The 279,235-nt window shown below is 62.0% G+C and overlaps 3 protein-coding genes across 8 annotated transcripts; 1 reads left to right on the top strand and 2 right to left on the bottom strand.

Annotated features, from left to right (window-relative positions):
- The first annotated feature begins 13,907 nt into the window (after positions 1 to 13,907).
- LOC101687145 (ficolin-1) lies at positions 13,908 to 19,947 on the top strand. 3 transcript variants are annotated; one of them, XM_045082893.1, is made up of 9 exons: positions 13,908 to 14,075; positions 15,355 to 15,468; positions 15,701 to 15,754; positions 16,248 to 16,283; positions 17,051 to 17,080; positions 17,467 to 17,594; positions 18,086 to 18,215; positions 18,806 to 18,940; positions 19,470 to 19,947. In XM_045082893.1, the coding sequence occupies exons 1-9, from the start codon at positions 13,973 to 13,975 to the stop codon at positions 19,715 to 19,717; spliced, it is 978 nt and encodes a 325-aa protein (XP_044938828.1). In that variant the 5' UTR covers positions 13,908 to 13,972; the 3' UTR covers positions 19,718 to 19,947. The 3 variants fall into 3 exon arrangements, with proteins under 3 accessions (XP_044938828.1, XP_044938827.1, XP_044938826.1); XM_045082892.1 differs by lacking the exon at positions 16,248 to 16,283; XM_045082891.1 differs by lacking the exon at positions 17,051 to 17,080.
- An 11,934-nt stretch (positions 19,948 to 31,881) lies between these two features.
- Positions 31,882 to 38,223, bottom strand: FCN2 (ficolin 2). Of its 3 annotated transcripts, XM_045082888.1 has the most exons (9): positions 38,093 to 38,221; positions 36,364 to 36,477; positions 36,078 to 36,131; positions 35,547 to 35,582; positions 34,750 to 34,779; positions 34,236 to 34,363; positions 33,615 to 33,744; positions 32,890 to 33,024; positions 31,882 to 32,359 (listed from the first exon to the last, which is right to left on the bottom strand). In XM_045082888.1, the coding sequence occupies exons 1-9, from the start codon at positions 38,172 to 38,174 to the stop codon at positions 32,112 to 32,114; spliced, it is 957 nt and encodes a 318-aa protein (XP_044938823.1). In that variant the 5' UTR covers positions 38,175 to 38,221; the 3' UTR covers positions 31,882 to 32,111. The 3 variants fall into 3 exon arrangements, with proteins under 3 accessions (XP_044938823.1, XP_044938824.1, XP_044938825.1); XM_045082889.1 differs by lacking the exon at positions 34,750 to 34,779 and having other exon boundaries at positions 38,093 to 38,223; XM_045082890.1 differs by lacking the exon at positions 35,547 to 35,582 and having other exon boundaries at positions 38,093 to 38,223.
- Positions 38,224 to 50,373: 12,150 nt separating this feature from the next.
- On the bottom strand, positions 50,374 to 188,636 carry COL5A1 (collagen type V alpha 1 chain). 2 transcript variants are annotated; one of them, XM_045082847.1, is made up of 66 exons: positions 188,086 to 188,636; positions 152,309 to 152,476; positions 146,874 to 147,087; positions 145,500 to 145,662; positions 130,093 to 130,224; positions 129,165 to 129,302; positions 128,515 to 128,751; positions 127,391 to 127,549; positions 127,175 to 127,231; positions 123,309 to 123,350; positions 123,046 to 123,108; positions 120,231 to 120,305; positions 119,352 to 119,444; positions 118,345 to 118,401; positions 117,415 to 117,468; positions 116,998 to 117,051; positions 115,148 to 115,201; positions 113,868 to 113,921; positions 112,771 to 112,824; positions 111,088 to 111,132; positions 109,213 to 109,266; positions 108,666 to 108,710; positions 108,103 to 108,156; positions 107,839 to 107,883; positions 107,107 to 107,160; positions 103,117 to 103,161; positions 102,247 to 102,300; positions 98,919 to 98,963; positions 97,148 to 97,201; positions 94,779 to 94,886; positions 93,980 to 94,033; positions 92,081 to 92,134; positions 87,774 to 87,818; positions 87,595 to 87,648; positions 86,487 to 86,531; positions 86,012 to 86,065; positions 85,114 to 85,167; positions 82,168 to 82,221; positions 81,345 to 81,452; positions 80,335 to 80,424; positions 80,187 to 80,240; positions 78,897 to 79,004; positions 76,655 to 76,762; positions 75,765 to 75,818; positions 74,869 to 74,922; positions 74,662 to 74,769; positions 73,786 to 73,839; positions 73,589 to 73,696; positions 72,431 to 72,484; positions 71,957 to 72,064; positions 71,286 to 71,339; positions 70,944 to 70,997; positions 69,637 to 69,690; positions 68,984 to 69,037; positions 68,208 to 68,315; positions 68,037 to 68,090; positions 67,892 to 67,945; positions 66,843 to 66,950; positions 65,174 to 65,227; positions 64,365 to 64,400; positions 63,883 to 63,936; positions 63,041 to 63,296; positions 62,092 to 62,204; positions 60,006 to 60,074; positions 56,532 to 56,765; positions 50,374 to 52,650 (listed from the first exon to the last, which is right to left on the bottom strand). In XM_045082847.1, the coding sequence occupies exons 1-66, from the start codon at positions 188,213 to 188,215 to the stop codon at positions 52,504 to 52,506; spliced, it is 5,526 nt and encodes a 1,841-aa protein (XP_044938782.1). In that variant the 5' UTR covers positions 188,216 to 188,636; the 3' UTR covers positions 50,374 to 52,503. The 2 variants fall into 2 exon arrangements, with proteins under 2 accessions (XP_044938782.1, XP_044938783.1); XM_045082848.1 differs by lacking the exon at positions 60,006 to 60,074 and adding an exon at positions 59,878 to 59,946.
- Between the last annotated feature and the right edge of the window lie 90,599 nt (positions 188,637 to 279,235).

Raw genomic sequence — 279,235 nt, 5'->3', positions numbered from 1 at the left:
TTCCATCTCCAAACCAGAGATCCCGTCATCTGGTTTATATGAAAGGGCACATTTGAACTAGTCTCCAAGATCAGATAGGACCTGGCAAGAGAGACGCGCAGAGACGCGTGTTGATTCACCACTTTCCGACTGTGGGTCCAGGAGCCCCAGGGTGACCCCGTTTCTGGTGGTGATGGCAGATAGGCTCCTGCCACAGAGCCTTTCGGTTTTGTCCCCTGGAATCTGGAGATAATAATGGGACCTGCTTGAGAGGTGAGCAATGACTCTTATCAGGGAGGGTCCAGCGCGGGCAGGTCTCCATAGCAACACCCCCATCCGCCTTGGGGCAAAGCTGAGTGCTCTGTCCTGCCCTCCACGCCCCAGAGCAGGGATGAGAAGCTGCAGACCTCTCTGGGCTTGCGCGCAGACATCTGACCGGTGGAGAGGCCCGAGGCTTGGCTTTGCAGCCGCGGAGCAGGGCAGCGAGAGGCCGAGCTGACGGGGCCCGCCACCCCGGCTTGGCGCAGTCTGGGTCCCACTCGGACCACATCCATCGTTGTCAATGTTGGGGTCCGTTATCAAAGGAACGAGACTGAGACAAAGTGAAAGTTATGTAGAGCTTTATTCTATGCCAAGCCTTAGAAGTCAGACTGACCGGCCAGGGCCGCCTCCGAAGAGAGCGACCCCCTCCCGATCTCACGGGCTGGTTTTATAGAGCAGAACCGCAGACCCGAGGTACGCGGCTTCTATTGTTAAGGCGTTCACTCCTGGAATCGATACTGGGAATCGATACCCGGGACCACACCAGGAGCTACGGGGGCGTTTATTCCGGAATGAAGTCCGGTGATGTAAACACAACACGGCTGCCTGGGCAACATGGAGCTGCTCTGGCTCAACAGGCCCTAATCGTTAAACGGTTTTCACATTAAATTGGCCCTAACAGTCAACGGCAAGGTGAGGGAGCTCAGCCCATGCTGCTGCCCGCTGCTGCCCACCGCAGCCCCCCACGGAGAGCAGGCACGGAGCCGGCAGAGGGCCGTGTGGGGACCGCGCCCAGCCGCACCACCGGAACAGAACCGGGTCGCCTTGGAGGGCGCAGCCTGGCGACTTCCCAGAATGGGCGGTGCACCTTGCACACTGCCTTGCTGCAGCCTGTAGGCCTGAGGGCAGCGGGGCGCACAGGGGCACGGTCTATGCCTAGAGCCTGGGAGGTGCCCGGATTCACGCAGGTGAGGAAGGGGCAGCCCTCCCTGGACGGTGAAGTTTATCACCTTTACAGGAGAGTGACCACAATGCCAGTGAGATCGACTCTCGCATCCCTCAAACCAGAGAGATCTGATCAGAGGAAATAAAACTAACTTGAAGTCTGAGCCTCACAGGGAGAGCACCCCAGGAGACGGCTGGACGCTGCTGGTGGGGACATCCAGGGTCAGTGGCCGCACCCTGGAAAGGGCGGGAAGCTTCCTCCTTCCCGGCGCAGGTCCCACGCTCCTCCTCCGGCCGCAGTGGGCTCTGTGAGCTGGGCCGCTGGCCTCAGGCTCCTCGAGGGTTTACACTGCAGATCGGAGGTTCCCTCCCCACCGGGCGGGGATGGTGAAGAGTCAGTGGGGTGTCGGCGTCCAGTCAGGCACCATCCAGCGCATGCCCTCCCGGACATGCTTCCTGTCACAGATGGTTGAAATGTGCACGTGGGCTCTGTGCCGTCCACTCCACAGCCCACCAGCCCCCCGGGTTGGAAGCACGCGCAGGTGACCCGAGGCCCCAGGGCCACGCCTGCCATCGGCACAGCACAGAGCCCTGGGCTGCCTAAGCCCTCTCCCGGCTGTCCGTGCAGCTCGTGGGGCCTCTAGGGGGCTGCTCAGGTCTTTGTCCTGAAGCAAAGGCAACAGAGACTATCCCGATGTCTAGACCATCCTGGGACTGGACGGAGCCCGTCAGGACCGGGAGCTGGTAGGACCCCTTCACTGACTCGTCGTAGGAGGACTTGCCGGAGTGGAGGGAGGGTTGCCGCTGAGACCGGGTGTGTGTGACTCACAACTAACTGGACGCCTGAAAGAGGAACCTGTGGCCCAGGGAGGGCCCAGGGCTCCCAGCTGCGGTTTCCAGCCGAACCACAGGGGACTCGGGGACTTGCCTTCTTCTGAAGAAAACCCCACAAGCCACACTCCGACCTTGTCTTGGTTTTGGTTTCCCATCGCTTTTGCAATGTCTCCTTTTCATAGACTGTGTGGGGCAATCGCCCAGATGAAGAGCTGGAGAAACGTTACAGCCGGCTCACCCAGCCCCCTCATGGGGTTTGGAAACTTCTAGATGGGTCAGTGTGCTTTGAGTGACCGGCCATCTGGTTGGCCCAGGACCGAAGGGTTTTCTGGGACATAGATCTTCCACTGCTGACATGGGGACATGGGGACATGTTCCCAGGCAGGAAGGGTGAATGGGTCCTGTCACTGTCCCCGGTGGTGGCCGGTCCTGTCACTGTCCCCGGTGGTGGCCGGTCCTGTCACTGTCCCAGTGGTGGTCGGTCCTGTCATTGTCCCCGGTGGTGGCCCAGGAGCTCCATCCCATTTCCCTCCTTCACGGTGATTGGCTAGTGGACAGCCAATCAGAGGCTTCCCTGGGAGTTTCCAGTGGGATGTTGGGTCACAGTCTCCCTTGCCTCCCTGGTCACAGGGCGGGACAGTGGTGACTGGTCAGGGACCATGGCAAGGGTCTCTTGCCTTCTAAAGAGCTGAGAAAAAGCCCAGGCAGGGACGGTGTGTGAGCCTGCACGTGTCAGCACACCCCTTGTCGCCCGGATGGCCAGGACTTGGGATGCCGAGAGGACGGTCGGAAGGCTGCGGTCCCGCCGAAACCTCTTGCCCTGAGCCCCCCTCCACCAGGCAAAGAACCCGCTCCACCAGTGGCCACACGGGATGCAGGGGAGGCCACGGGGGCCACGCAGAAGGGATCCATGTGCAATAAATCATTCCCAGCACTTTCCCATAACAACGTGTGTCCCGGATCCGTGTTCACTCCAGCCCCTGCAGCCCCTTTCAGCGAGGCTGATCCTGTCCTCACGCCAGTTCAGAAACGACATCCACCGCGGTGAACACGGCCCGGAAGCCCCGCCCATGCGTTCACGCAGAGCAAATACAGAGCTCTGGGGCCGGTGGTACGCGTGTTCGGCGTGGCTTTTGTGGCTTTGGTCCCTCTACTGCCCGTTTCGTGCTTCATGTATGCGACAGCCCGGGCCAGGCTCGCACGGGGCCAGCAGGCCCGCAGCCACTTGGCCAGCGTGTGACGTCAAGAGCAAACCGGCTTGCATACCGGTCCCTGGGAGCAAACAGCAGGGGGAGGCTTGGGGATTCTGCCAAGTAGTTCAACGTAGGTGAGAATGCACGCCCGGACTTTTCTCGTGCAAAGAGACACAGGATACACACTAAGCCAGCGGCACAGTAAACAGAACAGAACAGAACAGAACGCGTCCCCCCGCCTCCTGATCGTCTTCCAGTTTCTGGAAGCTGAGGCTGACCTCCATCCTCTGCAAATCGGAGGCAGCGCCCTGTGAGATCTGCTTTTTCGGCAGCATTCTGGGGCTTGCAGACTCCATTAAGATACGAAAACAGGACCCAGGCACCAGGGCTCGTCCGCGGGGGAGGGCTGTCTTTGTCTGCGGCCTCCGTGAGCAGCGCTGTGTGAACCCCTCCTGCCCCGGGGACTCCCGAGACTTCGAACGGGGATTATCTGCCTCCTGAGATATAAATCCCAATTTACTCTGACACAAACTATTACCTGCAAACGCCGGTCGTCTGTCTTCAGGGGCCCGGAAGATACTCCGCGCCTGCACCATTATCTTGGGGAAATGAAAGGGGCGCGGGCTGGGGGGTGCCTCCTGCCTGCACAGGTGCTCCTGCCTCCTGCGCAGCTGACCTGGGCTCTGCCACGTTCTCTCCTCCCCACGGCCGGCCCCATGCACGCTCCTCTCACCCGCTCCCGACGGGCTGCTGAGCCCCTCGGATAGAGGTGGGCCTGGGCTGCAGCCAGCCTGGGGGTCCCCTCCGGGCCAAGGAGAGGCTGATGGAGCCAGAAACGGGGGGATGAGCAACGGGAAGCCAGGCAGGCGGGGCTGCCAGAAAGCGGGGGCTCTGTCCCCACCCCAGAGGCAGACGAACCCTCCGTTCCAGGTCTGCTGGCTCAGTCCCCGTGTCTAAGGCCCTGTCCCCTTCTTGCCAGCGCTGCACGGCCTTCCTGGGGTCTAAGGCCCCCTGAGCCCCCCGCACCGTCCCACGCTTGTGGCCATCTTCAGACCATCCCCACACTCGGGTTTAGGTCACTGTCATCACCTCGGAAGAAACCCGCTGCCCTGGGCGGTGGCTTCGCTGCCACGTCCCCCAGCCTCCTGCCACCTTGGCTCATCAGGCTCCTGCGCGCAGGAGGGCGTCGGCCCGTCGTGCCCTCTCGTGCCCCGAGGCGAACCGGTGTAGGGATGGGCCGCGGTCGTTAATCACTCGTGAGCTCACGCACACCTCGGCAGTGGCGAGTGGTGCTGCCGTGACCGCAGCATCCGAGTTCTGCGCGGATGCGTTCCCAGGTCTGCCGGGGACACGGATGCCTCGGAGGGCAGCCGCCGGGCGGCCTGGTGGCTCTGCATCCGGAGCCGCGCTGGGTCTCCAGGCAGCTGCCCGTTTCACGTTCCTGGGCCAAAGCGTGTCGTGGCTCGTTTTGCCTCAAGCCTGGAGACCAAGGGCCGGTGACTTGTAAGGACCTATTTAGCCAGAGCGACTCCATCTCGCTTAAAAGCCATTTTGTGGTTTGTGCAGTAAACTTAAACTGACTCTCCCCCCAGAGAAACTTACTTAGAAGCAAGTCTGGGAAACCAGTAAAAGGTAGTCGGCGAGCTCCTGATAACAGAGCCCAGAATACGAGGACGAGTCAGGCCAGACGGAGACACCTCATCAGTACGAAGTACTGTTTCTAACAGGGAGAAGGTCTTGCCCAAACCTAAATGACTCGTCTTGGGAAGAACGGCGATCTCATCATTCACACCGAATGTGTTAACTGACTAAGCCTTCCCAGAAAGTACTGTTGGTGACGGTTCCTGGTGTGGGGTACCTTGAATAACACGTCACCAGACCGGATGAAACTAGCCAATTAGCAAGAGACCCACAAACCCGATGGGTCGAGATACCAAGATACGGGTTGCAGTTTCACCCAATAAAAGGTGGCCTGTAAGATGGGGAGAGCTCGCTCCCTTCGGAGACGGCGCTGGCCAGTCAGTCGGACTTCTAATGCTTGGCATAAAATAGAGCTTTACATAACTTTCACTTTCTCAGTCTCGTTCCCCGGCCGATCAGCCTGTTTTCTAATACTTGACATAAAATAAAACTTTAACTTTCACTTTGTCTCAGTCTCGTTTCGTTTAATAACGGACCTAACAGGACCCTTCACGGCGCCGACGTCCTACAGACCTGGGGAACGTTGGCCCCGAGCAGACTCCTCGCCTCGGCTGGGGGCCTCTCACCCACCCCACGAGGCTCAAGTCCTAGAGGGAGAGCCGCCCGTGGCGGGGACCCTGCGGGAGGACGTCCAGTGACCCTGGGGTCCAGGCGGGGAGCCAGCGGGGCGGGCAGGCTGGAGGGTCTGAACGGACCGCCGGGGAAGACGCCTCGCTGTAAAAAGGAAAACTGAGGCTCTGAGGACAGGGGTGTGCACGTCCGTGCATGGACGCACGGGTGTGCACGCAAAGAAGGAATTCTCATTCTGGGGAGAGTGGGAACCGGTTTTGTCAGCTTCGGTTTTAGCGAGTCACTGATGCTTTCCCGAGGCGGCGACTTATCTAGAACCAAAAGATCAGGACGCTCAACAGACGTTTTGGTTTGTCTGTGGACGTATTGGGCCTACGAAAGCCAAAGCCGTTTGTTTTCCCGGGCATTGATCAATTAGAAAATACAGTTTTTCAAAAGGCGCCATTCACAGTAGGCACAGCAGCCACAAAGCTCGTAGGAATGAATCTAACCCAAAATTTAAAGCTCTGCTATGAGATGTGGAAGCCAACCCGAATAAATGGGAAGGCCTCCTCGCGTTGTAACGACGGCCGCGGTCTCCGCGCTGACCCAGGGTTCGGTGCGATCCCAGCGGGGAGTTCTGTGGGGCTCGCAGGGGATCGGAGCCTTCCCTGCAAGGACAGGAGGCCACGGAGGTTCATCTCAGCTTTCCAGGAGAAGAGTAAAGTGAGCGGACTTGCCCTGCGAGAGCGCGAGGCATCCCACAGGGATGGGAAGCACTACAGCACGGGCCCTGGGCTGCGGACTGGAGCCAGGAGCGCAGGGACACAGCCGGCCGCTCGTCGGTGGGATCTTACCGAACAACGAAAGCCCCGCGGGGCCAGGAGGGAGAAGACGGGCTCGGGCAGATGGTTGTGGAAACCCGCAGAGGAGGGGGAGCATCACGGCACATCCCCGTGTGCGAGGGGCTCGCGTGGCGAGGAGCGTCTCGGGGAAGGAAGGACCAGGTGCCGGAGGAAGACGAAGAGGAACGGCCGACGGGGGCAGGTGCGGTCTCTGGGGCTTAGGACGCCGGAAAGTTCTCATCAACGAAACTTCAAAAGCAAAAATTGTAAGCTCAGAAAACGTACCTGGGCAGTTAGTGGGGAGCTGACAGACGGGAGAGGTTTGCAGCCTCTCGCACCCACACGTGATTAAAGCCTGCAAAGTGCGACGGAAAGACGGGAGCTCTAAGAGCCAGAAATCAGATAAGGCGATGGGGGGGGGGGGGCAGTGTCCGTAACAGGAAAGCCTTGAAGCCGGAAAGCTGAGCCAACTGGGCCACACCCGGCACCAAACAGACAGTCAGACAGACAGCTGGACGGACAGACGGGGAAGGCAGGACCCAGTGGGGATGCACAGCCATTCTGAACGACAGCCCAGTGTTACTAAGGCAAACGAAGCCTCTGTGGGCCCAGCACCCCAAGCCCCCACTCTGGTGGGACCCTGGGGAGATGCTGACAGACCCCCAGGAGCCTGCGTGCGGCCCCGTGCTGGGGGGGGTCAAGTCCACACCGCACCATCACTGGGAACACCCACAAGTCAGAGATGACCAGGACGCCTCTGAGTGTGACTTGGCAGTTGAGGACAAAGCATGGATGTGTATCAAGACGGATGTCCCTAAGGGTCACGCGCGCGCGCACACACACACACACACACACACACACACACACACACGGAGCTCAGTGCCGAAAGCAGAATTCAGAATGAGACACAGTGAATGCCATTGACCTAAGATAAAAATACATGCACAAAAATGCACTTTGCAAGAACATGGTTAAAATTAAAAAAAAAAAAAATCCGCTGAACACATTACAGCATGGAGGGGGCTGCGGTGTGGGGTCTCAGGACAGAAAGAGGTTGAGGGCAAGAGGGCGTCTGGAGATCAACCGGCCCCAGCCCCTGGGGGCTTTCAGGGACCACCTGCCCACCTCACTGCCCTGTGCTGGCGTTTACAAAGCCCCTGACCGTCCTGGAACCCCCCTCCTTACCCCGAGCACACCTGCTAGGGGGGTTTTGGGAGAACAGGTGGCCCCATTCTTTCCTGGAGATCCCAAAAGAGGCTTGGCCTTCCCTCTGGGCTGCCCTCCTTTGCTGGGTGATCCCTCCTGGAGACAGAATTCACCCCACCTCCACGAGGGGGAGCGGAGGAAGGTGAGAAACCAGTGTGGGGGGGCGTCCTGTCCACGTCGAAGCTGCCCCTGGGGGTGGGAGCACAGGCGTGGCTGCAACCTCATTCCCCCCGGAGGCCTTTGGATGAAGAAGACAAGGTCCCTGCCGCCCTCAGGGATGCGGGCCGTGGCTGTGATGGCCCCGTCCCTGCTCCTCTGGGTGCGGGTGGCACAGTGTCCCCACCCGCAGGCCACAGGAGTCCTGCTCTGCCCCTGGACCAGGGGCGGCTCCCACAGGCTGACACCATTTGGCCATGCTCCCTCCCAGGCTTCCCATCTGCTCTTCCTTCTCCACGCCAGGGACCGTCCTCGGGAGGTACGGCCTTCCGCCAGGACCTCTCGGCAGTGTCTTTAAGCCCTTCCTTGATGAATGTGAAGCCAAGGGGACTCCCCTCTGTGCAGCAGGACCGTTCCTGCCGGCCACCACCTTTGTTGGTCCAGGGACAGGGACCGTGCGGGAGGTCACACACTGAGCTTGCCGTGGGCCAAGATGGCCAGCTCAGTCCTCTCTGGGCACTGCTTTCCAGGCCACTGGCGCCCAGCGAGCTCGCAGATCCCTGGAGGGGCTTGTGCAGGGGAGGAATGGGCACGGGCTGGTTGAGATCTCGAGGGCTGGCCAAGAAGTCAGGGCAACTGCAGCACTTGTGGGGAGAGAGGGCTTCCTCCTGACAGCCGGCAGCCGGCGGAGCCAGCCCCACCCAGCAGGGTCCCTAGGGGGACCTCCCCGTTGGGGCCTGAGCACTTCTGCCTTTATGGGCCCCTTCTTCCATAGAAAATACTGGAAGTCCTATCTTATACTGTGGAGGCTCAAAGACAAATATACTCTGGGGCAAATCTTGTTCGTTTTCTTCTGATTTTATAAGAAATTTAAAAATGACTGTGGGCCCTTGAAAGTGTCACATATCATGGACACTGTGTCCCCAGGGCCTTTGTGGACCTGTTCATACTGGGTGCCCACAGAGCCTCTGCCAGAGCCCTGGCCACTTGGGCTGCTGCCCTCTGATCCTGGGGCGCCCACAGTAGAGCTCCCCATGCCCCAGCAGAACAGCCATGACCAGCCCAGCAGCCAGGGGGCAGGGGCATGGGGAAGCCTCGAGTGGGTGGGCCGGGGCTGCCGAAGCTTACAACAGTGACCGGGAAGCCAAGGGGCTCCTCCTCCTCCCAGGTGGTAAAACAGCAGAGGGGAAGCTGAGGCTGGACCCGATCCCAGCGGCCAGGCCGGGGAGGGCGGCTCCTTGGAGCTGGGAGGTGGGGTGAGGTGCAGGGGAACGGGCTGCTGATGCCCCTGTGTGCCGGCATCCAAATGTGGCTCCTGCTCCCCGGGCCCCAGGGGCAGGCCTGGAGGGCCTCTGGATCCTCTGATGGTGCGTCCACACGCGAGCAGGGGATGGCTGGCCCACCGCACAGCGTGAACAAGCTATAGAGATGTCTCCAGGTCCTGGAGACAAGTTGTGCTCGGCCGGCTTGCTTCTGCCGGGCCCCGAGCGGTCAGCTCCAGGAGGAAGTGGGCCAGACCCTGGGTGGCTGCCCTGGCGGTAATCACGGGGTGTTGGGGCCCCAGGCTGCTGGGCGTCCTAAGTCCTGGTGTTATTACGACAGCACTTTGTTGAGCAATAAGCCATTGGATTTTATAAGGCGACCACTTCTGTCTGCCCAGTGGATGGAGTCGGTGCCCCCGGGATGGAGGGGTGGTGGCCCCTGTCCTGCAAGCCCAGGAGACAGGCACTCCCTCTGTCCAGTGACCCCCTCCTCCAGCCGGTCATCCTCCTGGTCACTCAAAGACCCAAGGCAGGATTCACATTCAGTACCAAGAGCACCAGCCAGACGAGTGAGGCAGGAGAAAAGCTGACACACGGGCACTTTTGGGGAGCTGCCTTTTCCGGAGCCTGATACAGCAACACTGTCACACAACGCCCTCTCCTTTATGCCCAGTGCATGCTTGTGAATTTCAACATTTTTGCAAGAAGCGGGATTCCTTCACGTTATCTCCCGGTGGACCGCACCTCGGGGGACAGGTCCGTCCTGCCCCAGACAGACGTTCTGGTTGTCTGAAGTCTGGAGCCTGACATTCTTCTGCAGGTGTCCCCTATGCCTGGGCACACACTTCTCTGGAGGGAGACTGGGTTTCCGAGAGCTCGTCGCAGAGCAGGAACATGTGTGCCACTGTAGGGAGCAATGCTGATTTCCAAAGTGGCCATACGGTGACCCACACTGAGCGGGGCTGGAGGACGGCTCCCCTCCTGCTGGAGCAGCCTCACCAAGATGGCACCGCCCTCCTTGCCGAGAAAGTTCTGCCCTTTGGTGTGTGTACATGAATAGACCTCATGTGGCTTGAATTGCATCTTTCTGCTGACAAAGCGGAAAGGCGTCCCCATCGTCCCATCAGCCATTTAAGTCTCCTCTCCCGGGAGTGTGCGTGCAAGGCTCTTTCCCACTTCCAACATCATTGCTGATTATAGGGAGGTCCTTAGTTCTTCTGAATACAAGCCCTTGGTCACTTCCTTGTGCTGCAGATACCTCTCCCCTTCTGTGCTTATCTTTTTGCTCCCAGGTGACGGATCTTAAGAAACAAGAGTTCTTAATGTCGATCTCACTTTTTAGACTTCTCCTTTACATTTGGAGCTTTCCTGTCCTGTGTAAGATGCCACCAAGCTTATTTGAGACCTAACAATGCGGTCTACAACTACAATTGTCTCCCGTTCCACAGTGGTCTGGCATTCTTTCAACAGGAATTATGTTTGTACAAGGGCCAGCGTGGATTTTGTGTTTTTCCTGTATGAACAGTTAGCAGTTTCCACCATTTATGGAAGCCTTCTTCCTTCCCAGTGTTCTGTAGGGCACCACAAACGTAAACCGGGGGTCAAAGAATGTCCGAGCTTGTTTCAAGACTATATTCCCTTCTGTCGGTTTATTCTGTGTCCTGGAGCTACTATCACCTTCTCAAATAGCGAATCTTTATGATGATCGCGGTACCAGGTAGGACGAGCCATACTTCTTTGTTCCTGCTCAAGAACAACTTAGTTATTGGCCCTTTGCCTTTTACACAAATTTTAAATTCACCTTTTCATTTTATTTCACAATAAAATGGGCACTTGAGTGACAGTGCAGTGACTCTGTAGATCAGTCAGGAGGAAACTAATATCTTTATAATACTGAGTGTTCTAATCCAAGAACATAAAATATTCTTCCCATTATTTTGATCTTCTATGGTGTCTCTCAGTTCATATTTGATAGCTTTCGACACAGAGGATTCACACATATTTTGTTAGAATTCTTTGTTTATTTAACTTGGGTCTGGTTATTATAGCAAATTTTTTTAAGTTTTTTTTTTTTTTATTTATTTGACAGACAGTAGTAGGCAAGTTTAGGCAGAGAGGCAGGCAGAGAGAGAGAGGAGGAAGCAGGCTCCCTGCTGAGCAAAGAGCCCGATGTGGGGCTCGATCCCAGGACCTGGGATCATGACCTGAGCCAAAGGCAGAGGCTTTAACCCACTGAGCCACCAAAGCACCCCTATAGCAAATTTTTTTTAAAGATTTTATTTATTTATTTGACAGACAGAGATCACAAGTAGGCAGAGAGGCAGGCAGAGAGAGAGAGAGAGAGAGAGAGGGAAGCAGGCTCCCCGCTGAGCAGAGAGCCTGGTGTGGGACTCGATCCAAGGACCCTGAGATCATGACCTGAGCCAAAGGCAGCGGCTTAACCCACTGAGCCACCCAGGTGCCCTATTATAGCAAATTTTTAAAATGTCATCGTGTACTACTTTGTGATAATTTTTAGAATTATAACTTAATCTTGCTAAACCTATTCATTCTAAAATTTTGATTTTAGATCCTCAGATTTTTCACTTATTAAACGTATCTTCTGAAAATAATAGCAGCTTCATGTCTGCCTTTCCAATCTTTTTATATTTTATTTTTTCTGCCTTGCACTGACCGTACAATCCAGTATAATACTGACCAGAAGTGGAGATTATAAGCACCCTTGCTTGTCTTCAGTCTCTGCTGGGGTTTTCAGTTTTCACCATTAATTACGTTGTCATTTCTGTATCTGCAGCATCTGGGGATCTGTTTCTATCATTTGTTGGTTTGATTTGTTCTTCTACATGTTGCCTTTCATCCTCATGAATCTGGAAATCTTGTATTGTGTTTAACAGTTAATTTGAAACAATATATATATTTGCTGAAATCATTTAGGTCCTGGGATGAAGTTATTCTCCATCAGAGGACATTTTTTGTTGGTTTCGGCTGGAAGCCTGAGGGCACTAACAACCTCATAAGGCCTTACAAGAATTCAGGAGTTGAGACTTTGTCCTGCAACACACCAACATGTTTTGGTCCCTGCAAAGGCTGGTCATGGATGATTCCAACCTCACGAGCGGAGAGCGGCCCTCTGGATCCCAACCCCTGGTTCACTCCCTCGACCCCACACTTTGACCTTTATCACAGCAAAATTGGCAAGGTCACTGAGCAGCCTCACAGCCGTCTTTTAGGGATAGGCAGAAAGAGGCTCTGAGTTTCATTTCCCCCTCTACAGACTTCTGTTGCTCCCAAGAGTTAGGCAAGATAACCTTTTCCTGTGTGGTTAACTTGGTTGTGCCTTCAAGCAAAACTTTTTAACATTTTGCTTGTTTGCCCTTAGTTGGGTAGATGGCCCCAACTACCAGAATGCCATTTCCAAAAGTCAAATGCCTTTTATCCGTCCAAATTTAAGGTATTTGTACTTGACAGAAGCTTACATCCTTTCTGATTCTTTGGCCCACCTACCGTTAAGAATAAGAACTCGATGTCTGAATGTATTGTTGACATCTTGCCTAAAATAATCCTATCAGCAATGCAAAGAGGAAGAACCCTGGTGTCTGGGGGCTGCCAGCAGTTGGGGTCTGAGGGACATAGACCCGCTGCCTCTCTCCCTATCCTGCCTCATGCCAGGAGAGCATTCCTGAAGTCTAGACCTGTGCTTGCAGAGAGAGGCTGCCTGTTCCAGTAGCTCAGGGAGGCTGAACGGCGCCTCAGGCCATGCAACCCACATGTTCCTCTGTCTTTTAAACATTTTTTAAAAGATTTTATTTTTGTATCTGACGGAGAGAGAGAGATCATAAGTAGACAGGGAGGCAGGGAGAGAAGGAAGGAGTAGGTGGCTCCCCGCTGAGCAGAGAGCCTGATGCGGGGCTTGATCCTGTGACCCTGAGATCATGACCCAAGCTGAAGGGAGAGGCCCAAACCAATGAGCCACCCAGGTGCCCCTCCTCTGTCCTAATAGACCGAGGCCACCGCAAAGCTTAGTGTCTTTGCAGTACACACAGAGATGGGCACAAGGTCCTAGATGCCCCTTGACAACCCACTCCTTTCATGAAACCTCTTATCCGGCCACCCCCACTTCTATGGTTGGACCACAGCCCACACACCCTGGCCCAGGGAAATCTCAGAGTTCCACCCTCTGCTCTTCTCTCTTGATACCATGCCGCTGTCACTAGTGGCCATGTCTACACCTCTCCGGAACCTCTCCAGAACCTCTCCGGAACCTCTCCGGAACCTCTCCGGAACCTCTCCGGAACCTCTTCCCTGAATGCTCAGAGCGAGTTCAGGCTGAGCAGGATTCATAGCATGAGATATGGAATAAGGCCTCAGGGGTTTGGGGGAAAGACCTCTCCATGCTTCCGGATGTAACAAACAGCCCCAGGGATCCTTGGTGCATTCTATGAACTTGACACAAAGGTCTGGCTCTTCTTGGTTCTGTGACTTCAATTTCTCCACCTGTGAAATTCAAACAATATTAGCCACCTAATGGGACTCTGTAAGTGGCACTTGGCACAGAGGAAGAACTCAGATTTCTTTTTCTCCTCTTTCATGTTGAGTGCCCAGGGACTCACGCAGACCCTGAATATTCTGGAAATCAGATGAGGGAGGGAGATATCTTTAGTCAGCTCTTCCTCATACCTCAGTCAAGGCCACAGAGTATTGTTTGGGTATAGCTCGGTTCTGGGAAGGGTGTTTGGGGTCTGGGCTTTCCTTAGCCACACACAGAGCAGACCCTTTCCAGCAGAGGGGTTCTGGGAGCTCCGTTAATGGGGAACAGGATGCCCTTGCTAGGGGAAGTGAACCTGATTTAGCAGAAAGCTGGTGAGGCCCAAATGGAAGAAAACACCCTTGGCCATCACCCGATACTTCCTGTGGGTTCAACCGAAGACCCTATAGGAACTGGGCGTCCCACTGGGAGTTGAGAAATTGCTGGCCTAGGCTGGGGCCAGCTTCAGTGGCCTATAAGAGCTGGAAGCCTCTTCGACATGGGACACCAGAGGACATGGAGCCAAGCAGAGTCGCCAGGCCCCTGAGGCCTGCTGGTTGCCTCCTTCTGCTCCTCTGCATCAAGACCCTGGCCACCCAGGCTGCAGACACCTGTCCAGGTGAGCCCAACCTGAAGCTGGTAACTAGATCTCGCTAGCCACGTAGAGGGTCCCCAGTTAAGCCCTCCACAGGCATCTTCCCAACTCTCCTCATGGTCCTCAGATGAGGACACCTGCCAGGGCTACTGTTGGGAGGGTGGGAGCAAGCTGTGATGCCGGCCTCACTCGTGGGTCTGGGACAAGACCCTAGAAGCCTCACTTCTAGGTGTCCACTCTGTCTCCAAGGAGGAAGAAAATGCCATTTACATTCTTTGTCTGCCCACGGGCCTTCCAGAGTTGCTCTCTCCAGTTCTCAAAGCCAGGGGATCTCACATTAGTCTGCAAGCCCTCACCACAGAAGGTCTGGTTCAGCAGATTCAGTGGAAAGGGGAGTGGGGTCTTGCTCCAAATCCTAAGCAGGTGGGTCAGGCCCTGTGTGCAGGAGAGCAGCCTCCGCCCTTGGAGAGCAGACTGATGGAGGAGGCACAAAGGCACCTCTAAGCCTGTGGCACAGGAGACTCCAAAAGGACAGAAGGGAGACACCCCAGGTGGGGGCAGCTGCTGTGTCGTCCGCAGGAGCCTGTGGTGCCCGTGCCCCCCATGGCACCCACAGGACTAGTGGAGGCCTCTCTGAGATTCGTCACCCACACGATTCAACTCCACCAAGTAAATGACCCTCTGATCCGAGCTCTGTGGCCCGGCTCTGCATCCCGGGAACCGGTACAGCCCTCTCTAGGGCACCCCCAGGGACCCCTTCTGCCTCAGACTTCTGTGAGCTCAGGCCTGAGGTCGGGGTGAATTTCCCACGGTGACCCCAATTCCCCAAGTTCCTTCTCATACTCATTGTTCGCGTCGCCTGAGAGTCCCCCGTGGGCGGGAAGCTCTTTCCAAACACCGTCGACCCCGTTCGGATTCTGAACAGGGGCACCATCTGACGCTCGCTCCCCCGCAGCCCTCGTCCGGTGCTCCCGGGGCCCAGAGGACAGAAGCCCAGAGGGGTTGAGTGACTTGTCCGGGGACACACAGCACCGAGGAGCCGGGTTGCCTCGGCAGGGAGGACTCGCAGGCTCTCTCCTCCGGCCAGACCCGCACACAAGCAGGGCAGAGGGGGACAGGGCAAGTCCACCCCAGACGCGAGAAACCCGGCTCCAGGCTGACCCTGCGGGGTTCCCCGGCGGTCTGCCCGGGCCCGAGGTCAGCACACGGGCAGGAGTCTCGGAGCGGGCGGCCAGTGTGCGAGACCTGCTGGGCCACCAGGCGCAGGGGAAGGCACTGACCGTCACTCCGTGTTTCCCTGCAGAGGTGAAGGTGGTGGGGCTGGAGGGCTCCGACAAGCTCAGCATCCTCCGGGGCTGCCCGGGGCTGCCCGGGGCCGCAGGGCCCAAAGGAGACGCAGGCGTCAATGGAGCGAGAGGTACGGGCCCCGGGCCGGGGCGGGTGACCAAGCGCCCGCTCGTCTTCAGCAAGACCCGGGGCTGGGCTAGGCGCTCGGCTCCCTAGTGGCTGTGGCTGCTCCGTCCACCCCGGGGGCAGCGGTTCTGTGGACAAGTGGCGCCGGGCGGGCCTTAGGACTCGGGACAGATTGCTCACATGGGACTGTGGCGGCTGCACCTTTGCCCATGAGGCCCGTGTCCTGGAATTTGCAGGCGCACCCGGGTCCCCTGGAGTCCCCGGCAAGGCAGGACCACCGGGACCCAAAGGTAACAATGGGATGAAGGGCCACGGCCCCTCGCGGGACCCCGGGGTGCGTCCACGGAGAAAGGAGAGAGGAGCACAGACAGAGGGACAGGGAGACGGGGACATGGGGACATGGGGACACAGGGAGGAGAGAGAGGGACAGGGGAGGGACACGGAGGCAGACAGAGGGACAGCGGGGCTCGGGTCGAATTTCTGAGGAGCCTCAGGTGAGCGCGTGACCAGAGTCCTGACCCAGGGAAGGTGGGCCTCAGGGACCTCTCCTTCCCGGGCCAGGTTCCCAGGCCTCGGGGATCCTCCGCTGTTCGGAGACCCTGGCGTTGGAACCCTTGGAAAGCCAGCAGAGCAATGAGGGTGCCCTAAACAGAGCAGGAGGCCTGGGGCTCGGCCCACACTGACCCCTGAGGGCAGAGCAGATGGGGGTGTCTGAGCGCTCAGGCGCCTCTCCCTGACCTCAGCCCCCGTGTCGGGGGTCCCTTCCTCCTGTCTCTGCTCCAGGGGACCGAGGGGACACAGGAGTGTGCGGGGAGAAAGGTGAGTCGGGCTCGCAGTCCTGGGGCTTCGTCCACTTGGGGGTCCCGAGGCCGCAGTCAGCCTGGCAGCATCTGCTGGGGGAGGGTCTCAGACCCGAGTCCCTCTTCCGTCAGGGACATGCCTGGGAGGCGCGCAGGTCTGGGTCAGGGCTGGGCTCGCTGGGCGGTCGGTGAGGGTGCAGAGCCCGGCGTCTGCGCACGGGGACCCAAGGGATGACAAGACCGCGTCCCTGCTGATGTGGACACTGGCCTTCCGTTGCCCGTTCATTCGCGTTTCTTTATCAGACAGATTGTAAGAGGCAGAAAAGGCAACTCACAAACTCGAAACCCAGTCCCGTTCTCCACGCACAAGTAAAGAGGGCAGGATTGGGGCACAGAGCCGAATGTCCGACGCCCCCCAGGTCTCCCCCAGCAGAGGATCAAGGGGGCAGTGCGGGGAGGTGACAGAGACCAGAGAGACCCAGACGAGTCCATTCCCGCGCCACTGAGGACCTGGGGCCCTGGGGGGATGGCCGGCACGGGGTGCATGGTGGGACCCCGAGTGACGGTGCCGCCCCACGGGCCCAGCCCAGGATGGACACAGGAACCCAGCAGACCGGCTCCCGGGACGGGCATTCCCAGAGCCCATCCGTGGGACTGGACAATCTGCCCTGGACAGATCCTGACCCTATGTCCATGCTGTGTGCCGGCCAGGGAGCACCTGTGGCTGAAGGGGACGGGGGCGCCCATTGCTAGCCTGTGACGTGTGTGTCCTGTCCCCACGAACAGGAGAGCCTGGGCCTCAGTCCTGTGACACAGGTGACTGACCACGCACCGACCTCCCCCCGCTTCCCGCTCGCCAGAGGCCAGCCCCACGCTCAGCCGGGCTCCAGAATCCAAGGACCACCCACTCTTAGACTCATTTCCCTCCCGCGGCTACTCAGCAATGGGCAGCCGGCACCTGGCCATGTTCTCAGGAAGCCCTGATGTCCCCTGAAGACCAGGGGTCCGAGGACTCAGGTGGGGCGGCCCTGGGAGGGATGGCCAGGTAGACGGGGCTTGGCCGTCACGGCTGGGGGCCCGGGCCTTGGAGTCTGTTCAAGCCCAGGGACACCTCCCCCCCCAATCCATCCAGACACCGCCACTCCCCACCGCACCCCGCCCAGGGCGCCCTGCCTGACATCAGCTTCCGGGTCTGTCCCCAGCACCTCGGACCTGCAAGGACCTGCTCACGAGAGGGCACTCTCTGACCGGCTGGCACACCGTCTACCTGCCCGGCTGCCGGCCGCTGAGCGTGCTGTGCGACATGGACACGGACGGCGGGGGATGGACCGTGAGTGTCGGCGGCCAGGGGACCGCCCAGTGGTGCGTGGGGACAGCGGGCTCTGCCTGGGGATCCCACAGAGCAGCTCGTCCGCTCGCAGGGAGGACACTATCGTGTGAACGTTGTCAAAAGCTCCGGATGCCCCCGTGAGGCTGTCCCGTCCCCCTGGCCCAGGCTGGGGCGAACCCCACACCTTGGTGGGGCATAAATGCTGCGGGAGGGACTGCCACGTTGGGGCGAGGCCCGCAGGGAGCCCAAACCTCCAGCTGTGCGGCTTTGGGCTTGTCGCCCACCCTCTCTCGTCCTCCTGCTTCCCCTCCCTCGGCCGTGGGCTCTGCCCACCCCTGGGGCCGGACATGAGGCCGCACAGCCATGCCAGGGGCTCGGCCGGGATGACCCCTGAGCCCCAAGGCCTCCCCCCATAGGTGGGCCCCTGAGCCGCGGACCCCTGAGCCGCAGACCCCCGCAGGCCCCGGCCCGAGCCCTCCCGCCGTCCGCAGGTGTTCCAGCGAAGGAGCGACGGCTCCGTGGATTTCTATCGCGACTGGGCCGCGTACAAGCGGGGCTTCGGCAGTCAGCTGGGGGAGTTCTGGCTGGGGAACGACAACATCCACGCCCTGACCACCCAGGGTAGGTCCCCGACCTGCTCCGGCCCCCACCCCGAGCCGAGGACGCCGCCCTCCTCCGCCCGCGGGCTGGCTCTGTCCCCCCCACCCCCATGCGTGGGAGCCGGGCCTTCAGCTCACACACCCGGTGGGAGCAGGTTAGGACCGAGGTGAGGGACTCCGGCAAGCGTGGGGCCACCGGCTTCTTAGATCCCGAGACAGAGGGACCGGAGGCCTCGGGGGTGGGCTCCGCGTCCAGCCATGACCCCACCTTTCCCGACACACCGGGCCCAGGGAGCGCACGGCCTTCCCCCTGCAGGAACGCGCGCGGGTCCCGCACGGGGCTGGGAGTGATGTCCCAACCCGCGGGGAGAAGGCGCACTGTTGACGGATGTAGTGTCGTGCCCCGGCGCGGGAGCATGAGGGGGCATGTCGGGGCAGCAGGACCCTTGGCAAGGGGTTTCCACGGCCCGTCCTACATCCGCGGACGTCGTCCGTGACTGTGCCAACCCTGGGTGCCGGGTCCACACAGCCCCTCCACCCGCCCCTAAATCCCCACCTGCCAGCCCTGGTCGAGGGTCCCTCTGCTGGCACCTCACAGCCTTTCTGCTCCAGGAACCAGCGAGCTCCGGGTAGACCTCGTGGACTTCGAGGGCAACCGCCAGTTTGCCAAGTACAACTCGTTCCGGATGGCGGGCGAGGCCGAGAAGTACAGGCTTCTCCTGGGCGCCTTCGCCGGGGGCAGTGCGGGTGAGTGTCCGGCCTGGGCCGGGGGCCTGGGCTGCAGCACAGAGGGACCTGCTTCCCGTCCGCCTCTGCCTCTCTCTCGGGGTGAGTGGAGGCGGCCGCCAGACGGGGCTCTCCCTCCGTACATGAAGAAATGTGACCCACACCTCATGGTCCCTCCAGGTCAATGGGACCCATTTAGTAGAAAGTGCAGGAAAGGGGCTCTTCTTCTTACTGCCACTATTGGCAGAAACAGGGACAGGGTGATAACGGAGCCCATCTCTGTGGATCCCGGGTTCCTGATTCACGGTGCCTGGTGCTCTTGGCTGAGCAACCTAGGAACCCAGGGCCAGTATTGGCCTCCGTCCAAGACAGGGTGCCTGCCAGCTGGGAGGGACAGAAGGGATTCCAGAAGATCAAGGTCACTGTACCAGAGAGCAAGTGTTCACAGGCATCCTCTAGAGTTGTGCAGTGCACGACCTGAAGTCCTGGTCACTGCAGTTCTGCCTCGAACTAGGATCCAAATAAAACGGCCCACTCTCCCTCTGCACAGGTGATTCCCTGACATACCACAACAACCACCCCTTCTCCACCAAGGACCAGGACAATGACTCAAGTCCAGAAAACTGTGCTGAGCGCTACCAGGGGGCCTGGTGGTACGATAATTGTCACCTGTCTAATCTCAATGGTCTCTACCTCGGGGGCGCCCATGAAAGCTATGCAAATGGCATTAACTGGAAGTCGGGGAAAGGCTACAACTACAGCTACAAGGTGTCAGTGATGATGGTGAGGCCCGTGTAGCACGGGGCCGTCCACGCATACCGTGGCCGCAGGGAGGGCGGTCTGGACCCTCTCAGGGCAGGGAGCTCTGGCTTGGGGTCCTCAGCCTGGTCCCTCCAGAGACCCCGTCTGCTTTGTGCCTTTCACCCACACGAACGCCCCTTCTCCCTTCCAAGCCGGTGAGAACAGGGAACCCTGATCTCGGCAGTCACACGTTTTCTCAATAAAGACATTTGCTTCCTCGCTTGGCACACGTGGGCGTCACCTGCCTTTCCCTGACCACGGGTCAGGCTCCCTCTGTGCTTGGGTTCACGCCCCACCGTGGACACTGATGGAGTTTCTGGGGCCCTCGGGTCAGGAATTGGAGCACAGGACCCATGGCCATGCCCTTTGCCTCTGTGTGCTGGTGTCCACGGTCTATGGTCCCCAGGCCCAGCCCTGGCCCAAGGTCCCCTACTCAGCGTCCCCACCCCTTCCCAGACTCCCGTGGGAGGCACTCGGGACAGCCTCAGACATCGACCATGGCTGACCATAGGCCTGCGGGTCCCTGGGCAGGAACAAGACCGAGGGGGCATAAGGCAGCACGTGTGGCTGCTCTGAGGGGCCCGGGGGAGGGGCGCAGGGTCTGAGGGTCCAGCGTCAGGCGTCCCCACACCTGGCCAGCAGGCACCGGGGCACGGACAGGCCCCCGCCTCTAAGCCAGCAGGCCAGGAGAGACGAAAGGGGCATTAGCCCGGGAGTCTGTGTCTGCCGAGCAGCCTAGTCAGCCCTCTCTGCCCCCGCCACCCATGTGCCCTCAGGGGACCCCATCCTCAGCCTGGTCAGCGGGTCCCCACAATGGCTGGCAATGGCCCCGTGTGCCGTTCACGTCCCCCTGACCCCCGGTGACCGGCCGACTTTGTGGTCTACTTGCAGAGAATCTGGGAGGGCTCAAGGGGTCCCACCTTCCTTGCTCCCCAGGGTCTCTCCTGGGCGCTTTCCTGGTCTACGAGCCACACAGAGCTTCTAGCAGACGGTGTGTGTGGCGTGTCTAGATCCTTCTGGAACACGTGCGTGGTTTTCTCTCCGTTCCTGGAGGGAGCTGTGTCCCGAGGATCTGGAACCACTGCTCTGGCCTCGAGCTCCCGGACCCGCCTCTATTCTGGGGGGAGCCCATGCGGGACCCCATCCTCAGCCCCAAACCAGGGGAGGAAGGTCCACGGCCCAACCCAGCGCTGGGCAGTGAGGACTGTGTCCCCCTGTGCTTGGCAGCCTTCGGAGCCTAGGGTCACACGTGCCCTGACCTTGCAGCCCTGTTAATGGGGTCCCCCTAGGAATGACCTTCCTTCAGGAAGCCAGGATCTCAAAGAAACAATTAAACCTGGAGAAAACACTTCACCTCTCCAGGGCCGTGTCATTGTGGCGCAAGGCATGTCCCTGCCCTGGCCAGCCGTCCACCCGTGCTCGGAAGCCCACACTGGCCTCCCAGTGCTGTCTGCGACCGCTGGGCTTTGGGACCCCCCCCCCCAAGGTCAGGGTCCCAGAGCGGAGCTGCCTCCATCCAGAAGAAGCAACTGTTTGTTTCACTGGGGCCGTGCCTGGCTCTGCATCTGCCTGGGCCCTGCGGGCGGTGTGACCTCGGGCCATCGCTTGACCTCTCTGCGTTCGTCTCCTGGGACGGGGGGAACGCGATGGCTTTGCGGACTCTGGAGTAAGGACAGTGGGTGCGAAGCTTGGGGTCCGTGATAGACGCAGTGTCAGTGACCGTGGTGGGGGCTCTGGGCATCGCCTGCCTCCTCCGAGCCCCCCTCCCAGCTCCTCGGAGCCTCCTAGCCCGGCCTGGCAGTCGCACCTGGCTCTGGACTCAGCTTCCCTTCTGCCCTCACAACCTGGGGGGAGGAGCCCCTTGGCTTCTCGGTCGCTGTTGTAAGCCGGGCAGCCCCTGCCCACCCACCCGGGGCTTCCCCGTGCCCCGCCCTTGCCACTGAGGGCGTCGGGGGGTCTGCCGTGGGCGGTCCGGGGTCAGAGGCTGCTGCCACATCTGTCTGCATCATGGCTGCCCACACGTGCCTGGTGGGCTCCGAGGGACCGAGCAGAAGCCAAGCCCCCTGAGCTACAAGACCCTCCCCATGTGGTGGGGCCCCTGAGCCATGGATCCCGGCAGGGCCCTGTGTAGACCCTGCAGACTTCGAGGGCAACTGCCAATTGGCCAGTTACAGCTCGTTCCAGACAGAGGGCGAGGCCAAGACGTGTAGGCTGGTGCCTTTGCGGGGGGCAGTGCCGGTGAGTGTCCGCCTAGGCAGAGATGCCTGGGCTGCCGTGCCAAGGGGACCTGTGTCCCGGTCGGGCCCGGCCCAGTGTGTGCCGAGCAACCCCGGGCTGGGTCTTCTGCACTCTGAGTCCCAACTTCTCCATCTGTGCCCGCAGGACAGCAAGCAGCCTGTGTGTGGGGCCTGAGGCCCCCACCCTCCTCCCCATGGGCTTGTGGAAGAAGATGCCGATCTCACACCGGTTCCTTGAGCCTGGTTTCCAGACTGTGCTCGTGGCTCGGGACACTTCCTACAGAGCACGCTCCCGGGGATGCCACGGACCTGTGTTCCCTGAAGGCCCTGAGAACTCCGTGACAGGAGCCCCTGAACTCTGGAGCGCGGGGCTGCAGAAAGCTGTGCGCTCCGGTGGGCAGAGCAGGTAAGAGGAGCCCGGGAGCTTGGGCACCGTGAGTCACTCACATGGTCTCATGGGGGAGGTCAAGGAAAGACCCGGGCAGAGCCTGTCGCCCCCATTTTGTAGGAGTCTAGGGAGGCTGGCGGGGAGGGTGGCGCTGCCGAGCCCGGGCTGGGCTTCCTGTGCTCAGCTGAAGACGGAGCAGGCAGCCCTGGGTGAGGCCTGCCGCTTCCGCTGGAGGTGACCACAGCAGCCCAAGCAGGGGACGAAAGACACCGGCCATGGAGGGGACAGCCCTGGCAGTCCTTAGGGTCCTGGGGAGCAGCGGGGGCAATGCGCCGCGGGAAGGAGGGGTGGTGTGCCTCTGAAGCCTGGGCAGACTGTCCCTCCCCGGGAGCTCCGCGCACGCCCCTGCGGAGGGAGGGAGGCACTACCCGGATGCAGGGCTCAGGCTCCCGAAGGCAGGGCCCTGTCCACACCAGCAGCACACACTCCTCCCCGGAGCAGCCGGTTCTCTGAGGTCACACAAGGTCGATGAGCTGAGTTCTTCAGCCTGTGCAGAGCAGTACCAGCTGGGGGGGCCCCAGGGGTCACCTGTCCTCCCTGATCCGTCTCTGTAGGGGGGCGGCTATAAGCGCTTTGCGAGCTGGCATCAGCTGGAAGTGGGGGGGGGGCTCAGTCACAGCTGGGAGGGGTCAGAAATGAAGGTGCGGCCCGTGGAGCGCGGGGCCTGCGGCGAGCCCCCCAGAGCGGCGACGCTGGCCCCAGGGAAAACCGGCATCCGCCGCCCCTGCCGCCCCTCGCCGCCTAGCCCCGGGGACCCGGCCGCCTCGGAGCCCTTCTGGCCCATCCCTGTGTCCGAGGCACACACCCGCGGCGCCGCAGCAGGAAGGGGATGTATTTCAGGGTGTGCTTTCCGACAGACCCGGGTTTTGTTTTTTTTCCTTTTTTGTGGTTTCATTTGCGTTTCTGAGAGCTTCACCGTCACCGTCACTGTCACCGAGGGCCTCAGCCACAGCTCTGGCTCAGCGGGGGCTTCTGAGCTCGCTCGGTTGGGGAGATGGCCCCCTGCTGGGCAGTCCCCAGCCTCCCGCCCCCACTGACTGACCCGGGGAGCCCCCTCCCGCTCACCCCAAGTCTCCTGCAGCCCCCCACTCCACGGCATCTTCACGTCGCCCCAAAGGTCCCTTCGGACCTAGAAAACTCTCTTCAGAAAGGAGGAGAAGTTTCCATAGGAACGTTTCAGCTGGTCGGACAGCAGCAGGACAGCCCTGGGCAGGCACCCCCGCACCGGCTGAGAGACGCGGGGCCACCACATGCACCGCAGACCCCGAGCAAGGACCGCTTCCCATCCTCAGGCCTGGGACTGACCCTTACTGGGATTTTAGAAGCGGCAGACACCAGGGGACCAGCCGATCATTGGACCACGTTGAAATCCAAGCCCACGTCTACCAAAGAGCACCTCATGAGAATAGAAGGGACCTCCCAGACCTAGCCACTGGCTCCACCACGCCGTCGGCCGGCCTCCCGCAGCTGCCGCAGATCGTTACCAAAGCCCTGGTGTCTCAGAGGGACAGAAATGCGTTCTGTGCATTCGAAGTCCTACCTGGGTCTCCCTGGGCAGGACGTGAGTCACCAGGAGGGCGGTGTTCCTTCTGGGGACTCGAGGGGGGCATCTGATTCCCTGCCTTTGCCAGCCTCTAGAGCCCACTGGCGTTCCTTGGCTGAGGCCCCTTCCCACAGCCTCACAGCCCGCAACACTCCTCCTGGCCCTGCTCCCGGGGCCCCGTCTCCGTCTGAGCACAGCCAGGAAAGCCTCTCTGCTTGGTAGGACAGGAGGTCGGGTCGGTCCCCTGCACCAGCCGGGACCATCCCCTGTCTTGGGGTCCTTAACTTCATGCCATCTGCCAACTCCCTTTGGCCATGTAAGGTGACACAGTCCACGTGGTGTGGGGATTAGGGTCGGAACCTGTGGCAGCGGGTACATGATTCTCCCTATGGCAAACTATCAAAAGGAAAAGCAGCGTCATGTCCAGAAACTGCAGAACTCCTAAGATCGATCAGAACATTAGGACAGCCCAGTACGAAGTAGGTAAGAGATTTGAACAGACGCTTCCCAAAAGATGATGTCCACAGCATGGGCATATTTTTAAAAAGTTCTTGGTTTGATGAGTTTTCGGGGAAATGGGAATTAGAACCAGAAGGAGGTCCGATCACGCACACACGCGGACGGCCGGATTGCCGCAGGGATGCTGGGCTCTGGGCAGGTTCTCACGCACCGGCAGAGAGCTGGGGACTGATGCCACCAACGTGGGAAAGAGTTGGGCGTGAATGCTGGAAACTGAGCACACCCCCCCCCCACAGGCTGACACTTCTGCTCCCCAAGGACGGGAGAGCCGTGGCGCGTTCCCGCCAGCACAGCCAAGGACGCGGATACGTGAGCACCCAGGCAGGGCGGCAACGGAGCCAGATTCAGTAGTGCGGGCTGGGGAGCCCGCTGCACGCCAAGCTGTTCTCGAAGATAAGACGGCCCGTGGTACGTGGGGTTGCGCGTTTGGGCCATAAACAGACACAAGGAAACCAAGACAGCGATGGCTTTCAGGGCTGCGGTGCCGACGGCCTGCGTGGGGCCCATGTGCCCTGTTTCTTCTCCCGGGTGACGATCTGCCGCTGGCTCCACCGGGATAAAAATATCGGGGCCACACTTTTCACGAGGTGTACTCTCGTGTACGGGCTGTGTCCACGGCTGTAAGGAATGCGTGCTCCCTGGGTCTGGGAACGGGGGGGGGGACGCACCCGCCTTTCCCTGCCATCGCGGGTCCCTGCTTCGGTGCGGTCCTCGGCAGCCCAGCCACGGGCCAGATCCACCGGGTCCTGGCCGCAGTCTCCAGGGAAAGCCACGTCTGCTCACTGGGACGATGCCTTATTCCTTAGGAGGAAATCATCCTAGAAACCCGGGAAGACGTGAATTAAGTGTAGATATCATTCACGCAAGTCACAGAATTACGATTTTTGCATTCAGGCATCTGGACAGGTTTGGAATCTCACACTTATGTTTGAAGAATTTGCTCTGTTGCCGAGAAAGTCTCACGAATCCCACCTTAGACGTGTAAGTGACTTGGTCTCATAACGCTGCGTGGAAATCTCAGTGCGCATCTACGCGGGGCGCCTGGGGGGCTGTGGGCTCATTGCCTTTCTGAGTAAAATTACTCAGGTTTCTAAAAATTAATTAGCGCAAGGACGATTCTGTTCATGAGACGATCGAACAGCCCAAGAAGGGATCTGAATCTTTTACACTTTATTATGGCAGTTTGAAGTGTCGAGGGTAGTTATGAATTAAACGTGCCGTCATCCAAGGCCCCGGAAAGCTGACTGTGAGGATTTGCAGGTCGTGGGAGCGGAAAAGCAAGATCGATAACCAGCCGTAAATGACCAGTGATCAGGGAAGAGTTACATTGTGTTTTATTTTGTGTGGTTTTGTAGCTTTCAGAAACCACGCATTAATTCTAAAAGGAAAAATACCAAGGAAGAGTTTCCTAAACCCAAATGGGGACATTTCGGTGATGGCGAGATCTGCCCTGTGGTGTCTGGGGGATGAAATAAGCAAGAAAATTAGGGGGCGGGGCCCTTGGAGCCCCACGTGTGTGGGGGAGGGGCAGGAGCATCACCGTGGCCCCGCCCACCGGTGCCCTTGGAGGGCTTTTCCGCAGCCTGGTCCCCGAGCGCCTTCTCTGCTCTCGGGCCCTTCTGCATCCCCCGGGTGTCTTCAGGACCCCAGGGCCCCTCTACCAGCTTCCCCTGTGTCCATCCTCCCCCTACACCTTCCGTGCGGACGCTGGTGACCGAGCATCACCCTGGACCTTTCATGGACGAGGTCAGTGGTCCCTCTGTCGCTTCCAGCACAGAACGCCAAAGCCCCTAACTGCATCCCCTCCTGGCTTTTGTCACCGCCGCCCCGACCCTGCTTCAGCCACTCCCCAGAGCCCCGAGGACACGGATGCCCTTGCCACGGCGCTGTCCCCTCTGCCCCTCGTGGTCTGTCCACCCCCTCGCCCCGGGTGCCTTGCTCTTGTTGCTTCCTTCTTTCCGTTTCTTTGTTCAGAGTTTTTCTTTTGGTCTCTTGTTTGCTGGTTTTCCGGTGCGGGTCGGCCGGTGATGAACTCAGTCCGCTTGTTTCCTGCAAACATCTTAGTCTTGTCCCCCCTTCAAAGAGCCTGTTCCCTGGGGGTGGAATTCTCGGCCGGCAGTTTTTCTCAGCCCTGGGGAGGGCACGTCCAGTATTTCCAGACGCGGGTATTTCTTTTCTTTTTAAAGATTTTGTAGGTATTTATTTGAGAGCGAGCAGGGAGCAGGGCATGTGAGAACCCGCGTGAGAGGGAGGGGCAGAGGGAGAGGGAGAAGCAGGCTCCCCGCCGAGCAGGGAGCCTGATGCGGGGCTCCATTCCCGGGACCCTGGGTTCACCAACCGGGCCGAAGGCAGCCGCTCCGCCGACGGACCCCCCCACCCCCGCCCGGGTGCTCTGAGATGCCCTTGTTTCTGCACAGTTCTTAGGGTTTCTCCTCTGAAGGCACACGACCCTTTTCCTCGGGGTTTCTAAGGTTTCCCCTCTGCCCCTGTGCCTGTGCTGGGAGGGGTGCGTGAGGCTTGCTGGGACTCCCTCCACCCCGCCTCCCGGCTCTCAGGTCTCCCTCGCAGGCGCGGGCAGTGGGCTCTGGGCGCCTCCCGTCTGTTTTCCGGGTCGTGGTCCCCGGCCCCAGCTTCAGTCCGGTGTTGTGGGCGAGCCCTCTCCGGCGCTGCTGCGGCCCCCGGCGGCTCAGCCTCCTGCCTGCGCTGTGCCCGGCGGCGGCCCCCAGGAGGATGGGCTCTGTCCCAGCAACACCCCGCCCCGACGGTTCCTGTGCCCCCGTCCCCTGCACCCCCTGTCCCCGCCTCTGCCTCTGAAGAGAATCTCTGAACCTGGTCCCACGCCTGTTGTGAGTTCATAAGGTCCCTGTTTTCTCATCCATTCGTGGACTCCGGGGAGCACGTCCTCCGACCGTAGCTTCCCTCTCCCTGGGGCTCCCCCGGTCACCTTGTTTCAGTGGTCACCCTGGATTCATTCGAGGGGACCATCACCCTCCTCCTGGTGGGAACTGGGTAGACCTGTGACTTTGTAAGGAACGCGTCTATCCCACGGCTGTCCCTCATCTGTGACGTTTTCTCCAGAAATAAGTTCCGGGGCGAGCTTGCCAGTTCCAAGCATGAGGAGTTCTCTGTGGAAGTGACCCTGTATGGGAAACACGGAGGTCCCAGCACCGCATGTCACATCACTGTGTGCTGACCAGGTCCCGACTCCGCGGGCTTAGTACTCCGATTTGCTTCTGCTTTGGCCTGCTCTGGCCTTGTGCTCCGAGGACTCATGGGCACAAGGGGGACAGGGGGTCCACGGAGACGCCCGCCGGTGTGGCGCGTGGGTTTTCCCATGTGGCTTGTCATAGAGGCAGCAGGAAGCCATCCGCAGACACAGACTCTCTTGCCCACTGAGATCTCGGTCTTGTAGGTCTGGAATGAGCCCCTGACTCTGTATTTTTAAGACCCTCGCAGATGGTTCTGAGGGGCAGGCCAGCCTAGAACCCATCGCCCGCGGGTTTCAGGCAGGTCGGGGTACTGTTGGGTGATTGAGGGCAAGTGAACGGAGGCTCCACTCCCCGGGGCTCAGAACAGCCAAGCTTGTGCACAGGCGGATGCTGCAGGCACCGGGAACGCGGGCCTGAGCGGGAATGCGTCTCCGCCATCGCGCTCACGCGGCCCGGAGCCAGGAGCAGCAGAGCCAGGCCGGCCACCCGCAGATGCCGCTGCACCGCCCGGCCGACCGCCAGGCCTGAGCTCCTCAGACGTGAGACCCCCTCACTCAGGGGCGCAGGCCGCTGCCTCAGGGGCCTCGCCAGCCTGTCCGACATGGTTCTGGGGGTTTTGTTTAGCTGGGATGTGCCCTCTGCCCTGGACTCTGATGTCCCGGCCCCAAGCCGGTGCCTTCTGGGGGTCCTGGATCAAGGACTGTGAACTTCCTGCGCCGCTCTCCGCTGGGCCCCTTCAGAGCTGAGCTCTGCAGCGAGGCAGGGCCAGTTCCACAAGCCGAGGAGCTCCGATGCCACCGACCACTGCCCCGTCACGCCGCACGGGCTGTCCGCGGGGGCGGTCGGGGCCCGGGCAGCCACCGGTCTTCCTCCTGCGTGAAAGCAGGAACCAGAGAGGTCGCATCTGTTTTCTGACCCCAGGACGGTATGGTTCACCGTTCAGCCCCGGTCTAAATAGAAAACGCCCCTCTCGTGATGGGGGGCTCATATTTGCTGCTTGGGGACAGATGGACTTTTCCAGATGGCTGCTGGTTCTCTGGGCTTCCTGACTGGGACCTCTGCCACGTCTCCAGTGGGCGGGTTGGGCTTTCGGGCTTCTGCGAGGCTCCGGGAAGCAGCTAATTGGCCACCCCCTCCCCATGTGGCTCATCAGTCACGGGGACAATGACAACCCCACAGAGGAGCTCGAGGGCGGCTTGGGAAACAGGAAGGGGCCTGTGTCGCTCACGCTCGGGGCGGGTTTCAGGACCCGACTGCATATACCACGCCTGCCCTTCCCACGTCTGTCCGTCCATACGTTGGCCCCTCTAGGTCAAGCAGAGCGACCGCCAGCTGCTTAACCTTCCCATCTCGCGGCTGTAAGACAAGACAGACGTGTTTCCCGCCCAGGCCACGGTCCGACGTCCCCGGGGTGGGTGAGCACGGCTGCGAGGTGGGGACCAGCCCCTCCTGCTGTCCACCTTCTCCACGCGCGCCTCCTGACATGCTTCTCATGCTGCGTTTGCTTCTAACAGATGTGCACACGTCTGTGCCTCGGTCGTCGTGGAGATGCCTGCTTGGGGCTTCCAGGCTTGAGCACAAAGACCGTGATGAGCAAGGCAGGGCCACTTGTTCCTAACATGGTCCCCTGGTCTTTTCCTCGGGGGCTTTAACAAGATCCCATCTCTCACTGTTTGGGGTTAGAAATGCCTGGCATTTTCCAGTTCTGCAAGACCTCAACTTCCCGGGCCCTGCTTCCGGGATCCTGCGTGCGAACAGCTATGTTTCTCCACAGGTGGGCCTTTCCCTCAGGAGGCCTCTTCAGCAGCAGATGTTACACACGCACAACTGGGGTTCTGGTTCTCACGTCTTCCCTTGGAGCACGGAGCTGCCTTCCTGTTCCAGGAGGCAAGACATGGACAGGACCAGATCCAGACCACTCGCCCTCCCTGGTTCCTTTAAAGGGTGACACGCAGGACCTAAGGCACAGGTGTGACCTGACCAGTGCAGACGAGAGTATGGTGTCTCCTCCTCAATTCTAGACATTGTGCCTTCATTAATACAGCCTAAAACATCATGTCCTTCTGATGAACAGTGTCCTGATTCCCCGTGACCCGCCTGAGCCTAAAATGTACCAGATGACCCCATCCAAGACCTTCTCTTATAAAATGCTCTAAGGTTTGGAAGTCTTAGAAGAACTTGTGAACCTAGGCAAAGGGGAAGGGGGTTCAGAGCAAGCAGGCTTGGCAGGCTGGGGCAAGACCCCACAACTGGTTTGGGGCCCATCACAGCCCCCAGAGGTCAGCTTTATTCAGGAAGGGGGGGGATGTTCCTCAGGCCAGGAGAGAAGTAGAGAGGAAGAAGACTTTTTCTCTGGTAGATTCTGAGGCACCGAACAGCCTGGCTTCTGCTCAGCACCTCAGAGACCACCAGGCACGTGTGGGCAGCCATGATGCAGACAGATGTGGCAGAGGCCTCTGACCCCGGACCGCCCACGGCAGACCCCCCGACGCCCTCAGTGGCAAGGGCGGGGCACAGGGAAGCCCCGGGTGGGTAGGCAGGGGCTGCCCGGCTTACAACAGCGACCGAGAAGCCAAGGGGCTCCTCCCCCCAGGTTGTGACGGCAGAAGGGAAGCTGAGTCCAGAGCCAGGTGCGACTGCCAGGCCGGGCTAGGAGGCTCCGAGGAGCTGGGAGGGGGGCTCGGAGGAGGCGGGCGATGCCCAGAGCCCCCACCACGGTCACTGACACTGCGTCTATCACGGACCCCAAGCTTCGCACCCACTGTCCTTACTCCAGAGTCCGCAAAGCCATCGCGTTCCCCCCGTCCCAGGAGACGAACGCAGAGAGGTCAAGCGATGGCCCGAGGTCACACCGCCCGCAGGGCCCAGGCAGATGCAGAGCCAGGCACGGCCCCAGTGAAACAAACAGTTGCTTCTTCTGGATGGAGGCAGCTCCGCTCTGGGACCCTGACCTTGGGGGTCCCAAAGCCCAGCGGTCGCAGACAGCACTGGGAGGCCAGTGTGGGCTTCCGAGCACGGGTGGACGGCTGGCCAGGGCAGGGACATGCCTTGCGCCACAATGACACGGCCCTGGAGAGGTGAAGTGTTTTCTCCAGGTTTAATTGTTTCTTTGAGATCCTGGCTTCCTGAAGGAAGGTCATTCCTAGGGGGACCCCATTAACAGGGCTGCAAGGTCAGGGCACGTGTGACCCTAGGCTCCGAAGGCTGCCGAGCACAGGGGGACACAGTCCTCACTGCCCAGCGCTGGGTTGGGCCGTGGACCTTCCTCCCCTGGTTTGGGGCTGAGGATGGGGTCCCGCATGGGCTCCCCCCAGAATAGAGGCGGGTCCGGGAGCTCGAGGCCAGAGCAGTGGTTCCAGATCCTCGGGACACAGCTCCCTCCAGGAACGGAGAGAAAACCACGCACGTGTTCCAGAAGGATCTAGACACGCCACACACACCGTCTGCTAGAAGCTCTGTGTGGCTCGTAGACCAGGAAAGCGCCCAGGAGAGACCCCCTGGGAGCAAGGAAGGTGGGACCCCTTGAGCCCTCCCAGATTCTCTGCAAGTAGACCACAAAGTCGGCCGGTCACCGGGGGTCAGGGGGACGTGAACGGCACACTGGGCCATTGCCAGCCATTGTGGGGACCCGCTGACCAGGCTGAGGATGGGGTCTCCTGAGGGCACATGGGTGGCGGGGGCAGAGAGGGCTGACTAGGCTGCTCGGCAGACACAGACTCCCGGGCTAATGCCCCTTTCGTCTCTCCTGGCCTGCTGGCTTAGAGGCGGGGTCGTGTCCGTGCCCCGGTGCCTGCTGGCCAGGTGTGGGGACGCCTGACGCTGGACCCTCAGACCCTGCGCCCCTCCCCCGGGCCCCTCAGAGCAGCCACACGTGCTGCCTTATGCCCCCTCGGTCTTGTTCCTGCCCAGGGACCCGCAGGCCTATGGTCAGCCATGGTCGATGTCTGAGGCTGTCCCGAGTGCCTCCCACGGGAGTCTGGGAAGGGGTGGGGACGCTGAGTAGGGGAGCTGGGGCCAGGGCTGGGCCTGGGGACCATAGACCGTGGACACCAGCACACAGAGGCAAAGGGCATGGCCATGGGTCCTGTGCTCCAATTCCTGACCCGAGGGCCCCAGAAACTCCCTCAGTGTCCACGGTGGGGCGTGAACCCAAGCACAGAGGCAGCGTGACCCGTGGTCAGGGAAAGGCAGGTGACGCCCACGTGTGCCAAGCGAGGAAGCAAATGTCTTTATTGAGAAAACGTGTGACTGCCGAGATCAGGGTTCCCTGTTCTCACCGGCTTGGAAGGGAGAAGGGGCGTTCGTGTGGGTGAAAGGCACAAAGCAGACGGGGTCTCTGGAGGGACCAGGCTGAGGACCCCAAGACAGAGCTCCCTGCGCCGAGAGGGTCCAGACCGCCCTCCCTGCGGCCACGGTGTGCGTGGACGGCCCCGTGCTACACGGGCCTCACCATCATCACTGACACCTTGTAGCTGTAGTTGTAGCCTTTCCCCGACTTCCAGTTAATGCCATTTGCAAAGGTCTCATGGGAGCCCGGGAGGTAGAGACCATTGAGATTCGCCAGGTGACATTTATCGTACCACCAGGCCCCCTGGTAGCGCTCAGCACAGGTTTCTGGACTTGAGTCATTGTCCTGGTCCTTGGTGGAGAAGGGGTGGTTGTTGTGGTATGTCAGGGAATCACCTGTGCGGAGGGAGAGTGGGCCGTTTTATTTGGATCCTAGTTGGAGGCAGAACTGCAGTGACCAGGAGTTCAGGTCGTGCACTGCACAACTCTAGAGGATGCCTGTGAACACTTGCTCTCTGGTACAGTGACCTTGGTCTTCTGGAATCCCTTCTGTCCCTCCCAGCTGGCAGGCACCCTGTCTTAGACGGAGGCCATTGCTGGCCCTGGGCTCCTAGGTTACTCAGCCAAGAGCACCAGGCACCGTGAATCAGGAACCCGGGATCCACAGAGATGGGCTCCGTTATCACCCTGTCCCTGTTTGTGCCAATAGTGGCAGTAAGAAGAAGAGCCCCTGTTCCTGCACTTTCTACTAAATGGGTCCCATTGACCTGGAGGGAACATGAGGTGTGGGTCACATTTCTTCATGTACGGAGGGAGAGCCCCGTCTGGCGGCCGCCTCCACTCACCCCGAGAGAGAGGCAGAGGCGGACGGGAAGCAGGTCCCTCTGTGCTGCAGCCCAGGCCCCCGGCCCAGGCCGGACACTCACCCGCACTGCCCCCGGCGAAGGCGCCCAGGAGAAGCCTATACTTCTCGGCCTCGCCCGCCATCCGGAACGAGTTGTACTTGGCAAACTGGCGGTTGCCCTCGAAGTCCACGAGGTCTACCCGGAGCTCGCTGGTTCCTGGAGCAGAAAGGCTGTGAGGTGCCAGCAGAGGGACCCTCGACCAGGGCTGGCAGGTGGGGATTTAGGGGCGGGTGGAGGGGCTGTGTGGACCCGGCACCCCGGGTTGGCACAGTCATGGACGACGTCCGCGGATGTAGGACGGGCTGTGGAAACCCCTTGCCAAGGGTCCTGCTGCCCCGACATGCCCCCTCATGCTCCCGCGCCGGGGCACGACACTACATCCGTCAACAGTGCGCCTTCTCCCCGCGGGTTGGGACATCACTCCCAGCCCCGTGCGGGACCCGCGCGCGTTCCTGCGGGGGGAAGGCCGTGTGCTCCCTGGGCCCGGTGTGTCGGGAAAGGTGGGGTCATGGCTGGACGCGGAGCCCACCCCCGAGGCCTCCGGTCCCTCTGTCTCGGGATCTAAGAAGCCGGTGGCCCCACGCTTGCCGGAGTCCCTCACCTCGGTCCTAACCTGCTCCCACCGGGTGTGTGAGCTGAAGGCCCGGCTCCCACGCATGGGGGGGGGGGGGACAGAGCCAGCCCGCGGGCGGAGGAGGGCGGCGTCCTCGGCTCGGGGTGGGGGCTGGAGCAGGTCGGGGACCTACCCTGGGTGGTCAGGGCGTGGATGTTGTCGTTCCCCAGCCAGAACTCCCCCAGCTGACTGCCGAAGCCCCGCTTGTACGCGGCCCAGTCGCGATAGAAATCCACGGAGCCGTCGCTCCTTCGCTGGAACACCTGCGGACGGCGGGAGGGCTCGGGCCGGGGCCTGCGGGGGTCTGCGGCTCAGGGGTCCGCGGCTCAGGGGCCCACCTATGCGGGGAGGCCTTGGGGCTCAGGGGTCATCCCGGCCGAGCCCCTGGCATGGCTGTGCGGCCTCATGTCCGGCCCCAGGGGTGGGCAGAGCCCACGGCCGAGGGAGGGGAAGCAGGAGGACGAGAGAGGGTGGGCGACAAGCCCAAAGCCGCACAGCTGGAGGTTTGGGCTCCCTGCGGGCCTCGCCCCAACGTGGCAGTCCCTCCCGCAGCATTTATGCCCCACCAAGGTGTGGGGTTCGCCCCAGCCTGGGCCAGGGGGACGGGACAGCCTCACGGGGGCATCCGGAGCTTTTGACAACGTTCACACGATAGTGTCCTCCCTGCGAGCGGACGAGCTGCTCTGTGGGATCCCCAGGCAGAGCCCGCTGTCCCCACGCACCACTGGGCGGTCCCCTGGCCGCCGACACTCACGGTCCATCCCCCGCCGTCCGTGTCCATGTCGCACAGCACGCTCAGCGGCCGGCAGCCGGGCAGGTAGACGGTGTGCCAGCCGGTCAGAGAGTGCCCTCTCGTGAGCAGGTCCTTGCAGGTCCGAGGTGCTGGGGACAGACCCGGAAGCTGATGTCAGGCAGGGCGCCCTGGGCGGGGTGCGGTGGGGAGTGGCGGTGTCTGGATGGATTGGGGGGGGAGGTGTCCCTGGGCTTGAACAGACTCCAAGGCCCGGGCCCCCAGCCGTGACGGCCAAGCCCCGTCTACCTGGCCATCCCTCCCAGGGCCGCCCCACCTGAGTCCTCGGACCCCTGGTCTTCAGGGGACATCAGGGCTTCCTGAGAACATGGCCAGGTGCCGGCTGCCCATTGCTGAGTAGCCGCGGGAGGGAAATGAGTCTAAGAGTGGGTGGTCCTTGGATTCTGGAGCCCGGCTGAGCGTGGGGCTGGCCTCTGGCGAGCGGGAAGCGGGGGGAGGTCGGTGCGTGGTCAGTCACCTGTGTCACAGGACTGAGGCCCAGGCTCTCCTGTTCGTGGGGACAGGACACACACGTCACAGGCTAGCAATGGGCGCCCCCGTCCCCTTCAGCCACAGGTGCTCCCTGGCCGGCACACAGCATGGACATAGGGTCAGGATCTGTCCAGGGCAGATTGTCCAGTCCCACGGATGGGCTCTGGGAATGCCCGTCCCGGGAGCCGGTCTGCTGGGTTCCTGTGTCCATCCTGGGCTGGGCCCGTGGGGCGGCACCGTCACTCGGGGTCCCACCATGCACCCCGTGCCGGCCATCCCCCCAGGGCCCCAGGTCCTCAGTGGCGCGGGAATGGACTCGTCTGGGTCTCTCTGGTCTGTGTCAGCTCCCCGCACTGTCCCCTTGATCCTCTGCTGGGGGAGACCTGGGGGGCGTCGGACATTCGGCTCTGTGCCCCAATCCTGCCCTCTTTACTTGTGCGTGGAGAACGGGACTGGGTTTCGAGTTTGTGAGTTGCCTTTTCTGCCTCTTACAATCTGTCTGATAAAGAAACGCGAATGAACGGGCAACGGAAGGCCAGTGTCCACATCAGCAGGGACGTGGTCTTGTCATCCCTTGGGTCCCCGTGCGCAGACGCCGGGCTCTGCACCCTCACCGACCGCCCAGCGAGCCCAGCCCTGACCCAGACCTGCGCGCCTCCCAGGCATGTCCCTGACGGAAGAGGGACTCGGGTCTGAGACCCTCCCCCAGCAGATGCTGCCAGGCTGACTGCGGCCTCGGGACCCCCACGTGGACGAAGCCCCAGGACTGCGAGCCCGACTCACCTTTCTCCCCGCACACTCCTGTGTCCCCTCGGTCCCCTGGAGCAAGGACAGGAGGAAGGGACCCCCGACACGGGGGCTGTGGTCAGGGAGAGGCGCCTGAGCGCTCAGACACCCCCATCTGCTCTGCCCTCAGGGGTCCGTGGGGGCCGAGCCCCAGGCCGCCTGCTCTGTTTAGGGCACCCTCATTGCTCTGCTGGCTTTCCAAGGGTTCCAACGCCAGGGTCTCCGAACAGCGGAGGATCCCCGAGGCCTGGGATCCTGGCCCGGGAAGGAGAGGTCCCTGAGGCCCACCTTCCCTGGGTCAGGACTCTGGTCACGTGCTCACCTGAGGCTCCTCAGAAATTCGACCCGAGCTGTGCTGTCCCTCTGTCTGCCTCCGTGTCCCTCCCCTGTCCCTCTCTCTCTCCTCCCTGTGTCCCCATGTCCCCATGTCCCCGTCTCCCTGTCCCTCTGTCTGTGCTCCTCTCTCCTTTCTCCGTGGACGCACCCCGGGGTCCCGCGAGGGGCCGTGGCCCTTCATCCCATTGTTACCTTTGGGTCCCGGTGGTCCTGCCTTGCCGGGGACTCCAGGGGACCCGGGTGCGCCTGCAAATTCCAGGACACGGGCCTCATGGGCAAAGGTGCAGCCGCCACAGTCCCATGTGAGCAATCTGTCCCGAGTCCTAAGGCCCGCCCGGCGCCACTTGTCCACAGAACCGCTGCCCCCGGGGTGGACGGAGCAGCCACAGCCACTAGGGAGCCGAGCGCCTAGCCCAGCCCCGGGTCTTGCTGAAGACGAGCGGGCGCTTGGTCACCCGCCCCGGCCCGGGGCCCGTACCTCTCGCTCCATTGACGCCTGCGTCTCCTTTGGGCCCTGCGGCCCCGGGCAGCCCCGGGCAGCCCCGGAGGATGCTGAGCTTGTCGGAGCCCTCCAGCCCCACCACCTTCACCTCTGCAGGGAAACACGGAGTGACGGTCAGTGCCTTCCCCTGCGCCTGGTGGCCCAGCAGGTCTCGCACACTGGCCGCCCGCTCCGAGACTCCTGCCCGTGTGCTGACCTCGGGCTCGGGCAGACCGCCGGGGAACCCCGCAGGGTCAGCCTGGAGCCGGGTTTCTCGCGTCTGGGGTGGACTTGCTCTGTCCCCCTCTGCCCTGCTTGTGTGCGGGTCTGGCCGGAGGAGAGAGCCTGCGAGTCCTCCCTGCCGAGGCAACCCGGCTCCTCGGTGCTGTGTGTCCCCGGACAAGTCACTCAACCCCTCTGGGCTTCTGTCCTCTGGGCCCCGGGAGCACCGGACGAGGGCTGCGGGGGAGCGAGCGTCAGATGGTGCCCCTGTTCAGAATCCGAACGGGGTCGACGGCGTTTGGAAAGAGCTTCCCGCCCACGGGGGACTCTCAGGCGACGCGAACAATGAGTATGAGAAGAACTTGGGGAATTGGGGTCACTGTGGGAAATTCACCCCGACCTCAGGCCTGAGCTCACAGAAGTCTGAGGCAGAAGGGGTCCCTGGGGGTGCCCTGGAGAGGGCCGTGTCGACTCCCAGGACGCAGAGCCAGGCCCGCAGAGCTGGGAGTAGAGGGTCATTTACTTGATGGAGTTGAATCGTGTGGGTGACGAAGCTCAGAGAGGCCTCCACCAGGCCTGCGGGTGCCATGGGGGGCACGGGCACCACAGGCTCCTGCGGAGGACACGGCAGCTGCCCCCACCTGGGGTCTCCTGGGTCCTCACCTCAATGCTCAGGTCAATGAAGACTTCATGTTTATTTTTGCTTAATTTTTTTCTCATTAAAATAGGATACTTGGCTATTTTAGGCACATTAGGAAACAAGACATGTTTACGGAAAAAAAATTAACTGTCCCCTGATATCCCTTAAGGGCCTCCTGCGTGTTTCCGGCCGCCCGCATCCGACCTCTCTGGGATACTCAGTGTAGCTTGTGCCCCCAGCCTGCCCGACCCGACGAGCGCGGAGCAGAGTGGCCCGTGGACACCTGCCCGTGCACCTGCGCCGTCCCACCGGGTCCGGAACCTCCCACAGCCCAGCGCAGCTGGATCGGCTTGTGAGAGCCTCCGGCCAGGGAAAGCCTGCCCTGTCCTGCCCCTCAGAGACATGGTGCGACTCCCCTGTCCCCAGAACCTGAGAGCCACAGAGCTTTCGTGTGAGGACTCCCGGCGCTGGTGCCAACAGCACAGTCTGACCCGGGGCCGTCCGGCCCTCTGTCTCCACACACCACACGCGGGGGGACCAGAGGATCCTCTCCGGCTCTCGAACCCTGCTGACACCCCCCCCCCCGGCTCGTGGGTGCCGAGGCCCAGAGGAGATGGACGCCCGTGCAGGCTTCCCTGCCGACGGCGCGGACCCGGGGCGCCGACCAGCTCCGGCTGGGGCTGCGCCGCCTCCTTCGCCCACCGGCCTCCTTTTCTGGCAAAGGACACTTCAACGCGCCTTCACGAGGCATAATGAAGGGATGCCGGTGGCGGGCCGGGCCGAGCTGGGGCCGGGTATGCAAGTGGAGGCCGCCCGCGGTCGACCTGGTCCTGGCCCGTGCGGCTCCCCTGGCGTCTGACTCACCCGGACAGGTGTCGGCGGCGGCCCAGGCCCCGGTGCACAAGAGCGCGACGAGGGTCGCGGCAGCAGCTCCGCTCGGCTCCATGGCTCTGGTCTGTGCGGCCGCGGGAGCTCCTGGGCTCTGTGAGGCAGTGGCCGCCGCCTTAACCTCTGGCTTTATTTCTCACGGTGGCCACTTCCTCCCGAGGCCGGAGGCGACCCAGCCCCACACCCTTCTTGATAAGCGTCCTGTGTGACGGCCTCACTTCCCCTCGGCAGGGACACTCTCCCCAGGAGAAGGCCCCCAGGACTGTGTGGGACAGGGCCGGCCCGCCCGTGTGCATCCCGGAGGAACACCCAGGACGCCGGGCCTCATCCCCCGTTCTGTGGGACGAGCGTCGGGGCCTCCCCAGGATGCCAGGCTTTGGAGAGCCTTTCGCTGGCGGGCAGCGGGGTCAAGGCTCCAGTGGGTCCAAGGGGAGGAAGGGAAGGGCAGAGCAGCTGCCGCTGGAGAGCCCCTGGCCCGGGTGCCACGTTGGCCTCCGATCAACTACCCTGGGAAGGGGCGTGGGAGGCCAGGCCAGTGACGTGGACAGGCTGTGGGCCACGCCGGGGGAGCTGCAGGCTGGGGGGGAGCGGGCGGGGGCCGGGGGCGGCGGAAGGTCACAGGTCGTTGCCCTGGGCCGTGCGACTCTGTCCCCAGGCAGGCGCATCCCAGCAGGGCAGTTAGCAGTCGGCCTGCGTCCCCACCCCCCCCCCCACCAGCAGCCCCTGTCCAGGCGTGACCTTAGAACGGTGACCCCAAGTGAAACCACAGCCTGTGAAGGTCCGGCGGCCCTTGGAGGGCATCTCAGTGCCCACGAGCAGCGTGGTCCTAAGAACTCCCCGCACCTGGGAGGGCCCCACGGCCTCTTGCGGGTTCAGAGAAGAGACGAGGGGAACCGGGTGTCTCCACTGTCCCGGCGGCTTGGAGTCTGGCCCAGGTGCCATCGTCCTGGGCAGGAAGGGGTGGCCCCTTGGGCAGAGGACCTGCTTCAGGAGAGGTGACCCAGCTCCAGAGGAACCTCCAAAGGTCTGGCAGTCTGTGACCGGCTGTCTGCATGTGGGGTCACTCCTGGCCTCGTGGCCAGCTGACCACACGCCCACGGGGTGGCATCCCGGCTCCCCAGCGGGGGCATATCTTTAGGAGCAGGAGGCGCGTCAGGACAAGCCTCTTCCCACATGTCCCCTTTATCAAGTGCCCACAATCTGCAAATAAGCCACAGGCCCACGGGGCCCATTTTAGGAGGGCACGTGGCGTTCCCCTCAACCTGGGCTGGTCCACAGTGGGGAGAGGCCATACCCCAGCGGCGGGGAGAGGCGTGCTCCCGGGCACCCGCGCAACCGGGCCTCCCTCGACGGTCTGCCCTCAAAGTTTGGGGCGGGACAGACGCAGATAGCAAGGCTCCCGGAGCCACAGCTAGAAGTCACGGTGTCCTGCCCGCGTGGCCCGGCTCTGCCATGGGGGACGGCCCTCCCACAGCATGAGGACGGGTCAAGGGACCAAAACGCATGGTCCAGATACTGGAGCATAAAGACTTGACGGTCTGGTGTTCTGAGCATTGGCAACAGGGACGAGAATCTGGCCTGTTAGAGGAACTACTGCACAGTCCAGGTGAAAATGGGAGCCAGGGTCGCAGACCCGGCCGGTGACCTCGTGCGGAAACAGTGCTGTGTTTCGGCTGTGGAAGGGGAACCGAGCCCCGGGTTCCTCACGTCCGCCTGTCCGCCTGGTTGCCTGATGAGTTTTCTCAAGGTCAGCTGATGCCCGCGGCTTCCGTTAAGGGCAGACAAGCAAAGGCTGGCATGATTACTGGGCGACGTTCACTTCGCCGATGCACTGATGATGTTTTCGGCCGAAATTCCCTACGGGAGCGAAGGAACAAGGGTGACTCATGGGGCCTCTAAGAGAGCCCGAAATGTGCCTCTTGCACCTGGAGGATCCCTGGACTCTGGAAGTCACGACTCTAACACTCGGAGCAGATCTCACTTGGATTCACATATGGTAAAGACCGTAGCGGGAGGAGCCGTGGTCTCTGGGCAAGAAGCCAAGCAGGACCCCCGGGAGACAGCACAGAGGGGACGCGAGTCCACAGGCAAGGGTCAGGCCCATGTGCTCTGCTGCACCTTGAAGGGCGTCTGGTCATTGATGCGGGAACCAAGGCCCAGGAAGGAAGGAGCCCGTCCGGGGGTCACACAGCTTGTTACCCGAGTGCCAGGATTAGAACCTGACTCCCGGAGTCCGTGGGATGCTCGCACCCCTGCCTCCCTCTGTCCTGCTCCCTCTGCCCAGTCTCCCGCCCCTGCAATCCGGCTCAGCCAGGTCTCCGTCCCGTGGTAAGAGGCTTGGAAGTCTGTGTGCCCAGGGCCCTATCCGCTCGCCCTCATGGACAGCCCCCTGCAACAGGAATTGGCCAGTCTGGCCTGCCGGCGGTGGGGGTGGGGGAGGAGGTGTTGCCGAGCGCCCGGACAAAGGACTGACCCTCCCCAGTGGGTGCGTTTTCAAGGTCTCTGTTTGCGCGTGACGCTTCCGCCCTCATTCACGGACTTGAGTCCCAGGAGATGCACTTCTCGGAAGCGGCGCATCCGGGATCCTGGTTTCCCAGGCGACCCGCCTGCCCAGCTAACATCCAGGGCATCGCGGCGGTGCTCGGGCGGCTGCACCGGCGCGCTCTTGTCCTGCCTCGTCTTCGCTGGGTCGACCTGGTTTCTCCGCGCTTCACGCTCCCTCTGCCTGACGCCTGCGCTCTGCCTCTTTGTGTGACAGTCGGTGGCCGGGCGGGGACTCGCTCAAGGCCTCTCCATCATCACCGTCCTCCTCGGTGACCTGCGCGCCGGGTCACAATTCACACGTGAACGTCCCACAGTCCTTCCCTTACAGCTGTTATGGGTTTGCAGCTCCGTGCTGTGAGCCCCTGAAAAGCATTTTTCTGATTTGCATCTTGGAAATTCAATTGTCGTTCAACAGCCTCTTCAAAAGGCGGGGGAGTGTTTTACACACATTTCTCTTCTCGGCTGCTCTCTCTCGTCTTCGGGATCTGCGTGTCCACTTGGAATCCTGAAGAACTTCGTCCTCGCCTCGGGGAACGTGGGTCTGCGGGCGACACGTCTCCTCTGCTTCCGATGCTCCGGAGGTATCCTTAGTTCAGCGCCACTTACGATCCCAGCTTCGTTAGAGTCTACGCCAAGGATTTCTGCCTCTCGGCACCTCCGGACATGCTTCCGCTGCCCTCTGCCCTCGGCCCTCCTTCGCCAGGAGAAGCCCCCCAGCCCGGTCCCCCAGCCCCGGGCTGCTCTGGCCCCCACCCCATCCCTGCTGCCAGCCTCTCCCGCCTCTCATCCCCTGCCGTTTCCAGCCGTCGGTCGGCAGGGGAGGGGGAGGGGGATTTTCTTTTTCCCCATCGTGGGTTCTTCGGAGTTCTCCATCCGGAGACTCATGTTATTGCTTGAATGTAGCCGTCTGGGGTCACCTTTCCCCCTCCCCACCACGTCTGGCAACAACGAAACGGCTCTCGCAGGTCAGGTGGGTACCTTCCCGGTGATTAAGGTTTTATTCACTTTTTACAAAAACCTTGTCTCCCATGCTTCCGTTTGGGTATTTTCAGAGTTGTGTTGTCCGTTCAATGAATTCTTTTTTAATTTCAGAGATTACAAGTTTTTATTTCTAATATTTACTATGGGTTCATTTCTTAAAGTTTCCTTGTCTCTTTTGAAATCCCTCACCTCCTCAGCCATGGCACCCATCTTTTCTCGGATATTATATGACATTAATGTACGTATTTTGCAGCCTGTGTCTGTTCCAACATCTGAGACACCATTCATTTGTTTCCGTCGACTTTTGCCCTCTTGATCATGGGTCACATTTTCCTTCTTTTGCGTGTCTAGTAAACTTTGATTCTATGCAAGACATTGTGGACACGATGCTGCAGAGACTCGGGGCTCAGGGCTCGATTCTCGGAAGAGAGCTGAGCTTTGTGCTGGTAGCTCCGGGCCCAGGCTTACTAGGGTGGCCCTTTCTGTCCCTGATCCTAAGGGATGACTTCAGTCCTGGGATACCCATCCCAGGGTTGGGTCTCCTGGGGTTTCAACAGAAAGCCTGACATGTCTATCAGATCCACCGAAATGACCACCCTTGAACTCAAGGAGCCTCCGGGCACCAGGGAATGCTGGCATCTCCACTCAGCTGTGTTAGCCTGCCAGCGGCCCCCCAGCAGCCAGCCAAGGTAGGCTGGTGTGACGAGCTTTGGGTTCTTCCCCATGTGTCTTCTTATTTTCAGGATTTCCCCGTTCACCTCCACTGCTCTGTAGCCTACATCTCTGACTCCAAGTCCCCAGCCTGCTGAGTCAGTCTCCTTCTGCTTGAGCAATACCCCTCCGCATCTCGAGGACCAGGGAGGGCCTTCAGGAGAAAGTCGGGGGATGGCACCTGTGTCCCACGTGCCTCCCTTCTCTAGGGCTGACCCGACATCCAGTTCCTGTTTTTTGTCACTCCGCAGTGACTTGAAACAGTTTGTTTTCACCAGTACTCTAGAACTCTCTGTTTCTATTGGCAGAGCATTAGGACAATGTAAGCTATCTTCGGGTTTCCAGACCCTAGGAGGAGAAGCTCTTCGTTCCACAAGGCTGCTCGGCAGAAGTGGCATTTGAGAAGAGAACTGAAAGCCATGAGTCAGACACGCAGCTTCTCAGGGGCTATCTTACAGAAGGGGGACAAGAGCTCGGTAGATCTGAGACAGAGCCAGGAGGCAGGTGTTGGGATAAAGGAGCTCAAAGTGGGGACCAGCATAGGAGGAGCTGACTAATGTGGGAATACTGGTATGTCGCTCTCGGCCCGCAAGAACGACCCGCAGACGAGGTGAGTGGCAAGCTTCTTTTATTACTACTCTAATGGCGGCCGCCAGAACCAAGCATTTACAGCAGTATATATTCACGTGTGTACGCCCCCCTTCCTGCCCAATCAGAATGCCGTGCATGCAGTGTCCTCGTGCGCTCTTATGTAACCGTGCAGGATTCTTTTGTTCTCTAGCAGTGATCATGCATATATCTCTTGGCTTCTAGTGCTGTTCACGCGCCGGCCATGAGCGCGCCCACATCCTCCTAAACCAATCACTCTCAGTTCCTCTATCTTCAGGCGCTCCCATCTACGTGACTCCTTGCATCTGCTGGATGGCTCTCCACACTGGTATCCACTCCTGCACTAAATGGGATGATCTTTCAGGTGACTCTGACACAGGCGCAAGAGTGAGAGAGCCGTTGGCCAACACTTTCCAGTGACTTTCAGGACCTGGCCTCTGAGTCCGCAGCCTTTGCTTGAGTATGAAGAAGTCACGGTGTCTCCTCACCCATTACAAGTCCCTCTTCCTTAACTCCAAATCTCTCACCTCACCTGGCCCCTGGAGCCCCAGACATGGAGCCCCAGGTCGACATTCTCTGCTCCACCCATGAGCCTAGATCTGGAGCCCGATGGTCAGTCCACTCTACTCCCCACCGATTGTCGCCAGAACCAAAGTCTGGGCCAAGCTGGTCTCTAACTGAAAGTTTCACCAGCCTCTGCCTCTAGAGAACATGCCCAGTGGGGTGAGGGTGACCAACGCTCATTTGCAGTCTGTATGGTGTGTCAGGTGTCCCCTAAGTGACTGCCAGGTCATGACAAGGGCCCCGTGGGCAAGACACCAGGAAGCTGAGTCAGAGCCACGAGTTCAGGAATCCCGCTGGCCTCGAGGAGCCCATGCTGGGATTCATGCCTTTCCCGAGTAGACCTGAAGCCCGCAGAACTTGGGGAAGTCAGCACCGTATCTGGTGTCCCATGACTGGGGCTGGGGGGCATTTTGCCTGCAGCCACCTAGCCAACGGGTCCTGGGAAGGCCCTGGAGGAGGAGACACTGCCCAGCAGGAGGGCTTTCCCCCAGCCGATGTGGAGGAAGCAGGATCACAAGAGTCACAGCCAATATCTCATCCAGACCTGGGCCAAACCCTCTCCTCCATGAAGCCTCTTGATGACGGGTACTTGCGGGAACCCCTCCTCGAAGCGTGTACCTCTACTGACGCCTCCCAGGTAGTGGAGCCCCGGAGATGCACAGTGGACACCTGGGCGCCCTGTTGACCCGAAGGCAGGTTTGCAGTCCTTCCGTGCACGCACCCGTGGCATTCGCAGTAGCCCAAGCTGGGGCTGCCCGAGGGCAAACGGACGCCATGACGCCACACACCCTGAGTGCCCCCCAGGCTGCCTTGGCTGCAGTCATGGGAAATGGAGCTCTCTGCTCCTCGATGGTCAACCACCCCTCCCGTGTTCCTTTCTCCTCCTCTGGGAAATCCACCTCAAGGGATCGGCTCCAGTAGCCAGCCTCCAAGGGCAAGGGGCCCCCTCTACGCACAAGCCCAAACAGTCCTTTCACAGACAGACCAATATCACAGAGGTAGGCACAAGAAATTCCAAAGACGTCCTCTGTATCCGTCCAAATTCTGCTCTCCCGTCCCTCCACCTCCTCCAGGGGCTCACACCCGTCCACCGTGGCTCAGCCTGTGGCTTTGGAACCACAGGCTTTGGCACTGACTTGGTCGCCCCCGGCGGTGCTCTGGGGGTGCTAGTCCTGAGTCCTCCTCAGATGTCCATGAACTCGTTGTGAGCCAGATGCTCTTGCCTGAACCCCCAAGAGGTGTTTGACCCTTAGAGGCTGCTCAGTGACTGATGTTCGTGGTGTGATGCTCAGCGTCCTGAGACCAGTGGGCAAGTAGCACAGATGGGGTTGGATGGACCCCGGGGACGCAGAGCTCTTACAGGACACTGGTGCTGAGGCCCAAGTACACAGGCTCCTCATGCATGATCTCATCTGACCTGACAGCCTGGTGAAGCACCAGCTACCTCTATGGTACAGATGAGGAAACAGGCAGCTGACGTCCACTTCTGACCTGTCTCCTTAGGGGCTAAAAACCTAGCCTAAGGTCACAAGATTGCTGAGGAACACCCAGCACTTGCATACATGCCTCACGAATGTGACAGCATGCATGCAGACTGCAAGCTGGCCCCAGGGGTCCCCTACCTCCTGGTATCCTCACCCTGGGTAATCCCTCTCCTTAAATGTGGGCTGAACAGAGGACCTGCCTGCAAGTAAGAGAATCTAGCAAAGTTGATGGGATGCCCCTTCCATGACCAGCTCACAAAAGATGGTGCTCCCATCTGACTAGAGGACTTCCAACCTTGTTGGTTTGGATGATGTGTTGCCATGGTGGAAAAGCCCCATGCAAGGCGCGAGAGGCTTCCAGCCAACTGCCGATGATCCCTGAGGCCCTCAGTGCGATGGCCCTCAAGGCAACGACTCTTGCCAATGTCGTGAGCAAGTCCCGCGGGTCTCTCCCTGGTGGGGTCTCCGGGTGAGACACTGGCCAGGGCTGGCACCGTGCCTGCCATTGTGTGAGGCCCCAAAGTGGGGATCCATGTGAGCACAGGCATGTGACCTAATTCGGGTGTGTCGTTTGGAAGCTCTACGTTTCGGGGTGATTTTGATGTAGTACCAAATAATACAAACCCTGGAAGTGGTTTCTTTCCTGTCTCTCCAGAAACTCGAGTCTTCTCACACCCCATGCAGGCGTCCTTCTTGTGGCCCTTCCTCAATTTGAAGCGAATTTGAGAAAATCCCAAAGGGAAAGCCAGCTCCTTGCAACAGAGACCATGTCAGTTCCCAACGAACACCCGTGAGTCGGACTCCTCCCAAACCCACATGACAGCTCTTGTCCGTTCGGGAAGGAAAAACAAAAAAGGCAGGATGTTTTGTGCAAATGTGACTTTTGTTGAAGTATTTACTCCCAGGAGGTCGCTGGCAAGTGGTATTTTCTTGCTCGGAGCACAAGAGCCCAGTCCAGCTGTTGGAGGGGCTGGAGGGGCAGCTGGCAGGGCAGCGAGTTGGGGCAGCAAAGGCGGGTGGGCGGATCTCCCCGTGTGCGGAAGGTGGGCTGCAGGGAGGGGCCCCTGGCGGCCACGGTTCCTGTTACCTCTTCTGGGGGCCCCTCGGACCATTTCCTCTTCGGTTGAACTCGACCTCATAATAAAGTCTCACATGTGAGCTTGTCGGACCCAGGGAGGCGATTCCTTTTCAATGCTCCGGACAGCGTTTGCCGGGTCAGAAGTACCCGACGCTCTGGCAGCCTCCGCGTGCCTTAGGTTTCACACATTCACTCTGTTATCTGTTGCCTACATGTTTGTACCTTCTCCATGTATAGACGCTCTACATGACTCTCTGTACAGCTCAGACTTTGTTCAGAGTGACGTCTCGGGCCCTGCTGGTTAGCGGTTGGCCTGTGAATCCGTTGCAGGTATAGGCTCAGCCCACTTTGTGCCGTGCAGGGTGTCGTGGGAGTGCTGAGGTGGGGGCGGGTGGTCGAGAGCAGGTGGGGGGGGCAGGCCGGACAGGGGGTTCCACCTGCAGAAGTCTGGGTGGGCGGGAGGAACATGGCTGTATCTGCAGGCCCCCAGCCCCTACCAATCACAGAGACTGTGGGGTTCTAGCCACTCCCATGCCCAGGGTGTCTGCTTTAGAAGGTCTCGGGCTCCACAGAGAATCGGCGCCCTCGGAAGGTGGTACGGGTGACAGCAGTGGACAGGCAGGTTAGGGGAGCCACCCGTGAGCAGACCTCAGGGGCCATCACTAGAGGACCACGTTGACCCTGCACTCAGCAGTGGCTGCCTGAGGCCACTTCCTCCCATGAGCATGAGTTGTCCCCTCCCCAATGGGCAATTTGTGAAACCCACGATCTCACCCCTCAGGCATTCAAGGACACAGGCAGCCTACCAGGTTCTGAGGGACCCCTGGTCCCACGGCAGCAGTGACCCTTGTGTCGTGTGTTGCATCTTATGCAAGGCAGACGGAGGCTCCAAGTACTGGGCATTGGTGGCAGCTGACTCTGGGTCACGGGGACAGCTGTCCTCTCTCTGTTCATCCGCCGCACCCATGTCTCTGCATGCAAACGGTGCCCGCACCTGCTCATGGTACCGGGGGTCTGGTCCCCAAGCTGGTGTCCCCCTTGGGCTCCCTGTTCCGCACAGCCCTACCTCTCTCAGCAAGCCCTGCGGACTCCATGTTAGAAATACCCAGGCTGTGACGATTCTCAGCGTGTCCCCGCATGGTCACCTGTCACCTGGGTGACTGCAGACGCTGGCTCTGTCCCAGCATGGCTCCAGGGGGTGAGCGGGCCGAACACAGGTCCTGCCGCATCACACATCCCGTACATGCCACCCCCCCCACATGCACACACACACACACACACACACACGCACGCACCCCACATGCAGGCACACATTCTCTCTCACTTTATATGGTTTTGTTTATGCTTAGAGCAAAGGGACACCTGGACCCCTTATGCACGTTGCTTGTCCTGGGCCCTTACCCTCCTGACAGGCTGTCCGCTCTTCTGTCTGCTTATGTCTGTTTCCACCCGAGAGAGAGACCCAGGCACGGGGGCCTCTGCCTCTGCCGCCCCAGAGCCCGACCTGCAGCTGATGGTCACTAAACTGGACGTCCCCCAGACGAATGAAGGAAGGTTTGCAGTAGAACCTCCTGGGGGCGAGCGGAGGAGGCTGGAGCCAGGAAGATGGGGGCGGGGGAAGCCGCTTCCTGCAGATGTCCCTTCCCAGAAGGAAAGGTCCTGAGAGCAGGCGCTGCCAGAGACACGGGGGCTCTCCCCGGGGTGTCTGTCCGTGGGCTCCCAGCCCTCCTGGGCCCCAGCTGCCAGCTTGACTTTGCTGGGCAGGTGTGCGCACGCCCATCACATAGGTGACCCACCTATCGTCCGAATGAAGGTGCTGCCCCCGGCCCGCTGGGCCCAGCACAGCTCTTGGAGGCCGAGGGCCCCGGCAGCACAGAGGGACCTGCGTCCCGACACCCGGGCCCGGGCGCTCAGCTCTGCAGCCACAGGGGTCTCTTGCCAGGCCCAGGCTCACACCTCCCTCCCCGCTCGGTGCCCTCCTCCCTCCCCGCTCGGTGCCCTCCTCCCTCCCCGCTCGGTGCCCCTCCTCCCTCCCCGCTCGGTGCCCCTCCTCCCTCCCCGCTCGGTGCCCCTCCTCCCTCAACTCGAGGCAGCAGTGCTGGGATAAGGATAAGGGAACAGAGGACACTTTTCAACATGGGAAAACCTGAATGTCTCCAGCTCGACTGTGAACAATGACCTGCTGGCTCCTTCCTGGGGAGGACGTTTCCCGTGGCCCTCCGGGAGCACTAACAGGAAAGGTCAGCCGTCACCCAACCCCCGCGGGCCCACGCGCAAACAGGGCTCCCAGCTGAACCCCCTCCGCAGCGAGGCCGGGCTGGGACACGGTCACTGCCACAAGTTCTCATCTCTCCCGACACCGAAGCGAAGGTCGAGGTCACGTCTCGACTCCCTTCTCCACGGGGCCCCGCCTGGGCGTGGAGGCTGCGGCACCCGGCGAGCTCTTGCTGACGAATTGGCGGGATGGACGGCCGCGCCGGTGTCCAGTCCCGGGGACACCCCTTGCAAGCATCCTGGGCTCTGGGCTCGGGGCCGCGTCCCCACATGCCGGCTCTTCCCCTTAACCCAGCTGAGCGACAGGCGCTGGCGTCCGGCCGGTTTCACATGGAGGCAGCCCAGAGATGCCGGGGGCTCTGCAGGACTCGCCCCGGGCAGGCCTCACTCGGGACCGGCTCTCAGCCCCCGCCCGGCCCCCGGCCTCAGTTTGTTACCCTTTGGGGCTGAGAGCAAGGCAGCTGCCTCCGTCGCCGCAACCTTGGGTACCCGGGGCAGCCGCTGGGGCCCGCGGGGCTCCGGGAGTCCGAGCCACTGACACCTTCTGGCTAAGGTGGCGTGGTCTCTGGGACAGCTGTCACAAACGGTACCCTGCGTCCTGCTAGCAGCCGCTGCCGGGCCGCCCAGCTCCACGGTGCCCCCTGCATGGCCCGCCAGCCCCTCTCCCTCCTGATTCCCCGCCGCAGCCCTCGGGCCTGTCCCACAGTGACGGGGACCGCTCCTCACATGGTCCTGAGCCACCACAGTCCGCGCCGAGGTGGTCTTTCACACCGCTGATGGCTGAGTTGAGCCTGGCATGTCCCCTGGCACTTCTCAGCGTCCACACTGGTCTGACAAAGGGTGGTCCCCTCCAGCCCTGGAGGCCCTCGGTCCTCACTGGCTCCTTCCAGAACTCGTGTCTGCCCTGAACCACCTTCCTGTGTGGTCAAGAGTGCCCAGCCTGGCCGCCACCCTTCAGGCTCCGGCCACTTCCCTTGGATATTACCTGCCAGCCGGTCGCCACAGGGGTGAAGAGTGTTTGGAGCCGCCCCTGCCGCCAGCCGTCCCGTGGCTCTGCAAGACGAGCTTCTGGCTCTTGGGCCCATTTCCATCACGCTCAGGATGGCTGGCAGGTCTGGAGCCCGCGCGGGCAGCAAGCCACCTGGGGCCTTGTGTCTGAGTCTCAGAGGCCCGCGAACTTGCGTGTGGACTGAGGGGACACTGCCGGTGCTGCTGGTGCCAGGACCACACTCGGAGGCCTGCGGTCCAGGCTCCGGCGGAGCAGCAAACACTCCCGGGTACTGGGCTTGAAGCAGCAAACACGTCTCTCACTCCGTGGCAGATTCCTCACGGGTGAGCCGAGGACCCCCTCCGGGTCTACTGGGGATGCGGCTGCTCTGGGGATCAAGGCCGATGGCATGTGAGAGGGAGCCCCAGCTATGGCCTGGGGGAGCCGGGGTCAGGAGCAGCAGGGGGCATCCGGAGGTGCAGCCGGACGGTGCCGTGGGGAGGCTTGGAGACGTGCGCCAGGGCCCCTGATGAGGGGGAGGTCTGCACACGGCCAAGGCCTAGACCCCCGAGCTGGCGCCTGGCCACATCCTGCCAGCCCCCCAGAACGGCTCCGTCCTCCGTCCTGCTCGCAGGGGACGCACCGTCTCGGCGGCACCGCACTCCCTCTGCGGCCACCAGCTCCACACGGCGAGCGGTTCCACACAGGGGGAAGGCCCCGCACACCGGGAAGACGGCCCATCGCATCTGTGCACGGTGGGAACGGGGAGCTCACTCACTGAGCAACCCCTTCAAGGACTCTGCGTCACACAGGGTTCATCGGCGGTGAAAGGCCCTTTCCTGGGCATCACAGACAGGACTCGGGAACACATGCCTGTGGGCTTCTCCAGCAATGGGCAGGTGTCACCTGATGTCGTGTTTTTAAGGGCCCGAAGGCCTAGACCCTTCGCTGTAGGTTTTCTGTTGGGGGTTTCCCCCCTTCCCGTCGGAGAGGAGGCGGCACAAGGACCACACCGGAGAGCGTCTGCAAACGTAAGAAGTCCTTTATTGCAATATACCATGGCAAGGTGGCCTCGGGAGAAGGGGACACATCTGATTTCTGTAGAATGACAACAACTTTGCAGGGACCACAAGGATGAGAACAGCGCAAGGGGGGACTTGGGGGGAATCACATGACCTAGACGAGGCCCACGGGGCACCGCGTGGCCGTCCTCGGATATGGCTTCGCTTTGGAAGAGACAAATGTGAGAGTCATTGGCACGTGTCAGCCTCCTGGGCTCGGGAGAGCCTCGGAGCCAGACTTCCCTTTGGTGATAGCAAGACTCCACGTCCGCGGGGATGCAGGAAATACTAGCGGGTGTTCGTGACGCCCGGCGTGGGGGCTCTGCTGTGGTTTCCCCAGGGGCAAGGGCGGCCCAGCGGGCAGAGGACAGCACCAGAACCGCGGGTCACAGCGGCTCCCAAGGGGGCCGAGCAGAGCCGGAGGACCCTGCCCGCTCCCCCCAGCACGGAAGGAAAGGGCGTTGCTTTTCACAGTGAGGGGCAGCCCTTCCTGGCCGGTCCCTTGGGCCCTCCGTCCGCAGAAGGAGGCCGCTCGGCCCTCGCTCGCGAAGCAGCCCCCCCAGCCCCGAGCTGCCGGCCGGCTGACGCTGGTCCCCAGGATGCGGGTGGAAATCCCGACCGCTCACGTGGGGGAGCAGCCCCCGCCGGCAGCCCCAGGGAGACCCCCGAGTTCATTGCACATCGCCCCGTCTGCACACGCAGCTTCAGCTCAGTTCTGAGCACAAACAGAAATTAGCACCAAACGTTCGGCGAAACCGAAGACGACCTCCTCGTCGGCCGCCGCGGACAGCGCCGGCGGCATCTTCGACCACGGGTGTGTTTGCTCCCCTCACAGAAGCACAACGGAGGGCTCGCCACGGGCCTCGCCGCGGTCTCAGGGCGCAGAAGCGCGTGGGCGCGCGGGAAGGATGGTGGCGAGCGCCCGCCCTTCCGTCCTCGGCAGGGACCCGTGCCCCGGGCAGGCCGAGACCGGGGCCAAGAGAGGCGGGAGGAGGAGGCGCGGCCAGCGGACCCCAGGGTCCCCTTTCAAGGAGATCTCAAAACAGCACCACAAAGGAAAAGGGTAGCAGTGAGCACCAGTTTCGTTTGATCATCGTCTACAGAATGTGGTTTCCCCACTCCGGGACACTCTCCCATCAGGCTCCGCGGGGAGAAAAACGGGGGAAGGAAGAATTAGAATTAATTTACGCCCGCGATTTAATCTAAGTGCATGTAGGAAAGGCAAAGCATCAAGTTCTTTTTGGGTTTTGTTTTTTTTTCCTCTCCATTAAAAAAAAAAAAAATCCAGAGCTCATCAAAAAATCATCTGGAAAGGGGTCCGGGCACCCACTGTTCCAACAGCAGCGCGGCCTCCTGCCGCCCGGGCGGACCCCGCCGTATTGCACGTTCCTGGAAGGTGAGGACGGAGCTGCCCCTTCCTCGCCGGAACTGGACGCCCGCCCCCTCCCCACCCTCCCAGTGGGACTGAAGCCGGGCTGACATGCGTGATTGAAAGTCGGGGACACTGAACACGTATGACAATACAATACAAATATTTACTTAAAACTCACAAAGACGAAAGCACCTTTAATCCATCGGAAAGGCACGTGCAGAATGACATTTGGCCCAGGAATGGATCGTGTAGCTGAGAACAGAGGCTCTGGCTGGAAGGGGGTGACCTTTGCGAGGCTTGCCTCTGAGTATTTTTTGAAGGTCAGGGGAAATACACATCTTCAAGTTGAATTTAAAAAACAATAGTGATCTCCAAATCCCGCAGCCCTATGCCCCGGCCCGGCGGCCTCTCTGTGCAGACAGATCGGCCGGCGCGGCAGCCGCAAGTGTGGCCTCGTCGTCCCTGTGGCGTGCGGTGGGGACAGAACGGGGCTGGCGCGGCGGTGGGGCCCGCTGGCTGCGGGCTGTCTAGGTCATGTGATTCAGCTCCGGGTTGGGGACTCGGCTCTTTCCCTTTGCTCTCTGTGGGCTTGGGGTCTGGCTCGATGCGGAGCCGGGCGCAGACGAGGTCGGGGAGGGACGAGGGGCCTTCACTGTCCAGGACGCCCGCAGATGGCGCGCTGAGGTCACGAGGTTGCTCTTGGGGGCCGGGCTCGTGGCTCCTAGCCCAGGAAGCAAGCCGGCCCCACTTCAAATCCAAATTTCTGTGACGCTTCACCGAAGTCATTGAACATGATGTCCACGATGGGTATCTGCTCTACCTTGGGCGTGTCGATCTCCAGAACAGTCTTCTGATACCCTTTCCTCGTCTAGGAAGCAGAAGAGAGGCCCGTGTCGGTAAGGGGCATGGGCAATGGGGGTGGGGCCACCTCGCGGGGCTGAGCCTGCCCCGTCTGCATTCTCCTGGGCTCCCACGCACATGCGCCCATGGCCAGCCGCCGAGAAAGCGGGTTTGCTCCATCGGTCCGGGCAGGCGGAGGGAGAGAGACGTGCCTGACCGGGACAGGCAGCGCCCCGCCCCACCCAACATCCCATTCAGCCCTCCCCGCAGTCCCAGACCCACGCCTGCCCCTGCCAGCTGGGACACCCCATGGTAACCCTGCCGGGACCAGCTGCAGAGAGCATAGTTCCGCCGGAACACACCCGAGCCCCCGCTCCTTGTTCAAGACGAAGAGTTCTAAGACAGTGACGGCAGACTGCCGGCCCTGCCCTTGGCAATCTCACCCAGAAGCAGGACTCCACACTCGCAAGTGTGAGAAGAGGAGGGAACCTGACCCACTCGCCGGTCTACAGGAGTACTGGCTAAACAGGCACAGAGGGCCAGGGACGGCAGAGGCGTGCTGCGGTGAGCCCCTTGCTCAGGCGGTCTGTTTTACCTCCGTGAGTGTCTCAAGTCACCCTTAGCTCCACCTCACCACGGCCTCCAGGGAGGCTCAGAGGATCATGGTGGAGCCCGGACACGACTGCCACAGAACCGGGCAGCCTCCCCTGCCCAGCAGCACTCTCAGGAGAGCAGGTGTACCGCTGCTTTCTGGGGCAGGACCGTGGCCTGGATCACAGCCACGCCTGGGCTCGGGCTCGGGCTCCTGGCCAGCAGCACTGGCTTCTTTGGACCCCACGGTGGAGAAGGAGCTGGGTCCTTCCAGCTCTGAGCAAGGTGGGGCCATTGGGGCTGCCCTCTGATCTTTGTCCTTTTGGAAGGATGGGAGCTCCCCCAGGCGGGGGCCGTGCAGCTGTGTCTGGAGGCATTTGGGGTTGTCAGAGCCAGCTGGGGGACTGAGCTCTGGGGGGTCGAGGCCACAGACGCTGCTCAACACCCTACGATGCAGACAGAGCCCCCAGCCCAACTCCACACACCCCGAAGACGCATCTGGCCCCAAAGGCCGAGGAGCCCTGGTCTGGAGTCGCGTCTCCTCTGTCCAACTCAAGGCGCAGAAGCAGGAATGAGAGGCAGACATGATGGGTAAGAGGGTTTTGGCTCCATGCCCAGAAGATCTTCCTGACACTGAGACTTTGGCACCATGGCCAGGACTGCTCCAGGTGGTAGTGAGCTCTTGGTCAAGGGAGGCATTCAAGGACTAGCTATGCCTGAAATGGACTATGGTGGGAAGGGGGCAGGCATTGGGAGACTGCATTCTGCCACATCCTAAGGGCCTTGGGCAGCCCACTGGACCTCACCCGAACTCAGATTTTGCTTCTGCGGTTGAAGAGCTCTTCCCCAGAACCTGCAGTGACCCTAGAGGCGCTGGGGACATGGAGGCTAGTGTTCTGCCAGCACACCAGGCCACCAGGAGACAGGGCCAGAGAAGGAAGGCCTTTGGCTCTGGGGCTAAGGAAGACCGGAGCCGGACCCTGGGCTGGCCCACGGCAGAGACAGGAGGGGGCTCTGAGCTGGGCAGCAGCGCTGGGAACCCCGGGGGCTCTGGGATTTGCTTTTGTGATGAGCAGGAGAGGGGGCGTCAGGAGGAAAAGGGATGGGGGCGCCAGGCTCCCCCCGGGGAGCTCCTTGGGGCGCCGGGTGTGTGTGAGCTCGAGCACGGAGCCAGGGACAGCCGGCCCGTTCCCTGCTGGGGGTTCCCGACCCCCGAGAGGCATTTCCCAGCACCCCTCGCAGGGAAGGCCCCCATCTTCTGGAGAACCCGCCTGCTTGCTTCACCAGGAGCCGGGTACTGGCCTCACCCGAGTGTCTCCCTCCTGCCTCAGGAGCCAGGATGCTCCGAGCCACGCTCGAGGCCCTGGGGTCCTGCCTCGCCTCTGGAGGCAGAGACTCAGGGAAAATGCTACTTGCTGCCTCACGACCTTCTCAGCACAGCTTGGGGCGTGTGTCAGAAGCACGAGCAGATGCTGGGGGCAGAGGCCCCTCCCCCATGTGTCTGGACCCCTTGCCGGGGATCGACTCGGCTGCTTCAAACAGGGATGAGTCCTGCTCATTCCACAGTCAGACCCAAGGACTGACCCCCACAAACCCCAGGATGCAGGGGAGCAGGGAGGAGAGGCAGGGGGCCACAGGGAACCCTGCGCTCTGGGCAGCCTCCCCCATCATCCCCAAGGTGGCCTTGGGGTAGGGAGCAGGAACAGTGCTCCCCAGGGCTGGAGGGGGCTGCCCAGTCCAAGAGCCCCGGCCAGGGCAGGACGCAAGTGGTGAGCCTGGGCTCTGCCCTTGGCCGCTACTGGGCAGCTTTGTGCGCTCCGGGTTCTGCGGGACCCAGAAGCCCAGCAGAGCCGTCCATGACACTCCGGCCTGGCCAGACAGGACCGGACAGCCTCAGCAGACATTAGGGAAAACCGTCACCTCTCATGCACGCAGGTCCGGGAGCAGCAGGGAGCACTGACCCCAAGGCAGGAGCACCGGCTTCCCGCAAGCCCAGGGTGGCCGCTCAGGGCTTGGGTACGCCTCTGCCTGGCCTGGGACACACTGGGACCAGCTCTGAGAGACACTCTAGCTGCTCTGTTCAAAAAGTGAGGGGGGCTGGGGCGCCTGGGTGGCTCAGAGGGTTAAAGCCTCTGCCTTTGGCTCAGGTCGTGATCTCAGGGTCCTGGGATCAAGTCCCGCATCGGGCTCTCTGCTCAGCAGGGAGCCTGCTTCCCTCTCTCTCTCTGCCTGCCTCTCTGCCTGCTTGTGATCTCTGTCTGTCAAATAAATAAATAAAAATCTAAAAAAAAATTTAAAAAAAGGTTAAAAAAAAAAAGGTGAGGTGGGAGACTAGGGTGGGAACTCCGGGCCCGCGAACAGACGTCTCAGAGGACCTGGTGCCCCCGGAAACGTGCGGGAAGGACGCAGTCTGGAGCGGAGCTGAGTGTCCTCGAGAGCCTCCGGGCCACACGGGGAGGGCGCGGCACCTTCCAGGGATGGGCCGTGTGCCAGCTGGAGGGAGACCCTGCGAGGGGCCGGCCCTGGACACAGAGTGGGGCTGGAGCCCACGCTAGCCCTGTCCCTACGGGAGCTGGCCTGGCCACCATGGACAGAACCTCTGAGACCAGAACTGGAAGACAGACGTTGAGGCGGGACAGAAAGACTCGCAGACACACACACAGCAACCGCCACCTCCAGCCTCTCAAAGGCCACACGAGGGACATGCCTGAAGGTTTCCAGGGGACCGGACCCCCTGGTTCATGGTTGCATCCTAAACACCTCCCAGGACACGAGGACGCAGCTCCGACCCCCCGGGTTGGCGGCAGAGCCCCCCCCAGAGGCACAGAGCCAAGGAACTGGCCCTCAGTGGAGGCCCTGGCCTAGCTCTTGGAGGCCACAGGTGGGGTGCACAGGAAGGCAAGCATCCTGGGGCCCAGGGCCCGAGGTGTGAACGCAGCCCTGGCACCGACAGGCCATGCGGGCTGAGCAAACCTCCAGTCAGGCCGGCGAGCGGAATGGCCCTTCCTGGGGGGCGCACGGGGCCAGGGCACAGCCCAGCACGGCCACGCGAGCTCGGGGGCCGGTGTCAGCCCTGAACCCGCAGGCACCGCCCAGCACAGTGTGTGTCCTGGCCGCTCCCGGGAAGGCCCTGAGGAAAGACTCTCTATCCAGGCCAGACGGACACGGGTCCCACATCACAGCCGGCCGGGGCCACGGACCCGGCTCCCCAGCCTTCCTGTCCGGGCTCCGCTTCCCCAGGCCCGCACGCTCGCCTGACGGATGAAGGCAGAGGCCCCGCGGCGGTCCCCGCCCCCTGCCGCCGTGGGTGACACTCACAGCACAGCCGTCCACCAGGGCGCGAATGTAGGGGCTGTTGTCGTAGGACATCTCCTCGTCATTGGAACCCAGGAAGCGCATGGCCTTGTCGAAGCTGCCCGTGGTGGCATCCTGCCAGGCCACCGATTGGTAGCAGTTGTAGGTGACGTTCTGGTTGGCCGAGGCGCTGAGCAGCCGCAGGAAGGTCATCTGCACCACGCCCACGGGGTTGCCCTCGGCGTCCACGTAGGAGAGCTGGGGGGACAGGAGGGGCGGCGCTCAGCAGTGAGGCGACGGGGCTTTCCTCGCAGCCCAGCCGTCACGATCTCCGTCCACGTGCTGTCTCCTCTGGAACGTGAGCCATGCGGCGGGCACCGCCCTGGGAATGCGCCACACGCCCAGTCCCCGAGGCCAGAACACACTGGCTCTCTCGGGGGCTCCCCGAAACGGAGCGGAACGCACCGCATTTCTTTTTGAGACGTACACAACCCACCTGCCCTCCTGGCCTGGCTGGACCCTACTCGTCCAGGGCTCAGGTCATGCACCTTCTCCAGGAAGCCTGCCAGGGGCACGTGCCCTTCCCCACCCTGGCCTGGCTCACTCTCTGTTTTCCCTCCTGGGCTGCAAGCCCTCCCCAGACCGTGAGCAACCTGGGGGCAGAGACTCGCCCTTGAGTTCCTGTCACCATGCCCAGAGGCCGGCTAAAGGAAGGATCTCCTGAGATTATGGTAATAGATGAAAAACATTGGTAAGTGCCTGGCCAGGAAGCTGTGGGCAGTGCAGACAGAGAGGGCGGGGGGCCTCGGGGCTAACTCGGGCCGGCTAGGGGCACGCATGGGGTGCTGAGATGTCCGGGCAGCAAGAGGGGCCTGAGCCATTTGGCCCCAAGCTGGAGGGTAGGGTAACCGGGCGCCGTCCTACAAGGACAGGGGAGCCCCAAGATGGTGCACAGGAAAGGCCGCTCCTGCCTCTCTGGGGCACAGAACCCAGAGGAAAGCAGAGCAGGTCTTCCTGGCCTGGGTGCAGGGACTCAGCGGTGCCCAGGCCAAGCAGGGGCCGCAGGGGGCACTCTGGGGACAAGACTCCCGGCCAGCAAGCCCAGAGCAGGGCATTAGGAAGTGACAGTCCCATTCTCAAGGGCTTTCTCCGGCGTCACCGGCTCCCCACAAACAGGTCCTGAGATCCGGGGGCCCAGGGAGGGCTCGGGGTGTCCCCAGAGGTGAGTCTCCCCGTCTGCATCCTTGCGGACTCCAGCTTCCGGAACAGCCAGGCGCGGCCAGGACCCACGGGTGCCTGCCTTCCCCCAGATGAGCCTTGGCCCCTCCCCGCCTCCACGCTCTGCCGGCCTCCCCACGGGAGGCAGAGGGCGCCCCGCTGTTTCTGGGCATCCGTGGAGGCCGCGCCCGACACACAAGGGCGAATCGAGGCCCATGCTGCCTGCTCGCGCATACACGCGTCCGCAGAACTAGCCGGCGTGGAGGCAGGGGCCCGGCCAGCGACCCTGTCCCTCCCCACCAGGGCCGGGAGGGCACCGTGCTGCCGCCCAGCACCAGCTCTGCCCGCAGTGACCGCACACTTCACGGTCAGACCCTGCGGAGGAAAACCGAATACCAACCAGCAATCCGGGCCGTCGGGGACTCCTGGGAGGGTACTCGACTGACTGGGAGAAGCACGCATGCGCGGGGACAGGCCAGAGAGCAGCAGAGACACAGAAGGACCTGAGGCCTCCAGGGCTGGACCCCGCCCTCCCGGGGAAAGCGGCTCTGCACGCTCTGCACGCGTGTTCCTGGGCTACAGCCAGAGCGGCCCTGACCAGAGCAGAGGCCGGCTTCTTCAAGATGGGACCTGCATCTGCGTCACGTCCACCAGGACGGGCCCAGAGAGCTAGAATAAGACGCAGGAAAATCCACAGGAGAAGCTGGTTTCCCCTGGGGTGTCCCTCTGCCTCCAAGCTCGGTATCCAGCCTGACATGGGACAGAGGCGGGAGGCAGCTCCCCAGGCCGCTGGTGGAAAGCGGGTGTTCTGTGTGAGGTGCGGGTTGCAGGGCCCCAAGGGGTGCCCGGCTGTCTCTGTCCGGGACCCCAGCTTGCCCGACCCGCCCTCACGGGCCCCAGTCCCCGGCTCGCTGGGCCCAGCCCGCGCCGAGGGGGTGTCCGCGGCGTCCTTCTGTGTGCGGCTGCTCTTTCCGAGGCGAGCGCGGCAGGGGTGGAGGGAGAGCAGGGCAGGAAGCAGGCGAGAGGCCCGCCGTCCGCACAGAGACGGGAGAAGTCTCCACGGACATGGCTAGGCGAGGGCGGACCTCCAGAGGGTCTGTGAGAAGCCGGAGCGGCTTAGAGTCAAGGACACGGAGCGTGGGCAGTGCTGGCAGCCAGGAGGGGCCTGGAGGCTGGAGAGCGAGGGACCTCGGGAGAGGCGGGACCGGGCAAGGCTGGCAGGAAGCCGCAGTTCTGGGAGTCCTTGGGGGCCTGGCCTCTGTGGAACCCCCTCGAGGAGGCCAGGGTGCCCACACGGATGGCAGCTGGCCAGGTGGGAAGTCACGGAGCTCCCACAGCACAGCTTCTAGGTGACAAAGGGGTTCCCTCCCAGGGCACAGACATCCCCCTCACAGGGGGACAACCAGATCTGACGACATGAGGGCAAGGAACAGAGTCCGGTGCCTGTGACACGTCCACCTCGACCTTTGGCCCTTCCACTCACTAGAAAGAGGGCACAGGGCCCAGATCAAACCCCTGGGATGGTCAGAGCAACGTGCCCGAGCCAGCGGGTCAGCCTCGGGCCTGGCATGGAGGAGCGCAGACCGGCTGTCCCCGGCCAACAACAGGACATCCCCTTCAGTTCCTTCGAGAGATGCCTGCATCTTCCCGATTCTGGGACGGATTATTGACAGCGGCTCCCCAGGAGTTACAGCGGCGGCCAACCGAGGCCCATGGCCAGGCGGCCATCAGGACGGCCCCCTCACCCCGCAGCTGCAGGGGAGTGGCCTCCGTGGCCCCCATCCTGGGAAGAGCTCGGTTTCGTGGTCTGGAACCTGTGTCCTCTGACCTGGCCACTAGGACCGAGCAGGAGAGAGCCCTCCGGCTCCCAGGGTCTGGTTCCCGCTCCTGGCCACACCCTGGGCACCCAGCTCCTGTCCTAGGCCGGACTGGAAATCTGTCCCCCGGCTCCCAACCCCCGGCTCCCAGGCCGGACGAGCTCTCCTCGGGGGGGACGGCGGGCGTGGGCGCCAAGGGGGAGTCTGGCCGTCGCGGGCCGTGGAGTGGCCGGCCGAGGGGCGGGAGCAGGTGCGGCGCACGGCGGCCACGGGTGCCATGCAGAGCCGGGAGCCAGGCCGAGCAGCAAGCGAGCAACGTCCCGGCGGCCACTTACCAGGGACCCTCGCTTGTACTGACTATACCAGGTGGAAGGCCGCTCTTTGGGCCAGCGGGCCATTTTACTCTGCAAGACAGGAACGGGCGCGTGTGAAGGGTACTGCGGGAAGCCAGAGGCGGCCTTACCAGTTTACCGCGCTTGAATTCACTGAACCAGGAACCCGGGTTTTCTTTGGGCCAAGAAGTGATCCTGGCCTAAACACAGAGCGGGCGGGGGAGGGAGAGAAACAGAGGGACAGAGTTATTCTCCCGCCGCCTCGAGGAGCTTCCCCCACCTGCAAACACGCCTTCTCCCGCCCGACCTCGCCCCCCACGGCAGAGGGGGTTCCTACGGGGTCGGGGTGCTCGCCCTGGGCCGGACCACACGGAGGCCTGGGGGAGGCCGGCCGCCTGCGTCCCGCACGCCTGTGCACACCCGGCCTCTCGTGCGGGGCCCGCGGCTCCGGAACTGTGGGCGGGGAACGCGTTCCCAGGTGCCGAAGGCACTGGGGACAAGCGGGGCCAGCATGCAGGGACCAGCCAAGGGACCCTCGTGGGCCGACCGCAGCCGGCCCCTCGTGGAGTCTCATCTAATGCGCGAGTCCTGCGTGGCTGTGTGGTGGGCAGGGCCTCCCGAGGTCCCAGCAGGACCCTGATCGTCACCTGGACAGGTGGCCTCGGCCCAGAAGCGGGGGCTCCCACTAGGGGGTCGCTGGGCACGGGGCCGGCGCAGTTCCCGAGGACGGGCCTAGCGCCGAGCAGGCTCGGGCCCGTGAGGGCACACATGACCCCCCTCTAGGAGGAGGGCCTGCCGCGGCCTCCAGCAGCAGAAACAGGGAGCTCCTTGCTACAAAGCCAGGAAGCACAGGGGACGGGCCCACAGTCCCTCTGCTCCGCCGGGTCCTGGTCATGCCCTGGGGAGGCGGGAGCCTGGCTCCCCGTTCAGTCCCCCAGGGCTCCCCTCTGAGCTGCTGGCGTGCGGGGAGGGAGAGAGGCCCAGCCGTCCTCCTGCGTGCGCTTTCGGGCACGCCCGCCTCTGCGCTCGGTAACACGTCCCCTTTGGGGACCGGGCACAGGTGCGGGCGGCCGACAGAGGGTCCCTCCCTTCAGGGGGCTGAGCCCGAGGAAGAGCACGGAGCGGTGGGGGTCGCTCAGCCCCCAGCCTGCTGTCCGCCCACCGACACGACCTGCTTGGGCTCCTGGGGCGCCCACTAATCCTCTAGCAGCAAGGCCTCGTGTTGGCGATAGCGGTCATAAGAAAAGATGAGAAACGATGCCTTTTCCACCCAAATATCCTCCCGGGCCTCTGCCAAGTGGGAGGCTCCCGAGGCCTGTGTTTTCCCTCTGAGCATCAGGCTGTGTGCTGCGGGCGTCCGGGTGACGAGCGGCTTCCGGTCGGGGAGCACGCCCAGAACACGGCAGTCCCCACTTTGTGTCTGTCACAGCGGAGCCCCTGCCCCATGGCCGGGCCTTCTGTCCAGGGGTGCTGGAGCTCCCCACAGGGACAGTGAGATGTAGGGGTGAGGGAAAGGCACCCCTGCAGACCACAGGAGGCCCGACTCTTCCTGCACCCGAGCCACGACTTGTCTGGACATCCGGCCGCCTCGGGGCGTCGTGGGGGTCTGCAGAGGCCCCACACAGAGGCCACTACGTCACGGTCATCCTGCAGTTGGGGACCTTGTCTGCCTCAGCTGTCCTCCGCCCAAGGGGAAAGCAGCCCCTGTCCCCCCGCACACACACACCAGCCCCACGCGTGTCCCCCGCCACATTCACTCCCATCTGCACACACACGAACTCGCCCACGGAAGGAACCATTAGCCGCTGTTCCCCCGACTCTGCATCAGAACCTCGCTGACCAACATCCCACACAGAGCAGAGTTGGGACACACGTGCTGCCCTCGGGAGAGACCGGAGGGGTGCCCAGACGTCGGCAGACCCCAAGGAACAAGGCAAACACCAGCTTCTCAAAGACACATCGGGGGACGGCGGACTTGCCTCCGAGGCGCCCGCAAGGATCCCGGCTGGTCTGGGGGCAGACCTGCGGGGCCGGGTCAGGAAGGAGCGGAGCGCCTGCGGTTGAAATCTCCACGTGGGGCTGGCCGACCCCTCCCCGGCCACCGTGCCAGGCTGCGCCCACCCCGCCCCACAGCTCAGGTCTCCTTCTGGGGGAGAAACTGTGGCTTTGAACCCGGCCCCGCTGAAAGGGGAAGACACCAGGGAGGCCGGCACTCACCCCCTCGGACTTCTTGTCTGGGAAGACGCACGTGGCTCCTCCGGCTGTGAAGTTGCAGTAGACTTTGAAGGAATCCCTGGAGCACCCCTGGTTCGGGTCCACCCAGTACTCTCCTGGACGGTGGACAGAGATCGTGAGCGGCCCGCGTGGACGCAGAGGCAGCCGCAGCCCGTCCGCCCAGCGGAGAACGCAGTCGGCCGGGCACACAGGCCGCCAGCACAGGCCTCCCCCGGGGCTCGTCGGACGCACGTGGCTTTCCGTGCCGCGTCCCGAGCCACGACAGACCCATCCCCGAGGGCCCAGCTGGACGGTGGGGACCACAGCTCCCCTGCAGCAGTGAGCAGGGGAGGGTGAGCCGCTGCCTCGGTGGGTCGGTGTCGGACACCCACGGCCCTCCGGGCTGATCGAGGACGGGGAGCGTGGATGGCCCTGCAGCCAGAGGAGAGCTGCTCACACGTCCCGGGGGGCAAAGCCGGCCAAGGACGCTGTACTTCAGAGGTGGGCTGCGTGTGGCTTAGGGCCGTGAGGACAGGAGTGGCTTTGGTCGGGGGCTAGTCTGGTTTCCAGAGCACCGGCCCAAGCACACCCCGACACGGACATCAGTTCCGGGTCTGACGCGGACCCTGCTGTGCCCGTGGAGCGCACAATGCCCTCTCGCTTCCTCTGAGAGGCAGGGCTTTGGCCCCTTTCCACGGAAGGGTGACACGAGGCTCAGGGTCACGCGTGGGACAGTGGCTAAGACTGGACCAGAACGGGGCTCTGTGCCCCCACAAAGCCTTGCCCTCTTTCCCTGGCCTCCCAGGACCCGGTCACGTCCCGCGACGCCTCCGTCGGCGTCCGGGGGAGATGCCCAGGCAGCCCGCGGCACAGACTGGGACATGGAGGTGGTGACCTTCCCACGGCGCAGGCCGCCCCGTGCCCGCCCCCCGCGGGCCCTGCAGGCTCCTACCGTCCGGGAAGTCGGGGTGGCACAGCTGCAGGTCCTTGCAGGTGCGGGCGGGGTTCTGCTGCGTGCCCAGCGGCCGCTTCATCTGCTCGATCTCCAGCTTCAGGGAGTTGAGCGAGCCGAAGATCTCCTCCATGCCGTCCGCGTAGTCTGCGTAGTTCTCGCCCGCACCGTCGTCCAGCAGCTGGCTGGCGTCGATGTTCCGCCGGGTCCTCGAGGCCTGGATCGGCAGCGGCTGGATGACCTCGCCGGGGGGGCCCTGCGTGGGCACAGGACCGGGTGGGTCCCGATGGGAGCAGCGCCAGGGCTGCCGGGGCCCCACGTCCCGGCTGCAGACGCCTGTCACCCCCGCGTGCTTCTCCCCTTCTTTCCTGCCCCCGAGCACCGCACGCCCAGCCCTGCCGCCAGGCCTCCCTGGACACGCACCGCCCTGCTCCCGGCCGTGGCCTGGGGTTCAAGCCTCAGCTGGGCTCAAAGCGACCCACCCTTCCCTGGCCCCACAGCCCAGCCTGGGGCCACACACAGTGGGGCCACACGGACGCCTGCCGGGGTGGGAGCCCCAGCCGAGGGCTGAGATGGGAATCGAGAGGCTGCTGGGCCGAGCACGGGGCCCCGTGGAGGGCGTCCTACAGTCGGGCTCATCATGGCCCCTACCCATGCCCTGGGGACCTCATTGGGGGCTGCGCACTGTCACCGGTACGCACACACCCAGTGCCTCCCTCCCTCAGGGCCCGGACTCCCTCCACCACGATCTAGAAAGCGAACAGCACACACAGACGCTCCCACCACGGACTCAGCCTCGGGGGAGCCCCCTCCCGACTTTCCTGTCTTCAAAGGTTACTCACCGGTGGGCCGGGGGGACCTGGGTGGCCCGCCTCACCCTTCGGGCCTGTGGGACCCTGGGAAAAAGAAAAGACCAACTGTCATCTCCGAGGCCTGCTGTGACTTAAACCCCCTTGGTGCTCCAGGATGTCCGTGGTGGGGACTGGCACGGGGACCGGCGCAGAGACCACGAGGGGCCGAGTCGAGCGTGCCAGGGAGCAGAATGGCAGGGACCGCGTCCTCAGTCCCAGACGGAAGAGCCTGACACCCTGAGATGGGAACTTGGGGGCACTTTCCTGCTAACGTGGGAAGCAAGAACCCGTAGGCCGCGGTCTGTAGCAACTCTGGTGGGGGACACGCTCGCCATGGTCGGGGCTGGAGGAGAAGCCCGTGGGGACAGTGCTGCCACCAGTCAAGGGTGAAGAGGGCCCAGAGCGGTTCTCATCGAGGGGAACATACCCATCCCCAGGGCAGAAGGGGCCCGTCTGGGGCACACACCACTTACCGAGGATCCCTTAGCACCTTTTGGCCCAGGAGGACCCTGTAGAGAGTGGGGGACAACATAAGCTCATGCTCGGGCATCCCCCCGGCCCACTATCCTGCTCAGGCCTGACCGGCTCTTCACCCCCAGCCCGCCCCCGAATCCCTCTCCCAGGAGCCCGTGCTTGCACTAGCTTGACGCGGGGGAGGGTGGGGTGCTCGGCCACATGGAGAGGACAGTCCTGTCCGAGCCCGATCACCCTGCTCCCACGCGCCCCCCACCACGCAGCCGGGAAACCGTGGCTCAGGCAGCCAGAGTCGGAGCAACCGCAGGGAGAGCGCTGGACTGCGGGACTGCCTGGGACCTCGGGGACCCACGGCCGGGCCCAGGAGGGGCAAGTGGGGGCTCACAGCCCTGTAGGATGGCTCTGGCCTGCCAGGGGCCCCAGCAGTGTGGGGGGTGCCCTGCACCGGCTGGTCCCTGACCCCTCTCGTCTGGGCCAGGCAGTCCCACTCACGCCGATGGGGACAACTTCCTCGCCCTGCCCAAGGTGTCTGTGGTGCCACGTCATGTCTTCTGAAATGCCCGCCTCCCCTGCCTGAAACCGGTCAGGCCCAGAGAACCCCCTTCCCTGCTTCCGTCACTCGGGGCCCGGACATGGAGGGGACGGGCAAATCCACCCTGGGCCCCACGTCCACTCGGGGCTGGGCCCAACCCGGGGCTCCCGGCCATCCTATCATCGTCCTGCTGCACAGAGGCCCATGGCCCAGGCTCGCCTGCTTCCTGCTCTCCCCAGAATGGCACGGGACCACACACCCCTCCCAGATACACACCGGCAAGCCGGGAGGGCCCGGGGGACCGATCGGGCCGGAAGGTCCAGTGATGCCCTGAAAAGGAGCAGAAAACACAGTCACGCATCACACAAGGGTCAGTTACACGCCACACAAGGGTCACAGACACACTCTCCTGCCTCGAAGCCGCAGCTCTCCACACTCCAGGTCTGTCCGCTAGCAGACGCCCTCCGACGAGGGGCCGGCTGCCGTGGAGGGGAACTGCCTCTCCTCGCGGGGCCTGGTGGGGCCCGAATGCGCTCCAGGAGACTGACCATCCCCGCTGGCTGCCCGGGCCGGGCTGGGACGCCGGCGTCTTGGGGGACGTGGGGAGGGCGCTGCCTGTTACTATCCCTGTGAACGCTCCAACTGGAAATGCAGAAGCTCCACACCCAGGGGCTGGCGTGGTCCTGCCTTGTTTCCTGTCTGCGGTGTGGGTCTCCCCGACCCCAGTGCAGGACACACGGAGTGTCCCGGGTCCCCTGTCGGCGCTGCCTGCCCGCCGCTCCTGACGCTTCTCCCCACTTGGAGCTCGCGGCCTCCGATCAAACCCTCGGTCCATGCAGGCCAGGCCAGCGGGTGCGGCCAGTGACTTGCGCTGGTTTTCATACTCGGCACCATGGCTCTAAGGGCGCCCCAAGGTTCATTCCGCCTAGAACCCGACTCCGCACAGCCCCCCGCGAGGCTGAAGCAACAGCCGGGCAGAGGGAGGCCGAGAGCAGGTGCCCTTCCCCGCCCCTCCACCTTGGGGCCTGGGGCAGCTCATCGCCGTCAGAATCCAAGACAGTCTCCAGCCAGCACCTCCCGCCAGGAACGCTGCAGAGACGGCTTGCGGTGAGGGCACAGGGCGGTGCTTACCCTGGGGGCCGACACCCCGGGCATCTTCCAAATCCCCGAGGTCACGGGGCTGCCACGCCCTGGAGGGCACCGGCGCAGGGCACGGGCGACGCCACAGGGAGCGCGCCGGCGGACGGAGCAGGGCTCCCGAGGACACCCCCCGACAACCGTACGGGGCCCCACGCGCATCCCACTTCACTCCCCGCCTCCCCGGCCTGCCTCACGAGACCGGTCCCCTCGTAGTCAGGCGTGGCCCGACGGGGGCACCGACAAGGGCACGCGCACCTCGGGCAGCAGGGATCTCTGTGTGGAAGGAAGCCCTAGTGTGGGAGGCGCACAGACGCGGCAGGCCGGCCACGTGCCCCCGCCCGCCTCCCCGGCACACATCGCCCTTCCCCTGACCACGGAGTCCACGTCCAGTGGCTCACTGTGCAGTGAGGACGACTCTGGCTACGGTTTGCAGCGCTGTGGTTTTCGGGGAAGTCTGGGGCCACGTCTTCACATCCAGGGTCAGGGTGCGGGCCCTGCCCCCGTATCTGGCAAACACGGGCCAAGCCTCGCCAGCGAGCTGGACAGCCAGCTGCGTCAGAGACCTTTGCGAGGCCGTGAGGTGAACCAGCCTCCCCTCTGAGGCCCCGCGGGGCCCCACGGAGGAAGCCACGGGTGGCCAGTCCACGCTGGCGTCCCCTCCGCTGTTCCCATCAGAGGTGATGGACGTGAGGACGTCCTTCCAGCTCTAACTGGCCTCAGGTCCACTGGGCACCAGGTTATAAGCAGCTACTCCCCACCCGTGAGGGGCCGCACTGGGTGGGGGAGGGGCTACCGCCTCACGTACCTGTTCTCCCTTAGGGCCAGAGGAGCCCTGGGGGCCGGGGAGCCCGCGGTCACCCTTCTCGCCCTGTTCACCCGGAGGCCCGATGAGTCCAATCAAGCCTGGATGACCCTGTCGACGAACAAAGGCAGGAAGGGGCGCGCACTGGGGCTGCGTGTCTCCGCCAACCCCGTGGGCCGGCTGGACGGGGCAGCAAGTCCCTGCCACGGGAACCACGGAGACAGCGGCCCACCTCTCCCGGTGGGGGAGCGCGCCTAAGGGCAGGTCGAGGGGCGAGGCCGCAGGAATGACATGGACGGTCCGTGGTAAACGTCGCCCTTGAGAGACGGGGAGACGTGGGTCCAGGTACAGACCGACGTGAGGACACGTGTTTCCCCCAGTGGTTCTGTGCGTCGTGTACGCGTCCACGTGTGCACCTTGTTTTACAGGGCACGGAAACTCTGTGGACCTCCGTGAGAAAAAGCTGCTGAGTATTATAGATACTGTAACAATTTGCTGTTTTTTTAAAAAAACTTCCTACAGAGGCTGCCATGTGTTTGTTTTATATGAGCCTGCAGAAAGTTCTAGAAGGGTGTTTCCAGCTTTCCTTACTTCAGAGGCTGAGCGGTGACAGGCACCAGAGTGGACAGGGACAGACTCCTCCGTCCTTCAGGTGTCACTGTCTGGTCTGTGGACGTGCCTTACATGAGTCAGGAAACCCACGTGAGCAGAAGACAAGCCCCTGACCCGAGAAGGTGCGTGGGCTTGGCCCTGCTGCGGAGCCCTGGCCCTCACCCTGAGAGAAGTGTCCCAGGCCGCCGTGTCCAGAGTGGACGCGCTCCTCGGACCCTGGACACCCCTCCACCGGGAGCCGGGTACAGGCCTCCAGGGTCCCCGCCGAGGGCAGGGACGGAGCATCCCACGCGGCACAGGCTGGTTATGTTCTCAGACCCCCCAGGACCCGTCCCCAGCCTGTGGCGGGCACTGACCAGTTGGGTGACTGATAGTTAGAAACCCCGCGTGTCTGAGGGGCCCCGAGTCACAGCCTTGGAGGCACCTAAGTCCTGTGTTACCTTTTCCCCTTTGGGGCCAGAATCTCCTTTGAGGCCGGGGAGTCCTGGGGGACCCTGCAGGAGGAGACGGCGCGGTCAGAGCTGTGCTCCCCCACTCTGCCCTCCCCCACTGCTCCCCGGGAGCATGCTAGAGGTCGTCACTCACCATGGGGCCCGGGGGGCCGTCGGGGCCTGGGGAGCCTGGGAGACCTTGCTCACCCTGAAACACAAGGGGCCGTCAGCATGAGCCCCACAGGCTCTGTCCCCGCGTCCCTGTGCCCTGTGCCCACGCTGCACCCCTGCAACGGCCGCCCCTCTCCGGCGCCCATCCACTCACCACAGGGCCCGGGATCCCTCGCAGGCCGTCAGGCCCGGGCTTCCCGGGGGCCCCCTGGGGGCCGATGGGGCCAGTCTTCCCAGGAGGGCCTTCCAAGCCGGCTTCCCCCTGCAGGGTGCACAGACACAGAGAGACAGAGAGGCTTGAGGCTGTGGCCGCCCTGGCCCAGGACCCCGGTCCGAGGACCCCAGACTCCCCCAGATGGCCGAGGCTGCCCCAGGTTCTCCACACTCTGTGCAGGAGCCGTCCTGTCCACTCTCTGTCCCCTGGCTTCCTCAGCCAGAGGAGTTTCCCGGTCTCCCGCCATCCTGGCCCCCATGGCCGTTCCAGGTGGCCCTGCGCTCGCAGGGCCAGGGCCACCATTTCCTAGGCCTGTACGGGGCTGGATGGCTCCCACCACAGCCTCCGTTCCCAACAGGACAGTTCAAGGAGGGGCCAGGCCATGGGAGCCACAGGGAGCAGCCCCTCGAGGGCCCTGGACACCGGGCGACGGGCGAGGGGCTCAGCACAGATGCCCCGTCTTCTGTGCCGACCGCAGGGGCGGCCGCAGGTCAAGCACAGGGCCGAGCGCTCCAGCACCGGCCTCCCTTCCCTCAGGCTGGAGGGACCGACAGCCTGTGCGCCCAGGCCCCTCTCCGTGTGGAGTGAGAGCCTCTGGATGCCCGTTTGGCTGTCCTGGGCCCACACCTCTGCACTCCCCACCCCACTCAGCCGTCGCACAGGCGGGGACGCTTCTGGAGACTCTGTGGTCACAGCCAGGCAGAGAAGCACGTTACCTTGGCTCCTTTCTCTCCCTGTCTGCCTTCGGGGCCTGCGGGGCCTGGGGGGCCCTGGAACAAAGCAAAGGAACAGCGTGTGAGAAGCAGCTCGGGAAAGCCGGAGCGGTGAGCTCAGTGTCTGCGGGGAAATCGGCCTGGGCTCCAGGGGCACGCAGGTAGAGCAAGGAGGGCCAGGAGGTCGGGGAGGGGGCTGCCGGGCCCCGGCCAGCCAGGACAAGGCCATCGGAATGAATCCCAGGGACCCCACTTCTGGGAAAGACCTCTGAGTCTATCCGGAGGGGCCTCTGGCGGCTGCCACTGCTGGGCCCCTGTTCCCGGCCACATCCACGGGCCGGCTTCCTGCAACACTGGCCAAAGGCTCAGTATTTCCCGTGCAGAGAAACACCATGTCCCCCGCTCAGACTTTTAAGAAAGTTCTGACCCAAGGAGTGAGGTCTTTCTGGCCTTATGGGCACCCCTCCCCCACGCTGGGCATGACTGACAGTGTTTGGCCTCTCCCCGAAGCAGGGGTGAGGCACCTAGCGGGTGCGAGGGCTGAAGATGTGGCCGGGCTGCGGCACACACCCACCGGGACCCGCAAGAGCACGAGGGGCGGCGGGGGAGGCTCCTGCAAGATGCCGGCGGCCCAGGACAGTCGCAGGATCACTCACCCTTTTTCCTGGAGGCCCAGATGGTCCTGGTTCGCCAGTAGGGCCTGGAGATCCCTGGTGTCAGAGAGAGAACACAGAATTGGGAATCAGCGTTGGTCAGAGGCATGGCGGGTGTGGGCCGGTGTGAGGCTGACACACACGGAGTCCCCAGTGTCCTCTGTCCTCGGCCAGCCCCACGCCGCCTCTCTCTTCCCGTACAGCCGCTGCGAGAGGTCCCAGATGAAGTCAGGCTGTCCTTGGCCTCCGCCTGGACCTCTGGGCCCGTGCCGGGGCTGCAGCAGCGCGGGGAGCCCGGCTCCCATCTGTGGTGTGGCGGCATTTGATCTTAGTTCTTTTAGGAGATTTGTTTATCTGAGAGAGGGAGTGGGCGGGGCACGAGCGCACAGCAAGGGCACGGCCAGAGTGAGAGCGTCCTCAAGAGACCCTCCTACAGAGCAAGGAGCCTGATGCCTGGCTTGAACTCCTGACCCCGAGACCAGGCCCTAAGCCAAACCAGGAATCGGACACTTTACCAACTGAGTGTCCGGGCGCCCCAAGCGGCCGCATTGTAAGAGAGAACTTTCTCTTCGCACAGCGGTCACTCCGGATACTGGGGGCCGAGCTCCGGCCACAACTCCCTCACCCCGCACACATCCCCTTCTGCAGAGTGGACCACCAAGGCACAGGGAGGACCAGGGTCATCCCAAGTCACAGGCCAGGGGGCAGGGGGTCCCGACCTCCAAGCTGGTCTCCCCAAGCTCTCTTTGCTAGTTGTTCCTCTGAAACCAGTCACACCAGGCCGGGCCCACAGGGAGGACCCACCCAGCAGCCGTCTGCCTGGCTGGTGCAGGGCGGGGGTGAGGGAATCCGGGAGGGCGCCGGGCCATCCGTCCCCAAGGGTAGGACCACTGGGGCGGTTCCGGACCAGAGAGACCCGGCAGGAAGCAAGCTTTCAGAAACTCAGCGTCGGGTATGAGGGGTAAGATTGAGCATGAGCTCAGCCCGGGGGGCTGGCCGGGCAGAGCCCTTTGGAAGAGAGGTGCTGCCCAATGAGGCAAAAATAAAGCTGTCCTGAAGCTCGCGGGTAGGCTTGGGGCAGTTGTGGACCCCCTGATGACCAGTGCCTAACCCTGGTCAAGGCGTCCCTAGCTCTCAACAGAGCCCGTAGGGGGCTTGCGGCCCCCATCACGGTTAGAGCTGATCCTACAAGATAACCGGGCTTTTTCTCAGGTTTTTCTGAGAACAGAGCACGCTGCAAATCCCCTAGTGCCCGCCAGCCTCCACCAGGAAGACGGGCCGGGGGCCCTGGAGGTCATGAGGGGACTCACCGTTTGTCCAGCTTCGCCATCATCCCCTTTGTCACCAGGGGGGCCGTCTTGACCCTGTGGGGACAAAAGCAAGTTCCTTCTGCCTCCTGATGGTGCCCGAGTCGCACACCAGCGTGCACGGGGTCCCCAGGCCTCCCCGAGGCTCCAAGTCCGTCTGCTGGTGCAGGTCCAGACAGCTCAAGCAGGACTGCGCCCCGTAAACAGCACTACCAGGACACCCCCTGGGAGAGCACCGCGTCCCAAAGAGAGTTCGCAGAAGATAACCGAGAGGAAGAGCTGGGACTGGCCAAGGCAGGGGCAGGGCTGCGGGGGGTGAGGGGCCGGGGGGCCCGGAACACCTACCGCGGGGCCAGGCTCTCCGGGGGGACCGGGATCTCCGGGAAAACCGACAGGGCCCTGAAAGGGATGAAAACGGACACGTCCAGGGCCTCAGCACCTGAGCCGCTGCCGCCGCATCCGCTTCCCCCGACCCCGCCTCTCCAGGCCCTGCAAAACCCTCCGTCCCGACACCAGGAGGTCGACGCCTCATCGCAGCCCCACCACCCCCGGCAGGACAGGCTCAGCGTCCCACTTTCTGGGCACATGGAAGACAGGCACCCCGCCTGCACTTCTGCTCCCAGAGCTCCAGGCCAAGGCGGAGCCCAGACCTTCAGGCTTCTAGAATGTTCCACGCACAGAACCCCCTCTGGAGGCAAAGCCAGGACAGGCCATGAGAGGGGGCGTCCCCACAGACGGCTGTTCACGCAGCATGACAGCAAGCTCCGAGCTCCGCGCGGGGGGCCCCACAGCCCCCACCCCACGGCCCCCACCCCACAGGCCCCACCCCATGGCCCCCACCCCACAGGCCCCACCCCACAGCTCTCTTCCTCACCCGACAGCCCTGGTTTGGCAGCTGGTGCGGAAACCTCTAGACTTAGAAACGCTACCCCAGACCGCAGCGGTGAGCAGGCCTTACCGCAGCACCGCGAGGGTAACCCGCGCCCAGAGCCCGCCAGCATCTCAGAGCTACTCACGGGGCTGCCCTTGGGCCCGTCGTCCCCAGGGGGGCCTTTGGGTCCGGGGGGTCCAGCGGCACCAGAAGGGCCGGACTCGCCCTTCTCACCCCTTTCTCCTTTGGGTCCCTGGAGGGAAAGGCCAGCGTCAGCGTCCTCAGAGCCAGACTCCGTTTCCCGAAGCGCAGGGCTGTCCTCAGGCACGGCCCCCATTCCCATGCGTGGGACAGCAAGCGCCTGACGGGGCCCCACGCTGGACCCAGAGGACAGGATTACGAACACGAGCGTGCATGCACACACGGGCGTGCTCGCACACGCAGACACACACGCGTGCTCACCCCCCACCGCCCTCCGGCTTGTCACAGCTCCTCCGGCAGCCAAGCGTGAGCGGAAACCTGGCCCATCGCATGGATGGGAAAACGGAGGCCAAGCGTGGGCTTCCCGCCCAGCGGAGCACCACGGTGCCGCGCCCCACCCCGCCCCGAGTCCACTCACTGGGGGGCCCCCTTCTCCGGGCAGGCCAGGCTCTCCGGCTTCGCCAGGCTCACCCTGAGGAGGAAAGAGAGCACAGTGACGGTGGCCTGGAGATGAAGGGTCCCACCTCCAAGCACTTAGCAAACCCCCCAGCTGTCAGGGCCAGGCAGTGGGGGCCTGGGGAGAGAGCGCCGTCACGGCACCCGGACAGCCCCCGCGTCAGAGGGCAGACACATCTGTGTCGGGAGAAGGGACACGGGCAGGCTGTGACGGTCATACAGAGGAGGGGACCACAGGACCCGGAGCGTCACAGACGGCGCTCCGAGTGAGCTCTGGGGGAGAATCACGAGAAGCCGGCAGAAGGGCTGAGGGGCTGAGGGGACAGCACAGGCAGGAGGGCCGGGCAGAGGCCGGCAGCAAGCAGGTCATGTCAGAGGGCGCAGCGCCTGGCGGAAGCCGGAGCCCAGAAGGAAGACGCCTCCGGCCAGAAGCAGGCGCACGTCACGAGTCTGTGGGCCTAGCCGGACACCGCTAGCAGGACCGGTAATGCTCGTATCGTAAAAAATGACCAGTGACGAAGGACTTCTTCCAGTTTAATAGGCTGAAGTCAGAAAGTTCTGGGAACGGCGTACGAGGAATGCAAATGAACGGAAACACGTTGGTCTCATTCCTTTTATCCCAAGGAGGTAGAGTACGTGCGTTAGAAGTGATGCACACTCACGCTTGTACGGGCACATGTGTGCACACACAGAAGCCCGCCGTGCTCACGGAGGCATCCCAGGACCCATTCCCCAAATCAGCCAGATCGGATGAGGCCCCCGGGGCCGCGAGAGCACAGAACTGACCACAAGGGGGACCGCACATCCCCACGCCCAGCACTTCCAGGAGGGAGAAGCAGACCCATGAGAGACCCTGGAGAGGGGGCGGGGCCGGCTGCGGGCTGTGTGGCTTGGGGATTGTGCACAAGGCCACGGCGAACAGGGGTCAGACCCCCCAACTCCCCCGCACAGACCTGCCAACCGTCCACGTGTGTTTGACAGGAATGGCCCAGGCCCGCCCTGTGTGTTTCCGTATCCGCAGCAGACACACACACACACACACACACACACACACACACGCCCCGGGGCTCCCGCACGCACTCGCACGTCACACGCTACCGCAGGAAGGGGCAGGAGTCACCTTCTCTCCCACGGCACCGGGATTGCCGATTCCACCCGGAGGCCCTTGGGGTCCGTCCGCGCCTGGCGCTCCAGAGGGGCCTCGGGGGCCGGGGGGGCCTGGAGGACCCTAGGGGAAGGAGAGCCATTGATCACAGACGAACCGCAAACTGTGGCCACAACACACGTGGGAGACCGGTGCGCCCCGGACGCACTTACCATCTGACCCACGTCCCCGGTCTCACCCTTCTCTCCGGGAGGTCCCGGCAGACCCTGCGGCAGGAACACAGCGGAAACTCAGCGGCGGGTGCTGCGCTACCCCAGGACCCCCACGGCATCTGCCATCTCCCCGTCCCGGCACCGCACGGGCGTCCGACGGCCTCCGCGTGCGGCCGGGTAGGACACCCCCACGACGCCAAGTCTCAGAACTAGCCCGAGGAGGTCATCCGAGATCTGTGGACCGAGACCCTTGCCGCAGGGTCCCAGCAAACAGTAAAGCCTGATGAGCCGACAGCAGGGAAACGTCTGAACAAATCATGTCACCAAGTATGTCGGCACGTGACGCGGGGACTAAACATCACATCTTCAAAAATAAACCAAAAGGGCCACGTCCAAAGAATATTTAAGAGCTCTGGACGCAACTGGAGATGGGGGGAGCCGTCCACAGACCTGCTGTACACTCGGCAGGACTCTCAGGTTTTCCAAAAGCCCCAGGAAGCCTCACGTGTGCCTGTGGGCAGGTGAGCCCACGCGCGCGCGGAGCTTCGGAGCTGAAACGCGCCCGAGCGCTCCCAGCCACCCTCCCGGGTGGTCCGTGTGGGACGCACTGTCTTCCTTTATGTGTCTGCCTTCGGCCCATCACTCCCGCATCTCTGCGGTGAGCTCAGAGACACGTCCCGCTAGTTACGAGACGCAAACGCGGACACGTCGGCAATGATGGAAGCTGACCTTGCTACTAATGAGGAATTCCCGGGAGGTCCCCAGAGCCGGGTCTGATTTCCCACTCTTCTCTTGCAGGAGGAGAGGGGAGGGGAGGGGGGGCAGAGAGAGAGCGCGTCTGAGGTAGACCAGCAGCCCCGCAAACCCTGTATTCACCTGCAGCCCCACCGGCCCAGGGGGTCCAGGGAAGCCTCGTGGACCCTCATCACCTTTCTGCCCGAAGAGGCCTTGCTGGCCGCGAGGGCCTGGCTCGCCGTCGGCTCCCTGCAGGAGAGAGTGCGGCGTGGTGAGGAGAAGCTGGCTGTGCCCCGCCGGCGGGAGGGGCTCGGGATGTCCGGGGGTCCCCGGAGCACAGATACTCACAGAGGGTCCTGGCTGTCCGATGGGGCCCTGCGGACCGGTGGGCCCGGGCGGACCCTGTGGGGAAAAGAGAGACACGGTTGCTTCCTGGGTCACAGCGGAGGCCGGGGGGTACCACGGTGCGAGGTGTCGGCTCAGCCCCCGCGTGCACCGCCCAGGGAAGAAGTCCAGCCCGAAGGCGCCGGCTCCCCTGCTGGCTCTGAGTTCGGCCGGAGCGTGTCATCACGGGCGGCCGGGGGGGGGGCGGCCCTGGAGCCTCATCTTTGCTCCACCGCACACCCAGGACATGGGCCCAGAGGCGTGTTGAAAACAAGGCTGGACACCGGGCGGCTCCCCGTGCAGAGCTAGGACCCGAGTGGAGTCCGTGCCTGACAGTGCGACACCAGCCCCCACGCGTCCCCCACACACATTCCACGGCGGCCCCAGGAACGAGTGAGAGAGGGAAGCCGGGGGCCCGGACAGCACCGTCCTGGGCGTGTGCCCGGCAGCCGGTGGCAGGAAGGTCCCCACTGCCAGGAAGGAGCCGGCAGCCGAGGGACGCACCGGGACTTCCGAGCACACCAGTAAAATGAAGGGCACGGCTCAGGGGGCTGCTCCTGGGGGCGCCGGCAGTCCCGAGCGTCACAGGACGGCCGTGACCCGGGCTGCGGAGCCGAACAGCGCACAGACCCACGCTCTATTCCGCGAAGCTGCGAGTGCTTCCTGCTCGGCTGCTGGGGAGGGACGCCCGAGGACACGCACACGCGTGTGCATGTGTGCTCCCCCCAGAGCACGCGGGCTCCACCCACCCACGAGTTCCCGCGGGAAAGGAAGCGCAGGAGCTGCGTCCTGCTCCGGGCGGCCGACGCGGTCGTGTGCAGGACGGCGGTAACGCGACGGTGAGCGCGCGCGGCCCTTACCTGCTCACCCTTGTCCCCTTTGCTCCCCTTCTGTCCAGGCTCCCCGATCTCTCCCTGCGGGAAAACGAGGAAGGTCGTTAGCCCTGAGCCGCCTGCGTGTTATCTGCGCCTCGCAATTACTCTTCTTGGGGATTAAGATTGATGTCCTCTCCAGGGCAGCCGGAGAGCGTTCCCAGGAAGAGACGTTTCCATAAATTAAGTTGGTCTCCCTTCTAACACAGTGCACGGCGCGAGGCCAGGATGCAGTTCAGTGGACCGGAGAATCAGGGACCATACGGACGTGGTCAGGGGGCGGCCTGCATGGCACCGAGGGTGGGGACTAACGCCTCTGGCGTCCGCGGCTCGGGGCCGTGCCCCACCCCGAGAGGTGGTGTCCCCTGCGCACAGGGGACAAGTCAGAAGCGCATCACAAATGCGGGGGTCCCCGGAAGAGCTGAATCCCACCGTCCCAGCTGCGCGAGGACCGAGACACCAGCTCCCACAGGAGTCGCGCGGGAGTGAGAAAGCTCAGGGGAAGGGGGCCTGGACGGTGCAAGCGGAGACGTTGGAAAGCAGATACCGAGTAAGACCTCACGGCCGCGGCCCCTCGCCCCGCACCGACGTGCTGCATCAGGAGCAGGCAGGGAAGCTCCCGGCACACGGCAGCCCGCACACGCGGAAGCGTCTCCCGGACCCCCGCGTGCCCGCGGTCTCCCCTACCACCGCGGAACTGTGAGCTTCTCCGGAATCACGCACCGGCACCCAGCGCGCAGGGGGGGCTGGGGTCCCTGGGCACCCACGGGCCGTGCTGCGGGTCATCCGGGGGGAGAAGGGTGTCCCAGCTCCCCTGGGCACCCACGGGCTGTGCTGCGGGTCATCCGAGGGCAGAAGGGTGTCCCAGCTCCTCTTACCTTATCTCCATCTTCTCCCGGGGGGCCCACGGGGCCAGCTGGACCGGGGAGCCCCACAGGACCCTGGAGGCCGTCTCGGCCAGCTGGGCCTTGGGGCCCTTTCTCGCCCTACAGAGGACAGAAGATCCCTGGTCCAACAGAGCTCCCTCGTGGGAATGTCCCACCACCACTCATCACCCCGAAGAGGAGGGGCCCACAGGCGGGGAGCCGGCAGTTTGGGGCAGTGACCCTTGTCATGGTCCCCGTGGATTTTAGCTACGCAGAGGGTGACTCTGAGCTGTGCCCAGCCCCGTGCCACCCGCCCCCAGGCACCGCTGCCTTTCGTCCGTGCCCTTCTTCTAGAAGTGGGGACACTGCGGCACGGCGGGCAAGCAGTGGGGCCGGGAGTCAGCCCAGCCAGCAAGGCTCCTGAGCCTGCGGGTAGGACCGTCTGTGCTAGTGGCCGGGAGGGCCTGAGCTCTGGCCTCCAGCCACGATCCCCCCTTCCAATTCTCTGCAAACGCCCCGTGCCAAACAGGCGTGGACGCGTCCGTCTCTCTTTTCTTGTAATTCTACTGGTGCATTTCCCTCACAGCCGTCCACGGGAATCTCGGACGTCCTAAGGCCCAGCTTTGCTCATATTTCCCAGTGTCAGAATCACTGTGAGCGCAGAACGCGGTTGGGGTGCATGTTGGGCGGGGGGGGGGGACGCAGGAGAGAACACGAGCACTCGGTCTCGGGACCGAAACACGGCCAGTGTCCGTCCGGACGTCACTGCTCCGTCCCAGCCCTCCTGCCGCACAAGTCACACCCTCAATGGGCCCTCAATGTCATTCCTCTTGAGATCAATTTCCACCCTAATGAAGCCAGGAAATGCCCAGGCTGACTCTGGCTCGCCTGGAACCTCCCCGCCTGACATTACTGGTCAGGTCAGCTGTGCTCGGAGACAACCGGCCTTGTCCTCTCTCCGGAGCTATTTGGGGAGAACGACCAGATGTCAGCTGGACAGCACCACTCTGAGAGGTTTCCGCTCGAGTGTTTACTCTCCCGAAGCAACAGACCTAACTGTTTCCCACCCGTCTGTGCGCTCTGTGCACACTGAACGCCCCAGAGAAGGCGGGTTCCTAGCACAGGGTTCTGCTGGATGGATGTCCGTGGCCTCAGCGGAAATGATCAGCGGCCATCAGAATCGCCAAACCAGACTGGATGGGCTCTTGGGGAGGCAGGCGCTTCAGCCTGGTTTCAACCGGGGGAGCTCCTGCCCACAGAAGGCACCTGGGCCCTTCCTGCCCACGGACCACAGAGTACGGGACGCAGGAGGAAGACTCTGTCTCTCCCGCAGGAGTCCGTCAGCACGGGCGTCCTGACGCCGTCGGAGACCACCTGTGTGCGCGTTTGCCGGAACGCCGCTCAGGCTGACGTCTGACCGCAGACCGGAAGCTGGAGTGAAATTTGTCTCTGCGGCCATTGGAACGTGAGGCAGGGAGACGTTTGCAAAACCCGCAGGGGGACCCAGACGCGGTCAGAGCAGGAGTCTGCCAGGGCAGTAATGGGCATTTTGTGGTTATTCGGGGGAAGCCCTCGGTGGAGGGCGGCCGTTGGCTTCCCAAGAGCAGTCCAGGCGAGACGGACCCGTTCATGTCTTGCAGGGAAACCGAGGTTGGGGTGGGTGGACTCACAGTGCCTCCACGCTCAGCTGGGCAGGCACACGCGTGGTCACTGAGAGGTCGGCTGTCGGGGGTCCAGGAAGAAACTTCCTCCCAACCCATCTTCTCCATTCCTGTCCCCAGACCAGCAGAGGGGACTCCCATCCCCAACACCCACCCTTCTCACACAAAGACCAGCCTGGCTCAGGCCGGCCGGAGGGGCTGTGCACACAGCAGGCAGCTCGGACCCGTCCACACACGGGGCTCAGAGGCTAGACCGAGGCCAAGGCCACCCTGGGACACACGCTGTCCCCAGCCCTCCCCTCTCTCTGCACGTGCCGGGACACAGATGCACAGGTGCGACAGGCGAGGCCTTGGCCAAAATGCTCCCCAGGACCCCTCTGGCTTGGGTCACTCCCTGATAAAACCTGGCCAACCCTGGGAACCAGCCTTGGAGCTCAGTCAGGATGCTGGGAACGTACGGACTTTCCTGGGGCGACAAGCATGGGCTCCATCTGCCGCCCACATCCTACAAGCCCCGGGGGCACCCACGCTGGCGGCAGGGACAGACGAGGCTGGGGTGGGGAGGGCCCCTGCGCCCCCAAGGCAGTACTCACAGGAGCTCCTTTCTCCCCCGCCGGCCCTGGAGGTCCTTGAGGCCCGGGTCTCCCCGGGATTCCAATGGGTCCAGCGGCACCGGCCGGGCCTCTCTCCCCCGGAGACCCCTGGGGTGGGCGGGAAAATAGTTCATTTCCAAGTACATGAGTACAATTTTCCGCTCCGCTCACCCTCACTCCAGATCCCTCAGCAGCTCCCAGGGCCCTGGGCAGCACGGGCGACTCAGACCAGCCCTGGGTTTCTCTCAGCTCCTCCGTTCCGAGGATTCCAAGCTCAAGCCTTCCTCCTCCTCCTCCTCAGCTGCTCCCCTGGGTGACCTCCTCGCCTGGGCGCCGCTCTGGGGCCCGCCTGCCCACAAAGGGCCCCCTCTCCGCCCTGCTCCTGCACATTCTGCGGGTGAGCCTCAAGACCCGGGAGCACCACCGATGGGCGGGAACCAGGCCGACCTCGAGGGTCAGCACTGGCCTTTATCGGAAAGAAAGGCGACGTTTCAAGGAAAGGCCTGGCTTCCCAGCTGCCGACTCTCTGAAACCGTCCACGGCTCAGTCGGGAAAAGGTGGGGTTATTCTGTGGTCTGTGTCCAGACCCAGATGGGGCCCTGGGCAGCTCCCGTGACCCCCCGATCTGTGCAGCAGAGCATGGGCTTGAGATGGGCCCCATCTGAGGAGCAGGGGCAGTCACATGTCCATCAAGTGGCAGCCCGCTTGGGGTGGGCAGGGTGGTCACAGCCCCGCATGGCTCCCGTGTTCCCCAGACCACAGGGGCAGCTCTGGGGACACCATATCTTCAGAGGTCTCCTAGCTGGCTCTGAAGGCTGGAGTGACCATTCAGGTGACAGCCGGTGCCCGTAGGAGTCCCCAGGGCCCTCAGCTCTGGGGACAGACTGTACCTGTGCTGGCTGGCCTCAGCATGGGCAGCCCAGGCCATGCGGGCCGCCCAGCCCTCAAACCCAAGCTCCGGGGCAGGGAGATCTATGCCCTGCCACAGGCGCGGGCCCAGACCTACACGAAGCGCGCCAGCGTGCTCCTCGCTCCCTGAAAAGCGCGATGGGACCTCGTGGCCCAGCCCTCCCCCCACCCACTTCTCGCCCTGCCCTCGCCATGCACCCCTGGCTTGCTGTCCCCCCGGCCAGCCTGCGGCCCACCATTCCCCTCCTCCCGTGGACTTCTCAGGACCCACAGCAGGCCGGGGCAGATGTGCGCGCTCTGTCAGGCCGCCCTGTCCTGCGGGCAGACTAGGCCGTGAGGCAGAGGACGGAAGAGAACGTCGGTGCTGGCCACAGTACTCACCGCGGGGCCGGGCGGGCCAGGCGGGCCTTCACTGCCTTTCAGTCCAAGTGCGCCCTGCAGAGCAACGAGAGTGGGGTCGGGCATCGTGGGGACAGGCCCCGGGGCTGGGCGGTGTCCAGCTCCGTCCCCCGCCGGGCCACTCACTCACCACTGGGCCAGGAAGCCCTCGATCGCCAGGGAAGCCGCGTAACCCAGGAGGGCCATCTTTCCCGGGGAGGCCGGCAGGACCTGGGTCACCCTGAAACCAGAGCCATCGAGGAGTCTCTGAGCAACGTCCAAGAGCGGGGGGAGGTCGGGGGGGGGTGCTTCCTCCCCAGGCTCAACCTGGGCTCAGGCAGGGTTTGATTTGTTCCAAAGAGCTTCCAGAACTTTCTCTGGGGCCTAACATGGGAGCAGAGGGGTCTCCGGCCAGCACGCCCACGGCCTCCTCTCCAGACTCGGAGGGCCCCCCCGGGGGACTGGGATATACACCTGCCGTGCCCACGTGTGTCGTGTCATGTTGGGGACACACGTGCCTCCCAGCTCACACACGTGTGCACCCACAGAAGCGTGCAGGATTTACCCAGCCGGTGAGGTTTTACGCTGCCTCGTGGTTTGGGGGTTGAGGCTTGCATGTGGGCTCATCGTGTCCCTCCCTGGAATGCGGCAAGGGGAGGGCGCGCCATCTCCAGCTGAATCACGACCACCCCGTGAGGCGCCCCTGCGGTGGGGAGAGGCCCCGAGGCACGACAAGGGGCTGCGGGACCCACGCTAAGAGGTAGGACTGAAAAGCGACTGCTTGCCTTTCCATTTTTTATTATTTATTCCTTCGCCTTGAGTGATGGGAACCGTTCTGAGGGTCACTTTCTGCTAAATTAGTTTCAGACACGAAGCGTGTTTCTGGGAGCCGGTGCGGCCGCTGGCGGGGGGTGTCCGCAAGGCCCGGTCCAGGGGCAGAAAGCCAAGGACGACCTGAGCCGCGGCCCCGTGACCACCCAACCCTGCAACGAGCCGGCTCGCCGCCTCCTTCAGACCCGGTGCAGGCGGGGCCAGGTCTGTGGTCTGGGAAGCGGACGGGCGCGAAGAGCAGTTGTGTGAGAAATTACCCATCCCGACTCTTCAGGGCAGGAGAAACCCCTCGGGAAGCCGGGGCCGGCATGGGGGCCCCGACCAACTCACCTTCGTGCCTTCTTTCCCGGCCAGGCCCGGGAGCCCCTGCTCCCCGGGGGGGCCTGGGGGCCCAGGGTGGCCACGCTCGCCCATCGGACCCGTCTCTCCCGTGGGACCCTGCGCGGGAAGTCAGCGTCAGCCACAGACATTTCCAAGAGACACGCCAGGAAGCAACCTTCCCTTCCCGAGCCTCGGACAGCCCGGGCTGTGGAGGCCCAGGCCCGCTGCGCGCCCACCAACCCCACGCCGAGTCTCCTCCTTCCCATAAAAACCCAGAAGGACGAGAGCAGAATGGACGGGGTGGACCTAACAGGGAGCTGGTCTGTGCACGGGCCCGGGTCGCCACACAGAGGCGGGCGGCGTGCCCACGCTGCCCGCGGCCCAAGGCACAGCGGGTCAACGTCTCATTTGCCGCCATGAGAGGTGGGAGCTCGCCAGTGACCGCGAAGCCGTCCGTCCCGGCTGCGAGCCGCCCGCAGGGGGGACGCCACTGGCGGGCAGCAGCACAGGCCGGGGGCGCTGACCAGAGCCCGGGGCAGGAGGCCTGGGCTGCGGTGGGGACACCGGGGAGCAGGGAAGATCAGGCACCGCGGGGCCCTGCCTGGCTGGCCCAGCCCCAGCTGCCCGCCGGCCGTTCTCACGGACTGCTCAGCAGAGTGTCCCCGCTCGCCCATCTGGCTCCCTGTGCGGAGCTCAGCTCGGAATGCCAACGAGCCTGTGGGACGCAGGACTCCCCAGGAGCTGCACCGACACCTTCCGCAGCCGGGGCCACCTCACACCCACTCTGGTGCGCCACACAGATGCCCACGGAGCTGGGGACGCTGCCGCTCACCTGAGGCCCGACGACGCCCGGGGGCCCGGGGGGGCCGGTCTTGCCTTGGAAACCCTGCGGAGAGAGTCAGCACCTGAGCGGGCCCAGCGGCTCCCCTCAGAAGCCTCACGCGACAGCCCCCAGCCCCGGCCCCAAAGAGCTCAGGCTCCCGACTTCACCCAGAGCACCCAGCTCTCCTGTTCTGGGTCCGCATTAATTTCACGCAGATAATGAAGCCAGACAAGTTAGCTTCACTCACTGCTTGCCACTGCCGTGTTTTTGTGCTGAGAAATAGATCTTAAAACCGTTAATCTTTACGCTGCTGCTAAGTGTTCATTTTCCCAGCCGGCGTGCTGCCGGTTCTCAGCCTCTGCAACCTCGACTCAGGCGCGACCTCCGGACCATTTCTCAAGCGGCTCTGGAAGGTTGTCTTGCGCGGGTCACTAAGGTCTCTGCCGCGCGACAGGTAACCTCACCGGCCCCTGGGCGTGCGTGGAAATGCCTGCTTTTGTAAGCCAGTGGCCGGAAGGTACCCTGAGCTCAGTTCCACAGGAATTTCTCGCTCCGGCCTGCACGCCGCTTGCGGGCAACGACCTTGGCTTCCCTGTGGATGCTGGCTGTGCCGCACACACCTCCTTCAAGGAGCAAGCGGACTTCGAAGAAGGGGCTTGATTTCTGGTGTGTCTCCAGAACACGAGACATGCCAACGACGGGCCACCTGCAGGGCCACGTGAGCTGGCGGAGACGGGCAGACGTGACGCCTGGGAAGCCGTGGGCGGAAGCTCCAGGATCCGGAGCGGGAAGCCGTAAGCCCCAGCGAGAGCCGGAGGGTGAGCGGACCTGCCCGTGTGGCTGACGGTCAGGGTGGTCCCCTGCCTCCCCGGGAGGACGGCCACTGTGCCGGCCTTGGAAACTTCCTGTGACGCCACTGGACCGCGCAAACCTGTGGCGAGTCGGCCTCTCTTCAAACTCTGAGTGCCCTTCTCTGTAGGCCCAGGGCAGTGGCATACAACGCACAGAAAAGGCCAATTTTCGAGCAGAATTCTTTGTAGGCAGCATTTCCAGGGTCAGAAATGAGAGGTGGGGGGCAGGCTAAAGACCCTGCTTAGTGGGCCAGGGTCAACGTGCCCCAGGGGAGCCGGCGGCCTGAGTGTAAAGGCCGGAAGTGCCTCTCTGTTTGCCCCAGAGGCAGGACCATCACTGGCTGCCGAGGATGGAATAGGTTTGCCCCAGAGGCAGGACCATCACTGGCTGCCGAGGATGGAATCGGTCTCCAGCCACTGGCCCAGAAAGGGGCTTTGGGTTCACATCTAAAAGAATCGGTCTCTTGTGCGTGTATTTCCTGACGAGTGAAGTCAACCCCTGACCAAAAAGACAACTTCTGGAGGACGTGTGTGGGCCCCCGTTGGAGCCCTCTGTCCTGGCCGGGTCCGGAGAGGGCTGCTCGTATGTCCCCGAGGACAGCCATGCACGGCAGACGTACCGGGGGCCCGGGGGCTACTTTCCCAGCAAAGACAAGCCGCTTCATTATTCTAGCAGCCTTTCTTCCGGATTAGTCACAGGGAGAAGACCACACACTTGCCAAAGCCTCCTATCTCGTCTCCTCGGAACAGCATTAGGGAAAAATATGCGAAGCTCCGATGAGATGATTTAATTTTTCTCTATAAACAAAAGAGCAAGGTACGCTGTGCTCATCAGCCAGCACCTGCCACGCGGCAGAACGCCGGGAAGGTGTAATTAAAAGAGGTTTCATCACAATGAGCCAGAGAGACAAAGGAATCTGTTTTTTTAAGAGCGAGCACCAAGAAGATGTGAAATCTGGCGTTCCAAGTCTCGCTGGACACGGCGACCCCGTTGGCCGTGAGAGCCTTTCAGAGACCTGTGATCCCCCCAAAAAAACCCGGCTCCCGGGACGAAGGGCCTCCCAGCGACGTCCCCCATCTCTGGTGACTACGGGCTCCCCAGCTGTCCGAGCCTGGAGCTTCAAGGTCACAGGTGTCCCCCACCACAGCCTCCCCCAGGACAGGCCCATGGTGCACGCCATGTGCTGGGTCAAAACCCAAATGGCCCACAGGGCCAGGAAGTGACCTTATTTCTGAAAAATGCTTTTGTTCCCAACCGGAAGTGCCCAGATGGCACAGCCGGCGCCGGGCTCTCCTAAAGGGAAGGGCGAGGTGAGCGGTGGGCGTGGGGCGGCAAAGTGGCTGACGGTGAGCAGAGCGGGAGGCCCCCGTCTCCTCGGAGGAGCCCCTGCCTAGCTCCTGCCGGCAGGCCCGAGGCCAGAAGGGCCCAGGGAGAGGAGGCCCGGCCCGGTGCAAGGCCTGCGGCCGTCCTGCAGCTTCAGGCATGGCTCCCTCCCATCTGACGCCGCAGAGCCCTCCCGGCTCCTTCCCATCTGAGTGCGACGCTGCCCTCACAGGGATCTCACGGACGAAGAGGAACCGCGGGGCAGGTGGCGCCTTGTCTGCCACGATGGTTTAAATGTGACCTTGGGGGCACCTGGGTGGCTCAGTGGGTTAAGCCGCTGCCTTCGGCTCAGGTCATGATCTCAGGGTCCTGGGATCGAGCCCTGCATCGGGCTCTCTGCTCCACAGGGAGCCTGCTTCCCCCTCTCTCTCTCTCTGCCTGCCTCTCCATCTACTTGTGATTTCTGTCAAATAAATAAATAAAATCTTAAAAAAAAAAAAATGTGACCTTGGGCCACAGTCGCCGGTACGAGGTGGAGGCCGGCACCTGCCTCTTCCCCCAGAGCTGCCCGGGGTGCTGCGGGCCTGCCCGGGGCTGTGCACGGACAGGCTGACCCCAGGTCAGCGGGAGACGGCCCAGGCCTCCGGGGCCCTGCCCGAGGCGGCCGCTCCCTCCCAAGCCCACTGGGCCCAGGAGGCGGAGCCCTCGTGTGGGGCTGCGGGAGAGGCCGGGCCAACCCCCGTCTGCGGACCCCCGTGTGCCCACACCGGCCATACTCACAGTCTCTCCTCTCTGTCCAGGGTGTCCTGGGAGCCCGTCCTTGCCCGGGGGACCCTGAAGAAAGAAGCAAAGGGAAGAAGTTTTATTTGGTTCTGAGGTGCTGCCCTGGGGTTTACTCCCACACCAGGGGTGACTGCCACCCCACTTCGGAGGAAATGCCTGTAACCATTTGTCGCGGCAGCGATGCCGTCCCGAGGCCCCTCTTCACCTCCCGGGGGAAACTGAGGCAGGCGGCTCGGGGACCCAGGGTCCTGTCCTGGGGCTGACCTCCAGGCATACGCAGTGCCTCTTCCGAATTACTGAGGTGCGTCCCCCAAACACAGGTTGAGGCCTCATCCCCCACACCTGGGAGGGTGACCTCACTCGGACACTGAGGCTTTGCCAACGTCATCAGGTCAAGACGAGGTCATACAACACCAGGGTGAGTCCTAACCCAGTGACTAGTGTCCTCACAACAGGACAGCGGTTTGAAGACCCCAAGAGGCCCAGGGAGGAGGCGGCCACGTGAGGACAGAGGCAGGACGGGGTGAGAGCCAGCCGCCCACCACAGGAAGCCAGGAGAGCGGCAGGGGACAGTCTCCCCCAGGGCCCCCCGGGAGTCACCCACCCAGCCAACTTCTGGGCTTGGAGTTTTGGCCTCTGGGCTATGAGAGAACACATTGCCCCTGTCGGTGGCCACCTGGCGCGGCCCCAGCACACTCACACTGGGCCCCACTAGGTCATGCTGCTCCCGGTGAGCGCGAGCTCCGCGCTTCCGAAAGGCAGCTCGCTCCAGCCGGTTTCCGGCCGACACCCCTCCCAACCGGCCCACCGGAGGGGCCTGCACAGAGCCCCCCGGGGAAGGATGAAGGTCTCCAGGAAGCCCCGCGCCTGTGCAACAAGGAAACACGTTACTTACAGGGGGGCCCTTGGGTCCAGGAAAACCAGTGGGTCCTTGGGGTCCGTTGGGTCCCTGGGGACAGAGCAGGGCCAGCTGAGCACAGAAGTCATTTCCCCGCCGTGTGGGTGCCCAGCCGCCCCCACCGCTGTCTTCCAGTGTTGTTGGTGCTCTGAGCGATGTTCCTCTCTGCTCCCACCACCCCTGGACGCTTCCTCCATTTGCTCCAGACATGTACAAGGTCAGGCCGGGGAGCTGAGGGGCCAGCATGGGGCCGAGGGCCCAGTTTCCTGACGGCGCAGCCGCCTCGGAGCCCCAAGACCACGGCCAAGGGGAGGGGGCTGCTGACTTCAGCAGGCAGGAGACTTCACTCCCACGGACCTTGAGGGAAACCCGCTGCTCCAGGAGGGTCAGAGGCCCTCCTCCCCCCCAGCCCTCCCCAGGAAGAAACGGACGGGACATTTCAGGCAAAAGCGGCTCCCCCAGAGACGCTCACCCGTTCGCCCGGAGGGCCGGCCGGGCCATCGCCTCCAGAGTTGCCCTAGGGAGGGAAGGACAGAGCAAGAAGAGCTTTATTATTACCCATGGCTTCCTGTTTGCGGCAGAAAGACTCTGGCCCGGGACATCGCTGGGGTCAGAGTCACAGACGTCACGTGAGCCCGAGTGCAGGTCACCTGGTTCTCAGGAAAGAGCAGAGAGCACCTGCCCTCGGGGCACTCCCCCCCAGCTGTCTGTCATCTCGCCTCTGTGCCCAGGTCAGACACTGAGCTGCGATCTGCGGGGCTGTGACATTTCCCCGAGGACAGTCCCCTGCGGGGGAACAAAGGCTGTGCTCCCACCAAGAAACACATCGAGAACTCCTGTGGGGACAGGACACGGCGTCCGGTCCGGGCCCCCGAGCAAGGCAGGGGCCGCTCCCTGGCCTTAGTGGCTCTCGCAGGAGAGCCTTACATCCGCGTATGGGAACGTGCGCCTCGCGGAAGAACGCACAGTGGCCTCCAGCGGGTACATCGGTCAGCCTGGGATGGCCCGGCTCTGTACCCCGGCCAATCAGAAGGCCCGTGTCCCTGGTGGGAATGCACTTAGGACTGGTGTCTGGGCGGGACCGCGGGGGCCTGCTTGGCAGCCGTGCGGCTCCACACAGAGAACCGGGGGGAGTTGGCGTCCGTGCCCCTTGGCGAGAAGAGGGGACGTGGGAGACAGGCTCAGGCTCTCTCCTGAGGCAGAAAGAATTTTCTTTCCATTTCTGGCAAAGCTCTCTCTACAGCTTTCAAATGCTTTTCAAGAAAAGAAAGAGGACTTCCCCACCAGAACTGGATGGTGGGTGCCAGGACGGTGTGGCATCTGTGCAAAGCCGTGTGGGCCTGGCCTCCTAGGGCCTCGGGCTGCTGTCTCGGGGTTCCAGTATCGGGAGGGGCCGTTCCCACCTCCACTTTCGGGGTTGAGACACGTGATTCAATTCAACCTGACTTGCCCGAGAGCTGCTGGACCAGCTCCTTCTTAAATACCCTCAAGCAAACGTCTTTCTTTCGTTTTTGTTTCTCCAAATGAGAAGACCACAGGTGACCAGCAGGCGCCCCAGAAGAAGCCCCCTGAAGACCTACCTTGGGGCCAGGCTTCCCAGTGATGCCCCGGGGGCCTCGTTCACCCCGCGGACCCTGCGCAGGCAGGAGAGAGGAAGGGTGAGCTCGGAGCCTCCCTGTCCCCGAGACCTCCCTGCCCCTCCCACCGAGCAGGCTCCCCACGACACGCTCCCGCTTCTGGAAGCCCCGAGGGCGGTTACCGTCGGGCCTCGCTGCCCCCGTGGTCCCGGCTTCCCAGGCGTGCCCTAGAACCAGAGAAGAAGGGGCTGGTCAGTGGCTCGAGACACCTGCCACGGCCTCGGCGCTGGCCATCTCCGGGTCACGGGGAGAGGGCTCGGCGACAGAAAGGAGGAAGGCCCCCTCTCTCATCTTTGCTTTTACAGGAGATTTTTCCAGGCTGAAGGACTGCACTGCACATTCAATACACGGGGCTCTGCGCTCCAGCTCAGGCCTGTAGGGATCCAATTTTCCTCCCGCACCCTGATGGATGCGTACCGCCGTTCTCTGGTTTCCTATCTGGTTTCCTTTCCACAAGCATCAACACCCCTCCGCCCACCCTCTCCCTCTCTCTCTCCCAGCGGCAGGGGCGGCGGGGGGGGGGGGGGATCATTACTGCAAGAGAAGAGAACGTCAACCTCTTTCATATATAATTTACTTCTGCTGCTGTCGAGAATATTAGCCATTAAATTTTCAACAGGCTCCGCAGACCAGCAAACTTGCAACTCAATAGATAAATCACACACCCAAACTCATGTGCTGCTTCTAACCGAACGGGGGCTCCTTCTTCCTGCTGTCGGTGTTCTGCATTTTCCAAACCCCAGGAAACAGAGGCGCCGTATCTTTTTATTTTTTCCTCCGAAGCAAAGCTCTGATAACCGGTAAAGGCGGTTTACCTACGGCGTGCGGGAGCAGCGGGCTGAATGCCACCCGGGTGTCCCCGCCGCCTCTCCACTGATTTTCCAGAATCTTATTCCGGTTCCTAACGAGAGCGCCCGAGGCAGAGCTGTGCTGTAACAGCCTGACGCGCGGCCGCTCCCCTTGTTTGCTACCAGAATCGAAACAGCTTCCTGCAGTCTCCCATCTTGAAAAGAATTTAATAAAACCGTGTATGATGATGAGATGATTATGGTGCCTTTTCACAATGCACTCCGCTTTCCCTGCTTTAATGCTACAGCAATATCCTTTGCCTTCAAATGAATATTTGCATACGAAAATTAATGAAACATTTGCTTTCTTCCGACGGTCGACTTTCGCCAGTGTGGAGGCCGGGGCCGGCCCTGGCCGCTGCTTGGTGTGTGTGGGTGCACGTGGGTGCACGTCTCTGCACCGCGGCCTCACCGAAACCCCACCCTCGGCGCCGGGCCCACGGTGGTCACACGGACAGCCCCCGCGGCCCGCCCAGGCCTCCTAGGTCCTCTCCGTAAACTAAGCCACACCAGAGAGCCGTGGACGCCGCCGGACAGAAAGCACCCCGAGTGCGGTCTTCCTGGCGGCTGGCCCGTGAACGTGCTCAAGTCCCTGCTGCAGAGGCACAGGCAGCCCCAGAAACGGCACTGCTCGCGCCGAGAAGCCAAACGCAGGTGGTGTCTCTGGACCCTGGTGCCCCCTCGGCTGCCAGCCCCACAGAGCCGCCCTCCGGGTCAGCGGGGGCTCAGGGCCGTCAAGGAGTAGCCTCCGCCACCAGTACCCGGAACTTGCGCTTCTCACCACCTTCCCCCTGGTTCTTGTCCGCATCTCGATGATTTCCGCTTGGCACTCTCGGGGAGGACGTTTTAAATGCAGCCGGCGCCGTCGGTCAAGCAGCAAGACCTCGCCGTGCTCCCCGGGGTGGCTCTGAATCCTGGAGACGCCGAGTCTTCCCTCCTCCTGCTCACCGTCCTCTTGCCCGTGGGACGGCCCCTGGCCCTGACCCCTGCTCTGCCCCAGTCAGGCCCACTTGTGCCAGACATCTGGCCCCTGCCTACCTCTGCGGTGACCCCTCTCTGCCCATCCTGCTTCGTGTGCTCCGAGCTCGCACCGCCGACCGCTTTACTTACGGATTTGCCCACTGGCCCAACCTCTAGAAGGCAAGGTCCCCGAGGGCGGGGATGTGGGCTTCTCCGCTGTGTCCCCAGGGCTCCAAGGGCACCTGGGACAGGGGGGCCGAGAAGATGCCCCACGCTTGCTGTCTGTACAGATGGACAGATAGACACAGTGTCAGGATGCCAAGAACTACCCCACAAGTTGGTTGAGAAGGGGCGGCAAGCCACCAGACTGCCACCGTCACTGGAGGGTTGAAAACCACGAGGGCTCAGGGAAGGTCACTGTCACTGGGAGACAATTCTCCTCTCCTTCCCTGGGGAAGGTTCCAGAATACAGACTTCTCTCTTCAGAGGGGGCACTGGGTGGACACGCGTCCTCGGGGCTCCTCTCCTGTGCAGGGTTGCAGGTTCTCCACTGCCTGTGGGACCTGGGGCGTAGGCGGCCCACGAGCGAGCAGTGACCATGCGTGTAAACCCGCGGCGGGATGCAGTTCGCTTGCACACAGGGCCGTCTCAGACGGCAGACGCAGCCATGCTTCTCCAGATGCCATGTCCTCCGCTTGCCTCTGTGTCCCCAGACCCCAGGAGGGGCAGGGGGACTATTTCTCTCCCACGATGAGTGGACATTCTGGCCAGTCCTGTTTGGCCGTGGCCCAAGCCATTCCCTTTTATCCAAGTTCACATCTGTGGCCTCTGGCCCCGTCCTCACCACGGTGGCCACCGGATACAGTCACCACCACTCACAAGCTACAGAATCCTTGGAAATTCCCAGCATAGATGGTTTCCTCGGGGCGTCCATGGTTCAGGGCCTGGAGCCACGAGCTCACCAGTGCAAACCCCAGGCCCCACACCGCCCTGCTGTCAACCACCTCCGTTTCCGTGGTGTCCCCGGCGACCCGTGGCACCAACGCAGGAAGACGGTGGCCCATGGGGGCTTGGGGTGGGGGAGGGACCCCAGCGTCCGGCCGGCCTCCGGAGCAGCTGGCGGGGCAAGGAGAGAGCAGTGGGGCTCGGAACTGAGTGCACCCAGGTCACCGGCCAGGCCTCCACGGCTCCGTGTGATCCGGCCGCACGGGACCTCGATCCCTGCCCGGTCCGGCAGACTCCTCCATGGCCAGCACGGAGGTGTGGTCGAATCACAGGACCGAACGCTGAATGTCATGACCCCCACCCCCGAGAGGCTCCCTGCAGGGTGCTGTCAGAGGTCATGAGGCCGCCAGGAGCCCCCCCCGGTCGCCCCACACTTCCCAGACCCCAGACCATACCCCGCAGTGGCCTCTGTGAGCACCGCAGAGGACAGCCTCCCCTGAAGACACCTGTCAGACTCTCCCTCAAAGGAAGAAGCAGACGGACAGACAGAAGGGGTGGGGGATGGGTGGATGACAGACACACGGACTGCGACAGAAAGACAGGAAGAGACGCAAACGCCAATGTGGATCCAGAGAAGGGTCTACATGGAGACACGGAGCAGAGAGAGAGAGCCAGAGGGCGACGGTGCCCCGTGGTCACACGGCCAGCTGGCTCCAAGAGCGGCCCCACGTCCTCTGCCCCGTGCGTCGGGCACACACGTCTGTTCACGCGGGTGTGGCTGGTTTGACACGTCGCTGTCGCTCTGTTCCCGGGAGACTCGCGGTCTCTGCTCCCGCCCAGTAAAGACAGCGTGGAGCACAGGCTCCAAGCAGGTGCCGCCCCCGCCTGCGCCAGGGGCTGTAGTATGGGGCTCTGTGGGGCAGCCCTGTCCCAGGACACCCAAAAGCTGCACTCCTTCTGAGGCCTGGGGTCCCCCCACATCTCACAGACCGGCCCCTCGGTCCCCACAGGCCCGAGGATCCCGTGTCCTGAGGGGCGGCCCTCAGGCGGCCTCATGTAAGCTCCCGGCCGGGAAGCCTGGGCCAGCAGAGCGTCGGGACGGAGTCGGGGCAGGGCCTCCCGCGCCCGTCCCCGCAGAGCCCCGAAGCTCACAGTGACAACGGAGAGGACCACAGCACGCCGCACTGGGCAGATGCCTGGTGACTACGGCAGCCGGGGAGTCACGAGGGAGAGGAGCTTCCTGAGTCCCGACGAGCAGGAAGGGGGACACACAAAGTAAGAGAAAATCCCTTGTTTTCCTTCTAAACCTAGCCGGGGGGCAACGTCCCTTGGGTTGAAAGGGATGAATCCTGGTTTCACGGATGACCGGAGGAGCTGTCAGGGTCGTGGTGTCCGTTAGGAAGCGCGACGCCCCACCCCCAACACGCTTCCCTGTCCTGCTACTGCCCGTCCGACCCCATCACCACCAGCCTCGTGTGCAGGACGAGTCTCTGGCCTGGGGAGTCAAAGGTCACGAGCTCAAGGTCAGCTGTCCGGAAAGCAGTTTTGGCAGCAAAGTGGGTGAAAACAAATGAGATATCCTAGAAAATATACCCACGTATCCCCATGTATAGCGATATACCACCACGCCGCGGCAGCAGAACAAGCCGCCTGAGCAGGGGCCAGGCTGTCCTTACCCGGCCACCCTTCTCTCCGTTGGCCCCAGGAAAGCCAGGAAATCCCACGGAGCCCTGGAAGAGAGCAGATGGGAGAGGGGGTGAGAGCCGGGCCGCAGGGCGAGCCGCGCTACACGCGTCGTGCGCAGCCTCGGACGCGCCCTCGCGCCCCCAACCCACCCGTCCGTCCACACACCCACCTATCCGTGCATCCATCCACCTGTCCATCCAAGCACTCGCCCCCCCGCCGCCCCCACCCACGCGCCGCCCACCCTCTCAATAAGTTTCCCGAGCATCTCGTGAGTCCACGTCTAAAAACCAAAGCTGTCTTAACCGTGCTTCTCCGTGTCCCCTCTCTGCACAGCCACGGCTTCCAAAGGCCGGTCCTCGGGGAGGAACAGACCTCCCGGATCCTGAGACGAACCAGAGGCGACGCACGGATCTCCCGTTTAGATACTGTGTTTACTCTGCCTGTTGTCATGTTTTGTCACCTTCCCGGAACACCTCTAAATAAAGCCTGGCAGCTCGCAGAGTCCAAAATCAATGTAAATTTATGCCCTGACTGTAGTGGCTCACAGCTGTTCCTTCTAGAAACCTCCAAGGGGCCCGCGCACAAACGCACTCGGGACTCTGTGCAGCCAGTACCCAGACACCTACGAGCTGAGCCTCCCCGTGACATGAAGGCACCCCCACATTCACAGGTGGTGGGGGGGACTGTCTTCAGAGTGGGTCCGGACTCTCCATGCGGCTCGAGATCCTGACCTGAGCATGTGCGTGGGTCAGGAAAAGCTCACACATGTCCAAGCCTGGCACTGCTCACAGGGGCTGAGCGTGGCCCATCCCCTGCCCCGTGCCCACCTGCCGATCTAAGCAGGAGACCATGCCACGGACACCCGGGTGTAGGTCCCACAGAACTACGTGGCTGCATCCAGGCATTCCCAGGGACTTTCAGAACGGCCAGGCAGCCTCCAAGTTCCACCCTTGCCTTCCAAGGACACCGCCTGAACTTGAGCCACACACCCTGACTTATCTCGGCTCTGCCCCCCCGAGGGTCACGCACTTCAGGAGAGAAAACCTGTCCATCGGCCCCTCTTCCTCCGAGAGGCGGTGGGTGCCGCCGCATCGCAGCCTTGTCCCACACGCCACTGTCGGACACTGAACAAATCCCTGCCTGACAGCCAACGGCCTCCCCTCACACAGGGCGCGGGTCTAGGCCCCGGGGGGTGCATCTTAGCATTCCAGGGAGGGACTGCTGTCTCCTTAGGCCGCATGGGAATGCCTGGCGGGGCAGCCCGCCCCAGGACACCTCCCGCTCGTGAGGTAGAGTCCGGAGTGTGGAGCGGCACAGGGCCAGGAAGGCAGGAAGGCACCGCCGCAAACCTGGGAGAGACAGGCATGCTCCTCCTCCACTAATTATGTCTCCGGTGCAGGCGGCTGGTTATTTTTTAAGGAAGAGCCATGAATAATAAAAGATGAGTTTTGAAAAAAAAAAAAAAATCATGTTTTAAGTGATTTCCAAACCCTCGAGGAGCTGTTTCACTTAAAGCAGGACATGATTTTCATAAGAGGAAGGTTTCATCTCCCTTTGACGCTGGTTATAAGCAAATAACCTTCCAGTCTCCAGGGTGAAGCAGAGGTGAGCGCGGCTTCTCGGGCGCCCGGCGGAGAGAGAGCCGCGGCCACGGCGGCCTGCAGCCCTCCGCTCTGGCCGGCTTTGCCCCTTCTCTGAGAGCCTCTGCTAACGGTCCCAGCACCTCCTTCCAAACTGGCCGGACTAAGGCCAAAGGCTGTGAATGTGGCAGAACTTGCGGGGCATGGGGGCACGCAGCAGCCTCCCCAGGAGCGGCGACCGGGCGAGGGGGGCAGGGCAGGGAGGGGCGCGGAGGGGGTGTCCGAACACCTGACGAGCCCGTAGATTACCTTGGGCCCTTGTCTTCCCGGGTAACCTGGTAATCCCGGCACTCCGAGTTTTCCCTGGGGAGAGACACGGTGTTGTGTTAACCGGCCGGCACCGTCTTCCACCGTCCACATTCTCAGAGCAGAGAAAACCAGCACAGGTCAGCGGGGCCCCGAGTGGGCTGCGGCTTCCAAAGACTGAAGGACTCAGAGAGACCCCTTGCCTGCCCCCTGGAATGGCGTCTCCCGAAAATCCTGCCTCAGCCGGTTATAAAAGCCAAGGCTCCTCAGGTAGAGACAATATGACACTGAAGCAAAAGCAACTTGAGGCAAATCTTCCATGAAAGAACTTTTACCCTTGAGATTCTGTTTAACCCTTTGTAAAAGGGTCCTAGCCTTGGGGCAAGATGGGGCGCTCTGGGAGCCCAGCCCCGTGCCAGGGCAAAGGGGAAGGGCGGGCAGCGTCCCACAGCCCCGAGGGCAGGGTAAGGGCAGCTGCAGGAGCCCCACATGCAAGACAAAGCCGGGGCTGCTGGGGCTCCCGCCCGAGGCTCTGGGAACCCTGTGGGAAGGAGCTCTTCCCTGCAGGAGGGATGCTGGCCAAGGGCTCAGAAGGGCCGGGCTCAGGACAAGAAAACGATGAGCCTCTCAACAGACAAAGCCCCTGGGAAGGCTGGCAAGGGTGCCAGGGAGGCAAACGGGACCCGAGTCAGATCACGCCCACCCCCCGGGGGCCTCAGCCTGGCGGAGTCACCCGCTGGACCGCCAAGGCCTTCGGAAGGGTCTATCCCCAGGGGCCGATGGAGCGTCCCAAGTCACATACCTTCTCCCCGGGGGGTCCCAGAGGACCAGGGTCGCCATTCGGACCTCCACGACCCTTTGGACCCTCGGGGCCATCTTCTCCTCTAGGACCAGGGGGGCCGATCTCCCCCTGCAAGTCAGAAAAGAGACGGTGAGGGAGAACCCCCCAGCCTCCCCCCACCCCACGACTCCCAGCAGCCGGTCCGGGTCCGAGAGTCCGCGTAAGACCCTGTGGTAGGAGCCACTCAGCCCACCGGGCGGCGCCCAGCGGATGGAACGTGCTCTGGTCAGACCAAACCAGAGCGGCGTGCGCAGCTACAGGCTCTGCTGACCGGTCAGGCCGCCCCTCCGCACGGAGGCAGGCGGCTCTCTTCTCAAGGCCACACACTCCTGCTTCCCAGTCACGTTCTCCAAATGAGCCCCTCTTGGCTGAGACGGCCAGTAAACACAGAACTCCGAATCACTACCTCCCCAAACACAGCAGAAGAGCCCGTGCACGGGGACCCGCTTTTTCCCTTGAAGCCCCAGGAGGCATAGGGACAGACCACAGCCCCTGGCTGGGCAGCTGTCTGAGCACGGCTGGCACACAGGAGACCACGGCACGTGGCCCGGAGATGACAGGGTCCCAACACTGCCCCATCCAACCTGCCTATGGTACAGATGGGGAGGCCTGGGCCCAGGCAAGAGTGAGGGTCTGGGGGCTTGCTGAGGTCAGTAACCGCCCACCAGCCAGCGTCTGAGCACCCACCCTGGCTCTCGGCCCACTGCCAACCCTCCAATTGCCGGCTCCCCCATGTCCCATGACTGTGGCACAGTCACGCCACCCACAACAGACACGCACGCCGCACAGATGAAGACCAGAGACTCCCCTGTCCGTAAGGTCCAGCCTGTCTGCAGGCCCAGGTCCCTGGGTCCCTCACAAGCATTTTTCTCCATTAACAAGAGTCCCTCACACGTTTACTGAGCACCTAGAAAATGCCACGTGCTGGGCAGAAATTCGTCTGGAGGAAATTAAAATGGATGACTCAGACTTCTAGCTGAGGAAAGGTCCCAGCCCAGCCCTACCCTCTCCTAACTCCGACCGCGGGCCGGCCCACGGAGCCGGGCATGTGCCTGCTGAACACCTCTTGTGCAGCCTCTTTTGAAAACGCGTCTTTGTAATAGAGACCGTAAAGGCGGGCTGCCTTGTTGGAAGCAGAAGAAAAAGGACTTTGACCAGCCGAACAGAGAGGCCCCTCCAACGTGTGCCGTCGGGGTCCTGTCACCATGGAGAAAGTTCCAGAACGGCGGTGTGCAGCAGGAACATAACCGGGACATAACTGTGAACCTGATCTCTCCCTTTTATTCCTCCTCCTTTGATAGACGCCAAGACTGCTTCTGCCTTTTGAGCTTGGGACGCTGCGCTAAGCGTGTGGGGCTCAGGGGCTCGGGCATGTTCTGAAAAGGCACCTGCAGGCCAGCCTGGTCAGGGGATAATTTTGGCAGCCACGTGACGGCCCTGGGGCCGCTGACAGCCACCCGTCCAGGTGTGCGTCTGTGCCCGCCGGGCGGCCCAGGCACCTGGCTCTCTCCTGCCCGGCCTGGGCTCACTCTGAGGCGTGGGGGGAGCCTTCAAAGTGCCCGCACCGCAGTGTGTGGCCGCGGGCCCGCTCCCCGGACACTCCCTGCTACGGTGTCTGCATCACCCTCTCCTCATTTAGATGAAAACACGGCCAGGGGGCTTTCTGCAGGACACCTGCCTAGGAAGCCACCTCCTCCTCCCCAGCACCGGCCGGCTGCCTCTGGAGCGGAGGTGAATTATTCAAACAACAGGTTTGTTGCGGCTTCTGATCGCCCGGGATGAGGTCACAGACACAGGGGCTGCCCTGGGTCCTCAGAACACGCAAGAACAGTTGGCGGACTGGGATCCTGTGGGGGTGGGCAAGGACCCCGGCCCTCCCTGGACAGAAGGCAGCCCCTTCCCCTGCTCCCCACAGCGCTCCCACCCTTCTGAGCCAAAGGAACGGCTCTGCTGTCCAGACTGTGGGCCGGAACCAGGGCACAGGGGCTAGTGACCACAGGGGACCCCAGGAATGGGGCTTAAGAACAGACAAGAGTCAGCGTGGCTCTGAGCCAGAAATGAGGGGCCAGTGGTGGGGGAGACACACACAGAGCCAGGCTCTGGGCCCCCCAGCTGGCCCTGCCTGAGGGTCTAGAGCTCCCACGGAGGCTTCACCTCCTTTAGAGAAGCTGACCGATGGCCCCAAACTCCCCAGCTTTCCTGCCCTGCCCCACAGCCCCACCGCCGGACCCACCTGCAGCCCCGCCCCAGCCCCTCTCCTGACCCTCCAAGGCCCCTCCCCACAGCCCCGCCCCGCCCCCGCCCCCGCCCCGACACCCCAAAACACTCACCCGGTCGCCTTTGATGCCCATGTCTCCTTTAAACCCAGGAAAGCCGTCTTCACCCTGACAAGGGACGAGACAGTGCCGGGCTGCATGAAAGAGCCCATCTCCCGGATGGCCGGGCCCCACAGTCACAGTCGGCACGGGGCCCCCAGCCGCACAGCCACGGCCCGAGCAGGAGACGCGCCAGGTGGGGGGCTGCTGCGTGAAGGGCGTCCCCCTAACCCTTCGCGGTCGTGGGGACAAGCTGGAGATCTGCGGCCCGGCACCCCCTCCCCCCGCACAGCTGGGCACAGCTGCCCATCCTCCCCCACAGCTGCCTCCAGTCCGGGCACCGCTGGAGCCCAGGAACCAGCAAGCAGCGGAGGAGGGCTCTTCTGCCCCACAGAGGCCAGGACCAGTGAGCGCTGTAGGCAGGGAAGGGCCTGGGGCTCAGGCAGTCCTGCTGCGGGGCCAGCCCTCTGTGACAGTCCTGCGTTTTCTGGCCCAGCAGGACATGTTCCTGCTGTGTGTGAATCTGGGGATTCACACGTCAGTGGCCTGCTGATCACTCAAGTCCACGGAGACACCCACAGAGACCCTCAGGAGGGCCACACAGGCCCACCCGGCTCACCCTTCCCTCCCAGCGTCCAGGCCCGCGTCCTGATCTCACTTGTCCATCCAGGGCCTGGCCCTCAACACCCAGGCCGGCCAGGGGCTCACACCCAGAGGCAGCCCGCTTTCTGGGACAAGGCGCGAACGCGTTCCTCCTCAGGCCACTGCCGCTCGGTGAAGTGCCAGGGGCTGGCCCGCAGCAGCCTCAGAAGGGCCAAGTTCCTGGGGGGCGGTTCCTCACCCCCCTCCCAGCCCAGAACCAACTTGGGGCAGCGCAGTGACCCTCCTGGAAGAGAGGCCTGCCCTGTGTGACCCAATCCACATTCTCCCGGGCAGCCCAGTCTTCAGCTAAGGACAAAAGTGACGTTCTGGGGGCTCTGGACAGCCCCTCCAGCAGGACACAGGGCCTGGGTGGACGGGCCAGGAATTCGGGGAGATGGAACCTGCTGCCGGGGACAAGATCTGCCCTGCGGGGGGTGTGCACATCCCTGACCCACTGGCCCTCCGTCCCCACACTTCAGATGCCCCAGAACGAGGGCTCAGAGGTCTGCCTTGCCCTGGCCACCCCCGGAGGGAGCTCCCCAGAGGGAACTGAGGCAGTGTGTGTGCCTGCCTTCACCAGGAAGCCCTCTGAGAACAGAGCCGGGCTGGGGGTGGAGCCGACGCCACCACACGGAGGTTCTGGCTTCCCTGCTGTCCCTGCCTAGTGCCGTCCCGTGATGAGCCGCCTCGGACTGGCAGGTGCCCTGGGAGAGGACCCACGGCGGGTGCAGCCGATGGCCAAGGCGGCACCACTTTCCCTCTGCGCCCGGCTCCGTGGCAGTGCGAGGGGCTGTCCTTCCCCTTGGGAGGCAGCCGCGTGGGAGTGGGGAGTGGGGCGTGGGGCGTCCACGGCCTCTGCAGGTGAGGGGTAGGCTGTGTGCTGGGCAGGGGGGCAAAGCCCCAGCCCCTCAGCCCCGCCAGGAGGGACACCCACAGCCTGTCCTCTTGGACACGTTTTTCCTTTTGCAGACAGCCTGGCCCGCAGTGTGCACCAATCCCTCGGTCTCAGAGGCCACGGCAGCCTCAGCTGTGGCCAACGCTGTCCCCGTGGACCACCTGCCGGAACCCCGCCCTGGGAACGCCGCCCTCGGAACCCCACTCCGAGCCACATGCGCCCGGCGGCCCGGCAGGAAGCGGCACTCACCTTCTCGCCCTTCGTGCCCTTCAGGCCGCGGATGCCATCTGCCCCCTGCGCAAACACAGAGGGAAGGGAACGAGTCAGAGCCTCTCGGAGCTCTCGGGAGGAAAGGCCAATGTCAATGCCATGGAGGGAGAGAGCTCGGCAGCCCCAGCCTGGCGCTCCCAGTCTCAAAGGAAGGGCTCCCTGGGCTCACAGAGAAACGTCCTGCCCTCGCGTCCCACGCGAGGCCCCCCGTGTCTGCGATTCCCAGACGGCCTCCACGGGCATCTCGTCCTCCTCAGAAACCTCCGCCTCCCTGAGGTCTGGGGAGCAGGTGGGACGCGAGGCCTCAGCCTGGGCTCTGGAGTCAGGTCCCAACCCCAGCTCTGTGGCCTCTGACACGGTGCCAGGGACCTGGTGCCTCAGTTTCCTCATTTGGAAAGTTGGGGGTGAAGACCAGCATTACCTTGTTCCTGCTAGTGGGAGAGGGAGCCCAGACAAGCCCCGGGTCCCAGTGGGCGCTCAGTTACCAAGAGCAATGTGCGTCAGTACATTCAGGATTATTATTAATACACGACCACAGGTACGATCATATTAATTACTAATTAATAGTAAGAACAGCACTGCCAGTAATAATCAGCTCAGGACGTACCTCATCTCTGGGCCAAACAAGAAATGTAACGGACGGACAGTGCTCTTCCCTATGCCCCCGCCCCACGGCAGCGCCGCGCCCAGGCCGGGTAGAGCCGTCCGTGGCACGGAGTTAAGTGGCCACAGCCTGGGCCCTCCGAGCAGGGAGCAGAACTGACCGCTGCCTCCCAGAGACCAGCTGCCCGTGGGACCCCAGAGAGAGGCCGGGCCCCCCATCTGCCTCCAGCTGAGGCTGCCAACAGGACAGCAGGGCCACCTCCCGAGACCCGTCTGGTGGTGAGAAGTTTGCACAGACTGTGCGGTTTGCCCGTCTTCCCGGGGACTGAGGAGGGCCTCTAGGCAAAGCTGGGGCCGGACCCGGAGCTGGGACAGGCCTGGGGGGCGCAGTCTCCTGCCACCCAGATGCACTGCAGGCCCCATCAGCCCCAGGTGACCGGAAGCCTCAGGGCAGACGGGGGCGTGGTCACCTTGAAACCCTGATGCCCTTGGGGGCGCTGGACCAGGCTCCTCCCTCTTGCCAGGCTGGCGGGGGGTGGGGGCGGGGGCTTCCCCTGCCCACCACTCCTGGGCCTAAGGTCAGAGGTCAGGAGAGTGCTGCCCAGGCGACAAACAGACCAGGTCTCGGAGCCCCGGCCGTACTGACATCCAGGGCTGGGTGACCGTGTTACGGGGCTGTCCCGCACAGAGCAGGGGTGGGGCGCGGCGTCCCTGACCTCGAGCCGTCAGTTGACGGCGGGCGCCCCCCAAGTTCTAACAGTCAGAAATGCCCCCTGGTGTCCCCCAGGGGCACGAATCCGCCCTGGTTGGTGGAGTACCGCCGGATGCCAGCCTCCCCTGTGGCCCTCGTGGGCCAGACCTGGGGGACCGAAAGCAAAGGGGTCCAGAGAGAGACAGGCTTTGCCCACGGCCTCGAGAGGATTCGTATTTACGGTCTTGCCCAGCCCGCCCGGCTCCTGCAGGCTTGCAGAGCGGTGGGGGTGCCCTGCAGGCAGCCAGGCCCACGCAGATGCCTCGGCAAGGCCGGGGAAGTGGAAGCACCCAGAGGGGCATTTCCCCGGAAAGAAGGGAGGCGGGACATGGTGGAGAAGAGCCGGGCCGCCCTCACCGAGGGCCGGCCCTACCGGAGACCGCTCGCCGCCTCTCGGCCCTGCGCAGTCACCTCCCTGGGCGACCCGCCGCCCCTCAGGCCGCGGACTCCCCTGACGGCTTCCGAAGCCCGGGAAGGAGAACCTATTGCTCCAACGACAAGAGCGCCCGGCGTTGCTTTTCCTCCCTCTCCGCGCTTCGAAGTCTAAGTGGCTCGCTCGTGGAGTGAATGAATTTTTATCCGATGGACAAGGTAAGAGCGTCCTCTGTGAACACTTTACAGCAAACACCTACAGCTCACAGACACAGCCCTATGCAATTAGCCATGTATGGGGCCAGCAGGCACTTCTGTGACGAAGCGTGTAAGATAAACCCGCGAGAGCTCGCATTATCAGCATTTCCGCTGAATGACCATCCTGGCACGACCCCCCAGGCGAGCCGGGAAGAGCCTGCGTCGGGGAGAAACCGTGGCCTCCAAGGGCTCCCCGCCCCGCGAAGTCTGTCCGCGGCGGCTTGGGCCGTCGGAACGCCACGATTCCAGGGACACACAGCAGGGAGGCTCGGGGACCAGCCCCAGGGCTCTGGGTTCGGAATAAGCAGGTCTGGGTCTGAGTCCTGCTGAGGCACCGATGTTAGGCTGACTTGGGGCCCACGACTGCCCCCTGAGCTCCCAGCCTCTCTGTCCTCCGCCCACAGGCCAGCCGCGGGCTCCCAGGGCACGAGGATGCTTGGGAGAGGTCAGCACCCAAACAACGCGGGGCAGGCCCGGGAGCCCGTGCGTGAGCTCACGCAAATTCCTCAGGCTGCGCTGGCTGTGTGCGCACATCGTACGTTTCCCTGCACAGCAAGTCACAATCACTTGGAAGGAAAAGACTCCATTAGCTTTCTTCCAGCCCCGGAACCACCTAGAGCTCTCAGACGCGACGCCACCGTTGTTCTCGGAGGAGGGAGAACTCGGCCACCCCGCCGCACCCCTGCCCAGCACACGTTCCTGGGACACATCTCTCTCTGCATAACCGTGTCCGACGTGTCCAGAGCCAGCATGGCTGGAGACCACGTTACACGACTCAGACGCGGTCCGCTCTGGCAGAGTAGCCGGGGCCCGGTGTGGGGCTCTGCTCCGGAGCTCTGTGCCCGCTGAACCAGGCTCTGGGAGGCTTCAGTGGCAGAAACGCAGTTGGGAATGAATGGCCATCTCCCACCAACTGCTCCCCATGCCCACCCCGCCACCACCGCTCCGTCTGCCCTGGTGCTGTCCATGGGGACAGGCTTGCTCTCTCCGGACGTGCAAAGGCCCTGGAAGCTGCCCTCTGGGCACCCCCCAGGAAAGAGTGTCAGGCTCTTCACCTTGGCTGAGGTGTGCGTGGGAGAGAACAGGTTTGTGTTTGGGGCTTGGGAGGGAGCAGGCCCCAGGTGACAACCAGAGCAGTGTCCCAACCGATGGACCGAGAGCCACCGACGACACACAGAGACGTCCCCTGCTGGGGATCAGCCCCATCTGGCCGCAAACAGTCACTCCCCCGCCTGCCCAGGCCCTCTGTCCCGGGCTCGTTGGATGTCCAGGGCTGCTGTGCCGCACAAGCCCAATCTTGACCTCCAGGAAGCCAAATCTCACCTTGACTCCTCGAGGACCCGGATAGCCGATTGGACCCTGGGGGCCAGGAGGACCCTGAAACCAAAAGAGGAAGACCATTAACTCCGACCGGGGTGGGCAGGCGTTCTGTGCCCTCCCCGCACAGCAGGAAAGCTTGCCTTCCACCAGCAAGCTCCCCCTGCCCTGAGCAGAGCAGACATCCCAGATCAGACCCTTGGGAGAGGCTCCTCAGGAGACACGCAGGACCTGCTCCCATGGGACCCTGCCCCCCGGGAAAGCAGACGTGCACGCTGTGTCCCGTGACGGGAACACCAGGGCCCCATCCAACGGCAGCCCCGGCCCCGCAGCTGGGGAGTGGGAGTGGGGCCGCGGGAGGGGGAGGGGGCTCTGATGCTTTGGGAGGGCGGGCTGCCCTGAAGGGAGCACAGTCCCCACTGAGGCAGCTCGGGTGACGTGGGGCAGCTGCCGGCTGGGGCAGGAGACAAGGGCCGGCCGTCTGGGAGGGACGCCGCTGACAGCCAACGGGCCGTGCTGACCACTGTCCCGGTGCACTGAGCGGGGCCGGCCCAGGGAGGGCTGGGGATCCCATCGGAGGCACAAGGGAACTGTGGCCACAAACAGGGCGGCAGACCCGGGGGACTCAGGCTGCCGGGAGACTCCATCCCACCTTCAAACCCCCACGTCCTCGACCCCAAACAAACAATGGCAGCGGATCAGTAGGAGCCCCGCCCCGTCACCAAGCTTCTGTGCGGCCCAGGTGACAGCCCTGCCTGCAGCCCGTGTGCAGGGGGGTGGACGGACGGGTCACAGGGCTCCGCATGGGAGGAGGCCCCCTGGGCACACACCAGAGGGAGGGCCCGGCTGCCCCACTCACGTCAGTTCTGAACCCACCTGGCCGCCTTTCTCTCCCGGGGCGCCTTCTTTGCCAGGGTGTCCCTGCCAGGAGAGAGAAGGCCGGTGTCAGTCGGTGACCGTCCCCCATGCCGAGAAGGCCGGTGTCAGTCGGTGACCGTCCCCCACGGCTGTGGTCACGCGTGGGAGGGGGAGCCAGGCCCCGTGTCCTTCCCTCCACGCCCCCGGCCAGAGATGCGCACGTCAAACGCATTGGGCAGCTGAGCCCGGGTCACTGCCGGCCACCGGCCCCGAGCCAGTCCTTCAGCCCGACCCTCGGCTGCCCCCTCCGTTCGTGTGCTCCGTGCGGGCCCAGTGGGGACCTGGAGGAGAAGTGTGTGTGGACCCCCAAAGGCGGGATATGCCCATAACGAGGTCACAGGCCCAGCCCAACCCCGAGGGCAGGTGAGCTGGGCCGGGACCACAAGGCATTGGCTCCGCAAGGATTCTGTGCCAGGGGAAGGATGATGCGGGACGGGGGTCTGGACGCGCCACCTTCCGGGTGGGCAGGCGCCACACTGCCTGCAAAACACTCTCGTGCTGGGGGACGTGCGGGGGGGGGCAGACTGGTGCCCGGACAGAGGCCACGCCCTGTCATTCGCCTCGGGTCCCCGGTGCATCCCTGAGTCCCCGGGCAGGTTGCCTGCCAGCCGCTTAGCTGGTACGGACTGGAGGGGTCGAGCTGCTCCCACGATACAGGCCCAGAGCCGACAGCCAGCAGACACGGTCTCGGCCCCCGGGTCACTGCCCCGTCCACCTGAGCCCCAGCCGAGCCCATCCTCAGAAACGCGAGCTCTCCGACGTTCCCGCCGAGGTCGGTCACTAGCTTTACGCCCTTGCGCTCCTGAGGCAAGCCCCGGATAAAAGCAGAAAGAGGGACGCTTCTCTGTCTGGAATTCGCCAGGGACTTCGGTGACAAGGCGGTGCGGGGTGGCGAGGGCGCGGTCTGATTCTGGGCCTGGCTACCCCGACCCGCTGCGTGACCTCAGGGAAGTCCCTCGCCCTCTCTGGGCCTCCACTTGTTCACGTGTCAGAGGAGGGGGGGACTAGTTGTTCCTTCAGCTTGAGGGCTCTAAGCACCGGGGACCCTGTTCTAGAACACAACGGCATTGTGAGGACCCAAGTCTCCCGTTTCTGAGAATAAATACTTGTGGGCGTTCCTTCTGCTTCCTGTTAGCCGTGCACTTGGATTTAATGCTGTCGCAAGCAGCCTGCTCGGAGGGCAAAGCAAGCAGGAGCAGAGGAGTCCTCTACAGGGCGGGGTGCCCTCGGGGAGCCTCGGGGCAGAGCCTCCCGGTGCCCACCTGATTTCCTGAGGGAAATCAGGGGACAGATGGACCACCCACAGAGACACCCAGTCCGCCGCGCTGCCTTTCCCAAACACAGCTCACGGCGCCCACGCCTCAGGGTGGCAGGGCTGCACCCAAACAGTGCCAAGGAGAGGGTGTCCTGCCTTGGGGTGACCGGAAGGGTGTGGATCCTGGCCCGCCGCCATGTGGCTTTCTGGGGGGACTTTATTCCAGCCCATTTCCGTTACGGACCTGGGGGCACAGGGAGGGCAGCTGGGGGTGCTCGAGCCCCGGGCGCCAAGGGGGTCCCTCGGGAGGCATGCCATGCCCCCCACGTGGTACGTCCTCGCTCACGTGGCGCAGACGACCACGTGCCTGCCTCACAGGTGGCTGCAGAGACCGGACGAGCAGGTGCGCTGGGCACTCAGGACTGCGCCCGGCGTGGAGCGAACGGCCAGCTCGCGTCAGCAGTTACCGTAATTATTAGTTTTATTTGAATGGAAGCCAAATTTCTTTAGGCACATTTTAAGTTGCATTTATAGAATGAGAGGAACTACGGAGGCGGGGGACGCACCAAGCAGGCTTGTTAAAAATGTCGGCACAGAAAAATACTGAAAGGAAATATATCAAAATAAGAGATTGAATTTTCCCCCTAGGGAAAGGCCAGGCTTGTCTCCCTGCTTTGCATTTCTGCAATACCCCATAACGCGGATATACTTGTATAATAAAAAAATAATAAAGCTTAAATTATGTGTATTTGATACTTTTCTGATTAAAAAAGTAATATATGTTCTCTGTGGCCCATCAGGCAAGAGCAAAAGCGATGCGGCCCCTCCTAACCTCACCGCCCCCAGCGCCCACGGCTAATCATGCTACCGACCCGCCCATCCATCCTCCGCACGAGGCACGCAAGACGGGCGTCGCGTGATGTGGTTTTAGTTTAACATCGCGCGGCGGGCCTTTCCTCGTGTCACCGAATACGCGCCGAAAGTCGGTTTCTCCTGGCTCCGGAGTACTCCCTCGAACCATAATTCACGCCCCGAGTCCCCGCCGTGGGCTCTCTGGGATGATTTCACCGCGCCCCAGCGCGTCTGCCTGGAAACGCTCCTTCCTTCTAACGGGCTTTAAATCAACCTTCCTCTCCGCAGCCAAAGCCAAACCCAACTCGAGGGAAAAGAGACACAAAACCGTCTGTTTAAGGATGATCGACAACGCGCTGCCCCATAACGAGAGTGTGTTTCAACGTCTCTGTTCCTGCAAGTTCCTGGGAGACCACGGGCTGGCTGGCAGGGGCCATGGAACCGGCTCCCCCCACCGCCGCCCCTGGAGTGTCTGACGTCTGAAGGACCTGCGGAGGCTCCTATTCTAGGTTCAAGTGTTCGTTAAAGGAAGAGAAGTGCAGCCTATGGGCCCTGCGCGGGGGTGGGGTGGGGGTCTACAAGTGGGAGGAAAACCAGAGCCACTGGGCACCGAGCGTGTGGAAGGACGGGTCAGTGTGGGTGGGGGGGTCTCCCTGGCAGAAGCAGTCAGGTCAGGGAGGTGGGGGTCGGCAGCCCACCCAGCCCCAGCACCCTCTCCCCGGAGCCGCTGTGGGAGACGCCGCTCACCCCAAACACTGCAGAAGATGCACGGTGGGGTGGGGGACACACACTAGGACATGCGCCCCCTGCTATCGCGGGCTGGGCCTTGGAGATGGCGTAAGGTGGTTTTCATTTTACTGTCATTTCATTTCCTTTGCTAGTGTTCCGAACTGGGTGTGTTATTTTACAATCAGAAGAGGGAATCAAGTATGAGCGTAAGCTACAGGAGGACGCAACGTGCTATGTCCGCGCCCGCACACACACAGACAGCGGAGGCCACGGGGGGCCCAGGGCAGCTCACGCACGGAGGAGCAGCCGAGCCGCGGGCTTGGAGAGGGACAGGGCGGTGGCGGACGTGTGATGCCCGGGGCCCAGCCAGGGAAGCCGACGGCCGAGTCTTAGACGGTCACCAATGAACTGTCAGCGTATGGAGCTCTTGCTTAGTTTTTAACGGCTGAGAAGTTAACGAGATGCCCTGCCCCAAACAGGTAATTCAGCCAATCACGGTTTTGGAAACAGGCTATGCAGGCAGCATCACGTGAATCTTTTAAAACGAACCCAAATCCCCAGATCGCACCAGCAACACGCAAAGTGGGTAGTGGGAGCGGATGAAGCCCCCACACCGACCACGCGGCCCCTCCCTGCCCCTCTCTCCGGCCACGCAGCCGCGGACGGGACTGTCACGGGCTCGCTATTTCTGGCACCATCGAATCCGGCCCCACAGCTGAGCGCACACGCCGCGGACGCACTTGTGCAGACCCGCCTTCTCAGCGGGCGGTCGCTAAAAATACCCTCCGCGCGCCGTCCTTCCCGTCAACGCCAGCAACACGGGGACCGCTCGGAGCCCAGCCCACCCTCCTCGGAGCTAGAAACGCGGGCCGGGCTCCGGTCGTGAAGCAGCGCCCCAGTAACTCGAGTCCTGCTCACGCCGTCTCTGCCCCTTGCTTGGAACCCAGGCTGGGAAAGTGTGTCCAGAGCCGGGTAGTTACGGAGCAAGCCGTCGGGTCTTCACCCGCAGAGCAGAGAGAGAGGAAACGGGGGGCGAGGGGCGGCCGCGGGCCTGGGTGCCCGGTCCCGCCCTGGGGGCACCGGGGCCAGGTGGCGTGTGAAGGGGTACTCACCGGGGGTCCGTCAGCACCGGGCATTCCTGGGAGGCCTGGTTTACCCAAGGGACCCTGGAACAAACCAGAGACCCCGTGAGCCCTCCGGGTCACCTCTTCCCTGGGCTGCCCGCCCTCCACCTGCCCGAAGAACATTTCTGGAAAAGGATGCTCAGAGGCACGGAAGCTTCCAGCAACCGAGGCCCCCGGAGAGGGGGGGACCGTCGCCCTCTGCTGCTCCGGGTTCCCAGGAGCTGCCACCATCCGTGGGCCTGAGAACCACACCTTACAGGCAGCCCTGAGCCAAGAGCAGCACGGGGGCTTGAGCACCAGCTCTCGGCAGGTGCCGATACACTCAGCGGCCAGATTTCACAAACACAAGACAAAAGCAAACAACAAAACAGGACGCCCGGTTCAGGCTGGACGTCAGGCAAATAACAAACGGTCAGGCCCAGCTGAACGCCGGGTTCACTTGTCTTCCGTAATCCGGCGACCCCACGCGGAGCTAGACAAGGAGCGTGTGGATGGCCCAGCGGTAGGGTCAGTGAAAGACAGAGATCCCGCCGTCCCCTGAGCTCATCTGCTCCGTGCACGGGGCCCTGAGCGTCCTGCCGCTGGGGGAGGACAGAAGCTCGTACCGGCCGGGGACGACCAGCACTCCCGCCGCCTGCACCCTGGGGCAATGAGCTTGCCGGGGGCGGAAACACCCTGCTGGCAGATGGGAGCGTGCCCGCGCCTGCACAGCGCACTCACCTTTTCTCCTGGAGGCCCAATGGCACCCTGGGGGCCTGGAAGACCCTGAGAGAGGGGGACAGGGCAAGAACGGTCAAGGAAGTCGGCTCCAAACGCTCCCTGCCCCCGCTCACCTTCCCCGGCACCCTCCCCCTCCTCTGGGCACCAACAACTCAGTCCTCAGTCACATCTAGGCTGTCGGTCCCTTCGGCAGGGACAGGCAGCACGGGGCCCAGGACACCCCAGCACACCCACACCGCTCACTGCCCCCCACGGCTCGCTTACCTGGGCACCTGGATTACCCTGCTGTCCTGGGGGGCCGGGCTCTCCCTGGGGGCCCTAGAAGGAACAAAGGCCAGGCCACTCGTGGGAGCTCTGGGGGACAGACGGGTCCAACACCTCTCATGCCACGCAAGAAGGGGCATGGCGGAGGGGAACCAGGCCTTGGCACCCGCGAGGCTCTCCACGCTGACCCCGACCGGGGGAGCGCTCTGTCATTTCTGCCAGCGACCCAGACAGCCGCGGGCAAGGAGCCCGTGAAAGGAACAGACCACAAAGTGTTCTGTTTGGCAGAACGCTTCCAAAAACATTGGGCTAACGTCTCCCAGTAGAGCCACGAGACCTGTCTCTCGTGGGCTTGGCCCACGGTGCCCGCTCAGCACCAGGCTCCTCGCAGGGAGCGGGCCAGGTCCCTCGGGGCTGGTCCGGCTCTGACGGGCGGGAACAAGCTCTCTGGCGGCGGCTCCACGCAGGGCCAGGGCTCAGGGCCCGCACCACCCTCCGCCTCGCGTTCCCACCCCGTCTGATGGCAACCACCTGGGGGGCGGGGGCAGGCCCTGGACGCTTACCACGTTTCCCTTCGGGCCTGGCTGGCCGTCCATCCCCGTCACACCCTGAACGAGAGGGAAAGAAAAGGAACACCGGGACAGAATGCTAGAGAATCCACAGGGCGCCCAGGGACCATCCCGCCGGACTGGGCTCCGTGTCCTGCCCTCCTGGTCTCGGGACGCCGCACCCTCTGGGGACGGGGCAAGAGCTGATCCCAGATAATCGCACAGGCGCGATGGGCCAGCGGACAGTGGAGCGGCGGCCCCAACCCGGGGTGGGGCAGGCCCGGGGAAGCCACCCACCGGGACAGGGCCCGATCAGACCCTCAGGCTGGCTCCTCCCAGAACTTTCCCAGAGGAGGACGTGAGGTGTCCGCAGGCTGTTGGTAACAGCACGTGAGGCATGAGGGCGGGGAGTGCCGCGCGGCCGGCTGAGCTCCATGTCTCCGCCCACAAAGGCACACGGGCTAGAGGGTTCCTTCTGCCTGCGAGCGGCAGAGCCTGCTGACCTCAACCAGCCCCGGGCCACTGTCCGAGTGGACAGACGTGCAGAGGTGACAGGCCTTACCGGAGGTCCAGGAGGGCCCGGGGGCCCCTTAGGCCCCAGCAGACCACGCGGCCCCTGCAAAAGGAAGAAACAAGTTCCCACTTGGCCAAGAAGCCCGGCCCGGCCCAGCCCCCAGGCAAATCCCGCAGCCTCGCTCCTGCCAGAGCCTTTGCTGCCCCGCAGGCGTCCACACGGCCCCGGGAAGCGAGGCTGGGCCCTGTCCTCCGGGCCTCACCTCCCCTCCCCACCCCACCTCTCCACCTCGGCGCTGGGAAGCAGAGGCGGGAGCCAGGAGCTAACGGGGGGCTCAGAGCCTCAGAGCCTTTCACGCCGGGGGAGCCCTTCCACACACGCGCGGGGCAGGTGCCCACAGAAGCTCTCCTCGCGGAGGCCACAAAGACAGTCGGCTGCGCGGCGGGCTTTTGTCCACGCTCGTTACTGGCTCCCTCTCAGACCCTCCGAGGGACACGCGGCTGCGTTTCTGACACCAGAAGGCAGAGGGAGGACATGCTGCTGGGGACCCGGCGGCCAAACGCAGAGACAAGCGCGGAGCTCAGGTTTCTTCTGGGACCTGGACAGCCCAGAGCTCAGCCCCTCCTCCCCTACAGCGGGGGGCACGTGTGGGGACAGCCACTTGCGCTCGTGGAGGGACACGGCCCCAAGGCAGCGCCGACCCCAGCAGAGCTGACCAGACTCCCGTGGCCCCACCCGGAACCGCTCGCACCTGCCTTGCCCGCGGGGGCTCACCCAGCCCTTAACCAAGGCGCGACCACCCTTTCGTAGGACGTGCTGCAGACACCCTGGAAGAGAAATCCTTCCCACGTGCACTGCTGTGTACCTGTCCCCTTCGTTAGGTAGATGCCTGGCCCCGTAATGCTTCCTAGGGCTCGTGACCCAGAAGGCATCACTTAGACGCGTGGTAAGGAGAGCACTGGGTAATGGGGTCTCCTGGGGTCCCCTGGGGGGCTGATCAGACATCAGGGGATAATTTAGTCCCCCGTGAAGGTGCGAGCGCAGCCCAGGCCCTCTCTGTGCCGCGCTGGCAGTGTTTCTCCTCAGGTAACGTCGCCAGAGGCTTACGGCCGTGGTGACGCGGACGACAGAGGCGAGATGTCTGAGAACTACCCTCCGTGAAACCAAGTGGTGTTCTTTCTCGCTGAGGACACTCGCCTGGGCCCTCAACAGAGGTCGGCTTGGGGAAAAGAGCCGTTCGATGCCCCAGGAGAGCCACCCTGACGGAGGGCTCCACGTTCGGGAAGCGCAGACACCAGCAGGGACAGCAGACAATTGGATCGGTCCCTGCAACTGCCCTCGGACACTTGCCTGGTGCGCTGGCGTCCACCATACCCGCAGCTTGCACGCCCGCATGAGCACCCTGGATGCCCCCCGTGACGGCCCCTGGGTGCCCCCCGTGATAATCTGGGTCACCCCCCCATGATGACCCTGGATCCCCCTTGTGATGACGTTGGATGACCACCATGATGACCTTGGACATGCACCAGGCCCATGGCCTGATATGTGATGACCTTGGATGACCACATGATGACCTTGGACACCCACCATGATGACCTTGGACATGCACCAGGCCCATGGCCTGATATGTGATGACCTTGGATGACCACATGATGACCTTGGACACCCACCATGATGACCGTGGACACGCACCACAGCCCCCCAGATCCCAGCTTCTCCTCTGGGGAAGGTCGGATTTGCCCCACAGCCTTTCCAACGTGCTCCTTCTTTCCCTCCCCCCAGAACCCCCCAGCTGAGTCTCTGTTTCAAGGCTGACCCCTTCTCTAATCTATGCTCTAGGTCGGTCCCTGGTTCTGCCCAGAGCACAGCTTCCTGGAGCAGCCCATCGCCATGCTGAGGAGACAGAATGCGATCAAGACTTACGGGTTCCCCAGGCAGCCCTCTGGGCCCAACTTCTCCATCGTCACCCTGTGGGGGAGAAAAGCGGCCGGATTTTAGAGGTAAGTTCTAAAGCCCGGACAGAGAGGTCGTGCCCCTGCCACTGTGCAACGGATGCTTTGTCCTGGGGCGGCTTCTGCCTCGGCCAGATTTTCTGGTCCCGGTACCAGCCAGGAAGGCCCCAAAATGCCCACACGCCCAGAAAGCTGCAGGAACGGGCAGGATCTGGGGCCCGGGGACAGCGGTCAGGAGGCCACAAACCACAGCTCCAACGAGGAGAAAGCGGCACGGGAAGGATCCTGCGAGCAGAGGATCTGGTCGCCTTGATGGGTGACGAGAGGGTTGAAGGACAGAGGGACAGAAGCCAGACAGACACGGCAACGGAGCTCGGGAGCAGGGGGGAGGCCACGTGATGGGGGGGCAGGCAGGCAGGCAGGCAGGGGAGCAGGGAGGGGAGACGACGAAGACAAGTGACAGGACGCCAGCGGCAGAAGCCGGGGTAGAAGGGGCCTCGGACGATCACCAGATCCCCGGGCCACCCCCAAGGTAGCCCAACCTCTCTGCCAGGGCCCTAAACACGGCGGGGGGAGGAAACCCGGATGAGTCTTCCTTCCGGCTGCAGAAGGAAAGGCTGCCCAGGCTTGACTGGTCCCAGACCAGGAGCTGCTCGTCAACACCCGCTTCTGTCTGTCAACGCGCCGTTCCCTTCCCTCCTCCACACATGCACACGCACACGCACACACCCAGGCTGCACGTGAGCATAGGTGGGCATCACGCATACGCACGCACACTTGAAGTCGTGCCCGCACACATGCACACAGGTACCCCGTGTGCACACATACATATCCACCCGCACGTGCGCGCCCAGCCCTGCACATGCGTGCACACACACAAACACACACCCCCAGGAGGACCCTGCTCGCCTCTCCCGTGGCGCAGGGAGCTGTGCTGGGCACAGACGGGAGAAGGGGTGGGGACAAAGCCAGCCTGGGAGCCGCTGAGGACAGAAGCACGGCCGGGCCTGCCCTCCCGATGCCATACCTGCTCCCCTTACACTCGGGGCTTCTAGACCCTGTCCCTAAAACACCCCTAATACCCCGAGACACGGTGTAAGTGACTGGGGTGTGAGGAGGCGGGGCTCAAAAGCCCCCCACGCTTCTCTACCACAGGACAATGGTGCTCTGGTCTCTCACAGAGCCGCAGCCCCAGGAAGAGCCACCGGACAAACTCACAGACCCCGCAGAGCCCCCAGGGGAGGGCTTCCCCCCACCACAGCCCCAACCTCGCCCCCCACCTCCAGAGCCACCCACTCCAGACTCTCCCCCTCTCCCCAGATCCCCAGGCTCTGCACCCACAGCCTGCATCCGAGCGGAGACATGGAGCTCACACTTGCCGACACGTCTCCAATGTGACTTGGGCACCTGCCTCCCGGAACTAGGGGCTCTTTCTGAGACAGGTGACAGCTGAAAGCCACTCGCAGACACCACGCAGGGCAGGACCAGCAGTCACGTGTCTCAGAAGCGGCTTGCTGGCTGTCCCCACATCCCACAGCTTCACCCTCCCACCACCCCCCAAGGCACACGCTTGACGGCCAAGCGCTCTGCTGCCAGCATTTCCCAGCGGTTCGCAGCCCAGAGCCCCCGAGGGGACAGGCAGGCAGGGACATACCCGTTCTCCATCGTCTCCGGGAGGTCCTGGTGGCCCAGAAGGACCAGGGTCACCCTAGGAAGTCAAGCAGGGTCGGCATTAGGCACTTGGGAGCAGACGCCTACGACTGTCCCAAATGCCCATCTTTCTGTGATTCCGACTGTGGAGGTCCTGAGCCCAATGGAGACTCCCAGAGCCACAGGAAGTCCGTTAGGGGAGCTGGTGTCGGGAGGTAGGGTCCGGGGCAGGTCCACGGACACGGGGCCAAGGGACACGGCAGCAGATCCGAGCCACACCCCACGAGCTTCTCCATGGGAAGCCGGGGAGCACCCCAGCCCCACAGGGTCCCCTAAGAAAGGGCTGCCACGCTGGGCAGCGAGTGTCCTGAGGCCACCAGGCCCCCTCCCACCCATGGAGGCTTTAGGCCTTGCACACAGTCGGTGCTCAACTGTCCGTCGCACAGTCGGGCCCTGACCTAGCGGGTGCCTTTGTGCTGGTCTCCGTGTCGCCGCTGGAGAACTCAGACAACGCAGCGCTGGTAAACCGCTAGGGCCAATTCTCAGCACACTACGGGATGTGACGGGTCACCCCCCGCCCGACACGACCAACCAGCGTGTGTGCACACGCACGGCCACACACGCACACGTGCCCGCCTGTCCCCAAGGTGCCGAAGAGACGCATCGTCTGCTTCAAATGGAACAGGCAAGATAGAAAGCGTCCGGCAAGTGGCCCAGGGTTGTCGCGTGGAGACCGCCTCCCACGGGGGGAGAGACGGGGCGCGGGCCGCTGCACGCACCTGCCCTCGTCCGCAGCAGCCGCGTGGGCCGTGCGAAGAGTCCTTGGCCGCTCGTGCTGCGCCAGGCCCCCCGATCGGACGGCGGGCTCACCCTCAGCCTCCTTCACCCCTCGAGTGCGGAGCCCGACGGGCTCTTTCATTAGAAGCTGCTCAGGAGACACCCGCGCTCTCCGGGCTGACCTTCCGGGGTCGCCGTGGCATGGGTTTCCACTCCCGCCACCTGGGGCTGGAAGCGACCCGGCCCCAGGCGAGAGCGCTAAGGCCTCCCGAGACGCGCGTCCATCAGGCTCCCCGAGCCAGAAATGCACAGACGGACACTCACCCGGTGGCCCTTCTCTCCCGGCAGTCCCGCGAGGCCGTCGAAGCCGCGGTCACCCTGCAAAGGAACGGGGGCTCCTCAGAGACCTCGGCCGCCGGGCCTCGGGCCGCACTCAGGAGCAGTGCGTGCCATGACCCCAGCCTCCGCTCCCCACACACCCCACTGCCTCAGGCCTATGTCCCCAGGCTCTTTTCCCCCAAACACCAGCAAGGCCCAGAAACACAGACTTTGTCTTTGGGCCACTTTGTCCTTGGATGACTTTGTCCTTGGGCCACAGACTCTGAGCCTCGTGGCAGAATGGCCACGGCCGTGCTACCGTCTTGCTCACTGCTACGCCCTCAGCGCCGAGCTGTGCCCGGCACATCAGCTGCCTGTGCTCATCCGGCAGATGGCCTGACCCGGGCTGCCAGCACTGTGGCTCCCAGCCACCCCGGGGTGCCCCCGGGAGCCCAGGTACAGAGCCCTGTCTCGGGGATGCTGCAAACCACGAGGGAGAGGCCGAGAGTATCCGGGCTTAAGTGTGCTTCTGCGATTGGAAGACGACTGGTCTACGGGGAGAGATCCGAGCCGACTTTCTTCCCTCCTACCGCTCCGGGCACGCGAGACCAGAGCCTCACCAGAGCTCGGTGTGTGGGGGGAGCACGTGAGCTCATCCGTACCAGTTACTAAGTGGGCAGATGGCTCGGACACCTGCTAGGGCAGTGACCCGGGTCCCGGCCACTCCAGGTAGCAGGAGCTGTCCACATCACCGCGTGCTCGCTGGGGACGTAAGCCTTTCCTCTGTGCCGCACGCAGTCCAGGCCGGCTCTCCGGGGGCCGAGACGGGGGCCCCCACGCTCAACCACATGCACTGTCTACCTGGTCCCTGCCATGCCGAGGAGCAGGTGGCCCAGCACGGGACAAGAAGGCTCCCTGCCCGTGCACTTGGCCTTCGTGTGTCCCCTCCCCCAATGTGTCCCACCGTGTCACCTGCCCTTCTATGAAAGGGTCCGTGGCTGGGATTCTACCCCCGCCCGCCAAGCTCACCACCCACTAGAAAGGAGCAAACTCTCTGCAGTTGTCACGCCTCCCTGTGACAGTCACCCCCGCCCCCGGCCCGGGCCTCGTGCCAACATGTCGGAGAGACTGAGCCAAGCAGCACCTCCCACACCCCCGAGCCCCCACCCTGGATGAGCGTGGACCACCGTCACTGCACAACCAACACACTGGCCACGTCGCCGGCATGACGGCAGCCATGGCGGCCACGGCCGTGAGGACCCCGGGAGGCGGCAAGCGTGGCCTACCTTGGGGCCGGTCTGTCCAGGCATCCCTCTTGCTCCGTCACTCCCTGCTCGGCCCTGGAACAGAGGAGGCAAAGTGTCCCAGGGACCCGTGAGTGGGGCCTTCCTGGGAGGCCCGGCAGAGTCGCACAGCCCCACGTGGCCGGGCCGGTCGAGAGGACCCAAGCCCAGGCTCCTGGGGCTGCTGTGCGCTTCTCCACGTGGTTCCTGTCTTTGAGCCTCGCCACCTGAAATGCCAGATGCGGCGATGCCTCTCTGTGTTGGGGGTGAGACCACGGCGCCACGCCGCAGGAGAGCCAGCAGGCAGCGCCGTGTGGCCACGGGACTGGAGGTCTGAGGGTCTGTGGCTCCCGAGAGAGCGTGTCCCCACAGCAAAGCCCAGGCCACCGCCCTGCCACTGTTCAGAAGCTGGGTTACAGACAGGAGTCACGGAAAGCAAGTGCCAAGGATCGGTCCCATTGGCCACAAAGAAAACTGAGCTGCCCGTGGTGGCGGATCTCACGAAAGCCACACGCCTGCCCACGTAAGCAAGACACTCCGTCCACGGGGACCACTCCCGGACCCATCACTTCCAGCCACTCCCAGGAAACCGCAAGGACAAGCCCACGGCCCCCACCTGACTGGCCACCGGGACAAAGGGCAGGGCCACTACACAGGCCCCACGGCCACCCCGGGAGAGCCCTGCCAGCCTTGAGGCGCCTGGACAGGGACGGAGACTCGGCCAGGTACCAACTCGCTAACGCACGATGTCGGCCGGCTGAGGACAAAGGGCTGACCCGGACCAACGTCCTCTCTCCTCACGTGTCCCACGTGCCGCTGATCAAACAAGGCCACCCCGGCGCACTCTGGGCCCCTGGGTGCTCTCACCCTGGGCCACGGAACCCCGCCAGCCCCAGGAGGACCTGCACTCGGCCTTCCCCGCCTTCCGCATCCCTCCCACGCCAGCCTGAGGAACCGCTCCCGGGGAAACGGGACAGTTTACAGCGTTTGCAGAGACTCACAGAAACCTTGAATGAAGTAAAACTCTTGCCAGAATCAGAACCAAGACAAACCCCAAACTGTCTCCCAAGAATCACCGAACTCCGGCACCGGTGGCCCGCGTGGAAGCGTGGGTCTGACCCTGCATGGAGCCTGGATGCCCCCAGCATCGGAGACCTGTGTCCTGAGGCCACACGAGGGCCGTGCCCATCACTCCCGCTCACGACCACTGTTAGCCCCCTGCTCCCCCAAGGTCCCGTCCGCCCCGCAAGCTCTCCAGGCAGAACGGCCAGGCAGCCGCAGGGGACAGCACTCCTCGGAGAGGCTCACACCCAGAATCCTGTCCTCCCACACCCGAAGCCTCCTCTGGCTGAAAAGACCCACTGGTCTGGTGTGATGTGAGATCATTAGGCTCTCCCTGGCTTGTCTGGACGGGGATCGTTGTTGTATATTAAGTGTAAACACACGCCCCGTTCAGCAGCCACGGTCATATGGACACAAACTAGTAGCATCCGCTAAAACCGGCCCCCAGAGTCCCAGGGACCCTGGACATCAGCCTGGCCTTCCCCCCGCCCCCTCACCACGCTGAGGCCATCTCCGGAGAAACGAGTCCGCCCCAAGGAAACAAGGCCACCGGTCGCTCTGTCGTCCCCGGACTTGCTCCCCAAGGGCCTGGGAAGCTGCCTCAGTTAAAAACGTTTGTGAAACTAAATTAATGTGCTCAGGACAGCGGCACCAGAGGTGGGGGAGCCGCACCTGCCCCAGGGAAGGGGATCCGGCCTTGAAAATAGTCGCCCTTCCGCGGGAGGGCAGCAGCCGGGCCTGGGGGCCCCGAGCAGAGCAGACTCCCAGCCGGCGGGACCCGCAAAACTCACCCTTCTTCCAGGCTTTCCAGCGGGGCCAGGCGGGCCCTGCACACCTCGGGGTCCCTGTCCGGAAGCAAAGACGGCAGTGGGTCAGGCTGGGTCCGTGTTTTTCAGAGGCAAAAGCAAAGCCTTGCCCCCGTGCTCATCAAGCCAGCCGGTGGGGGCTCGTGGGCAGCAGCGGGCCGGGCACAGACCTGCTGCCCAAGTGAGGGCCCGAAGAGGCCCAGCCCGCCGCCCCCCGGCTGTCCCGCAGCTGTCCCGCAGCATGGAACAGTTACGTCTGCCCCACTCCCAGCTGCGCACAAAGCCACAATTCCCACCGGCTCCCTGGAAGACATGCAGTGTAGGAGCCTCCATTCCAGCGGCCTCCACCTCTGAGGCACACGGGGTGTCCCCCCCAGCAGCGGGAGTGAGATGTCTACGTACCTGAGGCCCCATGTCTCCCGGCTCGCCCTTCAGACCGCCACTCCCCGGAGGGCCCTAGAGAGACACGGTCTGGGTTACAGAATGCACATCAGACCTCTAGGAATGGGTCACCCCGTGGGGCAGGGCTCCCCGCTGAGAATCAGTGGCACTTGCAGCCCTCAGAATCTGAGGGACGAGCAGTAACTTTCAGGGATGTGGGTGTCCCCTTGGTTTTGAACAAAACGCTGGGCAGTGCAGCGTACGGGCCGGGAGCCATGAGGCCCACGCCGAGCTTGTTTCTCTCTCCGGGGTGAGTGTGACTGGGGTCTGTCACGGCCCGCAGCTCAGGGCAACGGGGGGGCATCCTTAGGGCCCACGACAAGGCAGGAGCCGCCGGTGGACAGGAGCAGCCCCGAGCCTGGCCTGATGGGGAAGAGACTGGCGCAGACCCGGGGCAGAGCCAATCCACCGCTCCCAGGGGAACGGGCACGGCCGGTGTTGAAATCCTGTCTCTTTGCAAACATCAAAGGCCACCGGCACTCCCTGGGATCCCGCTGGCCGGCCCTGCGTGTGCTCGGGCACACCCCATGCAGGGCTTGTGCAGCTGTGGGGGGTGGCACGTGAGAAATCCTGGGTCTGTCCCCACTCAAGTGCTCTTGACTTAGGAAACGTGACTGTGAAGAGTAAAGACACTGGAAAGCAAGGCTCCCTGGGTCAGGAGGAAAATCCCAGGCAGAGCAGGTGTGGCAGGTCTCCCTGTGTGGGCGACCACAGCCCCACACCCCCGGCCCCCTCCCCAGGACCCTTGGACCCATCGGGGTGCTGCTGGTACATCAGTGGTTGGTAAGAGCTTAAGGGTGCTCTCTCCGGGTGATCCCGGGGCCAGAAGGGACTGACGAGGGACGCCCCAGCCCTCACCACGCTCCCCCACTCTCCCCACCAAGGACTCACCATGGGGCCGGGCCTTCCGGTAAGACCCATCGGGCCAGCAGGCCCCCGCAGTGCCAGCTACAAGAGAAAACAGGGCAGGCTGAGAGACAGCGGGGTACTGGTCCTCACGGGGGACGCTCCACGGGCGGGAAAGGCCCGACGGGACATGCCAAGGACGGGGGCCCCTGCAGGAGGGGTCAGACGGAGCTCGAGAAACCCGGCACCGAGTCGCCCCTGGGGCCTGAGCCAACCACGGATAGAACGGAGAAGGCGGAGGGGGGACCTGGGCGTGGCGTGCCCCCGCTGTGGGGGTGGGTTACCTGCTCCTGTACCCCCCAGCTGGCGCCTGCACCCTGCCCCGGCCAGGCAGGCCCAGCCGGCGAATCGGGCCACGGGCACGGGGCAGCATCACGTGCACCATTTATCCCGTGGCCACAGCTCGCCGCGCGGCCGGCCGGCAACTCCGTGTGCGCCGATCCCTGCCGTCGCCCCCGCCGGCCACAGCCGCAGAGACATCGCCCAAAGAGGGGCTATTTAACGGCTCCCTGAGATGCCCCATTAGAGGCGACACCCCGTGGGATGATCAGCCACCCCACAGAGCCGGGCTTTGCTCTTGTCACCGGCAACCAGCAACCGGGAGCGTTGTTAGTTAAAACCTCAGTTCACTCGCCAGCTGGTCTGCAGTGAGGGGAGCCGCTGGGAAGCAAAGGGACTCCCCACGCCAGGCAAGGGGCTTTGGGGGCCACGGAAGCTCTCCCAGAGGCTCTGTCTCAGCCCCACCCCACCGCAGGAAGCCCCTTCCAGGTCTGTCCGTCCCCGGAGCCCTGCGGGGACAGCTGATGGTCCTGTGCGTCCACATCCTGGAACCGGGACGCTCAGCATGGACGAGGGAGCCCTGAGATCCCCCCTGCCCCTTTCCCAGTGCAGGCCTGGGCCCAGCTAGACGTAGACAGGTACACGCCCCACAGTGTCCTGATCCCCCAAGAGGCAAGCCCCCCCCCCGCACCAGGGACGCAGACGCCACTTACCCGGGCCTGCTGCAGGATAGCCTGAGCCTGGGACTCCTGAGCCGACACCATGGGGCCTTTGGAGCCGGCGTCACCGCCCCCTCCAAAGCGGAACTGCAGATATGAGATGGGGGTCACCCAGGATGCACCGATGCAGGTGCCCATTCTGGGCCTAGGGCCTCTCGGGTGACCGCAGAGCCTTGGGGAGTCTGCGTGGGCAGCATCTGGCACTAGATCCCTCCCAGCACCGCTGCTCCAGCCCCACCAGCCAGCCTCGGCCCTGGGGCCCCCTGGAGACCTGCCCCAGGTCAGGGGAGAACTTTCTGGCTTCTGCAGCAACTCGCCCTGGGACCCCGCAGCCCCCACGTGTTACAAGAAAGAGCCTGGGGCCCCGTGCAAGTGCTGGCTTTGCCAGGCAGCTCCCGGCTCACATGGTGTCTCCCAGAGCTCTGCCCAGCCTCCCGGGCAGCACTGGGCCGCCAGTCAGAAGCCTGCCGTCCAGGCCAGCACGCCACACACGTGCCCTCCTGGGCCTGGGCTCCCAGTGAAGGAGACGGCAGCACCAGGTCAGGGCAGGGCAGGCACAGGGAGGAGCAGAGGGCAGCGTGCCCAGCTGGAGAGTCCAGCGGAGAGGGACAGAGGGCGCTCGGCTTTCTCACAGAAAGCCAGACTCCCTGCCCCTTAGGTGGGCCGGTCCTGGACCCCAGCAGAGAACTGGAGACCTTGGCCACCAGGGTCCATTCTGCACATCGTCAGGAACGCCCTCAGAGGGCCTATTTCTACAAGGCGGCCCACATCAGGGTGATTCTGTGGCCAGGGGACCGGCCCTCAGACGCTGAGCCCAAGGCGCCCTCCCCACCCCCGGGTGAGCCCTGAGACCCCCCGGATGAGGGTACTCACAGGCAGCATGAGCATGGTGCCAGGAGGGCCAGGCAGTCCGTCAGCCCCAGGAAGGCCTGGGCGTCCAGGGGGACCCTGTGGACAGAGGGCCCAAGACAGCTGGGTCACAATGCAACGGGGACAGAGCAGGGCTGTGTCCAGATGAGGAAGTCAGAGCCACAGCCCGCGAGGAAATGCACAGGGCAGGCACAGAGCAGCAAGACCCCATGGCACAGAATGTTCCAGAAGCCAAGCGCAGGAAGGGAGGGACACTGGCTTTGGGCAGATGAGGACAGGCTTCTGGCGGGGAGGGACGAGGAGGGAGGGGCTCTGGGCAGGACCCGGAGCGGTTTACGGAGAGGTGGGAGACTGCAATCCGGGGACACAGGGGACACTGGGGGGGCGGGCAGCGTCCACCACCCAGAAACGCGCCTCCAGGCCCGCACACCAGGCGGCAGGGCCGCCCCCAGGGGACCAAGGCCTATGTCCTCCATCAGCCAGTGCGCTGGCCCTTGTGACCCGGTCCCCACCAACTCCTCTGTGAATGCTTGGACGGAAGGCGAGGTGGCCTAAGTGTCCACTTGCTGGGACAGATGCAAGGGACGTCCACAGGACACAGACCCTTCTCGAGCAATTTCAAGAGCCCGTGTGTACACAGCCGATCCCAGGGCTACCGCGGGTCCTGTTAGTCTGGCCCCAAAGGCAGGTCCCAGTCAGACGCCCCTCGACAGGCCTTCTAGATGAAACCTGGCCTTTTCCAGACTCAAATGTAAAACAAGAAAGACGGTGTATTTTCAAAAAAACAAAAAAAACAAATGTTTTCTCTCCCAGCTTCCTCACGGATCCTGGCGGACTCCACGGAGCCTGAGCACGAAGCTCATTTCGTGTCCAGAAGAAGGCCTGACTCCCTCTTCCTGACCAAAAGGGACCCCCACTGGCCACAACCCAATACACCCATGGGCATCGGACCCAGCGCTCTGCAGCAGCACGGCTGCCCGCAGACAACGGCGCTCACACCCAGGAGGGCAACGCGGCAGGCACGGCCGGCGACACCCATCACTGGTTGCCAGCCAAGAAGACCGAAGACCTGCGGCTCCCCAGGCATCACCCGAGGGACATGGACTGTCCACGCCTGAACCCGCAGGGGCTTCTCCGGTTATCACACCGTCGACGCGGTCCCCGTTCTCAGGAGCTGCTGTAGAACACGATCTCTACAAAGCAGGGAGAGCTCCTCTCTTCCCCGCACGGGAGCCAGTGCGGGCAGGACGGCTGGCGGCACGCACGGCAGCCCGCACGCAGAGCGCACGCACGGGTGTGTGGGGCGTGCGTGGGACCCCAGGGCTGTCCCCTTCTCCAGGAGCCCCCCCCCCCCAGCGCCACCGGCACTAGGCCCCTTCTCTTCGCTGCGGGCGCCTGCTCACCAGCTCAGTGGCCGTAGAGCTGCCCGTGCGTGATGGGCCCCTTGGCGCCCCTGCCCGTCTTCCACGGGCGCAGGCTGGGCGGTGGGTGCCCGGGCAGCTTTATCAGGGAAGTCCCGGAGGCAGAACCGCGGGGTCAAAGGTCTGCTCCCAGACGCAGCGGAACTGCCCTTGCCTGCCATTTCGGAAAAAATCCGCAGAAAACAACAAGTGTGATCAAAAAAGAAAAAACTGGGAGCAGGTTTGGCCACCAGGGTCCCCTCTTGGAAAGCCGGGTGCCCTCACCGCCGGGCCTCGTGCCTCAGAGGCCGTCCTGAATCAAAGCCCAGTGCAAGATCAGGGTCCAGGTCTGCCAGGGACCAGACGCTGTCCCCGCGGTGTGCGTGTGGCTGGGCGGCGCGGGAGGCCGTGTGACCTGGGTCCCGCAGAGCCCCCACCCACCACGGCTTGCAAACCGTCAGCAAACCTCTGCCAAGCGCCGAGGTCTGTCAGGGGACGCCTCTGTCACTTCCAGACCCCGCGGCCCCTCCACGTGACCGACCCCCGCCCCCGCCCCAGCCACCGTGCCCGCCGCACACCCACCCAAACCGCGAGGCCCGTCCTCTCCAGGCAGTGTGCCAGGCCCGGGGATAAACGTCCATTAGGACACACACACGCTCCTAGGTTCTCCTGTCCGCCGCGTAGCCATCTGGCCGCCGGCTCTGACGGGCCTGTGCCCCCGTCCACACTGGTCAGACCCACAGGAAATCAAGCCCCGAGGCTGCAGTACCCCCGAGCCCCACCAGGTGGCAGAGCGAAATCGCGGCGTCCCGGCTCAGCCCTGTCCAGCAGCAACCCCGGGGCCGGGCGGGGACCTGGGGACCCGGGACGCGTCCTTTTGATGAGTCCTTCTGACCCGGGGATGTGCGCCTTTGATCTGGGGACCTCAGACCTGGCAGGAGTCCAGGGTGAATCCCTTTGACTGGGGACCCCAAGACAGGTCCCTGTGACCGGAGGACCCCGGGATGGGTCCCTGCGGCCCAGAGCAAGCCCTCCCGTGCTGGTGCCTGATCCCCAGCAAGGAAGACGGAGTGAGGGGAGGGTGAGCGCAGGAAGCTCCCATGCAGGTCCGGACCCCGCGCGCCGCGGACAGCACTCGTCACCGTCGGGCTAACCTGGGCCGCGAGGCCCTCCGTGAGCCGAGCGCAGCGGCCTCCGAGGGAGCCTCGCCGCGGCCACCTGCCCCAGGCGCAGGGCTGCCGAGGACGGCCGCTCCCTGAACTCCCGCAGACACGGACACAGTAAGGTGGTGGGGTGAGAGGCAGCGGCGTGGGAGGAGAGCTGACGCGCCGGCCGCCGGCTGCACGTACGGGGACACCGGCCGCGGAGCGGAGAGACGCAGGGACAAGCCCCGAGAGCCAAGTGCTGACCGTCCTTACCCTTTCTCCGGGGTCACCCGCTTGTCCAGTGGGGCCCATCGTTCCCGGAGGTCCTGGGAGACCCTGGAATCGAAAACGAAATCAGGACAGGAATTCAAAGGTTCAGCCACGGGGCAACACCCCAGTCCCGCCCCGCTTCCCTGGGGGTGGCGGAGACGGGCCCCTGGGGGCAGGGTCTGCAAAGAGGGGTCAGTGGCCCCCTCTTTCCCACCCCCTGCTCCCAAGCACCTCCCACAGGCCTGGGACGGGAGATAGACACTCACCGCGGGGCCTTCGGGGCCCGGCGGCCCCTCCATGAGCATACCCTGGAAGAGATAGGAGACAGTGTCTGAGACCCCAGGACCATATCCCTCCTGAGATCCCAGAAGGCACCTGGGTCCCCCGCAGAACCTGCTGGTGAGGCGGACCCCACGAGGACCACAGACCGGTGCCTCGCGGCACGCCAACCAGGAGCCCAGAGCAGGAGGGAGAAGCCACCAAGTCCACAGGACACGGGCCGCCCCCTGCAGAAGCCCCTCACCCTGCCGCTGGCCTGCACGGCCGACACCCCAAGTGGGGACAAGGCCTCCGCATCAGCCTAGACCCCAGAGAGGCCGTGTGGGTAGCTGAGGGGTCCGTGGACAGAGCTCCCTGGCCCTGGGTCGGGGTGGGGGGTGGCCCCGCTCCCCTGCATCCACTTCCAGCCCTGTCCCCGAGCGGGACTCTCCGCTCTCCTAACCAGTCAACAGCAGGCCGGGCAGCGTCAGCACCCTCCGTGTCTCACGCCCACCTCGGGCGCCCTGAGACAGTGCACACCCTGCAGGCAGGAAGGGGTCTCCTGCCCCCGCAGGGATTTCCTCGCCGAGAACGCAGCGGGAACAGCATCTGGGGACCCCGGGACCAGCTAGGTTCTGCCTGGCCTGGCTGAGCAGGCCTCCACCACACTCGGGGCCCGCAGAGTGGACAGAAGTGCCCTCCTCCCCACAATTCTTGAGCCTGCAGGGACAGGGCTCGGGGCCACATGTCCCTGGCTCCAGGGACAGACCTCCTGCTGCTCTCCCTCCACCCAAAAGCAGAGAAAGCACAGACTGCTTTCCTCCAGGACGGTGCCCAGACTTCCCTTCCAAAGTGAACCGGGCTTTAGAGAAACGTGTCCCCGCCCCCCCCACCGGGGGGACAGGGGACAGCCTGGGCCCAGCTGAGGCTCAAAGACCTGCACTGGTGAGGGCACCGGGCCACTGGGCCCTACGACCTCCCAGCCTCCCCACCAGGGCTCCCCAGTCGCCGTGAAGACGTGTTTACACAGACAGCTCATCCGGTGGCTTTCAGATTTCCTCCTCGGACCAAGGCAGCTGGGGAGGCTCAGCGGGGAGCTGGGACCGAGTGAGGGACCTTGGCCACGGCGGGGCCTGGGCTCCAGCTCTCTTCCCAGACACTGGCGGCTGTTCTCGGGTTGCTGGGGCCATGCCAGCCACAGATCTCCCGGGAAGCTGGGCCAGAGCGGTCCAGGGCGGCCTGGAAAGGAGGCCAGGCACCAGGACGAAGGAGCCAGCAGACAGGGGCCTGAACTGCCCCGTGGCCGTGCACGAGGAGGAAGTCAGGTTGCTGACAAGGGAAAGTGGCGGACGTCCTCTGGGTGGCTAGCCCGGTCTACACCCCACCAGGGTGCAGATGCCAGTCTCAAACCTCAGCGGGGAAGGTGACTGAGTGACGGCCTCAGCCTGGGCCCAGCTGGAAATAGCTCTCAACGCAGGTGCATCCGCCCGCTGAAGAGCCTCAAAAAGCAGGTTCCTTCTGAACCACCGCAGAGAGGAGAGACGGCGCTGCGTAGGCCTCCCGGGAGCGTTCACCGGGGTACCATGAGACACAGTCTGGGGATGGGTCCCTGGAGTCCCAGGATGCCAATAAACCCGGGTCCCCAAGGCGGAGAGGTCTGCCGCCCTCTCAAGGAGCCACGGACCCTGCTAACAAACGGCCGGAGGTGTGGCTGGGAGGGCCAGAGGGGCTGGTTCCGAGGGCTCCACGGACAGGAGTCGCTCTCCCCAAAGGGCAGGCACCGGGGCAGGGAGTGGGGGCCCGGAAAGCGGCGGCCACCCCACCCTCTGTGGTCAGCGGTCAGCAGCAAGAGCCACGCTGGCCAGTTCCCGGGACTTGGCCTCTGTTTATGGAACTAACACTCAGGGCATCTCTGGGTTGAGAGGTTCTGACTGTTTACACGGCATCCCCAGGGGCCCTGGCGAGGGCCTGGAGGACTCAAGAAATGGACTAGGGATGGGGCAGGACTGAACGCCCCGGCCAGAGGAGGGAGCCCTCCCCTAGCTGTGTCCGGATGCCCCAGCTCCCCAGCCCCCAGATGAGCTGGACCTCGTGCAGACACACTGTCTGTGCTGGACCAGCCCTCCCTCTCCAGCCCCGCCCCTGCCGGCCCCCAGTGGACCACCCTGGCAGCCGGGGCACCACGGCTCTCCTCCAAAGGTCGGCCGGCAGCTGTGAGCAGACAGGAAGCACACCCAGATGGTGCCAGCCTAGCCCCTCCCCCGCACCTCCCTGTCCTGGGGCCCCACGCTCTTCCCACGCAAGATGGCCTGCCACCAAAGCCACGCGGACCCCACAAAAGGAACCCCGAGTCAAGAGCAGGTCCATCTGGGGACCCGAGTGTCCGGGGACACGTGTGGTCAGTGAGAGGAGCCATGCTCAGGCCAGGACCCCGTAGTGACGGCAACACACCCGCTGTCCCGCCGGGGAGTCCCCACCCCAGCTGCTGGCTGCCTCCCCACACTCTTCCCCTGTGGCTGGACTTGACATCAGGATTTTTCACGTCACTGAGCAAGGGGTGTCCTGGTGCTGGTCCTGCCCCCTTGGCACCTCTGCACCCTTCCCGTGTACCCCCATCTGCCGCCCTCTTCCTTGGACCCACAGAAAGCCCTGGAAGGGGATGTCCTGACCGGTTGTGTGTCTAGTGGCCACAGCCCTGTGAGGCTGACCGGTTGTGTGTCTAGTGGCCACAGCCCTGTGAGGCTGACCGGTTGTGTGTCTAGTGGCCACAGCCCTGTGAGGCTGACCGGTCCCATCCTCGGACAGGCCCGGAGCAAACACCACAGGGGCTGCCTTCACCACTCTCCAGACGCTTCCAGGGGCTGGGCATGGGGCCAAGCCGGAGGGCTGTGCTGAAACTCTGCCCACTGGGCATTCCCCCAGAGACCGGCCCTGTCCCGTCTGCCCCGGCCACTCTGGAGAGGCCAGCAGTGAAGGTTCTAGAAGTACCTTCCCAGGTCCACGGGAGGACGGAGGCCACAGAATTCCCCATCCCAGGAACCCAAGGTCGTAAGGAACCAGACACCGGACATCCTGTCCAGAGCTGAGCACCAGGAACCACCCTTAGCCCAGCTCCGCCTTGTGACGGGCCGCGGGGGCAGGACCCTGGCCTCCTCCCTCCGGCGCTTGGACGACGTGGCAGGGTGGGCCTCGGCCGGCCCCTCCCCGCCGTCACGTCCCCAGCAGCTGCCCGGCCCACAGCGCCGCGGCCACCCCACGCAGCTGCGGAGCCCGCCCCTCCCGGCCCATCACGTGGCGCCTCGTGTCTGACCCTGACCACTGTCGGGCCACGGAGTGGAGTCCGCCACTCCCAGCCGGGCTCCCCGGGGGCAGAGGACATGCAGCAGGGAGCGGCCGTCTGCGCCCCCGGCCGCGAGCCTCCCCCGTCCCCGCCCCGCTCCCTCAGCACCATCCCGTCCACTCCCCCCGACCCCGCACCCAGCAGAGCGAATTCTCAAGCTCCCTGGCCACGGGACAGTTTCCACACTCACCCCAGGCGGTGGCCACGCCGGCCCAGCCTGGATCCAAGGTGCCCCGCAAACCCCCGACCCCTCCGGAGGGGCTGCCTTCCTTCTCACAAGCTCTGGGTCTCTCCCCCCGGTGACGACGGCCACGCGCGGCGAGGCGCTCAGACCCCAAGTGCACAGCGTTCTCCCTGCCGGGATCCCGGCGGCTGGCACCTCAGCAAGGTCTGGCACGTTCCCCCACCTGAGCCCCTTTCCTGAAGCCTCAGCAGCAAGCGGCACGCGGCGTCCGCGAGGGGCCCCCGGGCCGGGCCTCCACCTGCCTCGCCCGGCGCCCGCCGCCTCTGGAGAGGGACGGAGAGCGTCCTTACCGGCTCGATGATGGCGGGCTCTCCCTTTTGACCCTTCTCTCCTCGTGGTCCTTCAATCTGGGGTCACAAAACACGGGTGGACAGAGGGTGAGCGGCGGAGGGAGCGCACCGGGCAGGCACAGCTCATGGCCGGCCCTCCCCGGACCCCAGAGGTGCCGGCGGAAGGAGCCCCCCTCACCCCTCACCCAGCCCCCCTCACCCCCCCCAGCCCCTCACCCCTTCGTAGATGGTGTCCTGGTTGGCGGGCATGCCTGGCCCTATCTCCGACGGGGAGACGGTGGGGTCGTAGTAGGGGTCGTAGTAGGTCTCGTCCAGGTTCCGGATGGTTTCTTCTGTAAACTCCCCTTCCAAGTTGTCCTCCGGCGGCGGACCCGGCTGGGGAGAAGGGGCAGCAGCGATCACTGGAGGACTCTGTGGAACTGGGCAGAGACCCCTCCCTGCCCAGCCCCACAGCCTGGGGACGACAAGGACAAGACCTCCCAGGAGTCCCGTCAGACTCGCTGGGGCCGCTCCTGGACCCCCGCGGCCCTCACGCGTCTTCCCTCTCGCCACAGGGAGACTTCACCCCAAACCCCACGGGACCCCGTGGCTAGCTGGGGCGGCACGGGGCCCAGCGCGCTGAGGGGCCTCAGTGCCGTCGGGGGATCCAGCCCAGGGCCTCGCGGTCTGAGGCCACAAGCCCCCAGCCGCACGCTGCGGACAGAGGGGTCTGGACCGTCAGAACCGGGTGTCCGTCCTGTGCCGTCAAGAACCCGGCTCCACGCGAAGCCGACTTCGAAGCATTTGCTGTGTGCGCTGCTAAACTCCTCCCTCGTATGAAAACTTGCCCCCAGCCCCTCGAGGCCGACCTGGGAGTGCCAACTTGTGAATGACAACTAAGGTCCACAGGGGCTCTCCGAGGTCAGGGGACGGGGTTTCGAGCCAGGTCTGCTGGGTGGGAAAGCCCACGGTCGGACCCGGCACTAGCTGGCCCCATGTCTCTCCTGACAGCCCAGATCCCCCGCTCGTGCACTGTCCTGCCTGGCCCCCTCAGGCCACAGAGAGGGACACCGCAAACATGCACGTCCTGGTCCGTCCCCACCCGAAAGCCTGGGAGAACGGGCGGGCGGGGCTCATTCCACCCATTTTGCAGATGGGAAACAAGCAACAGTGAAACAGGCTCAGGGAATCGGGGACCCCAAAGCTGCTCGGGGCCCCTGGGGGCCAGGGTCTGCTGGGCTGTGGAGCAGGGAGCCAGCCCAGGATCCCCGAGGTCAGAGCAGAGGAAAGAAGGAGCCCAGAGCGCTCCCCCACCCCTGACCCGCCCCGGCCCCAGGCCCAGGTGGAAGGGAAGCACCTACATTGGAGGAGTTGGCAGTGCCGGCCGTGCTGGTGGGGACCTCGGCCCCGGTGCCGTGGTCGGGGGACTGGTCGGGGTCCTCGAAGCCCTCGCTGTAGCTGATGTCATCGTAAGGGGAGGGCGTGTAGTAGTCCTCGCTGGGCAGGTAGTCATAGTCGCCGACGCCGGGGTCCTCTTTCCCGGCCCCCTCGCTGGCATCGGGCACCGCAGGGGCTGCCGTGGTGGGTGGGGTCTGCTCCTGAGATGGGGGAGCAGGGCGGGAGTCGGGGTCTGCAGGGGACCCCAGCACCCCCCCGTGGCCACCTAAGAGCCCTGCGGATGCTGTCCATGCCAGCAGGCAGCCAGCCCCAGGGCGTGCTGTCCGTGGCCCAAAACCCCCCATCCTGCCCTCAGAAAGGGCGTTCTGCGGCTCCGGGCTTAAAAGGAGAAGTCCTCCGACAGAGCTGCACACTCCCTCACACCAGCGTCGGCTGGCAGCAGAGCAGGTGGCGAGCCCGCTCCCCGCCTCCCCAGCGGCCCGAAGCGCGGACGGTCACCAAGCCCCTGAGGCACTGGTTCCCTGCCCAGCTCACACCCCCACCCCGGCCTCCACACCGGCCCCTGCGTCCTCCCCACTGTGGCCGGCAGTGCCGGGCGGCCGCCCACACAGACCTCGGCAATCTCCGTGGTCTCTCTAGCAGCTTCCACGGGCTTCTTGGTGGGGGTGGGCTCTTTGCCTGGGTCGTCCGTGTCCTCGTAGTAGGGGTACTCGTAGTAGTACGTGTCGCCTTCACCCTCTCCCTCCGGGTACTGAAAGCAGATCGGGGCCACGTGAGGAAGGCGGGACCCCACCGGGAGCCCAGCTCCTCGCCTCACCGTCCGGGTTCAGCCAGGAAGAGTGGACACCAGAAGTCGAGGCTCCGAACGGGCCTCTGCTGGCTCCAGCTCCGCGGGTGGCTGAGGCTGCCCCATGAGAAGCGCAAGGAAAGAACGGGGGCCCAGGGCCCTTTCAAAGGAAACTGAGTTCTAAAAGGTGCAGATGTGCTGATCCTTTAGGACCGAGAGCCAGGACAGCCAGCCAGGCTGTGGGGTCCTCTGGCACCCTGCTGTCCCTCTGAATCTCCTGACCCTCATCGAAGCCCCAGACCACAGTGACAGAGAAGGTCTCGCCCCTAAAACAGGGGCAGGGGCCCGGCCAGGAGGCCTCGGCTGCGGGGACTCGGCCCGAGCTCAGAAGACGTGCCTGGGCCACGGGACCCCGGTTTTGTGAGGATCACCCTGCCTTCTCTTCTAACCGGTTGTGACAGGAGGAGACCATGAGGACGAATGACGGCAGGGTGAACATGGCAGGGGACGTGCACCGCTGTGACCAGGAGGCGAGCGACGACCTTCACTTGGAAATGGCGGAGAGAGGTCCAGGCGGTCTGAACCACGCTGCTGCTGGGTACAGGGCAGCACCAACCTTGGGTCCTAGCCCAGCAGGTTTATTTTAAATGGGGGTCGCATGGCCTTTGTGGTCCTCCACCCCGGCCTGCCTGACCTGCCCCCGCCCAAGCGGTCCGCCTACAACACCACCGCGCCCCCGGGCGGCCTGACTCACGTATTCGTCTGGGTTGGGATCCTGTGACTGGGGCGTGTCGGGGACGGCCGTGTCACAGTCGGGGCTGTAGTGCTCGCAGTAGTCGTAAGCTGCCCGGTGGTCCGAGACAAAGAGCAGCTGCTGGATATCACCCTGGAAAAGGACAAAAGCCCTTAGTAAGGGGCGTACCGGGGAACACGGGGACCCAGGAGGCCGGTGGCAAGCGGCCTAGACACACCTTGGGAGGAGCCGGTCCTCAGGACCTTCCTCTCAGGGAGCTGCTACCTCCAACTACCACTCCAGCTAGGGCGGCCCATCCAACCACCCACCCATCCATCCATCACCCATTCATCTACCCAGCCATCCACCCACCCACCCACCCACCCATCCATGCATCAGACACTTGTTGGGCACCTGCCCGGGGCCAGCCACGTGCTCAGAGATGTTTGCGAACGGTGGGTGATAAATGCAAGCTGTACACTACACCCTAAACTGTGAGACTTGCAGGTGTGCTACCACTTTCCCTGTCACCCCCAACCACGGGGTGAGGCAGGATTTATTTTTAAAGAGGAAAATACCATACGACCCAGAAATTCCAATCCTATGAATTAAGAGACGTAAATAATTCACTCAAGAAAGAACTGCACTAGGTATCAAATAGGTCCACAGACACCCATGCTCACAGCAGCATCATACACCACAGCCAAGAGGTGGGAACAGCCCAAATGTCCATCAGTGCATGAACAGATAAACAAATCGTGGCCTATCCGTACATCAGAATATTCAACCACGAAAGGAAATGAGGTACGGACACAGGCTATGGACCACCTGGATGAGCCCACACGACCAACCACAGAATATTCCCGTTCACTGCCGTGGGAGCCAACATTCCCACTATGTCAGATGGGGAAAATGTGCAACAATTCTATTTCATGTTGTTTTCCTCAAGATATGTCAACAGCAGACAAACAAAAGAGAACAAAAACCATGGGTCCTGATGAATGTTACCAAACATTTGATGTCTCCCTGGCAGGGGAACTTAGGGCTCCAATCAGATGGCTATAAACTGGCCAATATAATAATGATTTTATTAATGATTAATGTTTAGATAGTGTTTACTATAAATCAGGTGTTGGACAAAGAAACTGCATGCTGTCACTTCATTTGTGCCATTAATTCCCATCTGAAGCTGAGAAAACTGGAGCCCTGAGGTTACCTCAGGGTCACACAACATTCATGGTCACACAACAGGTGAGATGGAGCCAGCTTAACACAGCCTGCACGGTATCCATCACTATGTGACAAGCTGGGCTCGAGAAGGGAAAGGAACATGAAGGAACATGCCCAATGTTGAAACTATGTCACTAGAGATGGTGCTCAAGAAAGGACAATTGTGGGCCATGCCCAGTGTTGAGCTCCTTGGCCCAGGGCCCATCCTGCCATGTGCACATCAACCTACCCACCATCCACCCACTACCCATCCATCCACCACCCATTCACCACTCATCCAACCATCCAACATCCATCCATCCATCTGTCCATCTGTCCATCCGTCCAACCAACCATCCATCAACCATCTACCCACCATGCATCCATCCACCACCCATTCACCATTCATCCAACCATCCAACATCCATCCATCCATCCATCCGTCCATCCGTCCACCCAACCATCCATCAACCATCCACCCACCATGCATCCATCCACCACCCATTCACCACTCATCCAACCATCCAACATCCACCCATCCGTCCATCCATCCACCTATCCATCCATCAACCATCCACCAACCATCATCCATCCGTCCGTCCATCCAACCATCCAACATCCATCCATCAACCATCCACCATCCATCCATCCGTCCATCCGTCCACCCAACCATCCATCAACCATCCACCAACCATCATCCATTCACCAACTATCTACCATCTATCATCCGTCCTTCTATTCATCCAGTAGCAATCATTGAGCACCTATGAAGTGCCCGTCCCTGTATTACACACAGAAATGTAACCGTGGCCCAGAACCACTGCCTGGCAGTGTCCACACTCTTCCTAACACTTTGCACTTGCACTGTGCCCCACGGTGAGGCACATGCTTACCATCCCCATGTATTCATGTGGTTGTCACTGATGCCCCTTGACTCCCACTGTCCCTTTCTGTCCGGACACCCGAGGCTACCCCTGCTCCTGCACGCCCACTCTCCCGTGGCCCAACAAAAGGCCCATTCTGCTCCTGAAGAAAGCCACGAGTGAAGCAAGATAATATGGTAGCCGTGAGCTTGACTGAAAGGAAGTGGTGCTCATTCTGCACAGGTCAGAACCACAGGCGCAAGCAAGGAAGCCATGTCGTCCATCCCCTCCGCTGGGTAAAGGTGGGTGAGCCCCTTCCCTGAGGCGGACACAGACTAGGCTAGACATGGAAGGCTGTGAGGACGTGTCTCTCAGGGTCACTGGGCGTGGCTCCCCAGATGGCCTCCCAGGGTCTGGGACGCTACGTGCCAGCCCCACGCACGGCTCTGAGGGACAGGACCCACTGCCCTTCCCTGGCTTGCCAAAGCTCCTGTAGGGTAACCGGCCTAGAGATGGGGCGACGTGGGGGTGACGCAGCGGCAGAACTGGGGGACAGTCTTAGAGTCCAGAAAAGGCACATCCTGCCTAGCGCCTGAGACGTGGGTCCGAATTATGCGGCCCCCAACTTGGGTTTGAAGACCCTGGAGGTGGGCAAGGAGCTCAGAACTTGCCCAAGCAGACCCGTCTCCGCACAGGCAGCTCTGAAGGGAGTCCCTGGAAGACACTCCCGGCCCCGGCCGCAGCCCTTCACCCGCCAGAGCCGCCGCCTCCCTCCGTCCGCCTCTCCCTTCCAGGCCTCCCCCCCTCCCTGGCCCTCTCCGCCCCGCCGTCTCTCCCTCTGGGTGTCAGAGGCTCCTGGCCGTGCTGTAAACTCTCCCATGGACAAGAACCCTGTGACAGGACCAGGGAATCACACCACACAGTTTTATTAAGCAACACGACTTCCAGTTCAGATTTTATCCAATTCAAATAAAATATGTCCTCTGTCTTTCTGATGGCAACTCGACATCCGAACGTGCGTTCCCCAGATACCGTCTCCGGAAGGGAGAGGAGGCTTGGGGGCCTTTGGGGTGGTCGTGGCAGCCGGCACCCGGCGCTCCCCTCCATCAAGCCACCGGCACAGGGGACTCCAGGTGTCTGGTAAAGGGCCTGCCTCCCCAGGAAGCCCAAGACCTCGGGCCATGGCCACGTGTGGCACACCTGTGTCCCTGTACCCCAGAGCGCCCCACCCAGAACCAGGCTTCACAGGCCCCCACACCGTGGCCCAGGCTGCCCCCAACACCAGGCAACCAACAAGGCCAAAGGCTACAGCGTAAACAGCAGGCAGAGGCACGGGGCTGAGCGCTTCCTGCGGACTCACCGGAGCTCTGGAATCCGGTCGGTGCTGACCTGACCCTCCTCACCAGCCCTGCTTGCCTGCCTGCCTCGCCCACTCCCCACACGGCTGCAGAGGGAGCATACGGTGGGCAGCAGGTCACCTCCGGGCCCCGCAAGCACGAAGCCCCCTCCATTCCCGGGGCCACCTTCCTCCGCAGACTCCTAGGCTTGTAGCAGATCCTTTCCCCACAAACCCCTGAGGGCTTTCCACAACAAAGAACATGTGCCCCTTCGAGGGTGCACAAAGGGTGACAGGTGAGGGTGCGTGTCTCAAAGGGCAGGGATCTGTCCACCCCCCGCACCTCTGTGAGAAGGGGAAACAGGCGTGGGTTCGAGCCTCTTGGAAGCCCTCGTCCAGGACTCCTGCGCCCCCTCCCGCCTCTTCCCCGCACACACAGGAGTTGTGTGCGCAGGTTGGCATGTCGAATACACGCGTGCTCCTTGAAGAGAAGCTGTCCCCGTGGACCTTTCTCCAGTTGGGACCAGACACAACCTGAGAATCTTTGTCAACCCGGGGCTGTGGCAACCACTGCCTGGTGCCTTGGAGACGGCCTGCCTGTGGCTGCCCCTGGTCTGGCTCACACTGGACCTCACAAGTCCCACGGATGTTCTGAGAGCATTTTTGTGATGCTTCCTGTGGCAAAACAAGCTCCAAGCCACAGACCCCGAGAGTCACTCGGTGACCCCCTTCCCCAGCAGAGCCTTCCTCCGTGGCCGCTGGTGGGAGATGCTGGAGGCCCCTGCTGCTCACACTCCGGCCCCTCGGGGCCTGGGGGCAGGGTCAGCGGGACAGCCCTGGGTGCTGCGTCTGTGTTCTGGGGGGGACGAGGCGGAAGGCGGGAGCCGGGGCCGGGATGGGAGGCCCACCCACGAATACAAGCCGCGCACCCAGCGAGGCCACTAGCCTGCGGCTTCTGGGGACCCAGCCTGGCCTTCGGGAGCCGAACGCCAGCGCGATGATGCTGGCCAAGGTCAGAGCTGCTGGCCGGTCCCCTGACTCTCTAGAAGCAGTGAGGGCAGCCCAGGATATCTGTGACCCAGCTGTCCTCTCAGGTCGGGGGCGACTCTGACTAGGAACCCTCAACCAGCCTGGCCTTGACCTTGGACCAGTCGGGAGCCGCATGCCCTGAAGGCAGCCTAGCAGCCCCCAAACTCGGAGACTCATGAAACACCTGTAGCCGCTGGAGTTCTCTGGGTGTGTGCGTGTGCACGGGCGCGGGCACAGTGTGACCATACAGTGCAGTGATGACCTTCATGTGACCTTCTAGGCTGGCTGGCCCACAAGTGAACAGAAACAGAAAGAGAGCCTCTGTCCTTGGGGACCCTTGGGAGAAAGTGAAGGGACATTATCCCCTCTGGCCACGAGGCAGCTTGAACTTCAGTCAGGAGTCGTGGGGCCACAGAGGGCGGCGGCGGACACCAGGCCTGGAGCGGGAGCGCCCAAGAGGGACCGAGGGCGGGGGAGCCTGGGGCTCTCGCCCTGGCCCAGCATGCTTCCCGGCACGGTCACACTCCCGCAGGCCCCGGCACGGGCGAGCCAGGAAAACGCCACCTGCCTGGCTGCAGGGCCCCCCTGAAGCCTAGGGGTTCACATTTCGATGATTCCAGGTGCCCCATCAATAACCCAAATTGTTACTCAACTAGAACCAGGGGCCGCTCCCCACCCTGGAGGTGCCGGACCCCGTCTCACGCGGTGCCTTCCCTAGGCTGGGCGCTCGTGGGAGCTCCGTGCGTCCCGCTCCCATGGCCTCCCTGCCCCTCAGGCTCCCTCGGGACGCAGGGACCTGGGCTCTCAGCCCAGCTGGGGCTTCTCAAATGGGGTCCCGTGGAGGAGCCTGGGGGTCCCCAGCAGGGCTTACACACCAGCACGTCACACAAGATGGTAGTTAAGAAAGGTTTGCGGACTTGTGTCACACAGGTCAAAACCTGCGACGTAGTAAAATGGTCTCACTTCAGACTAGTCGTGTGAGGTCCACGGGGGACGCGGTCCCCCGAGAGTCCCTGGGCTTCAGTGCGGCAGGGCTCCAAGGTCCAAGGCCAGGGGTTCCCTAGTCTAGGGAATGCGGAGGTGGGTCCGCAGTGCACCGGGTCTCGCCTGAGCCTCCCTACTGCCCCATTCACAGAGGGGAAAGCTGACGCAGCGAGGGCCAGGAACTTTCCAGAACCAAGAAGGACCCACCCCGCACTCCACACCCCCGTGTCATCCCACTGCTGTCCCACACTTGAGCTACCGCCACCTCTCCCACAACGGCGGCCAGAAACGACGGAGGACTCCCCTGCCACCGTCCCCCCCTGCAGACTCTGTCTTCTGGGCCTGAGGGGCTCCCCTGCTCCCGGCCGCACACTGTTCCCCCTGCCCCACCCCCAGGCCACCTGGGCCGACTGCCTCCTCCACCCTGACCGTCTGGCAGGCTTGGCCGTGGCTCTCCCCGAGACCAGGAGATGCCCTCTCCCTCCACGGAGTCTTGCCTGATTTGCCCCACCGCGCCCTCAACGCCCTGGGTGGCAGGTGAGCCCCAGACCAATTCCCGCCTGGCCCCTCCGTCCATGGTCCCAGCGGGCAGGCAGCTCCCCCAGGTGCCCTCCAGCCTCCCTCCAGGAGCACAGGGCACCTGCCCCGGACTGACGGGCCTGACAGTGGGCATCCTGCCCCCCTCACAGGGGCAGCCGTCCCACCAAGGGGCCTGCACCCCTCAGCAACAGCCACCCGGTCCTGGGGCTGTAGAGACGACCCAGCCCCTCCCCACGACAGCACCCTCCACCTGCACAGCCCCGACATGCCTCGTCGCGGCTCCTCTGTGCTCACAAGGGGGTGGGGGTCGCCCTGTGTCTTCTCTCTTATCCCCATTTTGTGGATGCACACACTGAGGCTCAGAGAGGTGGGGCCTCGCACAGGGGCACAGAGTGGGGGGCTCCAGAGTCACTGTCCTGCGGATCCGCCCAGGAGCAGCCTAGCCCCTGTGGAGTTCAAGTAGAAGGTCTGCGTGGACAACATCTGTGGCCTCACCCCGGCCGCCCTCTGCGTGGGCACAGACCCTCAGGGGGGCAGGCGGCACCTGAGTCCACATCTGGGCCCCAGGCCCGCGGCTGGCCCGGTGGTGGCCCGGACCCCCTGCCAGAGCAGCCCGCACCCGCTGTTTCCACTCTGTTCCCCGTTCTGAGGCCGACCGACGTTTCCTGCCCCTACACACTTATGTCTGCCACGTGCCAGGTCAGCAAAGCTCCACCCAGTCCCCAGAAGCTTCTGTCGCGGTGCCTGGCGGTCACAAAGGCCACTCTGCTCCGCGGTACAACCTCGACACCCCAGGCAACAGCGGGCGCCCTTCCTAGGTAGCCCATGAGCACTGAGGAGCCAACAAAACACGCCCGTCCTGGGCTGCTGTGCAGAATCGTCGGGGAATTATCAGGAGGCTGTCGGCCGTTAAGGCTGGAAGTACCTCCTTAGCGCTGGGAGGGGTGTTACCAGTATCTGCTTTTCCAAACAGAACAGAAGGAGGACACTCGGTGGCACAGCCACTGCCGGAACAAGCCTCCCAGCGCGGCCCGGTGCCCGGCCCCCGGATGGTGAGGCCGCACCATGCAGACCTCACGGGGCCTGTCCTTCTGGGCGCCGGGAGCTTCCGTACAGATCCGGAGTAGCACGGTGGGAAAGTGAGTCTGCACTCACCCTTCAACGTGCTCAGAGGAAGCCCTCCGACGGGCGCTCGCACAACTGTCAGAGGCCCCCCCATGCCCCCAACACAGGCACCCGGCAAATGCCCGCACAGACGCCCCAGTACAGGAGTTTCTTTGTCCCAAGGTGATGTCCCCCCTAGAGGCCCAGGGACACTGAAAGCCCATAGGGGGCCTGGGGACCCCCTCTGCCACCCACACAGGCCACGCAGCACGTCCCTCGGGGGTCCCACGGAACCGCCCGTGGGCTGGCACTCTGCAGGTGAGGGCTGGATGCCAGCCCCGGGCCCCCCACCCGCCGGCTGGTCTCGCGGATCTCCACGCCGCCCTCCGACTCTCACATCTGCAACACAGAGACGGGAATGATGGTCCTAACCCTTGTCATCACAACCGCCATGGCACACGCCCCTCCCCTCCCCCAGCGTGGTCCTGAGAGTCTGACCATCCGTGGCCCTCGGACAGCTCGCTGGATGAGGAGGGACGCCCAGTGCTCCCCCGACACTCACAAGCCCGGCCGCCCCAGCTCCCGCAGGAGACAGAGTCCAGGCTAGCCCAAGCCGTGCGAATGTAGGGGGAGGCCAGGACAAGGCCGAAGACTCCCCAGGCCCCCTGACAACGGGCAGCAGTAGAGAAAAAGTCCCCCCCAACACACACAGCGGGACCCCTGTCCTCCGGTCACCCAGAGGGGCAGCTCCCCAGCTCGGGCACCACTGCCGGCTGGCTCCCAGGGCTCTGCAGCCAGAAGCATGGGCCACAGGGTCCGGCCCCCGCAGGAAAGCCAAGAACCCTCCCCCCATCCACGGACGGGCCCTAGCCTGTTCTTGCCGCAGCCCTACAGGTGACCTCGAGACGACATGCCCTCCCTGGAGCGCCGGCACCGATCCTCCCCGGGGACCCACACACCCGCAGGTCATTCCACAAGGCTCGGCTTCCAGCCTTGCATCAGGGCTGCATCCCTGGGCCGGGACGGGGTCTCACTACTCAGACTTTCCACAGAGCAATCCTCAGGCCCTCCCAGGCCAGGGAGCAGGGGCTACCAGGTCCCGCACCACGCAGGCAGAAGCAAGGCCTGCCTGACTCTGTGGGGTCTCTCTGCCCCTCCAAGCTGCTACCCCCCACCCCGCACCCACCATCCTGGGTAGAGACGGACGGTGGCCCCAGCTGCTTGGCTCAACAGGACCAGGGCGACCGGGGCCAGCTCCAGGGGCACACCCTCAGAGCTCAGGCCCCACCCCAAACACCCTGACCACAGAGGCACAGACGAAAGCCCCTGGGTGTGGGTGTCAACATGAGACCCGCTGTAGCCTGCTCTGGCCAGCCTCCACGAGCCTCCATCCTGCCCGACATCCAGCTGGTCACTGGCCCCCGCCCGCCGGCCGCTGGCTACTGCACTGGACACAAGTCCCAGCCCTTCCTGGGCCTGAGCTGGAGACAAAAATGTACCTCAAAAGCCCTGCACACCGTCCTCATGGGCCGGCCGTCGCCCATCCAAGCCAGGAGGCAGGCGCGGGGCTGCCCAGAACCATCCCCTCCAGCCGGAAGGAGCTCACCGTCCTGCCTCCCCGGCCGGACTCAACAGCAGACTGGGAAAGCCTCAACTGGAAACCAGCCGAACGTCCACGCCCAGCGACAAGCGCTTGATTACCCGCACAGGCCCTGCAGGAATTGACGGGCGAACCCCCTTCCGGGCTGGTCTGGGAACAGGTTCAATAATGACCGTCCCCCCCAGTCCTACTCCCAGACTCTGGGAACGGGACCTTCTCTGGAAACGCGCTCTTCGTGGATGTAAGGACGCTCCGGTTCTCGAAGGAGACTGCGCTGGATTAGCCCCAAATCCCGTGAGAAGCGTCCTCAGGAGAAAGACAAGGGACAGACAGACAAGGAGAGGAGAGCCGCGTGCAGCGGGGAGCAGAGCCTGAAGCCAAGGAGCCCTGGGGCCACGGGGGTTGGGGGAGGCAGCCGACGGACCAGGCTCTTTGGGGACGCTCTGCCCGCTGTGGGCCCCACCCAGGACATGCCATCTGAGGTCAGAGCACCTGGGTATGAGGCGCCCACTCTCCCAGGGCCATGGCTCGGGCCCATAACCTAGCCCTGGGAGCTTCCACAGCCCATCTAAAGTCAGGGGACACGTGCTGGAGCAGGGACAGGGTGCCATGCGGACAGGGCTCCCTCCTCAGCTGCTGTGCACACCTGGAAGGCTTCTAAACGGGTGCCGCTGTGAAGGCTGGCTCCTCCTGTTCCCAGCATGGGTCTAACTAGCCGCCCCAACAGGAGAAACACCCCGGGCTGGGAGGGGGGGTGGGGGCAGGGCACACGGGCCTCTGAACCCGCATCAACCATGGGGATGCGGGAGGCACGGGGGCCTTACGGGCAGGGCTCCAGACGCCTCGAGCCTGGCGTCTGAACATGAGCTCAGGTTTGGCCCCGGCCCCACAGATGCACCACCTTCTGAGGACTGGAGAAGCACCCTCAGAACGCACCCGCATTTCCTCTCCCCGGAGAAACCTGGGTCAGCATGACACCCCCACGGGATGCTGACGGAAACAGGCCAACAGAAGTGCTGCCTCCCAGCCCCAGAGGGAATAGATCCTGCAGCAGACGGTCCCCAGTGCCACAAAGCCCTTGCGGGGAGAGTCCCACAGCTCCCCAGTCACGGCCCGCATGCTCCGCTGGCCCTGGGTCCCCTGGAGCGTCCCCGTGGTGGGTGATGGGATGGTCCCCGGAGGGGCCTGGGAGCTCAGAGGCCACAGCCTGCGCGGTGAAAGCGGGGACGGGGACCCAGGCCTCCAACACGAAGCCCACAGCTCTCTCGCCTTCGAGACGCTGAGGCCCGCAACCGTGCGTGTGGCCGGAGAGGGCTCTATGCTCCCCAGAGGGTCCCCTGGCGCCTCGCGGATGGCCCAGAAAGCCCAGCCGAGCAGAGGCCCGCTCCGGCCCCAGGCAAGCTGCATTCCAGGAAAGAACATGTCAGTGGAAAAGCCAGGCCTCTGGAAAGGGGGATCAGGGATGAGGTAAACCCCTTGTCTCTCCAAATGGAAGGCGGGCGGACAGCCGGAGGACCGCCACTCGGGGGTGCTGCCGGCTTCTCCCCCGGCACCCAGGGCTCTGGAGTGCAGTCCGTTCGGTCTTGCTGCCCCTCGAGACGCCCGAGAGCTTAGAAGTGGGTCTGGCGCCCGCCCAGAACGCCCGGGCTCCCCGTCCGCTGGGGTGGGCCTCCCTCTGTTCCCGCCTCACCAGAGAGGAGGGTCCTCCCGCCACAGAGGCCCTCCCCGACCCCGGCCAAGCCCCAGCCTCCAGACCCCTCCATCTGGAACACCCGCCGGCTCCAGGCCCCGCTGAAGAGCAAAGGGTGCCCCGGTTCAGCCGGTGTTTCCGGACCCTGCTGGGGACAGCGCTCGGCAGGCCGGGCGCGCAAGTCCAGCCCTGGCTGCCAGTGAGCCTGCAAACAGCCTGTGCTGGCTCCTTCTGGAAGGTTCTGGGGCTTTGCCGACCCCACAGGTCAGGGCACTCTGATGTCCTGGGAGCCCATGTGGGAGCCAGAGAACAAGCAGCCCCCGGCATCATTAGGACCACCCGGGATTGGCTCCAGCTGGGGAAGGTTGTGACCCAGTTCCTGAGGTCCCGGGGGGCATGGGTCAAGGGGACAGCAGAAGCACGGGCTGCTGAGAGTGTGGTGCCTACCACGCTACGTGACACCAGAGCAGACCGTCGGGTTCTCGGCAGCAACAGGTCTGGGGACCTAGCCGGCTCCCCCACGGTTTTCCAGGCGACCTTCTGCGGTTCTTCTACCTCTCTGGTGCCAGCGTCCCAGGAGCGGCGAAAGGTGACGGCAGGGCAGAGCACTCGGCGGGCACGTCCCGGGCCCTGCTGGCCAGTGCTGCCCTGGCCGGCCTCCCCCCAGCTCTACCACGGAAGGAAAACAACCACTTCTCAGCTCCTGCCAGACACATTCGCTTTCCCTGGCACTCTCGTCTCTGTTTCCAAAAACACAAAGCTCGTTCCTAAGCCCTGGAGGAAAACAAGCCTTTCTCCTGCACGGGGAAGCCTGCAGGCCTCGTCCTCTTCTGAAAAACGGCTCCAACCTCCCTCACAGTGGGCCCTCAGCCCACACGGCCCCCACGCCACCTGGGACACCGTCACACCCCGGGGGAAGCCGCAGGACACGAGACACACAGCTCCCAGTGAGACCGTGGCGAACGGCGGCCCAGAGCAACCCCGCAAAACGCACTCTCCGCCTCAGAGCCCGCGGGCAGGGATCCACAGGGGAAGGAGCGAGGCCATGGTCGCCACCCAGCCTGAGCCCCTCCAGCTCACACCAGCCTGGGGACGGCCTGGCCAGGGGCCCCTGCCTGGGGCAGGCCATGAGCACAACTCCCAGCGCAAGCCCTGGGGACTGGGATGGCCACATGCAGGCACAGGCAGGGCAGGTCCCGGGAGGGTGAACCTCAGCTCAGGGGTGCATGGCCCTGGCCAGCCCTTCCAGGCCGGCCCCCCGCCTGCCCAGCTGGAGGCCCTGGTCTCAAAGGCAGGCGTCCTGGCACTGAACTTGCAAGGTGAGTCTGGAGAAGTGGAGCGGAGGGACAGCTTGTGAGCCCAAGCCGCCCCCTAGACACACGCCCATCAGTCATGTCCCTGCAGGTGAATGTGGACAAAGGGCCAGAGGGCCTCAGCTCTGACCGCCAAGGGTCGGGGGAAGTGTGCTTCTCTGGGGTCTGCGGGGAGGCTGGTGGGGGGGGGGCGCTTTACCCAGATTCCATCCACAGTGTAGGCCTCCTCTGCCCATTTTCCAGATGAAGTCGTTGGGCTTGGAGGGGTTTGGCAACGGGCTGCCGGTCATCAGCTGGAAAGAAGGTGGATGAGGCCCAAGGCCTGTGGAACCTATGTCTGCACCTTCCTCCTGGGGAGGCTTCAGAAGGGACCCAACTGTCCCATCCCCTGTCCAGCAGGACAGACCCGTCAGCGGCTCACACCAGGGCTGGGAGACCGGGGGCTGCCAACCTGCATAGCCAGGCTGAGGGTCTGCCCCTGGGGGGAAGGGCTCCCCAGAGCTGCGAGCCCCTATGCCAGGCTCTTGCCCTGGACGGCACTTTACTTGGGACAAAGGGGCCTCTGTGGGGCCCCGTGTACCCCAGGAAAATCCCCAGTGCCCCAATAAGCTCTCTGGAGTTCAGTAAAGCCCTGTCTGGACACAGCGGTCAGCACGGGACTCCGTGTGTGTGGCCGTGGGGATGGGCGGCCCCCCAAAGTCACTCCCAATCCTTCCAGCTCACCAGGCCCTTGCAGCGCTGTGGGACAAAGTGGCTTTTGATGAGGGGAAGACATCCTCCGGGGGAAGAACGCAGCCGCAGCTGCAGAAATCGCTTTCTACGGCGCCGCCACCCGTCCCCGTCGTGAAGAACAGGGAGAAGCCAAGTGCCCAGCACGGGGAGGGCCGTTACTGGAAATCTGGCAGAAAGTACAAGACTTAAGTCACTTCTGTTTCAAAAGAAACAAAGACTCTTCCTCCGTCGCCGTGAGAGCCAGGCCGGCTGGGCATCGAGGGCCGCCACGCCCAGCTCAGTGGCTGCTCTGGGAGGAGAAAGGCCAGACGGAGCGCTCCGGGGGCCACTGGGCCACTGGTCTTCGCTACGAAAGTCAGGTCACATTTTCCAACATGAGCGAGTCCGGCCGCCAGGAAAGTCTGCGTCTGGGCAAGCACTGCCTGCAGAACACGAACCCCTCGCCGGCCACGAAGCCTCCCGTCCCTGGCCGCCGCTCAGGCCAGCCGTTCCGAGCACATTCCCAACCTGCCGTCTCCATCCAAGCCGCGCCAGGAGGCCTGCACGGCCTCGCACACGCACCCCCGGCTCAACACGGCCACCGGCCCACGCAGCGGATGAGGACCCCAGGTCTTGAACGGGCTTAGGAGGCCCAGCCAGGTTCCCCCCATGGGATTTGGGCCCTGAGCTCTCCCGGGGCTCCCCCATAGCGGTGCCGCTCTAGTGTCGGGAAAGCCGCTCCTTCTGGCTCGACCAGCATATCAATGTAAAGCGGTATTTGCTTTAGGATCCTAATGTGTTTTTTTTTAAAGATGAAGCTTGTTCTGGCCTCTTTACGATGACGGGCCCCTGGGAGCACACAGGAGGCAAGAGAAAGGATGCGGCTTTCTGCCCAGCACAGAGAAACTGCCGCACAGTAAGCGAATTCAAACCCGCAAAGCCACGGCCCTGCTTTGGCAAACCTTCCCGCCTCCGGGGGCAGAACTTCAACCAACAGGAAGATGGGCGGTGTCTGCGGTGACCCTGGGTCCCCCTCACGAGCAGGCACCCACGCCCGGTGAGCTGAGGTGAGCCCCCGCGAGGCGGCACGGCCGCTCCCGACGTCAGACAAGTGAGAGGCCCGGAGCGCAGCAGCACCCCTGCTTTCCTGGACTCTGTCGCCGGCGAGGGCTCTGAACCAGCAGCCGCTCGATCCCAGTCTGCGTGACCCCGGTGCCTCTGACCCCAGCTCCCCGGGAGAGCCCCGCAGCCACCCCCGCCTGGCCGCGGCCCCTCCAATTCCCTGCCCAGCCATTCACCGGGGTCGCCGGGCAAGTCAGGTCAGAAGTGGGGCGTCTCCAGAACCTGCAAAACTTGGCAGCACTAAAGGGCTCCCGCTGTCCTGGCACACACCAAGGGCCACCATTCCCAGCAGGGCCCCCACCGTCACAGGCTGGCTGCCCCCGGTCTCTGAGTGGCCCTCCCACCGCGTGTCCGCAGAGACGTGGCTGATCTGGGCCCCACCCATCCATCATCCCACCCGCCTTGCTGTGGAACTCAAATCAGAACCAAGCCACTAATCCTCCTCGAGCGCCTGAGGGCTGCCATGGGCCACGGCCACAGGAAGAACCACATTCATGGTTCCACTGCACAGACAGGGAAGCTGAGGCTACGACACGGCAAGGCAACTTGCCTGAGCCCCCAACCCAGCGCACGATGGTGGGGGCCTGCACCGGGCCAGCCACCCCCCTGGAAGGTTTTGTCTTCCCGCCCGCCACATGCCCCGTTTTGACTTTGCAGAAAGATGAGACTTTGGGAAAGTCACCCTCTCCCTGCTCGGCTGCGGACCTCCCCCACCGGCCAGCGCTAGCGTCTGCAGAGACGTGACTCCCTCTAGAACAGAAATGGGAGTAACAAGGCACATTCTCTCCCTCCAGGGTCCCCCGCCAAGCACCGGGATCGGGTCAGCCCCTGACCAGCCCGGCGGGCTCTCCAGTTGGCCCAGCAGATGGAGGGGCCCGGAGACCCCACCTCAGGTGTGAGTACAAGGCCGGAGGGCATGGAGCGCTCCTCTCAAACACGGCCGGGTATGTGCGCAGTCGCAGGAATTTCGAGAGGAAAGGCTGCCCCGAGGACGGAATCCCAGAGCTGGGAGAGCCCTCAGACCTGCATGGTGGTTTCCAAACCTGCTTTAGCCACAGAGCCTTGGGGGCAGCCAACATTCCTTCCACAAAGCCCGGATATGTACAAGAAAGAAGTCCAACGGAAGGGTCTGGCTGTCACCTCGGCCCAGCCAGAGGGGCCACCGGTCACCTGAAGTGCCTTCTAGAATGCAGATCCCAGGGCCCTGCCACAGGGCTGGGGCCCCGGCTCCTCAGGAAGCAAAGTCTAAGCACCTGGACATGGGAGAGTCCTCAGGGATCACCAGTGCGCTCCCCCAGGGCTTCTGGAAACTGCTGACCCCGGCAGAGGTGACCTGCTTCTGCAGTACAAGGCACTCTAACTCTGTCTTAGAGTGAGCTCCAGTCTTCAGAGGAGGGAAATGCAGGACTCTGCTCGGGCCCTGGCCCCGGCCCTGAGGCGTCTCCCTGGGAAGCCCGGCTCCAGGCGGCCGACGCGCACTGCCAAGGGACAGCACCTCTGAAGGCTGGCGGCGTGTGCCCTCCTGCAGCACAAGCACCTGGCCCGGCACTGGCCTCCAGCCCCCCCAGCCGCTGCCCCCTTCCCAGGTCAACCCTCAGACACCAGATGGCAGGGGTCCACGTCTATCCACAAACCCCAGGCCAGGCTCACCAAAGCCCATGCCCTTCCCAAGCCTGTCCCCAGGCCCCTTGGGCAAAGGTGGACACAGCTGTCCCCACATAGCCTCTCCACTCCCACAGGCCACAAAGAGCCCTCGGGATTGCAGCAGAGGCCGCAGCCAGCAGAAACCACGGCCACGTCAGAATGCCAGCTGTCCCCACGCCTGTCTCCTGACCGGCTGCCAGCAGCAGCCACGGCGGCCGTAGGCAGGAGTGACCCTTTGCCGGCTCTGGTCCCAGGTGACCGTGGGGCAGCTCCCCCCGCTTACCTCAAAGACTTCCTCATCCAGGATCCGGGTCCCAAACACGATGATGCCATTGACATCTATCATGGGATGGTCACTGCGGGCCAGGTGTTTGGTGGTCTTCTTTTTACAATCCAAGATCAAGGTGACGTTTTTCTTGTGGACGCTGAGAGCGATCCTGTGCCACCTGCAAAGAAACAGCCCAGGTGGGTGACGGGGGCCTGGGTCACAGGTCGCCAACCCAGGGGACACCGCAACAGTCACGGTGGGGCTGGGCAGCTCTGAGCCCAGCCTCTGCCATCAGACCGGGTTGCCCAAGGGCCGGCAGATGCCATGGTCCAGCCTCATGTGAACCGGAGCCCCACAGCAAACTGCGGGGGGCGGTTGGGGAAGACAGGATTTGCTGGGAAGCGGCGGGACGGAGGATGGCTGTGGAGCCGTGAGCGAGAAACACGGGAACCACACCCTGAGGGGCTTCTAAGATCAGGCACGTGGTGCGTTAGCCACGGAGGAGCTGACTTTCACACTACCAGGGTTTCGGCATGCTCCAGATAGAGAATTCCAGAAAGAATGGTCCTTTTTTTTTTTCAATCATTCACGCCCACCGTCCCGAAGGACCTAGTACATCGTTTACAAAAGACACGGTCCACATGTACGCAACGGGACACGGCTCCGCCGTCAGAAAGGACAAACTCTGCCGTTTGCGACGACGTGGCTGGAGCTGAACGGGGTTACGCTGAGCAAAAAAGTCAGAGAAAGACAGACACCGTAGGACTTCACTCACGTGGGGAATTTAAGAAACAGAACAGGAGCCTAGCGGAAGGGCGGGAAAAATATAACAAGACGAAATCAGAGAGGGAGACAAACCGTAAGAGACTCTTCACCATAGAGAACAAGCGGAGGGTGGCTGGAGGGACGGGGATTGGGGAGGGGTGGCCGGGGGACGGACGTTACGGACGACACGTGACGCAGCGACAGCTGAGTGTCCGTCGCAACTGATGAACCACTGAGCTCTAGCTCTGAAACCCTGTATGTTAATTAATTGAATTTAAATAAAAAAATAAAAGGATGTCATACATCCTTTCCAGAAGGAGTTGGGCATAACCACACCATCTTCAACGTCCCTTCGAGGCTAGGAGGGCAGCACTTGAGATATTCTAGTGCATTTGAAGGAGAAGGGGAGACCCAGGGAGCCGTACGGACCCCCCGCGAAGAGGCAGACGATAACTCGAGACCCGTCCTCTCTCTGCCCGGTGCCCGCCTGTGTGCACGGTGGCAGCTTCCTGCTTGTTTATGAAGTGCATCCTGCCGCAGCTCCCTTGCCAGCCAGCAGGCGGTAGGCGGCCTGCGCAGACCCCAGCAGGAGTCGGACCGGGTTGCTGAGTGGTGCTCACTTACTTGCCATCCGACAGGTTGATGCCCCTGAAGAGGGGGTAATCCTCTGGCCCTGGTTTCCCCGTGTGGTCCTCATAGAGGAAGACCGGAGAGCGGCCCATCTCCAGGCCGATCTGCTGGATGCCCTGCTCATTGTAGATGGAGACCAGGAAGGCCTGGCTGCCTTTCTTGGCTTTCACAGTGGTTAGAATGGAAAAATCCTCAGGAAATGAAGATGCTGTAACAGAAGACAGAGATCAAAAGGCAGTCAGGAACCCCTAACTACACGCAGTCACAGCTCTACAGACAGACCGGCTTGGGGACCTGGCAACTTTTGATGCATACGGTGGTGCATGGCCATCTGCTGCACACCTGTCCCTGGATCAAACTGTTCCTGCAGCCCTTCCCTATCACCACATGACCAAGCCCACCCTCTTGGAGGCTCAGTCCAAATGCAAACCTCATTGGTCCTTCCGTCAGTGAGCCTTCAATGTATCTCCTCAGTTCCTGTACCTCAATACATCTGTGTATAAATCCTGACTAGAAGCTCCTAGAAGGTCAGCTCCCTCTGGGCAGGGGCTGTTTCAGAGGCATCTTCATACCCTCCATAGTGCCTATGGCTATACCTAGCAGATTGTGTCTCCTTGAGTGCCATCGGGAGGGGCGTAGGGAGAGGGGCGGGGGGGCAGGAGGCCAGGGGCAGGGACCCCATCTCCTGGCTAATACGCAAAACAGAAGATGAGTAGAAAGAAATGGGAAGACTTGAACCCAAATTTCAAAAAGGAAGAAAAACAACAAACCCCGTATGTTAATGGCAGGGAATGCTCTTTACGATTCAGGACAGAAACGCCACGAGGTCATCAACAGCCAGGCCCACGCCAGCCCACCGAGGGGAGTGCAGGCCTGCTCCACACGCCCAGATCTCCCTACAGACACGCGCCCTTCCCTGGGCCACGGCAGGAAATCTCGGCGCCTCCTCCCCATCGATGCTGCTGGTGGAGGCGCAGCTCTGCCGCGGGCCCGGGGCGCCGGGGGGCACAGAGCGAGCGTGGCTGGTCCCCGGAGCCACCAGGAAACACTCCGCTGACCCGGCCAGAAGGCGTCGGCACGGGCACCCTCGCAGAAGAGGGGCTCTGACCTGGCTTATGGGCCTGGATGAGGAGCGACCCTGTTGTCAGACCCAGTGTGACAAATTCGCGCAGATGGCCCCGAGGCCTCTGGGGCTGCAGGGCTCTGGTCAGAGCCACTCCCTGCGGAGACGCTATCCGTGAGCGCCCTCTGCTGACCATGCCCGTGTGGCCGGGCAGGGGCCTCTGCTTCTGCTCAAGGGAGCACAGAGTGGCAGGGTGCCATGTCGGGGACAAGGAGACCTTCAGGGCACCAAGGCCTGTCTGTGGCTTCCGTGACCTCTGTAGGACCCAGGGTGGGGAGATGTTGCGAGCCAAGGGCTAGAGGCCAAGGCTGCTTCCATCAGGGAAACCAACGGGCCCCCAAAGTCCAGCTCAAAGACTCGCGTGAAGTCCCAGGCAGACACAGAAGGCAGCAGAGAGGTCCACCCCATGGGCCCCACACCCCCAGCTAAGGTGCCATGGGGAGACGGAGGCCCAAGGCCCCCAGACCCAGGGGTCAGGCTAGTCTCCCTCCCCAAAGGGGACGTCTCGGGTCCCTTCCCCAGTGCAAGGTGACGCCGGGCAGCACGGCCATCCGTCCCAGGACAGGCCGAGTCAGGCCCCCCTTCCACGCAGACAGGAAGCCTTTGGGAAGAGGGGTGCTGAAGTCACCAGGGTGACAGAGCCCTCGGCTCCATGCTGTCCCTCCACACATGGGACGTGAGGGGAGTCAGAGCCACCGCCTCAGCCCTACCCCCCTGGAGGAGCAGCATCCAATGGGCAGGCCAGGAGAAGCCCCCACTGCAAGGCCAGGGGCAGGGCCTCAGGGTTCTGTTGGGCTCCTGGGGGTGCACAGGCACCAAGGGGCCTGGGGGAACTGGACCCACGCTTGGAGCCACTGTCCAGGTCTAGAGTGGCACAGCCCCTCCCTCACATCTCAAGGGTCACCCGCCCCATCCCGAGACCGAGATGACTCCGCGCCATATACAGCCGTCGTCCGGTCTGAAATACGGAGATCAGGGAACAACAGCACAGCCCGGGGACGGCCATCGCCCTGACCCCCAGTTCACGAGGACACTGTGTCCCGGTGTTTACACGCTGCCAGCAGATCTCAGCTCAGAGAGCCTGAGAGGGTAACTTGTGCCTGACGTGAATCTCCCTGCTGGTGACATATAACGGCTTTACTGTCACCGGAGATGGTCTATTCCAGGCGTGGAGTGGGCGGGACGCGCTGTCTGGGCCATCAGGGGGACAGCGTCTGGGTCCCACCCTTCCCACTAGATTTCTCAGAGCCACAGGGGAGAGGCCCAATTACTTCCTGAGGTCATTTCCTTTTCCCTCGGCTGAGGCCCAAGGGCACTGGGGCCATCTGGATATACAGTAGGAACTTAACAAAGGCATCACTATTATCCTGAATCCTACTAAGCAAACAGCTCCTGGACAGGGACAGGACGTTCTGCTGGGCGGGAGCTGATGTGGCGCCCTCGGCCTGCCTGGAGGGAAGAACTCAGGCAAAGGTCAAAGCGGGTGGGGGGGCCACTGTCACATCCCAGCCCTGTTTCAGATCCTGAACATGAAGGGAGGCTCAGTGGCCCCAGGTTACCAGACAGAGGACAACTGGAGAGAGGACCCCAGTCCCAGGCACGAGAGTGGAGGAAGGGCTGGGGGTCCTGGAGAAGCTCACTGTGTCCCGGGGTCCCGGAAGCCAGGGCAGCCCAGCGGGATACACGGCCTCCTGTATGCACGGAGAATCCACAGTGGCTTCTTCTAGGGTCTTGGGCGTGTCTTCTACTGATGTCCCCTCGCAGGCAGACAGTGGTGAGTTCCCAGGACCCCCAGGAAAGCAGGGTCACCCTCTCTGGCTTGCCCCCCAAAGCATCCCAGTTCTGGGTTCTGCCTTGTCCTTACAGCCTGTCCGGCCACCCAGGGCCAAATGTCGGGAAAGGCCCATGCCTGGAGTCGCGCTACGGGGCGCCCCTGACCGCAGGACCTGGACCACTGGGTGTGAGTGAGACGAGGAAGGCCCCTGGGGATCAGGGAGGACACGTCCCTGTGCAGACACCACCGAACTGGAAGGAGGGCGGCCCCTCGGCCAGGCCTTCCCTGCGCCACCCTGACCCCCGGCCCAGGGAGCCTGGGACCAGATGGTTCGTGCAGAGCCGCCCAACAGGTGAACGGGCATGGTGGGCGCCACGGGCTCACCCGTGTCAGGCACAGGCCGGGGAAAGAACACGTCCCCACAAAGCTTGGCCTTGGCCTGGAGTACTGCTCCATGAGCCTGTGAAGGGCCCCGTGTCCTCGGAGCAGCTGGGCAACTCCAGGGTCTTCTCATCACGGCCACGAGTCACCCGGACACGGACGTCCGTGGCTCTCAGAGTCATTCAAACGCGTTCACACTCAACTCGGGCCGCCTGACCAGCAGCTCGGCCCGCAGACAGGGGCGTCCAAAATGCAGCCACGCTGCCCCCTGACGCGGGAGACTTGCCTCCCAGGGAAAAGGTCAGCCAGCGTCCAAGAGAGAAGGGACAGAAACCATGTGTCTCCTCACACCTGAGGCCACAGGCACACGACACTGGCCTGGATGAACGTCCCGTGGCCACTTTCACAGACTCCACGCTTCGGGATTTGGAGAAGGGAACCCACCCCACCCCCCAAAATTCCTATTCAAATCAGCCCAAGGCCGCCTCCAGCTTTATTTGATGAGATGCTGCCCCTGCCCAGGCCCGTCCCGCTCCGCACGCTGATGGTGACCCGAAGACCCTGTCAGAGCGTTTACACTCGGGTCTCATGAAGTCACTGATTCGAGAGCTCAGGGAAAACACAGGCCGAGAGACTGTGCCTGTCTTACAAGTGAGGGACGCACACCCATCTCCCGTCACCCCCCCATCCCCAGGATCCATGCAGTGTCCAGAGGGCGGGACACACTCTCAGCCTGAGCGGGGCGTCGGGGATCAGACTGACAGCAGATCCGTCCCGGGCAGGTCGCCTGGCTTCCCCGGCCTGGCAGGGGTCAGCGTCGTGCACGCCCCACACAGCCGCCAGGGCCCGGGGCAGCCACCCCCTGGAGCCCTTCCCCAGTGCCCCTCCGTCTCTCTAGGATGGGGGAACACAGGGACAAGGGGCATGCGGGGGGATGTGAGCAAGCGCCCGGTGGGTGATTCTAGAAGCCAGGCTCAGCCCCGGAGCGGAGGTAGAGCTCTGGGGACATGTGGAACGGCGGCCCGACAGCAGGGGACCTGACGGTGACCTCGTTTGAAGCCCAGGGCAGCCGGGCATGCAGAGGTGGGCTCCCGGGAGGCCTGGGGGGGACCCGGTGCCCCAACTAACCTCATCTACCCAAAGTGACCTTTGTGAAAAGGGCCGACCCAGCCTCTCTTGGGGACGGACTCTTGAGGGCCCCGTGGGTCAAAGCCGGGCAGAGGGCAAGAGGCATCAGAAGCAAGCATGGAACCCCTGAAAGAGCATGGCCTTCGGGACCCCGTGGGGGACGCGGAAGCACAGAGACACCACGACTTGTCCGTGGGCTGCCCAACGTTGGGGTCACAGCCAGGTCACCAAAAAGTGAAGCAGAAACCTCCCCTAATGACAGTGTATTACAGCCCACGGAGCGGCTGCCTGCCCGGGGCGGGGGGGCGGGGGCGGCGCGTACCTGCCTGCTCCCCCCTTTCTGACCGGAATCAAGAACGAGCTCGTTTAAGGCGGGGGCGGGGTCTCGGTGATGGACTATGGGCTGTTAACCCACGTCCAGATAAGCCCTGAGGGTTTAGCTGACCCTGGGGGGGTGTTGTGGGGGGTGGTTGTCCCAGAGCGTCCACAGCCTGGCCACAGGGACAACTGTGACGGCCCATGTCAGCAGCCAATGTCGCCCCCCGCCCGGGCACAGAATTCGGGGCAGCGATCTGGCACCCGGCAGCTGCTTCTCCTAAGAAGCCCGCACTCTGGCTGCGGCCCTGACGCTCCCTTCCTGGCTCTTCGGTCACTGCCCCCAGATGACCTTCTGCGCCGGCGCGCGTCCCTTCCACGACCCTGGGTCTCTCTCACCGTGGCCACGTCACGGGAGAACCAGCCTGTGGAGTCGCGGCAGCCTGTCTACGGCAGGAGGGACACCTGCTTGGAAGGGCAAGGGGAGGCCGCCCGGGCTGTTTCACGAGAACGGGACCACAGCCCCGGAGAAGGGCTTCCTGGAAAGCCAAGTGTGCTCCTCCCGCCACACAGGCACCCGGCCCTGCACCCGGGCTGGAGGGGGGTGGGCGCAGCCATACCCGTCCCCGCACACGCCCGTCCCCACCCCAGTCCCGCACCTGAACGCGGGCTCAGTCCCTCCCCCCCGAACACACACGTGTCTCTTACCAGGGTACAGCTGCTTGGTGGGTGCACTGAGCTGGGCATCCTTCGTGACTCTGTAAGCGACATCTGGACCTTTGGAAGATCTCCGCGTGGCACAGAAGCCTGTTGTCTTGGTGATGCCATCAGGCAAGTTGTGAAAATCCAGGACCTTCAGGAGATCTGCCGGCTGAGCTGAAAGGGCAAAGGGAAGGCGGGGTTAGCCGCGGGGGGCGGGGTTAGCCGCGGGGGCGGGGTTCGCCGCGGGGGCGGGGTTAGCCGCGGGGGCGGGGTTAGCCGCAGGGGGCGGGGTTAGCCGCCGGGGGCGGAGCAGCCTCGGGACTGGCCTCCGGCCCAGAAGCGCGCACAGGGCTGAGGGCAATGGGAACCAGCTCCACACCAACTGAGGAACTGGGGGGGCTCGGGGGTGCAGGGCGGCCGGTCTGAGAAGAGCACACGTGCGCGTCCCCAGCACGCTGCCCCCGGCGCGCTCCCGCTGCAGCCACGCTCCAGGAGCGAACCATCACTCGCCACCGCGCCCCTGCAGCCTCCCCTCCCCAAGTCTGTGGACTCGGCTCCTCCCCCTGTCATCCCCCACGGGCAGGTGCTGGAGGGACCCAGACACCCCTGCCCACCCCACTGTGGGAAAGCCATCCAGACGCAAGCCGCCAGGCTGGACGGACGCCCCTGCGGATGGGGGCGGCTGCGGAGGGAGGGAGGTCGGTCTTCCGGAGCGAGGCACTGGCAGCTCGCGGGTTCTGCCTGCAGCCTGGGGGTCAGCACGTCCGGTTGACCAGCACGAGAACCACAGGGTTCTGCCTGCAGCCTGGGGGTCAGCACGTCCGGTTGACCAGCACGAGAACCACAGAGAACGCTGGCACATTTTAGCCACCATAGTCACCAGATTAAAATGAGATTCTCCCATCACTGTTTACAGCAAGAGCCAATTTCCATCTCCCCCAGAAGACCTATGCCTAGGCAAAGCAGCCGGAATGAAGGCCGAGGGACGTGGGGATCTGTGCATCCTTTCCAGAAAGTTCTGGACCCTCCATCGGGGGCTCCTCAGAGAAGGACTGCAGAGCCCCAGGCGTTCCCACCGGAGCCAGGGCACGTCCTCCAGCAAGAGCCGGCCCCCCTGTGCCCGTGGCTCCCTCCTTCACATCAGGAAGAGCAGGGACATCTAGGCTCTGAGGACCACATCCAGGATCCACACACCTGCCCCAAAAAGATCTCACGGGGAGAGCCCAGCTCCCATTACTACAAACAAGAGTACCCAAGAGTCCGGGCGGAGGAAATTAACTTGGAGTGGGACTGTTAGGCCACACAAGCAGCAGGAGCAGCCCTGGGTTTCAGGGAGCCCAGGGGCCAGCACCCACCTGTCTGCACGGTGGGGGTGAGTGTGGGGGTGAGGACTGGCTCTGCCCATGCTGCTGGGCCCCTAAGCCCCACCCGGCCAATCAGGGCACAGCACCTCCAAGTCTTTCCCTGGGGTAGGAGAAGTACTCCCCCACACCTGCCCGGGGCCCCACCCACAGACTGAATTAGGAGCTGCAGGCTGCCCTCTCCTGGGAGGGAGAGACTGACTCCTGCCACATGGCTTGAGCCCCTGGATCAAGCCATGCCTGAAGGGGGTCCATCTACATTAGCCAGTAAGTTTGTCCTTACATTCAGGGTGACTTGGGTTAGTAGAATCAGACCCCACTGCTGGTATGACCACGAGGCTGACGCAGAGTCCCCAGACGGGTGACCATGTACATGCCCGAGATTCGCTTAAGAGCAAAGCCCACTTTTCTAACAGTGGGGGAGGATTTGGAAGGGAGGAAAAAACCCCTCCCCCAGCATCGGTTTCCCCTTCTCCAGTCCTAGGAATTCTGCAGCCGGCAGCTGTGCCTGGAGCTCAGGATAACCGGGCTGGGGGGTGGGAGGGGGGTAGAGACCCGAAGCCTGTGCCCACTCACTGCTCATTCAGCAAGACCCTGACAGAGGCCCCTCGCCTGGGAGGGCAGAGCTGGAGCCAGGCCGGGCCATGGCATCCAGGGCAGTGGACGGTGACCTGGCAGGTGCAGACGGCCCCCTTTGGGTCCCCCTCCCCACAAGCGACGCACTAGGATGAGAGGACGGCAGCCTGGGCCGGGCCCTGAGAACACCGTGCTCCCCAGACCCCAGAATTCTGCCCCCAGCAATGTCACTTCCACCACCCAGCTCAGCTGCAGACCTGTCACTGTAACCAAGGACAGATGGGGGTGGGTGGGGACCCTTAAGGAAGGGACAGCATGGGGACCCAGGACACTCCCAGTCCAGACTGACCTCCACTCATGCACAGGGTCATGGCCTCTTGTGGCCTCTGTGATTTTCCGGGTTGGCTCTCAGCTCCTACCCAGGGCCTGGCCAGCACACGCTATAGTCAGCCCCTCCACGCATGGTGAGGGGTACCTCCAAAGCACTCGGCACCAGGCCGCCCCCACACCGGCTCCCCTGCAGCCCTGGCCGAAGCCCGTCACCTGACATCAGGCACAGGTGCCAGCAGAGGCCAGGCCTGGGCTCAGGCCGTGGGAAGAGACAGGCCGTGCCAGCTGCCGGCTCACCGGCCGCAGTGACACGGCCCCAAGCTCTGGCTCATCTCTGAGATTCCGTTCCAAGGCGGGCGGTGGCCAGGGGACGGATCAAAGATCCCGGCTGGGGCTCCTCGGGCACGCATCCCACTAGCTGGTGATGCTCTTCCCAGATGGGCAGCCTGTAAACCTGTTTTCTCACTTGCTGACCGGAGAGCTGTTTTCCAGAAGCCTCCAGGACATGTTTATGGGTCTCTGCTAAACAAGTTGAAAAGGCCACCAGACCATTCAGGCCTAACGCCACCCCTCCTGCCGGCCAGGGGCTCCTGGTGCCAGAGCTAAAAAAAATACTTCCAAGTTGTATAAAAGGTGTGGGAAGGGCCTGGGAGGCATCTGGAAGGACAGGACTTCCGTGGACTTTCCTTCCCATTGACACAGGAGCCTCCCCTTCGAAGGGCAGTTTCTTAGGACACCTGAGCCCTTGCTGCCGCTATCAGGATGAGAAGGGCCCTGGGGAGCAACGCCGGCTCTGGGGACAGGTGTGCCTGAGTGTAAGCCCCATGTCACCCCACCCGGGAGAAGGTCTTGAGGTCATCCCCTCACTGAGGCCAGAGACACGGGCTCCAGCAGCAAAGGCTGCCCTGGGCACGTTTCCTGGACAAGCAGCAAGCCGTCTCTGCTCCTCCCTCGGTGACGGCCAGACGGGCATCAACTCTGCGTGTCCCCGCCGCCCAGTGGGGACAGAGTGGGGAACTGAAGCCCCCACCCAGGGCCCACTTAGGTGCCTGAGGCCACAGTGTGCAAAGCAGGCCCCCGCCTTTGAGACCCTGCCCTGCTCACCGCCCCCCTGGGGCTACCGTGTGCTGGGATCCAGGGACTGACCTACTGGCAAGCAGGTACAGATGAGAACGACCCGGGGCAGGAGGCCCAGGCCCCAGAGACACATTATACCACTGACGGGAACATGGCCAAGGGCCACACATCCACCAACCCTACTCGGATAACCTCTGCCGCCCCCAGAAGCGCACTCCACGCTCCCCAGCCAGCCGGCTGCCCGGTGCCTCTCCGGGCCCGGAACGGCAGGGCTCCGGGCTGCCAGGGGCCACTGCCCCCACTTCACGGCTGCAGGATGTGAGGCACCAAGGTAGCCCCTGGCGGTGACTCCAGGGCCTTCCTGGCGACTGCCAGCAGGTTACAGGGTCACCAGGCCAGCGAGGCTCGAGGGCACAGCACAGAGCCCCACTTCCCCACAGGGCAGCTGTGCGGGAGCTGGCCTCGGGCTCCAAGTCCTGACCTTCTCATCTTCTCACTGTTTGTTTTTGCTTTCCTTTCCATAAGCCCCGTGTGTTTTCGAACCTCACTATGTATGGGCAAACAGCAGGATGGCTTCCTATGGCCTCCAGGGCTCAGGGAGCAGGCCATGGGTTATCAGAACCTATTCTCCGGGCCTGCAACCGTAAGGTGCTTCCGGATGCCACCAGGCCACTCATGACCAGAGCCCCAGTGGGAGGGGACTTATCCTCCAACCCCGAGTCCTGGGGCCCCTAAGCCCGAGCAAACCACTCCTCTGCCGTCAGGGTGTCCTCATCAGGGCCGTCCCGTCCACCTGCCAGATCTCCGGGACCCTGGGTCCCTTCTCAGGTCCCAGGCTGCCACCAGAGCCCAGGCCCGGGTGGGATGAGTGGAGGCATCCCAGCACCTCCCTCTCATCAGACGACCCTCCACGCTGTCCCCCACAGTGATGGGCTCCATCAGCCCCCGGGCTTGGAGATCCCTGGGGACAGGTGTGGGTCTGGGCTGGTCCCTCTTCATCCCATGGTCACCTGCACAGCCCCCATCTGCACCCCTGCCCTCCCTGGGACAGGAAAGCGTGACCCTCCCGTGACACAGGCTCAGAAGACTCTAGACCCCCGGTTCCCAGCAGGGCTGCTGGGAGGCAAGAGGTACGCAGGCAGCCTCCCCAGCACCTAGCAGGAACAATGCTGACCCCACGCTGCGGGGACTCGGTCCCTGTGCTGGGACGCCCAGGACCCCCCAACCCCAGAACTCCCTGCAAAGGCCACAGCCCCGCATTGCCAGCAGCGAGCCCTCCCGGCAGAGATTGGGGCCAAACTCCGCCGGGTGTCTGGGGGACCTGCGTGACCTCGTGGGATGAGTCCAGAGGCGGGGGAGGGCGGGGAGGAGGGTTTCTGCACCCTGCAGAGTCAACGTCGTCCACATCCAAAGAAAACGTAGGAGTTCCCTCAAGGACCACCTTCAAAATGCTCAGAACCGTCTAAGTTTAGAGCTAGAAGGAACCACGACACCACAGGCCCAGGGCCCTGTATCTGGAAACGGGCAGGTGCGGCGAAGGGGAATGACCATCCCGAAATCGCAGAGCGGCCTGGCGCACGGCGCGGAGAACGTGGCCACCCGGCCTCTGACCCCCACCGGCCTGACACACGACAGGCGACGCGCGGAACCGACGACGGGTTCCCCGAAGCACAGCGTGTTCACCTCTGACCTCGTGCGGTGACCCCACGGCTGCCGCAGCGGCGACCTTCCAGGAGGGGAGCCGATGCCCCGGGGTCCTGTCCCTCTGCTCTCCCGGCCGTGACCGCAGGAGGCCCCGCCGCCCCCGGGGCGCTGCCCTGCCTGTCGGTGGAGAGCCACGCGGCCGCCCTCGCTCTGTCCCCGCGAGTTCCCTCCTCCGCTCCCAGAAAGGACACCAGTGAGGGGGCGGGCGGAGCCCCCCGGCCCGGCGCTGCGGCCCTCCCACCGGCCCTCCGTGGCCCCATCAAGGAGGCCGGCCCACCGGGTTGAAAAAACAGCCTTTGGAGGCCGTGACTGAAATGCCTCTTCAGTGACCAAACTACGGGAACAAAGGGGGTGGCCCGCGTGCTGGACAGGCCACCTCCAAGGCCTTCCCCTCCCCCACCCCGGACTGTCACCTCAGGGCAGGCCAGGCTCGCTGCCACGCTGGGAACACGGGTCCCTGAACACCCTTCAGTGGCTCCCATCACCGAGCCTCACTCCTCTGCCAACATCAATACCGGGGCCCGGGCCTGCCCGAAAGACCCAGCTCTCACTGGCTGCCACCTCACCAAGGCCACGGCATTACACAGACCACTCCACCACGGTCCCTGAGAACAGAGTCCTGCACTTGTGCAGTGCACAGCATGAACACCCTGCTCCAGCCTCCAGGGTTCCACCCCCCACATGGCCTCAGCACCCTTGGACCCCACTCAGGCACTTTTGTGGCTAGAGGGGTCTGGATTTGAGCCTGGCTCTGCCCACCCTGCCCTGTGGGCCTTGGAGCGCCCCATGCAGGAAGAGACATGAGGGCCTGCCTGGCCGGGGCCCACAGCTGGCAGGGGCTTGCTGTCCCCTCTCCTCCAGCCGGGCCTCCGCCGGCCTCTCTACAGCATCCCTGTCCACCTGTCAGTCTCGGTCTCCCACGGGGGCAAGCCGGGCACGGGGCCCGCGGTGCTCCACATCGCGATGCCAGTCACTCACTTCTGGCCTGTTTTTCAGTTTCCAAGGGAGAGCTCAGGGCCTGCTGACACGGCCTCCTGGGGGAGGTTTTCCGCTGAAGGAGGCAGCTTTCTTGTGTGACTGTTTGTACAAGTCACTTGTGCGGCATCTGCCTCCTGGATTAGACAGACGGCCAGGACAGGCTCCCCCCGAGGCCGCCTTCCCTCTGAGGGCCCTGGAATTAGGGCTCTGCAGACAGGATCTGATCCCAGCTCCTCCAGCCAGCAGCGCCACGGCCCTGGGGAAAGTGGGTTCTAACCCTGAGCCTCCCTGCCACCTTCCGTGAAAGGGAAGGAACACGGCGAGGGACACGGCCAGCCCTGGGGTAGGAGCAGGCGCGGCCTGGGGCAGCCTGGCCACGGTGGGGGCCGCATCAGCCTGAGATGCGACCACTGGACCAGGCCGAGCCCTCCCCCTGCCCCCACAACCAGCCCCAGAGGGCAAGGATTCGGGGTGCGGGACGTGCTCCCTGGGAGTGCTCCTTCCGTGAACCAACACGAGAGCCCAACGATGGCGGGAGGCGGGAGGGCTGACCCCATCCTGGCCCTCACCGCGCCTTCCCGGCAGCGTGCGGAGGGTGAGGGCCATCGAGGCGAGGGGAAGGACGAGCAAAAAGCTGATCAGAACTGAAAGCCTCAAGTTCTCCCGGACAGCCGGGAGCAGAGGGGACCTCGAGCCCATCACAGAGCCAGTCAGCAGGTCAGGGCCAAGTGCAGGACGCCCCCAGCCCAGCCTCACTCAGTCAGTGCGCACAAACCCGAGTTCTCGCTCCTAAGCAGGGTGTCCTCAGCCCCCACGCCCCACCCACCCTGCTTTTGGGAAATGCCGGCCACCGCATCCCTGCTCAGCCTCCTGGGGCCCAGAAGCCCCCAGGCCACAGCTCAGCCTTGGGAAAAGCCCCAGGGCCCGTGAGCGTCCTCACAGGAACCTGACCGGCCTTTTCCTCCCAGCAAACGTCCGAGGCATTCGGTCCCCGCTGCACTTGTCACCCTGGAGAGGTGTGAGTCCTGTCGGAGCACGCAAGCTGCCATCACAGGCCATCCAGCTGCCCCGCACGGCCCAGGAAATGGGGACTCGGTGAGGGGATGACAGCAGCCAGGACGCACACAGGCCCCGAAAGGCCACAGGAGAGCAGCAGGTGGGGGCGGGGGGGTCAGCCTCGCTGAGCTGGCAACAGCTCGTACTCCGTCCCCGAAGGGCCTCCTCCCGGCAGGTGACAGACACAATGGGGCTGCAGCGAGTGTAGCGCATCTAGTCAAAGAGGGACAGGAGGGCAGCAAGGGCCCGAGGACCCACCACGTACCTGCATGACCTGGGGAGGGGTCAGCTGAGGCCCTGAGCGCCCACTGTGTGCCCACACCACCCTATTTAAGAGCACACTATTCCTACAGAGGAACCCCATGGGCGGGGGGGGAGTTCTCCTGGTCTGCACCGTCAGAGGTGGGACGGGTCTGAAACTCACTCCCGAGGCTGGGACCCTCCCACCTTCCACCTCTTGCCGGGGCCCACCCGAGGGCCTAGACCCCTGGCATCTCCATGCCACCCTACACCATGGCCGAAGGCTGGCCAGGTGCCCCCCGGGGCTCAAACACACTTGTGTGCCACCACCTAGGCCAAGGGCACCTGCACACAGGCCAGCCTGCGGACTCCCCAGACGAGAAGAGAAGCCTCAGCCCACACACATCCCCTGGGAAGATGTCCCACTGCCCATCAGGCCTCCGTGAGCGACGGCTGGCACGGCCGAGCACATGGGAGGGAGTCCTGCAGGAGAAGTGGACAGGAGGGCGGCCGTCCTAGGGGAGCAGAGGAAGTCCCCCTGGCTTGTCTGGGGCCACACGAGGTAGTAAGCCACCCACCCAGCAGGGCAGCCCGGGGACGCCCCGTCGAGGCACAACTGAGCCTCATGGAGCAGACCTGGCTCCCGCTGTGCCAAAGACCACGGGTGCTCCAGACCCAGACTAAGACCCCAGCACCCTGAGGAGCGGGAGCCCCTGTCACGACCGGGAGGCCGGGGGTCTCCTCCTGCCAGCCTGGCGTGGAGGGCACGTGTCCAGCTTCTCCCAGCGCCTCCTCGGCGCCTTCTTCCTCTCCTCGGTCATCCTGGCTTTCCGTCTGGCTTCGTGAAAACAAAGGAGCGTATCTGCGTCTGCCTGCATCCTTCCACAAGGGGTTACAGACCGAACGGGGCACAGACGGGAGTCCTGCGGCCAGCTGCGAGGATGGCCCAGGCCAGCGGGGGTGGCCGGGGCTGTGTGTGCGCGGGCGCTGCCAGCGGGAGCCGGTCCAGCAGTGGAGCCCGCAGGCATGATGGGAAACCGGATGATTAGTCTTAGTTTCCTCAGAGGTAATCTGTCTCCTTGTTCTGGAGGAAAGGGGTGGGGATGGCACCAGGCGCCAGATTCCACCGGGCTGGAGCTGGCTGTGTTGGCAGGGACAGGCTCAACCCACCTGCTTCCATGAGGCCCAGAGGCTGGGCGGGCTGCCATCGGGCCAGCTGGGGTCACACTGGCAGGGGGCCCTCTGCACCCATGGCCTTGCCCAGGCCCAGCACCTAGGGAGCGCTCAGGGGGCGTGCACAGGAGGCCAGGTGGCCATGGGCCAGAACTGCCCCAGATCAGACGTACAAACAGCTTTGTGCAATGGACACGTAGGACCAGTCACTGCGGGGCCGTGGGGCCTTGTTCATGCAGCGACACTCTCCGGGGTCTCCGTGGAGTCCAGCACATGTGGAAGGTCTGCATCCTTTCTGCACGACCCCTCCCGACATTCCAGACTCTGGGCAAGGCCTCGACTACACTGGCCTGAGTGGTTCCAGAGCACTGGCCCCCCACCCTAGAGCGGCACACACTTCCTGCCTGGGGGCAGGGACAGGAGTCTTTAGGACTCAGAACTAAATAAACCGACACACCATGGAACCAGGTAACTCACATGCCCCAAAACCAACAGCAGCTCCACCACCCTGAGCCTCAGTTTCCCTGTTACAAAGGGACACACCGACAGAACCTGCCTGTCCCCAAAAGCCATGAATGGTGGCCAAAATCAGCAGCACCAGCAACACTGGTCTCAGGCTCCTTCCCTCCCTCGAGTTACTACGGCAAGTCAAAGTGGGTCCATAAGAAACCCCTCTGTTTAATGAAGTTCAAGGAGAGCAAGAGGCCCCACTATAAACCGTGACACTCCAGCGCCACACCACAGCCTGCACACACCATGCCCTCCCCCACTCGACTAACCGGAGATGTCCCAAGGGACCTGCCATCCCCTGGCCTGTGAACTTCTTGAGAGAAGGGTGTCACCCATGATCACGGTGGGAGGAGAGAGATTAGCCCAGAGCGGAACACTGCACAGTGAATGGACAAACCAGCCAACCAACTAACCAAATAGCCAACCAACCAAACAACAAGCCGGCCAACTAGCCAAACAGCCAACCAACCCACCAACCAGCTGAAGACTGACCAGCCAGCCAACCAACTAACCAACCAGCCAACCAGCCAGCCAGCCAACCAGCCAACTGAGCAACCAGCCAACCAACCAGCCAACCAGCCAGCCAGCCAACCAGCCAACTGAGCAACCAGCCAACCAACCAGCCAACCAGCCAGCCAGCCAACCAGCCAACTGAGCAACCAGCCAACCAACCAGCCAACCAGTCAGCCAGCCAGGCAACCAATCAACTAAACAACGAACCACCAATGAACCAGCCAGGCAACCAAGCAGCCAGCCAACCAACCAACCATTAAACAGAATTTTAACCATTAAACAGTCAGCCATTAAACAGAACTTTCCAACATACAAGTGAAGGAAATGTGTTTTGTGTACTCAAGATAAATCCAGTAAAGGAGGAAACTCTTTGTGGGGACAATTTTGCAGCATCCCAATTAGGACATACACACACTTTGACGGGCCGTTCCCCCCATCAAGGCTGAATTCTGCAGAAACCCTACAAAGGTATAAGGACATCCATGGTCGAGTCATTTGTAATAGCAAAGAATGGAACCAGGTAAATGCCCACCAGGTGGGAGCTAGTAAACAAGCTGAGGGTCTGAAATCCTCTGCAGAGGCAGGATGGGAAAGGGCTGGTCTCGTTGGCCCGACCCAGGGCAGACAGCCAGGCCACGTGAAAAGAGCAAATCACAAAAACATTCACAGAGCGCCATCCCTTTCATGCTAAAATAAATAAAAACTGTCTATGTAACCTGAAACCGTGTCATGTAAACGCACACACAGAAAGGCCCAGAACAATACCCACCCAACAGTGAGGGGCTTCCGTCCAGGCAGGGGCTGACCCTGGTGAGGGTGAAGGGGGCCGTTGGCTCGTCTCTCTGTACCCCTCCACTTCCGAAAGACGCTCTGAGTATACAGAGCCTCACAACACCTACATATATGTACTAACAACCACACAAAATACTGAAACACATCTTTTAAGTGTGGCAGTTCTAAAACGGCCACAAATTCTTTAGTGCCCATGCCTATGTCCCCTCCCATGAATGGGGAGGGGTGGCAGATTCCATGACCACATGACCAGTGGGAGGCGGTGGAGGCCTTGCACGCCAGCTTCTGGGTCCCGGCTTAAAGCACCCTGGAAGAGTCTTTCTGGGAACCAGACTCCATGATGTGAGGAAGCCCAAGCAGTCCCTCGAGGGGCCCATGTGAGGGGTACCCAGCTCCCCAGCCAGCGCCCAGGGCCACCCCACCAACCCCAGGGGAGCAGCTCAACCATACAGGGGGTGCAGGGGTAGACACAGGGTCCCTGGTCCCTGCCCGCCAGCCCCACTCGCAGGCTCCAAGCCAACTAGGATCGCTAGAGCAGAGGACTGCTATTAAGACAGTAAGTTCTGGGGCCACCTGGGTGGCTTAGTAGGTTAAAGCCTCTGACTTCAGCTCAGATCATGATCTCAGGGTCCTGGGATCGAGCCCCGCATCGGGCTCTCTGCTTAGCGGGGAGCCTGCTTCCTCCTCTCTCTCTCTGCCTGCCTCTCCGCCTACTTGTGATCTCTGTCTGCCAAATAAATAAATAAAATCTTTTTTAAAAAATACGGAAGTTCTGGGTGGTGTAAAGGCAGGACAGGGTCGTCAAGAAGTCAGCAACAAGTGCAGGCCAGGATTTGCAACAGCAGCACCCCTCATAGCTGTCTATGAAACTCTTCCAGCTAAGGAGGGAAATCAACAAATAAATCATGCTCCATGTCACCAGTAGTTAAATAAACCCAAATTAAAGCAAGATTCTTTTGTCTCCCATCAAACTGGAAAACTTTCTTTTTATTTTTTTAATGTACTAAATTTTGGCAAGGATGCCAATTCTCATTCAGTACAGATGGGAGCCCAAATGGACCCCATCTAGGAGACAGTGCGACACTTGGGACTGAAACGGCTGGGAACAGTCCCGCACTTCACCCAGTGGAATTTACCTCCAGCACCAAATGACAAAAAAGTATAAAAATTCAAAGAGCTTCGCCACAGAGTCATGTGCAATACCAAAAAACGTTGAAAGAAAGTCCATGTTCCAACCTGGGGAGTTGGCAGTGAGCAAACATACTACTGTACATGTGAATACCAGAATATCCCACCCTCGCTTATTTTACTTATTATCATATTACTGTTAACTTATGGCACTAACACTTAATTGTGTGATCACCAGTATTAATAATAAAGGGATATTTAATCGTCTGGGGGAATGCCCCTGGGTTTCTTTTTGATCATTTTTTTTTTAAAGATTTTATTTATTTACTTGAGAGAGAGAGAGGGCAGAGACAGAGAGCACGAGCAGGGCTGGAAGGAGCAGCGGGAGACGGGAAAGCAGACCCCCACTGAGCAGGGAGCCCGACACGGGACTTGATCCCAGGACGGTGGAATCATGACCTGAGTCGAAGGCAGACACCTAACCCACTGAGCCACCCAGCCGCCCCATTTTGTTTCTTTGTTTAACTAAAGTTGGTGTCTTGGAGGTATCATTTGCATGTAGTAACGTTCATTCTTTAAAATTCATTCTTTTTAAGTCTACAGCCCAGGAGTCCGACTGATGTGTGGTTTGGGAACCACCCGCCACCGTCACGATAGAGGACATTCCCGTCATGTCAAAAAGCCCCTCGTGTCCCTCTTCACACCCAGCCTCTGGCTTCTGTTTTTTCATCTTTTTTCTACAGTTTGGCCTTTTTTCGAATGCCACGTGAGTAGAATCATATCCTATACCTTTTGTGTCTGCCTCTTCCACTGACCATAATGCTTCCGGACCCGCATGGATCGCGTGCCCACTCTGGCTGTCGCTGTGAAGGATCCCACTGCACGGGTCCACCACCACTGGCTTCGCCCATCTCCCCGCTGATGGGCATCTGTGTTGTTCCCAGTTTGGGGTGATAAAGCGGCGCGTGAAATTCACACGTGCATCTTTCCATTGACACAGGTTTTCATGTCTCTTGGGAAAACACGTAGGAGCAGAATTGCTGGGTCCTCCAGTATGACTGACTTTCTAAAAACCGCCAAACCGTCCTTCCAAGCGGCTGCCCCAGCTTCATGCCCACCGATAATGTCCGACAGTTTCTCCACATCCTGGCCAGGGCTTGTGGGTACGCCCTGGGACCTGCGTGCGATTTTCATTTGCATTTCCCTGATGACTGCAGCTGTGAAGCATCTTTCCATATGTGAATGCACCATTCATACTTCTTTTTTGATGAAATCTCTGCTCAGCTCTTCTGCCCAGTTTTAAATTGGGTCATTTATCTTTTCAACTGTCGAGCTATATAACACACCTTCATCTCTTCTAGATGTGTTTATCACATATGTGCTTTTGCAAACATTTTATTCCAATCTGTGGCTTACCTCCCCATTTTCTTAACAGTGTCTTTTGAAGAGCAGAAGTGTTTAATTAGATCAAGTCCAATGTGTTAAATGTTTTTTATGATTCATACTTTCTGTGTACTTTCTGCGAAATCTTCGTCTAACTCAACATTTTTAACAGGAGGGGGGATTTCTTTCTTCTTTTATTTTTTATAGTTTTAAATCTTACACTTGCATCTATGATCCATCTTAATTTTTATATATGATTTGAAGTAAAAGGTTCATGTATTTTTTTTGCAAATGGATGTTTATTTGTTCCAGCACCATTTGCCCATAAAGACTACCTTCTCACCACTGAAATTTCTTAGCACCTCAGTCAAAAGTCATATAGGAAAAAAAAATTTTTTTTTAATTAAAAAATAAAAGTCATATAGGAGTGAGATTATAGACTCTCTTCTACTCCCTTGGTCTTCACGTCTATCTTTATGTCAACACCTGAATGCTTTCGTCATGGTAGATTTAGAGTAAGTCTTACAATCACATAGCAGGAGTCCTCTAGATTCTTTTTCACACTTCTTTTTGTTATGTTGGGTCCTTTGCCTTTCCATATGTATTTCAGGATCATCCTGTCAATGCCTATTTTTTCAAAATGCCTACCAGGATTTTAATTTCCATTGCACTGAATCTGTAGATCCGTTTCGGTGAAAACGATGCCTCCACAATATCAGATCTTCTTGTCCATGAGCATGGTATACCTCTCCAACTCTTCAGACCTTCTTTAATACCTCTAAGCAGTGTTTTACAATTTCCAGGGCACAATTATTTTTGTCAAATATATCTCTAAGCGTTTCATATTTAGTCACCCCTGCAGTGGCTACTTTGATTTTTATTTCCAACGGTTTATCTCTATACTTTAGACATAGTGAGTGAGTGACTTTTTGTATTGACTTTGGCTCCTGTGACCACACTAAATTTACTGATGCCTTCGGGAAGCTTTTTTGTAAAGTCTTTAGAATTTTTAACATCTACAATCATGTGGTCTGCAAAGAAGACAGTTTCCCTTCTCCCTTTCCAATCTGCATGCCTCGTGTTTCCTTTTCTTGCCTTACTGCCCTGTCTAGGATCACCACACAATGTTGAATAGGCTCTTGGGAGCAGATGTCCTGCTTGTCCCTGATCCCAGGGGGGAGAGATTTCAACATACAGATTTTATATCAGTGCCTTTTATCAGATGGCGGGGATTCCCTTTGACTCCTCATTTACTGAGATTTATGCATATTTTAAGTTGAAAACTCTTACAAAGTGGCCTGTAATGTTAATTTTGTAAATGCAGGCACAGAACAAATAGTGGAAAATAAATACATCAAAATGTTCAGCTGATAATTTATTTGGCTGCATGAATAGAAACCATCACCAGGATCATGGTTTAAACAAGGAAGGGATTATGGTTCATTTTTATGTTCCTCTTTATACTGTTCAATAGCTTTCCATATTTCTATGATGGGTGTGTATTGCTTTTATTTCAAATCAATGGAATAATAGAGGTCAATTAGTGTTCCACAGGAAACAACATTATGATTAAATAATTGTCCTCCCCCAACGTCCACCTAAAACTGAACCCACAGGATTGTCACAGATCTTTTCACCTTTGCCTAGCTGGGGGTCGATTTTTTTTTTTTTTTTTACAGATTTTATTTATTTGGCAGAGAGAGATACAGCGAGAGAGGGAACACTAGCAGGGGATGCAGGGGAGGGAGAAGCAGGCTTCCCACCAAGGAGGGAGCCCGACACAGGGCTCGATCCCAAGACCCTGGGATCATGACCCGAGCTGAAGGCAGACACTTAACGACTGAGCCACCCAGGCACCCCTTCTGTAATTTTTAACTTCATAAAACAAAATGGCATTTCCACTTCCCAGGGACACAACATCTCCGGAGTCTGATGCTTGGAGGGGGCCACCCCACCCCACTCATCCTCACAGAGGCCCCCTTGGTAGGCCCGAGTCCAGCTCACCACTGCCCTTCCAGACTGAAATGTGGACAAAAGGCAAACGTGTCTGCTGGCTCACTGGTTTTGCAACACTGACACTGGTTGGAATCTGCCGTGAAATTCTCGCTGAAGGAGACAACTTTAGAAACAGATGAAAATTAGTTCTTGGACATGGTGTCACCCCCTATTAAATGTCACAAAGCAAACAATGTGATAAGCAAAGTTAAGAGGAATACTTCCCTTTCCAAATTAAAGCCAGCATCTGGCCAGGCAAGGCCCACACACCTGCCCAAACGCTCCTCGCACAGCCCGGATGGAACAGCTTTCAGAGCCCGGCTGCAGAAGGGTCCCAGTGCTGTTTTGTTGGTTCTAGGTTGCAGTGCTGAAATTATGTTTTTCAATTATGTGATCCAAGTAAAATAATATTGCACTGGGTCACTCTGACCTTTGGAGGAATATGTTACGTTACTTCCCCCAGGACCAGAAGGCATTTTTCAATTACTAGAGCCAAGCAAATCTTCAGTACACTCTCACCATGACTCAGAACCAGCCGCATAGACACGAAGTGAGCACATAACCGTTCAAAACTGCTCAGCTCCCCTGAAGGAGGCACCACAAACTGGTGACAGAACTCAGAACGGGCTCTCACAGTCATCGCGTCTGAGCTACACCCCCAGTCCCACTGAGTTCCTCGGGCCCGCACTCAGCGGGCTGACGACATGCAGTTCCAAAACCCGCCCTCTCTGGAGATTCCACGTGGCCAGGCTCGGTCGGTGCCCCAGACAGCGGCCGAGTACGAGAGCAGACGCGGCGCCCACCCTCACTACTGGACGGTGGCTCCACAAGCGTCCAGCCCGGATACTGCCCACATGAAAGTGGGCGGGCCCCTCCCTTCACCCCTTAGCCTATCCCTGCCCAGGCCAGCCCGCTGTCCCACCCACCCCTGTGGCTTCCCATGTACCGGCCCCAGCCTGGGGCTCCAGGGCACACTCATTCCATGTGATGGCCTGGTGGGGAGGGGACCCTACAATCGGCAGGACCTGGTATCACCCTCTATTCGGCTGGCCACAGCAGCAACTCAGCAAACACACAGACCACCAGAGACAGGAAGGGGAGCAAAGGGGACACAGGGAGCGTCCACTGATTGTCCATTTGGTCCCGGAAGATTCCCTTACATCTTCTGATTAGATGGGAGAAGACATCCCACGGACGCACATGAGTCCTAAGTGTTGTTAATGACCCACCTCTGAGGACAACGCCGTGGGGCAGGGAGTGCTGCTCTGTCCTCCAGACGAGGAAACCCAAACCCTAAAGGCCTAGGCAGCCCAGCCAGGTCCGGACCTTATATGACAGCATCCCACTGCCCCCCAGGAGCACAAGGGGGGGGGGGCAGTGACGGCCTCAAGGCAGGCGGGCGGGCAGCCCCACTCTATCACACGGGCCCCCCCGGGGTCGGTCCCCAGGGACTCCGCGCTGGGGCACAGTAGGCCCAGCAACAAGTACCGGCTGTTGGCTGGAATGACAGCTGCAGTAAAAGGACTTTAGAACATTCCTGTGTTCTAATGCCGTGAGTCAGCGTCGCGGAATCCACCCCAAGGAAATAATGAGAGGCAGAAAGGATTTACCAGAAAGATGTTCATCCAGGTGTTATTTATAACAACAAATGATTGGAAACAAGCCAAGTTCACCGCGCGGGGAGCAGAGAGGTCAACTCCAGCGCGAGCACACCGTGAAGGACCGGTGCCCGTGGGGCTGCTTACAGTTGGCAATGGCGTGGGGAGTGTCTGTGACCAAGGCAGGTGCACCACTGTTCCTCACTGAGCTCGGCCAGGGTAAGGGGAAAGCGTGAGGACAGAATGAATGCTACTGAATGCTTGCGTCCACCCCCGACCAAGACACAGAGAGAAGGCACGGGCTAAGGCCCAGCAGAAGCGTCCTCCCCCAGCCATGCTGGCTCTTGACCTTGGACGTCCCAGCCTCCAGAACCACAAGAAATAAACTTCTGTGGTTTTTAAGCTACCCAGTCTGGGGTATTCTGCTATAGCTGCCCGAACTAAGACAGAATGGAAAAGAAAAAGGCAGTTTTGTATCTCCCAGATTTGCTGCAATAAGTGTGCTTTATTTCGTAGTCAAAAAAATCTGACGCGGGTATTTGGGGAATTAGCAGAATTTCTGAATCTCTCACCAAACATCCTGAAACACAGACTCTACCTCAGACTCTAGTCCAGAGCCAGTGCCCCCCGCCCTTAACTCCTGAGACACGGTCAGCACCTTCTTATTATCCTGGCCACATGGAGGGCCGCCCCTGCAGCCGCAGGTGTCCTGCCTCTCGGTTCTAGCCAACACACCCAGCCCGGGAATGTAGCGGTGCCTGGTCCTTTGCTAAGTAAGCACCCGGCCGCCGACACGAGTCAGCCTTTCCCCCTCCTCGAGGAGCCCCAGTGTCCGCGTGGAGGTCCGCAGCATCCTGCCACCCTGATGCCCAAGTAGAACGCGGTGTGGTGGAGGGAGCAGCCCAGTGCCGGGATGGAAGAACGGATGCCGGGGGCAGGGTGGCTTCATGGTCTGGATCAGTGGGTGGGTGGGTGGATTTGGGGTCTGGGTGGGCGGGTGGGTGGTGGAATGGGTTCGGGGTCTGGCTGGACGAGGCAATGAGCAGGTGGGTGAACGGCCCGGAGGAGTAGGTGGACAGGTGGGCGGGCGGTACACCGGGTGGACGTTCAGAGAAACGTCTGGGTAAAGAAGGCAGATGGCCTTTGCCGATGCAAACCGGATCAAAGGCACCGCAGCTTCGTCTCTTGCCGCTCCCTCCCCGCCATGCTGCTCCGGTCACACCCGACCCCGAAATCAAAGACCGAGGTCAAACAGCATGAAGGGCCCGCACATCCCGTTCCCCTGTGGCTAGAGTCCTCCGGTCGCCCAGCCAGCGCTCCCAGTGACTCCTCACTCTGTCACCTCCGGAACGGCGTCCTCGGGCCCCCACGCTGGACCGGCGGCCCTCCTCTGCGCTCCCGCCGACGACCGACTGCACCACGGGAAAGGGGGCAGGACCGCTGTGGCCCACAACGTGGCACGCCCCCACGGTTCCACCAAAGCGACCGCCACACGCTCCGGGACGGGCCGGTCCCCCCAGGACGTGGTGCTCAGGGGCAGGGAGCGCATCCGTGCTCGAGGGTTGGGCCTCTGGGGCCGTGAAGAGCCCACGTGTCGCCACCCCCGACACGCTCAGATGAGTGCATAAACAGGGTGGGGGGGGCGGGTGTCTCCGCTCCTCCCCGCCGTTCTGTGCTCCACCAGGACAGACCAACGCCCCTGCGAGAATAACGGTGACGAGGTTTGGGGCCACGACGTAGCTCCCAGCAGGGATCTTGTAGAGACGAGAAGGGCCCCAGGGAGTAAGCGCGGTTGTCTGCGTGTCCAGGGCCCAGGACTCTCCAGCGTCACTTGACACCTGACCCACCAGGGAAGGACCCTTAAAGCCTGGCATCCAGGCTGGCCTTCCGGGGGGTGAGCAGAGACTCAGCTGGCAAGGGAGACTCCGAGGACCCTTGTGACTTGCACTGGGGAAAGGGGCAAACCTCGCGACAGCAGGTGGCCCTGCGGCCCGACAGTCTTGGAGAGACGGTGCCCTACGCTGGCCGGGGAGGGCGGGGACAAGACCCGGAGTCAGTGACCACCCAGCCCGGGCAGTTATGGCAGCGACGGAGGTCAAGGGCCACACACACACCGCACCAGGCGCGCTGAGCTCCAACCCCAACTGCGGAACGCTTCTCGCGTCAGCGCGGTCATGTCCACGGCCTCTGGTTTTTCCTTCTGCCCCCGGAGGGGCCCCCGATCTGCGTCTGTGGGATGGTCTGGTGGCAGGTGCCACTCACAGCTTGAACACTGCCACCTGCACAGGAGGAGCGACGCGCGAGGCTGCCGCCCCAGGGGGGACATCGGAACCGGGGGAGGTGCCGCCCTCGCAGGCGAGCTGCGCGGTGGAAGCCGCGGGGAACCGGCTGAATCCCAGCTGCCCTCCCGGCTGCGCTTTTGGTGCTGGGCAATTCCTTCGTGTTCATCAAATGATCACATGGTCAGCCCCTGCCCCAGAGGATCAGCACAGACAACATCTATGGACTTTGCCCCCAACTGGCTGTGCGACTCCAGTAACCTACGCGCCAGCCTCAGTTTCCCCGCCTGCACACTGAGTGGATGGGAGTCGTGGAGGACAATTTCGGCTCTGTGCCGCTAGCCACGCGTGCTCCTGCTGTCAGAACAGCACCCACCAGTACGTGCACAGTCGTCTGCCCAGTCCCTTCCTGAATAGCTCGTTTCTTTCCTCTTTCTTAACCACAAACCTTTTTCACTGACGAAGGCATTCCAGCCCAAAGCAGCTGCCTGCCAGCAGAAAAGGCCCGAGGCTCCCGGAGCAGCCAGCCCACACCTCCCTGTCCGGCCTCTCCATCAGGGACACACCTGCCCCCTCGCAGCCGCCCCCAAGCTCCGACGAGCCCCCCGCCCCGCCCACGGGCCGCCCCACGCCCAGCCGCCCACTCCAGCCAGCACGAGTCCCAACGCTCCTGTGGGCGTCCTCACCACCTGTGCACGCACAAGCCCAGATGGGTGTGTGTTTCCTCCCCCTAGAGAGGGGCGCACACCACCGGAAGCTCTCTTCACTGCTTCCCTGCATTCCGGCCTCCGGGAGACCCATCCCTTCCAGGAAACGCAAAGCCAAGACAGCCCTTTCCCTTAGTGGCTGCAGAACGTTCTTCGCCGAGGGGCTCTGAGGACGGGACCCGGTACTTCCGTGCTCCGCTTTTCCAGACGGTGCTGCCCGACCCCACAGGCGTCCACACACACGCGTGTGCACGGAGTATTAGGGAAAATTCCAAGACCCGCCGGAGTGGCCGGGTCCCAGAGCACGTGCCTTTGAACGCCGGAATAGTTAGAGATGCTGCCTCTGCCGGCCTTCGAGGGGTGACCCAGGAGAACCCGCACTTCCCCTCACAGCCTGGAGGCAACAGCGAGTGTCCTTTGCTCAACTAGGAGGCTGGGGGCCCCGGGTTTCCACCTGCATTCCTTTCCAGCGAGCATGCTCTCGTGCATTTAGAAACTGTATTTCGTTTCCTAAGAACTAAGCTCGTCTTCTGTCTGGGGAGGGGGTAGGGCAGAAGGGGCGAGGAGGCGGGGTAGTGTGGGTCGTTTCTGGCTGTTTCTTACTGATCCACGGGCCTTTCAAATATTACAGCCTAGCGATCCCTTCTCTGCCGTCCGTGTTCCTCCTCCTCTTTTTTATGCTGGTTGGTTGTTTCGGGTTTCCTTTTGGCCTGAGAAGAACTCTTGACTTTTGCGGAATCAAACTTACTCTTCTAACGTCTGGGGTTTCTGGGAACGGCCTCCGCACCCCCAGATGGTAAAACCCAGTCTCCCACGATTTCTGCTGGCCGCTGCACCGCTTCGTTTGCAGAGACCCCGTCTCCGATCCATCTGGAACGCGTTCTGGCGCGGGAGGAAGGCAGGGCCCTGCTTTCTCGTTCCCAGATGGTGTCTCTGCTCTCCCAGCCCATCTCAGTGACTAATGCTTTCTCTCCAGGCCAAGTGAATGCCGCCTTTATCAGGCCCTGAATTCCTCTGGGTGCTGTGCCTTAAAGCCCACAGAGAGCAAAGGCTGCCCAGCCCCCCTTCACCGCCCACATAGAGGGGAGGGTCTCTGCTGGCCCAGCCCCGCCCCCCACCCAGGAGCAGCCTGGGGAGACCGGACACCCTGGTGTCTGGGATGGAAGCAGCTCGGGCAAAATCCAAGGCGTTCCCCCTTCAGGAATGCCCGGGCACTTACAGTATCAAAAATGGAAATGACCCGCGGTCCAATCAGAGGAGCCACTGCCCGTGAATTGGGCTTTTTACAGCCGTCGTGTCAGGGAGCAGTGGGCTGTCCTTATAAAGCGAAGGGAGAGAGCCCAGATGAGCTGTGCTGGGACTCCACGGCCGCCCCTTTCGTGGACAGGACGCAGGGTGTGGGGCGAGGGGTGGGGCTGTGGGCCGAGGCCCCCGCGGCGGCCTCATCTCCCGGCCAGCCGCCTGGTCTTCCCTCCACCCTCACTCTTCGGGCTTCAACCCAACAGAGTTTGCGTTTTGGAATGATGAGTGATTTTTATTGTCTTCTGCACTTTTTTGCGTTTTCCAAAATGACTCTAATGAAAGATCTATCCTTTTTCATTTAAAAAAAAAAAAAAAACAGAATTACAGAAAGAAGAGACGGGGCAGACCTCTAAGGAGGGGCCGCACCCCTCTCCACCCATCCTGGCCTCTCCTCTGGGCATCTGCACGGGTCCCCTGACACCCTGGGCAGCACAAACTCACCCAAAGTCCCGACTCCGGGCAAACGGGCAGTCTGGCCCCAACACGCCCTCGGAGCACCCGGGTGCAGACCCAGGAGGGCTGGGGAAGGACGTGGAGGGGGACATGGAGCCAGATGGGTCAGGGGCCTGGTTCACCCAGGCCACCAGCAGGGGGTTCCCCAACTGACTTCTGACCCCGTGTCCCCAGCACCCCACAGGCACTGCCCTCCCCTCCTGGGGTGTCAGAACCGGGCAGCACAAGGGAGGCAAGCCGGGGTCACTGTGCACTGACCACAGGACCGGGAGCCCAGGCTGTGTGCCGTCCCAGGGGCGCAGCATCTGATTCTCAGGACACTGCAGTGCGTAGACTGTGGAGCTCTGTAAATGCTGAACTGCGTTCTAGGAAGGGCTTGTCTTCAGCCCCCCGCTCCGTGGCAAAGCTGTGCAGTCTCTCAACGTTGGGCACACAAGCCTCGCTCACAGCTCTGGAGCTCGGTGACACGCTCGGACGCAGTTTGTGGCCCAGCAGAGATGTGATTAATGCCAGACCCAGGGCACCGTGTCTGAGCCAGAATGTTCCGTGAGAGCCCTCTCTCTCCCATCCAAGTGGGCAGCTGCCACACGGCCCCCTCCTTCGAGCGCTGGGACAGCTAATGCCGGGATCAGGACGCAAAAGGGACATGAGGGCCCTGGGGCCACCGGACAGGAGGGTGGAGAGGGACCCCTGGGGGCACTGCCAGCCCCGCCACTCTCCACCTTGGCGCTCAGCCCCCGTCCCGAGGCCCGCAGCGGGGCTGTATCTCCCGGGGGCCTGGGCACACAGCACCGTGTGGGAGGGTGCGGAGAGGGAGCCGAGCCTGCACAGCTGGGCCCAGCTGGGCGGACACGGCAGCCGGAGTTTCCCCAGGCGCTGGGAAGTCACAGCGGGAGGAAGGGGCCGCGGGAGGAAGGGGCCGCGAGAGGGAGAGCCGGCATGAGTCGTCCGAGAAAAATGTGCGCGCCTTGAGCCTGACATCCCCCAGAGATGGGCTGCCCAGAGCAGCGCGCTGCCCCGGCCGTTCTGGGGAGCAGTCACTCCCTGGCTGTTTACTCTGCTGCACAAATCAGACCAGGAACTATTTTACTGAGGGGCTGGAAAAACACCAGACCGCCCCCCTTTGGAGGATTTTCATTCTTATTTTCTTGCCAAGATATGGACCAGGCTTCAGTGTTTATGGAGGAAGGCTCAGCCCTGGAGCCCAGCGCCTTTGCTGGGGCTTAAGTTCAGCCTGGGGAGGGCTGGAGCAGGAGAGCCGGGAATGGCACACGGAGGAGCCGGCCCAGGCTCGCCCGGGGAGGTGGCTCAGGGCGTCGCGCCCCGGATCCAGGGCTCTGCGGGCGGGCGGGAGGCGAGACGCTTATGGCGACTGGAACAAGCCCGTCACCCCCAGGAATGCCTGCGCGACAGAAGCCGTCTGAGGTACGGGCCCAGAGCAGTCCTGATCTGGAGGAGGCAGGCGGAGCGGCTGGTGTTTACGGAATTCCAAAGCAGGGCTGACGGGGTTTCCGGAAGTTATTTACCGGGAATTAAAGGAGTCTGAGGTGGACAGACCTGGAAAGAGTCCTCTGGAGGGATGGCAGCTGGGGAGCCGGGTGGGAGCTGAGAAATCATCCAGAAGACAGAGAGGAGCAGTCGGCCGGGGCACTCAGAGCCGCGCTCGAATCTCAGGTCTGCTCCTTGTTGGCTGCGTCACCGGACGCATCCCCACAATGCCACCCGCGAGGGTGGTTGGACGTAAGCAATCCCGGCAGAAATGCCCGGCACACGGGAGACTTCGGGGCACCGGGCAGCTCTGTGTGCTCCCGGGACGGTGCTCCCGCCTGCGCGCTCACTCACACCTGCCGCAAACAGGTCATCTGCAGGGGGTCCCTCGAGAGGCCTGGGATGCTCAGCCGCTGCACAGATCAGTGTCGGGGGGGGGGGGGGACGGTCCCGCGGAGCGCTGGGTGCACAGACTCCGGTCCGGAGTGCAGAGCGTTCTCCACTCGTCCATGACCAAATTCCAAATCCTCCCCGTCCTCCCTCCCTGACCCCTACAGGGGACTCGCACCCCGAGTCCCCGCCTCCGCCAGCCATTGCGGAACCCTGCTCCTTCCCCAGAATAGCCCAGGTCCCTCCACACTGGCCCAACCTCCTTTGGAAGACCAAACACATCGGCCAACACCCTGAGGGTCTGTAAAGATCTCTCCGTTCAAGGTCACAGGCATCTATGGACCGCCCCCCCCCACACCGTGGGCACCTTGCAAACCCACAGGGTCCAGAGACCACCCCCACCTGCTTCCCCCACTGCACACCGAGCCTCCTGAACTGTCAGTCTCAGCCTGTGAGGGTCGCAGCCCAGTTCCGCTGCACACACAGAGAAACTGAGGCACAGGGGAGCCAGGTCGCACCAGGAGGTGCAGCACCGGCCACCCAAGCCCCACCTGGGTCTCCGCGTGTCTAGTAGGGACTCTGGGTGAACCCACCCCGTACTTGGTCTCGAGGTTTGGGTCTTCTGTGCCGTGGCCGCGAGCGCGGGCCGTGTGGACTTCTGCCTCTGGACGCGGCCCCCCACCAGACCTGCCCGGGACCACAGACACGCAATAAGCCCTCCTCCCTGGGTTTCAAATAAATTCAGATTCCCTGAACTTCTCCAGGTTGAATCCGTCCGGCCCGTGCACACAGGACGGCTGCGTCACCCAAGCAGCAAGTCGTCCGAGGGGCTGAAGGGTTCTCTAGGACTCGTGACCCATCCAAGGAGAAAACCATGGGCGAGAGGCTTCTGCTCCGGTCCTTGGCACGCCTGCGCGCTCTCGCTGGATTTTCGGATCCATCCTAGGCACCATGCTCGGAAGATCAAGGCGGATTCAGAAATCGGGCCCCGGGGCTTGGTTCTCAGGGGCTTACTCCCCTTCACGAAAACGCTAATGGTTTAAAGATGTGGGTCGGGTCCTGGCCCAGCTTCCCCCGCAGCTCAGCCACACCAGCTCAACTCTAAGGACATCGGAAGGGCTGCCCCCCCCCCCGCCACGGCCCTGGGAGGGGAGAGCCGCTCAAGGCGACCGCAGCCTTATCTTTACACCCTGCGGCCGGCGGGCACCGATCCACACGCGTCTCCTTCCTCGTGTGTCCGCTGGTACTAAACAGGCAAGGCCCACCTGGAAAAACGGACTCCGACCAGGCAGTTCACCCGCTCCTACAAACGCTCTCCCCACGGCCCAGCACAGGCCCCGAGACCTACCCCCGCAGAGCTCCTCCAGAGGGGGCAGAGAGGTCACGCGCGGTGGCCAGCGGGGTTCACCAGCCTCCCCTCGCCAGCCCCCCGCTGCGGGGATGAAGGCCCCGGAGAAGAAGGAGGCGGCCAAGCCCCCCCGGCCCCCCGCCGTGAGGTCTGCTCTCTGACCTCTAGCTCTGCACACCGGGGCCTGTTCCCAAGAGGCTGCACGGAATCAGATTCCCCGTAGCTGAGACCCAATATCCTAGAGGCCGTGACCGGCCGCTCGCCAGTGCCGAGCCTTCTGCGGGCCTCGGGCTCCAGCACATGGAATGAAGGAGCCCCTCACCTTGGAAGGTGTCACTCTGTCAAAACGGTGCAAAAACGGAAAAAAGCCGCAGAGAATCTCACTCTTTACCTTCAGAGAAGCTTCTCAATCAAGCGTACCTCCCTCCTGCTCTGCCTACGGCCGGTCACCAGGAGACGCCCGTGGGGTGCTGCAAACGCCCCCTGAGCCCAGAGCCTGAGGCCCCCCAGCTGAGCTGCGGCCCACCAGAATGGCGGGCAGGCCCGAGAACGAACAGGAGAGTCAAGCCAAAGGGACTGTCCCCACGTCCCCACCCTCCTGTGGGGACGTGCGCCTTCCAGCCCAGGACGGCAGCCTCCCAGGGCCAGGTACCGTCTACAATCGGACGGGCCCGGAAGGGGAGGTGGGCACCTGTCCACACGGACGGGCCCAGGCCGCTGCAGGGAGAGCAAAGATGGGCTGCTTCGGAGCTTGGGGGCCCAACAGTGCGGCCCCGGCCTACACTGCCCCCGGCATGCTCCTCTCCGCCAGCGGGCCCTGGTGGCACGGACACAACGGGAGACCGTGACATAAGGAAAACGGGGAGTGTCTGCAAGTTGAAGCAGCGCTCACTATATTCCTGGTGAGCAGGAGGCATTAAGAAGCTGGAAACGCTGTGGTTTGTGGCGAACAGGTGAAAACCAGCAGCGCTGGAACCTGGATTCCGGCACTTTCCACCCGGGGTGCCATCCGCCACCAGAGGGACCTGGCCAACAGTGGCCACAAACCCTCCTGGAACAGAAGGAACCCCGCGACAGACCTGAGACCTCCAGGCTACAAGTCCCAGGATGAATCTGCGAGGTTCACCCACCATCCCCCCGATGGTGGAGATCCAAGACCATGGGCTTCCCCTCCCAGAGGCAGGACAGCGGGTAGCAAAGCCCACCCCAGGGGTCTGGTCTCCCCACTTCTCAGCAGACTTCAACCCCAGGAACCCCCAAGCCCTCCAGTTCTGAGTGGATTCACCAGCAAAACCACCCTGAAGCCAGAGGCCAGAGGCTTACTGAGTCCCAGAAAGACCTCCAGTTCCTTCCGCAGGAGCCCGGGCCTGTCTGCTCTCGGGCCTCGCGCCCCCACACCCCGACAAAGTAGCTCCTCAGTGTTCAGTGCAGAACCTTGGACGGCAGCCCCCAGGGAGTATTACCTGTCAAATGCACCGACCTCTCCTGGGTTCGCCCCCATCACCAGCTGGACCCTCTGCACTAACTGGCCAGCCACCCGTCAAGTCCAGCAGAGCCCTGAATCCTCACCCAGAAGCCTTATCCCCACTGTCCCCTTGACGGTTCCTGCCTCCCCGAGCTCTGCCAGTACTAACCACCGGCACAAAAGAACTGCAGGGTTATACGGTGCTTTCACGACCTGCTAGTAACTGCACTGACGACCTTGACCACAGGCATTACTGTTATTCGCATGACTCTGTCTGCCCTGCTGCCCTGAACGCAGGGTCCAGGACAGCACGCCACGGGCTCTGCATCCACACACAGGCCACGCGCGCACATCCGCAAATCCCCCCGGCCGCCCTTCTGCGTGCTGCCGTTGCCTCTCAGCTGGAGGTAAGCTAACTCGGATCAGAGAGGTCCAGTGAGGCACTGGAGGTCCCACAGCCAGGGGCCACACCCTGCTCTCTTGGCCTCCGAAGCTGCTGGCCTCGTCCTGCGTGCTGACTCATCGGCTTCCCACCCTCTTCTCCTGAACTTTCATTTCAAAACTCCAAGGAGCGGTGGCCGGCAGGAGGGACGGGGGCTGGCCCCACACAGGGAGACGGAGCCCCGGAGGAGGCCCAGGCCCGGGCTCCATCTTCTGCTCTCGTCCTGGGGGATCCCCGGCTGAGCCCGCTCACAGCCCCCCCCCACAGGAAAGCAGACCTGCTCCCCCCGTCCCCCCAGCTCCCAGTCAAGCCCAGAAACCACCAAGTTGCCAGGCCGGGGTCCCAGACTCAGGGAGCTGCAGCCCTTTGCAAACTGTCAGCAAAGCGGCTGTCTCAGGACCAGCCCTTGGGGCCAGGACATCCCTGGGGGTGGGGCGATGGTGGGGGGAGGCCTGTTCCAGCTGAAGCCACTGCCAGGCCTCCCGTGTCCCCGCAGTCCTCAGCCCCAGCTTCTGGGCTGGGCCACGCCTGGCCATACCCTGTCCTCTGCTCTTTGGCCCCAGCAGCCTGAGAGCCCCGGGGAAACAGTCGCACATGCAGAGGGCACCCAGTGTCCTGTCTTGCGAGTGTCCCACTCAGGGCCCGGAGCAGGTGGAGAGCCCAGAGCCTGCCCCATGGGCCTGGCCCACATCGTCCTTGGGCCTAAAGAGGACACCGAAGGGTGCCGCCTTCTCTCCCGTGGCACCTTAGCAAGTCCCAAGGGGCTCAGCTCTGAGGCCTGAATGAGCTGCCCCCCATCTACCCACACGAAGGCCCCAGACTCGTGTCCTGCACTGAACACACCGCAGCGGGGACCATGAGAAGCAGCGCTGTGACGGTCCTCAGGCAGTTCCTGGGCCAGTTCCTCCCGTCCTTCCAGCAGGCTTCTGAGACAGGCAGTGCTCCTGTGCCCACTTCACAGATGGGAAAACTGGGACACACAGAGGGGCTCTCGGCAGGGAGCCTGGGCCCTTGGCATCGGCAAGATGCAGGCGCCTGCCCTTCCAGCTCCCAGGGGAGCGAGGAGCCCCCCTACGTGCAACGCTATGGTCCTCTGACCCAGGACACCAGCTCTGAGCTCATCTCCGTGTCCCTCAGGTCCTGCACAGACACAGCACAGAGAGGGAAGGACTCACACTGAGTGTGCTGGGCAGAGTCGTAACTGAGTGTGATGGGACATTGGGGGTCAGTGGCACAGTCCGTGGGGTGCAGAGGAGTAGGGGGGGGCTGAATGGCATGAGGTTAGCCGTGGGCAAACACTGGTCGACCCCCGTGGATTGTGGGGAGCTGCTATGCTACCTTCAAATTTGCCCTGATCACTGCTTCTTGAAGGTGGGACCACGCCAAGAAAGCAGGGCAGGTGTGGGAGTGGGGACCCTCCTGGCCCTTCTCCCCTTGTAGGTGCCCCCCCCACACACACACACACACCACCACGGATCCTGAAGCCTGCAACTTACCTAACCAGGGAGAAAGGGTGACCCTGAGAGAGCTCTGGCCTCCCCACCAGCCCCTCCCTCCCCCACTCTGGGCTGACTCCAGCTCCTCCCTGGAGCTCACTGCTCACAGCCCCCCATGCTAGCCCCACCACCCTGGGTGTTCAAGAGGCCCCGTGTGGGTTCCCCGAGTTCAGTGAAATATAGCCACTGTCCAAGCAGGACTTGCTGCGCTAAAGGGCCCTTATCTAAACTAAGACTCAGAATAACTGAGTAATTCCCTGGAAAATAACCCCATTCGGAAGCCCTGTTCCTGAGCTTCCAGCCTAGAAAGGCCTGGTCGCTCCTGCCCTCTGGGGCGAGCATTTTCAGTCTAAGAGGACCTGGAAGCTGGGGTCCCTTCCTCCTCTGCATAAAAGCAGCAGGAACGCCCCTACTATCTCCTCTGAAGGACAGCAGCGTCTCTGCGGGGCGCTGGCACCAGAGACCACCTCCTCCACCTCCTTCCCCCGGAGCAAGCTGGGGCCCCCCGAGCACTGCACACTGTCTCCAGGGAACACATAACAGGAAAGAGGTCCCAGTCACTTCTCCCCACAGACCCGGAACACAGGCGAGGCCCAAACAGGGCTCAGCCTTCCCGCAACCAAAGGGAGCTCCCGGGATGAGAGGGGGCCGTTCCTCGTCCCCATCTCCCTGCATGCCCCCTGCAGATCTCCGGGCTCCCGGCTCTCCTGGCACCTGCTCCAAGAACCCATCCAGGTGGGAAAGGGCACCAGGGGCCCACTGGGTGCACAGCTGCTGGGCTGTCCTCCGCAAGAAGGCCTTGACATTCAGCAAGGCGCCCTATGGTGGGACCTGACCAACCCAGTATCAGATCAAAGAGACAGCGAGGCCAAGGCTCCCAGACCACCCACCGTGCGCAGGACACCACCTCGTTCTCCCGCACAAAGACAGGAAGGAAAGCCTCAAGCTGTCAATGTCTCCTCCCCGGGTGTGGAGAAAGGCAACCCGCACCAGCATCTGCGCCGGTCCCACACCCAGTCCCACACCCGCTCCCACTCCGGGTCCCACTCCGGGTCCCACACCCAGTCCCACTCCAGGTCCCACTCCAGGTCCCACTCCAGGTCCCACTCCCGGTCCCACACCCAGTCCCACTCCGGGTCCCACTCCCGGGCCCACTCCGGGTCCCACTCCGGGTCCCACACCCAGTCCCACTCCCGGGCCCACTCCCGGGCCCACTCCGGGTCCCACTCCCGGTCCCACTCCGGGTCCCACTCCCGGGCCCACTCCGGGTCCCACTCCGGGTCCCACTCCCCGTCCCACTCCCCGTCCCACTCCCGGTCCACACCCTCAGGAGGCCGCTTCTCCCTCGGGGGCGAGGGACCGGCCGTCTGCGAAGCCTCCACGTGCGCCTCTGCGGGGTGGGACCAGCGCACCCAGCGCAGGCTGGGGGGAGCCCAGCCGGCGTCTCACTGAAGAGGACCGGGAACCAGACGAAGGACGCAGCTGGGAAAGCGCCCTCCGTCCTCCAGCCTGCGCCTGGCTTCAAACCCGGCCAGGGCTGGCCTCTAGCGACCTCCGGGCCGGACAAAACAGGCTGGACTCTGATTGGCCAGCGCGCCACAGGGCTGATAGGTGCCTCCCCCCTGATTGGCCAGTGCTCCCTCCCCCGCCCCCGCTGGAAGGGGCCTCCCTTCTGATTGGCCAGCACATCTCGGGGCTCGAAGGTGCCTCCCCTCTGATTGGCCAGCGGCAGCCCCACCTGCAGCCCCACCTGCAGTAACTGCGCCGTGTGCTGCGGGACAGTCCCCGGTGCGGTGCCAGTCTGGGTCCCCCGCTGCCCCGGAGGCTCCCAGGCGGCCGGACGCTGACCCGCTGCTCGCGCGCGCACCCGCCGCCGGGGCCGGCACAGATCGGAGCCGCGCGGGAGGCCCCACCCGTCGGGCGCAGGGCCCAGCCTCTCCGCGGGCCTCGGACCCTCCACCGGGGGGAACGGCGGCCGGAGCTGCTCGCGGCCGCTCTCGGCCACCCTGCGCGGGGCGGAAGACCACCGCGGCCGCCCTGCGGGGCCGTTAAAGCGCGCGCTGTCCTGGTGTCTGTCCGCGTGCGACCGCGGCTCTCCAGAGCTCCAGCCCCGCGGCCACCGCGGCCGCCCGCGCGCGCCCACGCGGCTTGCGGCCGGCAGTGACCAGAGCTCCCTGCGGCCCGGCGGCCACGGCGCTGGCCCCGAGGACCGAGGACCGAGGACCAGCCGCACCGCACAGGCCGCCCAGCAGGTGCTGGAAGCCCAGGACCCTCGCGCGGGCGCTCAGAGACATCGCAGCGCCCCCGCCGCTCTGGGCCATGGAAGTTTGGGGAAAGTGGGTCAGACTGGGATTCTGTTTCTTGGACCTGAGGCCCCGAGGAATGGCGACACTCACGGCTCACGGGGGCTACCACGGAGGCTGGGCTCTGCCAGAAAACGCGGGGTGAGTCACAGCTGACAGCGATGCCTCAGACCGAGTGACCCCCATGACCCGCACCACATGGCCACACACCCCCCCACGGCCACACACACACCCTCACGGCCACACACATCCCCTTATGGCAACACACAACCCCTCAGGGCCACACACACCCCTGCACGGCCACACACACCCCCTCACGGCCATACACACCCCCTTACGGCAACACACAAACCCCTCAGGGCCACACACACCCCCGCACGGCCACACACCCACCCTCACGGCCACACACACCCCCTTACGGCAACACACAACCCCTCAGGGCCACACACACCCCCGCACGGCCACACACACCCCCACACAGCCACACACACACACCCTCACGGCCATACACCCCCGCACGGCCGGCCGAGCATTCCTTCGTCCCATGAACGGCCTCCAGCCACCTGGGACAGCGCCAGCACCGAGCAGCATCTGAGCCGGCAAAGCCCCCACCTGCGCGCCCCCCAGCGTGAACATGTCCAGGGCACCTGCCGTCACTCGTGGTCCCGTCACGGAGGCGGAAGACCAGAGTCCCGCGGAGGGGGGATGTGGGCAGGTCCATTCCCATCTCTGGACTCAACTCCTCCTTGCAGAGTGGGGGTGGCCCGCGGAGGAAGGGGAGCTTCCTCCGCCCCTTGGCCTCAGCACCACGGATGTCCCGGCAAGCAGTCTAAAAAGTGGCACATTTCCTGTGTCACCACTTCTTCTGTTTCCCCCATGTGGGAGGCGCTAGTGTGACCGTCCACGGGAGAGAGAGGGGCCCGGTCACGCAGCCAGCCGGCAAGCAGGACCCCACAGCCACTGCCTGGGGCGGCCTCGGGATCTGGGAAGGGCGCACACTGGTAACTGGGCTCGCTCCATGCTACGCACCGAACCCCCACAAAGAGCCCTGCAGGACTTAGGACTGTCACCCTCCACTTAAAAGTAGGGAAACTGAGGCACGGGGGTGCTAAACGCACAGTTGGTAGGAGTGGAGCTGGGGTGTGGCTGGCCTGAGCATCACCCACACGGGGTTCCCCATGCTGTGCCCCCGCCCTGCAGGTCTGCCCGCAACAAGAGACAAAGCCGGTTCCGCCTTCAGGATCTCAGGATCCCCGGAGCCAAGCCAGGGCAGAGATCTTAAGAGGGACATTTGGCAGAGTGCAGACACCGGAGTGCCTTCTGCAGGGGGACCCACATACACGAGGAGAGGAACTGCAGCATCTCATCGCCGCCCTCCTGTGAGGAAAAGCCTCTCATCAAAGGATGGGGCCCGGCAGGACCTTGCAGGACCCCCACCTTGTGGCTCCCCAGCGGGCTCGGCGGCCACGGTTCATCTCCGAGTCTCCCATCTGGCGGGGCTGGGGGGGGGCACCCATGATAGGGAGGTCAGTGTCACCTTGCCCCGGGCTGCCCAAACACAGAAGGTCCTTGGGAGACCACGAGACAGAGGCACATGCAGAGACAGGACACACAGACACATGGACCCACACAAATCAGCATGTCACGCATGAGCACATGCCCGACACATACATCCAGAAACACGCACATGTGCCCAAGGGGCTTGTCAAGCGTGTCCCAGGCGACTCGTGCAAATGACCCAGGAGGCGACGTGGAGCTGATGAGGGGCACAGACTGACCCAGCCTGGGGGGGGGGGGGACGGGAGCCTCTGGGAATGGGGCCTCCTTGGACAGCCACACCTCCCTCTGCCGGGCTACTTCTGGGATGGGGGGCGGGGGTCACAGCATGCTCGCTTGCTCAGCTCCTCGTGCAGAAATGCCACCCAAACAGCAGCCATGGCGTGTCCTCCCTTACGCGGGGCGCACGCGACAGCGGGCAGTCCTCATGGCCACCCCTCAAAGCAACTCGGCCCATTTTCCAGATAGGAAAGATGAGGCAGAGTGACTGGCCCAGACCAGCCACCCCGAGCAGGTCTCAGAGGCGAAACCCCGCAACTGTCCATGCCGCCCCTGGGGTTCAGCGATCAGATACCCCCTCCCACACCTAACTGCCTGTCCCCCAGCACAAGAACCCAAAGTCACGGCCAGAAGCCACCCCCTCACCGCAGCCGAGGCCGTCAGTTTGTCTGCAGAACTCACCCAACCACTCCAGGCACCGGCCTCGCATGCAGGCGCAGACAGGGTTAAGGAAGCTCCCAGGTCTCCATCCATGACCCCCACCCCACAGAGACCCCCTCTTTCTCACTGCAGCCTCTTCTGAAGCACAGCCCTCCCAGGACAAGCGGAGCTGGGGGCGCCTTGCCAACCGAGTTAATGAGGGGCTTTCCAGCCAAGGGAAGCAGCCCCAGAGAACACGAACACCAGAGTTTGGAATGTCCTGCCGAGAAGGGGTGGGGGGGGGGGGGACAAGAGTAAAGCCAGAGGTGGGGGAGGGCACCTGCTAAGGAAGGGGAAGAAGAGGGTGGGAAAGACCAAGTTTGGCATCACCTCCTCCAGGAAGCTTCCCCAGATCTCCCCAGTGGGGCCAGCCCTCCCAGACATGTAAGGTGACACGTGACACTTGGCACAAAAATGAAGAGTGGAACAAAGCCCTGTGCCCCCGCCCAGAAGACTTAAGAGCTCCAGCAGTGAGGAGCTCCGCCCCCTTCACCTCTGTCCTCCCATAGCCCTCTGGGTCGGGTCGGCTGCGGGGAGGGCCCTCCGGGTCCAGCCAGGTCTTGAGGATGAGTGAAGGGCCAGTTAAAGCGAAGGAACGGAGAGTGGAGACTGCAGCCCATCTGGTCCCTCTGGAAGGCATTCCAGTGGAAAAGAAAGGAGGGGGAGGGGGAGGGGGAGGGAGGAAGGAGGGGAGGGAGCGGGGAGCAAAAGCAACACGGCCCTCACCCTGGGGCCACAGGGGGCAGGACCTCCCCACACTGCTCGGGACACCAGGCCTCCCCCAGGGAGAGCTGATAAATGGAGGTGAAGAGGTGCCCCCCACCGTCCCCCCCAAGTCTGAAGCACTGAGGCGTGGCCATGTCAGAAGCACTGGCCAGAGCGACCCGGAATCTGGGGTCCCTCATCCTGCAGGCCGGTGTGAGGGTCCAGTGAGATGACACGGCCAGGCAGGGGTCAGCACATCCATGACCAAGGTGACCAGGGCCCAGGGTCTCCAGGGGCAGGGACCCTGCTTTGCTCCAGTGCGGGCTCAGCCAGCGTGCCTCAGGGGTGTTGGTGACTCATCCCTGACTCTCGGGGCTCACCGCTAGTCTGGCCTCTGCTGTCCTGTTATTAAGTGGGGGGCAGGGGGCAGTGGGCATCTGCTCCCCGCCCCCCTCGGCTCCACCCAAGCCGTGTCTGAGATCCAGGGAGGAGGCAGGCCCAGAGGGCCAGAAGGCAGGGGCGGGGCAGGCAGGCATCAGCTGTGCTGGGCTAAGGGCGTGGCCGCGGTGGCCGTCCAGAAATATCTGAAGGGTGGGGTATCGGGGCAGGCTCTGGCCAGCACCCCAGAAAGGGCCCTGGAGCAACATCACAGGAGAAGGCCCTCTGGGCTCCGGCCCCAGGAAGACACTCCTGCCTGCGGCCCTGCCGGGTGGTCACTGTGCTGGGCTGGGCAGTGACCGCAGCCGCAGCCCCTCCTGTCACTGAAATCTGGACCCCGATGAGGGCAAGGAGGACCCCGGAGCTCCTCCCACTGCCTGTTCTCTTCTGGGGAGGCGGGCGAGGGGGAAGGATGGAAAAGGGTGTCTCTCCAGCCAACTTGATTGAGTCAGAGGGAATTTAACCATTTCGCATCTGTCAAGCCCCGCAAAACTTGGACAACCCTGCCCACAAAATTACTGCAAGAAGCCGTCACGTGACCAGAGCCGCCCAATGCTGGGCTGAGGAGATGACCTCAATTTCCAAATATTGGGGTCATGTTTCATTTCACATACTCTCCCTCGTGCCTTACAACGTTAACCGGCCCCAAATGCAATCTTACTTTTCATTCCTTCACACACTTGGCCAAGGAGAAGGTAGGAAAAAAGAGCCATGTTCAGGGAAAACTCGGAAAACATCTGGCGAGTCCCAAAATGGAGAGAACAGGCTCCCGCCTCAAGCATCTGGGGTGCCCTGGCCACCCACAAAGGACCCCCGCGCTGCCCTGCCCCGGACTTCAAAACCCATCCCACCCTGGGAAGTGGGGGCAGGTCAGGAACCTGCTCAGAAAAGTGACTTCTTCACATGCTTTCAAAGTGCCGTTCGGACCAAAGCCAACGGTGCAAGTTCTCGGCCCCTCTGCCATGCCTCTGCTTCCAAGGGGCCGCCCTCGCGCTTGGGGAGCAGGACACCGTTAACACCCAGGGCCCCCGACCACATCCCCCAGTGCGCTGCAGGCCACTGTCCTGGAGACCACGACTGTCCTCCATCTTCAGCTGATCCCCAGAGTCAGCCCGGGATCTTGGGCACGTTACTGGCATGCCGGATTTAAGACAGCAGGTCCCCAGAGCTAGGCTCGGCACCCCGTGTCTCCCCCAGCCCCATGTTGGCGGGACACACTGACTCCTGCTCATAGCCTTTGGCCCACCACACGCTCAACATGCCAGGAAAAAGGGAGAGAGTATCTTAATTGGCCAGCGGAACATGGAAAGTGATTCTTCCCACATGGTTTCAAATTACAAAGCAGAGGAGAGAAGGGGGAGGCAGCAGAGCCCTCCCTCCCGCCAGCTGGGCCAGCTGAGCCCACTGCCCCACCCCTGTGCCCCTCACTTTTCCTGACCTGGCACCAGCAGCCCCGAGCCTTGTCTCCCCGCCTATTAATGGGTACTGGGGGGGGGGTGGTTCTGGGGCTGCTGATGTCTGAGGCTGTGTGAAGACCCATTGCACAGGTGATCACCAAGGTGATGCTTAGAATCCACTGTCCCATCCGGAGGCTGAGTGGGAGGGAGTGGGGAGCTGTAAGACTCCCCATGGGAGAGGGCTCCCTCCACATGAGACCTCTGGCAGGAGTGCCCCATCTGGGCACCATCTGAGCCACTCTTCCCGACCTTCCCCATCACACACACAACCTGCCTCCCAGGGGGTCAGGAGGTTTGGGGGATGGGATTAGGAGCAGGGCTGGTCTACCAGGCTCCTGGCTCCCCGGCAGAGGGGCACTTAGTGGCCAGGATGGCAAGACTCAGAGAAGAGCACAGACGGGCCTAGCGTGTGCCTGGGCGAGAAGGGCAGGGCTTGGGCGCTCAAGCCTCTGGGATCCCCCCACCAGCGACCAGTGTCCCCTTGCCCGGCAGCCCGGCCTGAATGGACGGGCTGTGACTCTAGGGGGCGACCCTTCCCCGTTTCCAGGAGAGGAAGTTGGGCAGCCGCGCGAGTGTGCGGGAGAAGTTAAGTTTCGGCACAAAGTTTGCCGGCCTCGTGGACAGCCCCTCTGGCTGCTCCGACGCGGGGTCCTGCCCCGGCGCGCGCGACAGCCCCCTCGGCCGGCCCTTGGGCGCGCGGGGCACCGCGCTGGCGCGTCTCCGTCCCCCGCGCTCACAGCCGGCCTTCGGGGAGGCGGCCCGCGCCGTCCCGAGCCCGCGGACAGCGCCAGGGAGGCCGGCGGGGCCGCGATGACAGCCGCCCCCGCGCCCGGCCCTTACCTGCGCGGCTCGGAGGCGGCGCCCACAGCAGCAGCAGCAGCAGCAGCAGCAGCGGCGGCGGCGGCGGGGACAGCAGCGGGGCGCCCGGGCGCGGCGGGCTGCGCGCTTTCCAGCGGGTGTGGACGTCCATGCCGGCGGGGCGCGGGTCGGGGCGCGCGGGGACACGCGGGGGCGCGGGGCACGGCCCGGGCGGGAGCGGATTCGGCGGGGACCGCGCGCTTCAGGAAGTCATGGGGAGCCGGCGCCTGCGTTCTCTTTGTGGCGGCGGCTTCGGGCCGGGGCCGGCTGGCGCGCTCGCCCGCGGGCGGGGGTCGACCTTGGCCCCGGGGCGGCCGGGACCCCACTCGGCTCGCAGCCCGCGCCTCCTCGCCTCCTCCGACTCCTTCTCGCCGCCTCCTCGCCGCCGCCGCCCCGCGACCCGCTCCCCTGGACGCTCCGCTCGAGCGAGGTCGTGCGCCAGCCGCGGGGACCGGGAGTGCCGACCTCGCCTTGGGCGCCGTGCGCTTTTCCCCCCTTCGCCTCCCTCCCGCGCGCCGGGAAGGCACCCGCCGAGGCTGTCGATCCCCCGCGCCCGCAGCAAATCAGAGCGCGAGGCCGCGCTCGGCCGGGCCGGCCCCCGCCTCCCACTGGGCGCCGCGGGCGCGGGGGTGGGGCCAGCGGGCGAGTCGCGGCGAGGAAGGGGCTGGCCCGGGGCCGGCGCGGGCGCGGGGCGGGGGCGGCGCCGTCGGCCCGCGATTGCGCGCGGACGCGCCCCGCGGCCCCCCACCCCCGGGGGCCCCGACCCCTCCCGCCCGGGTGCCCGCACCTGGCCCACCCCCAGGAGCTACTCTGGCGCGACCCCGGGTTTGATCACTTTGGGTTAAAGAAGAAAAAAAGTTGCAGCGCGGCCCAACTTTTTCCTTTACGTGGAGGAGTTCGGAGCTCGTCTTCTGGGCGGAGACTGAACGTCTAATCCTGCCAGATCGGGGCGCCCAAGACTGTGACCATCTCGTCTACCCGCCCGGAGGACCCGCCCTGCACCTTCCCCCTCCCTGCAGACTGGGCGCGGGAGCCCAAGTAGGGTCTGACTTCCCAGGGTCCCGGAAGGAGCTTGGAGGTTGCGCATCTGGGGTCTTCATCAGAGGCAGTTGGCAGACACCCCCCACCCCCCTCCTCACTGGTGACCCCTCTGCCACAAGAGGCAACCAGAGAAGATGCCCCTTGGGGAGGTGACAGCAGGCAAAGGAGTAGGGGCCAGGACCTGCTGCCCTGGGGACCGCTGCGGGGCGCCTCCCCTCACTTCCTTAGGCCTTGGGGAGGTGTCCCTGGAGCAGTGGGCTGCCCCTTCCATCTGCACCCCAGGCCCAGAAAGCCTCCCTTCTGGGAGAGCTGCCGAGCTGGTTCTTAGAAAGAGAAGGGGTGAAGGCGAATCAAAAGTTTTGTCCGCGCCCCTGAGGCGTCCACCCCACCCCCGTCAGCCCACAGTTTTCCCGCCTGCGTGCTGGGACGGGGCAGGGGCCTGTCTCCCGGTCTCCAGCTACATCTCCAGACTGGTGGGGCACTCCCCAAATACCCTTAGTCCCCACCATTCTAGAAATACGGGGGAAAGTTCACTGGGCTGGGACGGCCACATGTTGCTTCTTGAGGTGGGTGGTGGGTGGCGGCTGCCAGCTTCCTGGCTGGTTCCCCTATACCCCGTGTGCCCTCCCACGTGCTGACAGAGCATGGAGAGGTGCGCGAGACACGCTAAGTAAAGCAGACTGTTCTTTCCGGCTTTTATCATTCTTTGGGGTTTTTTGTGTTTTGGGGTTTTTTGCAACCTGTGTAAATCATACACATGATTAAGGGAAGAGTGTGTGTGAGCTGTGTGCACGCATGTGTTTATGTATGAGGGAGGGGTGTGTGTGTGTGTGTGTGTGTTGGTAACGCTAGAGCTGGTCCTTTTATGCAACTTAATGAGACCTTCCACCTAACACTTCCGAGCCCCCGGGTCCCAGCCCTGGCTGGGTCCTAGCGTGCCTCCCTCCTTGACCTGGGGTGCTGACATAGGTCAGTGGCCTGGCTACCGGGAAACACTACAGACTTGGGGGTTCCAGCGTCTCCCCCAAGGACACAGGGCAGTCCCTCCTGGACACTCAGTGGGCCCGTCAGGCGCCCACCCAGCCTCCCTCTCTGCAGGGACAAGAAGGTTGGCAGCTCACGGCCCTGAGCAGATGAGTCAGATGCATCCTGTCCCATCTCTGGAGATCAAGGAGCACGAGGTCTTGTCCGAGCTGACGAAGGGGGGCTTCCTCTCCATCCAAGCCTGGAGGTGGGTCGGGAGGTCTTGGCCGAGCTGACGAAGGGGGCTTCCTCTCCATCCAAGCCTGGAGGTGGGTCGGGAGGTCTTGTCCGAGCTGACGAAGGGGGCTTCCTCTCCATCCAAGCCTGGAGGTGGGTCGGGAGCAAGTTTCCATCCCACCAGGGAGTCAAAGAAAAAGCCCCAAACTGGGCGGCCCGACCCACCGTCCTGGGGCTGTAGGAGAACTTGACTGTCTGGATCACAGCTTGAATGCCGGTGGGCACGGTGAGACAGCCAGCCACCCTCCAGGGGACGCAGCAGGGTCAGGGACTCACCCCAAATGCCAGCTCATCTGTGCTGGAGCCAGATTTCTCACACCAATTGCCCTTCGGGCCCGAGACACGTTGATCCCCTCATCCAGATTCACACAACAGTGACGTTTTGTGACCCCAAGCCCAGCATCCCCCCAGCCCCCACCCCGGCCCTCCCGCGACTGATTAAAATGAAGAGCCGGTGGAAACTGCATTTAGCTCTTGGCTCTGGAGAGTCTGTGGTGAGGAGACACCAGGGTCCTTTCAGCATGACCTGGGGGTGCCCAGTCTGTCACCCACCTGTGCCGGGAGCGGCCCCCCCGCTGCACGCGTCCTCCCTGTGTCTTCTGTAGTTAATGCTTCTGCTCCCGCCCATCCCGGCGCCTGTGCTTCTAGTCAAGGGAGGGACTTGCCACCATCCAGGGATCTGTGCACCCCAGCCACTGTCACAATGTTTCCCACAGTGCCCGGGGGACAGCGGGGCAGTCCAGGTATGCCCTGAGCTTTGCAGCAGGGATCTAAGCACCTGGCTCGCCCTCCCACTGCTGGGAGCCCTTCTCATGCTTGAGCGGTGGAGGTGTGGCTCTCCCTGCCAGCACTGTGCATTGTCTCCTGCCCCCCCCCCTGGGGCGGTTTCAGGACCTGTCACCAGAGCCACCTCGGAGGCGCTGGGGCCAGAGCTTCAGCACAGGAATGGAGGAGCACGGCTCGGCACACACGACCGTGGCAGTCCCCGTCTGTGGGCCTTCTGGAGAAATCCAGGGCGCTGTGTTTCCAGGACAATAGGGGCATTCTGACGCCCATGGAGGTCCGGGTGGGACCACGTCCAGCAGGAGGGACCTCCGATGGCATCTCACCCCGGCTGCTGGGCCGGCCCTGCCCCTAGTCTCGCCCGTTTGGCCCACGGGGTGGAGCGTCTAGTACGTGACGCTGGGTGGGGAGGGGGCAGCGCTCAGGCTGAGACCCGGCCGCCTGCTGTGAAGGCTCCTGAGTCGGAGCCTCTTTTCTCCCTCCCTACCCCCGCGGGCCCCAGGACCCCGGCCTGCTTCAGGAGCCCCAGATCGAGAGCCTCAGGGTGTGCGGAGGAACATGTCGCCATCTGCGTGACCGTCCGCGGGCGAGCAGGGGCACCCAGGCGTCGTGGGCGGGAGCCGGCCCCGGAAGGCCACGCGGCCACGCTCACACCCTCCAGCTCCAGCAGGTCAGTGGACAAGCAGGTTGGCGTCCCCGGCCCGGCTCAGCTCACCGTCCGATGTGCTGCGTGAACCAGACCGCGCGGCCGGCGGTGCGGGAAGAGCCGGCGCAGGGACTCGGGCTCTCGAGTTCGGGTCCTCGTTCCCCCTCAGACCCCACAGGTCTCCTCAGCTGGCTTCCCCACGGCGCTCTCCTCCAACACGGCGAAACTCCCACGGCTCTGAGAAGGGAAGGCCTCTCCCCGCGCCCATCACCCCTCCGACCCGGAGCCCTGCCGTGTCTGGGAGCCCTGTGCTCCCAGAGCTCACACCCAGGACCCAGGCGCCAGGACCACCACGCGCGACCGGAGCACACCAGGCCCGGTCACGGGCCACCGTCATTCAGAACAAAGACGCAAAACCTGCGGGAAGGAGGCCGGAGCTTTCATCAGAGCTTCGGGGACCGGCCGAGCCCGGGAGGCAGACTCCGCAGCCAGGGGGCCGCCCCATCCCCATCCCTGTGGAGCCCCGGAACAGGGCCAGCCACGCCGCGGCGGGTGAGCCCGCTGGGGCCGGCCCCTCGCTGGGCTTCGTTTCCGTGTCCTGCTGGCGACCGCCCGGTGTGACTGAACCCCGACGTTCCCATCGGGGGCCAAGTAAACTTCGCCGAATAACAGAAATTCCAGGAACAACAGCCTGTGATGGGCGCGCGATAACACTCCAGACACAGAGAGAGAATTTGCAAGCGCGCAGACCGCGGGATGGAGAGACGTGTCTTCCAGGAGTGACTGCCTGGGCCTTCTACCCTCCCGGAGAACGTTCTATAGATAAAAGCTGGGTTTGCAGCCCAGGAAAAAATGTTCTTGGGAGCATCTCTTCAGTTAACTCTTGTGAAAAAGTATCTGCACAGGTGGAGAGAGCTGCCTGGTGGTCAGCGGGCCATTCCCCAGATGCAAATAGCATTTCTAGATGCCTGTGGTCACAGAGGCCACCTTCCCGGCCCATGACCTCACTTTGGAGATAGGTGTCCGTGAAGCCCGGAGCAGAGGGCTTTCTGGGCGTGCGGGGCTGACTCGGACCTCGGCCCCTCATGTCTTTAAACAAGGTTCCAGGGCGCCTGGGTGGTTCAGTTCATTGAGCATCTGCCTTTGGCTTGGGTCATGATTCCAGGGTCCTGGGATCAAATCCTGCCTCAGGCTCCCTGCTCAACAGGGAACCTGCTTCTCCTTCTGCCTCTCCCACTGGCTTGTGTTTTCTCTCTCGCTACTCTCTCTCTCTCATAAGCAGAATCTTTAAACAAAACAAAACAAGGTCCCATGTCCAGGAGCCACCATCAACCCACCACAGCCCTAGAGCTATCCGGTTGTCCCCGCTGGTGAGCCCTAGAAGACACGGGAGCCAGCCATGGTGTGGGACAAGGGGTCAGTGGCACCTGCTGTGCGGCCCAGTGCCCATGCCGAAAATCTCTTGTACTTCCCATGTCCTGAGAGCAGGGGACGTCCCCAGCAGCGGGCTTGAGCTGGCAAGAGGACAAGGGAGCCCGGTGGAGCCCTGCATGCGACGGCACATTGCCCGGGCGTGCCAAACACCGCCTGAGATTGTTGTTTTTTCCAGTAGGGCCTAGTTTTATTTGTTTTCATTTTTAGTATTAAATCAATGTTTTTAATGGAAATAGCTCCCGCATTAAATTTTCTTCCATAAGAGGAAGTGAGAGGGAATACAGAAATTTGAATGGGCCTCCCAAACTGGACCCCACCCGGAAATCAAGCTCCTTTGCTCCCCAGAACCTCTGAGCCGAGCCCGTGAGCCAGGCCTGTGCGAGGATGTGCGTCGCGTCGTGTGCGGGTCAGAATTCAAGCTCAGAGCATTTCTGGAAATGTGTGTCCGGCACCGTCGGGTCACTCAGTGGCGGAGCCAAGGTCCTGTTCCAGGCCGGTCCACCCCAGGATGCACACTCTGCCCATGGCGCCTTCCTGCAAAAACAGCACAGATCCGATCCGGCCTGCCCCCGGGAAGGCAGGGGAGGGGTACAGAACTAACGGGGAATCCCAGGTCCATCTGGCCATGTGAGGCTGACAGTGGCTCCCAAAGACAGTTTCAAGTCCTAATCCCCAGAACCTACAATGTGACCTTATTTGGGAAAAGGGTCTACACAGATGTGCTTGAGTGAAGGGCCCTGAGATAAGGAAATCATCTTGGTTTGGCCAGTGGGGCCCTAAATGGGGCCCTAAATGCCACAGAAGTGTCCTCAGAAGAGGAAGACGGGGGGGGGGGGATTCAAAACAGACAAACAAAAGTCAAGATGACAGGACGGCTCAGGCAGAGACTGCAGAGACTCTGCCACGAGTCCCAAGCCATGGGACATCTGGGGCCAGCAGAAGCTGTGGAGACCAGGAAGGACCCTCCACTGCAGCCTCGGCCAGGAACACAGGCCTGCGGACCCCTTGATCTTGGGCTGGGGGCCCCAGAACGGGAAGAACTCGACCCTGTGTGGTCATTTGATATGGGAGCCGTGGCCCACCAGTATTCTAGCCTCCCGGGACCGCTGGGCCAGGTGGGCAGGCTCAGAGCATGGGGCACCTGGACGGGGTCTGGGGAAGTGGGGTACCAGCTGTCACGTGTGGCTTGTGTCCAGGCCCTTTCCCTGAAATGGGCCAGTGATTCCATGTCCTCCCCATTGGCCAAGGGAGGGCAGCTGTCCCCCGACTTGGCCAATGGGGTGGATATGGGAGAAGGCACGGGGCCTGCGCCACTCTAAATGTGCCGCGTCTGGGAGGAGGGGAGGGTGGGCTCAGGGAGGCACGGGGTGGCCCTACGTCCGAAGACAAGCGTCCTGTCCGAGCCGCATGGTGGGGAGGCACTGGGAGAAAGGGGGAGGCCGTGTGACCACGGAGGCAGAGGCTGGAAGATGCCAACGCAGCCCAGGGACACCGCCGGGACTCCCAGGAGCGGGGAGGGGCCCGAGGGGCTGGACAGCAAAGAGAACAGATCTCTAGGGCCTGCGACGCTCTGCTGTGGCCACCGTGGGACACAGACACCCTGGGCAGGGAGGTCCCCCACAACGTCAAAGCTTGAACATCCGAGAGACCAGCTGAATGCTCCCCAAGCCGGGGCTGACACAGGATCCACCCTTGCAAGTGGCTGGCACCGTGAGCCCAACGGCCACTGGTGGTGCCGGAGCTCCGAGAAGGCTGGTTCTGCAGCCCCAGCTTGCCGCGTGTGCCCTGGCCTGCGCGCCCCACCTCTGCGCTAAGGAAAGTCCGGACTCCGCACCAAGGAAAGCGAAACAGAGTGTGTGTGTGTGAGCCACTGATGAGACCCCGGGCCTGGCCTCTCCGGCTGCTGCCCCAGGGGGCACGTTCATCCACCAGGGAACCCCGCCAAAGCCGCTGCCTTCTTCGGAATTTCCCCTCTGAAGCCCGAGGGTCCACGCCAGTTCGGAACCTGGGATCCAGCTCCGTGCGGGAGAACGAAAGCATTGGGGCCACGGGTAAACGCTGGCGTCGATTCGGGCCCCTTTATTTTTGTCAACAAGGAGATTTGTTTTCATGGGAACCAGGACACCCCCCGGTTGCAGACTTGTCCCCTCCCTCGGTCTCCACTACGGCTCCCCTCCCCCGCCCCACCAGGCAGGACAGCTGTGAACTTTGTGGAGGGGATGGAGGGAGGCTGGGGAGGGCACCTCGGGCCTCTGCCCTGGCCCCAGCTCCTCTGCCCAAGAGTTCTCTGCGGTGGGCACTGCCCGTCACCACGGCCCCTGGCTGCCCTGCCCTGGGGGACACAGGCTGACCCACTTCCCCAGCTGGGGAGAGAGAAGCCCAGGAACACAAGTGCTTCCTGCGAGCCCCATGGACACCCCAGCCAGGACATTTCACCTCTCTCTGCCTCATCCCTAAAACTGGACCGTCCAAGGACCGTCGTGAGGATCTCGTGAAATAAAAGGCACCCTCGCGGTGGGTCCCACATCTGCTAATGTCAAGCAGGCTTTGGCCGAGTGCAGGGTCAAACAGGAAGGCCCCCGGTGGCATGTCTGTTTCTGAACTGGCCAGCTGGCCGGCAGGGGCACCTCAGACACCAGGGAGGGCAGGCACGGCTTATAACCTCAGAGCGTCCACCATCCAGTGGACGGCCCCTCTCTTTTACTTCTACAGACCCTGGAGTTACTTCTACTTGACCCTGACTGTCTATCCTGGGGTCCATTACCTGCCACATACGTGAGGAGAGGCTCCACGCTGGGCTGGTGCTGGCGTGTCCAGACTCGCAGCTGACTGTAAAATGCACTTCCGATAATGTGGGAGTCTTTACACCACGGAAATTGGCAGACAGTACAGATCTGGGTCTTTCTCCTTAAAGGCTTGGGCCATCACCCTTTGCCAGTGCCCCTAAGCGGGCACTTGACCTTGGTCTACTTCCTGGAGGCCCAGGAGGTGGCCGCCATCTTTCCCCAGAAGCTTTCAGGGACCTCTCCAGCCCTCAGGGGAGGAAGGGAGGCAGCCTCTTCCCCTTATCCATTTTAAAAGCCCAGATTTCCTGTGGGGAGGCCATCTGCTTTCCTAAGAAGCTGTCTTTTCTAAACAGCTGTCTTCAGATATTTAAAGGGCCATCCCCTGGAAAAGAAGTTCTTCCATGTGCGCCCAAGGGGCATAGAAGCAACCCTGGGTGGATATTTAGGGGAAACGCTTCCCTTTCATTCCACGTGTATGTTAGAGCTGCAGATCCTTCCAGGGGATCTTCTGGTCTGAGAGCCTCTCAAAACTCAGCCTAGTTCCAGAGATCCGTTCACTGGGCACGGATCCCTCCCGTGCTCTCCTGCCAGGCGTGCCCACCCCGTCCTGCATGGCCACCAGCGTGCGGCGGGAAGTCAATGCACGTTGACCAATAGGCCCCTAATTTGCATCAAACTGCGGAACCACAAAGCTGGGCTACGTCCAAGTCCATCACTTGAGGTCCTCAGCAAACAGCCTTGGAGGTGGTTTCCGTGTTACTGTCCTTGACTGAGGTACCAGGCACCATAAGGCTTGCTGGCGCCTGTCCCTGTGGGGTCTGGGGCTGTGTTTGCAAACTATGAGGTTCCATTCAGACCAGCCACTGGACAGCCTAGATACAAAGCATGTTGTTTTGTCTTGTCTACTTTTCCAAACAACAGTAGATTTTAAACTGGGTTGATGGTCTTCGGAGGGGACAGTGATGCCTTTGTCTGCAGATCAATCTTCAGTTAATGTCACGGAAAACAAAAGTGACAGGTATCAGCCAAGGCATGTAAAGGTCTCCGTTTGCTGGCTGTTTACAAGGGATACGATGTTTTCAACACATCTTGCCTTGTGTCCTTCTCCAGAAGCTCAGAGGAGGAGCAAAGACGACGTATGGAGGCCCCTCTCGGTGCCGTGCACCCCTGAGCCCGAGGCTCCCAGCCGCTGGGCGGGACTGTGTTCTCATGGAGAATGAACGGCTGCCTCCCAGACACCCAAGTCAGGGCACACTGCCCAGGAACTGAAGGTCTGTGGAGGTACTCGAGACACGAAATCCCGTTTTATTCTTGCAACAAGCCTAGAATGTGGCAGCTGACACCTCTGCCTCATGAACGAAACCCAAGGCTTAGGGAAGGGAAGAAGCGTGTGGTCTGGGATTTGGACCAGCCTCCCCGGCTCCACAGCCGTCTGCCCGTCTCCATGGCTCCCCAAGCCCTTGCCACTTGGGGCACCTGAACTACTTGTCTCTGTGCCGAGGCCCCTTTTAGGCTTGAGCCAGGGTCAGGGGAACAGGGACAGGCTTCCGTTCCAATGCGCACAGAGTTGTGGGTTTGAGTGGCTGCCGGGTCTCTTCGAGAAAGCATCAGCCTCGGGCGCAGAAGGGCCTGTGGGGTCAGCTCATTGCCTAATTCCAGTGGCTGACCTACTTTTCCTCCTCCTCTTGGGGTTGAGGCTGCCTGCTCCAGAGAGACTCTGCCCCGTCTGCTGTACCCTCCAGGCGGCATGAGTCAACCGGCAGGAAGGTCCTTGTCACTCTGGGCACTGAGCAGCTGGGCCTGGATGCCTCCCCCGTTCTGGAGGCACTGGGACAGCTCCCATTCCCTGCTGGGACAGACTCTTCCCAAAGGCCAGAGTGTGGGGAAGTCACAGGCCGTGTCGCCCACTCTGGCCCACGGGCAGGCCCAGCCAGGGCCATAGATGGCATAGAGGGTGCCATGCAGGTCTTGAGGCCGGTGAACCTGGGCCCGTGAGAGCCTTGTCCAGATGTAAACAGGAGGAATTGGAGTCCAGCTGAGCAGAATGCCAGAAAGCAGGCTTGGGTGGTGTCGGCCTTCCTGAGACTGCGTAGCTACTGCTGGAGCATTTCTGAAGTATTCTAGAGGCTTCTGGAAAGCTGACGGTTCCTTTGCACGGAGACATGAAGGAGATAGAGCAGACGGCTGGCTAAAATTTTGGTCCCATTTTTTTAATAGGGTTTGGCTTTGTTTTTTACCACCACTGCCCCCCCGCCCCCACCAGTTCTGAGAAAAGAATCTCTGAGAGGCGTCTGGATGCCCAAAAGTGAACCAGTGCTGCAGCCCCCACCCCGCCCCCACCGCGGCCGGGCATGACATTAGGGCCGCAGGCGATGCGCGGCTGCTGACACGTCCATTTAAAATGCAGTAAAACCAAAGAAAGTCTCAAGTTCGGCCCTCGGTCACACGAGTCCCACATCAAGTGCCCGATGGCCGCGGGCGGCTGGTGGCCACCGGGGGTGCAGCACAGACACGGGAGCTTCCCACCCGTGCACGGAGTTCTACTGGACTTTGGACAGTGTAGGTCCGGAACCCCAACGGGCCGCGAGGGCCTTAAAACGCAGAGCCCTTGTTCCACCCCGGAGGTCCCGCTCAGCGGGGCCCAGATCCCAAAGCCAGGGATGCGAGTGTTTAAGAAGCTGTGGGTGAATCTGACGAGGGATACAATGAGCAACAGACACCCGCGGCCTCGGCGCAGCACCCCTGTCCAGGGAACTCTGGCTCCAAGATCTCCCTTACAGATGCTCATCATCAACTGATGAGGGCTGGCCCCAAAGGCTCGGCCGTCTTCCACACGCACCTCTGTGGCTTCGTCTGCGGGGTGAGGGGCTCCAGCCTCCCGGATGGCCGTGGCGCACTCCGGGCTCGCAGCAACGCAGACGTAGTCATTTCCATGTTAAAACCGGTGGCTCCGAAACAGGGTAATTGCCATGGAGCTCAGCATGAGCCCTACTGAAAAATAGCCTCAACCCTCCAGAATGTTTTAATGGAAATAACTTTCAAACACAGAGAACTGGCAAGGGAGCCAAAAACCAGTTTCTTGAAAATGACTCATGCAGTCTGGCCTGCATCAGGCCGTTGGTCCCTGCACAACTGATGCTTATTTCTGTCCATTCACAGTTTGTCGAGTCTGCTCACGATTCGTTTGAGTTCTGGAAAATTCATCAGCGCGACCCAGAGCAGGGCTCTGAATGTCCGCGGCTGGCCCTGCCAGCAGGGCAGCCCTGGGCTTCCTCCTGCAGCTGGCTGGCCACAGCCAAGGAAGCGTCCTCGGTCACCGGAGCCCGCGGTGGTCCCCGTCTGCAGCCAGCCTCTCTCCCCCGACCACATGCCCAGGACGCTGTCAGGTGGCTCCGGGCTCCCACTCAACTATCGGAGGGCTGCGGGACAGCAGCCTGGGCTGGGTCCGGGGCTGGGCACCGCGGCTGCAAAGTGGCACAGAGCGTAGGCCCTGCCGTTGAGGGGCTCAGTCCGCAGATCACTGCTGGGCGCCCCAAGAAGCTCCATCTGAGAAGCTGGAGACGTGGTGAGTGTCGGCAGGAGGCTGAAGTAGATCTCGAAGGAGAAAGGGGGGCAGGGGGGCAGCAGGAAAAGGAGGAGGGAAGGAGAGAGATGGAGGGGGGAGGGGAAGGAGGGGGGAGGGGGAAGGAGGGGGGAGGGGAGGGGGGCAGGGATGCGGGGGGCGGGGGGGAAGACGCTTGCCCAGGAAGAAAGGCCTCCCCGAATGGACGCCAGGCCGGGGGCACAGAAGGCCCCTGAGAAGGAGGAGTGAGGAGGCCGTCAGGGCGGCGTGTGGGCATCAGTGTTTTGAGGGCAGGAGGGCACAGGAAGTGATGGTGGCCGTGGGGTGTGGACCGCGAAGGGCCGCATCTGCCCTCAGCGCTAGGCCTGCTGACCTCCAGCTGCATCAAAGTGAACCGGAAGCACAAGCCAGTTTTCTTCTTCAGCCCGCTCCCCAGGGTCGAGCACGGGGCCCAGCCCACGGGAGCCGGACGGGGACCAGACTGAGCAGAAATCCCGCGGCGGGGTCGGGGGGGCGGGTGCCGCTTGACCCTCTGCAGCCTGGGAGCTCCTGAGCCAGCGGCCCCGGCAGGGTCAGCCTCCAGCAGGGTGGGGTCCCCGTCACCCCACACACCATTTCGGCCGCGTCCCCGGACGCAGGTCTGGCCGGACTCCTGCGCAGAGTGGAAGCAGGCTTCTCGACAGCAGGTTCTCAGCCTCCTGCGGCCCACACGGGGCCCAGATGACTCTGCCGCAGGCCGCCCTGCGCCCTGCGGGGACTGAGCATTTATCCCCAGATCCACCCACCACACGCCCGCAGCTCCCACTGGAGGCAAAGCACAGCCTCTCAGACATGGTCACATGTCCCCTGGGAGCCGGAGGCCTTCCATGGAGAGCCACTGGCATCCCCGGACTTGGGGTGAGTGCTTGGCTGCCCTCTCCGGCAGCTCACAGAACCCCCCCCCTCCCCATGTGCCCGCGTGTGCTCACACCACGGCGTTCTCCGGGGAGAGGGACCGGCAGAGGCTCACAGGCGCACGGACCCTACAGCTTCAGACCCGTGATCCAGAAACGCCAGGAACTTTTTCCATGAAGGGTCCCACGGTAAACAGTTTTGGCAACGCATGAAAATCTGCGCAACCACACATCTGGGCATAGCGGAAACAGTCACAGGTCGTAACTAATGATGGGTAGGACTGTGTCCAGGCAAAACTTTATTTATGGACCTTGAAATCTGAATTTCATAGAATTTTTATGTGTCCGAAAACAGTCCTTGTCTCCTCCTCCTGTGAACTGACCAGCTGAACACGGAAAACCACCTGCAGCCCGGGGAGCACGCACCAGCGGCGCTGGCTCTGGCCCGTGGCTGTGGTTTGCTGAGCCTGCCCCCAAGCGCGGTCTTCTCCAGCGGTGCCAGCGGTCTGTCCCGTCTGACGCCACAGTGGCCTTCCTGAGACAACCACCCCAAAGCCCCACTGTGGCCTGTCCTGGGACCATGTGCCCTGATGTGGGAGGGGGCTCGCTCCGTCGGCTTCCGTCCCGGGACACCCCAGGAACTGGACACGCAGTTGTCTCCCTGGGGCAGGAGTGAGTGTCTGGAGACGAGCGAGAAGGGATGGACATTAACAGGAAAAGAGCCGCATCAGTCAGCGAGCTGCGTTGATCCGGCTTGGTGAGAAAGGTCATCAAAAACCAGTGATGGCCGGGCCACTACTTATCAGAACCGGGGCCACTCGGCCTGTCTGATGGGAGGGAAAGTCATTCGTCTGCCAGGCCCGGCTCAGCAGCTGCGCGGTCCTGCCCTCGAGCGCAACGCCGCAGCACTGGTCTGCGACACCCTCACCCCAAAAGGGTTCTACCCTCCGGGGACAGGCTGCCCTATTTATAGCTCGGCCAGGGCCCTCTCAAGATGGCAATTTCACGCCCATGCATCAATCTGCTCTTCCAAACTGGTACTTGTAGGTCCACAGAGAGAGTCCCAAGAACCACAATTACTAGACTCTCCATCTGGGGTTGCTGGGGTGGGGTCACAATTAGGGTTCCAGAAAGGCTGTGGCCCAGGGCTTTGTCCGCGGGCAGGACACGTTGGCTGCGGGCAAGAGTGGAGGCCCAGAGGTCACGTGGGCCGGCAGCCTCCAAGACCAGGCCCGGGCAGCCCTGTGCCCTAGTGAGCTCCACTAGCCAGAACCCAGGAGCTCGCGGGGACCCGAGATGCCCTGAGCGAGCCCCGTGGTGCGTGGGCATGATGCAGGCCCTGCTCCCAGCAGGCCACACAGGCACACGTCACACAGCTCCCCATGCCAAAGGGGCCAGGAATCCACATCTGCCAACGGCTCACGCAGCCGGATTCAGACAAGACACGGGGCCTCCCGTGAAGGATTCGCCTGTCGGTATGAAGAGCCAAGTGGGTCCTAAAAACACTGCTGTCTGGGGGTGCGCCCCACACTGAGCCGCCTGGGGGTGGTGGGGATGCAGGTGAGGGGCACCCAGTTCAGGCCGCGCACCCAGTGCCAGCTCAGCCTGACCAGAACTAAGGCTGGGCACCAGCCCAGACACGTACTGGCTAGGGACCTTGGCCCGTCACTCGGCTTCTCTGGGCCGGCTTTCTCTCGGCCCTAAAAGGGGCAATTGGACTAGGCGATCTGGGGTCCGATCCCAGCCTTCCCAGCCAACGCAGCCCACTCCGGACTCCTTCCCAAGCCCGGCCCCACGCATCAGAGAGGACCGTCCAGGGCAACCGGTGAGCTTTGCCTGCAGACAGCTGTAGTTCAAACCCTGGCTCCTGCGTGTCCCACAGGATGCGTCCTTTGTGAGCCTGTAGGTGAGGAAGACCCCAGGGCCCCACAGATGTGTGTCCAGCAGATGGGGTCCGGTCACCCGCAGAACGGGCTTAGGGCACCTCTCCAGAGCCGACTTCCTCCCTGGCCCCTCTGGTCCCAGGAAGGGTCCTATCTGGCCTGGTCTCCACAAAGCAGTGTTTCTCATAACCCGGCACGTGTCAGGGCAGTTCCTGATAAGCCGGGGAGCCCCATGCTGACAGCCAGTCTTCCCACAGGTCCCTCCAGCCCACACCAGAGGTGTTGGCGGGAGGCAGCCCATACACTGCAGGGGACAGCTCTGGGCGACCCTGCCTCGCCCAGGGAGGGGAGCCTGGATGTTGCCGGGTCCTATCTGAGCTGACAAAGGGCACCACGAACGCTGTCACTGGGTCCCTGTGAGTCCCTCCAGCCCTTGGGCTTGTGGGACAAGGCCGGCCTCTCCCACCCTGACCCAGCTCGGTTTCTGTGGCAGGTGGCGAGCCCCCAGTGAGCCCCTGGTGAGCCCCTGGGGCTTACGGTATGGCCACCCAGTCCGGGGACCCCAGGGTCACATGCCCACCAGGACCCCCATACATCATGACAGTATGCTGTGGTGAAGACAAGAGGCACCACGTGTATCCCATGAGGTCTGGGTGACCCCCAACTCCACCACTGACCGTAGGCTGATGGCAATGTCCCGCCACCACGTCCCCAGATTTCAGCGCAGAGACCAGCACCGCCCAGGGCAGGGCACTCAGCAGAGAAGCAGGAGACAAGGCTGCGCCGCCATCCCCGCCCCTGGGCGGCCAACACCCAGCACACAAGGCAGGGGCGCAGGTGGGGCGGGCCCGGGGCAGAACGGCCGCCCGCTCACCCCGCACCCAGCCAGGACCCCTACCTCCACTTCCACACATCCTTTCTCACACCCTCCCCTCGGAAGCTGGACCATCCCTCCAGGACCCGGGGCCACCCCCAAAGCCTGCGTGCCCCTCTCCCCTCCACAAAGAAGCCAAGGCCCTGTGTGGGTCTCGAACTGCCTGGATGGGCCCACGCTGCCTTCTGAGCAATGTGGGCGAGGCGCCTGGACCCTGCCTGGGAACCACCTGGCCCCCACGTCCACCCCGGCCCCCGGGCGGCCGGGCAGGCGAGGCACGTCCGAGAGTCCTGAGAAAGGGAAGTGAAGGCGCCTGAGGACAAACAAATGTCGGTGAACTTGAGGAAATGGAAAACATGGACGCTGTTCCCTGGCAGGAGAACCAAGAGAAGGGCTGAACAGAGCCAAGGAGGGTTCCGGCCGGCCCGGCAGGCTCAGAGCAGCTGGTCTGAGCATCAGGCACGGGAGCCAGAGCTCAGCATCCCGGCCGACGCGCCCCATGTGTGCAGGCCTGTGGGACACTCATGAAAGCCACTGGTTCCGGGTTGGAGAGGGGAGCGGCGCAGGGGTGAAGGACAGAGAGCGGTGCAGGCGGCCCTGCAGCTAAGCTCTGCCATCCCCGGGCCACCCGTCTGGGATCTGCTGGGGCTACAGGGCGGGGAGGGGAGGGTCTGCATCTCCAGAGGCGACACGTCCAAGAACTCAAGCTGGGCTCTTGCAGGCAGGGGAACGACAGACAGGCCCTGCACTTCGTGAGGCCGTGAGGCCGGCAGAAGGAAGGGCTCAGGACTTCACCCTCAGGGCAGGACGGCGCTTCGGGCAGCAGGGGAAGGAACTGCTGTCTGAGCCTCTGGGAGGCTTGGGCTGCAGCCACAGAGTCAAGCTAAAGGCCCGGGACCGAGGGGCACGACAGTCTGGGGGTGCAGAGAGGGGTTAAGGTAAGGCGGCTACAGGGCACCTCCGAGGCCCGTGCACCCTCCAGCTTTCTGTGCTGCCCTCCTGGGCCCCAGGCACCCCCGGCATCACACCTTACACCAGGGCCTGGAGGCCCAAGAGCACTAGGTCTTTCCAAGGACTGTTTGAAGAGCTCAGGACGGCCCTGGGACTGCTGTTCCGCCAGAATTCCTGGCCCTTCCCGAGGAGGGAAGGAGACAGGAGCAGAATCACCAGGACTGGCTAGGGCAGGGAGGGGGCCAGGTATGGGGCAATGCTCAGGGGCCACCGAAGACCCTCGTGGCCTCCCCTGTCTGCTGGTCCCATCACTGCCAAGGAGCCAGCTCTCTGGACACTGAGGGACTTCGGCCATGCCCACATGCCCTTGCCACTCCTGAACTCAAGCATGTGCCTCCTACCTCCCACCTCTGGCTTCCCCACCCCGGCAAAGTCACGCTGTGAAGGCCACTCAGGGCCAAGGGCAAGCATCTGGGAGCTGCACCTGCAGATAGTGATGCCCCACAGGGACCCTGTGACCCACAGGAGCAGAGCCAGAGGGTAGAATCTTCCCTCTCCCTCTAGAGGGAGCAGGCGTCAGGATTCCCAAAGTTCCCGCGGGCTGTAGCCCCAAGTCCACTTGTAACACATGGGTCTTTGCCTCAAACTAGCACAGCCGCATTCCCTGAGCACGTGAACAGCACAAAAGGGGACCAGCTCCCAAGAATCAGTCAACAATGGGCGCCTGGGTGGCTCAGTGGGTTAAGCCGCTGCCTTCGGCTCAGGTCATGATCTCAGGGTCCTGGGATCGAGTCCCGCATCGGGCTCTCTGCTCAGCGGGGAGCCTGCTTCCCCCCCTCTCTCTGCCTGCCTCTCTGCCTGCTTGTGATCTCTCTCTGTCAAATAAATAAATAAAGTCTTTAAAAAAAAAAAAAAGAATCAGTCAACAAGAAAGAGCCATGCAAGAGGCCACTCATGCAGTGCAGCTCGGTAAGCGGGAAGCCCCAGAACGTGAACAAGCAGGGGAAAAGCTTGTTTGTGCGACGCCTTAAAGAAAACAATGGCTCTGGGCCCAGACAGTTGTATGACCATTCTTCCAAACACTCGGAACCCTTAGTGGAATTCAATCCCACTAGAACTCATTATTCCCAGGCTACGCACATGGCTGCAGACCACAGAAGGACTGCAAGATTTCAGGTTAGTTTACCGAACTGCGTAGTCCTTCTGCCGAGATCAAACAAATGGAAAAGTAGTGCATGAGTACTTCTAGGGGTCAAATATTGCCTGAAGCACATTATTTGTTGAATGGCATGGGTATAATTACTGTCACCCACCTTACATAAGGGAAACTGAGGCACAGCTGGGGTGAGTCAGGAGCAGAGTTCAAACCTGGAGGGCACACACCAGAGCCTGTCCCACGACAAACAGCCTCACCTACGAATTTAGGTGAAAAAATCCTGAATAAGAAAAGGAGATCAAACGAGTTGCACGCTAGATGATTAATACACCAGAACAAGGTAGGAATGTCAGAAGATCATTCCTGTCTTTGTAAATTAAAAAAAAAAAAGTTTTCATTGAACATTGGCTTGATGAAAAATTATATTTGTTAAGTAATTGTCACATACCACAAAAGAGTACAGCAAAAACCCACACCCCAATTCCCAGGGGAGGACACAGGACATTGTCATCTGTGCCATCTGTGCCCTCACCAGCCCTCTGCTTTCTCTCTCGGAGGGATCTCATTCCCACGTTTCATCCTACCATGCCCGCGGTGCTTCACCTCACAACTTTTATCCCAACATGCAGGATTTTCATGCTCTTCGAATTGACAAGTGATATCTTGCTGTGATTTTTCCTCCTCCTGAGCTTTTTAAAAAGATTATATTTATTTGACAGAGAGAGAGAGACAGCGAGAGCGGGAACACAAGCAGAGGGAGTGGGAGAGGGAGAAGGAGGCTTCTCGCCAAGCAGGGAGCCCCATGAGGGACTCGATCCCAGAATCCTGGGATCATGACTCAAGCCAATGGCAGAGGCTTCACCGACTGAGCCCTCCAGGCACCCCTCCTCCTGCATTTTTGACCAACCCTTTATTTCTGAGATTGTCTGTTCCGTTAAAGGCTGTTTGGCGTCTTCACTCTTGCACAATACTCTATTACATGAATCTAATACAACTTCTGTGCCCGTTCCCCTGCTGGTGGACATTCGGATGATTTTTCACAGTTTGTCACTGTGAACAGTTCTTCTGCGAGTGCTCATGGGTGTACATCCTGAAGCCACACCCTGTCATGGATCTGCTGGGTCACAGGATACTATCCTACCTACTCAACATGACGTCGTACGCTTGACTGTGTTCCACAGGGACTGAACCAACTGACATTCCCAGGAGCTATTGCAAGAATGTTTGCTGTTTTCCCTCCTCACCAATATTATTATTTCTGTGACTTTTCGTTTTTACATATGGTAGATGTGAAAGCATAGTGTTTTTTATTTAGTTTGCACTTCCCCGTTACTAATGATATTGAATGCCTCTCGTTTTCTGAACTAAATCCAATCGATCCTGTGTAAGCTTATTTCTAGAGCCTCTGTCTGGTCCATCAGTCTGTCTCTGGTTTCCCCGAAGCCCCACTGCCTGAAGGACGGTTAGCTTTATAAGGAGTCTTGAATGTGGGGAGTGTAAACCCTCTTTCTCAACTCCAAAACTATTGTGGCCATTTACTCTAGGCCCTTTGTGTTTCCATCTAAACTTTAGACTTAACCTATAAGTCTCCGTAACAATCCTTTTGTCAGTCCACTGTCCTCCTGTATCAGCTTTTCAGCTAAATGGAGACTTTGGAAATTGCAATATGGATTCTTGATTTGTTACAGTCTTTCAGGTACGTCACAGTCAAAAATGCTAAATATCATAAATGAAATCTTAAAAGCAGCCTGTGGGGCGTGGATAATGGAAAGAGCCTGTGCTCTTCCAAGCAGCAGCAGTGAGCATGACGGCTAACTTTTCAGCTCAACTATGGAAACCAAAAGACAATGGAATGGCATCTTCAAAATCTTAGCAATCCAGAATTCTATAACCAGTGAAAATAGTCTCACAAATTGGGATGAAATAAGGGCTCTTGGGTGGCTCAGTTGTTAAGTGTCAGCCTTTGGCTCAGGTCATGATCCCAGGGTCCTGGGATCAAGCCTTACACCGGGCTCCCTGCTCAGTGAGAAGCCCGCTTCTCCCTCTCCCACTTCCCCTGCCTGTGTTCCTTCTCTCACTGTCTCTCTGTCAAATAAATAAATAACATCTTTTTAAAAACTGAGATAAAATTGTTTTCTTTTAAAAAAAAAAAAAAGGATTTTGTTTATTTGAGAGAGAACAAGCGAGAGAGCATGAGCGGGGGGAAGGGCCAACTCTTCACTGAGCCAGGAGCCTGATGTGGGGATTGATCCCAGGACCCCCAGGTTCATGACCTGAGCCAAAGACATATGCTTAACCAACTAATCCACCCAGGTGCCCCTACAGAGGTTTTCATATAACAAAAGGAAAGCTTCAAGAGTTTGTCACCAGGATTTACACACTGTAAGAAATGGTATAACAATGCAGGACCAAACAAACTTTATGGCACAAGAGGGTATGGGTGTAATGGAGTGAAACTGGTGTCAAGTTCTTGCATTTGGGGGGAAGTGACCCTAATAAAGATTCTTTTGTCTCAAGTCTGTTCATTTGATATTAATCTGTCATTTTTCTTATTATTAGTGTTTACTTGGTCTATCCTTATGTTTTAGATATCTCTCTTCCAAATAACTTATAACTGGATTTCTAAAAACTATGGCTTAGCAATCTTTATCTTTTAATTGAGTTTTTAATCCATTTACATTCATTTTAATCACTGATGTGTAGATTCATTTCTGTCCTTTATTTTGTATTTGTCTTGCATCTTGTTTCTTTTTCTTCTCTTTTCAACTTTCTTCATATTGTTGATTTTATTTTCCCTTTGTAGTGACATAAACTTTTCTACTATTAATGCCTACCTAAACATTTAAATACACACACCAACCTTATCAAAATTCAAAGTCCTTCAATAGATTTACTTTCAAACAGTGAAGATTTAAAATTCCTTCAAATCATTTCTCACTTTCTGACTTTTCTATTATTGTAATTTTTAAAACTCTATAAGGCACGTTCATTGTTTTGTATATACAATGTTTAACTACATTTGCCACATACGTACCAACCCCTTTGGTCATCACTTCTCCTTCTGTCTCATCTCCCACCTGAGATGACTGTCACACAACCCATATATCCTCCAGAGTCTCCTCTAGGGAAGATTGGTTGATAGAGAAATTTTTGTTAGTCTAAAAATGTTTTTATTTTCCCCTTATTCTTGAAAGATTATTTCCTTCCAGTGGACACATTCAACATTGATTTTTCTTTTGTTATTTTTTTTTCCCCAGAAAGTAATGATTCCACTCTCTTCTGATTCCTACTGTTTGATACTGACAAGGTAGGTGTCACTGTCATTCCTTGGGCGAAATTTGCCTCCTCTCTTTAGTACTTTTAAGATCTCTTATTCTTTGGGGTTCAGCATCTTCACCATGTTTCTGGGTACAGAATGGATTTAGTTGTCCTGCTTTGGATTTACCAGGCCCAGTGAACATGAGCATTAGTGTCTTTCATCAGTTCTTAGAATTTTGGGCCTTGTTTTCTGCAGATATTGTCTCTTCTCCCTCTGATTAGGTGTGAGTTAAACTTTCTCACTTGATTCCTATCATTCTCATTTCTCTTCTAGATCTTACTCTCTTTTCCTTCCTGTGCTACAATCGGGGTAATTTTTACAGCTCCATTTCCCAGTTTATTGTTTCTCTCTTTTGTTCTGTCTAATCTGTGGTTAACCTCATCCATTGAATTTCCAGTTTTAGTTGGAACGATTTTCATTTTTAGTGATTATAATTGGATCGTTAACACATATTTTTGGTCATTTTTTTCATATTCTCTCCTTACCCCTATTTTAATGTCCGCATTTCTTCAAGCATACCAAATACATATTCTTGTTGATTACTTCCAATATGTGAAGCGTGTGTGATGTGTGATCTTCCAGTTGCTGTGCTTCATTTTCTGTTTTTCTGTTGGGTCTTGTTCATGGGGCCATGTTTCCTCATGTATAATGGGATTCAGGCAACAGACCTCAAACCCCTTGAAGTGGTTTCACTCAGAGGAGGTTCTTCGAGATGTGAGTTTCCTTAGAGAGAGTTTATACTGTCAAGTACTTCAAAGTGCTGCTAATTCACAGACACTATAAGCTAAATTTTCAGGTTGAGGCTCTTTGGACCACCCAGGGAGTGTGAACTTGGGCTGCCAACTATGTGTGCACTGGCTTGTGGTTATAAATTTTCAGGGAGAATTTTTTTCTGCACTCAGTGCCAAATCCCTCCTAAATGCCTCTCCTGATTGCCCCAGGGCATTCAGGTACGTCTAATCAAACTGACTGGGGTGCTTCGAAGTCCCAGTGATGGCCTTTCTTAGAATCTTCCTGTAGGGCTACCTTCTGGCTCCTGGAAGGCCATGAACACAAAAGCCAATGTTCCCCTGGTATCGATGTGGTGAAGGCCCATTCCTGTTAATAGGTTCCCACTCAAACGGAGTTATTTTGCCTCACGGAACCCCTTTTCTCTTGCTAGAAGGGAACTTTGATGAAGTGATTTAGAAATTAATCTTGAAGAATAAACAGGTAAGGCTAGTAGTCAAGGTCTTTTGGGAAAATTAGTAGTGAGTCATGGTATACACTGTCCCACACTGTGATGGTTCATGTCAGGTGTCTGCTTAACTGGGCTAAGGGATGTCCAGCGGCTATTAAAACGTTATACTGGCTGTGTCTTGAGGGTGTTTCGGGAAGAGATTAACATTTAAATCGGGGGACTAAGTAAAGAAGATAAACCTCCCGAATGGGGTGGGGGTGGCATCTGTAGAGGGCCTGAACAGAACAAAAAGTGGAGAAAAAGAGACTTAGATCTTTCTGCTCGAGCTGGAACATCCATCTGCTGCCCTCAGCCAACAGCATTCCTGGGCCTGGGGCCCTCAGACTCACCCTGGAACTCACACAATCAGATCCCTAATTCCCAGGTCTTTGATCCTGGACTGAGTCACACCACTGGCTTTCCTGGTTCTCCAGTTTGAATGCAGATCCTGGAACTTCTCAACCTCCATACTATGTGAGCCGGTGCCTAGAATAAATCTCCTCTCATATCTATCTGCACATATCCTATTGGTTCTGTTTCTCTGAGAACCCTTACTAATATGCACATTAAAGCAAGATAAAAATCTTCAATACTTTTATACATGTGGCCCCCCTCTCGTGGTACAACTAGAGAGCAGTAAAATGAATAAAAGATCTATAAATAGGCCCTGTGATAGTAGCTTTTCAAATCAGTGGGACAGAAAGAACTCATCCACAAGCAGCCAACAGTTGGACGGTCAGTTACTCCTTTAGAAAAACAGTTAGGGTTCCATCTCACACCAGAACAGAGTCCAGATGAATCAAAGAGCCAAGAGTAAAAAGTGAAGACACAGAATGGTACTAAAAGTAGAGCATAATATTTATGCAGTCTCCAGGTGGGAAAGACATTTGTAAGCATAAAAAAAAAGGCGGAAGACATAAAAGAAACTTTTAAACCACTTAAACTTCTGTTCATAACAGAACATGGTGAACCAAAGTAAAAGGCAAAGATAAATTGTGTAAAATACGTGGAAATTACAAGAGACAAAAATTCACATCCTTTGCCTCTGAAGAATTTTATAGATTAATAAAACATGGGTTTCATGAGATCAGAGCAGAAATGCTCAGCAGACTTGTGAAATAAATATTCAAGCTCACCGGTCATCTCAGAAACATACACTAAAGAGTGTATAACTTCCAGATTCAACCAGATTTTTCAGGGGTCATTCTCAGTGTTGGCGAACTTTGAGTGGATGGGCATTTCCTAAACTGATGGTAGTAAACTGACTTGTGATTTCCAGAGGACAATTTGGCATTTTGTATTAAAAACTACAAAAGTATTTCAACACTTTGACGTCACAATTCCCCATGTAGAACGGCATTCCAAGGTTGGCAGGCCTAGGCAGATATACGACACGATGACTGTTGCCTCCACAATGATTAAAAAACTCAAAATCAATATCCAAAATGAAAACTGGCTAAATGTATTATCGTATATCCAAAGAATATGCGCTATTCACCATATTCATGACACATGGTGGATCAAATACTAAAAATAAAGCTTTGGACAAAGGAGCAAAGGCAATTCAATGGAGCAAGAACAGTCTTTCAAAAAATGGTGGCCAAGAAATGGTGACCCAGAGCAAAACAATGAATCTAGACCTAAACATTAGTCCCTTCACAAAAACCAACTCGAAATGGAACACAGACCTAATGGAATATGCAGAACAATAAAACCCCTAGGAGATCACGTAAGAGAAAACTTGGGTTTGGCAATGACTTTTCGGATACTACACCAAAGATGCGTTCCATGAAAGAAACGAAGCGGAACTTCCTTAAAATTAGAATCTTCTGCTCTGTGAAAGACAAGGTCAAGAGAATGAGAAGAAAAGCCACAGACCTAAAGGAAATATTTGCAGAAAACACCACTGATAAGGGCTACTGCCCTCAATATACAAAGAACTCTTAAAACTAAAAAATCAGAAAGTGAAGCTCTTGACTAAAAATGGCCAGAAAGAGTACAGCATAGGAAAGATGGTTAATAACACTGTAATTACTGAACATGGTGACCGAGGGCACCGAGCTCTCTCGTGGGGCTCACTGTTCGCAAATGTGGAATCACTGTGGGATTCCCAAAACACCCAAAACGCATATAATATTGCTTGTCAACTATGCTGCAATTAACACAAATGGGCAAAAGACATGAGCGGACGGCCCACAAAGAAGAAACCCAGATGGGTGAATCAGCACATGACAAGATGCTCCCCGTTTCACGGCCTCAGGGGCGGGCAACCCCGCAAACTACCACTACACGCGCCGCACGGCGGTCCCGGCCTGGAACACTGATGTCAAACGCTGCAGAAGACGTAGAGCAACAGGAACTCTCGTTTGCCGTCGGCGGGAATGCAGCACAGGGCAGCCACTTTGGGAGCTGCTCTGGCAGCTTTGCACACAGCTAAGCATCCTCCTGCCATACAATCCAGCAACCACACTCCTTGGGCTTTATCCAAAGGAGGCGAAGGCTTACGCTGGCACAGAAGCCTGTGCATGGGCGTTGATGGCAGCCTTCTCTGTTACCGCCAGCTCCTAGGAGCAGCCAGGATGTCCTTCCTTACAGGAATGGTCCAGACAATGAAGCAATATTCAGCATTAAAAAGGAGCCATTCCATGACATTCTGGAGACAGGAGGCAACAGTAGAAGGACCAGTGGCTGCCTGGGGCTGAGGAGAGAGGAGGAAGCAGATGGGGCACGGGGGAGTTGGAGGGCAGTGAAAGCTCTCCGTAGGACACCATAGGGTGGACAGGTATCTCCATGCCTTTGTCCAAACCCACAGGATATGCAACCCTGGAGCAAGCCCCAATGTAAGCCACAGGGTCTGTGGTTGGGGGACAGTGATGAGTCAGCATAGAAACCAGCACCACCATGCGGGGATGGGGTCACCTGTGCCTGGGGGGCAGGGGATACAGGAAATCTCCGTACGTCCCCCTCAATTTTGCTATAAGCCTAAAACTGTCCTGAAAAATTAATGCTATTAACCAAAACGCCTAAATAAAACAAAAATCAGGCTTTGAGGGCGATTTCACTGCAGGGATCATGTGCTGCCGGTGGCACATCATGCAGGAGCAGGGTCTGGGCGGCAGACAGGATGGGCTGACCCATCCCACCGACGTGGACCACGTTCTGCACCACAGGCCGGGTGTGGAGGATTCCAGCCCGGGGCGGGCATCAGCGTGAGGGGCAGATTGAGTCCGGGAGGAGCTGAGATGGGGTGTGAATCGGCGGCTTCCAAGCTCAACACAAACTCCACGCACACCCCAGCTCCCAGTGGGCCCTCGGCCCTGGACAGTGACGCAACCTCAACACGTGGCGTCCGTGGCCAACGGAGGACAGTGAGGCGGGAAGCTCTAACGGGGCACTGGCAGCTGGAGGGCCATCCCCTTGGTCTTCCCGGTTCCAGGCACAGGTCACCGACATGGTGTGCACCCACAACCCATACCCCACGCCACAAACCCCGGCCAGTGACCTGCACCCAGCCTGGGAACGGGGGTTGTGGGGGAAGCCGAGAGTGGAGGTCACAAGACCGAGGAGTTAGGGAGAAGGAGAGAAATGCATTTGCTCAGAGAACTCTCTGTCTCTCCTTTATTCATTGACTCAAAGGCCCGTCCGGTGTCCGCAGAGTCCCAGGACCAGGCCAGGCACACACATAAATGAAATCTGCGTGCCCACCCCCGGGACAGACAGCTTCCTGTGCCCGCCCCACGTCCCCTCCAGGGCGGCTCATCCCTCGCTCTCTCCACTTGGTTCCCTTCCCGTCCTCCAGGAAGCCTTCGTCCCTCGTGGGTCCGCTGGGGGCAGGGTGATGCCCCGGCCCACGAGACACTCAGGAGGAGATGGCGGGCTTTCACCGGCAGGAAGAAACCACCAGCAGCTCCCCGGGCAGGGTGGGGGCTCCTGATTCCTTGCCCCCGGGCCACCCAGATGGGACAGCTGTGTCCCTACTGGGCCAAGGACAGAGCCGCTCTACTCCTGCTCAGAAGAAAAGCAACAGTGTGGGGAAGAAGACCTAGCCCACAGTCTCTGTCCACAAAGAGCAGGACTAAGGGCTGTGCCCTGTCCTGCGCCCCCACGGGTACCAGGCTTGTCAAACAAGATCATTCCAAGTGACTTCACAGAGCTGCTGAGATGCTGTAGTCACTCGGGCCCTTTGCCACCACCTCCTCCCTCCTGGGGACACTGCTTCATCCAGGAGGAATGTGGTGCCTGTGTTCCCAGCTCCTTTTTCCAGCTGCCCCCAAAGGTGGGAGCTGGGGAGCCTCTCCAAAGCACAGACGGATTCCTCTGCTCTCATTTTCAGAAATTCCGCGAGTTGGTCTGGGACGTGAATCATGCTTCGGGTTTGGAAAAAGTTGCAGAATCAAAGCCGGAGAGGTTTGGGGCCGCCCAGACGTGGCGGCTGGCCTGGGGGCCGTCCTGGAAGCTGGCCAATGCGGTCCCTCTTGGCTCTGCGGGGGGAGAGCCAGCCCACCTTTCCCAGAAAGCTGGGTCCAGCCGCTGACGCTGTCAAACCACGGATACAGACGTTGCCTCCAGGCTTCACTATCCCAAACGATTTCCAGGGGTGTCCTGAAACTCTCAGAATAGAACGCCTCCTTAAGCAAGCACACAAAATCCCTGTGGCAAATTATCACATAAAACATTCAGGATGCTGGTGAGAGGCCAGGGGACAGGGGAGTCTCCTTCCCAAACAGTCAGGGCGTCCCGGTGGTCCAGCGGTGGGCAGGCTGGCCCTCGTGAGCTGAGAGCCCATGTTTTCCTCTCAAAGACAGAGAAACAGAGGCCCAACCAGGGAAAAGGGCCCCTTCCCCTCCTCCCAACCCCGGGTCCTAGAGCATTACACAACACAAGCCATGTGACATGGGTCTAGTCTAGAAGTTTCCATCACTAGGTTTCCTTTAGGACCGTCTGAAGCCGTGCGTGCGCTTCCAGCTCTCACCAAACGTGCAAGAGCCTGCGTGGGGCCGACCCACCTCTGAGGCCCTCACCCCGACCTTCTCTCTCGCACGGCTGGGGTGCGCCCTCCAGGCACACTTTTCCAGAAGGACACGCTGCCCAGGGGAGGCTGCCTTTCTGTGAAAGTGAAGGCTTGCTGGGCTCAGAATGTAGGGTCACAACCTGTAACTTCCAGTGTCACTGAGATGCAGCTCCTGTTGGCACTTCTGGTTGCAGAGAAATCTGGGGACTGACTCGATTTTTGCTCCTCTGTGAACAGACCTTTCCCCATCCTGGGAGCACTGGAATGTTACGCGGAGGCTTAAGTGTTTCCCACATGAAACAAGGAATAGATCAGCCCAGACCGGCCATGGTTCCCAGGGCCCTGCTAGGCGGCGGGGCCAGGCCTGGGCCAGACAGCCTTGACTTTGTTCTGTCACTAATTGGACTTGTGACCTTAAGAAGTCACCCACTTTCCTAAGGCACACTTCACTGCTTTCTAATACAGGAGGAGTGTTTCCTGCCAGCATCCATGAGCACAGGCTCGGTTATGCCAGGAAACAAGCGTCCCCAGCATCTCTGCGGTGCAAATCTCACTCGCGCTCCCCGGAGCTCCTGCCACCTTCCTGCAGTGACCCAAGCACTGCGTGAGGCTCCATCCCAGAGTACTGCTCGTTCCCAAGGCCTAGGAGATGACCTTCCCTGCTGCCTCTGCTCAGAAACAGCACCCGGGACCCCAGAGATGGGGTCGCAGACAGGGACGCACCGCATGGACAGGCTCACCAACAGCCAGGCACCCCAAATGGCCACCAGACAAGTCCCGAGCAGAACCCAGCCCATGGCTACCGTCTACGGGAAGCTGGAAAAGCCTGGGTGGTAAGGGGGTGATCTGTCTGCACTGTGGGTCCCCCCACAGAAGCCAGGATGGCAGCCCCGGAGGGTGGCCAGGGCCAGCATACACTCCCAAAGGAGCAGGGCATGAGGCCGGACTGCGGGCCCCATTCCGTTGGCTTCCTGGCCCCCAGTGAGGGTCTCTTCGCTTCTGTAGGTCAGGGAGGAGCCCTCCTCCGCCGCAGGGGAGCCCAGCACAGTACCCCAGAAAGGAAGCCTGTGACCTGGCACAGATTGGGTCAATCGATTTCTAAATCCGGATTCCTTTTGATCTTTAAAACGTCTTTTCATCTGAACCTCGAGATGTAACAGAAAACTCAGGCGAGACGGGGGTCCCCAGTGAAGAGTCCCGGGAGTGAGATGTGGGCAAACTCACAGCCAAGCCAGGCCCTCCCCGTGTGCGCGTGCGCGTGCCTGTCTCCCTGAGTGTCTCTCTCGCTCTCCTGCTCCCCGTCTCACTCCCTGTCTCTCCCCCACCCCGTCTCTCTCTGTCTCTGACTCTCCCCCACCCCGTGTCTTCTGTTTTTCTCTCTCAAGCCAGACAACAGGATGACCTAACCCACAGCCCAAGCAGCCCACTTGAGTCTGCAGAACCCACATGCTTTGGGTGTCTCAGAAAAGAGCTACACTCTCTTCCTCATGGGAACAGGATAGAACCACCCTATCCTGGGGTTCAGCCTCTCCCCTAGAGCAGGGAGACCCCTGAAACTACAAGCTGGGACCTCCAAACCCCCTGGCACACAGAGGCCCTTCTGCTCATGGTCCCCCCTCCTCCCGGAGGCCGCAGGCCTCCCTCCTGCCGGGCAGCCTGGGAACAAGCTGGCAGCGTCCACTGGAGACAGCGGCTGATGGCGATCACAGACTGTGCTGGAACCGCCGGTCTGGGCACAGACAGAACAACATCCCTGCTTCCAGGCTATCTTGTTTGCTGCCCTGCGGTCCAGCTCTGCCCGCTGGAGACACGTGGTGGGCCGCCCCCCTCCCGTGTGGGTGTGACGTGCACTGGGGGCGGCGCCCCAGACCCCACGGCCGGCGAGCCAGTCCTGAGCAATGAGGCGCGTCTTGGGCTCAGGAGGGCAGCGTGGGTTCCCTCTGCGGCACTGGGGCAGAAGGCAGGCCTGATGCCAGCGTCCACCACCCACCGCAGCAGCCACCAGCACGCAGGGCCCAGATGTGCGTGCCTGGTGCCCACGCAGGACTGCAGGGCAGCCCAGAATTGAGCAGGATCCAAGGCCAGAAGACATACGTTCCTTTCAATCTTGGTTTTGTTTGAATGGGTTTTCAAGGCAGAGAAGTTTGAAAACGGGACAGAGTCATCCCAAATCGCAGGCTTCTCTTCCCTGGTGAGACAAGAGGGAGCCAGAGAGAGGGGAAGACTCGCTTGTCCAAGGTCAGGCTGAGCCCTCCGGGGCTCTGGCAGTGAGGGACACATCCCCGGTCTGTCCCAGAGCAAGTCCGAGCACAAGGGCGGGGGGGGTCCCAAGGGCGTCCCTGTCCACAACGTTGGCGCTGGCTCTCAACGCCTCTGAAATCATAGAGAAGAGCTTCCACACACGGTAAGAGTCTGGTCTCATTTTACGGGTGGAGAAGCTGAGGCACCCCTCGGGGCTGACCTCACATGGCTCTGGTTCTGTCCTATTTCCTCTCTGTCTAGAACTTTTTCTGGGGAAACAGCAAAGGGCTGTGGAACAGGTGTGTAGCTCCCTTTAGACACTGACGTGGAGACGCATCATGGCCGTGCCATCCATGCTGCTGCCGCAAGACCCCCCGGCCTGGGCAGCCAGCCCAGCATCGCTTCTCCTGGGTCTGAGGTCAGGGTGCCCACAGATTTGGGTCCTTGGTGAGAGGCCTCCTCCTGGCCAGCAGAAGGTCTTCTCCTCACTGTGCCCTCACTGGTGGCCAGAGAACACTGGTCTGCTTCCTAGGCGGACCAGAGCGACTCTACCCACATGACCTCATCTACACCTGATCCTCTCCCAAAGGCCCCCGAGACCTCATCAGGACTTGGGGCTTCGACATGTGAAGCTGGGAGCATCACAGACTTCGGGTCCCTGACACCATCCTTGGCTCCCCAGTGCTCCTGATGGAAAGATGAAGATTCAGCAGGGTCACCGCGGAAGGGGTGCAGACAGTCACTGCCAACTCCAGAGGGCACTGGTCCCATGGGGCTCTATGGACACATCCCCGGAGTTGTGCAGTGCACAACCTGCACAGTCATCCACAGGGAACCTGAGTTGGGCACACACCGATCACTTTGGAGGCCGTGTATCTCGGGTTCTCCTGCCTAAGTGGGGCCATCACAAGCCCCACCGGGGTAGTCCTGACGTCCCCTGTAGTTTACAGATAATGGCGTGGAGACCCACAGAGGACAAGTAGTTTGGCTAACTTCACACACCTCAGGCCCAGGCATCAGCTCAGCTTCATCCAGCCTCCGCGGTGATGCACCAGGCACGGGGCAGCTCGCGGGTGCCGTCACTTAGGCCCATCCTCCCCGGGGGCTAAGCGCTTGCCACGAAGGGTGTGAGGTGCAGAGGTGGGGGACGACTGCGTGCCAGCCCACAGGGAGCCGCCATGCTGGGCACCAGGCCGCCTCCAGACGTTCACTCATCCTGGGCCCGGCAGTGGGATGCCCGGCCACGCACGGCAAGGGGACCCAACGGGCAGGTGCAAGGGAGGGCTTTCTGGAAGGTGACATTTCACCGAGTTCAGGATGATGGGTAAGAAATGCTGCCCGAGGCGGGCAGAGCTGGGTGCCCACTCTTGGGCGCCCACTCTTGGCTGTAAGGAAGCAGCAAGGCAGCAGACCTCGAGGCCAGGCACGGTGCCCAAGAGAGTGAAGCAGCCGGAGGGGGGCAGTGCTGGGGTTCAGACTTGCCTCCTCGGGCATGCATGCTCTTTGGCAGTGGACGCGGGATGGCTGGGAGTCGGTCCACCCAGTCTGTCCTCCTCGGGTGCACTGGCTGAAGCAGACGCCTCCTGGGGGTCAGGTCCAGTGCTCATGCAGAAAGACAGGGGTCCTGCCTGGAGCTGCGAAGGGCCATGGTCAAGCTGCTCCCCTGCCTGCCCCACATCTGTGGCGGGGGACTGCCTGCCCAGGGCCGGCGCTGGATTGCGGCAGAAGGAAATCCAGCTTGGAGCCCCTCCGGCTTCCTCCACGACCCACCATCCCTCCTGCCCCAGCTCAGGACCCCCATGGCCTAGCAGATGAGGTCTCCGTGGCCACCGCTTGGCCGGAACACATTGGGGACGTCTTCACACCTGCAGAGGAGGACGAGGTACCTGGGTTCAGCCCTGCACGGGACAGGTCCTTTGTAGGTGCTGCCTGGGGGACAGAGCCTCGAGGCACAGCTGTCTTGGCCAGAGAAACATCTGCCACTGGCCAGTGCTGGGGGCACACACCTGACTAGACTCCAGCGGCAAGAACCCAAGCGGGGGTCCGCCCCCCCAGGCCATGGAGAAGCTTCCCAACACCAAATGCCTATTCCCAAGAAGTTCTCCCAAAGTCAGCTTTCAGCCTGGGGTGACCTCAGAGACCCAATGAGCACGGCAGACCCTGCAGTGGGAGTCCATACGGGTCCCCGCCCCCCACCAGCCCTTCCGGGCCTGACCCAGGGGTGCCCTCAGGTCTAGAGGGGGCAGAGCAGGCATGTTCCCAAGCCCAGAATGCACGACCCACCCGTTAGGAGATACTTCCTGAGTATTTGTGGGGCTGAGTCCTCTGGGGGCTCCTGCAAGGCCCCTTCCCTGATTCAGTCAGTCCACAAGTATTTTGGAGCACGCGTTCTATGCTCCGTTTCATGCTAAGCACTAGGGAAGCCAACCAGCAAGTAAAGGGAGAGACTGAGAGGAAGGAGGGGGGAGGGGCTTGGAGGGGGGGGGAGGGGGAGGGAGGGGGAGGGAGGGGGAGGGCCGGTCCCTGCCCAGGCCCGCTCTCCTGCTCTCCGGCCGGCCTTGATGGAGGCCCGTGGAGTCTGGAGCCGGGAGGTGCGGGGCAGACAGCGGCCATGCGGCCCAGGAACACTAGGGCAGAGGGAAGGCAGGATGGTGGGGAGAGCCCGAGGGTGGCCCCCGGTGTGCAGGGCCAGGAGGGCAGGGAGGGGCACCCGCGTCTCAAGGGGCAGTCCTGGGAGAGCCGAAGAGGAGGATGGGGGGGCGGGGAGCCCCAGAACGCGACACCTCCCCACGGCCAGACCTCTCCTGGCCCGAAAGCAGCCAGAAGAGACCCTCCCTTGCAGGGGAACCCGGGGGCCCCGCAGAGTGCAGGAGGGGCTTCCAGAACCGGAGACCGCGGGCTCAAGACCTCTCCCAGCACCTCTAGGCGGGGAACGCCCCCCCGAGCCCCGAGTCCTAGGCCGTGTTGCACAAGTATGGCCGGAGCCTGCGAACCCATGGGGGCCTCGCAGCCGCGGGCGGAGGATGTTTGCACAGTGAGTCAGCGCGGCGGTGGGGCTCTTGTTACACACTCGTCCACGGAGGCAGGACACCAGGCCTCACTGCCACGGAAGCCTCCACGCCCACGCCCGCCCGCCAAAGGGAGGCCCTGGGAGGGGGCGGGGAGGGCCGGCTGCAGACAAAGGCCGTGGCCGTGGCCCAGCGCCAGTTTGAATCAGTGAAGATCTGAAATGAGGAAAGTTTTGTTCTGTTGGAAGAACCCAAGTGTGTCTGAACAGTCGCCGCAGAGCGGGGGCCCAGGATCACCACCACCCAGCGTCCTGCTCGCGGCCTGCAGCAGCGGCTAGAAATAACCCGCTTGGCAGAACGTGGACTGTTCCGCGGGCAAGGGTCACAAGTAAAGGGACCCGAAAGTCAGCCTCCCGGGACCGGAAACCCTGTGATCTCAGGGTCATCAAGCAGATTCCTGGTCGTGGCCAGCGCAGGGCACAGGCTGGGCCGGGCAGGGGACTCAGAGCCGCTGTGCTGGGGGCTCTCGCGGTGGGCCCCTCATCTCTGGGAGCTTCAAGACTGCACCGGCGACACCTCTCTCCCACCGGCTGCACGGTGCACGGATAGGAAACACACACACACACACATACACGAATTCTCCTGTGGCTAATTCATTCCAGAAGGCACCAGACTGAATATCGCTACTGTAAATAGATTTCTTCATTATCCTGGGGCATTTTTTGGCCAAAAGACTAAGGAAAAAACCAGGCGAGAGCCAGTAAGTGTCTGGGCTCCCAGCAGGCCCGGCAGGGGTGTGGGAGGGAGGCCAGGGAGGCTGCGCTCCCACCGCGGCCCTCCGTCTGCTTCCTTCAGGTGCGCAGGCTCATGGGGCTGGGAGCTCGGGCTGCTGCTGCGAGCGAGCGAGACCGTGGTGGGACACGGGGCTCCCGTCAACGCCCAGGAGGGGCAGCCTCGGAGGCCTTCTGTGATCCGCCCCGCATTCCTCGTCTGGAGGTGACCAAGTGCGGACAAGAAGGGCTCCGTGCCATTGAAGAAGCTTCCTTACGTACAGTCGGCAAGAGGCGGGGCTGTGCCGGGCAGGGCACGAGGCCGAGCACCAGACTTGGTCGGGAGCAGAAGGAGCCCCAGGGAGTTCGGCCAGAGCCCACGCCGTGGTTTCTCAGGGAAGGAACGGGCCAGGCCAGGGATACAAGTCACAGTGAACTCAGCGGGGGGAGGGGGGTGCTCTGGGTCTCTGGGGTGTCCCTAGCCCTCTGGCCCTAGCTCTCTGGCCCCTGGCCCAGGTGAGTGGGGTGGGGGTGGGAGTACTGGCTCGTGGGTGACAGCCAGACAGGAACGCGGATGGGGTGTGGGCTGCGGACTGGCTGGTCTGTGGGAGAAAGGTGTGTTTGCAGGGGAGTGGTCTGCTGTCCCCAGGAATTAGCTCCCCACCGCAGGGAGGGACCACTCCTCCCTAGCCAGCAAGGCCCCCGAGATGCACAAGCCCCCTAAAATCGGGGAAATAAAACAGGATTAACACAGGCAACTGGATGCTTCTCATGCGTACGCCCATGGAATCGCCTGCCCTAGGGATCCAGGGAGTCTCGTCCCTGGACACTCCCCGGGGCCTGAGCCTGACGCTCATCGTGTTCACTGCTGTGCCCTGGGCAATCTCGGGCACAAGTGCAGGCTGGACCCCCCACCTCCCCGCCCCATCTCCCCCTGCTCCAGACCTGCTCCTGAGTCCACACCTGGGGACACACCTGCAACCCGTCCCACGGACCCCATCCATGCCCCAGGCCTCTCCTCCGTATCATTCTGTCTTGTGCTGTCTCTGGCTGCAGCCAGGCCTCTTGTCCTCCCCGGGACCAAGCCAGAAGAGCCCCAGGGTCAACCTCACCTCTGCTCCTCCTTGTCCGCCTCCCCAAGCCCGTTCCTCGCGGCGGCAGAGGGAGGAAGCAGAGAAGCCCGCTGCTCCTCCACAGCCGACCTGCACCCCAACTCGCTGCAGGGGTTGACCGCACTCGGAAGGGGACCCCAGGTGAGATGACATGACCCGATTCAGGGCCATCGCTAGCCGGGTGAGGCTAGGTGCGCCCATGACCCGGGCAGCCAGTGGTAATCCACGCCGAGCCTGGGCTTGGCCACTCCCACCTGACCAGTGGGCTCTCCCCATGGAAGGCCAGGACTTTGCCCACCACCCCCCACGACCTGTGCTCTAGAAACATTCTCCAGCGTTACTTCTGCCGGGGAAAATCCACGGAGTTAGCACAGCTGGCTTCCTGCGTGAGTCCCTGAAGGGCCGTGGAAACCACAGAGACTTGGTGGGGGCTGCGATCTCCAAGCAGAGGGCCCAGGCGGGGTCTCCTCCCCAGTAGGGAAGTGGAGAGGCTGACCACAGCCCCCTCCTCCCACCCGCCTTTACGGGCTCCAGGCACCCAGAGCGGATCGCACTGCCTCGGCGGGAGGAAGCCGCAGCTCAGCACACCTACGAGCCAGGCAGAGGCACCAAAACGGGGCTCCTGACCGGCCGCAGAGCATTCGGGTTCACTGTCCTGGAAAATGCCAAGTGTGCCTACCACGGGCTGCCAGTGCCCCTGAGGCTCAGCCCTTCAGTCTAAGGCCCAAGAGCTGCTTGCGCTCGGCGTCGGGCCACCAGGGAGGTGTCGAGGGCCGGACAGGGAGGCGCGCGGCCTGGAGTCCTGGTCTCCTCCACCTCACCTCCCGGAGGAACACCACGTCCCAGGGCCGCCACACAGGATGCAGGGCCACACGCCCTTAGAAGGCACTGTGTGCAGCCTCCGGGGTTCTCTGTGGAGCTGGCACACCCCTGAACCTCCAGGGGTCAGGAGCACCACAGTGGGCCCCTCAGAGACCCTTATCCTAGCCGTGCCCACAGGGTGCCATCAGCGGGCGCACGGAAGCCCGTGCACACCTCCCAGGCCCAGAGCCACGCCTCTACCTCCCCGGGGCCCCTCCTGGCACATTGAGAAGAGCACCCCATCTGCCCCAGCCCCGTCACCCTCTTCCCACAGATTTCGGGGAGACAGGAAGGGATAGAAGTGTCTCTGGGGCCAAGTGTGGCCGCAGTCCAGGAACAGCTTTGGAGTCCCCGGGGGCAATGCTGGGCAGCGTTCCGGCTGGACGTGGGCTCTGTCTGCCTGCGCTGCCCGAGATGAGGCCAGCCGTACACAGAGCTGGGAAGGAGGGGAGGCCCCAGAGCGGAAACGGGGGTCTGCACGCAGGACAGTCAGTGTGGCCGGGGGCTTGAAGGAGGCAGACTGCTGGGCAGCTCCCCCCGGGGAGACCCGGAGACGGTACTACAGCCTGGAGCTGCCTGGCCGGCCGCCCCGTGCCCTGTGCTCAGCCGCAGGATGCCAAGGAGAGCCACCGAGAGGGCAGTTGCAGGCCTGAAGGATAAAGCCTGCGGAGCACACAACCAGTGGGGCCCCTCGGGCGCATCTGCAAGAGTCTCAGCCCTGTGCGCTCCTGCTGCCGTCTGCTTTAAGCTGTTTTTACCGATATCGTAATTCTTTACGTGCCCTGCCGTCCGGGTGCGCCTTCAGCCTCTGCGGCACAGGGGCCGTGCGTTCCCGCTCATGCTCCCCGGCCCGCAGATGTCTGAGCTCTAGCGACGCTGCGGACTTACGAGGACACAAGGCCCCGACTCGCCCCGCAGCGGGCAGGGCCCCCAGCTCCCGGCGGCTCCGGCTGCGGCTCCGGCTGCGGCTCCGGCTGCGGCTGCGGCTGCGGCTGCGGCTCCGGCTGCGGCTGCGGCTCCGGCTGCGGCTGCGGCTGCGGCTGCGGCTCCGGCTGCGGCTGCGGCTGCGGCTCTGGCTGCGGCTCCGGCTGCGGCTCCGGCTGCGGCTGCGGCTCCGGCTGCGGCTCCGGCTGCGGCTCCGGCTGCGGCTTGGCTCCGGCTGCGGCTCCGGCTGCGGCTCCGGCTGCGGCTCCGGCTGCGGCTCCGGCTGCGGCTGCGTAACGTGTCACGTAACGTGTCACGGGGTATCTCCGAAGTCTTTCCTGCGCCCCCAAACAGCCCCCCCGCCCCTGCAAGCGTGACACTGTCTTCACACGTCAGGACTTAAAATGCACCTGTTTTGAGCTACATATAAATGGGAACACACGTGTTGAGGGTTTGGGGTTAGTTTGTTTCAGCTCTGCCTGCAGCTTTCTCCCCTACATTCTCTTCGCAATCCGAACCCGCGGCCCGTGCCGAGGGCAGTGGTCCGTTAACTTGCTTGGATGTGCGTGGACACTGGTTTCTCTGGCACTGAGCATTCGCAGAAAGGCTACGACTGACATCCCTGCACGCACACGCTGTGGCGTCTGTGCACACCAGGGTGGGAGAGAGCTAAGTCCCCGGTTTGCACAGTGTCGGCTTCGGGAGCCGGAGTCACCGCGGCGACACCGCTGTGCACCATCCCTCCCCCTCCCCCACCCCCACCGCAGGACGTTCCGGCTGCTCCAGGCTCCCGTCACCATTCGGTGTGTCAGTCATTCTTAATTCGAGCTCCTGGGGAGGGGGTACAGGCGTCCCTGTGGTTAAGGGAACTCATTCGCTGAGTGACGTGCACATCCCCTAAACGGACCATTTGCAAGTGAACGGACCCATGCCCGTGCCTCACACAGCCACCAGCCCTGTCCAGCTCCAAACATCCCCACGGCTCCGAGGCACAACCCTCCCCCTCCACAGCCCCCGGCAGCCCCGGGGCATTGTGACTCTTGACCATGGGCCCTAGATGGTTCCCAGAGACAGACTCACACGGTTCGTGACCTCCTGTGTCTGGCTTCTTCCACTTACTCATGGTTTGCAGATTCATCCCTGCTTAGTGCGTGTCCTGAATCATCTCCCACGGGAGGGACGGACGGTCGTGCTCTCACCGTGCTGTGAACGGGCATCTTCGGGATGGCCCGGGCCATGACGCACCCCTCCAGGCGTGGCTCAGCCTTCCCAATACCTCCCCCCTCGACGTCCTGTTCGAATCTCTTGCTCGTTCTTCTGCTGGGATTTGAGCCGTTTTCTCACGGACCGGCCAGAGGCTGTGTGGACGCCGACTGAGGTCCGCCTCGGTTACGGTTGTCCGGATCGCCTTCCGCTTCCTGGTCTGCCTCCAGCTGGTCGCATCCCCCGGCCCTCTTTCTGCCTCCATCCGCTACTTCCGTGCTCAGGCACAGAGACAGCACGGCTGGGGGGTCTGCTCCACAGCCCGCCGGCCCCTGGCTTCTGTGCAGTCGAAGACATGACTCACCCCCCACCTTTCTGGCTCCCCCAACACACTTGAGTGCGGGCCCCAAGAAGGCTCACTACAGGGTCTTCTCTTGGACTCCCATCCGCTGCCTGATCACAGCGCAGACCCCAGGCCCACTGGGGGAGGGGCCAGAGGACCCCACCGATCCTGTGCCCCTGAACAAGCCTTCTATACGCAAGCTCTCTGCACCTGGTGGGAAGTCAGCCCCCAATCCACACTTGCAAGCAGCTGGGGGTCTGGTGGTGAGAGCCAGGCAGGGATGGGGGCAGGGCATACGGCTGACCCCTGGACACTCGGACCCCAAAGTCCACAGCTGCAGCATTAGCTAGGAGCATCCAAGGGGAAGGAGACCTCCATGAAGGAGACAACCAGCACACGGGGAGCGACGCTGGCATCCCCAGGGCCGCCGTCACACAACCTCACTTTCAGCCCGCAGCACACACAGCAATGGGGGGGGGTGGGCATGTCCCCCACAGCCCCTGTCCTGGGCACTTCCTCAAGGAAGGGAACAACCATGGGCAGGGGTGGTCAGCGGAGTAACGGTCCCCCAACATCCCACATCCTGATCACTGGTACCTGTGAATGTCACCTTGTATCCTAGATGTGACTGTGCCTTTGAGAACGGGCGAGGAGCCTGGGTGCCCCAGGGGGCCTATGTCAGCACAAGGGTCCTGATGGGGGCGGCGCAGAGTCAGGGGAGGGTCGGACACAGAAAGCAAGGACCTGGAGGATGTGTTTGAAGATGGAGGAGGGGGCCATGAGCCAAGGAATGTGGAGAAGCTGAGAGGCAGGTCCACGCGTTCTCCCCAGAGCCTCCAGAAAGAACCACGCGTGTAGCCCAAAGAGACGAATTTTGGACTTCTGGCCTCCAGGACTACCAGGGAATAATCATGTTCAGCCACTGAGCTCGTGGTCATTTCTTCCAGAAGCCTGGCATGCTCCCGCGGCGGGGCGAGGCACGGTATAGACACCCCATGCAGGAGGCCATCTACACTGGCTCCTTGGGCTGTGCCCCAACATGAGAGCGTCGAGCTAGATACCCTGAGCGAGGGCAAAGACTGCACTCCCATGTTGGAGTTTGAGGACTCTGGCCCCCATCCAGGAGGGATGACGTGCAAGGTGGCTCTGCCCGAGAGATGGGCTTCCTCCCAGGCTTGGAACCTGGATGACCGAAGCTCGAGGACCCCGGTAATTAACGGGCTGCAGTTGATCCGGGGGAAGAGTAATGGCGGCGACACCACCAGCAAGGACAGCTACCATGCCGAGGGAGCGCCCGACACCACCAGCAGGGACAGCTACCATGCCGAGGGAGCGCCCGACACCACCAGCAGGGACAGCTACCATGCCGAGGGAGCGCCCGTCCAAGCACAAGCACAGAATGACCCCACAGTCCCCCCCTGGTCCCGCTGCTCCTGCTCCCAGGTGAGTCCCCCAAGGTTCCACGGGGGGCATGGTCCTGACCCCCAATCCATCACTTTCAACCCTGATGCTCTGCTACAGTTCTAACCCCCTAGGGCTTTACTATTTAAGGTCAAAGCAAACAAAACTAATTCTCATTTTGCAAACCTGGAGCCTTTCTGAACGAGGCACTTCCTCACGGGTAATTCCTTTCCCCAGCACGGCCGCCAAGCCAGCCCTCGGAAAGTCTGAGAAAACACTGACAGGCTCTCCAAACCTCTCCTGACTGTTTACACAGAAGCAAGGAACAAATCCACACTCGATATTCGTCCGGTCCCTTCAAGGTCTCCAGGGCACGACTCCCAGCGCCCGACACACACCTTCCCCAAGCATCCAGCAAGCTCTCCAAGACACACATCGGTGCCTACGCCGGCCAGCTGATTCACACTCCTCCGAGCCCAGACGGACCAGTCTCCTAGTTAACTCAAGTCAGCAAAGGCTCATCTCTCCGAGCCTGTCCTCCTCCCCAGCCAGCCTCTCCCCGTGCCGGCCAGCGTCCTAGCTGCCGTGGAGCCCGAGGCCACAGTGTGCATCCACAACCGTAGAGCGGCCCAGGGGAGCCTGGACCCAGGAGGAGGGCACTGCTCCGGCTAGACAGGGGGGCAGCCTGCACCGGCTCACCGTGTTAACGGGACCAGGTGGGAACGTGAGACGGCCCGAGAGCTGCCCTCAGCCCGCCCGGAACTCTCGTCCCCAGGTCAGAATAAGGAGTCAGGGAAGAGCCGGGGTGGCACAAGGGAACAGCGCTCTCCTGGCTCTGAGCTCAGTGGCCGCCTGTCCTTGGCTGACTCACTGCCCCTTCTCCCTGTCTCCCGGACTCGCCCGTGTGCCCAGAGTGGGGCGGGGTAGCTCAGGGACTGCTGAGCCTGGGGATCTTATCCATCGGATAAAACATCAGAAAGCACCTGGGGGTTGCCATCTTTAAAACACACTGAGTATCGCTCCATCTCACGACAGAAGCAAGGACATAACGTCAGAACGAAGGATGCCGCCGAACACAGAACACAGGCAGCTTTCTGAGAACCCGGGCAGGTTTTCCCTGTTTCGTGGAGGCCATCCTGGGCCTGTGGGAACACCAGCCTGCCCTGGGGACACATGGGCTATTGGCTCTGGGGGCCGGACAGCCCCTGACTCGGAGCTGCCAGAGAGCCAGGGCAGGGCTGCTCTCACACGGTCTCCCTGACCCGCGCAAGTGCTCCAAGGAAAAGAGCGCCACAGCCCACACTCGGGGTGCCTGTCCTCAGTGCCCCCCACAAGGCATCGCCCCGACCTGAGGCCCCCTCCCTGGCTGCAGAGCACTGGGCTCCGGCGGTGCTTGTCTGAGTCTCCTCTCCTACCTCTGTTCTTTATTTCTCTCTTGGGCAAAATGCAATTACGACTTTCAGCGAGTTCTTATTTACGGAGCACGGCTCCTTCACGTCGGGCAAGCGTGCTTCCCGGGGTCACCCACCTTTTAATCGAGGAAACTTGTCATCTGCATTCCATCTGTGCCGTTTACCCAAGAGACGATTGTATTCCTGTCACCTCTGTCCTTAGCATGTTGTCTCTGAGTCAACAGTACCTTTCAGACTGTTTTTTATTTGGTCTCGTCTTTTGCCAAGAGACTCCGCAAATTTCCTACATACTAATGTTTCAAAAGTAAACATTTTCTTAAGAGCACACAATTCTCTGTAAGCCCACAAGCAGCCTGCGGCGTGTGTGTGTGTGTGTGGCTCACGTGCACGTGCGTGACGGGCCCAGGCTCAACACACGTCGGCGGCCACGCTCAGGGACCAGCTGGGAGCTGTGCGCACAGATGCCACGTCCGATCCACCTCGAACATCTGCCCGTCTCCAGGCTCGTCGCAGCTTCCTACGCCCAGGTCACTTCTGGGGGAATGTGTACGTGTCAAGGGAGGCAGCTATGGTTCCTACACTCGAGCCTCATGTGACAGGCCGTGAAATAAACACAGTGAACGTCGCGTCTTTGGAATCGACAGCTACAGACACCAGTTCTGAAAAGCGTGTGTGTATTCACACTTCCTTATGCACGTTTCTGCGGAGCAGGCTCCCCCCACACTTTGGTCTTAGGGTCGGCTGCGGTGGCATCATGGCCACAGAGGCTCTAGGGCTCTAATGATGTCATGAAATATAGGAAAAAGCCTTCTTTTGGACACAGGCTTGCCAGGCCCCTTGGTACCAGACCACCCTCATTCGCTCCCGTGACATGAAGAGGAAATGGGCCAGGGCCCAACCACACCGACAAAGGTCCTGTGACCCAGTCTCCCGCAAAATTTGGGGGTGGACAGAGAAGGGTATCTTGGGGCACCAGGAAAGACAGCTCAAGCACCAGGTGGGTCCTGGGACCACAGCTGTGGCCCGTGAGAACAGTGAGGGGCTGGCCCTGAGGCCTCTGGCCAGGCCCTCTGGGGAACCCGTGAGAACACGGAGGCCGAGGAGAAGGCACATCTTGGGGTCACACAGCGATCCCCAGCACCGCCGGGGCCTGGCCCAGCAGGATGGGGGCTGCCCTGCCAGGAAGACTGGGGGCATTGTCTAGAAATGGCCACAGAACATTCTGCCACAGAGCCACTGTGGTGGCGAGGAGAAAGGGCACAGAGGGAAGGACGTGTCGGGGTAAACCCTGTCCGTGGCCAGAGAAGGCGGGGATGAGGCGGACGGGGACCTTCTCAGATTCACACAAGTTGGGACCCAGCCTGTGGGAGTCCGGAAGCCGGCCTCAGCATGGGGACCCTCCAAGTGCCATGACTCAGGCACCCCAATCCCCATTGTCGGCTGTCCCGCCCATCTGGTGACTACTGCAAACCCTTGACCTGAGAAGCCACACTGGTGTTTCCCTGGACGGTTTCCAGAAGAGCGCAGCAGTGGGCTCCCGGAACCTGCTCCTTTAAAGCGTTCAGTCATGGGGACAGGAGGCCGGGAGGATAACGGGGGGGGCCCAGCTCCCCAGAAGCATCACTGGCACCAGGGACGGAGAGGCAGTCAATAATCCTGTGTCCATCCCATGGGCCAGGTCCCCGAGGCTCTGTGCGTCCGACACAACGTCGCAGACGGCCCCCAGCGAGGACACCTGCAGGAACAGCCCCTTCCCCACGCACCTTCTCAAGAGTGACCTCACTCCCTCCGACCCTCCCCATGAATCTGGGGAAACTTGGGACAGCTGTGGCCAACCAAGTGTGCAGATAGTGCCACGTGCTGCGTGCACGGCTGACAGCCCCCCAAGCCCTGAGCCACCAGGTGACGAGGCTGTCACCGGAGGCGGCCACGCCGGAGGAGGCCCGAGCCACAAGGAGGGGCCACGAGGAGGGGCTCTGGTCAAGTCCTGGCTGAGGTCGTCTGCCAGCACGGACCACCACATGTGGGGGTAAAGACACCTCCGAGTTACCCCAGACCCACTGTCACATCACTCAGCAAGGCCCCAGGCAAGAAGCTGCGGGGACGGCCGTGCCCCCCGTGCCACGTCTGCTCCAGACTCTCGCCGCGGGCCTGGTTCGCTGCACCCCGTTTGGCCGGCGAGTTACGCGCCCTCATCACTGGAACACCTGGGGTTAAAGTCTTTACCTACTTTCAAAGCCATTCAGAGTTTAAAATTCGGAAGAAGGATTATTTCTAGCAAGCGAAGAAAACATTCATCCCTACAATGCGAGCCGGGCCCCCTTAGCGCCTCCTGACGCCGTCATCCCGCATGGCTTCCACGCGAGAAATACACACAGCATGTGGGTCACGCCTTGGGGGGGGTTGGGAGGAGCTGGACACGACCATGTGGGGGCCATGCGGCTGGACACGACCATGCGGGGGCCATGCGGCTGGACACGACCATGCGGGGGCCATGCGGCTAGACACGACCATGCGGGGGCCATGCGGCTGGACACGACCATGCGGGGGCCATGCGGCTGGACACGACCATGCGGGGGCCATGCGGCTGGACATGACCATGCGGGGGCCATGCGGCTGGACACGACCATGCGGTGGTCCCAGCCACGCCACCTCCCTGCCTCCTCCTCCGTGCAGGCCAGGGGTACGCTGGCACAGCCGTCCGTGACCGGCTCCACGTGCCGGCCTGTGTGTCGTCAGGGACTGGCGAGCTCAGTGCCCAGTGACTCATCTGCGAGGCCCACTGAGTCTCGCCACCTAAGTCCACCCCTCTGGGTGGGTATTACATATGCCCTTTGCTGGCAAAGTGCCCAGAGATTGCTTAAAAACCAAAAAGCAAACAAAATGAAACGAGACATGATTCGCACACCACACAAGTCGTCTGTTTGAAGCGTCCAGTTCAGTGAGTTTCCGGGTACTCCCAGACATGTGCAGCCATCACCGCCGCTGGTTCTGGAACATTCTCATTATCCCAGAAAGAAGCCCCGCAGCCCTTAGTGGTAACCCCTGCACCACTCCCCAGTCCTCAGCAACCGTTCACCTGCTTTGTCTCAATTTCCCATTCTGGGCTTTTCTATGAATGGGATCACCTGGTATGTGGCCTCCTGTGACTGACTTCTGTCACTCAGCGTGCCCTCCAGGGTCATCTGAGTTCCAGCACCCCCTGGTGCTCTGTTCCTTTTTATGGCTGAGTAATATTCCAGATTGTGGCTGTGGCCCGTGGCCATCCCCTGCTCATCAGCTGACGGGTACACAGGTGGTCTCCAGCTCCGGGATCCTATAGGCAATGCCACCGTGAGCACTTCCGACACGTTTGCAGGAAGGGACGTCTTCATTTCAGGAGGGGAATGCATGACTCTGTGCATGACTGTCTGAGATGCTGCACGGCGGCTTCTTCCAGAAGGATCTGAGGGTGGGTGTGGACTACACACCAAACTGTCCCCACAGTGTCCATGGCACGCAGCCCCTGACAGGACAGAGCACCGACACCCCTGCCTTGCACCATCCTCAGCAGAAGGCAGTGCCTCAGGCTGTGCGTCATGACCTCTGACCTGGAACTCGCACCTGCCCCATTCCTGTGACGGGACCAAGCGGAGTGGCAACATTTGGTTCTGATCACTGACTGCATGTGACAGTTTCAGAAGGGTCAGCCTCATACAAAGGTCACACTTCCTTCCATGGATTTTTTTTTTTAATTTCCCCTGCCAGAACTTTCCTGTTCATACATGTTGCCCATTTCCCTGCTCCTTTGAGGGAGGAAGTCATGTTCTCACTGACAGGTGGAGAGCATGTGTGCATCCTGGGCATCCTGGACACTTATTGTTGATAAGTGTCGTCTGCTGCTCCATGGCCTGGCTTTTCATCCTGCCCCCAAGGCTCCCTCATCAGGGTTTTCAAACTGTAAATACCAGCAGATTTGTGCATGTCTTCCTGGCCTCTGCACCCTTCTCACATCTAAGGTAACAAATCTTTTCCCTACCTCGAGATCATAAAAACTTCCTTGCTTTTCTCTCCTAGAGATGCTAAGGTTGTGCTCATCAGGTCATGTCTCCCACTATCAGGGGCACATCTCCGAGAGTGACGCGATGTCAGAAGCCAGCCCATCTCATTTCCATACGAACGCTGAGCCACGTCAGCCACACTGACCAGCCTCTGCCCCCCGCCGTGTGCCCCGTCTCCGGTGCCGGCTGGCCGCTCACCTCCTCCTCTGCCCCCATTTTTGCCGCAGCTTGTACCCGGCAAAAGGATCCCCATCTTGTTTTTCAAGCGCATTCTGGTGACAGTCCTGCCCTGGCCGGCGCTCGGCCACACACACAGCTGAACCAGCTTATCGGGGTCACCAGAACCAAGCACGGACTTTGCAGAGACTGTACTGGCTGGGGTTCTGTTGAGTGAAGCAACAGGTAAGTCAGGACACATGGTGTCTTTAAAATCCGGAATCCTCCCACCCGTGAGCCTGGGGCACTGCCTCCTTCCTTCTGCCCAGCTGTCCAGGATTTCACTCCGGGGAGGCACAGCACTTACCCAAGCAGCTCCCTACTGAGGAGTGTTCAGCCACACGGCTTTCTGCCATACACCACACTGCGATGAGTCCTTCCAGGCATGGCTCTTGGGTGGGGAGCGACAGGACATCTGTAGCATGAACCTCTAGAATCGGGCTTTCCGGGCCATACAACCCAGCACTCCGAGTTTGGGAAGATGTGTCAAACTTCGTTCTGGAAAACGCAGACCAATGTACCTGGCAAGGCTACCCACACTCGTGCTCGAACAGTGGGCTCAGGGCTGGTGGGATTTCATCCATCCTGACCCCATTCAAGGCTGGCGAATGAGGAGACGGTGTGCTCTCAGTTCATACACGGCTGGTCCCTCCGCCCCTCTCACTGATGGGGCTGACCTGGCCTGAGGCCTGCCCTCAACCTGCTCCCACAGAGCTTATCTTGACGGAGTACAACCCTCAATCACAGAGATGGGCCGCACCCCCAGGGAGGCAGCAGCCTGCCAGAGCTGGAGCTCAGGAAATGCTGGGTGAACTGATTCGGTTAAGAGCATGCCTGGCCGCTGTGGTGTCTCTCAGGCTTCACACTGGCAGGAACCTTCCCACTTCCATTAATACCTTCCCCAGGCTCCTGACGCATCCAAGGACCTAGGCACCACATGAGCCAGGAAGCCACTTCCCCCGGGACCAGGCTCTGCAGCGGCGGGATACCTGCCCCAGTGAGCCTCCAGCCTCACCTACTGCGGGAACTCAGAAGTGCCTCGGTATCACCTCTGCCAGGTGTCAGTGACCAGCGTACTCAGAGGGCCAGCCCAGGTCCAAGGGGAGCGGAATTTACCGTTGACAGGCAGGTGACATCCGTGTACAGGAAGGAAGGAACTGGCAGTGGCTGTCCGTGGCTCCAGCTACCCCGGACGGTTGTCAAACTACCAACATCAGCACGCGTCAGTGATACGGCTGGTCTGTGCCAGGACTGGGCAAGGTACAGTCCTTTCGATCATTTTGTCTGGTACATATTTTCATTCCCATTTTATGGATCGGCAAACTGAGATTCTGAGAGGTCGGGGGTCTTGCTGGAGGCCGCGATGGTGTGAAGCTGCAGCACCAGCGTTCAGAGCCTCTTCTGTCCGCCCAGAGATCCCACACCTACCGGACTGGGACACATTCTGGAGAGTGGCTCCAGGGTCTCCAATCACTTTCTAGGACATTCATCCAAGAGCTCTCACACGGCTTCAGCCCTCCCATACACCGTAACTCCTTAAATTATTCTCACTGTGAGACGCTAGCTGCAAAAGAGCGTCCACATACCCTCCACCCTGGTCAGGACGCAGACGCCTCCCCCTTGCCCACCAAGCAGCCCCTGTATCCCTCAGGGGAAAACCACCGCCCTGACTCCTGTGGCCACTGCTTCCTTGTTTCCCTCCTAGGTTTACTATCTAATTACGCAGCCCTAACAACACAGTTTAGTTCCGTCTGTGTTTTAATGTCCTATAAGTGGAATCACAGAGTAAGCGTTCTTTTATGTCTGTGCCTTTTCCTTCCTCCGAGTTCTGTTTTTAGGGTTGTTCTAGGATTTTTCCCTGTTGTTTTGGGGAGTTCAGTTTATTCGTGTGCCCCCGTGTGCGGCTTCTGTGGGTCTTACTTTGCTGTGGGGCATTTCACTGCGTGAGCCCACCACTCTCTCCAGCTGGGCATCTGGGCTCCAGCCGAGCTCAGGCACCCATCTCCCGGAGCGCACGAGCACAGGTCCCAGGACACCGTTCCAGGCAGGGGCGTCCGGCTCGCAGGGCAGGTGCTCTGTCTGCTTCACCAGACGCAGCCCCCGCCTTCCCTCGTCTACCCCGACCCGTGGAGATTACGTGCTCCCGAAGCTTGGCGTTCTTGCCGACACCGCTTACTGACGGGCTTTCTCCGTTTCGTCCATCTGTCGGCTCCATCGTGGTCTCTCAGGGAACCCGGCGTCCTAGAGCACCATCAGGCCAATTCCAAGGGTGCCAAGAATGAGGAAGCCACACCAAGGATGACCCTCTCTTGCATCCAGAACCCTGGCAGCACTCCCGTGTCCCACCCCCCTGCTGTTCTAGTTTTATTTCTATTACCCTTAACAATCACTGCAAAGCTGGGAAAGAGGTAAAAGCACATTTTCCTTCTCTAATGAGATGGTGGGACTGGGAACCCTCTGCCCCCTCTGCCCCTGCCTTCCACGGTCCCGTAAGATAAGCAGCACAGGTGTGTGCGAGGACGAGGGCCGCCAGCCGTGTGCACCTGCCTGGCACACTCCCGGAGCCCTCCGCATGATGGCCGGATCCCTCCGCACGATGGCCGGATCCCATGACCAGTGGGTCTGAGGAAGCAGGGGTCATATCCTGCTGTCTGCTAGTTCACTCCTCCAACACACCTGCTACCTCGGGTCAGCCCTAAGTGAGAGCTGGTGCACCCTTGGGCGCACATGCCCGGTGCCGACCACAGTGTTTCTATCGTGTTAGCTCATTGGACCTTAGACGGCATCTTGAAGGAGGTACAATACTTGCCCCATTTGACAGGCAAAAACACCAGGGCCCAGAGAGGTGAAGTAAGTTACCCAAGGTCACACAGCTAACCAACGGTGCAGCAAGGGGTCAGACCTGGGTAATCTGTGTGCAGAGCCCGCACGCAGCAGCACGGGTCTGTGCCGGGCCCAGCGGCATGTGCCCAGGGTGCCCTCCTGAGAGACCCACCTACTCCATTTCAGGATCCAGTACAGAGCCCGAGGCCACGTGACGGCAAACAGGTAGACTCAGGAAACAACAGAGCGAGACAGAAACAGAGCCACACAGGTATGCCTGAATGTTCTGCAAAAATGCACTTTAAGTTTTAGAACAGTCCTGAACTTCGAGAAAAGTGGCAAAGCCAGTACGGAGCATTCTGGGAGGCCCAGCTCCCAGGGTCCCCGCTGAAAACATCTCGTGCTCGCTACCCCATCCGTTTGTCAAAACAGTGACACGGGAGGCTGTTAGCAACGCGCTACACTCCGTGCTCAGTTCGGCAATGTTGCTCAAATATCCTTTCTCTGCCCCAGGATCCTATCCGGGTCACCAGTGGTCAGTGGTCACACCAGGCAGGGGTCACAGCTCCTTAATGTCCTCTGTCTGTGACTACTTCTCAGCGTCCCCTCATTTCTGATGAATGTGGCAGTTTCGGGAAGGCCTGGTCAGGGAGCTCAGAGAACCTCCCTCCCTCGAGGTCTGCCTTGGGTTTCCCTCACAGGAGGGCGGGTGGCGGGGTCTGGGAAGGAGACAAGGCGGCGTTATCGCGTCACATCGTGTCAGGGCTGCATGATGCCACCGTGGCTGTCACGGGTGCTGGTGGCCCTGCTCCCTCCACCGGTTCCCTTCCAGACCACCTTCCCTCCACGCGGCCTGCGCTCCAGGCTGGGGGTATGGGGCAGGACGTGCGCAGGAGCACCTACTGAAATTACCCGGAACCGTCCTGTGGGGGAGACTCGTCTCTTGTCCCCATTTATTCCTTCAGCCACTTACACAGACCAGTCGGGAACCGTCGATGCTCTTTTTCTATTTCGGGTTGGAATCCAATTCTAAATTATTTATTTTGTGGCTCAAATTGTTCCAGAGTTGTCCACTAGCAGCTCTCTCAGGGTGGCTCCCGTCCCTGTGACGTCCCTGTGACGCAGCGACGGTCCCCACGGTCTGCCCCGCGGGATGCTCCAGGCCCCTCTCCCGTCTCCCTGCCCCCGACAGGCCCGGCTCCTCTCGCTGCAGGTGGCGTGAGACACCAAGGCGCCAACTTAACGGCTCACAGAGCCAGGGAACTCACCCTTGCACACTTGTGGCCATGCACACTTGGTGCCGTCAGGTCCATGCGTGTCCGTCCCTGTGTACGTCACACTAACATGAGCTCGGATCGCGGCCCCAGCTTCAGTCCGCGCTTCACCCTGGCCTTGTCCCCTGGCCTGTCTGCCACGCCCCCTGCCCAGAGAAGCCAGGCTCCTCTGCCCACCAGAGTCACTGACTGGCTCGGCACAGCCGCCAGCCCTACCAGCTAGCGCGGTCTGCACACAGCCCTCCTAGTTTCCGACTTTCTAGCTACGCCGGTCGGAGCTTTCCACCCACTCCCGTCGGAGAGGCTCTAGCACTCATCCTAATACGGTGAGGATCCCCTCCATCCAGATCCCCCCGCCTCCCAGTGGACTTCTTTGAAACTTCACACCTGAAGGGTCCCTCCTAGAGAGGTAAGGCCACGTGGAATTTGACAGAAGCGTGCTGTCTCCCGTTCCGGGGCGGTGCAAGTTCTTTCTACCCACAAAGTGCACCCGTGGCTCTCCCTCGAGGTCGGCTGCCTCCCCCACCCCAGCCCCCGGCAACCACTGATCTGTTTTCTATCTCTGCAGTCTGGCCTTTTCCAGAACGTCATGTCACTGGAATTTGGTGAAACGCTGCCTCTCTGGTCTGGCTTTCGTCACTTGCTGGGGCGCGTGCAGACTCATTCGTGACGTTGCGCGAATGGACAGGGTGCTCCTTCTCACTGCTCGACGACAGGCTGCTGTCGGGCGGCATCGGGGTTGGCGCAGCACCCACGGACGGACCACGTGGTGGCTTTCGGGCTGGGGGCTGCTGTGAACCTCAGGGGCAGGCTCCCGTGTGAACGTGAGCTCTCGATCCCCTGACGCGACTGCACAGGAGCATGAGTGCTGGGTCGCCCGGGAAGAGCGTGGCCGGCTCTGGGAGACCGCGTATCTTCCGCAGCGGCAGCCCACGTCTGCTCCGCCAACAGCTGAGGGACAGGGACAGCTCCTGCTGCTCTCGTCCTCACAGACACCTGGTGTCGTCAGCGTTTGGGATTTTTCGCCTTTCCAGCAGGCGTGGAGTGGGTCGGGCCGAGGCTCCGCTGACCGAGCACGTGGGGCTCCGAGCGCGAATCTGCCAGGCGTCGTCTGCAGTGAAGTCTCTCCCGCATTCTGGATTCGGCTTGTACTCTCGGCAGGTCGTGGGGATCTCAGTGCCCCCCACACCAGTCCTTCGCGGGTGGCAAGGCTCCTGCATGCTCTTCTCGGCCTGAGGCTCGTCTGCCCCCCGTGCGCTGAGACCGCCCCGTTCTCACCCACGCTTGCCCTCTGCCACCTGCAAACCCGCGCTCCGTCCTACTTAGGCTCCGATGGCTCCTTGCTCCTCCGTTTCTGACCACAACATACAGACAAGCCAGGGATGATAGTCCAAACTTTCCAGCAATCGGTGCTGTGAAAATCGGTCATTTATGTGCAAAAAGAGATGAGCTCCAACCCATACTTCTCCCCAGAGCAAAACAGAAGTATCTGACGTCCCCCGTTAACCAGACCTCCTCCCCAGACGGCCTCCCGAGTCAGGGACACAGGAGCCCGATGGCCCAGGGTTCAAACCCCGGCAGACGTGCACCTGGGCCGAGGGGCCTCCGTGCTCCGTGGTCTCCACTCCTCCAACCACAACGTGAGGACACCACCCCCATTTGCTGGGGGCTTGGCACGAGGAGCACGTGCGAGACACACGACACGCGCCAGAACAGGGTCTGTCCGAGCTGCTGCTCAACACTTTTGCTATTATCAAGGTCGCAGTCCTAAGCCCTCTTTGCTGGCTCCTATGCCCCTCCGCCCTCCCCCGAGGAGGCCCTCCCCAGAATCTTGGGACCGTGACCTCCAAGGGTCCTGTCATGTTCCCAGGTGGGCTCCATCCCTGGATTGCCCAGTCGGCCACCATCACTGAGGTCCCCTGTGGGAAGGCCTGGGGCCTGACCCAAAGCTACAGTCCACGATGTCAGTCTTGAGTCACATCAGGTTCTGGGCAGAGGTGGGACGCATCCCGTGAACACGGCCCCCAGCCAGCGAGCATCATCTACCCGCGGACAGCCCAGGCTTGGACGAGCATTCCCCCACATCCATACAGGCACAGGAGCCAAAGTTCAGAGGGTTTCTGGTCGCCCCGGGTCATGCGGTTCTGAGCGGTGGAGGGAAGGTGTACATCTCACCCACCGGCTGCCCCCAAAGACCCAGGCAGAGGAGGCACATGGTGGGGCCGTTGTAAAACCGTTCTGACCCTGAGCCTTTCCTAACATGTTCTTGCAGATCACACTAAGGCCCCTGAAACCGCTGTCCTCCCCCAGGCAAGTGGCACAGGCAAGAAACGCATCTCGGACAAACACATGAGAGGCCAGATCGCCCATGGCGGCCACGGACCAGCCTGCCCTGTGACGGGCCGTGAGCGGTTTGCTTGGGGACTGCGGTTTGCCTTTGACAAACTTGCCGCCCCGAAAGGAGGCCTCACTCCATCTCCTGCTCACATCTGCGAGCCAAGCGGCGATGCAGGAGGCGGGCTGGGCCGGGGGCCTCGTCGGCTGCGTGAGGAGCACAGCCCAGCTCCGGCTCACTTCCTGCCCGGGAGAACACTGTCCCCCAGGGGGATTCCTGAGCCCCCAGCATTCTGGGGTAAATCTGTTTCCCTGCAGGCCGCATAGCTCAGGCAGACACACAACGTATAGAAGCTGCCAGGCCATCTGGACCGAAGTCTCTGCAGGCACAGGGCTGACGTGGTTCAGGGCTGGAAGTCCCAGTAGCCGCACACCCTCTCCCTGAGTCTCACCATCCAGCTGCCATCGATGAGAGACCCCTCCCGGGCTCCAGCTCCCCAGTCGCCCCCAAACACTCAGCCCAGTGGTAAAGCACCAGGGCATGCTGGGCTTATGCAAACCTGGACTCAGAAGGGCTCTGCCCCTCACCAGCCGTGCAACCTCGGGAAGAAAGCCATGGCCCCATGATGGGCCTCAGTTTCCTCATCTGTAATGTGGGGTGGCAGAAGCCACCTAATCTGTTGGGAGGACATGACGAGGCCGTGGGGGTGGTGTATGTGCAGCAGCTCTTCCTGGGGCAGCGTGTCCTGGCCCCCAGCCCTCTATCCCCCCACCATCCCGGGAACCTCTACCCTAACCCTGACCCTGGCACCTGATGGTGTGAGGTCACCGACCCATTCAGGTGGGTGGGTAGGACCCCCAGAGAGTGCAGACTCTGCCAGGCTTATTCCTGAACCCCCGGGCTCCCTGGCTCACAACAAGTCCTCCAAAAAGACTCCCGACTGACCACCATCCTGCTTGCACAGGCTTCTGGTTTACCCTGTGAGAGCGGAAGCTCATGGAGAAAGGACCCAAGAAACATGGAGGATTCATAATGGGGACCAATGACCCAGAGAGGGCAAGCGACCTGCCCAAGGCCACCCAGCACAGTTGCGGAGAGCGGGACGGACACAGTGCGTCTGTCGTTCTCTGCACACAACACAGCTGAGAAGTCTTCCAGGGCCCCAGGGTTCTCATACCCAGAGCACCCGAGAACCCAAGCCCTGTGTGGGAGCCCCACAGTTGGACTCACTGTCTGAGGGCCAGTGGCCTTCTGGCCTCCTCTTGGTAATTCCAGCCCCACCCGCTCCCGTGACCTCGTGGGGAGCTGCTGGCCCAGCGTGGGAATGAGCTCAACCTCTCGTCTGCTCTCCAGATGCCCAGATCCCAGACCTCCGTTCCCTGCTCAGGCGATGTTGATCCTGCCCCAGAGCACACATTCCACAGCTTGTCCTCGGAGACCAAGGTCACACGTCATGCGTGCCGCACTCACCAAGGAGCTGTCCCAACAAGGCTGGGGCCGTGGCGGACGCGCGGCCTGGACAGCCAGCAGATGTCCCCTCACTTGCCACCAGGCTGGCTCCAGCGGCTGGCAGGAGAGGGGAGCGTGGGCAGGAAGGAGCCAGCAGGGACAGTGAGGTCGCCCTGGCCACGGAAGGAGGCCGCCCAGACTCCTGGGGCGTCTGTCACCTCCAGTTCATCCGCTGTGGGTGGGGCAGGGACCTGCGGGGCACAGTCCAGGGCCCCGCCTGGGTGATGCTGCTCCTCACAGACAGCTCCCTGAGGCAGAGGACCCTGGTGGCCATCCCGAGGGGAGCTGCTCCTGGTCTCCACAGGACCCAAAGCAGCTAAATGGCAGCAGCGCCAGGGCAGGGCAGGAGGCAGCTGTGCTCACGGATGAGCGCGGACCCCGGGGCTGGACAGCAGTCAAGGCCAGCCCGGACTCAAATCTCCAACAGGCCCCCACCTGCCTCCTTCAGGCCAGGCCCAGGATGCCTCTCTCTCTCACGCCGAAGCTGGCATCCTCAGACCTTTCCCAGGCCTCTGCATGCTCACCGGAGTCCCCCACCTGCTCCCTGGGTCCCTGCTGTGGCTGCCGCACGACACACACCCAGCCCACACCAGGCCTGCAGGCCTCCGCTCCAGCTCTCCCTCAGGGGGCACCGCCTACCCCGCCCTTCCAAGCCCCTCACGTGGAGGGGTGCCCCTCCTTGCCAGGACGCTCTGAAAGGCCCCGCCGACCCTCCTCTGCCTCCCAGGCGCCCATGGGCCTAGAATGGCGTCAGCAAAAACAGGTAGAGAAGACAGACGTTTCCCCAGCACAGGAACACAGCACAGCGAAGCTAGGCGATGTCTACACCAAGAAAGCACTACTGTCCCCACAAGCATGTCTGCCGCGTGTGTGCTTTCCTGGAAGGACAAGGGCCTGGAAACTTCCAGAGCCGCACAAGCCCGCAAGGCCTCTGACAGTGCCCCTGGATGAGCTGGGGTTCCCCAGGGAGAGGCTGCAGAAACCCAGTGTCTCAGGAGGACACCGACTGTGCCTGGGTGTCTGTCCAGCGAGTCCCGTCTTTAACACCATCATGGCTGGGCATCAGCGGGGCTCCCTAAATGTCTAAGGACATGCCAGAGGGGTGCCGAGGAGGCGGGGTTCCAGGAGGAGCTGAGCACAGTGGAGAAGGGAATCCATGGGCCCTGGCTCTCCTTGTCCCGGCCCTACACGGGCACACCAGGTCCACATGCCGCACGGGGGCACACGGTAGGCACCCAAGAAGTATATTACATTCAGGGCTAGGATGAGAATCGAGGCCGAGGCAACGTTCTGACCAAAGGTCATCAAGGTGGCCCCAGGGGCAAGGCCCTACTGCTCCTTCCGCCCCAAATCAAAGCAGGTACCCATGTCCTGAGAGCAGGGAAAGCACTCTAAAACCAGGAGGAAGCCCTACGCCCGTGACCTATGCTTTCCGGTCTGCCCACGCCCGGGGGCCCAGAGGCTGCAAGGCCCAGGACGGCCGGGGCAGGGCCACTGCCCATAGGTGGGACGCGTCGTCCTCTCCGCCGACTGGACCGCCGCTCCCAGCTCCCGGCGGTCCCTTCCACTTGCCCAAGAGGAAAACGCCGCAGAGGGGCTCAGGAACTGAACCGAAAAGGCAGAGTTTCTGAAGCTCAGAGTCTGCTCTTCCGAACGTTCACTAAGCTCTCAAGGCGTGGCCAATGGGCCCTGACCAGCAGCAAGGACCTGGTGGAAGGCCCGAGCCCCAGCCTCAGGGAAGCCGCAGTCTGGGCAGGGCTGGCCCCAGGACACACGGGCACGATGGGCAGGGTGAGGCTCCCGGGCTTCTCGTCTGCTAAGAGGCAGACAATGCCAGGGCCCAGAGGGTTCCTGGGAAGAGCTGGGGTTCGCCGCTCCAGGAGAAGCAGCTGGCGTGCCGCGTGTCGTCCATCTGTGGTGCCACACATGGTCTTAGGTCTCTGAGCAGGCGACACGGAGGACCCTGGTCGCACTACCTCACCTCTTTGGCTCTTGAAGGGCCCTCCCCAGCTCCAGGGTTCTCATCCGTGTCTGCCCGGCCCACTGATCCCAGGAGGCAGGAGACACAGGACTCCTGCCAGCCAGGCTCTTTGATGCCCCCCTCAGGCCCTGTCCTCAGGCCTCCAGGGTCCACGGATCAGGGCACTGCATGGCCCAGGCGGGAAGACCCAAAGCCCGGCTGGCAAAGACCCCAGCTCTTCCCTCCCGCCCCTTCTACTGGACTTGGCCGTCCCGGGTTCCCTTCTGCTTGTCATTTGGATCACTCGGGGCAATTTCCTCTCCGTCCGACACGGATTCCTCTCCAGATGGCTTCCTCCCTCTGTCCCCTCTACCAGGGTCTCGGGCCAAACCCCACAGCTGAAGGTGGGGCAGGAACAGCGGAGAGCGGCGAGTGGGCAGGACGGCGCGGGCGGCCCGGAGTGCTGGGGAAAGGGCTGTCCTCTGCACAAAGTCCGGGCCCAGTAGGCGGGGGCTGGTCCCACCAAACCAGGCTCAGTGGCCACAACTATGCCATGAGCACATTTTTAGACTGTGAGTCAAACGGGTAATAGAGTGACTTGTTTAATCACCCCAGAAAGACTTAGGAGCTGACTTAAGAGCTCTTCCCTGCAGCATCGGGGGCGGGGGGCGAGGTCCGAAAGAGGCTCAGGAATGGAAGGCAGCAGGGGGACCCCAGAGCAGCCACGGCTGCTGGGGGGAAGGGTGAGAGGAAGCCTCACAGACGCGCAGGCTACAGCTCTGCGAGGAGCCCGCGCTCGCCGAGATGAGGGGCAGGACGGACTCCCTGGCCCACCAGCACCAGCTGATGCCAGCTATGTCCCTGTCACCTCAGCTCCTGGTTACAAGGGAAGATGAACCCACCACAGAGATGGTTTTCCTGGTCCTCCAGTCTGTGTCAAGCCTTGTGGGCATCGGAGGGTGATGAGATGAGCCTCTTACGTAGCGAAGTCCACACGTAGGACCAAGTCCTAGATCTAAGGAAGGGTGCTTGTGTCCTGTGGGAGCCTACGGGGCTGGGGCCTGGCAGGAGGGAGGCTGCGTGTGCTCCCGACGGTGGGCCGCTATGGCCTGGAGCCGGGGGTGAGGGGGACACGAAGCTCCAGCCCAGCCTGCCTACCCGGCGGCTCCTCGGAACCAGCCCCCAGAACCTCTGGGGTCTCCAAGGACAGCCCCACCTTCACCCCCGGGGCAAACAGCCAATCCTGCCACCATGGGGAATGCAACTGCTCTGGGTCCCAGCTGCCTCAGCACAACACAAAGGTCACTGTCACACCGACCTCAAAGAGGACATGATGGGGGATCTGGAGACACCCACAGAAAACAGCAGGGACACATGGGTCCCCCCCGCCGGTCCCAGCACAGCTGTGGCTGGTCTACAGGGGCCTGCTTCCCGGAGAGGCGGGTCAGGATCCTCCACATGGCCCTGGCAGCCACTGCTTGCACGTGCCAGGACTGTGTCCAGAAAGCCACGCCTCTGCGGTTGCTCGGTACCACGGACGACACGGAAGCAAGTCCCCAGCGGGGGCAAAGACACGCCCGGGCCCCTCAGCATCAGGAGGAGAGCAGACACACCACTGCGACTGCCCAGGACAGGAAGGAAGGTATAGAGAGCAGAAGTTGGTCCAGGGGAGGCAGAAGCCGCCAGGTTGGAGGCACCGGAATGACACAGGGCCAGAAAGGGTGGGCAGGGAGAGGGACGTGCCGGGGTGGGGCACCTGGCCATCACCGGGTCACTCGGCAGCCCCTCCGTGCTCACACCTGGCCAGGGACAGCCTGAAGATGCCCCCCGAAGGTCAGGAGCCCCAGAGCCTAGGAGGAGGGCCGGCCGAGCAGGAGGAGGACCTGGTCTGCAGGGCCAAGGGCCTGACACAGTGTGGCCGGCAGCCAGCCCTGCCCCAGAGAAGGGAGCCGCCTGTGGGTCACACGGAGTGTCTGTTCCCTACGCCCAAGTGGCAGGGACTGGGAGCGTCAGGGACTGGGAGCCGCAGCCTGGACAGGGCGGCGCAGAGCGAGGGTCTGTCCGGGACACCGGCACACGCTGGTGTGCCCTGCGCTCCCCGTGCACACGCGGCGCCCAGCTGAGAGGCGAACTGGGGGCACAGACGAGCAGGGACGCGTGGGTCTCCAGGAGCCCCTGAACCCGCAGCGCCGGCCCGAAGCCGTCCCACGACACCTGCTGAACGCATGGCCAACGGGCGCCGCTGGCTGGGGCAGGGCCCGGAGGCCGGCGAGATGTGGGTGACAGGTGGGATAGGCAGGGAAGGAGGTGTGGGGCTCCCTCCCAGGCCACCAGGATGACACCCTCTGCCTCACGAGCAAGGTCCCGAAACAAAGCAGAGACGAGGGGGCAGTGGTCACATGTGATAGCACTGTCCTTCAACAGGAAACCTTGCCTTGGGTGGCACCCAGGGGGCTCAGCAGATTGGGCGCCCAACTCTTGGTTTGGGCTCAGGTCGTGATCTCAGGGTGGTGAGATCGAGCCCCACGCCCGGCTCCTTGCTCCGAGCAGAACCTGCTTCAGATTCTCTCCCCGTCTGGCCCTCCAGCTCGTGTGTGTATCCTCTCTCTCTCTCCCTCTCTCTAATAAATACATAAATCTTTTTTAACAGTGGAAAAAGAATATAAACTTGGCCCAGGCACTGTGAGGGAGTGAGTGTTTCCAAACACCCGATAAGCAGCAAGACGCAGAGGAAGAGGCGCTCTCGGCCAGAGTCCCTGCAGAATCCTTTCTCAGAAGGCCAGTCCAGGGAGGTCCCCTTGAGGCCTCCCAGCGAGGGCCAGAGGGCTCTGGCAGCCCCCACAGCCAGGCGAGGCCTTCAGAGGCCCCCACCTGCCCGGGACAAGCGCCTGTTCCCCTCTGCCCCCGGGACGTAGTCCAGAGCAAGCACGGACACTAACATGAGGAAAGCGAGCTGGAGGGAGGCTTTGTTTCTCCCGATGACCACGCTAATGCTCTCTGTGCAATGTCAAGAATCACGTTACGTTGTAGGAATCTGACTTGGCACCCCCGGCTCGCCCGGTGTGCACACGACATGGCAGCCCAACGCGGGGCCGGGGGCCTGGTTTTCTCGCACAAACCCTGCCGAGGACGCTGGAGGCAACCGGTCCCGCCGCCGCCCCCCCCCCCCGAGGGCCCCGAGTCCTCATTTCCTCCACACCGGCCCCAGCCCGGCGGTACCAGGCGGCCGAGTGGGACCCCAACTCAGAAACGCTCAGCAAGCCACAGGCTGCGCTCTGGGGCTTCAGAACACACGGGGCTCCCCACGGCTGCCGGAAAACAGTGAGAAGCTGAGAAGTTCTGAGACTGCCTGGCCCAGGGCACTCCCTCCAAGAGGCCAAAGAGACCGTCCAGACAAAGAGGCTACAGTGGAACAGATTCTACCAAGCTGCATGGTCAGAAGTGCTGGGGACCCGCGGCAGGAGGGAAGGATAGCCACACGTGTGCAGGGGCAGTGAGGGGAAGAAGGTTCTAGACTCAGACACACCTGGGTTTGAGTCAGCCCTTCTTCCCAGCCCAAACCCGGCAGTCAGGAAACTCCCGACCTCTACACGCTGACCAAAACACGCACGTCCACGCACGTCCACACGGGTGCCAGGCCCACCTTGGAGCATCTGTCACTTTCTGTGGCATAAATATCCCCGGTTTGTGGTGACATCTCTGAACACAGGGCTGCGCGGAGGCGAGCAGGGCCCGGCTGCACTGAGCCACTGGACACGCCGGCCCACACCAAGCCACGCCACAGAGCTGTGGCCTGAGGGAAGGACGGGAGGGCCTTCTGGGGATGCTGAGGCCCCTACTTGAAGACGTCACCTTGTGGGCGAGGATGGGCCCCTCCCCAGGGGCATGGCGTATGCCCAAGTCACAACCTGCTCTGAAGAGGGTCAGTACACGGGCCTAAGAGCCAAGGGGCAGAAGGAAGGATCCCCCAACTCCTGGTCACTCCCAGTGATTAACCAGAGCACTTGTCCCCAGTTGTCCATGTTCCCAGAGAGTGCCCCGACTCTGACCCATGACCGTCTCCCGGTAACTTCGAGCTCCTCTTGCCAAGAGACCAGCCTCTCAAAGGCAGAGTAAGGCTCCCAATGGGCTCACTGGCCCTTTAGCCGGAGTCACTGCCCCGTGTAGAAGGAGACCAGGTCCAGGGTGGGGGGGGGGCGCTGCGGGGGACGGAAGGACACGGGGACCAGCCTGTGCCTACAACGGGAGAAGGCCCTGGAGGCTGGGAGAGGCTCTAACACCCCCACCTGGACCCCTCGCGACCTAGAGAAGTACACTGTCTCCGATCCCCAGGGACCCTTCTGCAGCAGACGGGGGCAGGAGAACACCGGAGCCTCGCCCCAGAGGCCGGCCGCGGTCCTCAACCGCGCAGCGTCGCAGGTAACTCCCAGAGAGGGGAGGGCCTGTCCACGTGGCAGATTTTGATATATGGCGCGTACGCCTGTAATCAGCGCTGCGAAAGCACCGTGGGGATTGCCTGTTCACTGGCTCCTGTTCAGGGGCCGCTGGAAGAACTGAGCGCACGTACAGGAGCCACGGAAAAAGGCAAACGGCTTCCCCGAGCGCGCTCGGGTTCCTGGCTGGGACTCTCAGCGTGGGCCCGAGCGTGCTCGGGTTCCTGGCTGGGACTCTCAGCGTGGGCCTGAGCCAGACGCCGACTCCTCCAGGAAAACATCTGAGACTCTACTGAAAAGCAGTGAGAAAATCACTCCATGTACACACTCCGGGCAATCCTCACGCGGGAGCGGACCCGTGCGTGAAGTCAGGCCTGCCTGCGTGTGCGCAGACCGGAGCGGAGTTTTCTAAAACACAGTCCGGAGGGAGTGAGAAACAGATAGGACTGGAGAGTTTGCTCATTTCCCAGCTGTGTCTTCTGGAGCCCCGAGGGGTCCACTGATGGCACAATGACCCCGGACCCTGCCTTTGGTGCCCTGGACTTCCACATGTGACTTCGTGTGACACCAGGAATACGGTCGGTCACACAGGGACACTTACTCTCCTACGAGCTCCAGCCGGAAAAAGGGGAGCAAGCCGGTGGTGCCCACAGAGCCATGAGTCAGCCGGGCACTGAGCGGCCCCATCCCACGTAGGCAGCAGCACGCAGGACCACATGGTGGGGGCAGGGTAACCATGACAACCCCCCAGTCATCGCGAAGTCATTCCTCCACAATGTACAATTGCTCTGTTTATAGGAAGAATGCTGACCATATATTCTGGTTTTCCATGCACAATACTTCACTAGGAAAGAATGCAGAACCCACCAGAACGAGCACACGGCGCACATTTCTTTCAACCGAATCTCTTCCCAGTCCTTGGAGGGCCTGACGGATGGGGCTCCAGGGCTCTCCCCAAAAGCGGAAAAGGTGGAGATCGCCCCAGCCGTGGGTGCACCACCCCAGGACAGTCTCCCCAGGGCAAAGTGTGGGCTCTCCCTCCCGGACCGACTCCACGGGACAGAAGGCGTGTGCGCCGTGCCAGGTACGGTCCACAGTGTGTACTCGGGCCAAGCCGCACAGCACACTCCCCCGTCTCAATGACACTCCCACCGGGGGTGAGGCCCAGAGCCAGAGCCTTGCTTCTTGCCCACGAAGCCACAGGCCCTTCTTCGTGACGGGGCTGAGCTTGGGCTCTCCGGGCAAAGACGCACACTCACTCATTTCCTTGCAACACCAAGTTCAATTTTAGGAGGGAAAGATGAGTTTCAGATACTAAAAATAATCTTCTGGGGCTTTTCAAGGAAAAGCAGTGGCTCTGCAGTGGGAGAGATGCGTCCGTTCCTGATTCCGTGTTTGACGGGTGCGGTGCTCATGTCATGGATATTCCACACGTGGCCCGTAATTTCCGGCGACCTGCAGATCCAGATGGTGCCCGGCTTAGACTCTGCATCTGAGAAAAATGAATTGGAACATCTTAAAACTTTTCTTTTTTTTAATATGAGACATGCATTCTGGAAACCCGCACCAATCCAGTGTCCCCACTGAGGGATCACAAAGTATGCGCCGGGCAGGACAGCCCTGGTCCAGAATCCACACAGGCCAGCTCCCTGGACATATCTGGCACCCCACCCCCCACAGCCACCCCTGCCCTCAGCCAAGGGGTCACCCGGCCCCAGAAGCACATGCGGATCCCGCCAGAGGTGAACGTGCTGCCTCCCTTCTCTGCCCGACACCGGGGGACGTGCCGCTCTCCGTATGGCCTTCGTGCATGCCCTCCCGCTGCCGCACATTCACGTGGGAGCCTTTAACAAAAATCCCCTGCCACTGCTGCTGTTTGAAAGGAAACCTGCCTGGGGCTGAAAGACGCAGCCCCCAGGGGCCCCTCTGGTGGGGTCCAATGGCCCTCCGTCGGCCCCCTCAGTCCCCGGGCTGAGCGCCCTCAGGCCTGGCGCCACAAGGGACACCGCCACAGCCTCCACTGAGCTGGCAGCAGGAACCTCAGTTCCCTCCCTGCGGCCATGGGAGTGGGAGCCACGACCCGTGGGACCCCTCCTTCCCCCAGGCCTGTTCTGGCAGTTCTTTTACCACGACGAGGGAGGGACAAGGTGGCTGTAGGATTCCATCCATGAGCAGGCCCGGCTGGCGCCCCCCGCCCCCGCCAACATGCTCCCCTACCCAGAGTGGGGACAGAGCTTATCTGAAAGCCACCATGCGTGTTCAACAAGACACGCACGGGGTCTGTGGGAAGCAAGAGGAAAACGTGACAGAGGGTAGGACAAACGTGAGGGGAAGAGGGTCACCCCTCGTGGATGGAGACAGCCTGAGCGTTAGGCTACCTCCTACAATTGTATCCAACTCTACCCCATCCAACTGTTCGAACGCTGACAGTATTCTCTGTGGGGGTGTTGGAGGCCCCGCGAAACGACCTTTCCGTTCAAATGAAATGCTGCTGGGTAATGATGCCCAGGGAACCCACTGACGCGCCAGCTGCCACGCCGTGGGCAGCCCGGTGCCGGAGAGTGCGCCCCCTCGGCGAGGCCACGTGGATCCAGACAGAGCCCCCGGGAGACAGGCGGGCTGCAGAGTACGAGAAAGTGCAGGGAGACGATGGGACATCCCCTCCTTGGCGGTGCCGTCGGGAGGAACAAGCTTAGGAGGAACAGAAGTCCTGCTTCCCCTTCCCCCAGAACAGCTTCCAGGGGGAGAGAGCTGTAGACCGGACAACGAAACCATCGAACCCTACAGGGGGCGGGGCGCCTGGGCGGCTCAGTGGATTAAGCCTCTGCCTTCGGCTCAGGTCATGATCCCAGGGTCATGGGATTGAGCCCCCCATTGGGCTCTCTGCTCATCAGGGAGCCTGCTTCCCCCTCTCTCTCTCTGCCTGCCTCTCTGCCTACTTGTGATCTCTCTCTCTCTCAGTGTCAAATAAATAAATAAAATCATTAAACAAAACAAAAAACCCTAAGGGGAAACCGCACGAGGATTCACAACACAGTCCTGGACAGGAAGGACCAGTCTGGGGAGCAGCAGACACGTCGTATCCGAGGACACTAACTAGGACATGTGACGGGCACACCCCACGAATGTCCGTGTCACACACACAGGCCTCGGGTGCCACACGAGCACGCCTGTGTGCACGTCCTCACGGGTACCGAGAACTCTCACACAGAGGAACAACGATCGCCCGCCACCAACAGGATCCTGCTACCGGACAGAGCGAGGCTCCAGTCCCTTCCCCAAGCACGAGTGTGCACGAGTCAACGCGGCTCTCGACGCGGACACGGACAGGAAAGCAGGGAGCCTGTAGCTGTAGTCCTATCTGGTCCTATCCCTCCTCGTTCCTTGTTTACGAGGCACCGTCCTCTCCGTGGAGCTCCCTGCAGTGAGCTGACTTACTTTCACACACGGTGGCCGAGACACACGCTGCGGTGTTTACGGGCACAAGTCCTGGGGGTGTGGGTGACGCTGCCCAGCACCAAAAGTGCTCACCGTGGGTGCCGCTCCAGGGACTCGGGGGACAGGGACAGTCTCCTGGTGGGGGAGGCCCCCACCCCATCCCCAAGATACAGACAGGGAAACCAAGGCCCAGGGAGGCGGGGCTGCCATGCAGGGGTGCAGGGCAGGGTACAGCAGAACCTGGTGCGGCACGTGGCACACACCATGCTTACTACGGGCTGTGCTGGTGAGGCTGGCGCTCACCGACTTCCACCATCCTGCCACGGAGCCGGAGGTGGAGTGTGCTTGCCGAAGCATTCTGACTGGGAGCAGACCGCAGGGCGGACCCGACACAGGCGAGCAGGACCGTGACCGCAGATGTGGTGGGGCTGCTGGGTCCCCAGTAGACCGTCCCGTGGACCACAGGAAGGTCCCGGGGGCCGAGAGGCAGCCTGAAGTCCGGAGCTCCCGGGGGCTCCGCAGATCCCGTCTCCCTCCCGAGCAAAGCCGCAGAACCCACGGCCAACTGTGACCCTGCTCTCTGCATGGAACATTGCTCCCCAACGAGGCCGCGGGGACAGCAAGCCGCACTCGACCATTTCCAGGAAGTTATTTGAAGCAAGTCATAAAAGTTGGGAGTACCCCCCCTTCTCTGGGTTCCGGCTCTGGAGTCGTTCCAAACGCACTCCCCACACCCTTGGCGGAGGTTCAGGGGGATTTTTCCCTCTAGTTGAACCAGAGAATCAATGGGGTGTTTGTCCCGCAGATGAGGTGGGGGGTCCTGGGTCACTGAGGGCGCTGTGGAGGTCACTTGGGGGGGCAGCGCCTGGGGAGGTCATGGCCTCGGCCCCCCAGCAGCTGGAGTAAGGCAGTAACCAATGGCTCCTGGCTCCTGGGTCCTTCCATTCAGGGAGCCCCCCCAGACCCACCTCCAGACCATCCCCAGGGTCTCCAAGAGTGCTAAGGGGGGGCTCCTGGGGACATGCTAGGGGCCTTGGTGGGAGTGGCTCAGCGAATGGCAGGGGACACAGGGGCCCACTCTGCAGACAACTGGTCCACCCCCGCCCTCGCCTAGCACACACAACCCCTAGGCCAAGAGAGGAGCGCTCACTGGCATATCGGGAATCTCCTCCCAGAAGAGAGACCCAGCACCCAGCTCTGGGGAGTCAGCGCGCGTGAGCGTTCCCGGGAAAGGAGACCCAGACAGCGCAGCTGGGACACCCCCTGCAGCCCCAGGTGAGGAAACCGCTGCTTGCACTGCCCCCGCTCCGCTACGACCGTGCCGTGCGCCGCCGTCCGCAGGCCTTCAGAAAACGGGAAGTCGAGGACAGTACGACGGTGGGGTGCAAACAGGCACTCGAGATGGGCCGTGGACGCAGCCCTTCCCCCCCGGGAGCCACCCTGGCAAGCAACGTCCCCCCAGCGCTCAGTTCCCCAGAGCCGCGGGTGGCCGCTTCGGCTCCTGCAGACCCTTCCAGCTGGCCCTTCCAGGCCCCCCACACCTCCTGAGCATCTCCACGGTGTGGCTGGGCACATGGGGGACAGAGGACAGCTGGTCACAGTGGGGCTGTGGAGGGGCCGGAAGCAGAGGGGCTGGGACGGGGGAGAGGGAGGGACTCCACGAAGGGGCCTGGACAGTGTCCCAGAAGGGGGGGTGGGGTGGGGGGGGGAGGAGCTGCGGTGGCAGGCGGATGTGCCCCGGGGAGGACAGCGCAGCCCCAGCCAGTCCGCTCTCCCCCGGCCTGCAGCGGGGCAGCCGCCGTGGGCCTCTGCCCGCTCCCCCCTCCCCTGCCGTCCTCCGCTTCCAGTGCTTCCTGGTCCCGTTGGAAGTTCACGGCAAAAGGTAACATTTCATGTCCGCCCGCGAGGCTCCCGCACAGATGACTTTAACACGACGTGGAAACACCTTCCGCTCCTCACTGCAGCACGGGAGTGGGGAAGATAAGTTCACGGGGCAGTCAGAGGACAAGCTTTTGGCCAAACACTTTGCCTTGAACTGGACGATGATAAACCGAGGCCCTGTGCCCCTCCTTCCCCGGGACGCACTCAGAGTGTGGAAGATGACATCACCCGGGCAAGGAAGCCGGGCGGCCGCAGACGGGCTTCTGTTTCAATCCCGGCTGGCCGGGGTTGCCACGCAGCCCCCACCGAACCCCTCCCCCAAAGGCAACGCTGCGGTTGTCAGTCCAGAACCCCTGCCGAGCTGGGGGACCCGGGGAAGGTGACTTTCCCTCTCTGGTCCTTGCTTTCCCTTTCTGTGAACTGGAGGTCAGAACAGAACCCACTGTGCAGAGTGTCACAGCGCCGTGAGGGGATACCTGTGAAATGTGCCCTCCCCCGCCCCCAGAAAGGCTGTCAATCCGGCATCTGGGAGACGCAGTACGCTCCCTAAGCTCACAAGTGGGCCGTGGCACCCAACACACAGCGCACCGTTCGGATTACTACTCAAAGCAGCGCTTCGGGTACGCAGGGGCTGCTGATGCATCAGCGGGGTGCATGCTGAGCCCCAGAGCAAACCCTGTGCACCCCCAGAGCAACAGGCCCCAGGACTAATAAAAGAACCACCTCGGGGGGCTCTGCATCCAGGGAGAAAGCGTGGTGCGTCCATGCACGGCTGCAGCCGCCAGCCTGAGTGCGGTCCGCCAACGAGTGGGCGGTGCACGGGGGGCGGGGTCCCCCCGGTTCTCCCCTGGACCCGCCAGTCTCCCAACAAAGTTCACACCCGAGAACAGCTGCCTCATAAATGCGGTTTTCATTAATTTCCTGGAAAAGGGAGTTCTCGTTTCCACAAAACGGGTCTTGGGAGACTCAGGGAAGAAAGCCCGAGCGTGGCTCTGGAGCCCCCGCGGTACCTGGCGTGCAGGTCTCTGGTCGTCCTGTCCCACTAGGTTCATCTCTCCAGCCTGCAGGCCCGGCCCCGGGCAGGAGCCGAGTGAGCGGATGCGTGGGAGCCTGAGGCCGGGCAGCTGGAGGATATGGGGGGCGTGGAGGAGCCCCGGGGGACAGAAGTCCTGTCCCTCCTCTAGAATGGGTTGCAAGCTTTCCCCAGCGTCCATCCGAGGGAGCGGACTGCTACGGCCCAGAAGGCCGGGGAGGGAGCATCTCAGCCCCTGCCACAAACCTACGGTGTCTGTACGGACACCGAGTCTGGCTAGTTCCAAGAGCCCAGAGTTGCTGATTTTCTCCAGGCTTCCACAAGCCTCTAATAAAAGAGAGAAAAGCAGGGGTCGTTTCCAGTGTGAGGCCAGGGCATGGGTGTGATGAAGTCATGCGCCTGTGCTGCTGAGACCCGGACCTGCCGGCAGCAGCCCAGTGCAGCCCCCGTGAGCCAGGGCTGGCCCCGCACAGACAGGAGGCCCGGCCGCGCCACAGAGGTGGAGGGCGACGGGCCTCGGGCTGACTGACCCCGCGCAGTGCGGCCGGCGCCCAGGCCCCTCTTCCTCCCCAGCAACTCAGAAAACCTGAACGGTGACAGACCCCGCAGGACAGCAGAGCCCCACACGGACACGGAGCCAGACCCCCCACCAACTGACCACATGACCCAGGGCCGCCCGCAGACCCCATCTGCCTCAGGCTCCCCCACCGTCAAGTGAGACGCGTCTCATGGGAGCACCGCACGTCAGATGGGCTAAAACCCGCAGGTTTTCAAGAGCAGCCGAGGCACGTAGCAAGACCTCCGGAAGTCTTATTTAAGTGGAGAAAAGGGGCGCCTGGGTGGCTCAGTGGGTTAAGCCTCTGCCTTCGGCTCAGGTCATGATCCCAGGGTCCTGGGATGGAGCCCCATGTCGGGCTCTCTGTTCAGCGGGGAGCCTGCTTCCCCTGCCCCCGCCCCGCCTGCCTCTCTGCCTACTTGTGATCACTGTCTGTCAAATAAATAAATAAGTAAATAACTGGAGAAAATGCAGGAGAAAGGAAGCCGGACTTCGGAGGAGGAAGGCTCCCCAGCCCCAGAGGCCAGGCCGCGCATCCACAGAGGGCAAGTGGGATCCCCAGGGGCAAGCAGGGCCTGCCTGGCTGCCCAGCTACGGGCCGGCCCCTCCGTGGACAGGGCAGCAGCTCTCGCTCCCAGGGAGGAGGGAAAGGGCCCCGAAGCCCCCCCCCCCACACCCCGGGCCACCAGTCAGCCACAGAACCGCACAGGCATCTCTGGAGCTTCAGACCGGCTGCCCAGTGACTTCCTGGCCTGCACGTCCCCGTCCCAGCTTCAAACCTCGGAAGAGATTCCTGCTGCGGGAACCAGGACAGATGCTAACATGGCACTTGTCCCTGCCCCAGGACGGTCCTGTCCCCAGACTCACCCAGCTCGGTGGGTCCGATCCAGTCCAAGAGGCTGAGTCCAGGGGCGGGGCTCCGAGCCAGCTCACCCCACGCCAGCGCCCGCCGGCCAGCTCTGCCCCCAAACTCTTCTGCTGCACTGGGGTCCAAACCCTGCTCGCTTTGGCTGTTTGGGGACTTTTTAACACTTTGTTTAAAAAGCGTAAAGAATTTCAAACACACCAGCAAGTACAGAGCAGCACAGGCCACCAGAGCTCTGAGAGAGGACGGGGACGCCCAGGTCGGTGGCCACAGGACAGACGTACAGAAAGGCACACAGAAGGCACGAAGACCTGCACCCCAACCTCAGTTTGCCTCAACCTACGCACTCTGGGGAGCTGCCGGGCCGCCCTACCCGCAGGTCAGTACCGGCATGCCAGAGGGACACTTAACAAAACTCAACATACATGATGTTGCTGAGAAGTCAGAGCTTCCGGAGTCAGGCGCTGGGACAGGTCTATTCACACGGCGGCCACTGTTCCACCCCATGAAGGAAGGAAGCTCTGACACCACAGTGCCAGTGACCGTCAAGCATGGTGGGAGTCGGACATAGAGGCCGGCTTGGTGCTGCTTATGACCATGTGAGACGTCCGGAACCAGCAAGTCCCCGCACACAGAAGCACGTTCGTGGCTTCCAGGGGCCCTCGGGGAAGGGCAAGGGGCATGGGGCTAGCAGGCCTGGGTTTGTATCTGGGGCGACAGAGTGCTTTGGAACGGACAGAGGTAGTGGCTACAGATCACTATGAACATACCAAGTGCCCCTAAACCGCTCGCCCGAAGGAGGAGTCCCACCTGGAAAAGCAGGAGCATATGAAGCCGGCCCCCGAGAACATGACTATGGACGGAGTCCTCAGGGGCACACAGGGGACCGTCCACAGCTGAAACCACTGGTGGCAAGGGAGCGGGTGCCCAGATCTCCCCGACCCCCGCCGTCACACTGGTGGGGCACCTGGGGCACAGAGGAGCCATCACCGGGCCAGGGCCATGTGAAGGACAGCCCTGGAAGGGAGAGCAGGTGACCCCTCCTCCAAGTAACAGTAGTGGCACACGGAGAGCCCAGACCAGCAGGCGCCCCCTGCACACCTCCTGGATCCCACTCCCTTCCCAGAGACCACCTCACTCTCGCATCTGGTGGGGAGAGGCTGGGCCCCAGGCCCGTGGCCTCACACCCTAAGCCCGTGGCTAGTGCTGCTTTGTGCCCCCCTCTGTGGGCATGATCGAGGGAGAGTTTGAGGGGTGTCCGGGTCATCACGGGGTCCCCAAAGAGGGAAGCAGGGGTCAGAGACGGGAGCCCGTGAGCAGGAGAGAAGCTGCCAGCTTGACGCTGGAGGAGGGCCCGGGCCGAGGAGGCGGCACCTCCAGCAGCGGGAAGGGAAGCGACGTCCTCCCCAGAAGGAACCAGCTCTGGCCACTCCGCGACTCGTCCCGGACGCTGCCTGCGGACTTCAGACCTCCAGGACTGTAAGACACTGAATGTGGGGTCTGAAGCCCTTGGGTTTGGGGTGGCTTATTTCAGCGAGTCAGGCCGTCGCGGAACAAGCGTGGGTGACCGGTCCCTGTGCCACAGCGGTGTCCCGTCCACCCACACGGACGCGCATCACCCACCCAACCTCCTGCTGCGTTGGACCCTGCCACGCGGACACAGGGCACCTCGGTCCGTGGCCTGCGACGCGCGCTCTCCACGCCTGGGGACTGAACAGCGCGGCCCTCCCGCCCGTCCTCCCTGCCCTGTAAGCGGCGCTGCTCTGGACTCGTGTGCTCCGGGGTACGTTCATTTAGCAAATGCTTCCGATGCAGCTGTGCGCTCTGCCGATCCCGGGGAACACAGCTCGCTCCAAACACAGCTGGGCCACCACCCGCAGCCCCCGGGACACAGGCTGTGGGGGTCCCCTGGCCGGCCGTGAGGAGGAAGCCCCTCTTCTCCATCCGCACGCACATCCCCTGTGCCCCACAAGAAGCCCTGCCCACCTGTCCCCTCCAGGGGCAGCTGAGCCCCTTCCGCGTGCCCTGAGCAAGTGAGGCAGAAGCTGACCCACGGCTTAGAACCTGTTCTTGCCCTCGGGTCCCTTCCCCAATCTCAAGACACGAGGAAGGCCATATTGGGCAGATGTGTCCACACTCGTCAGACCAGGAGCATCTCCAGGCCGGGCGCTCGGTGCCGTGGCGACCCACCGCACGGCTGGGAGGCGGTGCCATCGCAGGGGCCAGGCGGGGCGCCCCTGCACCCCTTCCCAGCAGCATTCCCGTCGTCCTCACAGGGAGGTTAACGTGTCCACCTTTTACGCACGAGGAGCCGGCCTCCGGGAGGAGAGCCCGAGGTGGGCAGAGCACTTCCTGCCTCTCCGCAGCCCACAGGGCCTTCGCCCTCCAGGCAGGCTTCCGCTGCATGAACTCGCACCTCGCCGTGGGGCTGTCCCCTGCCCCCGCAAGTCACCTGGGTTTGTTTCCTATTGGGAAACTCCTAGGAGAGAAACCAGTCTCTTCTGCAGCCTGGACCCCAGCCACTGGCTCTGATGCGCTTGGAATAAACAAGACTCGATTTCAGCGGTGAAATAGTTCCTTCCTTTCTCTAGAAAGTAGCTCCGAGCCCCGCCAAGGGCTGGACGGGGACTCGCTGCTAGCGGGGCCCCTTCAGGGAATGACAGCCCCGGAGCTCCTGCCTCAGGGACGTGGACAGTCTGACTGCCTCCCCACCCAGCTCAGACCCTCTCAGGAAACAGGGGGCTCGCTCAGGTCAAGATCTCTCAAGGAGGGCTTCTTTGCAAAGGGAGCATTTACAGCGTGTGCGTGAAGGGGCCCCCAGGCGTAGTGCAGTGACCAGGGGCCACCGTCCCAGGCCCCGAGGGGGAGGGGAGGCTGAGCTTCAGACCCCGCCTTGAGGGGAGCAGCCTGACAAGGCCCCACGGTGGGTCACACACCCTGCCTGACGCCCACCCTTTGGTGGAGCCCAACCTGAGGTCAGAAGCCAAGGTCATCTACCCTTGGCAGAGCCGAGAGCAGAGCCGAGAAGCCGGGACCAGGGGTGTGGAGGACAGTGTGGCAGGGCGCCCCACAGGGCGGGCTGGGGGGAGACAGCTGTGCTTCCTCGTAAACCAAATACGGTCACCCCAGGACCCAGCAACCCCACTCCAGGCACCCACGGCGAGGAGCGGGAAACGGATCCAGACGGAAACGTGTGCCGTCCCTCGTGCGGCCACACCGTCTACAGCAGCCAGAAGGCTCCAACTACCACAGTGTTACCTGCGGATGAAAGCGTGACCCCAACGTGGCACGTCCACCCACACACGGAGCCGGACCCGGCCGCGCGAGGGAGCGGCACCGGCACTGGCCGGGCTACGACAGAGGGACCTGCAAACGCGGGGAAAGCAGCAGACGCAAAGGGACAAGCGCTAGGTGACGCCACGCGCAGGAAGCGTCCAGAAAAGTCAGACTGCCAGAGCTGAAAGCAGACGGGAGGCCCAGGGGAGGGTGAGGGGGTTAGTGCCCTGTCCCGGAGTTTCTGCCGGGACCGCCGAACAGCCTGGAAACGTGCGAGGGGGACGGCTGCACGGCACAGTGTGATGAACGCCCCTGAACCATGTGCTCAACCGGATGAATTGTTCCGTCTGTGAATGTTTCTCAATAAAGCTGTTTATTTTTTTTAAAGGTTTTATTTAGGGGCACCTGGGTGGCTCAGTGGGTTAATGCCTCTGTGTTTGGCTCAGGTCATGACCCCAGGGTCCTGAGATGGAGCCCCACATTGGGCTCTCTGCTCAGCGGGGACCCTGCTTCCCCGCTGTGACCCAGAGAAACATTTCACTCATGCGCCTTGACTGGTCCACAGACTGCCGCCATGCCTTTTCTGAGACCCTCGTCGGGCTTGGTTCTGGGCACAGTAGGCCTGGCAGCTGCTCCCGGCGCCCACACGAGATGCTGTGAAAAGTTCTCGGAGAGGCCAAGGCCCGAAGCAGACTTCTTCCCGTGAACTCATCAAGAGGCCCAGCTGTAGAACCAGCTTCCGCGACGGCAGGGACCACACTGCTGTCCTCTTCGTGGGTCCTGGGTCCCCGTGCAGGGCCTGACACACAGGAGGGGCTCAGGTTCCATTTCCAGGATGAACAAGAAGTGCGCTCCCACCGCTGGCTGCGAACGCAGGAGCCGGGCGCACAGCACAGGCTTCTGGCCTAGATCACCTTGCACTCCTCCCTATCCTCCGGCCCTCATTTCTGTTTTGTTGTGTTTGAACCTCTTCTTATTGTGGTAAAATACACATAACGTAAAACTTACCATCGTAACCACTTTAAAATGGACAATTCAGGGGCGCGCAGCCGATTCACAAAGTCGGGCCGTAACTGTCATCACTATCGTGTTCCAGGACGTTTGGCTCTGACTTTTTCCAGTGTATTCACACTCCAGGGCTTTACTCCGAGTGTCTCCTGCAAGCTGCCTCGGATGCTCACGGAATGAGGCAAGACTTCCGTTAAGAAAATGCCTGCGGAGCAAGGGTGCACCGTAGGCTCTCAACCTGTACCAGCCGAGTGCGTGCAGCCAGTGGAGGGGAGCCGAGGGCTTCTGGGGCAGCCTCCAGCTGGCCACGCAGCCCTCTCTAAGCCCTGGCAACTGACCGTCTCCACCCGTGGGTGCCGCAGGACTCACGGTGCCTGTGCGCCAAGCCCTCGGTGGGTGCCAGAGCTCCCGGGGCTGCCGCAGACCGCGGGCTGTTTCCCTGGGTTACACACCAAAGTTTTGTCCCCTTGGCGCCGCAGACAGGCGCTGTGTAATACAAAATGACCGACGCCAGGAGGAACCGGCCAGGAGCCCGCATCTTGGAAAGGCCGAGGGTCGGCTCCCAGCCCCCCATGCCCCGTCGTGTGGGTGGGCGGGAGGGGGCTGCTCTGAGGAGACCCCCACTGAAGCCAGCCAGCAGCTGCCTGAAGGCCGGCCCGCGAGCCGAGGGAGGCTGTGGCCTCTCTTTGCCGTTGTTCGCCTCTGGGGCATCTCTGCCCAGCCCTGAGTGGAAACATCTGTGCAAGTCTGGCTTTGTCAAGGCTTTGTGCAAGGCTGAGATTGGAACACAGTGATTTCGGCCTGTGTGCAGCTCGGGGTTGCCATCTGGTCAGCACATCTTGGGCCGTCCTTGGCAGCTCTGCATAGAGATGTCTTAGACAAGAGGTCCCAGCTTTGCCTTCTCCTGTGACACATGGCAACCCAGGATGGCTCCCTGGAGGAGGAGGCAGAAGTGGGGCTGGGGGGGGTGGCAATAGGAGAGTGGAGATGGAGGTGGCTCCTGGCCCTCTCGGCCCTAGAAGCCTTATTTTATCTGTGACTTGACCACTGTAACTGGACCCCCATCCTGTCAGGAGTGCCTGTGAGGCCTCGGGAAGCATGAAAGGGAGCCCCCAGCCTACCAAACCCTTCTCCTGCCCCTAGACAGGCTCCGCCAATCCAGGCTGAAGGTCCAGTGAGCCAGAGCATCTGGACAGGGTCTGTCCCACTGCCTGGGGGACTCGGGGAAGGCAACGCTGGCCCTCTGCAGCCGTCTGGTCCGCCCGCCAGGGTACCAGGCTGTGTCTCCAGGCACTGCAGCAGACCCGGGGGTGAGGGAGCCGCTCGGGACCCTGTCCTGAGCCGAGTACGAGGAGTTCCTGTCTGGGCTCGCGTGAACACTCAGCACTGCTGGTTCCTTCTCTGGGCCTCTCAGGCGGGTCACTCCGCTCCACACAACCTCGTCCCGTGGCACAGCCAGAGGCTGGGGGCAGGGGGCGCTCAGGACAGTGGGAGCCAGTGCACTCACTCCTGGCAGGAAGAGGCGCACAGCAAGTGTCCGCTGAGGGGACCTGCCCACTTTACACGAGGCCCGGTGCCTGCGCACGGCGAGGCCCCAAGCAGGAGGGCTGAGAAGGTGTTCCCGCTGCAGATGTGCGCAGGGCCCGGAGCCGGCCCTCAGCACCAAAATACGGCGGCGGGGCAGCAAGGGCAGCGACACCCGAGGACTCCCACCGGCTCGCTCTCCGAAACCTCCCTGAGTCAGCGTCGTGGGAAAACATGGAAGGGGCGGGGCGGGGCGTGCTCTCCAGTAAGTCAGGTCAGAGGCAGACTGTGGCCCGTGCGTAAGGACGCTCCGTCCCCTTCCTTTAAACAGAGGAATGCCAAAGCGTGTGCAGGTGAAGGGTCCTGATGTCCGCAGGACGGCCGCTTCTCTCAACCAGTTACCAGGCCAGGAAGGAGGAGGGAGAGGAGGAAGGCAGGGGGAGGGGGAGGCGAGGGGGGAGAGGAGGGAACAGGAAGGGGAAAATTTTGTTTGAAGCGTGGACTGTTGACAACCTTCAGGATAAAGGACAACTGGGGTGTGGGGAGCGGAGAAGGCGTCCAGAGGAGTGAAAGCAGGACCCGGGCCCAAAGGAGTGCTCGGGGAAGCTGCCGCAGACCGCCCCTCTCTGGGGCCTGGGCAAGGCGGACAAGGGGCGGCAGAGCAGGCACGAGCACGCGACACCCAAAGACACTGGTCCAACGTGAGTGGGGTTCTGGGGAACACCTGCTGGACAAACCAGTCTCCATCGGAGATGGTCACACCGATTTCATGGATGAGCACGGCTTCCCTGCAGAACGACAAGGGTGTAGGGGGTTCGGAACCTGGGCCTGGAATCAGAGAGCGACAGCACAGAGCAGAGCTCAGGAACCAGCAAACCCTCAGATCTGCTCAGACGCGGTCCCCAGGTTAGGACCAGCACCGCCATGTCACACAAACACAAGAAGGACACAGCAGCCCCGAGCCTGGCCCGGATGGGACCCAGAGTCCCCCCACCAGAGCCTCCTCGGGGGGGCCCGGGGCCCTGACGACCCTACCCGATACAGACCCCTGCCATCCCAGCCCAGAGCCGGGGGCCTGGCCCCTACACTCAGGTCTGTGTCTTGGTTGTTCAGCTCCCAGAGCAGTGACCTCATCGGCACAGAGACCAGCTCTGGTTCTGCAGGAGCCAGAGCAGAAGAGGGACGAGGGCCAGCCAGTGGACGGAGCCTGCGGGGGCCCTACAAGTAGGGAGGAAGCGGAGGCTCAGGGAGCGGGAATGGCCCTCCTCACCTACCCCTGCACCATTGGTGAAATCTGCAGACAGAGCAGGGTCAGACAGACCCGGGTGCGAGACCAGAATCCCTCTTCCTGGCTGTGTGCCCTGCGCAGGTCGCCCAGCATCTCTGAGCCCAACAGCTGCTCTGTAAAACGGGCTTGCCCATGGCACCCACCACAGAGGCCCATGGGAGCCACCAGTGAGACTCAGAGCAGTCCACTGCACTTTACTTCCTTGTCTGTCCATGTCCTGTGGCCACTGTAGCAGAGACCACACACCAGGGGCTCACGACGACAGAAGGCTATCCTCTCCCAGCTCTAGAGGCTCAAGGAGATGCTGGGCCATGCTCCGTCGGCTAGCTCCGGAAGTTCCTAGGGGCCCGTGGTCCCAGGCCTGCAGCCTCTGCCGCTCTGCACATGGCTCTACCCTGTCTCGCCTCTTCTTCAAGGACGCCTGTCATGGGACTGTGGCTACCCTAAATCCAAGCTGACCTTAAAACCCTGAATCAGTTACATCTGCAAAGACCCTAGTCCCCAAAAAAGCCACATTCTTTTTCTCCCTCCGCTAACACTTTTATTTTTTTAAGTCATCTTTACATCTAATATGGGGCTCGAACTCACGACCCTGAGATCAAGAGTCACAGAATCTACTCACTGAGCCAGTCAGAAGCCCCAGTAAAGCCACTTTCTGAGGTTCTAGGTGGACAAGAAAGGGGGGTTGTTCAACCCGCTACACTTAGACTTACACATCAGGATAGCTACAACATCTCCAAATCTCATTTCTGGACAATAAGGGTCGCTTAAACACACCGGCTAGAAAAAGGGGTCTGAGCGGGTCACGCTGGGGAGGCACGGAAGAGGCAAAGCTCCCGCAGGTCGAAGTTCACCTAAACCTAGAGAGAAACTCGGGGACGTTTTAGCCCTTCTGAGGGAAAAGACGGCAGAATGACTCCCCCATTAATAGTTCAAACTCTGAAAAGCCGCTCTCAACCAAGCGCGGCGATCAGAGCGCAGGGGCCACACTCCCGCGGGGCGCGGGGGCCGCCCTCCTCCGAGCACCGCCCGTGAGGCCCCCCAGCAGCCCAACAGCAGGCCCCAGGCTGTGACGGGTCGGTCCCTTGACGCCGAGGCCCACGGTGACAGAGTGCAAGGCAGACGGAAGCTCCTGCCTCTCGACCCGTCCTAAGGAAAAAGCCGCTTCTGGAAACGGACGGGCGGGGAGCTGTGCACGAGATGTTCCCGCGGTGCGCTGAGAAGCACCTAAGCGCTCGGCTGTGGGAAACGTCTGCCCGGCACAGCAGCCACGGGCCCTCACAGGGACACAGAGAACAGCGGGGTCTGCTCACGGAGGAATGTCGCCTGAGGAACGGGGACAACGGGGTCCGCCGCGGCCACCAGAGAGACACGGGCAGGAAAGAGCCACCTGGAAGGGACAGCGGGACTGCCGATGCAAACGATTTTAGGGCATAAAAACAGAAAAATAAAAACCATCTGGAGAGAGGCCATATCGGCGTGTGGCGGGCATGCAGGGTGCCTGGCCACACCAGTGGTTCCCGCCCCGCCCCAAACACCCTGCAGAGGCGACTACTGTTAAAATCGCACCCGTGCGCAGGCGCTCTTGCCCAAACGCTCTGCAGAGACTCAAGCCGACAGGCCACTTAGGTCAGCAAGAACACAGGCAAACCTGCGGCCAACCAGGGAAGGAGAGAGGGCCGGAGGGACGGGTCACCTCCCGGGGGAGGCCCGAGGCAGGCCCCGCCAGGCCCGGGGGATGGGCTCCATCCTTCCTCCTGACCCCAGCGGACGTTCCCTTCCTGCCCAGCGAGGCCGACGACACAGACACCCTTCCCAGACCCGGTGCTCCTCGGGGGACCCTGTGGCCCGCAGCTCACCACAGTGCCTTGTCCTCTCCTGGCTCTTCAAATGTGGTCCCTGGGCCACCTATCACCTCCTGACCCTCCCAGCAAGCCGCCCTGTAAGGAGACGACGTTTGTCAGGACACTTGTCCCCCCAATCATGGGGCTTGCACAGGGCAAGGACCAAGGACCTCGCATCCGGCTCCTCAGAGCCAGTAAGAGCACGAGGGTGGCGGCCAGGAGCCAGGCTTCAGGTCAGTCCAGACAGGAGTCTCAAGCCTCCGCTCTGCATGGTGCTGGGGTCTGTCCCCTCGTCTGGGAAACAGGGACGCCGGCCCCGGAGGCATCTCAGGCCGCCTCCAGCACAAGGGCTCTTCCTCCTCCGGCCTCGGCCTCCCCGCAGGGGCCCTGCAGCTTGTGGGCTGCTGCCTCCGGGCGGCACACGGCGACCCTGCCTGGACAGCTGGCTCCACCCGTCCCGTGTTCACAGGCAGCAGGAGGATGGCCCCCCACCGGTGGCCAGCTGCCCCCCCACGCAGGGCCCGGCCTTGCCTGCTCACAGCAGCATCAACGGCACAGAGCAGCGTGGGGGCCCACAGGCCAGGCCGGGGCTTCTAAGCGACATGACGCTCCACCCACTCCCTCCCAGGACGGCTTCTCGGCCCTCACTATGCCCGGAGAGCAGAGAGTGGCCCCACCGGCCCTACCCCGCAGGCCGGCCGCCCCCACCATCCCCCACTCTGCCCTCTGCGGCAGGCCCGGATGCAGGGCCCAGGCTAAGGCCCCGGGATTAGAGGCCCAGCCTGAGCCACAGGGCCCCTCACTCACTAGGGCTCCCAGTCACGCTGTCACGGTGGCCGGCCGCCTGCCCCCACCAGGCCGAGAGCTGCGAGCTGCGATGACATCACCCTGGCCCGGGAGGCTGCGAACGGGAGACAGACAGCTCGTCCCGGCCAGGACCTCTCCCACCTCGAGCAGCCCACCACCAGGTAGGCCCCACGTGACCGTAGGCACTAGGACAGCTGCCCTGTCACGGTCCCCACCCCCCTGAGCCCTAACAGCCATGTGCTTCTGCCACAAGCCCACGGGGCCACCGCGCACACTCTGTTCACGGGTGTGGGCACGCGGCTGGCCCTCAGGAAACTCCGAGCGAGCGACCGGCTCCGTGAAAAGCCACCAGGCTGTTCCCGAGGAGCCGGGGGGGGGGGGTCTGCGCTCCCCTCCCCAGGGCTACCGTGTCCTCCTGGTGGGGCTCCTGCTGCGTCCTGTGGGCTCCCAGCAGCGCCTGAGACCATGCATGAGGCGACTCCTGTCCCACGAAGTGTCCCCAGGAGGCGAGTCCACGGAGACAGAAAGCAGACAAGGGGCTGCTCAAGGCCGGGGGTGGGGGGCGTCTTTGGGAGCAACGACAGTGGCCGCATGAGGCTGTGGCTGTGCTAAAGCCCTGGGCCGCACACCCGGGCAGTGGGTGTGGACGGTGTGTGAAATCTGTCCCCATAAAGCCATTTAAACAACAACAAAAGAGCCAGGAGCAGCTACGCCAGAGGCCTAGAGCGGCCCCTGGAGCACAGCTCTGGGGACCACCCATGGGCACCGCTGGAGCAGGGGCAGCCAGGGCTGTCTGCTTGAGCCCCCCCCCCATCTAAATGGGGCCCTCCCCGTAGTCAGCGGAGACCAACAGAGACCAGTAAGTTAGCCTTCCTGGAACCGTCAGAGCAGCGCCCGATGGGATCTCAGTACTGACTGAGTAGAACGTCCTTAGTAGAACGTAATAGTTCGTAGCAGAACGTAGTAGCTCCTTAGTAGAACGTCTGATGGCAGGTAGGGTGGACGCAGGCAAGCCTGGGGAGCCGCGGCACAGAGGGGCTGGGCCAGCTGCTGAGTACACCCAGCCACGGGCCGTGGGTGACCCAGCACTCTGCCAACGGCTGCAGGCCCGCTCACCACCCCAAGGCCAGCAGAGTGCCATTTTCAGGAAATTAAAAGCATGGCTGTCAAACAAATAGAAAGCGAGTGTTTGCCAACAACGGACAAGCACAGAGTAAAGCCGTTCGCAGAGTTGTTCGAGGACCAGGAAACAGGTTCTGAAATCCACGAGCCGGGTTAGAGCTGAAATGGGTCAATGTCCCAGAGGCGAGAGAACCGGAACCTTCCAGGTTACCTTTCCTGCCGGACACAGGTCTGCACACAAACATTAATTACTTCACAAATCTGAATCCCTAACCCACAGCAGACAGCAGTCAAACACCGTCTCTCTACGCGGGCCTACTGCCCAGTGCCCCAGGAGGACTCAGGAAAGGCGCTTTCCCTGGTTTTCAACCTCTGAGTAACCTCCCTGGACGCCGCAGAGAGACGCCGCGGCGGCACAGAGGAGGGGGAAGGCAGGCCGCGCTCCCGGCCTGGAAGAACTAACATGGCGGACGCGTCCGTACTACCCGGAGCACCCCACAATCCAGTGCAGTCCTGGTAACATCCAAACAGCCTTCTCCCCAGAAACAGAACAGTTTTTAGGATTCTGCGGAACCACCGAAGATCCCGAGGAGTCTCGAGAGGGACGAAGCCGGAGACCTCCCACACCCGATGCCACCGTAGCTTGCAAATGACTGCGATCAAAACTGGCGTAAAAACAGACACACCGACGAACGGAACAGAACGAAGAGCCCAGAAATAAACCCACTCACGGCCACTTGAGCTAGGACAAGGACGCCAAGAATACACACTGAGGAAAGACACATCTGTTCAGTCCCCGGCCGCGGAAGACCAGTCAGCCATGGGTACAACTGTGACCCTGGGCCCCGGTCTCACGCGATACACAGAAATGAACTCAAGACGGACTGGAGACTTACATGGTGAGAACCGAGCCTGTAAAATTCCTAGAAGAAGACAGGGTGAGCTCCCCGACACCGGTTTTGGTGATGCGTTACTGGGGATGAGCAAAGGCGACAGAAGTGAAAGGCTGGCAGCCGGGACCACGTCAGAGCGAGAAGCTTCTGCACAGCAGAGCGAGAGGACGACGAACTGAATGGGAGACGGTGTGTGCGAGTCACGGGTCTGGTTAGGGGCTAACACCGAACACGAGGAGAACCTGGACAGCTCTACGGAAAAACCACCTGATTAAAAATGGGCGGAGCGAGGCAACAGGCATTTCCCCAAAGAAGATGTCCCAATGGCCCAGACGCGCGAGATGTTCCTTGTCACCCAGTGTCGGGGAGATGCAAACCAAAACCACAGTGACATAGCCCCTCCCACCGGTCAGAAGGGCCAAAACCAACAACACAGAGAACAACAGGTGTCGGCGAGGGAGGGAGAAAGGCAGTCCTCGTGCGCCGCTGGTGGGAACGCGGGCTGGCCCCGCCGCGCCAGGAGACCGTGCGGCCGCTCCTCACCAAGCTGGACACAGAGCTGCTCTACGACACAGCAAGCCCACTGCTGGGTATTCACCCAAAGGAAATGAAGTAACCACTACCGTCAAAGGACACCAGCGCCCATACTCATCGCAGTGTTACGGTATTTCCATGACTCACAACTACCTACGACTTACCAGAGGAGAACCACCCCCGTGTCCATCGACGGACGGATGGACACGGAAGTGCGGTGCGTGGACACCACGGAGTATCTCCAGCCGTAAGAGAAGGAAACCCTACCCGTGTGACAACACACGTGGCCGTGGCGGCAGTCTTCTAAGTGAGACGAGTCCGAGAAAGACCAGCACGGTATCCTGTCCCTTCCATGTGAGGTGTAAGTCAAAGTGAAGCCCACACCCACAGACCGAGAGGAGGAGGCGGCAGTGGCCAGACGCGGGTCAACGGGACTGACTGAGAATGAAAAAACGATCCTTTTTCTTACTGAGGAGAAGAGCAGGAATGAAGCCTCAAACACCGAGTCTGGAAATGCGGCCCGTCCCCAGCCTCGGCTCCCTGCCAGCCGAGCCGCTGAGCTCTGTCTGTGCTCCTCGTGCCCCGTGCGCCGGGCAGCGCGCGGAGAGAACAGAGCGCCTCCCCACACCTGCTTTCGGGGGAAAGGGCAGGCCTATCTCTCCCTGAGGAACAAAGTGAGGAAAAAAGCTTAAAAAAAAAGAAAGAAAGCAAAGGTAACAGGATGATACGGAACAGGCTGCTGCAGCCTGTGTGGGGTGGGGGCCAGGGCGGTCAATGCCCTCGTGCAAGGCCAAGAGCCCAGGCCAGGCCCCCCACCGAGAGCCCGTGGGTGGGACCCCCTGCGCACCGTCACCAGAAACGGGGACCCCGGCCAGCTCTGCAGCACAGACTCACATCTGGTGACTCGAAGGTAGTCACAGGAGACTGGCAGCCTCATCCGTAAACAGAGGTCAGCAGGGTCCCGGGCCCGCGGCGGCCAGGGCGCAGAAGGAGCAACCGCAGCCAGCCCCGCTGGAGGCGCCCCCGTCCTGGACCTCCAAGCGCCTCCACGATTATGTACCAATAAGGAGCAGGTCTCGGTATGAGTGCAAAAGGGAAGAAAACCCAATGAGTGAGACTAGGAGAGGAAAGAGCAGAGCCAGCCCCGCAGAGCCCGGATCCTAGAAAAACCAGACACACGTCCTAGAACAACTGTGTTTCTGTGAAAGTTAAAGAAAAATCCCAGACTGGGATCTCCACCATAAATGGGAAACCAGTAAAAATGAATCGCTAGAAGGGACGCCCGTGGACTCAGTTCAGCGTCTGCCTTCGGCTCAGGTCGTGATCCCCGGGTCCCAGGGTCGAGCCCTGCGTCGGGCTCCCTGCTCAGCGGGAGTCGGCTTCCCCCTCTGCCCCTCCCCCCCGTTCTTTCTCGCTCACTCTGCGCGCTCGCTCTCAAATAAATAACCTTTAAAAATGATTAAGAAAACGAATCTTCATAGTGAAAACAAGTACAGAGACAGAAATCCAAAATGTCCAAGTTCACATGTAAATAATTAAAATGAAGTTACTGAATTTCCTCCCTCATGGAGTACTCAGCTCTGCGGAGGGAGCGCCGTGACTCGAGAGCACTCAGAGCGGCTCTCAGAACAGGCAGCAGGGGCAAGGCCGGGGGTAGGAAGCCTGAGAAGGCCGGGGCGGGGGAGAGCGGGGCTCCGCCGCAGCATGTCTGTCCGTCCGTCCATCTGTCCAGGAGGCACGGGGGGCCCGTCCACGGAGGTGGTGCCTGACAACTTCAGCGCTGATGGAGCCACCAGGAAGCACCTGGACAAGCCCACAGAGCCGCACGCAGCGCCTTCATAAATAAAAGGGAGCCCACGCCTAGAGCGCCCTAGGGAAACCCAGTGAGCCCGTGGGCCGCAGCGGACACCCAGACCGCCCCCGGGGAGGCCGCTGTGGAGCGCAGGAAGGAAAACCAGCAGCCGGGACGGGCCGTCGTCAACACCCCGAAACGAAATGCCCAGCTAAAATGCTTTCCACGGACGAGGGCAAAACCACAGCATTCCAGAGCAGTAAAATCGGAGCAAGCCCGGCAGCAGCGCCCGGCCCGGCGGGAAACCGGAAGGGCAGCCCCAGGCGGGGGGCGGGGGGGGTCCGCAGACGGGCCCCCGCAGCGGGAAGAGAAGGTGGGCACGGAGGGCCCACGAGGCCGCTGACAGGGACAGCCCTGCGCGGCAGGTGTGCGACGCAGATGACGTCTGGTCCGCTCGGCGCAGGCCGGCGGCATTAGGGAGCAGGGGCGCCTGTGCTGCTGGCACTGGCTGGAGGGCTCTGCGCCTGCCCCGCTTTATGGGGTAGACGTCACACGCTGTCCCCAGATTGAGTACTGTCCCCCCAAAATTCACGTCGACCCGGGACCTGAGGCAAATAGGGGCTCCGCCCGAGTGTAGTTCAGGACTGAGAGGAGATGGCCCTGGATCCAGTGACCGAGGTCCTCGTGAGGCGAGGAGACACAGAGACACGGGCCGCGGCAGTGGGGACGGAGCCCGGGGTTTCCGGCCAGCAGCAACGGAAGAAGGAGCAGAAGGAGAAAGATGGTGAGGCCGGGCGGCAGCCATGGCAGGGCTCCCAGGTAGCAGCCTAGGCCAGGAAGATGAGGACGGGGGGGCGGCCCTCGGCCACTGGGTAGGAGCCCCGAAGCACTAGGGCCTCTAAACGCCCTCATCGGGCCCAGACATCACACCGTCCACCGACTGGGATCAGACGGAAACGCCTGCCAGGTGTTGGGGGCAGCAGGTTCCAGAGGCTGCCCACAGCTGGCTGGAGGGGGCACCCCAGGGCCAACCTGGAGCTCTCGGGACAAAGAGCAAGCCCTGCGCTGGGAGCTCCGGGCTCCGGTCCTAGCTACTTCAGGGCCTGTAGTCTCATTTCTGGGGGCCTCGGTTCCCCCTCCCCGGCCGCTATATCAGAAGGGACAGAGAATGTTCTCCAGCTGTACAGCCCCAGCGAGGGGGGCCCATGGCTGTGTGCCCAGGACTCTGTCAGCTTTAGCACGAAAGGCTCAATCCCCCAGACACTCCCCAGGCCCGGGTAGCACAGCTGGACCTGGGGACGGCCATGCCCAGGCCCTCTGCACGGTGCCATCCTGCAGCCCGAGACGGCCTCTCCTGGGGAGCCCGCCAGGCCGGAGTGCCTGCTGCACGGAGGCCTCCCCTTCCTTCCCGCGCCTGGCCCCAGTTTGCAATAACACAGGGATATCCCCAAGGCTCTGTGAACAGCTGGGCCCGTTCTGCTCAGCTATCAGCTCCCGATGAGTCAGCCCTGCCGGGCCTCCCACAGACGCCACGTCCCCACCTCCCGGCCTCCACCAGGCAGCTCTGCACCTCCTGAGGGCCCCCGACCCTGAGGTGGCCTCTCCAGCTCCGGCCCTGACATCTGCGGCAGCGGCAGGAGGCTGGGAGCGCTCCGGGGTCCGAGAGGCAGGAAAGAGGCTGGGTCACGGCCCACAGCCACACCCGCTGCCCACACAGCTCGGCCACCCCCTCTGGGCTCTCAGGGCCCTTCCTGGGAGTAAACCCTTCCGCAAGCAGCAGCGCCACACAGGACAGACAGAGCTGGGCCTGGCCCCATGTCCCCTTCCCACCCGAGGCCCCTCAAGGAAACCATCCGGGCCAAACCCCGCCCAGGCTGCATGGACGTCCCCAGAAGCTCAGAGCGGGTCCCGCAGCCGGCTGGGGCAAGCAGCTCTCTGTTTCCCGCAGCCTAAGGCTCCCCCACAACACTCCGCCTTCTCCCGGGTCTGGGCACAGAGGAAGGAGGTGACAGGGTCATATCAAAGCCAGAAAAGGAGGTCCAGCAGCGACCCCCGCTGGGTGTGCGGGGCCCTCACAGGACCCCACAGCGACTCTGCAGGGTCGAGGCAGCCCCGCACGGTTGGGGCCGACGGTGCAGAGAGGGGCCGCGGGGGGGAGAGAGAGAGAGAGAGGAAGGGCGTAAAGACCGCCCGCCCTCCCTCGCCCCCCGCGGGACGATGCCCCTGAAGGGAGGTCCCAGGGGCTGCCGGGGCACGTTTTGCCAACGAGACAGCTGTGTCGTCAGGGAGGCCAGAGGCTCTCTGCCACTTGCCCCGTTTCAACAAGATCTGATCTTTTATCGGCTCCAAGAATCCGCTGCCAAATCATTCAAATTTACATTAATTGCTTTGAATTCCTTGAGGGCCCCGCCAGCCCTTTCTCTGCAGACCCCGCAGCCCGCAGCGCTTCTCCCTCAGAGGACCCACTCTCCAGACGGACGGCGCCGAGCGGTTTCTGCTCCCGCAGGGCATTCCGAGCCCCAGGCTCATTTATTTGGAGTCTGTCGTTTCTGGGTTTGCTCTGCTTAAATGTGTAGATGTCCCGGCGCAAACACTCCCTGGGGTGCCGTCCTCCGGTCTCTACTCGGGCCACCCGAGGTCTCGGGGTCTCCATGCTGCAGCAAAGAGCTTACAGGCAAAATCCAAACGAGCTGTCCCCACGCAGGAACCTCCTCAATGACCATCTCAGTTTTGTTCCGTCGAGTTTCAAAATACAAATTTATGCAATTAAACCTAAAAGCACCCTTAAAACTTCTTCCCGCAAGTACAATTTTCCAAAAGCACAATTACACCATTTGGAAATTAGGTCTTGCATGCCCTCCGTGGCCCCGGAATTCAGTCTGGTCTGTCTCCTCCCGGCCGCTCTGGGGACACACAGCCGCGTGGCGTTCAGCTTTGCACACTCTACCGGCCATCCCTCTGGTTCCCAAGAGCTCCCAAAGTTCCAGAGCGCTGGTGCTCCCTCTGTCAAAGAGCACGATCTTAAAACCTCCAATTCACAAAAAATGCAGCCAAAACGTCCCTGCCGTCACAGGCTGTTCTCTGACGGCCCAGTGCGTGTGCCCCTGGAGCTGGCGGCACGGGGGTGGCGAGCTCGGACGCTCTGTCCCTCGACACCTTTGAGCCAAATTCTGTCATTCAGCTGTTCTGTGTGTACGTAAAGACACCTGCACGTTTTGCAAACCACACCTTCTAGGCCTGCTGATGCCTTTCTGAGCTGGTTTCAGCATGATGCGGAGTCTTGTGCACTACAAGGCCCCCAGGGATAATGGGTTTCTTTCTTTTCTTTTCTTTTTTTTAAAGATTTTACTTATTTGTTTGACAGAGATCACAAGCAGGCAGAGAGGCAGCAGAGAGAGAGAGGGAAGCAGACTCCCCACTGAGCAGAGCCCGATGCGGGGCTCGATCCCAGGACCCTGAGATCATGACCTGAGCCGAAGGCAGAGGCTTCAACCCACTGGGCCACCCAGGCGCCCGGATGATGGGTTTCTTAACTTGGCCAAAACAGCGAGTTTTTAACCACAGAGCAGGGATCCTCTGAAATCTGTCTTCTTGTAACCGCCTTCAAAAGCAACAAACCTGTGAAGGTGGTTTTTCTCCCTGAACTGATGGCACCATTGGCGGCATGTCGGACGGCTCACATCTGACTGGTACACACGAGGCGGCCTCCCCTAGGACCCCGTCAGCTCTGTGAAATTTACCGATTTCCCACCTGAAACTCCAAGGTCGCTCATCGACACGCTGGCCAACATGCAGAGGTCCTGACCGTCCATGCCAAGAAGGCCTGGGCTTGGACACGGGCACAGCCCATTCATTTAGAAGGACAGACACCAGCTCTGTGTGATGCCCCAGGCCTCACAGAGTCCTGGGGAAAGGTGCCCCTGCGCCAGCAACTCTGGGGTCCTTAGCAACTGTCTCTGTGCCACAGCTGGCCTGTCCCCAGGCCCCGGTCCTTGGGGCTGTCCCTGAGGGCCCATGTTGGATGGCAGTGTCCACACCCGCTTTACACAAGTCAGCATTCAGCATCCACTCTCGAGAGAGACGTTAGGAATCCAGCAGTTCATTAAGCACGACTCCCGGCTCTCCGTTTGCTGCCACAGGAAGGGTTTCTTGAAAAGTTTCTCAAGCAAACAATAAAACAGTTGTGGGTTTGCACCATGCCATACGTGCCCCGAGCACAGCAGTAGCCACACGTGCCCCAAGCACAGCAGTAGCAAGCCTCCCCCGCATCAGCTCCACGGCCGGACCGCATGCCTTCGCTCCCCGCACACAGCTCGGCTCATCCAGCATGAGTCGCCCGAGGAGCCCGCGCACGGGCTGCCTGACACTGGTGTCGTGCGGAGCAGCAGCGCTCACCGTGCGTCAGCCCCACTCGCTTGGGTGTGGCCTGGAAAGGCAGAGCTCCAAGCAGGACACATTGCGAACCTCGCGTGGATGCAGAAGGGGCAGGGGGCAGAGGTGACTCCAGGACGGGGCGAATGGCCTAGAAGGGCAGGACGAGGCCGGAGAGCAGGAGGTCTCGGGGACGGATGGCTCCCAACGTGTGAACCGCGGCTCACAGGCCCCAGCCCCGCCCGGATGGCCTGTGGGCACGCTGGCATGAACACGGCCAGGACGGGCTGCTGACCCCACGAGGACCAGCCAGCCTCTCCGCCCGGCACCGCGCGCACAGGGCGCACAGACAGAGCCGCGCGGCGACCGATGGCCTTGGCTTCCCCTCACCGAGGCTGCTGACCGCCATCAGCGCCTCCCCCGCCCGCCAGCGCCCAGCCGGCCCCCGACGATGAGCGAGCGTGCGGAACCCACCAGACCTCCCGGCCTCGCAGCGGTCTGCCTTCCTGTCCAGATCCGCTTTCCAGCCCGTCTTTGGCTTCCCTCTCCACAGGCCTCTGCCAACCACACTTGCCAAGGGCTCAAGGAGCATCTCATCCACCGACCCAGGGTCCCACGTGCAGTCGCCTCAGGCCAACAGATCCCCGTTAGCGTGAAGGAGTGACAAAGGGCCCTGACCCCAGGACCCGCTGGTCCCATCTGACACCTTGTCACCCAAAACAGACCAGCCTGCGAGAACAGGAAAAGGCTCCCTCGCGGCGCAGCTAATCCCTGGTTTGACGTGACCTCCCAGGATTTGGGACACTGTCCTTTGAGATGCACCAAAGCCTTTGGAGACCACCCAAATGTCTGACAACAGACAGACAGACAAGCGTGGCCCACCCAGACGGCAGGACAGCGATGGTCCTCACAAGTCACGATTGTGACGCTTGCTGCGACCTGGATGGACCTCGAGGGCGTGACACTCCGTGAAAGAAGCCAGGGACAGAAGACCACACTTGCATGTCCCTGCCACACACGACATCAGCATAAGCCGAGCTACGGAGACAAAGCGCAGACCGCTGGTGGCCAGGAGCTGGGAGCAGGGACACGGGGGCTGGCCAATGGGTCCAGGGAGTTCTGGGCAGGACGAGGTCACAGAGAGAGAGGCGGACACAGCCCCGTGAGCACACAGAGTGCCACCGCATATGCTCGCTGACAAACGTGGTACTTCGTGTCACGTGAGTTGCATCTTGATTAAAAACATACATTATAAACGACAAAAATAAATAAATAACAACGTCCAGTACGTGTTTTGAACCCCGTCCTTCGAGGTACAGTGCACATTTTGAAGTCTGGCCACGCTGACCCAGGAAGCGGAGCTGCGGCCCAGGAACAAAGGCTTGTGGGAGGCAGACGGGTCCTTCTCGCCTCAGCCCCAGAGACTGCCGCACCCCATGGGAGCAGAGGTCCCGGTCCCCAGCGATCCTAGCGCTACAACCCAATGCCTGGGCCCTCGGGCTCCTAGGGCAGCAGAGCAGCAGGGAAAGGGGCCTCTCATCTCCCTCTCCACGAGGGGCAGAGAGGCCCAGCCCTGGGCCCCGGGGATGAGGGAAAATGGACCGTCAGAGCAACCAGGGCCCGGCCCGGCAGACGAAGCAGAAACGCTGAGCCCGGAGGACAGAGCCCACGCTTCCTGAACGACAACCCCAGCCGGTGGCCATGCGGGGGGCGACAGGACATGGCAGCGAGGTGCACACCTGGAGCCCCGGAGCGACCAGCCACCACACTGAAGAACGGAGGACAAAACGGGATGGACTTAACCGAGGCTTCAGGGGCTCTGAAGGGCGAGGGGTGCAGGACACAGCCAGGCTGGAGGCCCAGTCCCAGAAGGACCCCACTTCCTGCGTGTCTTATCCCCAGGATTTCCCTGGTGCGGGTGCTGCACTGTCCACGGTGCAGAAGACAGAAAGCCCCCAAGTGACCCTAAATTGGGAAGGGCTGAGAATAGCTACGTACCCCAGTGCCTTGAGCACCCTCCGTGGGACAATGCAGAGGGCACGCGGCAGACTGCGCTCCGTCCGCTCCCGCACCACCCCCCCACGGGCAGCCCTTGCACCCCGTCCAGAACAAATGACGTGCACCCAGGTCTTCAGCTTGGGGTCTGCTACGTCACGAAGCCCGTCTGTGACGAGGAAGGCCTCCGCAGGCTGACCCGGTCAGAAGGCGCCAGCTCTGTCACAGAGGAGGAGGGCAGGTGTGAGCGGCGCGCCCCACTCGCTTCCCAGAACTAAGCACCTGACGGGAGGGTCCCCCGCCCACGGCACGCTGGCCTCGTGTGCGGGCAAGAGAGGCTTCACCCTGGACCCCCCGGCAAAGCCAGAGCCACCCGCCGCTGAACACGGACCCCACTCCTTTGAACTGGCTGAGCCGCCGCCTCTCCACAAGGTGTCCACCCTGCCCACCCACGGCCTCCAGCACCTTCTCTTGCCCAGGGCACTGCAGGAAGCTCAGCCCTGCTGCTCTGTCCTCTGCACACCCTCCACACCCCAGCTGTCCGGGGATGCCACCGGCTACATCCCCGCACTCTGCTCCCATTTAAATTCCTTCCAGGGCTCCCCAAGGCTGCTCTGCCGCTGGGACATGGGGTCAGGCCACTGTACACACCCCAAAATACTGCCTCATCCATCGGTGATGGGGACAGTAGCTTTCCCAACTCCCCTCTCCTTGCCCCACACAGGAAGCGTCCAGAGCCTGAGCTGCCAACCCCAAGCCTCACGCCAGCCTGGCCCTGCCTCTCCCCCAACGCTTGTCAGTCTGTGCTGTGCACACGCCTGCCCACCTCCGCCCTGTGGCCCTCGCTCCCCGCCCCTGCCTGGCTCACGTCCTCGGAGCCCTAGCACTGGCCACACTCCATCCCACCATGGACACAAGCTGCCCCTTTGGCCAGGCAGCCTGTACGACCCCAGCTCGGCACCTCACTTGCTTACTCATCCTCAAAATCTGACTCAAACTCCACTTCCTCCAGGAAGCCCCCTCCAGCCCCAGAGCCAAGTTCTGGCCCCGCTACTTCTTCCCACAGTCCTGGGCCCCTGCCACCCAGCACCTGTCCTCTGGGCAACTACACTCAGCCGGGCTCCGGGCTAACCCCCTGCACGCGCAGCCAGCTTCTCGGGGGCGGGGCCCGAGGTGCCCGCACGAGCAAGGTGCAGCCTGGCCCAGGCTCAGTGAATGAGCGGATGGGATGCCGTCCCGGCCGGGCTCCGGGCCCCTCTGCCAGCGCCCCACTCGGCCACGGCACGCAGCACACACGGGACGCGCAGGCTTCGTGTGACTCGGAGCTCTCAGGAATGCTTTGGCAGCACAAAGAATTTTGCTCAAAACCCCAACCGGACTTCTTATCTGAGAGGATTGCACAAAACCCTGGAACTCTTCAAAATCCTGTCCGCTAACACGCAAACCAGTAAAACTGGGGGCCTCAGGGGTGAACTCACTGATCCTTAATCCGTAGCAGATGCTGGGCAGGGCGTGGGCAGGCTCTCCTGAAACACGTGGACGGCTACCGCCCGTGGCGAGAGGCTTCAGCAGCATATCTGGGTCCCCTGGCCCCTCGGGCCCGAGACAGAGGCAGCCATCTCGTCTCTGACTTCTCGGGGGCCTGCGACCCACGCATCCTCTCAGCCTCGAGAGCCGGGGCCCCAGGAGCCTCTCTGACATGGCCAGCCAGGGACACCTCCATCAGCCTTTGGAGAAAATTCACGTTCTCCAGCACCACCCATGACACCCACTTCCCAACGCTGAGGGCTTGGGTAGGATTTTACACAAGTTGGCAATGATCCCTCTTCCGGCCTGATCGTCGGGACAGTGGACTGACTGCCACAGAGGAAGTCAGGGCATCTGAGCGGTTAAGTGGGGTCAGAGCGCGGCTCCGAACGCTGCCCCTCCACGGGCCGCAGCCGCTCCACGCTGCCCCTCCACCACTGACTCCCGGAAGGAGTCATACGTGGTTGAGGGATCAACTGTAAAGAGGAAAAAACACACTCTCGCCTCGTGGGCTCAGTATTTCCACCAGGCGCTCAGTCTGCGGATGACTCTGCTGTGTGCCAGGCTCTGGGCTCAGTAAATGCCAGCCCCTGTGGTCCCTGACCAGAGGGCCATACTTCTGGCCGCAGAAGGAGCCTGGGTTTAGCTCAGACTATAATGAAGCCCCTTCTTCATTCACGGGGGGAACAGAGACCCAGACCCACGCAAACGAGCAGAGACAAGGAAAATGAAGGAGCCGCGTCTTCTCCCACCAACGGACGGAGGAGGCAACCACGAGTCCCACAGAGCTCGTCAGAGGAGGCGACGACACACAGACACTCTCCCGGAAGGTTCCTCTCACCTGAGCTGGGGTCCAAGAGCCCAGCCTCCCGGTGCGCACAGGTCAGGCCAGGCCAGGTCAGCGCGCTGCACACAGAAACACAGTGATGAGACATTCTCGCTTCTTGTGATCCTGGGGTGCCCTGGCCGAGCGGCCCCGGGCCCAGGTCCGGGCTAGGTGCTCTGGGCCAGCTCTCTCCGGGGGATTCCCACCATCTTCCCGCCGCCCCCGCACCCCCAACAGGGTAAGCACCGTCATCGCCCTCATGTTACCAACGGGAGTTCTGGGGGGTCGGTAAGGCGTCCAGGATCCCAGGTGGTGGAGTCAGGTGTGGACGCAGGCCGGCGGATCCCAGAAGCGCTCTCTCACGACAACTCACGTGGGAGAGGAGGATTCAGACCAGAGCAGAGACCTGTGCTCTGCCACATCCAGCAGCAAAGCCCAACACTCCTCGTGAGGAGCTGGCGTTTATTCTCCGGTCCCCGCCGGCCGTGTCCTCTACATGGCAGCTGTCACCATGTCTAAGCGGACTTCAGTCCTCCCCGCGTTTGCATGCTCAACCATGGGCTCGACCGTTTGCAAGGTCCGCTGTCTCCGCAGAGCCCTGCGGCAGGGCAGTGCTCCCCGAGGTCGTCTAGGCCCGGCACCTGGAAGGAACAGACCCCGACGGCCACAGCCCGGGCTCTGGAGCCCCGTGTAGGCAACGCAGCGGCGCAGGAAGGCACGGACTCCTGCAGGCCTCGGTCTTCCCGCCGCGGATCTCCAACGACCCCTCCCCAAACCGTGCAGGGAGCGGGCGTCACCCACCGCCCGCGGGGCACCCCGGCCGCACGAGCGCCCGCGGCCTCCGGCAGCCGCAGGCGGATGTGAACCCGGGCCGGGGGCTCGCAAGGCTGCGGTCCCCTCCCGGCGCGGCGCGTCCTCCCGCGGACCCCCTCGGGGCCGGCTCCCCGCGCGCAGAGTCCGGTCTCGCGCTGACAGCGGCCCCGACCGCGCGTCCGCCCCGCGCCCCAGCGCGTCCGCAGCGAGCGCAGGACGGCGGCGGCCCCGCAGGCAGCGGGCCCGCAAGTCGGCGCTGGGAGGTGCGGCCGCTGCCCGCAGCCCCGGCCCAGGCACCGGCCCGCCGCACGCGCCGCACGTCCCCACACGGCCGCGGGGGACACGCGGCGAGCAGTCTGCGTCCGCGCTCCCCGCGGAGGACCCGGGAAGCCCACGGCCGCCCTGGCCACCGCCCGGGACGCCGCCCGCGGGAGCCCAGCCACGGTCCGGCCCGCGGCCGCCCCGTCTCCGCACACGGCTCCGGCCCGCTCCTCCGCCGGCCTCCAGCCGCGACGCCCCCCGGACGGCGGCACAGCTGCTCGGGTTCGGCCGGAAGGAGCGGAGCCGGGGCCGCGGGAGAGCGCGCCGCCCCCGCCGCCCCCGCCCCCGCCGCTGCCCCCGCCGCCGCCCCCGCCCCCGCCGCTGCCCCCGCCGCCCCCGCCCCGCCGCCGTCGCGCCCGCACGTGGCCCGTCTTCCCGCCGCGCCCTCACCTGGCTCCGGGGCGGGACGCGCGGCTCGGCGCTCCCGGGGCCGCGGGCGTCCTCAGATGGGCATCACGCGGCCACGGAACGCGAAGGCCGAGCCTGGGGCGGGGCGGCGGGCGACCCCGGGCCGGGCCTCGACGGCGGGGGGCCGCGGCCCGCGCATTTTCCAGCCTCCTTCGCAGCGGCGTCCACCACGTGACCTGACCTCGCCCGCGGGAAGCGGCGGGAAGTGCCGCGAAGCACTTCCGGGTCAGGTGGCAGAAGGGCCTGGGCGCCGCCATGCCGCCCCCGCCCGGAGCACGGGGCCGCGGGGCGCGACGCGGCAGCTGGGCCGGGCCCGCCGCACCGCGC

This window comes from Mustela putorius, unplaced genomic scaffold, assembly GCF_011764305.1.
Source record: "Mustela putorius furo isolate JIRA1106 unplaced genomic scaffold, ASM1176430v1.1 tig00000596_pilon_pilon_pilon, whole genome shotgun sequence".
Classification (NCBI taxonomy): domain Eukaryota; kingdom Metazoa; phylum Chordata; class Mammalia; order Carnivora; family Mustelidae; genus Mustela; species Mustela putorius.
This window is presented reverse-complemented; position numbering and strand designations above follow the sequence as displayed.

Bases quoted from the DNA above. Each gene is read 5' to 3' on its own strand.
- LOC101687145 (XM_045082893.1), top strand. From the start codon at position 13,973: ATGGAGCCAAGCAGAGTCGCCAGGCCCCTGAGGCCTGCTGGTTGCCTC. The intron at 15,469-15,700 runs GTACGGGCCCCG...TGGAATTTGCAG, and splicing joins AGGCGTCAATGGAGCGAGAG to GCGCACCCGGGTCCCCTGGA. The intron at 16,284-17,050 runs GTGAGTCGGGCT...CCCCACGAACAG, and splicing joins AGGAGTGTGCGGGGAGAAAG to GAGAGCCTGGGCCTCAGTCC.
- FCN2 (XM_045082888.1), bottom strand. From the start codon at position 38,174: ATGGAGCCGAGCGGAGCTGCTGCCGCGACCCTCGTCGCGCTCTTGTGC. The intron at 36,132-36,363 runs GTACGGGCCCCG...TGGAATTTGCAG, and splicing joins AGGCGTCAATGGAGCGAGAG to GCGCACCCGGGTCCCCTGGA. The intron at 34,364-34,749 runs GTGACTGACCAC...GTCTGTCCCCAG, and splicing joins GCCTCAGTCCTGTGACACAG to CACCTCGGACCTGCAAGGAC.
- COL5A1 (XM_045082847.1), bottom strand. From the start codon at position 188,215: ATGGACGTCCACACCCGCTGGAAAGCGCGCAGCCCGCCGCGCCCGGGC. The intron at 145,663-146,873 runs GTAAGTGAGCAC...GTTTCTTTGCAG, and splicing joins ATCAACCTGTCGGATGGCAA to GTGGCACAGGATCGCTCTCA. The intron at 108,711-109,212 runs GTAAGGCCTGTC...CCTCTCGTTCAG, and splicing joins CGGGCCCTCCTGGACCTCCG to GGTGTGACGGGGATGGACGG.